The 288,358-nt window shown below is 42.3% G+C and overlaps 1 protein-coding gene and 1 non-coding gene across 2 annotated transcripts; one reads left to right on the top strand and one right to left on the bottom strand.

Annotated features, from left to right (window-relative positions):
• Positions 1 to 62,950: 62,950 nt before the first annotated feature.
• Positions 62,951 to 205,746, bottom strand: LOC126108240 (uncharacterized). The gene is made up of 7 exons (XM_049913470.1): positions 205,587 to 205,746; positions 148,410 to 148,659; positions 144,041 to 144,216; positions 129,438 to 129,565; positions 116,369 to 116,544; positions 88,795 to 88,988; positions 62,951 to 65,232 (listed from the first exon to the last, which is right to left on the bottom strand). The coding sequence occupies exons 1-7, from the start codon at positions 205,744 to 205,746 to the stop codon at positions 63,743 to 63,745; spliced, it is 2,574 nt and encodes an 857-aa protein (XP_049769427.1). The 3' UTR covers positions 62,951 to 63,742.
• Trnas-uga (transfer RNA serine (anticodon UGA)) lies at positions 166,463 to 166,537 on the top strand. The gene has a single exon. It is a non-coding gene; the product is annotated as a tRNA-Ser (tRNA).
• Positions 205,747 to 288,358: the final 82,612 nt, after the last annotated feature.

Below are 288,358 nucleotides of genomic sequence, written 5' to 3'. Positions count from 1 at the left end.
TCAAGTATTATCCTCAGCTGGCAAGGACATTATTCACTATCGAGTGATAGAAAATCTCCCAGACGTAGCACTCTGTAAACAATTGCACAAGTTTAACAAAATTTGGATGAATGACACAAAACAGAAGACTAGACATATTGAAACCACATAAAGATGAAGAGCAGGCGACATCATATCCACCTATTTCCCTTTCTTCCTGCATCCACAGAACTGTAGAGCACCTGATCAAAAATCGCTTGGAATAGCGGTTGGTATCAAATCAAATCCTGCCATCGAGTCAGGATGGGTTTCGAAAATGCAAAGGAGCAATCGATAATTTAAATACTTTAATCTCTGACATCTTTGATGCAGCCACATGGAAAGAAACTATCACAGCCATCTTTGTTGGTGCCTATGATAATGTGTACATGTGTGTGTTGGAACGGAAGTTGGAATCCGCTGGAAGCAGTTTCTTCCCTATGAATGGTGCGGATACTGGAAGCAATGGCAAATTAAAATTCATTGCACTGAAGTCCTTCCAATGTTCCAGTATGACCATCATAGCTCTTCTCAGATCATTCATGTAACATATTTTTCTTATTCTAGCACCGGAAAAGGAGCTTTCGCCCGTCTCATACCTTGTGTAAAAGTGGGCAAACTATACTCAAATTTGTACTGATGGCTCAACATGGATATGGAACATTATGTGAGGTGCACATTTCTCTACCAAAAAACTGCTAAACAAAGGAAGTTCCAGCTACCATGTGATGCTTCCATTTTTCTCGCTGAAACATTCGCTGTTCTGCAGAAAAGAAAATAGTTACACTCCATACCAATCTCCAAAGCAGTAATAAGCACTGTTTTGCATAGCATATTAAACTCTATTAGTGATCCGAATTGGAACAAACGGACCTGTCAGTTTGCCCTACACCTAGGAGACCACTACTATCAAGCAAAACAGACTGGTCACATTATAGAAATCATTTCGATCAAATGACATTTTGACATCATCCATAATGACAAAACAGACCAAATAGGACAACATGCGGCTAGCAGCGGAAGATCTATGAACATCAGACTTTGAAACGCAGACCTCCTTTTACAGATCAAATGACAAGCGGTTCTTTCTTGGCCAGTGGAATGGACTGATAGTCATCAAATACAGGGTAAAAGGTACATAGATATAAAGCCAAACACAACGAGATGGCAATGGCTCATGAAGTGCAAACAGTCAAGGATATTAATATCATCTACTGTGTAGATGGATGCATGTCAATCATTATTCATTTCCTGCCTACTTACATTAGATTGGCGTATTGGGGACACCTTATTGTCAATGTGGTGGCATCACAATTTGTGATGTCAGTAACACTGTGTGATCAACAGAGACAACGTTGTATAGGAACTCTTGAGACTTGATTACTGCCACCTACTCTGTTTTTGGAAATCAGCCCAGGAGTATATACAATGCCTTCGCCAAATTTATGGCTCAAGAAGATATAAAAAACGAGAAGTTATGAACAGGAACAGAATTACCGACTTCCAAACAAACAAATGGTTTACTGTTATTTTTATCCATTACTCTCAACGAATGAGTGTTACCATTATATTCTCAAATCGCATTTACATATGTCTCCTCTCCACAGTCTGTCTGATCAAGATTACACTGCTCTAATTGTCATTTTATTTAAATTATGGTGGCTAAATAGAGTCGCGCTGGAGGATAAAAATAAAAAACTAAGAAAAGGAGTAAGTACTGGTTAGAGAATATGCTTCAAAATTTCTGTTAATATAAAACTAAGAATTTGCACACAGAATGTTCATTTGCTCTGAGAATAAGATTCAGAGAATTTTCTCTGTTTTAATCATAACCCAAAAAAATATTACCGTCTATACCTACATCTAAATCTGCATGATTACTCTGCAATTCACATTTAAGTGCGCAACAGAGGGTTCATCGAACTACCTTCAAACTATTTATCTACAGTTACACTCTCTAGCAGTGCGGGGGTAAACCGAGCACTTAAAATCTTTCTGTGCGAGCTCTGATTTCTCTTGTTTTATCATGATGATCGTATCTCCCTATGTGGGTGGAAGCCAATAGAATATTTTCGCATTCGGAAGTGAAACTTCACGAGAAGATCTGCCGCAACAAAGAGCTCCTTTGTTTTAATTACTTTCACCCAAATTTACGCATTATGTCCGTTGCACTCTTTCCCCTACTTCGTGATAATACAAAACGAGTTAACCTTCTTTGAACATTTTCGATGTCCTCCATCCCATCTGATGCAAATCCCACACCGCACAGTAGTACTCCAGAAGAGGGCGGACAAGCGTAGTGTACACACTATCTTTAGTCTATCTGTTGCATGTTCTAAGTTTTCTACGAAGAAATCCCAGTCTTTGGTTTGCTTTCCCTATAACATTATCTGTGTAATCGTACCAATTGAAGTTATTCGTAATTGTAGCCCCTAAGTCATTAGTTAAATTTACAGCCTTTAGATTTGTATGATTTATTGTGTAACCGAAATTTAGTGGATTTCTTTTAGTACCTACTTATGTGGATAACTTCACACTTTTAATTCCTCAGAATCAGTTGCCACTTTTTGCAACATACAGATATCTTGTCTAAGTTATATAATTTATTACCACAGTAAATAGAGGCCACATACTGGACGGGGTGTAGCGTAAATTAAGATATGATACTGTAAGTTAACATCATATCAGAACGCTTCTGTTACGTTTCAAAGTATTTCACGTAAAGCACCGCTGCGAAAGATTTCATGACAGACGAAGTGATACTTTGAGCTGGATCCCCAAAATTGACTGGTTATAGTGGATGTAAATACTGTAAGTTTCACAAATTTTAAGTACGGTAAGTAAATTCTTCACGGAGTATTATTATAAGTGTGACAAAATTTCAAAAAAGGAAATTGTAACCTTGACATGTCTCTTGTACCCCAGACATAAGTTCTGAAATAGTGTAAGTTATAAAATGAATAAAACACATTTTACTGACGTAAAACGCGTGAGTAGTTCATAGCGCGCCCTTTCAGGCGGAGCAACAAAATTGTATGCAAGGTTGTGAAGCATCCTTGATAGTAGATTCTTTCACAGTAAAATTCTTTGAGAACCGTGTCATATGTTTCAAGAATTAGCTGTTGTATATAAATAAAGAAAAAAAAAACAGTTGCAATATTGTATTTAGCCGAAATACGTGAATTAATGCCTCCAGATAAGAAATAAGCTACTGAAATTTATAACCACGTATGTTGGAAATGCGAAACTTTATTTTGAAACAGCATTAATGCAAAATTTATGTTATAGTTTGTTTGATCTTGAGAAGCAGTAAATGCCTCCGAGTTATGTTAACTGTACTAATACAGTGTTGATTAGTATAATGTTTGTTCCTGGGCATACTTCAAAGATATTTTATTCCGTACCTGAAAAGTAGCAGTTGCGTCACCATTGGCGACATCTGTAAAATATTGAGACGGCATGTGATTGCCTAATGTTTCAGGTTGTGTTCATCCCGAGAGAGAGAGTCGTAGTTAGCGTTAAATACTTCGTTATTGCCTAGAAGAAATGCATAGTGAATGTCGCACATTTACTACGTAGATTAGTTTCGTTATGGTGGCTTGCTTAGCCCATGGGCTGTGATGTCTGTGAACGAGGAACAATAAGTGTTTTGCTGTCATCTGATGTAGAGCTCCTTCAGTCTGTAGCATGAGCCATTGGTTCGTATTATTAAGTTCTTCAGATTAAAGCTTCCCCCGGTTATTACATAATTTCGTGAGTTGTTATGTTGGGATGAAAGGAAATGCCAAATTATGTTGCATTTGCTGCGGTCATTTAGTGTGCTTCGGGCATTCACCTATTCGTACCGCTCTACAGATCGTGTATTGACAGAAGAACATAGTAATGGGCGTGTTTCAGTGTACTTTCGTAAAAACATTTAGCAACAGGTATTCGGAGTTGTGTAACAAACGAAGTAGGTTCAGTAAGAGCTGCTAGTACGTGTATTTTTCACTAAGTGCATTATTCGATATCAGAGAATAAAAGATTCGTCACCAGTGGTACGCACGTCAGAGAAAACGTGTTACTTTGTGAGGGAACGTGTGAAATGTTGGTGTTAATAAAAGATCAGCTGTTTCTCGGTACAGTATGTGAACAGCAGTGTGTGTGGTATTTTTTTTTTTCTCTCCCTGTAGTGAGTTCATAAGGGTTGCAGCACTGCAGTAGTGGGTATAAAACCATGAAAATGCGGATGAAGAAAGTTTCAAACAAACCGTGCGTTAAAAGTGCATATTAAATTTTCTGGTGAAAATGTGGTTCACAGTACGAATTCCATTGCCCCTATCCTAATAAGAATACGGACATAAACCTCATATTCGGATTTGGTGAATTAACTTTAGTCTCTCAATTGTTTTGACTGATCATAATTCTGAAGGTATTCATGGGGAAAAAAAGTCAAGATGTCTCCCATAAATCTCGCAATTGGATAGTCTCCCAGCCTTAGATTTAGATATCCTGTTACTTTGTTTTGTGATGTTATAACCAGAAAGTTGTGAATCAGTTTTTGCTTTGAACATTTTGTGCCTTACCAATTGTTTAAGTTATTTCCTGTGTAGTTGTCCATTTCCTATGGCCAGTAGAGGGTTTTAAATTTGAGTGTTCTTATGAGAGCCCTCGTTTTTCAGGTAGGCCTATACAAGACTATAGTCCTGGACAATTTGAAAATCATTTCAGTCAAAGAAGAAAAAAACAGATGAGATGTGTGCTAAGCCAGACACCATGGTAAGTGACTTCCTTGTGTTTCTCACTGCTGTTCATTAATTTCTGTGTGCAGAATGGTGTGTTAGTAAGCGTAATTCATGTTATGTTGCTGGAAGCATGATAAATTCAGTATAATAATAATGATGATGATAATAATAATAATATAATAATAATAATAATAATAATAATAATAATAGGGTTATCTGTTGATTTAATTATGTAAAATGAATAAATTTCACAATAATCCTGAATCAACTATGTTTTAATGCATACACGGCTGGTTTCACAAGTCAAATTTCTTTCGTGTAGTGTAAAAAAATAGAATAATTTAGCCATCTGATGTTGTATGGACTTTGTCCCCTTTTTTGAACTTTTGTTCTTAAACAACATTGGTGTGAAGATGATCTCAGATGGTTAAGTGATTTAGTTTTTACACCAGATGATGGAACTTTAACTGCTCCAAAACCACAATGTGAGTGATAAAGAGTCTGCCCCATAAGAACTCTTTGTGTTGATGTTAAATGTGACATTTCATAAGACTACATTTAAGTACGGTTTGTGTAGAACCTCACATTGAATGGAGAGGAGAGTTCAATAAATATCCATAAACTAATAGGAAATACGGAAGCGTCCGATCCCGCCCGTCTGCTTTGACCCATGACGTCACAAATATGGCGGAAACAAAAACACACACACACACACACACACACACACACACACACACACACACACTTTCCACAAGAAGCCTAATGACACTAATGGGACAAGCGCGGGAAATGGGGTGTTTTGGGTAGGGGGGCGAACTAAATATAAACAAATTTAGACGCCTTGCGTAGCTACAACGTGAAAGTGAAGACAGCCATGCATGAATACCCACCCACCTCCCCAGGGGTCGTAACCGCTGCAACCCATAGAAGATAAAGATGCTTCAGTAGCTGATTAGTGTTTTTTGTCTTTTTTTTTAAAAAAATCTCACGAGATAGAACGAACAGATCAGAAAAGTAAACAAAATAAAACAGAACTGGAGACAGCCACACTGAAACCAAACTCCGCGCCGTCATGACGTCACACACGACAACACTCTTATGTCACACGGGTCAAAGCCGACGCGTGGGATCGGACGCTTCTGTCGACCCAACTAATAATGCACCACTCAATGTAATTCATGGTATGTTAGCGTAGAAAGGGTTTATTCTGATTTGGTATTCTTCTTGTAAATGTCAACTCTTAATGTGCAGCAGAAGATTGGTCCCCCCTATGGTGAATATCATCCATGTAAAGACGCTTATAAATTGAACCACTGCAGGTAGTGCATTATTAAGTTACATGAAAAATGTGATTTTTTTGTTGTTGTTAGGTGTTCCCTTCTATCCAAAAATAATTAATTTGGAATTGAGTTTGAAAAGATGACTGGCCTGAGAAGTTAGTTTCATGGCAGTCTACATCAAAAGCCGTCTTTGAATATGTAAACAAGGCTTTAGCACAAGCAACAGCTGTAAAGTTCAGTTTCTGATAAATGTCATTAGGAGTTAATTGTTATGCAGCCCAGTAGGTGCAAAATGAAGGTCTGTGTTGTCAGCAAAGGTGAGAGTCATGAAATCGCACATTGGTTAGTGTAACTACCAATGAAAATCAATTGTGAGATGTGCAATCTAACAATCTTTAATGTGATTCTATAAAAGGCTGACAGTTCACAAAAAGTAAAAACTAGGTGGTAATGGAATTCCTTTATTTTCATATTGTGTTTTGGGTGTAACCCATTGCCAGATGACCTACTAAATTAACAACACATTTTTATACTGCAAATGTCAAAGAGTATAGAGATGTATTAATACGGGTATAAAGGTGTGAAAACCAAAATGCATATTATTTTTAACATAAATACATACTGCAATACAATATAATTACAGTGCTATGACAAAGAAGTCTTTGGACTTACAAGACCATGAAGTTACTTTATTCACATAAAGAAGGAAATGCTGAGATGACATACACACATCTAGCGGAAGAATATAGTGACCATCACTACATAACTAACCTCACTTATGCTAGATGGCATATGAGTGGTGGCTCTGCAGCCTGCCAATATAGGACAGTAAGCCATTACTTCATACCAAGATTTGTTTCACAATAAGAACAGAAATTTTTACATATTTAAGTTAGGATGTATTTCATGCCAACGTAAATGCAGAATAAAACAATTTAAGGCAAGTAGTAAAGGATAAAGAAAGGTAACATAAAAAGTTTTAATTACAAAGAAATGAATACCTTTAGCTGCATGCGTGTTGGTATGTGTCAACAGTGACAGATGAAAATGTGTGCCCCAACCGAGACTCGGAACCCGGGATCTCCTTCTTACATGGCAGACACTCCATTCATCTGAGCCGCTGAGGACATTGAGGATAGTGCAACTGCAGGGACTTTCCTCTGGCGCACCTCCCGTGAGACCCACATCCTCAGCTTATTGACCTGGACTATGTTCATAGTGCCCTGCCCATTATACTCATTACTCGTGATCTTACTGCCAATTCCCGTAAGAGTTCAGGCACTGGTGCATCTGCACGGAAGAAGATGGTCAAATGTCCAAAACAAAGGCACTATGAATACAGTGCGAGACAATAAGTTGAGAATGTGGGTCTCACGGGAGGCGTGCCAGAGATAAGTTGCTGCAGTCGCACTATCCTCTGTGTCCTCGGTGGCTCAGATGTAGAGCGTCTACAATTTAAGCAGGAGATCCCAGGTCAGAGTCCCAGTCGGGATACACGTTTTCATCTGTCCCCATTGACATATCAACGCCTGTATGCAGCTAAGGGTATTTATTTCATTGTAATTTCATTCTAGCTGCATGGTCACCGATGGTATCTGTTCTTTCGGACATGTCTGAAAGAACAGATACCATCTTCATACATATAAAAAGATTTTACTTGGGCATAAAAAAATACTTACTTTGTAACTTGTTTTACTTGACTGTGTGCATCACAAAATGGAAGATCATACATTTGTAACTGCAAAATACAGAAGAGAAATTAAGCTAGTAGCTAATCAAAAATGCTGAAAATCATAGTCAATTACCATTCACTGTTGCATTGATTAATTAGCACTGGGTTAGAGAATAAAATGTTGATTATTCTTCAGTACTTATTACCTCAAAACACTTCAACGTAGATGCAGTTTTTTCCCAGTTCCTGCAACTGGACCCTCAATTTCTTCATGATTTCTTCCGCATCTCCCATTACACAAATCTAGTATGTGCTGTTTTGTGAGGTAAACATAGTGAAATAAAACAACCTACAACCACCATATATACCAGTCCTGTAACTGGCAAAACGTATACTATCAAAGGTAGAGCCATCTGTGAAATGACAAGTCATATACTAGCTGTTACGTGCACACTACTTGGCTTTTTATATCGGCATGACCACCAACAGGTTATCACGTTGAATGAGGATAGACATAGGGTGTATACTGGCACACACAATATCCTGTTGCACAACATGCACAACAACTTGACAGTCATGACCTTGGTGCCTGTTTCACCACACATACCATCTGGATTCTTCCCCCAGACACCAGTCTCTCTGACATCCACTGGTGGGAACTGACACTACAACATGTCCTTAGTCTTGCCACCCACCTGGCCTTTATTTAGCTTAATTTCTTCCATCTTAGCATTTCTTCACTACATTTTAGTTTTCTATATCTTTCATTTTCTGACGTGTATTTTTTTTACCGCCCCCCTTCCAACTCTATCACACACAGTGCTCTTATTAACTTGTGAATGATGTTTTAGCAGTAATCTCTGTCTTCCATATTGCCCTATTTTCCACTTTTTAGCTCTCAGGTTTTCAAACCTTGTCCAGTGCATTTCCCAACAAACACTCTTACCTTCTCATCCCATCTGGTAATTTGCCCCTGATATGGGGTTCCAGGTGACTCCTCTGAACTCTACCCCTTTTCCTAAACCTCTCTAGTCCTTTTCCTTCATACCAAGTGAGGTGGCGTAGTGGACTTGCATTCGGGAGGAAGACGGTTCAAACCTGCATCCGGCCATCCTATTTTTGGTTTTCCTTGATTTCCCTAAATCGCTTCAGGCAAATTCTGGGATAGTTCCTTTGAAACGGCATGGCTGACTTCCTTCCGTAATCCGATGGGGCTGGTGACCTCGCTGTTTGGCCTCCTCCCCCCAAATCAACCAACCCATCAATCCTATTCCTCCGTTCCCCTTCAATTCTTCTGCCAGGAGGAGGAGCCAATGGCTCTGAAAGCTTGCATACATAATACCTTCTATATCTGTGTTCGCCTCCTGCTGCTTCGTGAGTAGATTTTGTATCTATCCAGTTACACTGCAAGGTACTTTGTAACTACAATTTTATGCTAAGGTTAAATATTTTTACTTTTTTTATTGTTTCCTACTGGCCTTCAATATGTTTAATTTCCCTGTATGTTTGCATGAAATATACACTACTTTAAATGTGTAAAAATTTCTGTTATTATTGTAAAATAAATCATGGTAAAAAGTAATGATTTACTTTCCTCTATTGGCAGTTTGCAGCAATGTCACTCACACTCCGGCTCGTACAAAGGAGGTTACTTATGTAGTGTTCCCCATTATATTAATTTGTCTGCTAGCTGTCTGTACGTACCTCAGCATTGCTTTATTTGAATGCAGTAACTTCGTGGTCTTATAAGCTGGAAGGACTTGTCACAGTATTGTAATGTTGGTTTCCAAAACCTTTGTGTCTGTATTAATGCGTTTCTATACATTTTCGCATTGTGTTGTTAATTTAGCAGGCCATCTGATGATGGGCTATACCTGAAATGCATTATGAAATATTTTAAGAAATATATTATAAACCATTGATCGACAAGTTTGTTCATAACCAACTCCTAAATTCACTTCACATTGTTGTAAATAATATTACAGAAAATTGAAGCCCTTCTACATGTGAATTGTGAAGCCTCATATGCATATGACTTGAAATTTGACAAAATGCAGCCATTTGGAGTGTGGTCAGCTATTGGCTTGCAAACTAACTCATGGGCCCAATAATGAATCTGTTGCAATGACGTTATTACTGTACTTGAATTTTAATAAATGTAAATGTGCTTCATTATAGACTTTAAAAAATGAAGTATCAGTTTGGGATTACTTTTGCCAGTAATTTCACAAATGTAATCCACACTTAGCTCTGTGGAAAAAATTAGGAAAGTGCGTGAATATAACAACTATTGGTAGGGTTGCTAAAGCATAATGACAATTGTTGTGACAGACTGATCTGTGCCATAGTCCAAGGTATATATTAGGTTGTAAGGTGACTCCTTGGTGGTAAGTTGGCAAAGGCACTGAATATTAATTAATTCTTTGTTGTTACATACTGATCTACAGCATAGCCGAATGTATAGGTTACTTTGAGAAGTGACAGTTTGGTTGTGAGTTGGCAAATCCAACAGATGGTATGTAATGAGAATAATGATAGTTTATTCTTATTTTGGCATTTATTTTATGCCAATTTAGTTTTTGGTATGAGGTACTTATTCACCATTTTCATATCGTTATGAGTTAATTCAGATTACCAGGTTCTACATTTGCTTGAAAATACCATTTAAAATACGATTGTAATACTGATAGCTTAAAATAAGTCTTTTTAAATTAATTGAATATTTTAAAGTTCTAAAATCAAAGGTAAGAAGTTCTGTTGAACACTGCTTAACCTTGGAGTTGAACCTCAGAAAATGGCGAGAGACCATGAGATATCTTCCTTCACTTCATGCGCTACTTCACTTACAGGTCTGAATATTTTTCATTAGAAGCTGCTGAAATATATTGAAAGTTATTTCTCAGTTTGTGTAGTAAACAGATCCATTTGAGCATTCTCATTGCTGTTCTGGCATGGTTCCCATGACCTTTGACAATTTCCATTTACAAACTATAATACTTAATGCATAATTGGCAGTTCCCATTCTTGAAAAATTATTATTATAATATTATACAAGATTAATTTATACAAATTTCACTTAACAGCAGCATATTGTTGTGTTCCTGTTACCTCGTGCCAAGACACTGAGGGGCAGCCACTGTGCATACACTGCAGTGCTACATCGTGGTCTCCAGCATTTCCATCAACCTTTGTTATCTCCATTCAAAAATTTTGTTGGCGCACCAATGATCTGTAATCTCAACGTAAGTCCATACCAGTTTACTAATTTTCCTTCAGACCTGTCTGTCAGTGTTTCATTTCACCCAGTTGTAGCTCTTAATTCATAATTAGTTTCCTTCTGGCTTGTTGTAATTCTGATACTGTTGTCTAAATAATGCATTTCCATGGCTATGTCCTCATTTGAGGTCAGCTTGTAAAACGCATAGCATAGGACAGAGTCAACAATTAAGTCACACAATCTTTCCCTATTGTTGTTATAAAAGGTTCCTGTTACACCAAAAATAAATCCATACACCCTATTACTTTCGTGTTTTGTTGTATTGTGTGTTCTCTACTACCTGATCCACTTTTGTCGTTATGTGCCCTATAGATTCTTAAATTGTTGGACCTGTCTCACAGCTACTCTGTAATTGGCATGTAATTCAAATCTAGTGCCACTGTTCACTACCAGATACTCAGTTTTTGGTAGAATCCTCTGTAGTTCTCATTTATTTCTGATATATACCTAAAACCAAAAATGGATGGATTTGGAAGATAAAATGCATCTTTAGCTACATAGCCTGGTTGTCAGAAGAACTGAATAAAAACACCTCTACATCACATCCCTCCACAGCTGTCCACTTTTTGGTGACTTAAATAGGTTTTCATAACACTTGCTTTATTTTAATTTGTACCTTTATATCTGTGCATATTTCGGTAGTAGTGTGTAGAAGATGGAACTATATCTATATCTTTGAGAACCTCTGGCAGTTTTGTTCTAAGAACTGTCATAAGCTTCAATCGAAATGGCAAAGCCCATGTATAACTCCTTTCCTATTGCTATGGAGTTCTCCATTAGCTGTTGTAAAACAGAGGTTTCTGTACAGGATATGTTCTGCCTAAACCTACTTTAGTCTTCACAGTATGGTGGGCAACACTGTCTTACTCTCTCCTCCAGAATTTCGCAAAATATATGGCTCATTGTAAAGTTCACACTAGTGCCTCTTACGAAATAGTGTCTCTTCCATTCCTCTCCTTCAAAATAGAAACCGTCTATGATGGTGCTTCAGTCCATTGATAACACTATCTCATAAAATGCATTTTCCTTTTTATTTGATGTCCTTCAGCTTTCAGTAGTACTTCTACAGTAATATTTTCAGAACCAGAAGAGAATATAATCATGTATTCATGGTGTATACGATCCGGGAAAAACCCGGGAATTTTTTCATTTGGGAGAAAACTGGGAAAAACCCGGGAATTTTTCATTGTTTTAGCTTTCAGTTAAATTTTTGCAATTTTGACTAGTAAGAACTGATTCTGTAGCAAAGTATGTTACTGTATCCTGCTACTGGAGAATGATACTGCAGCAATAAAATATAAAAGAGAGAAAAAAAATAAAACTTAAGCGGCAAAGGAAATGCACAATTTACAACAATAAAACACCGTGCACGCACAAGTGTCTGCAAATAGCAAAAATATGTCAAAGGGCATAGGGCGAAGACGATGTAATTCTTCGTAACAATAAACTGCTTGCTGTGGGCATGATGTCACAACTGTTCACATTAGGCTCCTTTGACCATTTGCCAACGGACTGATGCGCATGTGTAGTTGACTCTCGTATGACCAGTAACTTCTCCCGCTTTCCGCTACTTGAAGTGTGGCTGTTAGCTGTACATGCAGTAACAGCAAACAGCCAGATGCAAACGAGAAAAATTATTCCCGCGCCCCCCCCTAGCTGCCAGATTTGTGCGTGTGCAGAGTTGTCAGAGTTGTAGTGTGGAGAGGGTTAGTCTCCACGTGACCCATATTTGCGTTAAATGACATTTAGTGATTTCACCGCTTCTCTTGGTTTACAGCTCCCACGTCTAGTGAAAACAAAACAATTTCTGTGGCTGGGAGCTATCAAGTGAATGAAAATACATTCACATAATTACGGAGGGCAAAAATATTTTATTAGTTTCAGTTTTCTGATTTAATTTTATTTCCAAGTTATTAGCAGTCAAGCATTAATCGCCTTGCAGATCATTGACGTTATCTTTCCAAGTTTGCTAAAGAAATTAGGCTTCATTAATCTCTCTGCTGAGGCAACCATTTTATTTGAAACGAAGTGTTTCATTCCACAGTATTGGCTACTTCCAACTGTTCACTGAATTTCAAGAGCACCTTATCATCTTCTGCCATGTATGTCATTATGCTGTAATAAAGAACCAAAAATGAGAATGTAGAGTATCAGATGGGACCTACTTCATTGTAAATCTGGAAAAAACCAATGTGCACTTCAAGCCGAATTATGCATTTTAGTATGGTTCATGCAATTACGATGCCGTTTGGAGTATCCTCTGAGGCCCTGTTTCTTTTATGGTGTAATGTAAGCTCTGTTAGTGCTTTATACATAGGAACATGCAGGCTTCATACACCATTGCAGCTGTGCACGCGCAATAATGCCTGTTTTCTCGTGCTCACTGGCAACTGCTAAATCGAACCTATTTCTAACAGTCTCCAGATAGTATTGTGAATGGTAGTTCGAAATGTGTTATTTTCAAAGTAAATTTCTTTTTATGCAAGATGAATTATGTTACGTGTGAGAAAGTGGGATGAATTTCTAAATCACAGAGCATTTAAAACTGAAGACTGAGGACCAGCCACTTACAAGAATTTTGATCCCAGACATTTATGTCATAATATTAAATTCACTGGCACGTTTGTGTGATGTATGTTAAAGTATAACACACGCAAAAAAAATCAATATTACATGTGAACGCTTAGCTTATGTTGTAGCTTGTTAATCATAGAGACCAATATTATATGTGAAAGCTTAGCTTTTCTTGTAGCTATACTATGTGTATTAATATAAACCTTTAACTTTTCCCTTTTCCCCTTTGTGTGTTCGCGCTACGTAACCAGTGATCTTGCTATTAGCTGACTGTAACGCGTGTCGTATGCTCTGAATATCTGCTGCCATCAGCAGCCAAGATCATGTGGCATGAGATATGATTGGCACACAAAAGGACATCGCAACCTCGGTTTCAACGCTCCAGAAACTAACACGCTGTGGTTGGTGCAATTTGAATTTAGACTTTCTTAATACGAAAATATGCAGAGTGTATGTTGCTTATGTTGCTGCAAATCAAAGGTCCTTCCAAAACTTCTCTCCCTCTTTCTCCCCCCCCCCCCCACCCCCACCCCCCACCCCTCCCGGGTAAGTTCTACGCGAGTGTGTATAACATTAACTATTCAAAGTATTGATAAGTTTTACAATTCCGAGGGAAAATCTACAGAAACCCAGCTGTCACTTAGCACGGAATAAGTGTATTTTCACCTGGGAAAAAGCATATTTTTTTAAACTGGATATCCGGGGAAAATCACGGCATTTTTTCCTTGTCACCGTATACACCCTGTGTATTTTTTGGTCTTGAGAAACTTTTTGCCTTGAAAAGAATTCCATTAGGTAGTCTTTAAGCCAATATGTATCCCTAGTGTCCCCTACAGACTAGACCCAAAAATTTCCTCTGTCACTTTATATCTCATTTTTACCATTCTGAATGAAAATAACCCATTGCGTTGGCTCGCTAAAAATAGGAAGTTTGTTTTTACGATTTTAATACCTTCTTCCACTGTCATTCAAACATTTCATCATCATGTACTTTCCATCTATGTTGCCATTCTATTTGGAAACTTCTTTTGTGTTCAGTTTTTAATTTAGTTTTCTTTCAAATGAGTCTCAAAACCTGGTCTACTAGATAAAGGTTTTAGTGTGCATCCTCAACTGTTGTACAGTGGAATGAGATAGGAAGTCTGCCAGGTATCTAGAAAGTAAAACTTTTTGGTGTGTGCCCAGTACAAAATAACATTAAACAACATGAAATTACATTTTATGCTTCCTTGTGTAATCATTATGTTCATTTACATACATTACACCATAGTAGTACATTACACCATGAAAATTAAAAAATGTTTGAAATGTCTTTCATGCTCCTGCTCCAGATTTTCTGCTGGCAAATGAATTGTTCGTTTATTAATATTGTCACACAGTTGTACTGCATGGTGTATTAAATGTTAACAACAACAACAACCACCACCACCATCACAACCACGTTTCAAGTACATTTGTTACACCAAAACCAGTTTTATTGTAAATGAACGTCTCCATGTGGAATTGAATATATGCCAACAGTGTTCTGAACTAATTTTCACAAACTGGCAGAAATTTACTGATGTGACTGAAAAATGTGTATTCACCATGTAATCCAGTCAGAGAAGGAAAATGAGGGGAACAAAATTGTGTAGTCACAAATTTTTGCACATTGCTAGGAATGAGTGTCCTGAAAACTATACTGAAAATCCTGTCCAGTGAAGTGTGTGCATTGGAGTGGGAGAAGGGTTGTTTAAAGGTTACTTTTTTATAATTTGTTGGATAACTTGAACAGTGCAGCTTGCAGCAAAAATGTTTACCAGTACAAATTTAAAATTTGCTACCAAAAAAGGTTTCATTCATTTTTCTCCAGGACTAATAGTTTGTGTTGCAGGGGTTAGAAAAATTGCAACATTATGAAAATTATTGTTCTAAAGACGTAAAATTCGTGTTTACCTTGAAATGAAAGGAGTTAAAAACAAATGTTAAATATGTGTACCACATCTAAGAACAGTAATCATATTTATGGATAAATTGTGTTCCATGTGTGTTACAGTGTGGAGGTGGGAAGAATGTGTAGTAGAAGTGCAAGGGAAGCAAGGTTGCTGCTTTGTGTTCATGCACTTCCCTTCTTCATCAGTATGTAAGCTGAAAGTCGAGCAAGTGATTACCCGTTGCATCACAAGAAGCAAGTACAGGGGATTTCACAATGTTATATGGGACTTGTGAATCACTTGCGATGCTTCGTACAGACATACTTGTGTGATGTTGATGCTACATGGAAAATTGGATTCATGTTACTGTTAATATTAATTCAAGTAACACATTTGGACAGAATCATCACAGCTGAAGCACTCCAAAAATCTGAGTAGGTGCAGAGGCTTTCTGTGTCTCTACAACAGAATGAAATCAGCTAGGTGTTACGGAATTTAAGTTATTTTAACATAATGATGTTTTTAAGGAACATCTTGTTCTCATTTGTGCGATACAAAAGCTGTTCACAGATTGCGAGGCGAAGGTCTTCCTGGTCTCGACTCGTGATCCGTAGGGCGAACTTGGCAGCAACACGACGCATCCCAAAATGCTGTGTCAGTGTTTCTTGACATGATCCTACCAAAATGTTACATTCTTCTGCAATCTCTCGGACAGTAGGTCTTGATTGGCACACACAGTTTTGTGGAAGTTCCTGATAGGAGCGTCGTCAGCAGGCTTCGAAGGGCGTCCTGAACGAGGGTCATCTTTAACTTCTGTCCGGCGAGTTTTAAACTGTGTGTACTACTTGTAACATCGAGTATGGCTTAAGCACATGTCACTGTGCACTTTCTGCATGATTTAATGTGTATCTGTAAAGGTTTCCTTGAGTTTCACACAAAATTTAAAGCAGACAGGTGGCTCCTCTTAACTCTGCCACCTCGAAATTTGCAAAATATGTGACACAACATTCTACTCAATACAGCACTGAACAGTAACTAGCAGACATACATCAACGAACCTTCTGGCAGTTACGCATTAAACACAGGCGTGTGCAGAGATGCCAACCACATTTCACTCCAACACACTATTGGCATGAAATTACGAATGTTCCGCAGTATTCTGAACAGACCTCCTATTTTGTAATAATATAAAGTCTGTAGGACACTTCTAAAAAATAAGGCAGCATTTCAAGGTGCAGCTTTAAGACTTCCTCTTTGAAAACATCACATGATATCAACATATTCAAACGTTGACAGCTATATGAAATGTCTGAGAAAATATTAAGTTCTTCCTTATATTTGAAATTATTATATACATTACTGAAAAAATATATATTTCCATCTTTTAGGGTGGGTGTACCCCAGAATCTTTAACTAAGAGCTGCAACTATTTTGAGATCTTTCTGTTACTCTGCATGAAATGTATATGCATTGGTGGAGCAACAGATAAACTACTTTATGTGCTGCATGACAGATTCCACTTACATTGCACTCTGTATGTTTCAGAAGTGACTGTAACGGCAGAGATGAAGGCTGAGAGAGGGAGTTTTGTGAGCGACCTGCGCATGCTGCTGGAAGCTTAAAATGGCACAGACATGACTCTGGCACCCAGGGGCTCGGAGCAGTCAGCACACAGTCACATCTTGGCAGGGAGGAGCCCCGTCTTCGACGCCATGTTGTGTTTCTTGCATGTCACTTCACAACATGGCAGCGAAGACGGGGCTTCTTGCTGGCATGTCGCAGATTGAGATGCCAGAAGCATGCAGCCACTTATCAGAGGTAACTGACATAAGAGAAGCTCCCTTACAGCAGTTGTGAAACAATCCCTAATCATACCCTAGCCTGCATTATAGTCCAGCAACACTGTGGACTGAACTGTCCAAAATAACAGCAAGTGTGTTACATTGGGATATGGAGTATCTTGCGTGGATTATGTTGCCATATCTTGACCCTGAATATTTATAAAAGAACCAACTCACGATAATAAAAAACTACACATCTTTCATTAATTGCAGCTAAAGGATAATTTGAAACATAATACAAAAAACTAAATATCATAATGTTAATCAGATTCATTTAAGACTAATAATTCTTTTTCATATTTCCCCTTGTGATATCATACACCGAAGAGCCAAAGAAATTGGTACACCTGCTTAATATCTTTTAGGGCTCTCGAGAGCATGCAAATGTGCTGCAGCGTGACATGGCGTGGACTACACTAACATCTGTAGTAGTGCTCGACAGAACTGACACCACGAATGTTGCAGGGCTGTCCATAAATCCAGAAGAGTGTAAGGGGTGGAGATCTCTTCTGAACAGCACGTTGCAAGGCATCCCAGATATGCTCAATAATGTTCATCTCTCGGAAGTTTGATGGCCAGCAGAAGTGTTTAAACTCGGAAGATTGTTCCTGGAGCCACTCTAGCAATTCTGGTCGTGTGGGGTGTCACATTGTACTGCTGAAACTGTTCAAGTCTGTTGGAATGCACAGTAGACACAAATGGATGCAGGTAATCAGACAGGATGCTTACTTACATGTCACCTGTCAGAATTGTATTTAGACGCACTGGGGGTCCCACATCACTAAAACTGCACATGCCCCACACCATTAGAGAGCCTCCATCAGCTTGAACAGTCCCCTGCTGACATGCAGGGTCCATGGATTCATGAGGTTGTCTCCATACCCGTACATGCCCATTAGCTCGATACGATTTGAAACCAGACTCGTCCACCTAGGCAACATGTTTACAGTCATAAAGAGTCTAATGTCAGTGTTGTCGGGCCTGTAGCAATTTGCAGAAGGGTTGCATTTCAGTCATCTTGAACGATTCTCTTCAGTTGTCTTTGGTCCCATTCTTGCAGTATCGTATTCCAGCCACAGAGATACCAGAGATTTGATGTTTTACCGAATCCCTGATATTCACAGTATACACATGAAATGGTCATATGGGAAAATCTCCGATTCATCTCGGAGACGCTGTCCCATCGGTCGTCACCCGACTATAACACCATGTTCAAACTCATTTAAATCTTGATAACCTGCCATTGTAGCAGCAGTAACATATCTAACAACTGCACCAGACACTTGTTGCCTTAAATAGGCGTTGCTGACTGTAGCATCGTAATCTACCTGTTTACATATCTCTGTATTTGAATAGACATGCCTATTCAAGTTTCTTTGGTGCTTCAGTGTACATCTAGCAACAGCCAAATCCAAAAGCGTCAATGGAGAGCTTACTAAGAGTGTAGTTCTCCTGCTCGTTAACAATCAAAATTACTCAGAGGTACTGTAATATGTTAATTCGTCTTTAAGTTTAATTGATGTTGGTCAACTTCACCGTGAGCAAAGTAGTCACCTGATCATTACAAGAGTGAAACTGTGTGCAGGTGTAGATATACCTGCTGTTGCGGGGAGTGAGAAATGTTTTTTTTTTTTCTTTGTCTTCCTGTGCTGACAACTCATGGGCATGTATGCCTCATACAGATCAGCTGCTATTGTATAAATTTGAAACGGAAGTAACATGACTTCTCCATTGTGCATTATAGAGGCAGTCCCCTTTGAATGTGATACGTACTTGTCGCAAGGAATATGAAATTAAATTGACACTATTCTGATACATTATTCTGTTTTTTTAATCTTTATTATCTGTATATGCAATATCATGTTGTCTGCAAGCATCATCTAGAGGATTTATTCCTTGAACGCCTTCAGCTAATCTTTCTTCTGATTTTGTTCCTGGACCACAACAATTATGACCAGAGGAATGCATTTCGAATGGTAATTTAATAATTAAAGTATTAACTAATACTTTTCCATATTATTCATATTTCTAAAATGTATGTGACAAGTTAATCAAAAATGTAATCAAATATGGAATTCCTTTTGGATTGTTTATAATAAAAACACTAAATCTATTTCTTAACATTTGTGTTATTCCCACAAATAACTGCTGACCCAGCAATTAAATCTCTAACATCATTCATCCAAACATATTCAGTTGGTTTTACTGTATATTTTTTAATTAAATCTTCACCTAATTTTTCGTTTTCTTATGAAGACTGTATTTGATTGTAATTGTCTTAAATTTAGTAAGTGGTCATGAACACTTTCTTGTATCAGCTCACTATATTTAATAGCTTTACTTAATTTTATTTTTTATATTCCTTTCAGAATGTAATGCTCTTCAATGGTACAAAATGTCTGCATAATATGATAAATGAACACAATCAAACTTTTTACCCATATCATGTATGGCAAAGTGTTCTTTAATTAACGGATTAATTAATGATACAGTAGAAGTAAAATGATATTCGAGATAACGAGTTTGTTTGCGTAGCCATCCTCCACAGCCAGCACAGAAATATTTGTGTTGTAAATAACAAACGCCTACTCTAGCTGCATTGTATTTTATCCCTCCCAGGTGCATTTCACAGCATGTGACTAGATGGGAGAAAGTGCAGATACCAACTAAAAATGCGAAGAACTGTAACTAATCATTTCTGTACATAAAAAGAGAAGAGAACTGTTTTATAATCTACGAATAATGCATATCAAAACAAAACTGTATTATTATAGATTCCACTGATAAGGTGAAATGCGTCTGGAAGAAATAAAATGCAGTGCAGCAAGAGGAGTCTTTTTATTTATGAAGCATACATTCATGAGGTTTAATAACAATTTGTAAACGTGCCTCATATTCGAAAAGGCATTTAAATATGATTACAATTACTGTTATTAATCAGTCACCTGCGCACACAAATAACACAACATTTCATGGGATGATTACAGTGTCATAAGGGTGGCAGCAATCTGAAACAGAGAACAGTTGACATGAAGTGTTTCAAAGAGTGCTGACTCGGGTCGCGGCCGACTTACCACGCTCTTACTATAACTAGTCAGTTAAAAACTAAACTAAACTCCACCCGAACAGAACTGTGAAGGCCCAGTGGTACTGCCTGGCTGCCGTGTCGTCCTCAGCCCATATGCATCACTGAGTGTGGATATGGAGGGTCGTGTGGTCAACACACCTCCCTCCCACCCGTATGTCAGTTTACGTAACTAGTCTGTTGGGGGTTCGTAACATATTAATTTATGTTACCAATTAATAATAAAGCAAGTACATATGCAGCCTGAGGTGCCTGTTCAGAATGTCAGTATTGGCTCTTGAGTAAAAGAGTTAGACGACCGCTGTTCTAGATGGAGACCAAGGACTGAATACAGTGAGGGAGTACAAATAGATGTGTGTTGCAGTTATTGGGCAGGGACGGCAATGCACACACTAGCTAGACTAATATGGAGAGCTGTATCGATCCAGTCTTCGGTCTTAAAACAACACAACAAATGCTATATTCATAATAGCGATGTGTGTTGCGCATTCTCTTCCTGATCCTAATAGACAGTGTAGACGGTTACAGTGTCCAGTTTTCTTCTCAGCATAATTTTAAATATGAGACAAAATTTCTGTTGAGCATAATGAATTTGGTGTGTGGCACTGTACACAACCATTCAGTAACACATGGCACCTACAGTTCATTGACGAAGAATAGTGTGACATTTTTTGTGGAAACTTGGATTACAGGAGAGAGTGTGATTGGATGCCCTGTGATATCCCTGGAGACTCTGAAATATGCCCACTGTTTTTATATACTTGAATTTAGAATATTTCGTGCCAGTACTCACTTTTCTGTGGATGTGTATAAGATGATGATTGACTTTTTTGTGTTGGCTTCAATCGTCTAGTGAAAATATGATTCCATAATGCTGTTTTGTTGGCTGAGGAAATGTCCTGGTTCAATGCGTTTGCTTCATTTTTGGTGCTTGAAATACCATTTTTCCGAATGTGGTTCCTTCTTGATGTTCATATAAACAAGTAATAGAATAACTCATTTTTGCTGGTCACTTGCAAATTATTATAACGGGGACCTGTACATTGTTCCATCGTCACACACTGTGTGTTCACTGCCGACTGACTACGGTCAAAGACGACTCCAGCATCAAAGACATTTCACACAACACACAAGCTTCCACTTGTAACCAGTCTCTTTGATATTATTCATCACATCTACTAATATTAATCAATATGCTGTCACTCTTGAACATATAAGCAAAAATATTCTGGCAAAAATATAAGAAAACATTTACAACCTCCCTCATTAGATTTGGTATCGACAAATCCGGTAGAAAATAACACATCTCCCAGGTCCATTACAACTCGGATAATGAAGTCTTTTGGGCAGGGGATATGGCTTCTCAGAAGACTCCTCCGTCTGGAAATGGGTTGGGAAGATCTGTTTGAATACATGAAGTCTTCTTTTTAAGACTTTTAGCAAACAGAAAAAACCTCTCATAACTTTTTAGGTAGCTGTTACGTAGAATTAACTACTTTCATTGCTACAATTATTATTATATCTGGATATACATTAGTGTGAACTGAATACAAGACTAGTGAAAATATCTATGATAGCAATGGCAATTTACTTATGAATGTGCAGGAACAATCATACATCCAATTGTTTTAAATTTGTATGTGTCGTACACTCGAACTGGAGACACGTAAACACACAGTGAAAGGTTGTCTAGTGCATGCCATACACTGGTTCACTTAGTTGAAATCACACTAAATAGAAGAAATCTGCAAATACGCTTCTCGGGTTTGCCGCCAGATCGTTTTGTGTAACTCGCACAATATTTTGTTGATGGAACTGCTTGACATCGTCAGGTGGTGGTAGCTGGTGCTGTCACTGCTGCAAGGCACGGCTGATCAGTAACACAAGAGGTAGGTGTGTAAAAGGGTTACTATCAGAAAGAGTATCTAGTATTGTGAAAAGCGTCAAAGGAAATTTAAGTGAGCTTTCCTCACCTGGTACTTTATTGATGATGTTGCTGTACTGGTGTATTGTGATGTTGATAGAACCTCTGGGCCATGGGTTTGACTCCACAAGCCTCAGATTTCACAAACTCAAATTTGCATCTGCATATATGGTGGTGGGTATTCAGTCCTGCTATCACTATTATCGATCTTCTGACTGGTTAAGATGTGCCCTGTCACGAATTTCTACACTGTGCCAAGCTTTTCATCTCACAGTGGCACCTGCAAATTAGGTCCTCAATTATTTGTTGGATGTATTGAAATCTCTGTCTTCATGTAAACTATTTGCTCTGTACAGCTCCATGTCAACACATGTCACATCATCTGATCCCTTCTTCTTGTTAGTGTTTTCCATGTATTCCTTAACTTCTCCAATTCTGCAGAGAACCACCTCATTCCTTACTTTATCAGTCCAACAAATTTTCAACATTCTTCTGATCTCAAGTGATTAAATTCTCTGCTGTTACAGTTTTCCCACAGTCAATCTGTCATGCAACACTGTGCTTCAAACGTACATTATCAGAAACTTTTCCTCAAATTAAGAGCTATGTTTGATACTAGTATAGACTTCTCTTGGCCATGAATGCCTTTTTAGCCAGTGCTAGTTTGCTTCTTCTGTCCTGCTTGCTCTGTTTGTGAAGGGTTATTTTGCTGCCTAAGTAGCAGAGTTCTGTAACTTCATCTACTTTGTGATCACTAATTCTGATAAGTTTCTTGCTGTTCTCATTTCTGCTTCTTCTCATTACTTTCATCTTCCTTCGATTTACACTCAGTACCTAATCTGTTAATCATTAGATATTCATTCTATTCAACAGATCCTGTAATTCTTCTTCACTTTCACTCAGGATAGCAGAGTCATCAGCAAATCATGTCGCTGATATCCTTTTACTGCAAATTTTAATCCCATGCTTGAATCATGTTTATTTCCCTCACTGCTTCTTCACTGTAAAGACTGGACACTAGGGGGTGAAAGATGACATTCCTGACTTACACCCTTTTTAGCCGAACAATTCATTCTTCTGCGTCCCCCCCCCCCACTTGGTTCTTGTACATATTGTAAATTACTCATCTTTTCCTAAAGCTTACCCCAATTTTTCTCAGACTTTCGAATGTTTTGCATCATTTTATATTCTCGAGCGCTTTTTTCAGGTTGACTAATCCTATGAACTTGACTTGACTTTCTTCGGTCTTGCTTCTATTATCAACTGTAATGTGGGAACTGCCTCTCTGAGTCTTTTACTTCTCATAAAGTCAATCCCTTCTGCCTTATTTGATCTTAAGTCATCCAAAGATCTTCTGAAATCTGATTCTAATACTGAATTCTCTATCTCTCCACTGTCAATTCCTGTTTTTTTTCTATCACGTCATCAGACAAGTTCTCCCCCTCACAGAGGGCTTCAGTGCATTCTTTCCATCTATTCGCTCTCTCCTCTGCATTAAACTGTGGAATTACCATTGTACTCTTAATGTTACCTACCTTGCTTTTAATCTCACCAAACATTCTTTTGACTTTCTTTATTCCGAGTCAGTCCTTCCGAAAATCATCCATTTTTTTGATTTCTTCACATTTTTCATGCAGCCATTTCCCCTTGCCTTTCCTCTAATTTCCTGTTTATTTCATTCTATTTCTGTATTCCTGAGTTTCCCTGTATATTTTTGTACTTCTTTCTTTCATTGATCTTCTATTACCGATGTTTTCTTCACGGTTAGCTTCTTTATATCTATGTTTTTCCTTCCAACTTCTGTGATTGCCCACTCCTCTTCAACTAAACTGCCCACTGAGCTATTGTTTATTGCAATATCTACTGTCTTAGAGACTTTAAAGAGTATTTCTTCATTCGTCATTCTTTAGTATTTCCATATCCCACTACTTTGCTTCTTGTTTTTTGAGTAGTCTCTTAAACTTCATCCTACAGAACGATTGTAACTTCTTATGCCGTAAGTCTTCATCTTCTGTTGCTGATAATTTTTATTCAACCTTTAAACAGTGGTGAGGTTCAAATGCAGGACCCAGGACTTTTTGATTACTAGTCAAAGACTCCACTACTAGACCTGCACTAAGAAACAATTAACATAAGGACTGACTGTTCAGAATGTAGGTAGAAGCGACTGAGAGAAACAGCTCCCCCTGCATCGTTACGGTCACATAGCCATAGTCTGTTCATTTGCATGGACAATCATAGTGATAAGGGAAATACGGATAACGGTGGGTGCACACTTCCATTTTATGGATAGTAAATAACAATGTCAAAGTTTTGAAAGATAGTCACTATTATATTTAAGTCATTTGGACGATGCTACTATGTCTCATATTTCCAGATGATTGCCTTTCTGGTCATATATTTCTTGGAAGTTAAGGAAAATTGATGTGCTAAGGACTAACTTAATAAGTCATAAAATCATATTCATTTGTGACATGTTAAATGTGAAGGTAACACTACTTATATATGGGGGAAGGGGAATCATTAGAAACAAAGTATCCCCCACCAGAGCAAAACATTGAGTCATGCCTGAAGTTCCAAAGTACTCTCTTCAGTTATATCGTGTCCTATTTTGATTAGTGAATGTCAACAAACTGTGGCCTATCTCTGTTAGCTGAGAAATTTTACATTCATTGTGAGTAATATGCCCTCCTTATAAGTAACATAAAATTAATTTCTTTCATATTATTTGTATAGTCTCCACGAATGTTGTCATGAATCAATACTTCTCTAAACAACACACTGAAGAATGTGGTGTTTCCAGTATGATCCACCAATCCGATATACTCTGAGGATCACACTGGGACCACAATTAACGCTGACAGGTGTTGTGAGACTCCGAAAAAACTCAAACAGGCAATGCAGAACTGGAGAAGAGGAATGTTGAGCAAGGGCGTACACATTCTCCATGACAACGCTCACCCACACATTGCTCGGCAAACCGTTGCTCTCCTGCAACAGTTTCAGTGGAACATAGTCGTCCTGAGATGGCGCCCAGTGACTATCACCTGTTCCCTAGGTTAAAAGAACATTTGGTCGGAAACCGATTCAGCTCTGACGACGAGGTGAAAGAAGAGTTTCATAACTTTCTTAACAGCATGGCGACGAGCAGGTATAACATGGGCATACAGAAACTGAAACAGTGTCTACAAAAATGCATTGACAGAAATGGTGATTATGTCGAAAAATAACTAGATGTTCAAGCTGTAAACTTATTAAACCATTGTAGAAATAAACAAGTCTATGTACTTAAAAAAATAGACCTTACTTTTGGGATTACCTTCGTATGTTGGCCTACTTGTGCAAACGGAAGGCTCATCTGTTCTGCAGCCTATTTACGATTAAGTTAATGATTGAACTGGCAAAAACAAAATCTCATTTACTGTACCTGCGAGCGATATACAATGCAAGACGGTGTCTTATCACATTTCATAATTATGTTTCTGCAGCATACAACTCGTGATGTGCAAATGCAAGTAAGCAAACACATTCATGAAGGTAAAGAGCAAAAAAAAGGAACTGAATTTAACGACTGATAAATGAGAAAGATTCCAGGTATAACTATGCTTAATTAAGTCTCAACAACAATACACCCTTTCATAAAGTCCTCACAACTACATATGTTAGCACACTCACTGGTGCGACACGTTTACATAATAAAATGTGTAAAACAACTGACTATGCAGGAACTGGAGAATATACATAATTCAAATGACGCAACGGATATCTAATTGTACAAAAAAAAAAGTGTCTTAGAGCTGAAGTGGAAAAGTAATTAACATAATCGTTGAGCGCACCGCCATCGAAAAAAATGGAAAAATCTACAAAGTAATGGCGCTAAATGACTCTACAAATATTCCAGAGTTTAGTTTTAGGCCTCTTTCCTTTGGCAGATTCTTAAAATACAATGTTGTGTGCGTGTCTGTTTTCACCACTGCAGCTGAATGTAGCCCAGTCAACTGGTGGTTGCCACATAATGAAACTGCGGAAGATATTTTCTCAGTGGTTCTGTAGTTGTGTTTTGGGCTGCTAAATCCAAATTTCGTGTTCGCTGCATTGTAGGATATCGGCTTCACAACAAAAGATCCAGAAAGTCTCAAAATTTTCGCACTTCTCAGATCTTCGTTCATTTCACGAAGACTGTGTTTCTCGAAGTTGAAAACTCCCACACAAAACTACAGTAATGAAACTCCTTTACAGAACGCACCAATCATGTGAGATTTTCTGATGGCGCTAGAACATGCTGTAAAAGTGCGGCTGCCGAATATTCGAAATGCTCCATTAACACCCTTCATCTGTTGTTCTCTGCTATTACGGCACACTCGAACAGTATGGTACGCTTCAGCAGAGGGAAAACAGCCCCATCTGTTGGCAGCTGAGGGTTTCAGTTAGTCATCATTTATTCCAGGGAAAAGCTGCAGGGTCATCAACAGTATATTGTTCTTTCGAGAACAGTTACTGTCTTCATATACGCCATCTGTGTTCTTCGCATCACCAAACTATAGACCTATATCTCTGACGTCGATCTGTTGTAGAATTTTAGAACATGTTTTTTGCTCGAGTATCATGTCGTTTTTGGAAACCCAGAATCTACTATGTAGGAATCAACATGGATTCCGGAAACAGCGATTGTGTGAGACCCAACTCGCTTTATTTGTTCATGAGACCCAGAAAATATTAGATACAGGCTCCCAAGTAGATGCTATTTTTCTTGACTTCCGGAAGGCATTAGATACAGTTCCGCATTGTCGCCTGATAAACAAAATAAGAGCCAACGGACTGTGTGGCTGGATTGAAGAGTTTTTAGCAAACAGAACACAGCATATTGTTATCAATGGAGAGACGTCTACAGACGTTAAAGTAACCTCTGGTGTGCCACAGGGGACTGTTATGGGACCATTGCTTTTCACAATATATACGAATGACCTAGTAGATAGTCGGAAGTTCCATGTGCTTTTTGCAGATGATGCTGTAGTATACAGAGAAGATGCAGCATTAGAAAATTGTAGCGAAATGCAGGAAGATCTGCAGCGGATAGGCACTTGGTGCAGGGAGTGGCAACTGACCCTTAACATAGACAAATGTAATGTATTGCGAATACATAGAAAGAAGGATGCATTATTGTATGATTAGATGATAGCGGAACAAACACTGGTAGCAGTTACTTCTGTAAAATATCTGGGAGTATGCGTGCGGAATGATTTGAAGTGTAATTATCATATAAAATTAATTGTTGGTAAGGCGGGTACCAGTTTGAGATTCATTGGGAGAGTCCTCAGAAAGTGTAGTCCATCAACAAGGGAGGTGGCTTACAAAACACTCGTTTGACCTATACTTGAGTATTGCTCATCAGTGTGGGATCCGTACCAGATCGGGTTGACGGAGGAGATAGAGAAGATCCAAAGAAGAGCGGCGCGTTTCGTCACAGGGTTATTTGGTAACCGTGATAGCGTTACGGAGATGTTTAACAAACTCAAGTGGCAGACTCTGCAAGAGAGGCGCTCTGCATCGCGGTGTAGCTCGCTGTCCAGGTTTCGAGAGGGTGCGTTTCTGGATGAGGTATCGAATATATTGCTTCCCCCTACTTATGCCTTCCGAGGAGATCACGAATGTAAAATTAGAGAGATTAGAGTGCGCACGGAGGCTTTCAGACAGTTGTTCTTCCCGCGAACCATACGCAACTGGAACAGGAAAGGGAGGTAATGACAGTGGCACGTAAAGTGCCCTCCGCCACATTCCGTTGGGTGGCTTGCGGAGTATAAATGTAGATGTAGATCTAGAAACACAACAGCATTCACTTTATATACCTGGTGACAAGAAGAACGTCATATATTTTGAAATGTGTTCGTATTTATTTAAACTCGTAGTTTTGTGTGTGTCTGGTATCTGAGAAACTGTTGACATTTATTTTGAAATCGAAATACATAAATCTCAACACAGTGCAGCAGAACTATGTAAAAATCAAATTTTGAACGGAAGTATGTGAAGGACACGCTACACGATGCGAAATCCAGGCTAGCCAGTACATGAAACAATTCGCCTGCAAAAGAGCAATCCGTTTTCAATGTAATTTATATACACTACTTTCTACAAAACAGATGACTCACATAAAAATGTTAGCTCTGAATACTGTCAATCTTTATCTTTAGACTTGCAACCAATCATTCTACCACAACTGTTTTTGTATTTGTAGTGCAAATGAACATAAAATTGAACGCATCTGAGCTTGTCAAAACTGCTTGAAAATTCACAAGATAACACCTTCCTGAAATAATTTACCGATTTGAAACCTCTGAAATGATGTGATATCTTCACAGGTTCATTCTGGTGTGTCGGACGGAGGATGCTTTGAGTACCACAGCTGTTTCAGCCTTTTCCTGTTCCAGTTGTGAATGTGTTTTAGTCCCATCAAAATGTTTGAAATCAACTGAAAAACTTCACACCCACGAGAGTAAAGTTTTCATATATTTTAGCTCAAAGTATCAGTTCCCATTACGACTAGCAGAAGTGCCGAGTGCATCTTTTAAACACTGATTATGAAGTTGAAGTTGCATTGTCCTCCTTTTCCAAAAATCTGCCTCAACAGTAGCGGACGAGGTCCTTTCGCACACTAGTCTTGCTGTTGAGTACTGAGCTGAAATTCTGCCGTTTGTATTGACATGCTTCTCAGGTATGAATGATTTCGGAACGGAGGACTCTAGAATATTTAGTAAGTAAAAGGCGGTCTCAGGTTAGTCCTCACCGATGATGAGAAAAAATATCTTTGCACTACTCGTCGATTAAGAGCTCTGGTTTTTCGTCCTTTGGCAACAGACTGACGTTTGGTAGTCATTGCTTCCAGAATCCACACAACTCGTGACGCGTTTTTTACCACCGATTTAGAGCTGTCACGCATGCAGCACACTATAGTCCAGAGAACTTGGCCTTCAATTGTTCTCGCTATGTCTGCATGGTATTAGTTAACTGCAGGAACGTCTATGGAAAGATGTCAGAACTAATCTCGCTTATAAGCGGTAACAATGCCCACATAGTACTAGGGACGGAAAGCTGAAACCCAAAGTCAGCAGCAACGAGATTCTAAATTCCGGTCGCAGCATATGTTGTAAAGAGAGATCGATTGCTGGTATTTAAAGCATTAGATCACATTAGAGAGATTAGAGCAGTTCCCGAATGTAAAATAATTTGTGCCAAGACAAGCGTTAAAGATGGATCAAACAATGAATGGGATGCTTCTATCGAGCCTCGCCTCATCAGTAACAGTGGCGGAATAGTTTGAGGGGAACCTGGATAATATATCGCGTGAATTTCCTGGCCATGTTATAGCTTTAGGTGGAAACTTTATCCTGCCATCTCTACAAGGACTCAGGTGGCAAAAACTGGTGGTACGGCCAGAAAATTATGATAAATTTATCCAAGTGCTGGACCCAGAAACTACCTTGAGCCGTTGAGAACTGACTCGTGAGGATAACATCTTAGGCATGCCGGTAACAGACCCGAACTTTTCGAATCTGTTAAGGTAGAACAGGGACTCGCAAGGTCGTTACAGCATCACTGAACATGACCGTAAACAGGAATACAAAGAAAGGTAGGAAGATCGTTCTGCTCAGCAATAGCGACGAGAAGCAGGTTTCTGATTTCCTGAGCGGTCAACACAAAAATATCCTCTGCAGCGCTAACTACATGGGTATCAGTGAAAGAAGTTGAAGAGCATTGTACAGTACATTTTAGACAGGTGTGTACCGAGCAAATGCGTTTCAGGCCTGGTATCACAGCGAGAACTTTACAGCACTGATTTTCATATAAGTGTTGGTCAACGCACGTCAGAACATAAGAAAACAGTAAAGAAATTTCCGAGATCCGAATGTGATCGATAAAATTGAAACAAAAGAAACATTTCTCTCTGGGAAGAGCAGCATACGTGTAAAATGTTTGCGTTACTCTCTACGTAACGAAAGCCGGTGTAAACATTCGGTTTCCTGGTTTAGGCAAGAACGTTTACAGCAATTTTATCCACGTACAAATTGAAACAGGGGGTGACATTCAAGCTTCACATTTCCCGTCGTCTAACTGCCCGTGCAAACGGCCAGTGCAGTATAAAATTTGCAACAGTGTTTAGCGATTTGAGCTCCAGTTCTAATCAACAATTCAAAATAGCTGTGATCGCAGACACCAGTGTCCAGCTGCCAGTGAATGTCACGATATTACAAAGATATTTTCTCCCGCTCTACCAGTAACTTCGCAGTTGCATCTCAACACGTTACATCTATCTAGTGGCAGTCCGCGGTGTACTAACACTAACCATTATTTCGATAACAACCGCTGTTACAATTAGTGCACTGAATTATTTCATATGACGTGTCACGTTTGATGTAATTTCTGGAGAGAATTCTTAGAACGACATGTATAGATACAGTATCACTGGCGACAGGCAGTACTTTGCATTCTGATTCGTACAGCATTCAGCACTTTCAATGTTCGACGCAAATATAGAGGTCCATTCCTCCCTTTTTTCTGATAAACGTTTTCGCATTGCTCTATCATCAGGCCCAATTTTTCTGCTGTTTCCTGTCCAACCATAGCTGGAAATTCCTTCCTTGTCTGGACTACACAAGGCACAAGTAATATATGCGATTTAATTTTCGTAACATCTTATACATCTTCACCCAAGATAGCTTCCCTGATACGATTTTGTCCAATTCTAATAAAACCGGTACTTCCATCCTAATTTACTAACCCTTGAGAAAAACATTCATGGAAACTAAACTGATCGAGGAGCAGGAAACTTCAATGGTATTAATGGCAGTAGGTATACCGGGGAAAGATGTCGATGTCTGCAACGCTATTTCCCCATGTTCACAAATAAACAATTGAACGAGTACATCTGTCGCGTTACAACTCTAAGACAATGCCAGTTGTCAGCTGGAGTTTAGTGTTCCACGTTCTTATCTGTGCGATCTTTCTGTTGACAGAGCCGCAGAGCATGAGTGGCGTCTCTTGGTTTTCCGTCAGTGTGCGTAAGATATTTATGCTCAAAACACTGCAGTTACAATTACTGTTAACTGTGTTAAAATTCGTACTCTTATGTGGTTCTAGCATTCCAAGGACGTACTTTTACTTCTCATACAGCTTTAATGACATTTGAAACAGGTAAACGGTGTATGTATAACAGATCATTTTGAACACGTTCGCTTACATGCACCTAACGTACATTATTTTATCATTGTAGTTTCTGCCTCGACAATCGAATTGCGAAACCTTGGTTGCCCAAATGTTTGCACGATAGTTGCGCCTTCCTCCGAGAAGTTGTGCTACGACACGTCACACATTCTGGCCATGAATCAAAATAGTACAATAGTTGCCTAGATGATGACCGACAATAAATTTATCTTTAGTATCTGCTCCTACCAAAAGTCATGCCCCCACTCCTTCATTTTTAAGTTGTCCATACTAGAAACATGTACTGCACATTGGCATGAATAATGTGTACCTGATGCTACAAAACCAAACCCCCACCTAGGGCTAACACACATGATAGAAGTACCGCTTATATTTTCAGTAATGAAGTAAATTTTTACAAGAAAGCACATCTAGTTCTCCAACGACATCTATGAATGAAACGTAACTAGTGGTCAACTGTTTTGTTCCAGCCAGTGCTTCGATATAAACATCGAAACTTGCAGCTAATACCTAACCCCTGGAGCTTATGGACGAACTGATCCGGATGCAGTAATTTAAAGTGTATGCTGTATTAATGGCAGACTGATGAAAACGTTTTGAACGTTAGACTCGAGTCGTGTTCCCGATGGAGTAGCTTTGGACACAGCCTGGGCTGGAAGGGCTGAGCGCTCAGCAACAAAGGGTGTATCGAGGTAGGTACCAACCCAAGGTCTGCTGGCAGCTCACCTTCCCTGGAGTGGGTGACTCGGGACACGGGAGAGAATTTGAGGCCTACAAAAGGCAGACGTTCTTAAATACATATATGATCTTTAATTATTCAAGAAAAGGTGGTAGAACAAACCAAAGCATTTCAAATAATCACAGCAGTGTGATGTGTCTGTCAAAACGTCAACCAGAACTGTATCAATAAAAACACAGAAGTTAGAGACTACAGCAAAACCAATAACATTTCAAATGTTAAACGATTTAGTCCAGCACCATGAACCATCTTATGGATAACAGCTATCAACGCAACAAGGAAAATCACAGTACATGCTTATTTCCCACATGGTAAGTTATCTAACTTCTGACTACTGTTTATGGGAAACAGTGAAAGACATCTACTGGAACTAACCCCAACACTGACTGAGTTTGAACCATCAATCCATGGTATGACAAGATGTGATGGCAGATTTCATTATTTGTTCATGCCACCTCTCTATCACTATCATTGGACATTTTGAAAAGATTGTGATGTGACTGCAAAGGTTGCTTATAGATAAAGCAGAGGGCCACAACAGCAAATGTTACAACAGTAATAACATCAAATTCAGAGGGGGTAAACATTAAAAATAGTGTGCCACAAGTTTGGTTCTTAGCTCACTCCTGTTCTTTGTCCACATAAATGAGTCACCAGAAATGATGGAGGTTTTTTTCAAAAACTATGATGTTCAATTATTAATGAAGTAAATTGATAAAAGATCCAAAGAAACCCAGGCCAAGCACAGCCAGGAAAATAATAAAACACGTATGCAAATGGTTCACAGCCAACAACTTAACCATAAGCTTGCAAAGACTAATACTATGCAGTTTCAAACAAATGCACACACTGGATGGAGATAGACCTGTGAAGTTCCTGGTATCCACATGGAAACCAACTGAGATGGGACCAGCATGTGGTTAAGTTGACCAAAAACCAAATCCTGTGAACTTTGCACTCAAAAACTCTCCACTGTGACAATTTGCAGAAAACACTGCCAGCACAATTTGCTTACTTTCACTGAAATTTGCCCCAGGGCATAATCTTTTTGGGCTATGCAGCTGAAGTGGGAAAAGTATATATTGTGCAGAAGCATCCAATAAGAATATTGTGTAAAACTGTTGACCGAATTTCTTCCATATGTCTCTTCAGGAACACAGGCATTCTAACGTACACTCACTATTTGTGATTAATAATGAGAAAGACTTTATGCTGAACCAGCAGTTTACAACAACAGTATTAACCCCACATGAGTGAGGTTGGGTATGTCATGCCCAAGGTGTTTTGAAGTGCTGATTATTGGATGTCATTGTTGCCACACAAATCTTGCTGTCACAGTAGCTGGAGATAATGGAGAGGGGAGCAAGATGTAGTGTTGAGTTTATTGTTGTGCCAGTGTCAGAGGCAAATACTGTCCACACTGATGGAATGTTATGTGATACCACGTACTTATACGTTTGTGACTATTACAGTGCCATCTGGCACAAAGCGAAAAAAGTGGTCCAACTATAACATTCATATTTCTTTACATACTATACGAATATCTAATAAAAAATGGGGGTTCCTATTTTTAAAAAAACCAGTTGATATCCGTTTGACTTATGGCAGCACCATCTAATGGGCCAACCATAGTGCCATCTGGTTTCCCCCTTGAAGCTAGATAAGTTTTGTTCTCTGTAGTTTTTTCATTTGATACTTATTTCATGAGCTATTTGGCCTGGTCACAATCAATGGACCACCCTGTATAGTTATTTATAGTATTCTTTAATTTATTTTTAAATTTTATATTTCTTAAGACGTCTTTCATGAAAATGTCTTTCTTGAAAAATGAACGTTGGCTACAACAACTACTACAAGAAGTTTCAGAAATCTGTTCAAATGCTAGTTCCTGTGACTCCAAGAGCAAAGAAGAGATTTACAAAGTTTCTCAACAAAAGGGTATTTTGTACGATTCGTAAGAGCCAAATCTGTGTTAGCAGTGCCTAGTCAGTCACCTGAGGTACGTGGAATTCTTTATACACTCCTGGAAATGGAAAAAAGAACACATTGACACCGGTGTGTCAGACCCACCATACTTGCTCCGGACACTGCGAGAGGGCTGTACAAGCAATGATCACACGCACGGCACAGCGGACACACCAGGAACCGCGGTGTTGGCCGTCGAATGGCGCTAGCTGCGCAGCATTTGTGCACCGCCGCCGTCAGTGTCAGCCAGTTTGCCGTGGCATACGGAGCTCCATCGCAGTCTTTAACACTGGTAGCATGCCGCGACAGCGTGGACGTGAACCGTATGTGCAGTTGACGGACTTTGAGCGAGGGCGTATAGCGGGGATGCGGGAGGCCGGGTAGACGTACCGCCAAATTGCTCAACACGTGGGGCGCGAGGTCTCCACAGTACATCGATGTTGTCGCCAGTGGTCGGCGGAAGGTGCACGTGCCCGTCGACCTGGGACCGGACCGCAGCGACGCACGGATGCACGCCAAGACCGTAGGATCCTACGCAGTGCCGTAGGGGACCGCACCGCCACTTCCCAGCAAATTAGGGACACTGTTGCTCCTGGGATATCGGCGAGGACCATTCGCAACTGTCTCCATGAAGCTGGGCTACGGTCCCGCACACCGTTAGGCCGTCTTCCGCTCACGCCCCAACATCGTGCAGCCCGCCTCCAGTGGTGTCGCGACAGGCGTGAATGGAGGGACGAATGGAGACGTGTCGTCTTCAGCGATGAGAGTCGCTTCTGCCTTGGTGCCAATGATGGTCGTATGCGTGTTTGGCGCCGTGCAGGTGAGCGCCACAATCAGGACTGCATACGACCGAGGCACACAGGGCCAACACCTGGCATCATGGTGTGGGGAGCGATCTCCTACACTGGCCGTACACCACTGGTGATCGTCGAGGGGACACTGAATAGTGCACGGTACATCCAAACCGTCATCGAACCCATCGTTCTACCATTCCTAGACCGGCAAGGGAACTTGCTGTTCCAACAGGACAATGCACGTCCGCATGTATCCCGTGCCACCCAACGTGCTCTAGAAGGTGTAAGTCAACTACCCTGGCCAGCAAGGTCTCCGGATCTGTCCCCCATTGAGCATGTTTGGGACTGGATGAAGCGTCGTCTGACGCGGTCTGCACGTCCAGCACGAACGCTGGTCCAACTGAGGCGCCAGGTGGAAATGGCATGGCAAGCCGTTCCACAGGACTACATCCAGCATCTCTACGATCGTCTCCATGGGAGAATAGCAGCCTGCATTGCTGCGAAAGGTGGATATACACTGTACTAGTGCCGACATTGTGTATGCTCTGTTGCCTGTGTCTATGTGCCTGTGGTTCTGTCAGTGTGATCATGTGATGTATCTGACCCCAGGAATGTGCCAATAAAGTTTCCCCTTCCTGGGACAATGAATTCACGGTGTTCTTATTTCAATTTCCAGGAGTGTATGTCCAAAGATGGTACAAAATGGAGGAAGGCTTCTCCTAAGAAAAGTGTTGATATTCATTCAGATAATAATATTACCAATTCTCCAGGCATAAGAGGTGCTGCAAAACATGGCAAGACAGAGACTGAATGTTGGAGTCTTTTAAGAACAAACAGTGTGTTGAGTACTATACTTACACATACAAATAATAAAATAAGGGATATCAGTGCAAAATATCCAGAAAATAAGGAGCAGTACCACAGGAACGATGCAACTTTGGAGGATTTTAAGGCATATATGGGACTTTTGTATATAGCGGGCCTAAACTGCTCAAATAGACAAAACTTGAACAATTGGTGGCATACAGATGGTACTGGAGTTGCAATCTTTTGGACAACAATGTCACTGCAGAGGTTTTACTTTCTCCAAATTTATTTGAGATTCGATGATAAACTCAGAATGAAAGGAAAAACTATGACTGGCTGCTATAAGAGATATTTTTGTTGAAAATATTCAGCAACACTATATGCCATCTGAGAATCTTACTACTGATGAGATGCAGTTGCAGTTATTTTTCTGAGGGAGATGTCCTTTTCATGTATGCATGTGGGGGGGGGGGGGGGGAGGGAAACAGCCAAATATAGCACAAAAATAACCACATCAAAAAAAGTTTTGCATCATCGCGGTTCCAAGAGTTCCGAAACCTGTACAGAAAACTGGAATAGAGACCAACATAAACATCATTTCTGCCCTTTTTATTGCTCATGAAAGCCACACATTGCATGCTGTACCACCATATAGCGGGACCTTCACAGGTGGTGGTCCAGGCTGCCATACTCACCGGTACCTCTAATACCCAGTAGCATGTCCTGTTGCATTGATGCATGCCTATATTTGTTGAGGCATACTATCCAAAAGTTCATCAGGGCACTGTTGGTCCAGATTGTCCCACTCCTCAACGGCAGTTTGACGAAGATCCCTCAGAGTGGTTGATGGGTCACGTCATCCATAAACAGGCCTTTTCAATCTATCCCAGGCATGTTCAATAGGGTTCATGTCTGGAACTCTAGTTGAGCAATGTCGTTATCTGGAACTCTAGTCGAGTGATGTCGTTATCCTGAAGGAAATCATTCATGAGATGTGCACGATGGGGGTGCAAATTGTCATCCATGAAAACAAATGCCTCACCAATATGCTGCTGATATGGTTGCACTATCAGTTGGAGGATGGCATTCACATATCGTACAGCCTTTACAGCACCTTTGATGACCAGCAGTGGTGTTATGTCAGCCCCACATAATGCCATTCCAAAAGAGCAGGGAACCTCCACCTTGTTGCACTCGTGGTCGTGCGGTAGCATTCTCGCTTCCCACGCCCGGGTTCCCGGGTTTGATTCCTGGCGGCGTCAGGGATTTTCTCTGCCTCGTGATAACTGGGTGTTGTGTGATGTCCTTTGGTTAGTTAGGTTTAAGTAGTTTTAAGTTCTAGGGGACTGATGACCATAGATGTTAAGTCCCATAGTGCTCAGAGCCATTTGAACCATTTTTTGAACCTTGTTGCACTCTCTGGACAGTGTGTCAGGCATTCATCCTGACTAGGTTGCCCCAAACATATCTCAAACAATTGTCTGGCTGGAGGCATATGCAACACTCATCGGCAAAGAGAACATGATGCCAGTCCTGAGCCATCCATTAGGCATGTTGTTGGGCCCATCTGTACCGCACTGAATGGTGTCATGGTTACAAAGATGGACCTCATCATGGGCATCAGGTGTGAAATTGCACATCATGCAGCCTATTGTGCACAGTATGAGTCAACATGACGTGCTGTGGCTGCAGGAAAAGCATTATTCAACATGGAGGCATTGCTGTCAGAGGACCTCCTACCCATAATCCGTAGGTAGCGGCCATCCATTGCACTAGTAGCCCTTGGGTGGCCTGAGTGAGGCATGTCATCGGCAGTTCCTGTCTCTCTGTATCTCCTCCATGTCCGAACCACATCGATTTGGTTCACTCCGAGACACCTGGACACTCCCCTTGTTGAGAGCTCTTCCTGGCACAAAGTAACAATGCAGACATGATCGAACTGTGGTATGACCGTCTGGTTGAACTACAGACAACACGAGCCGTGTACCTCCTTCCTGGTGGAATGACTGGAACTGATCGGCTGTCGGATCCCCTACGTCTAATAGGCGCTATTCATGCATGGTTCTTTACATCTTTGGGCGGGTTTAGTGACATCTCTGAACAGTCAAAGGAACTGTGTCTGTGATACAGTATCCACAGTCAACATTTATCTTCAGGAGTTCTGGGAATCGGGGTGATGCAAAACTTTTTTTGATGTGTGTACTGGTCATGAAAACAAACACCAAGACCTTACCAGCTTACAAGGGGACCCTCCATACTGTAAATTACGGATTTTGATGGGCTTCAAATATGTTGTAGAGGCACTTACCCTGAGTACCAGGCTATCCGGTTTTTTAGAGACGGGCCTTGGCCTCTGACAAAATTGATTTTGAAGTTCTTTGCGTGCTTTGTATACCTGTAACATAACATGCATCCCCAGCAAGTCAGTGTAGCGCAGTGGTTAATGTGCATGGCTACCGTGCTGGAGGCACCGTGTTCGAATCCTGCTCCCATACTTTTTTTTTATGTATGCAAGACTGTCCGAAAAATTTGATCCTAATGTTTAAAAACGAGTAGACAAATTAACTGGGAAATATAGAAATGTAGTCATGTCCTGTGTGAAATGCGGGAAGTTCACAAAACTGGTGAATGAAGAATTTTTGCATTCTGTAATTCTTCCATATGTGGGATAGAAAAATTTTTTTGTACATTATCGATTCATGGGGAGGACAAACCGATTCAACTTTATATGATATTCACTGATGAAAGGAAGGCCAGCACGTGCACCCTAAAAGTGGTCCCACCAAAGTGCACTCCTTATTGCCAGCCCTGCAATGTTTATTTTTACCGACAGGTTAAAATATTCACGAAAATTATTCAGAATGCTCCTGACTTGATGAAAGACAATAGGGCGATTGCTTCTAGGGAAGATTTGGTAAAATTACATTCGCTAATCCTACATCAATTCAGAGCACCTAATTTTAAAAGTGTGGTTAAATACGCATAGTTCGCCTCAAAATTTATTTATTTGATTTTATTTATTTATTTATTATCATCCCAATGATCACATTTGTGATATAGGATTTGTCAGGGTACTCATTAACAACTATATAATATCTTTACAAAATTTTTATCTGTGCTGAATTCATATGAATCTATCTTATGTTTAATACAATATACAACTAATAAGTGTTTTTATAACATAATTTCCTATGTGCTTGACAAACATATTCACTGATTTAATTTCATTTGTTACATTAACTTAAACATATATTCTTATACAGCTGCGCAGAGATATTCACTTATGCTGTAATAACATTTGTCAAGCATGTGGTTCTTTATAACAGTTTTAAACTTATCCTTATTTTCCAGCTCTTTGATATGTTTTGGTAGTGCATTAAAAGGTTTGATGCCTTGATTACATACATGTTTCTGACTTCGGGTCCTTGTTACAGCTTGTATGTGGAGATCTTTACATTTCTGTGTATTGTAATTATGGTAGTCTGTATTGGTTTTCATTTTGTCCTGATTTCTTTTGATCACCAACAGACATTTCAGAATGCATAATGATGGAATTGTTAAAATTTTCAATGCTTTAAAAAGGGGTCTACAATGTGTTTGAGGTGGGCTCTGGGTCATTATCTGAATAGCGTGTTTTTGTAATTTGAAAATTTTGTTTAGACAACAATTTGTTTTTCCCCATAATACTATCCCCTAGGATGCAATGGACTGAAAATAGCCAAAATATACTAATCTGGTACAGTCATTACTACAAACACTTGAAATTATTCTAAGTACAAAACATGCTGAATTTAGTTTTAGTGCTAAGCTCACCACATGGTCCTTCCAGTTAATCTTCTCATCAATGTGCATACCCACAAATTTTGCACACTGTACTCTTTCAAGTTGTTTGCCCTCCATGGTGGGATTTAGGTCGTCATGTTCACTTATTTTTCCATAATGCACATAATTAGTTATTTTTGCATTCAGTGTTAGCTTGTTAGCACTAAACCATTTTTGTATATCTTGTAGGACATGGTCCACAGTACTGTGCCATGACTGCTTCATATCACTAACTATTAAACTAGTATCATCAGCAAATAACACGATTCTAGCTTTTCTCTCTAACACCTGAATATCACTAATGTAAATGAGGAATAGCAAGGGGTCTAATACACTTTCTTGGGGTACTCCTACTGTGACCTCCCTTGGATCTGATCTTAGTTTAATTTTTTGATTAATATTTGGTGCTGTAATTTCAACCACATGCATCCTCTTTTCCAGATAAGACTCAAACCACTTTTTTACCGGTCCTCTGATACCTATAGCTTCAAGCTTTTCCAAAAGTATGCTGTGGTCAGCAGTGTCAAAGGCTTTTGACAAATCTAGATTTATCCTAACTACACTTTTTCCCTCTTCCAATTTAGTGATTATTTCTTTTGTGTATTCCAGCACAGCTGTTTTGGTACTTCTCCCAGCTTGAAATCCATGCTGATTACTGTTTATCAGAATGTGGATATTAAGATAATGTGTGACTCTATATTTCATTAGTATCTCTAAAACCTTAGAGAAAATTGGGAGAAGTGAGACAGGTCTGTAGTTTTTTATTTTAAGCATATCACTCTTTTTCAACAGGGGAACGACTTTAGAAATTTTCAGTTTCTGTGGAAACACGCCCTCAGCCATTGACAAGTTTGCTATGTGCGCCAATGGTTTTGCTATTTGATTAGCTGTTTTCTTTACCAGTATTATTGGCACCTCATCTACTCCAGCTGACATCTTGGACTTGAGACTTTTAATCACTTTTAATACTTCCTTTTCATTTGTTGGAACTGCCGTCATACTGCTGGCTGCCTTGGGTGCTGCTATCTTAATCCGCTCCCCAAAATTCCTGCTTAATGTCTGGGATATATTTAAAAAGTAATTATTTATATAATTAGGCATGGCATATTTATCTACCATTTTATTCTCCTCATCTTTTAGAATAATTTCCTTATCTTTTATAGGTACCCTGGTTTCTTTTATCACAATTTCCCATGCTATTTTAGTTTCATTTCTGGACTGTTTTATTTCCATGTCATTACTTAGTAACTTTGCATTTGCAATTACCCTGCAGTATATTTTCCTATGTCTTTTTACATATTCTATAAGATCAGTATCTGCACACTTCCTAAACTCTGAACTCAGTTGTTTCATGTTTTCACATGATTTCTTAATGCCAAGAGTTATCCAAGAACTTGACTTTATGTGTCCAGGTAGTTATGCCAGGTGTGGAGAAAAAAGAGACAGGAAAACTAAAAAAACATTGTAGTTCAAAGTGTGAGAAGCCAATATGTACGGAGCAGACGATTTTTAAGTGCGGAGAGTGTGTTGATTTATAGGTCTCATAAGACCTTTTATTTCCTTTTTCTCATTTATAATTAGAATATATCATTACATTAATTAATCAAAGAAACTGTAATTTTGTTCAAATTTTGTATGAAAAGATGTTAAACTTCTGAAACTTGTACTTTTTCTGAGAAAATATAGACACTTCATTATTTCACCCAGAGAAGGGGTTTTATACATTAAACATAATATTTTACTTACTCATTTTCTTTAATAGACATCATTATTAATATCCCAAGTGAAAAAAATACTTAACACATGATTAAATTATCAAAAATTCATCATCAGAGTTTCAGGTATCTCATACCCACCTCATAGCTGGTGTAACAATTTCTCACCTCATTCATGCCAGGTTAATGGTGGTGATAATTTCTATGTAGGCTATGCATCCTTTCTAAGCTTCAGAACAGAGTTTTCTATTTGGGTGCAAAAGCCTGTAATAGTTTGCCTCTATACATCAGGCAGAAAATGAAAAATGCACAATTATTTGAAAACAACCTTGTTAGCCACTCCTTATACAATTTATCAGAATACTCAGGAATTTAAATTCTATCTATCTAAAATTTATGCAAGATGGACCGATTCTAATTTCTTCCAGTATGCAGGGCGTCCCAGGAGGAATGGTCAATATTCACACACAATTGATGCAAAAAATGTCTAGTAAACATCAGTTCTGAAATGGATACCTTACAAGCTATGACCACTTTTTCATCTTCATTATTGTGAAACACTTCTTTTCTTTTGAACAAGTGCTTGTAGCTCTTACAGTATGACTTTGAGCCCATGTTCACAACACTTTTTCTCTTCTTATGGTCATTCCTGTCATAGCCCTGAATATTGGCCGTTTTTTCCTGGGACATACTATACATCCAGCTAATAGTGGTTGTAAAATGTAAACTTTCATGGCTGGAATTGTCACAACTAATAAAATATTCTGGGCTATTACGCTGTGGTCTAAAGGATTTCACTTCAAAACCCGACATTTCGTCCTCGTCTGCAGAGGGCAATTTCAAGGGGGACTGTAGCTATGTTGAATGTCTGATTCACACCCTGGCTCGCTACTGTAGCGAATAGTCAGTAGCAAGCCTGGGTGTGAATCAGACAATCAACAAAGCTACGATCCCCCGTGAAAGTGTCCTCCATAAATGGGGATGAAACTTCGGGTTTTGAAGTGAAATCCCTTAGAGCACAGCATAATAGTCTGGAATATTTTATTAACTGGGCTAATAGTGGTCTCTGTACAGCTGAAATGCTTTGTTTGAAGTCTTAGATAATAACAGAACTGAGTGGTATAGGGTGAGTAACAGTGGGTGCTTTCAAAGTGATTGTATTCTCCTATCATACACAGAAAATGTGATCACCATTTAATTACCAATGTGAATAGACAAGTACTTGCCATAATTTGTTGTTAGTATACATTACAAAAGTAAACAGAATTTCTTTATTCTGCCAGCTAATATGTAACTTCATTCATTCCACTTACGTGAAGGCTCTCGTTGTGATGGGACACAATGTGTGAAACAGTGAATGAATTACTGTTTGCAGTGTGTGTTTGACAGTGTGCTATGCAATATTCTTCAGATATGCATGCACATCCGAAGGAACAGACGCTACTACAATCGACAGCCATAAGAAATCCAAAAATTGACGATGTCAAACACAGGCACTGCAAGTAGTATTACATTTCTTGGCAGGTTGTGACAATAACAATCAAGTCTCTCCCTGTGTGTGAATCAGCAAGTGTGGAAGTGCAAGACATGGACACTCAGTGACATATGGAGATTTTTATAGGTTCTGGGGGCATGCTCAGATATCCAAAGAGAATATGATGACTGCTTGTGTAAAGTGGGAAATCCAGGTCTGAGTCCTTGTCCAGCACAAATTTTCATTTGTCACTAAAAAATTGTGCAGCAACAGTCTAATCATACTTGCAGTTTTGAATACTAATCTTTCAATGAATGAACTGTTTCCCAAAACAGCAGTGTTTAAAATTTCATTCAATGATAACAAACTGAATACATCACATGCTGCAGTGGAGAAAAGCAATCAAAGCAAATGATTCAGATCTAATGTTACAAAGGGCATATAAATATTGTATTATATGTTCACACACTTTATAGCATATACAGTAGTTTAAAGTCACAGTATTCCAACCATAACACAAAAACCACTAAGACATGAATTACACTTGAATTGATAATTGATGTTGGATAACTGGAGACTGGCAAAAAGCCCCAGAAAGAAGATAGCAACAAAAACATTTCTATCAGGTTGATCCTTTGACACTGTTAAACAAGTAGCTGTCCCCATATGCCAGAACTATCCAAAAAACAGATCTATATATTGCTTGTGCCTTTATCCCAAGGTTGCACAGGGTCGGTGTGGTTAGGTACGGATTTGGCAATGTTAATGTTAAGAGATGGCCGGATGCCCTTCCTGCAGCCACCCCGTACCCCCCCCCCCCCCCCCCCCCTCCCGGACAGAATAAGTGTACCCAGCTGTCTGCATCTAGCGTATAGAGTGAACAGGTTTCAAATGTGTGCAAATTGTGTAACTGAGGTGGGACATGAGAACCAGCCCAGTATTCACCTAGGGGGATGTGGAAAACTGCCTAAAAACAACATCCAGGCTGGCCAGCACACTGGCCCTTGTTGTTAATCCGGCAGGCAGATTTGATCCGGGGCCGGTGCACCTACCAGAGTCCAGGAAGCAGCACATTAGCACTCTTGGCTAACCTGGCAGGTTACCCAACAAATAGATATGGCAGTGATAATCTGTCACACTATAGACCAAATGCAAATGTATATAAGGATGACAAATTTGTCCATATCAAAGCAAAACACCTTACATTTGATTAAGAACACACTATGTGAAATGCCAAACAATGTAGAGGAGAGTTGCCTTTATTGCGCTGGCTCCTAACTTACGCTGGTTCCATATATTTCACACCTCTTGTATTAACCAAGATTTATTGTTGTCAGCATGGACTTCTTGAAGTCATATTGTTAGCTATGAGCTGTGTGTGATGAGGAACAGATTGCCTGAAGGCAACATTTATTTTGTTGCAGTTTTCACCTAACTGTCAGTATGATGCAAAGAGAATTACTGTTATAATGTTAGTTGGCACACAGTGTTTTATTTATGAGTGAATAATAGATGAGATAGTTTTCAGATAGTCATGAATCTGTATTCGTTGTGGTTCATTTGAAAGAAACTGACAAAGAGAAAATGGCAACACTACCTACACTGTAACACTGCAAGTTTCTGACATTGTACCTGCACAATCAGAGAAACTTCCTTGTATAGTGAGCTTTAAGAATGCATTTAGTATTATTAGTGCAACATAATGTTTAGAAAGGACCTATTAATGAAATTATTGTTTTTTTATTGCAGTACGCCAACAGAAAAGCTTTGTGGAAAGTGAGGCACAGAGGAATTCTACTTAGTTGTAATACTACATCTGAATGACAATCATGGGCAAAATGAATGTTCAAGAATAAAAAATGTGCCCAAGTCAACAACTATGAACATACCATGCTAAAAAGAAAAAAACTAACTGAAGCAATAGAGAAGAAACCTAGAACTAGAGCTTCACTGGTCAAAAGGAAGTGTTTTGGAGACGCTGTTGGGAAGCCACCACAAATTTGTTCATAAAAGAGGAATTGTATAGCAAGTTGTGCATAGCAGGTTGAATGAAGAAATGCTCAGTGACATGAAAAGCAAAATGTGGATTCATGCAAAATGTACAGTGGTGAAGAAAGAAGAGAGAAAAGATATTTCAATGTCTGCAAATAGTGATGCAATGTCTGCAAATACTGATGCGAAGCTCAGTTGTTAGAGCACTTGCCCGCGAAAGGCAAAGGTCTCGCGTTCGAGTCTCGGTCCGGCGCACAGTTTTAATCTGCCAGCAAGTTTAATATCAGCGCACATTCCACTGCAGAGTGAAAATCTCATTCTGAAATCATCCCCTAGGCTGTGGCTAAGCCATGTCTCTGCAGTACCCTTTCTTTCAGGAGTGCTAGTTCTGCAAGGTTCGCAGGAGAGCTTCTGTAAAGTTTGGAAAGTAGGAGACGAGGTACTGGCAGAAGTAAAGCTGTGAGGACGGGGCGTGAGTCGTGCTTGGGTAGCTCAGTTGGTAGACCACTTGCCCACAAAAGGCAAAGGTCCCGAGTTCGAGTCTCGGTCTGGCACACAGTTTTAATCTGCCAGCAAGTTTCATATCAACGCACACTCCACTACAGAGTGAAAATAATCTCATTCAGTGATGCAATAATTAAAATATGAAACACTTCCTGACTTGGATGAATACATTTCTTTAAGCACACAGACATAGTTTATAAGAGTAGTACAATTTATGCACCCACTGGTACAAATTAGAAACCATGTTCCCAGTTTGCACCACATTCAGATGTTTAGTAAATTAAGAATTTTCAGTCAGATAATGAGAATAGCATCCTGCAGTTGAGGATGTCATTGCTCAAATAATATTGTAACTTACTGTTTAGGCTACAATAAATCATTGATAGGGGCAAGCAAACTAGATAGCTTTTGGATGAATCATTTTCCAGCTAGAGTGAAACACACACACACACACACACACACACACACACACACACACACACACACGTGCTCTCGTGCCTACTCGCATGCGAGCTCCTATATCTCTACATGGTGCTGGCTGGAAGATCAGTGACAGTCCCACATTTCAGAAGGTGGACTAACAAGGGGAGGCCACGACGTTTGGAACGCGGATTTACTGCAGACTTTGTACACTCGTAGTACTCCATGAGGACAACAAAATGTGTGAGCAGTAGTGCGTACTTCTCAAGTGTTACTAAGAAAATCGCAAGATAATTTCGGTCATCAAATATATATCTGTGCATGGTCATTTTTACCATGAAGCGGCTGCAGCCGAGTGGTGCTGGCACGGTAGGTCAGCATGGTCGGTCAGAGCGTTAGCTAACCTTTATAATAAAAAAACTGAGTCAACGGATCAATGAACGAACTGGACAGGTGTTATCAGACATCCGCTCTGAACAAGTTCAACTAACATTATAGGACAAAATGTTCTTTTATTAAAAAAAAAAAAAAAAAAAAAAAAAAGTGGTTGGCGTTCAAGCTTTTTTTTTTTTTTTTTTTTTTTTTTTTTTTTTTTTTTTTTTTTTTCCAACACAGTCGTTTTCTTTACTATTTATATTACAATTGTTATAATGGGGAAAATACGTGTAATCAGATTAACTTTTATTAAATTTACAATGTTATTTGGTAGCCTACTAATTTTTATTATCACAAATAATGTAATATTCATAACTATCGACCAGTAAACGACCAAACGCATAAAGTGATACTGAAAATGTATGCGTGTCCATGATTTGAGAAATCCCTCATACCTGGACAAAGCCAGAAATGACTTGTCACCTCCAAGTTCTGACCGGCACAGACAGCTTTCAAAAGATGTACAATTAATTATTGCTTTCGACATTACAAGTTGCAGGATGGTATATTTCGTAAAATCATGGAAAACATGAAGTTAAACGGCACCAGCTGCATTGAATAAATGCTATTTTTCCACATGCGCAAGGTCTTTTGACATTTTCCGTGGAAAAACAAACCTCGGTAACATTTTCAAAAACCTCTCTTGTTTGGTAGCAAACGATGCATACCCCAGTATTTCCGTGAAAATCAGCAATGATAATTGGTTATGCAGTATGGAGTGTATTTTAATAGTGTCTTCTGAGAAGCAATTTCTCGTTCTCTTTCAATTAAATAAGAACAGTTTTGAAGACATGGACAAGCATACATTTTCAGCATCACTTTGCGAGGTGCCGGGGCTAGCAGTGTATTTAACACTAAATTCTTCTAGAATCTACATATGTAAATGAAGCTCTAAGCCCCCCCTATTCTAACTCCGACTTTTGCTGTTGCACAAGGATAAAAAAAATACGCGAACTGACTCTAATCAACCCTGCCAGTGGAATAGAAGAGAGTTTGGCACCTGCAATAATTTAATTTGATAAATAAGTTAAGTAAACGAAGGTTTCATTAACATAGTGAGGAATAATAGGGTTGCTCTACCGATTAACAGAATGAAAGTTCTGTCCAAAATAACAATATGATTTATTAAGACTAAACACAAAATAATAAACAAAAACACATGAAACATTTACAATACATCAAATTGGCTCAAATTGGATACTCAAACAAACGCTGTGAATGTGATGTTGTCCCTAAACTAGATTGTGAGGATTATGACGAAGTGGTATGTGCAGCCAATTCCTTGCAACTCAAATCTTAGAGAAAACACATAGCCAACCCAACATTAATTGCTGCTACCCAAGACAGAACAAAGTTAGAAAAAGACGAACAGGCGCGCTCTGCTGAGCTCTGATTATCACCTAGGAAAATCCCTGTCTGCCGGTGCTGCGGACATACCTTACCAAACTGTCTTCTTAACTGCCAGAAGATGATCTGGCGCACCGGAGGCGATGGCTGGTTGCTTCGACGTCCTCGACCGAAAGGCCAGAGCTGACTACCCCCAAGAGCACCCGTACAAAACCGAACACAGAACATTCCCGCCCCCACGACAGTGGCTGTGGTTAACCGTTCCAATCAGCAACTCGAAAACCGGCGGAAAATTCCACTCCATTGCCGGAACACTACCATTCCACCAATGGAGATTCTTGGCGCCAATTTCTGCGCCGATTTTGCTACGTCACGGAGCTATGCCCTGAGTAAGCCAATCACAGTTACGATTTTGCAGAAAGCACGGGAATTTGCCCACCACAACTGCCTGGGTACACAAGTCATTCCCACGCCTCGCTGGTAGCCCGCCAGAAAGTGTTTTCGCTAAGTTTCTGCAAAGTAACGGAACCTCTAGCCCAGCCGCTACTTCAGGCCACTGCGGGCGTGCCTCTTGACAATGTCGGCGTCTGGAAAGCATTCACTCGACTCTCTCACACCCGTCAGCTTACCCTTTCAAAGTCAGCAGAGCCCGCCTGTCACCGGACCACCCGGGTGACGAGAGACACTGCGTGGGAAGTCCGCGTGTGAAGGAATAGCAACTTTTCACCGCATGCAATTAGAGAGGAGAATCGTAAGATAGAAATATGAGAGGGGGCTCATGCCACCTCTCAACTTTATGCGTTTAGTCGTTTACTAGTCGATAGTTATGAATATTATATTATTTGTGATAATAAAACTTAGTAGACTGCCAAATAATATTGTAAATTTAATAAAAGTTCCTCCGATTACACGTATTTTTCCCATTATATCAAATGTAATATAAATAGTAAAGAAAATGACTGTGTTGAAAATAAAAAAGAAACTGACGAACGGAACTCGAACCAGCGATCCAGTGGCTCGAACGCCAACCACTTTCTTTTTTTTTTTTTTAAAAAACATTTTATTCTATATTTTTTGCTGAATTTGTTTTTCAGGGCGGACTCCGACAACACCCGATCAGTTTGTTCGTTGATATGTTCGCTCAGTTTTTTTTATTACAGAGGACAGCTAACCTCTGACTGAACACGCTGAGCTACCGTGCTGGCACCGCTAGGCTCCAGCCGCTTCATGGTAAAAATGGCCACGCACAGATATATATTTGATGACCGAAACTATCTTGCGATTTTCTTAGTAACACTTGAGAAGTATGAACTAATGCTTACACATTTTGTTGTCCTCATGGAGTACTATGAGTGTACGAAGTTTACAGTAAATCCGCGTTACAAACGTGTGGCCTCCCCTTGTAAGTTGTAATGTGGACTGCATATTGGGTAGGTTGGTTGGAGGAAGAGAAGGCCAGGACTCTACGAGAGAGAGATTGGGGTTGTGTGACTAGAGGCTCAGAGGGATGCAGCCATTTTGCCTGCTAGGAATGTGGGGAGGGAGGGTTGGTAGGTACACCCACTAGGCATTGCTGTTGTGGGGAGCAGCACACACTGAAGGTGAGAAGGGCAAATGAACTGGAACACGGTGACAGGATGGAGAAAGGAGAAACTGTGGGGTAGAAGGGTGCGGGACAACGGCTTATTGCAGACTGAGGTCAAGACGATTATAGGAGTGAAGGATGTATTACAAGAATAACTCCTATGTGCATAGGAGGTTGAAGGAAGGTTCCAGACAGGCCAGATTGTGAAGCAGCCTCTTACATTGAACATGGGGTGCTCAGCTGCATGCTTCGCTACCAGGTGGTCAACTTTGTTCTTGGGCAGCAGTGGCCATTCGTCATAGTGGCCAGATGGTTGGTGGTCATACTGAGATACAAGGATGTGCAATGTTTGCAACAGTACTGGTACGTGACATTGCTGGTGTCATAGGTGGCCTGGCCCAGCCACTAACGGGGTAGGGTACCACTGTGGGAGGGGTTGTGAGGACCTTGGGTAGGATGTCTGAATTCAAGGTATGATTAGAGAGAATGAATAAGCTGTTCTGGATCCACTACAAGCTATAGAGGCAGATATAATCATTTATTCATTCATAATGTTTCACATTCTGTAGATCGTACCCAGAAGAAAACTGTTCTGAGATATGGAATGAGTAAAGATATACATTAATACAGGGTGAGTCAGGAGAAAAGTTCAGTCCTTTGATGAAAACTGCAGCCCCTCAGCAAATACGTGTTGCAGTACAAAATTAAACAACATTCAATTTCCTACAAAAAAAGGTCCTATTCATTTTTCTTTATGATCAGCAGTTTGTGTGAGAGCGAGAGGACACTGAAGATCTTGCATGGCATGCAGAAGCTGCAGCTTAGGTAGATTTTGTATGCTAATTTTAGGTAATTTCCTGACTTGATAGCTCACAATTGTCCTGTATCAAACTGTTTGTCTCAACTTTGTCTACATTACTGTTTTATGTTGTAAACAATGACAATAGATTTGTTTATAAATAAATAAATCTTCCGCTACCAGTCACAATTTTTCTTTATTTTAGTTTTTGCATGACACGCTTCGAGAAATAATTCCCATTTTCAAGTGTGTTTTTTTGTGTGTATTAAGCCATTTCTTCTGATGTTGTCAGTGTGTGTGAGTCTGCTTCATTTTGCTGACTTTTACTGCAATACATAAGAAACATGTGATTTTTTTTTAGTTGGGTATCAATTCTTTTTGTGAAGTTAGGGTCGAAATTTAGAAGAATGTGTACTTAGTTTCCTAATGGTCCATTTGTGCAGAGTCACACACACACTAAACATCACAGACAACTTGTTGTACACTTTACACATCGAAAATATCGTATATAAACAAAACAGTTACAAAGATCTTCTTACAGGTGGTCCACAGAGATAACATTATAGGTCTTCCACAGATTATGATAAGCTTTTGTACAGAGGTTATTTATCTTAACAATTTGGCTCGTAAATTACTTATATTGATTTTACAATTGTGCTTATTTCTATGTTTTACTAATTTTATTGTAGTATATTATTGAAACATCTGAAGAAATTCACTAATTCACTTTCAAGTTTTTCATTTAATATTTTATCTTCATATTTTCTGTAATGTGAATATATCTCCAGTTCTTCAAGCAAATCCATTTTATGTCCTTTATTTAGTCGGTGGAGTACTTTGACATTTTGCTCTACTTTTCCAAATGGGTGTCCTGTATTATGTATATGTGTTGCTATTGCTGATGTAGTGTGTTTGTTGAGTGTGTATGCTCTAATGTGCTCTGTGTACCTGGAGTTGAAATTTTGGCCTGTTTTTCCTACGTAGAACTTGGAGCGCTCCTGGCATGTTACCTTATATATTCCAGAGTCTGAATATGGATTATGATTACACTTTATATTATGTATTAGTTTTTGCTGTAGTTTATTAGATGTAGAAAACCAAATTTTTACTCTTGCAGGCTTTCAAAAACCATTTATAATGGATCAAATCAAAAACAATGATAAAGTTTGAATAATACAGAAAATAAATAAAATGTACATTAAATGTGTCCTATCTCAGAAACAGTTTGGAATAGGGCATATACATATGTGAAGTTTCTTGATCAGACACACTAATACTATCGCCCCTCAAAGCATGTACCTCTCCTCCTGACCACTCATCATAACACATTATCAAATTTAATATGTATAGTTTATTAATAATAAACTATATTGCATGCTGCTAGTCACACTTATGCCCACTAATATGTGAACAAATGAATCAGAAAGAAAACTGCAACCATGACAAACTGTGCCTCCTCAGATATACTACATAACTGCTGTTTATCTCATATTGGCAACATTTTATCTATTTAGTTAAACAGTTATACTTGAAAGAAAATAGTTACATACCATCACCTATTTATAATGTATTACAACTTGTCAGGCAACTTTACAACAACCATGGCTGCCTGCCATGTAGCTACTTTCCAATCCTTAAATCAAGATAAAGAGATAGCTTGAAGAAATAACACAAAAGGGTATACATTGTCAGCTTCCATATGCAATGGTTGGAACTCTCAGTTACTTGCTTTATGTTGGATGAGAACATGTTAAATATGTTTGCATCAGAATAGATAACTTCCTTTAAACATATGCAAGAGGGTAAAGTTGGCATGAAAATGTATTTGGTGACTTATTTTGTTATCATGTCTGTAGCAGCCAAGTCATACAAAACTGATCCAAATAATACAAATATAGCTTTATTTATAAACCTCTGGACAATAATGGAAATAATCCTCTCATGACCCTACATATAACAGGACAAAAGAATCATACAGAAGGTGCAACTTAAGTGATACACAGAACAATTGATGTCAGTGGTACAAATGCTGCTCCATGTGTATACAGGGTGTTACAACAAGGTACAGCCAAACTTTCAGGAAACATTCCTCACACACAAATAAAGAAAAGATGTTATGTGGACATGTGTCCGGAAACGCTTAATTTCCATGTTAGAGCTCATTTTAGATTCGTCAAGCCGGCCGGTGTGGCCGTGCGGTTCTAGGCGCTTCAGTCTGGAACCGCGTGACCGCTACGGTCGCAGGTTCGAATCCTGCCTCGGGCATGGATGTGTGTGATGTCCTTAGGTTAGTTAGGTTTAAGTAGTTCTCAGTTCTAGGGGACTGATGACCACCAATTTTAAGTCCCATAGTGGTCAGAGCCATTTGAACCATTTAGATTCGTCAGTATGTACTGTACTTCCTCGATTCACCGCCAGTTGGCCCAATTGAAGGAAGGTAATCTTGACTTCGGTGCTTGTGTTTACATGCGACTCATTGCTCTACAGTACTAGCATCAAGCACATCAGTACGTAGCATCAACAGGTTAGTGTTCATCACGAATGTGGTTTTGCAGTCAGTGCAATGTTTATACAAATGTGGAGTTGGCAGATGCCTATTTGATGTACGGATTAGCACGGGGCAATAGCCGTGGTGCGGTACCTTTGTAGCGAGACAGATTTCCAGAATGAAGTGTCCCGACAGGAAGACATTCGAAGCAATTGATCGGCGTCTTAGGGAGCACGGAACATTCCAGCCTACGGCTTGCGACTGCAGAAGACCTAGAACAACGAGGACACCTGCAATGGACAAGGCAATTCTTCGTGCAGTTGACGATAACCCTAATGTCAGCGTCAGAGAAGTTGCTGCTGTCCAAGGTAACGTTGACCACGTCACTGTATGTAGAGTGCTACGGGAGAACCAGTTGTTACCGTACCGCGTACAGCGTGTGCAGGCACTATCAGCAGCTGATTGGCCTTCATGGGTACACTTCTGCGAATGGTTCATCCGACAATGTGTCAATCCTCATTTCAGTGCAAATGTTCTCTTTACGGATGAGGCTTCATTCCGACGTGATGAAATTGTAAATTTTCACAATCGACATGTGTGGGCTGACGAGCATCCACATGCAATTGTGCAATCACGTCATCAACACAGATTTTCTGTGAACGTTTGGGCAGGCATTGTTGGTGATGTCTGGATTGGGCCCCACGTTCTTCCACCTACGCTCAATGGAGCACGTTATCATGATTTCATACGGGAAACTCTACCTGTGCTGCTAGAACATGTGCCTTTACAAGTACGACACAACATGTGGTTCATGCACGATGGAGCTCCTGCACATTTCAGTCGAAGCGTTGCTACGCTTCTCAACAACAGATTCGGTGACCGATGGATTGGTAGAGGCGGACCAATTCCGTGGCCTCCACGCTCTCCTGACCTCAACCCTCTTGACTTTCATTTATGGGGGCATTTGAAAGCTCTTGTCTACACAACCCCGGTACCAAATGTAGAGACTCTTCGTGCTCGTATTGTGGACGGGTGTGATACAATACGCCATTCTCCAGGGCTGCATCAGCGCATCAGGGATTCCGTGCGACGGAGGGTGGATGCACGTATCCTCGCTAACGGAGGACATTTTGAACATTTCCTGTAACACAGTGTTTGAAGTCACGCTGGTACATTCTGTTTCTGTGTGTTTCCATTCCATGATTAACGTGATTTGAAGAGAAGTAATAAAATGAGCTCTAACATGGAAAGTAAGCGTTTCCGGACACATGTCCACATAACATATTTTCTTTGTTTGTGTGTGAGGAATGTTTCCTGAAGGTTTGGCCGTACCTTTTTGTAACAACCTGTATAGGTGTGATTTGCCAGTAGGCAGTGTGTAAAGACTGTACCGTGTGCAAAATTCCTGCAGGCAGCTTCTCGTGGCTGGCCCGTGCCCATGCACTTGGCAGCTAATTTACATGCACATGCACGGTGACACTAGACTTGGCACACTCACAGTCACTAATAGCAGGATACAACACACCTCTCTCTCATGCAAAGAGGACGCCCAGGCGACGGAGGATATGTCAGTGGCGTGACAAGACACGTCTGTCGGAACCAAACAGCGGCACCTGGTGCCGACGGCAGGAGCGTGACAATGTGCCGGGCGTGCACCAGAACGTAGGGTCGGAAGGCACGCCAAAGGGTGATGGATCCACGTGGTACCCGACATCAGCACTGAAGAGGAGGGTGCCTCATCACCACCTCTGCGTTGTCATTGACGGGCAGGTCTCACTGCGGAGGAGATGGGGCTGGAGCCCACTGGCAATGAAATGTTGAGGTGATGTCGATAAGGCCGGTATTACACTATCAAATTTCTTTGTCAAATATATTTGACAAAGACCTTTGACATAGCGCTAGAAGGGGTATTACACTGTCATCATATTTTTCGTCAAAGTTCAAGATGGCTGACAAGAACGACTTGTTATTAACCGCAGCTGTTGCATGTACCACAATTGTACTGTGTGCATATGTGGAAGAGAAGTGGGGGAAAAAAAGGAAATACACCTGGGTGAAGCCGTGGGTTTTACGACGACACGATAAAAGCATTCAACAAAACTTGTTACGTGAGCTTTTAGTGGAGGATGTCAAGTCGTACATCAATTACTTAAGAATGGATGAGCATACATTTCTGTATGTGCTCAATGAAGTGTATCCTCATATCACAGAGCACAATATTCACTTAAGAACTGCTACATCTGCAGAAGACAGGCTCACTGTAACGCTCCGATTCCTTGCTACAGGAGAGGTTAGGTTAGGTTAAGTCAGGTCAGGTCTCCAACCTTCGTAATCTATTTTTGTATTCAGCATGCCTCACATTGTATAGCACCTCATTAGCTTCATAGATCTCTTATCAATTTTGTAGTTTTTGGCACACACCAATTGTATTTACCCGCAATGTTTATAGAAACACTACAGACGACAGAATGCAGCGATGCTAGTGCTCCATGTGGTAACATGTCACATTGCAGTGAACAGAAGACAAGCGACTTCTTTGATCAAATCTACAGCGAGGCCCTAGATTTGATCAAATATTGGACAACATTTGACAAAGTTCCCTATTACACCATCAAATATCTTTGACAAAGATATTGGACAAAGATATTTGACAAAGAAATTTGATAGTGTAATATCAGCCTAAGGAAGCTGATGGAGGTGACCTGACTGGCACAGCAGGCTGCACCAATGGACCTGAGCCCACAGATGGACTAGCACCTGGTGCTGGGAAGCTGGAACCCCAGGGTGCCACCGATGGAGGATGCAGTCAGTCGGATGGGGGCACCTCCACAGCAAGCAATTGTGGGCTCGACGTGGAGGGTGGAGTAGCGGGCTGTAGTGACGTGGACCACACCTGCGAACCGGCAGCTTCTGGCAGCGAGTGGGAGCACGACTGAACAAAGTGACACACCACCAGCCTGTCGGCCGCAAGGACACCACAGAGACAGCATCACTGGTGGCAGACAACAGTGGCCGGTAACCACATGGGCCGGCGACCAAACCCTCGTGCCCACATTGGCAATTCTGGTAAGAAATGGCCGGACGAAGCTGACTGCAGGAGATGCGGCACAGGCCGCAAAAGGCAGAGGAGCATATGTGTCTGCTAGCCGTGAAGCAACTCAGCCGAGCTCCAATCTCACATAGGCATGAAGTTACAGGCGCACAGAAAATGGTGAAAGTCATTGTTTGGCAAAGTATCTGCAACAAAATTTTTCATTTTGGACCTGAACGTACACAATTGTCATTACACCTCACCATACAATTATGGGTGGAATGGTGTAGCTGTAACGTGACAAATGCCGTGGTGCGAACAAAACAATTGAAAGGTGTGAGAAATGAACTGGAGACCATTATTGGTAAGTCAAGTGCATGGCCATCCCTAATTAGAAAAGAACCACCAAAAGCATACAAACTGTGACAGCTGACGTCGACGCAGACTAGAGAATGTAACGAAACCCCCTGCACGCTGCCAGCTTCATTAAAAATTGCAAAAGGGTATTGCCTGAATTGTGAACAGGTAAGAGAAAAATTAATGGTGTACTCAACGTGCTAACAGGCGAGGAAGAAATAAATCAAGATAGTTAACAATGACATTGGAGTTGTTAAGGAAGTAGATGAAATCAAGAAAGAAACAATTGCAATGATTTGTGTACTCGGTAATCTTGAGCAAAACATGACAGAGGTACAGTCGAAATAGGAGGCATAAATAGTCATTTTGAGATGGAAGTAGAGAGGATCGAACAGGAAATGGAAGACTGTTGGCCCATTATTGAAATGGTGGAATTGGATAGGGAAAAGGTTACGAATTAGCAAAGAATTCTGTGAATATTCCAGCTTGGAATATTTGCGTGACCAACAGACTGAATCACAGATTGTCTAGGAGTTGTGGAAGAAGCTTCCAGATGATTCCAAGAGGAACATAGACAGTAGTTACAGAACAATTATTGCATTATTAGGAAAGGTCATAGATGAAGATAATTGGTGGAATAACCACGAAAATTTTAAAAGTTGTGGTAAAAGCAACAATTACCACACCAACATTAATAATAACAACAATAACAATGGCACTAATGGTAACCACCACCATGGTAATAACGCACATCACTATAACAACAGTCACAGTGAGAACAACAATAGTAGAAATGACAGAGGCCAGCATCATGTGAATGTTATGCGGTTCTTAGCAGAATGTTAGTGGGCAGGAGCAAAATCAGCAATTTTGACAGGTGCATAGAAACGGGCCTGTCGTACTTAATCTGGGAAACCATAAGCCGTACCAGTTTGGGAAGACGTTGGCAGCCCATAATAAAGCCTAGGCAATGTCGCTGTGACAGATCCGAGTGGATAAATTGGCGACGGGAGAATCTGCAAGAAGACAGAGTGAGTAACGCAGCCAGAGTGACAATATATGAATATGAAACAGCAGTCAACAAACCAATCACTGTCCGTAATACTTAACACAACTGTTTGTTGTTGCAAATACTTTTGATATGTGCTTTATTGTGAGCCATCTGTCATTACTGTGGTGAACTATTGCTATGGCGACTTCATCTAAGAAACTGAATGTGACTAGATCACTGATGAGACAATTATTTTAACTAAATCACTATTTTTTGTTTATTGGCATTGTGTGCTCAATCTGTTGTCTGCATGTGGATAATGTACCAGTGGTCCTGCATGTAGTGGTCTGTCCCCAGGTCCCTGTATTGACAAACTTTGCCTCTCTCTGCAGCTCACCATCCACTGCAGACAGCAGGCTCACTGCCAGCACTCACTGCCAGACCCACAGCAGGGTTCCTGCTGCAGCTGCACCACCCACGACACCCACATTCACCTATCTGATGTTGCTGCTGTCTCTTGCATGTGCCGAGTTCCCTCACTACACTCTCTCTCTCTCTATCTCTCTCTCTCTCTCTCTCTCTCTCTCTCTCTCTCTCTCACACACACACACACACACACACACACACACACACACACACACACACAGACACACAGTGCCATTACACATAGGCGAGCTAAAATATGTGAAAGATAGATTTAATGCACATATGAAAAATGAAATCGAATGAAGATCAAGGTATATGGTCAGATGAAAAGTGGGGTGATATTCACGGGATGAGAAAATTGTATAACAAGAGAGAGGTTGGCTATGAATAAGGAGGTTGTGCAGACAGTGAGGTATCGTGAAGAGTTCGGCAATTTGTTCTCATCAGAATCAGCAAACCAGTGCTGACAATAATTCAGGTGTGTAAGCCAACGGCAAACCCAGAAAATCTAGTGTCAGGAAGAGAGAGTATGTGACAACAGCAAACAGGTAAATTGGTATGTAAAGCAAGATGAACAGCTAATAATCATGGAGTACTGGAATGCTGGCATCGGTTGTAGGAATGAAAGAAGAGAAATAATCTCAGCGTTCTGTATTAAACAACTATTAACAAGAAATACACTCTTCAAGAATAAAACAAGCAGAAATTGTGAAACTCTTTGGTCACAGTGCAGTAGGTTCACGTAACTGCAAGCAAAATGAACTCCACATCTCTGCCTGCCCATTGCAGATCAGTTTCAATAACAGATTTACAATCTCATGTTGTCCTGCTGTATTTGCTTTCTTGTCGGCAGATTGAGTTGGGTAGAGGGGGGTGGGGGGGGGGGGGGGGGGGGAGGCAAAAAAAAAATTTACATGTTCCACATCCACGAGGATCTGCTCAGCATGGATCTATGAAATGAAAAACTAATCTAATCTTCATTTTACAGTAACACTTGCACACTGTGTTCTCAATCACTTGTTGGATGTCTTCCTGTTTCCATTTTCATCTACAGTTTTAACTCTCTGCGCTCCCCCCAGTACAATGGAAGTTTTTTCCCTTATGTCATAATGCTTGTCCTATTATACTGCCCCTTCTCCTTCTCACAATTATCCACATATTGCTATTCTTGCCAATTCTGTGGAGAACATCAACATTTCCTTTCCTCTGTTCACCTAATTTTCAACATAATTCTGTAGCAACACTTTTGGAACACCTCCATTCACTCCTTTTCCTGTTTTTCTCACAATCTGTGACCCATTTTCGTACAATGCTGTGCTCCAAGCGTGCATTCTTAGATATTTATTCCTCAGGTTAGTAGATCATCAAATTGCTACTAGCCTTGTCTTGCAATGGATAGCTTCTGTGCCTTTGCTAGTTTACTTCTTATAACAATGTTGCTTTGTCCCTCATGCATAAGTTTGCTTGGGAGCAGAAGTCCTTAAACTGGGCTCTGAATAATGGTCCCCAGTTTTTATGTTAAGCTCATCGCCAATCTCATTTCTACCACTCCCCAATACTTTCACTGTTCTTTAGTTTATAAATCTAAATTCTATGTGCATTAGGTAATTTATTCCACTCAACACCTCAGCTAATTCTTTTTCACTATCAGTGAAGGTAGCAGTGTCTTCAGAAAATCCTATCAATGAAATCCTCTCACTCTGAACTTTCTATAATCCCATCATCAGTTCTCCTATCTTCAGGTTGGAAGAATGACTGCATCTCTGTCTTAAACCTCTTTTAATCAGAGTGCTTCTTTCTTCCATTCTTACTATTCCTTATTTATTATTGTACATTTTCTATACTACCTGCCTTTCCCTATATCATATGCATTTTTTTGTGAATTTCATTTCACTATTCCACATCGTCACACACTTTTTAAAGGTAGTCTTATCTAACGAGGGTTCCTTTGTTTTTCTGTTTTTCTTAACTCCTGCCTCCACTATCAAATGCAAAGTAATAACGCTCTCTCCAGGGCCTTCAAATATCTGAAATACAAATTGATAATCCTCTAACAGATTCTCAACTTTCTTTTCCATTCTTCTGTATATTATTCCTGTCACCAACTTGAATATAAGACATGCTGAGCTCTTTATGTAGAGTATCCTACGCTTATTCGGGCTTGCTTCTATCTCGAGATTCTGGATTATATTTTTCTGAAAGTGTGACTGTTAATCTCATCTCATAGATGCTACAGATGAATATGAATAGTTGTTTGGTTGTGACCCTCCCCAAGGATTACAGAAATTCTGAAGGAATGTTATCATACCACACTGTCTTGCTTGTGCAGAATTTTTCCGAAGCTTCGTTAAACTTTGGGTCTAGTACTGAATCCCCTACGTTTTTCAGTTCGACTTCCTTTTCTTTGTCTGTCACATCATCTGCTATACTTCCATCCCTTCATAATGGTCCTCAGGTCACCTGTTCCATCCATCCCTTCTATCCTCTGCATTGAACTGAGGAATTCCCTTCAAGGTCCTTATGTTGCCACCCTTGATTTACTTTCACCGAAGGGAATTAACAGAGAAATTGATGCACAATTTAGTAAAAGAGATGAACAGAACAAATAAATCAAGATAGTTAACAATAACATTGGAGTTGTTAAGGAAGTAGATGAAATCGAGAAAGAAACAATTGCAATGAATTGTGTACTCGGTAATCTTGAGCAAGACATGACAGAGGTACAGTTGAAATAGGAAGCATAAATAGTCATTTTGAGATGGAAGTAGAGAGGATCGAACAGAAAATGGAAGACTGTTGGCTCATTATTGAAAAGGTGGAATTAGATAGGGAAAAGGTTACGAATTTGCAAACTTTAGTATCAGACATAGATACTAGAGTGAAGAAACAGTTTACTACATGTGATGAGAAAAAGTGGGAAGTGGAAACATAAGCAATGACCACCTCCCAAGCTGTTACAAAAGTAACCGAACTCGACAAGAGATTAGACAAAAAGCTGTGCTATGTCTCACGCCACGCACATAATACTGAAATCTTTGTGAATGAGGAGTGTTTTGATCCCCTCAAAAAGCAGTGTGGATTGTACACTACTGACTTCATTAAAAATTGGAAAAGGCTACTGCCTGAACCGTGAACAGCTAAGAGAAAAATTAATGGTGTACTCGATGTGCTAGCAGGTGAGGCTAAGCGATGGGGCTTAAACCTCAACATGAACTCAAGCTTCCAAGAATTTAAGAATGCGTTCTTGAAATAAGACTGATCAGGGCAGAAGCAGGAGAATGAATGGTGCTAGTTCATAGTCTCAAAACCATACAATGCAAACTCGCACAACTCAATGAAAGACTTCTGTGAATACTGGATTCGCAGCTTGGAATATTTGCATGACTGATGGACTGAATCAAAGATTGGCTAGGAGTTGTGGAAGAAGCTTCCAGATGATTCCAAAAGGTACATAGACAGTAGTTACAGAACAATCACTGCATACTTAGAAAAGGTCGTACATGAAGATAATTGGCAGAATAATCGCAATAATTTTAAAAGTCGTGGTAAAAGCAACAATTACCACAACAACATCAATAATAACGTATTGGTGTAATGACTGGCAGTTATCTCTTAATATTAGTAAGTGTAACCTATTGCGTATAACAAGGCAAAATTCCCCATTACTGTATGAGTACAAAATAAATGATCAGTCTTTGGAAGCGGTAACATCAGTCAAGTATCTGGGTGTGGCTATTTGAAATGATCTCAAATGGAATGATCAGATTACACAAGTAACAGGTAAGGTGAACTCTAGAGTGTGGTTTATTGGTAGAATCCTGAAGTGATGCAGTCCTTCAACAAAGGAAACAGCTTACAATACGTTAGATTGTCCAGTCTTACAGTATTGTTCGTCTGTATGGGACCCTTACCAGTTGGGACTGATTCAAGAGATTGAGAAGGTCCAAAGAAGAGCGACAAGATTCATGACTGGTACATTTAGCCATCGCGAGAGTGTTACAAATCTCATAAAAAGTTTGAAGGGGGACACACTTGCAGATAGATGATGCGCTAAACAGAAGGGCTGCTCACTAAATTCCGAAATCCGATCTTCACCGAAGATGTAGAGCATCTATTATTACCAACAACTTTCAAATCGTGTAATGGTCATCATTCAAAGATAAGGGAAATAAGATCTCGTACTGAAGCATTCCGACAGTCGTTTTTCCCTCGAGCGATCCGTGATTGGAACAGAGGCGAGGAAATATGACTTTGGCGCAAATTGTGCCCTCCGCCACACATCACTTAGTGGCTAGCGGAGTATATATGTAGATGTAGATGTAGACATACAGTGCCAACTCGAGGCCTTACAGTGTGGGGTGCCACTGTGTACATCCACAAACCTCAAACCACAGATGATGCATATCCAGGGCACTGTGACCAGTGTGACATTTGTGAATGGCATCCTGCAACCTATAGCCATACCCTTTCTGCACAACACTCCAGAAGCCATTTTTCAGCAAGACAATGCATGACCACATGCTGAAACACGTGCCTTCTTGGTGTCACTGGATGTCAGCCTTTTGCCGTCTACCGCCAGATCACCAGACTTGTTGCCAGTTGCAAATGAGTGGGTTGTGTTGGAATGACAGCTGCAGTGCTGTGATCCAATGCCTACCACCAGAGGCGAACTCCAGAACTAGGTGAATGCAGCATGGATTGCTATACCACAGGAAGCCATTCACGCCTTATACGCATCGATCCCACCACGCACGGAACAAGTTATCAGGGCCAATGACAGACCCTGTGCGTAACAGGCAACAGGACACATGCTGAACCGAGGTGACTGAATTGATAACCATTTCTGCAGAACATGTCCTGTGAATATGAAATTTCTATCTCCAGTCATTAACGGTGTTCTGTTTTTTTCTGAACATGAGTATAGTTTGCATCTACTGTCTGTCTGAGTAGTGTATTTGCTATAGTACCACCAAGTTGTGAGAATGCTTCTAAAATAATTTGCATCAGGAAATATGGGAAGCAAGTCTTTAATGAATATATTCTTTCAAATATTAATGCTTGCTACATTTTCTACGCACAAGTGATGTACATTGGTTGGCTTGTACCATCAGTGTTTCTGTCTGATGAAAGATGTAGTCGAGCAGGCTGCACCTCTCACCCACCTCATGAGGTATGAGAATGGGCGAGTGGTGACACAATCTCTGCTTCCACTGTATCCAGTATGGCAACTCATGCTTCTTAAATATCACTAAATCGCTGTTGATATTACTATTGGCTGGCAAATGGGTGATGAGCGCTGTGATTAGACAATGCCTGAAAATCTAATCTATGTAGCAGCATTTATGGCAGGGTGTTAATTTGGTCTGGATATTAACATCATACAGACACCAGGTCCATTTGCATATACGTTAACATCTTCTGTACTTCCTTTACTCCTCACTCAACAAGCCACCGTCCCGTCTCATAAACAGCACTACTCCAATCTGGTGTAACACTATCTTCAATACTTTACATTCACTTCAAAGAATATTTCACACTGACAATTATGTTTTAGTGTTCCTTACTGTAAATATTTGTCCCACACTCTCGAATCAAACCACTAATCAGCAGAGCAAAAACTGTTACATGTCCTTCCTCACACTGCTGCCCTTCAGTTGTATCTTCCTGTTCCTCTAATTTTACATTGCTGTTGATTTATGTTGCCATAGTACTTATATGAAAAATCATATACATGTATAATTTTTATGCACATATCTATAATTTTCATATTTCACATACCATAAATAATAGTAATTAACAAAATATATAAATAAATAAACATGTAATGAAAACTTCTGTCTCAAGATGTAGTTTAATACGGTACAATATGATAATTTTCAGGTACACAGAGTGTTGCCAGAGGTGAAACTCATTTAAAAGTTCCATAAAAAATGACAGCTTGTACAAGTCGAACATCACAACTTGTGCCATTCCATTTACACAAAGACACAAGACGAGGCATAACTGTGCAGTTAATTGTGTACTAAATGATTATGCAGTTCTCAGTATAAGACAAATGCTGGTGTCTGTTAAAAGCTTCGTTTGAATCAGGAAAAGAACAAAAATTCCTGGAAATACTCTGTGAGAGTTCATTCTGCTAGTTTTGCTTTAGAGATTGATGGTTAAAATAATTTACAGAAGTCCTATCATTGTTTTTGTCTTTCACCAATGTTAGATATATTAAATTGTTCTTAAAAATATTCCGAGTAGAGGAAGTAGGACAAGAACTATCTTCTATTTTTCATGCTGATTCAATTATAGTGATTAATTACTTGCTGTGCATTAAAATATATAGAAAGAAGCTACCAAGTATAAATAAGTATGCAGTTATATATAAAGAAGAAACTGGAAAACTGATGCACTTGTTGTACGATATCAGACGCAATTAATATTGTCGTACTAGTTAGATACAATCCTTACAGCTGATCGCTGGCTTCAGTACAGTCTACGATGAAGACAGTCTTTTGAGAAGAATACTCGTGGACATTTTACAGTGAGGATTCTACAGCCAGAAACTGTTTGTTTCCCCTCAATGCCAAATTTCTCTCAGCTGTTGAACACAGTTCTTGCTGCAAACTTATGACGTGTGGGTTCCAACATGCCAGTAGTCTGTTCTTGAGAAGGGGGAGCGTTGCTTCATTACAAATGAAAAAAACAAACAGCAGTGGTCCCTGAACCATGGTAGCTATGTGCACATAATATATGAACTGTGCTATGCCTTCAGCCTGGTGGAACCCAATTCTAATAATTATGCATACCCCACTTAAGATGATAGTCTTAACTGACACATAAAAAAGTTGTCTCTTGGAGCCAAATTTATCGTTACTATAAATTTTTAGTTGAGTCATGGATTTCTTATTACGTAGGTACATGTACCCCACTAGTCCGAGACAGACCAAATTGTAACCTATAGACAGTGAAATGCCCACCAGAAATATTATCCGACTATGGACCAGGTAATATCTGCTCGTCTTTTCCAAAGCGATACTTGCTCCACATACTATACTCCATGCTATTAATGCGTACAGCACCTGTCGGCGAAATGCCTTTCTCGCTTCAGCAGGTAGTAAGTCGTTAGGAAGCCTCAGGTGGCGAATGCATGCATACATTTGGTAGCAGAACGAGTTTAGCCAGATACAACTGAGGAGTGTGAGGGCACTATCGACCAGCACTGCCGTAGCCAAGTCGGGGACACCGGCCATGCGGTACATGACCTCAGAACACAGGATCTGGACTATACCCGTCACCTGGAATGACAAGAATATCATTCCGGGCAAATTACGTAACTGGGGAAGGTACGTGTACACTCCGGCAGTCAGAAAGCGGAAAATAATATTCACGGCTATAAATGAGATTTCTAAGGGTTTTAAGCTGTCAATTTTAAAATCCTTGTATTTCAAGGTGGCATTGCTTAGACTATCTTTGTACTTCAGTGTTCTTTCAGTTGCCTTTTCATACCCGTCCAGCCATGATAACTTGTCCGTTGTAGAGTTCGATCCATTTGTGTAAAGGTGGACAATACATACATCGAGACTCTTGTGGAAGGAAAAATCGTTACACTTCAACAACAGAACAGCTCTGGAAACAGAGCAGATGGCGTCTGTAGCATTCGACTCCAGACACGACTGGTCTTCAGGACTATCGAAATAGCAGCGAGCGTCGTGTACGGACTGCATCATACTGAAGGGGACGTCCTGACAAATGCCGAAAGAGTTCGCTGTCATCCAGGCCAAGAGGCAGAGGTTGACGGTCGCCCTCTGCGTGTAGGCCAGGTAGCTGGTGACGGGTATGTGGGGTGACCTCTGCACCATGTCATCCCACAGCTGTACACGGCACTGCTGGCGCTGCTGGACGGTCTCTGGAGGCAGGTCTTCCAGTGGACACGTAGGGTGGTCCAGGGCGTTCGCCAACAGCTGCATGCAGTCTGTGTCCACAGAGAGCGTAGCGTTGCTTCTGTCCTCCAGCTGCCACTCCTCATCTGCAAAATAGTCACAGCAAGTAGGCAGTGCTCACACAATGGAGGTAGCTGAAATCAAAGTCCCCTTTACACGATAAGACTAAGAGTCGTGGAACTGAATTATCGATGACTGATGGCTAGAGCAGCTCGCAACTAACAAATGCACAGGAATCAACAAATGCCCAGGAATCATTACCCCAAATGTTGTAAGACGGAATGTTAACATAAATTCTAACATTCACAAAGTCATATAACAGATTTATCAAGGGGGGTAGGACGTCAAACGGGCCGACTTGGAGCAGGAGAGACACCACAGGACATTTTAATTTCCACTGTCTATACTTTTACAAATAAATTCATAAACTTTAACAGCACGATCAAGAAGGATTCAGGATTCATATTCATAGCAGTGGAAGCTCAAAAACATAACAAAACACATTTTTTTTTTTTTTTACATGTGAAATTTCATCATTTTTCACTTACTACTGGCTGCATTTTTTGCTATAGGTACCCTTTCTTCCTAAGTAAGAGAGATTCTTCGATGACTTTTGCACAGCATATAAACCATAGTTACAGGTGTATGAAACTCTAGAAGTTATTTAATTTATGAAAAAATGAATTAACTGTTACATTTTAAACTACACGTTTAGAAAAAATTCAAGTTTTATAGTTAATTATCTCAATTTTTTGCACAGTTTTTTCAATAGATCTGGAAAATTCTAGAGTTTCATACGCCTGTAACTACTGTTTGTATGCTATGAAAAATTCATCAAAGAATCTCTCTTACTTAAGAAGAAAAGTGTACCTATAGCAACAAATGGAGCCAGTAATAAGTGAAAAAAATGATGAAATTTTACATGTAAAAAAAGGTATTTTGTTACGTTTTTGAACTTCCACTGAGATGAGTGTGAGTCCTCAATCCTTCCTGGTCACGGTGACAAAGTTTTATGAATTTATTTGTAAAAGTATAGACAGTAGAAATTAAAATGTCCTGTGGTGACTCTCCTGCTCCAAGTCGGCCCGTTTGACGTCCTGCCCCCCTTAAATGAATGCTACACAAAATGAACATAAAGAGTTTTTTTAAGGTTACCAGTTTCAATCTGGTGCAGACCATCTTCACACCACATACCATGACGGTAGGCAGTGCCGGTGCACGGAACAGGTGCTACAGCTTCACAAACACTAACTGCTCGAGTTGTAGCGCCTGCACCATTCACCGCCACCACCTACCATCATGGTGTGAGATCTGAAGATGGTCTAAAACAGACTGAAACCAGTACTCTCAAAAAATTGCATTGTTGTTAGTCTTGTATTGTTTTGTTTCAGTATTTCCTTGTTGGAGTTGTGCATCCATGGTGACAAAGTAACTCTGTAAATCTGCAAAGGTATGATGCAGTTAACAATGTTTAACCTCATTAAAACACACACTGAAATGAAAGGAGTTAGGCCAGTATTTGTTACTGATGTATCTAACAACAGCGTGGAGCAACGAGTTACATCTTGCTGTGCTTTGTTGGCAAATTCCTGCTTTGTCTCACTCGAGTGTTAGCCATACAAAGCTTAAAGTACCCTGACACATTGTTCCCATGAACTACTGAGGGGACTTTGATACAGTGATACAACAGTTCATGAGGAAGTCCACTGTATGTGTAATTTACAAATGTTTCTTGCATAATGGCTGAACTATAAAGAATTAAAGTACCCTGCAGCTCGGAAAATGAAGCCATTGCTATCTTATGGCGAATGGCAGAATTCCTTGAAATCATCCATTCATACATATTAGAAAGGAAATTCTCCTATCTCATTTCCCTGTCTGTGTGCTAAGTCTACGTTCAGAAACAGCAGTAGGCATTTGTTATGTGAATTCACTATTAGATAGACTTATTTGTGACCAATGTTGGTCCGTATAACTAGCAAATTGCTGGTCTGTAGATACTTAGTGCTACCCATACGAAGCTGGGATAGATTGGTAGTTATCTAATAAATGTGTGGTATATCACAGATTTCACAGGAGGAATATTATTTTCTGGACTAAGGAAAATGCCCGTTACATGTAAGAGTTGGGAACAAACACTGGTAGCAGTTACTTCTGGGAGTATGCGTACGGAACGATTTGAAGTGGAATGATCATATAAAATTAATTGTCGGTAAGGCAGGTGCCAGGTTGAGATTCATTGGGTGAGTCCTTAGAAAATGTAGTCCATCAAGAAAGGAGGTAGCTTACAAAACACTCATTCAACCTATACTTTAGTATTGCTCATCAGTGTGGGATCCGTACCAGGTCGGGTTGACAGAGGAGATAGAGAAGATCCAAAGAAGAGCGGCACGTTTCATCACAGGGTTATTTGGTAAGCGTGATAGCGTTACGGAGATGTTTAGCAAACTCGAGTGGCAGATTCTGCAAGAGAGGCACTCTACGTCGCGGTGTAGCTTGCTGTCCAGGTTTCGAGAGGGTGCTTTTCTGGATGAGGTATCGAATATATTGCTTCCCCCTACTTATACCTCCCAAAGAGATCACAAATGTAAAATTAGAGGGATTCGATCGTGCATGGGGGCTTTCTGGCAGTCGCTCTTCCCGCGAAGCATATGTGACTGGAACAGGTAAGGGAGGTAATGACAGAGGCACGTAAAGTGCCCTCCGCCACACACCGGTGGGTGGCTTGTGGAGTATAAATGTAGATGTAGAACACATCACACATTATACGTGTGTCACCACAGTAGCTGCTAGGACGGTAGTTTTGTGAACAGTATATGAATGGAAGCTGTTATTAAACTGCTTCACAAACACGGCGTACACCTCAGCTCGAAGACAAGGTAGTCGTGGATCACGTACGGCTACAGCAGGATGGAGCTCCAGCACACTTTGGTATTAAGATGTGTCAGTTCCTTAATGACCAGTCTCACCCTGGATGGGGCATTATTCTGGAGCACCTCCAGTCCCGTTAAAAAGAGCATACCAAGTTCGGGTCCCTAGCATGTCAACAACTCATTATTATGAATTAAATAGTCCTAAATGATTCAGTGTTAAAAAACTGATGAACAATTGCACAAAAGTGGTGAAGAGTCCTTTAGAAGTCTCAAGTCGGGAACACTTTGCAGGATTCCAAGAAGACATGGAGGAACACTGAGCTCTATGTAAGACACGGGGTTCTATACACAACTTCCTTGAGTTGTTTGAATATAGAAAACCTGGTGCATAGTTCCAGTTTCTGCAATTAGTCAGCTCCAATGTTGTGGTGCTGCAATCACTTTCGGTGGAAAATTCAGAAACTGAAACTGGGTGGCAGTGAGAAATACAAAAAAAATTGTCGATAAATTCAAATTGGACCTATCTCCCAATGCATAAAATAATAGGAAATTTAAAAATTCAATTGGCACATGGCAAAAAATGCAAGAAATTGTGGGATAATAGCTTTGTAGGAAAAAGCCAACTTGCTTAGTTGTAATTTGTACCCCTTGCCTTGCTTTCTTCTAGTTCCTCCTTCCTATCTCCAGACAATAAGAGTGGATTACTAGAAATGAAAGAACCAATCAAAAATTCCAAGATTTCAGAACTGACACAATTTACTTAGTGGAAAATTAAAAGGCCTATCACTGACCCCCTCTCTCTGCCTCCAAAAAATTATGGCAAGCTGTTTAAAATGAAACAGACAATTAAAAATTCTGAACATATCATTTGTGCTAGTGGAAAATTTGAAACATCTCTCCCCTCGTCTTTCCAACCAATCACTGTGAACTATTAAAATGGAGGCACCAGAATGTGCTTTAAATAAATAAATAAACCCAAGACCACAGACAAACCCAGTTGCATTGATGGGGAAATAAAAAAAATCTCACCTCTTCCCCCTCTCCTTTTGGCCAATTAAAAAAAATCCAAGCTAAGGAAACTAACTCAAATGTGCTTTTGCCCAACCTCCTTCCTCCTCTTTCCAACCAACTGCAGCAAAGTATTAAAATGGTTCATCTGCTCAGAATGTGGTTTCAACACACACGCACAGAGGGGGAGAGAGAGATAGAGAGAGAGAAAACAAAAATGAGGAAGCTATCTCAATTGCGCTTCATTCAAAACGCCCCCTCCCCCTGCTCTCCAGTCAATCAGAGTGCAGTATTTAAATAATGAGTAAAAATGAAAGTTGCATTATCTACACACACACACACACACACACACACACACACACACACAAACACACTGCATAATGTACCAGCTCTCCCCACAATAAGGGCCTAGAATTGAAGCCACCATTAAAATGAAAGACCGAGTTAGACTGTAGCCCATCTGGCTTGTACTCAAAAGTATCCAAATCAAATGAATTATTTATCTAGAAATACATCAAACATTTAAAATGTGTGAATTGCGTAAAAATATCGTCAATTATGATTTCATCACTTACTTACTCCCTGGCACTACACCCCATGCAGCATCTTGGCCTCCTAGACAATCCCTGCCAACTCTTCTCTGCTGGCTGCCTTAGCCCTCTATCTTCTAACTCCCATTCTTCTCAACTTGTCCTCCTCCTCGTTATCTAGCCGTCTGGTCCTTGGTCTGCTCCTTATACGGTGTCCACCTGGTTTGCCATTGAATTCTCTCGTCTGTTTTGCTCTCCATCATTTTTTTTTTTTTTTTTTATATGTCCCGACCAACACATTCTATTAACCTTTATTTCTGTCACCATATCTAACAACACTCATATCTTCCTTACTATTTCTGATTCGCCAAAACCCACTATCACTCACTGGTCCTTAGATTTTTCCTTAGTATCTTCCTTTCCACCTCTGCTAACAGATCCTCACCACTGTCCAAGTTTCTGAACCCTACATCACCACAGGTCTCACTACTGTGCACTACACAATCAGCTTCAGATTCCTACTAAGGCTACTTGCTTTAAATACTTCAATCAGTACAAAGTCACTCCTGTTACCAGCTGCAGTCCTTGCACACATTTCTTTTCTCGTATCATTATTCTCAGTTACCACTGACCCAAGATACGAGGGTCACTCCAAAAGAAATGCACACTATTTTTGTAAAAATACAGTTTTCATTCTGCATGTGTGAAAGTTTTACAGTGTGTGGATACATCCTTCCTGCTTGTTTTCAAACTTAATTCAACCTGTTCTCGTGAGTTCCGTCGTCACAGCATGTTCTCAAGATGGTTGCTACACTTGACGTTCGTCAGAAGCAACGTGCTGTCATAGAATTCCTGTGCTGTGAAAACGAGACAGTGGGAAACATCCACAAGAGGTTGAAAAAGGTGTACGGAGATGCTGCTGTCGTTCGCAGTACAGTTAGTTGGTGGGCAAGCAGGTTACGTGATGAAAGCAAGCATGGTAATATTGAGGATTGTCCTCGCAGTGGCAGGCCTCGTACTGCACACACTCCAGACAATGTGCAGAGAGTTAACGAATTGGTGACTGCTGACAGATGCATCACAGTGAACCAATTGTCACCATAAATTCTGATGCATATGTGATGACACTGAAGAAACTCCAAGCTCAACTGAGTCCATTCGACCACATTGGCAAAAGCAGTATGTTTTGCTGTTGCACGACCACATGTCAGTCAAAAAACCGTGGAAGTGATCAGAAAACTTGGTTGGACAACACTGAAACACCCGCCTTATAGTCCTGACCTGGCTCCATGTGACTATCATGGAAATCACTGAAAGACTCTCTTCATGGAACAAGTTTTGAAGATGGTGACTCCCTTGTGCATGCTGCCAAACAGTCCCTCCAACAGGTTGGTCCAGAATTTTACCGTGCGGCTACCCAGGCGCTGGTTCCAAGATGGCATAAGGTAAAACTTTGAACGTAGCTGCTAAGGTTCAGTGACTGTGTCAGAATTATATTGTAACAAGTAAGCCCACGGTCACAAATATTAAGTCAAAAATTGACCTGGTTTCGACGCTACTATGAGCATTGTCTTCAGAATTAGACTAACTGTACTAAAACATTAGGTGTATAGTACATTAATAAAATTAAAGTTTGTACTGACTAGAAAAGATGCAGTACTTACAAGTCACATATTAAAAAAGATCTCAATCGGAAAGGCGACGTCATGAACACTTGTCAGATGGCGAGCCGCTAAGGGCTGCTCGTACTGTGGACAAGGGTTGCAACAAGACTGAGGTGCCCACTTTAGAAAGTGTGGGCAAGTAAACATGGTGTTGCTACGAGCGCCATCTAGTAGCCGCAGAAACAACTAGGCTACTGCACATTCAAAATTAGACACATGAAATTGTGATGCAGCTGATTCAGGCATAACGTAAGCATTATCTGCTTTAAATAGAGATACATTTTGTAACATAAAAACGTGTTATGACATACAAGAAAACAGCAAAGATGTGACAGGAAAACAACATTTCGGTAAACTGCATGAGGAAATCTGAATCAAAGATCAAGCAATGGCTTTATACAGTCAAAAAAGTTTTTATTTCGCAGATGAAGTTGTTCGTTGAGAATGAGGCCATCATGATGAGTGAGATGTTTGAAAATCTCCAATTCCTCTAAGACATCTAACCTATGCCCCTTCTTTTCGGTATGCAGAATATTGTTATCGCCTATGGCTTTAGGCACGTGTCCAGTAATTAAGAGATGATCAGCAAAGGATGAATTTAGGGGACTGGTGCCATTCTTTCTCAAAAGATGTTCTTTATATCTAACGGTGAAAGCATGTCCGGTTTGCCCTATATAATAGGAGGAGCAGGTATCGCAGATGATCTTATAAACGCCAGAACTTTCTGTAGCGGAGCGAATGGATTTCAAATTATGAATGAAATTTCTCTTTAGATTATTATTAGTAGAGAAGGCAACATTGCAGTTGTATTTGTTGTGAAGCATGCACTGAATCTGATAGAAAATGGGTCCTATGAAAGGAATAGAAAAACGTTTTTTTTTTTTTTGGGTTAATTTCCATGCGTGAGGTATTGAGCGTGGTAGTTCTTGCAGTTTTCTTTTTTAGGATATCGTCCACTATGTTAGGCGTATATTCATTATTGACTGCTGTGGTTTTAAGTAAATTAATCTCCTCATTAAACTTTTCTGTTGAAAGTGGTATGGAGGTGGCTCGGTGGATGACAGAGTGAAAAAAGGCCATTTTTTGAGACTGTGGATGAAAAGAGGAAGCAGGCACGATTTGGTCAGTATACGTTTCTTTTTGAAAGATATTGAAAGTGATGTTATTGTCTTCTATTGCAAGTGTCAAGTCTAAATAATTTAATTGGCGGTTATCGTTTTCGAGTTCAATAGTGAATGAAATTTTTTCATGGAGGTCGTTAAAAAGTTTAAATATATGATCAGTTTTATTGGCGGGTCCGTTATAGATGACTAGAAAATCATCAACATATCTTGTGTAAGAAAGGATACCTAGTGAAGCGGCTGAGACACGTTTAAACAGCTTTTTTTCCAAGGAATTGATAAAGATGTCAGCGAGGATGCCGGCTAAAGGGTTGCCTATAGCGAGCCCATCAGACTGCTGGTACAGTTGTCCGTTGAATTCAAAGTAGTTGTACTTGACAATGACATTAATGAGATTCATAAAATCAGTAATCTGTTCATCTGATAGATCTGTTTTACACAATAAAGGATGACAGCCAAAAACAGTTGCAGGATAAAATTTTTTTATTAAAATTCTTGACCAAGGTTTCGGTACATATAAATATACCTTCATCAGAAGTAAAACTTCTAAAATTACATCATGCAATGGAGAATAATAAAAACAATTATGCCAAAGGCGTCGTCAGTAATTAAAACATCATCTCATGTTGTACAAATGGAGATGATGTTTTAATTACTGACGACGCCCTTGGCATAATTGTTTTTATTATTCTCCATTGCATGATGTAATTTTAGAAGTTTTACTTCTGATGAAGGTATATTTATATGTACCGAAACCTTGGTCAAGAATTTTAATAAAAAAATTTTATCCTGCAACTGTTTTTGGCTGTCATCCTTTATTGTGAAGAATTTTAACAGTTGCTGCCGCAGCCATGTTTAAAATCATGAGATCTGTTTTAAACTGATGTAAGTTTTCTTCCACAGTGATGAGCGTCTCATGTACCAGGATATTGGTATAAAGATTACAGAAAGAAGTAAGGTCAGCCATTAACAATGCAAAATTTCTTATAAAACCTTTCCAAAAGAAACTATTCATCAATATGAACCCTCAGCCCCCTAAACTTTGGTCCCAGTTCAAAATTCATAAACCTAATCATCCAATATGTCCAATCTCCAATAGCATTAATAGCGCATATCACGATTTGGCCCGATTTCTACACGAAACTTTGGAAAAATCCTTCATTTTCGAAAATAATTATTCTGTTCCTAACAGCCACGTTTTGTTCCAAAATATTAAAAACTTAGTATGCAGTTCAGACAGCAAGCCTTTTTCCTTAGATATTAAAAATCTTTATACCAATGTCCCGGTACATGAGATGCTCATCATTGTGGAAGAAAACTTACGTCAATTTAAAAAAGATCTGTCAGATGAACAGATTACTGATTTTATGAATCTCATTAATGTCATTGTCAAGCACAATTACTTTGAATTCAACGGACAACTGTACCAGCAGTCTGATGGGCTCGCTATGGGCAATACTTTAGCCGGCATCCTCGCCGACATCTTTATCAATTCCTTGGAAAAAAAGCTGTTTAAACATGTCTCAGCCGCTTCACTAGGTATCCTTTCTTACACAAGATACGTTGATGATATTCTAGTCATCTATAACGGACCCGCCAATAGAATTGATCATATATTTAAACTTTTTAACGACCTCCATGAAAAAACTTCTTTCACTATTGAACTCAAAAACGATAACCGCCAATTAAATTATTTAGACTTGATGCTTACAATAGAAGACAATAACATCACTTTCAATATCTTTCAAAAAGAAACATATACTGACCAAATCGTGCCTGCTTCCTCTTTTCATCCACAGTCTCAAAAAATGGCCTTTTTTCACTCTGCAGTCCACCGAGCCACCTCCATACCACTTTCAACAGAAAAGTTTAACGAGGAGATTAATTTACTTAAAACCACAGCAGTCAATAATGAATATACGCCTAACATAGTGGACGATATCCTAAAAACGAAAACTGCAAGAACTACCACACTCAATACCTCACGCACCAAAAAAAAAAAAAAAAAAAAAAAAAAAAACGTTTTTCTATTCCTTTCATAGGACCCATTTTCTATCAGATTCAGTGCATGCTTCACAACAAATACAACTGCAATGTTGCCTTCTCTACTAATAATAATCTAAAGAGAAATTTCATTCATAATTTGAAATCCATTCGCTCCGCTACAGAAGTTCTGGCGTTTATAAGATCATCTGCGATACCTGCTCCTCCTATTATATAGGGCAAACCGGTCATGCTTTCACCGTTAGATGTAAAGAACATCTTTTGAAAAAGAACGGCACCAGCCCCCTAAATTCATCCTTTGCCGATCATCTCTTAATTACTGGACACGTGCCTAAAGCCATAGGTGACAACAATATTCTGCATACCGAAAAGAAGGGGCGTAGGTTAGATGTCTTAGAGGAATTGGAGATTTTCAAACATCTCACTCGTCATGATGGCCTCAGCTGTGAAATAAAAACGTTTTTGACTGTATAAAGCCATTGCTTGATCTTTGATTCAGATTTCCTCATGCAGTTTACCAAAATGTTGTTTTCCTGTCACATCTTTGCTGTTTTCTTGTATGTCATAACTAACGTTTTTATGTTACAAAATGTATCTCTATTTAAAGCAGATAATGCTTATGTTATGCCTGAATCAGCTGCATCACAATTTCATGTGTCTAATTTTGAATGTGCAGTAGCCTAGTTGTTTCTGCGGCTACTAGATGGCGCTTGTAGCAACACCATGTTTACTTGCCCACACTTTCTAAAGTGGGCACCTCAGTCTTGTTGCAACCCTTGTCCACAGTACGAGCAGCCCTTAGCTTGTAAGTACTGCATCTTTTCTAGTCAGTACAAACTTTAATTTTATTAATGTACTATATACCTAATGTTTTAGTACAGTTAGTCTAATTCTGAAGACAATGCTCATAGTAGCGTCGAAACCAGGTCAATTTTTGACTTAATATTTGTGACCGAGGGCTTATTTGTTACAATATAATGGCGTAAGGTAGTTGAGAGAAATGAAAATATTGTTCCTAAAGGATGTATCTACACACTGTAAAACTTTCAAAGATGCAGAATAAAAGATGAATTTAAAAAAAATAGTGTGCATTTCTTTTGGAGTGACCCTCGTATTTAAAGCTCTCACAGCGTACATGCTCTTTCCCATTCGAAGCCAAGCTTCTTTCTCCTTCAACGTACTTTTTCCTGTATGTTAACATATGCTTGGTCTCTGATTAATCTTCAGCCCTATCTCCACTCTATATCTTCCTAATTTTTTAAGCTTTTCTTCCAGGTCCTGTTTCCCCGTGGATAACAAATCGGTATCATATGCATATATGAGATCCTGCATCGCTCCATTAAACAGTGTTCTCCCAGGGTTGCTGCTTTGTGTCTTTCGCATTACCCTCTCCAAAGCATTATTAAACAGACTAGTGACCTCATCCTTTACTTTGCATACTGTTCTTCTCAAAGCCATTTGAACCAGTCTCATCAGTTTGTTGGGTACTCCTACCTGCCTGATTTCATTGCCAACTTCAAATATCGTGGATGGACTTGTCCAACAGTTACATCTGTGAATTACACTGCTAGCTGTATTTCATTCACTATGAAATAATAGAACGACTATGAAACATACGCTCCATAGATACTTTAGAACCAATGTCGGCTAATACAGTGTGATTAACGAATTAGCATTATACAGTTGCTATAAATCTAACAAACCTGTTACCATTCGTGCTGGTCTTCTCTGTAAACGTTCAATATCCCCTGTTAGTCCTATATGGTACACGTCGCACACACTTCAGCAATATTCTAGAAGTAGTCGCATGAGTAATCTGTAAGCAATCTCCTTTGTAGTCTGATTGCACTTCTCCGTTATTCTACCAATAACCCAAAGTCTGCTACCTGCTTAACCCATAATTGAGACTATGTGATCATTCCATTTCGTATGTACGAAGTATTGGTATTTGCATGAGGCATTTGAGGTATATTTGGTATTTGTATGAGTTGGCCGATTCCAATGATATCATGTAGTTGTTGTGGTCTTCAGTCCAGAGACTGGTTTGATGCAGCTCTCCATGCTACTCTATCCTGTGCAAGCTTCTTCATCTCCCAGTACCTACTGCAGCCTACATCCTTCAGAATCTGCTAAGTGTATTCATCTCTTGGTCTCCCTCTATGATTTTTACCCTCCATGCTGCCCTCCAATACTAAATTGGTGATCCCTTGGTGATCAGAAAATGCCCTACCAACCAATCTCTTCTTCTAGTCAAGTTGTGCCACAAATTTCTTTTCTCTCCAATTTTATTCAATACCTCCTCATTAGTTATGTGATCTACCCATCTAATCTTCAGTGTTCTTCTGTAGAACCACATTTTGAAAGTTTCTATTCTCTTCTTGTCCAAAATATTTATCAACCAAGTTTCACTTCCACATGGCTACACTCCATACATATACTTTCAGAAACGACTTCCAGACACTTAAATCTATACTCAATGTTAAGAAATTTCTCTTCTTCAGAAACGCTTCCCTTGCCATTGCCAGTCTACATTTTATATCCTCTCTACTTCGACCATCATCAGTTATTTTGCTCCCCAAATAGCAAAACTCATTTACTACTTTAAGCCTCTCATTTCTTAATCTAATTCCCGCAGCATCACCAGACTACATTCCATTATCCTCGTTTTGCTTCTGTTAATGCTTGTCTTATATCCTCCTTTCAAGACGCCATCCATTCCGTTCAACTGCTCTTCCAAGTCCTTTGCTGTCTCTGACAGAATTACATTGTCATCAGCGAACCTCAAAGTTTTTATTTCTTCTCCATGGATTTTAATTCCTACTCCGAATTTTTCTTTTGTTTCTTTTTCTGCTTGCTCAATATACAGATTGAATAACATCGGGGACAGGCTACAACCCTATCTCACTCCCTTCCCAACCCCTGCTTCCCTTTCATGCCCCTTGGACTCTTATAACTGCCATCTGGTTTCTGTACAGATTGTAAATAGCTTTTCGCTCCCTGTATTTTACCCCTGCCACCTTAATAATTTGAAAGAGAGTATTCCAGTCAACATTGTCAAAAGCTTTCTCTAAGTCTACAAATACTAGAAACGTAGGTTTGCCTTTCCTTAATCTATTTTCTAAGATAAGTCGTAGGGTCAGTATTGCCTCGTGTGTTCCAACATTTCTACGGAATCAAAACTGATCTTCCCCAAGTTCAGCTTCTACCAGTTTTTCCATTCGTCTGTAGAGAATTCATGTTAGTGTTATGCAGTCGTGGCTTATTAAACTGATAGTTTGGTAATTTTCACATCTGTCAACACCTGCTTTCTTTGGCATTGGAATTATTATATTCTTCTTGAAGTCAGAGGGTATTTCACCTGTCTCATACATCTTGCTCACTAGATGGTAGAGTTTTGTTAGGCCTTGCTCTCCCAAGTCTGACAGTAGTTCTAATGGAATATTGTCCCTATAATATTGTCCTCAAGAATATCGCCCTTGTATAGACCCTCTATATACTCCTTCCACCTTTCTGCTTTCTCTTCTTTGCTTAGAACTGGGTTTCCATCTGAGCTCTTGATATTCATGCAAGTGGTTCTCCTTTCTCCAAAGGTCTCTTTAATTTTCCTGTAGGCAGTATCTATCTTACCCCTAGTGAGATAAGCCTCTTCATCCTTACATTTGTCTTCTAGCCATCCCTGCTTAGCCATTTTGCACTTCCTGATATCATAGTCATAGAATGCTATGTATTAAAGCAAGTTGCCGGTCTTTGCACAATTCTGAAATCTTATCAGGACGTGACAGTATTTATGCAGCTACTGACAGTATTTATGCAGCTACTCTCAGACAGTACTTCATCACTGGTAACTGCATCTTTTGCAAGAAGTATGAGGTTACTATCAATATCGTCTGGATACAACATGAACAGCAACGGCCCCAACACAGTTTCGTGGGGCACACCTAAGGTCGGTTCTACATCTGACGATGGCTCTCCATCTGAGATAGCACGCTGTGTTCTCCCTACCAAAAGGTCCTCAATCCAGTCACAAATTTCACTTGATACCCCATATGATGGTACTTTTGACAGCAAGCATAGAAGGGGTACTGAGTCAAATGCTTTTCTGAAATCAAGAAATATTGCAGCTCTCTGACTGCTTTGATCCAAAGCCCTCTGTATGTCACGTGAGAAGAGGGCTAGTTGTGTTTCACATGACAGATGTTTTCGGTTCTGTGTACCGTGGAGGTTCCCTCCCATTATGAACTGCACTACTGGGTATACACTACTGGCCATTAAAATTGCTACACCACGAAGATGACGTGCTACAGACGCGAAATTTAACCAACAGGAAGAAGATGCTGTGATATGCAAATGATTAGCTTTTCAGAGCATTCACACGAGGTTGGCGCCGGTGGCAACACCTACAACGTGCCGACATGAGTAAAGTTTCCAACCGATTTCTCATACACAAACAGAAGTTGACCTGTGTTGCCTGGTGAAATGTTGTTGTGATGCCTCGTGTAAGGAGGAGAAATGCGTACCATCATGTTTCAGACTTAGATAATGGTCGGATTGTAGCCTATCGCGATTGCGGTTTATTGTATCGCGAAATTGCTGCTCACGTTGGTCGAGATCCAATGACTGTTAGCAGAATGTGGAATCGGTGGGTTCAGGAGGTTAATACGGAATGCCATGCTGGATCCCAACGGCCTCATATCACTAGCAGTCGAGATGACAGGCATCTTATCCGCAAGGCTGCAACAGATTATGCAGCCATGTCTTGATCCCTGAGTCAACAGATGGGGACGTTTGCAAGACAACACCCATCTGCACGAACAGTTTGACGACGTTTGCAGTAGCATGGACTATCAGCTTGGAGACCATGGCTGCAGTTACCCTTAATGCTGCATCACAGACAGGAGAGCCTGTGATGGTGTACTCGATGACAAACATGGGTGCACGAATGGCAAAACATCATTTTTTCAGATGAATCCAGGTTCTGTTTACAGCATCATGATGGTCGCATCCTTGTTTGGCAACATCGCGGTGAACGCACAATGGAAGCGTGTATTCGTCATCGCCATACTGGCATATCATCCAGCGTGATGGTATGGGGTGCCATCGGTTACACGTCTTGGTCACCTCTTGTTCGCATTGACGGCACTTTGAACAGTGGACATTACATTTTAGATGTGTTACGACCCATGGCTCTGCACTTCCTTCATTCGATCCCTGCGAAACCCTACATTTCAGCAGGATAATGCACGTCCGCATGTTGCAGGTCCTGTATGGGCCCTTCTGGATACAGAAAATGTTCGACTGCTGCCCTGGCCAGCACATTCTCCAGATCTCTCACCAATTGGAAACGTCTGGTTAATGGTGGCCGAGCAACTGGCTCATCACAATACGTCAGCCACTACTCTTGTTGAACTGTGGTATCGTGTTGAAGCTGCATGGGCAGCTGTACCTGTACAAGCTATCCAAGCTCTGTTTGACTCAAAGCCCAGGCGTATCAAGGCCATTATTATGGCCAGAGGTGGTTGTTCTGGGTACTGATTTCTCAGGATCTATGCACCCAAACTGCGTGAAAATGTAATCACACGTCAGTTCTAGCATAAAATATTTGTCCAATGAATACCCATTTATCATCTTCATTTCTTCTTGGTGTAGCAATTTTAATGGCCAGTAGTGTATATCTATCAAGAGCATGCGCAACTATTCATTTAAACTTGAGCGGTAGTTCCTCTGCATGCTCCTGTCCTGTGCTGAAAGTTTCAAGTTCTTCTTTGAGATATGACAATACTGATTTCTTATTTAGTTTAGTGGACAAATATATCTTTCTGCTTGTTTTGGTTGTCCTCAGTACTTTGGTAATTGTTGTTGCCACAACCACATCATGGTCACTAATAACCGTTTGGATGAGGACATCCTCAAAGAGGTCTGGTCTGTTTGTTGTCATTAGATTCAACATATTTTTGTAATGAGTAGTGTTCCTAATTATCTGTTCTACGTAGTTTTTAGAGCAGGCATTTAGTAATGTTTCACAGAATGTCTTATCATGCCCACCACTAACAACTGTAATTTTCCCAATTATCTGTTGGATGATTAAAGTCTCCTCCAGTGATTACAGTATGATTGGGGAACTTACATACAAGTGAACTGAGGTTTTCTTTCAAGTTTTCGGTAACATCAGGAGATCAGTCTGATGTGTGATACAGAATCCAATTATCATTTGATGCCCATGTCTCATGCTGAATCGTGGCCAAGCGGTCTCATACGCAGCTCCAATTTCAGTCTCAGGGGATTTGAGTTCTTGAGTTCTTGCAGCGAAATGCAGCAAGATCTGCAGCAGATAGGCACTTGGTGCAGGGAGTGGCAACTGACACTTAACATAGACAAATGTAATGTACTGCGAATACATAGAAAGAAGGATCCTTTATCGTATGATTATATGACAGCAGAACAAAAACTGGTAGCAGTTACTTCTGTAAAATATCTTGGAGTATGCGTGCGGAACGATCTGAAGTGGAATGATCACATAAAATTAATTGTTGGTAAGGTGGGTACCAGGTTGAGGTTCATTGGGTGAGTCCATAGAAAATGTAGTCCATCAAGAAAGAAGGTGGCTTACAGAACCCTCGTTCGACCTATACTGGAGTATTGCTCATCAGTGTGGGATCCGTACCAGGTCAGGTTGACAGAGGAGATAGAGAAGATCCGAAGAAGAGCAGCGCTTTTCATCAGAGGGTTATTTGGTAAGCGTGATAGCGTTACAGAGATGTTTAGCAAACTCTAGTGGCAGACTCTGCACGAGAGGTGCTCTGCATCGGGGTGGAGCTCGCTGTCCAGGTTTCGAGAGGGTGCGTTTCTGGATGAGGTATCGAATATATTGCTTCCCCCTACTTATACCTCCCAAGGAGATCACGAATGTAAAATTAGAGAGATTAGAGCACGCACGGAGGCTTTCTGGCAGTCGTTCTTCCCGCGAACCGTACGCGACTGGAATAGAAAAGGGAGGTAATGACAGTGGCACATAAAGTGCCCTCCGCCACACACCGTTGGGTGGCTTGCACAGAGTATAAATGTAGATGTAGATGTAGATTAATAAGACAAATACACCACCTCCATTTCCCATTTGCCCAACCTCTTGAAATACACGCAAATTTTCCTCAAAAATCGCACTGCTATCGATTTCAGATTTCAGTCACCTTTCTGTACCTAGTATTATGTGAGCTTCATTGCTTTTCAGGGGTGCTACCTGCTGTGGCACTTTGTTGTGAATTCCTCGGCATTTTACCTTTATGATTTTAACACTCTCACCTGTGGGAGCCATTTCTTTTGATCTTTCACTGATACTTCTGGGTTTCTTACAGCTATTGTTATCTGGACTGGATGGATAGTCACCAAATCTAAGAAACCCTTATGTGAACCCCACACACAATCAGCTACTTGAGTAGCAGCCTCGGATGTGTGGTGCACACCTGACCCATTTAGGGGGAACCTACAGTTCTCAACCCTACGGCGCAAGTCCAGGAAGTTGCAGCCTAGCTCGTCACGGAACCTTCGAAGCCTCTGGTTCAGTCTTTCCACTCAACTTAGATCCAAAGGGCCACAATCAGTTCTGAGGACAACGCTACAAAACTTGAGCTTTGCTGAAACTCCATGCACAAAGTTGGTCTTCTCAACCTGCTCTGCCAGTTGCTGCAGTGACCCAAGAATTGCACCTTGTTCCCTCAATGGCTGCTGGAATAGCCTCTCCAGCAAGCTGAATGAGGCCCACGGGTGTACACGCTGAGCGCACCTGGTGCCCTTCCCTGTCCCTTGCTGCTATTTCCATAAGGGGTACCATCATTCGCCTAACACTTGAACTGCTGACGATTAATGAACCCCTACCAATTGCGTTTGCCTCCTCTTGACACCAGACAACACAGGTTTCCCCAAAACAGGTGAAGTGAGTCCCACTAGCTCAGTTTCGTTTTCAATGAAAGACAGCACCTAAGACTTGTTGGTCAGGGGGATTGGTATAACACCCTGAGTCCTCCCTGGTCCCCATCCACCCTACACAGGATGTGTAGATCTACCATTGACAAGCCAGACAGATTGTGTTCTTTCCTCATAGTAGTGAGGATCCACATGGGGGGATAGTACTAGAAGTACCTCTGGTAACAGTATCACTGGCACACGACTCTCGGAAGCTCTTCCGACACACCAGTTTGCAGCTGCCGCCAATCGTTTGACAGCAATCAGGGCGATTTCCAGCTGCTTAGAACGGCATCCCGTGTTGTATGTGTTACATGTAGGCTTCCGTACACTTTTCATGAACAGAGGACCTTCAAATTAAATATTTCCACATCTAAGTTATTCTATGATGATTGTCAAATGTTACAGTAGTATTTCCATGTCTAAAATACTTAAGGGATATTGTCATTTCAATCTCGGGAAATATTATTGATGGTTCATAGAGCGACAAGTCATCTCCTATCGTGTCACCACATATACAGGGTGTTACAAAAAGTTACGGCCAAACTTTCAGGAAACATTCCTCACACACAAAGATAGAAAACATGTTATGTGGACAAGTGTCCGGAAACGCTTACTTTCCATGTTAGAGCTCATTTTATTACTTCTCTTCAAATCACATTAATCATGGAATGGAAACTCACAGCAACAGAACATACCAGCGTGACTTCAAACACTTTGTTACAGGAAATGTTCAAAATGTCCTCTGTTAGCAAGGATACACGCATCCACCCTCCGTCGCACGGAATCCCTGATGCGCTGATGCAGCCCTGGAGAATGGTGTATTGTATCACAGCCGTCCACAATACGAGCACGAAGAGTCTCTACATTTGGTACCGGGGTTGCGTAGACAAGAGCTTTCAAATGCCCCCATAAATGAAAGTCGAGAGGGTTGAGGTCAGGAGAGTGTGGAGGCCACGGAATTGGTCCACCTCTACCAATCCATCGGTCACCGAATCTGTTGTTCAGAAGCGTACGAACACTTCGACTGAAATTTGCAGGAGCTCCATCGTGCATGAACCACATGTTGTGTCGTACTTGTAAAGGCACGTGTTCTAGCAGCACAGGTAGAGTATCCCATATGAAATCTTGATAACATGCTCCATGGAGCGTAGGTGGAAGAAACTAAAATGAGCTCTAACATGGAAATTAAGCATTTCCGGACACATGTCCACATAACATCTTTTCTTTATTTGAGTGTGAGGAATGTTTCCTGAAAGTTTGGCCGTACCTTTTTGTAACACCCTGTATAATCACCACCACACACACTTGTTCAGTTTTTCATACTGAATGATGTATAGTTTCCAATGTAATTCATAGATGTGAATGACAAACCTGTTCATAAATGATTTTTGAACTTAGCAATGAAAAAATAGTTAACAGCATTTTTACACAATTCAGATAAATTTTTAAGTGTGTGATGTGTTTTTATAGGTAATTCAGATGAACAGGTACTTTTGAGCACAGCTTAGAAGAGGTTAGCCAGCTGGGGTGGCCGAGCGGTTCTAGGCGCTACAGTCTGTAACCGCGCGACTGCTAGTCACAGGTTCGAATCCTGCCTCGGGCATGGATGTGTGTGATGTCCTTAGGTTAGTTAGGTTTAAGTATCTCTAAGTTCTAGGGGACTGATGACCTCAGAAGTTAGGTCCCATAGTGCTCAGAGCCATTTGAAGCATTTTTTTTCAGAAGAGGTTACATTCTAACTGGCTCTTTCAGTTTGATGGAGGCTAAAACACTAACCTCTGATTGAAGGGGAATTATGTCTTAATGCAATTTTATGTAAATAACGCAACTTGGTGTCATTTTTACGCATCATTTTAACACTCCACTCTGATTGGCTAGAGAGGAGTGGAGAGGATGTGGGTGTATGAAGCACAATTGAGCTAGTTCCCTATCTTGGATTTCTTTAAAATTTGTGTATTGGAACTATGTTCTGATTGATTGCTCCACTCAAATTCTTCACTGTGGTTTGTTGGAAATAGGAATACGAGGCTTGGGCATAAAGTACAGTTGAGGTAAGTCTCTTGTCTTGGATTTTTCTGACTGCCTGGCAATAGCGAGGAGGGATGGATGTATCTGCGTGTGGGTAGAAAGGGTTGGAGCCCATACAGGTCACACAGTTAGTACTCGACTTTCTTAAGATGAATGTTGATGAGTTGATGGTTCGACTCCCGCTCAGCCTCGATTGTTAATCTAAATTTTTTTCATCACTTGTCATATTATTTAATTTATATGGCATTTGAGAGGTAATGTCACTTTTAAAGAAACATATATTTTAAAGAAACATATATTAGAACAAACATATTTGTTACCATCAACAAGTAAATGTAGAAAGGCACAGAGTTCTCCTGAAAATGTATCTCTGTCACAATTTGCAAAATCCCTTATACATGCAGTCCGATAAGGTACCCGGAACTACTTTGCACCTCGACGCTTCGAGCTGCAGACACAGAGGCAGGCCCCATTTGGCAGTTAAACTGCATAGGGGTGACACATTGCTAATGTAGGGAGAACAAATAGTGTAGGTGCAAATTTATTGAGTACCTTAGAATTTACAAAAATGAAGGCTTGTGAGGGAGTTCAACCGTCACCTCACACACTTTCGGTTTACCCAGCTCGAGTGGTAACCACTTCACCACCGTGAAGTCTTGCGCTCGAGCACCTACACACAGGTACACCAGGTATATTATAGATGTGTAAAACTTCTCTCGTGGTTTTCTTGGAATTGTCAGAGTTGTGCCTACTAAATGTGTACAATGTTTGAAATACACTCCTGGAAATTGAAATAAGAACACCGTGAATCCATTGTCCCAGGAAGGGGAAACTTTATTGACACATTCCTGGGGTCAGATACATCACATGATCACACTGACAGAACCACAGGCACATAGACACAGGCAACAGAGCATGCACAATGTCGGCACTAGTACAGTGTATATCCACCTTTCGCAGCAATGCAGGCTGCTATTCTCCCATGGAGACGATCGTAGAGATGCTGGATGTAGTCCTGTGGAACGGCTTGCCATGCCATTTCCACCTGGCACCTCAGTTGGACCAGCGTTCGTGCTGGACGTGCAGACCGCGTGAGATGACGCTTCATCCAGTCCCAAACATGCTCAATGGAGGACAGATCCAGAGATCTTGCTGGCCAGGGTAGTTGACTTACACCTTCTAGAGCACGTTGGGTGGCACGGGATACATGCTGACGTGCATTGTCCTGTTGGAACAGCAAGTTCCCTTGCCGGTCTAGGAATGGTAGAATGATGGGTTCGATGACGGTTTGGATGTACCGTGCACTATTCAGTGTCCCCTCGACGATCACCAGTGGTGTACGGCCAGTGTAGGAGATCGCTCCCCGCACCATGATGCCGGGTGTTGGCCCTGTGTGCCTCGGTCGTATGCAGTCCTGATTGTGGCGCTCACCTGCACGGCGCCAAACACGCATACGACCATCATTGGCACCAAGGCAGAAGCGACTCTCATCGCTGAAGACGACACGCCTCCATTCGTCCCTCCATTCACGCCTGTCGCGACACCACTGGAGGCGGGCTGCACGATGTTGGGGCGTGAGCGGAAGACGGCCTAACGGTGTGCGGGACCGCTTCACGGAGACGGTTGCGAATGGTCCTCGCCGATACCCCAGGAGCAACAGTGTCCCTAATTTGCTGGGAAGTGGCGGTGCGGTCCCCTACGGCACTGCGTAGGATCCTACGGTCTTGGCGTGCATCCGTGCGTCGCTGCGGTCCGGTCCCAGGTCGACGGGCACGTGCACCTTCCGCCGACCACTGGCGACAACATCAATGTACTGTGGAGACCTCACGCCCCACGTGTTGAGCAATTCGACGGTACGTCCACCCGGCCTCCCGCATGCCCACTATACGCCCTCGCTCAAAGTCTGTCAACTGCACATACGGTTCACGTCCACGCTGTCGCGGCATGCTACCAGTGTTAAAGACTGCTATGGAGCTCCGTATGCCACGGCAAACTGGCTGACACTGACGGCGGCGGTGCACAAATGCTGCGCAGCTAGCGCCATTCGACGGCCAACACCGCGGTTCCTGGTGTGACCGCTGTGCCATGCGTGTGATCATTGCTTGTACAGCCCTCTCGCAGTGTCCGGAGCAAGTATGGTGGGTCTGACACACCGGTGTCAATGTGTTCTTTTCTCCATTTCCAGGAGTGTAAATTCATGATCTCAATGTCGTGGCTTTCCCTCGTGATTGACGGTGGAGAGTAGAGTGGACATCACTGTCACCAGCAGCGAGCACCGTCACTGTGACCGAATGCAGCGAGATCAGCACGGCGCAGCTACAGCGGTAGAGGAGGGGCAAGAAACGAAACACAATTACTCTGCAATGATCTACCAGAGGCCGCATTGTACGTTTGTGAGGTGGGAGGTTGTGTTTGTTGTTGGGTCTACCCTTGAGATGCAAAATTAAAGTCTCCATAATCAGAAAATGAAGTAAAGCTCCCTATGCAATCAAATGAATTTACCTCTGATAGGTAATGAAATAAGTCATGCAGGATATATCGTCTTATTAAATCTGAATTTGATAGGAGTAGACCCAACTCTGAAAGTCAATAGTCGTACACTAAATATACAGGTCAGCCATTACACGACACCACATATTAGTTGAGGGAGGCATATAACCACTGAATGAAAATGCATGCTCGTGCATTGAAGTGCCAAAGAAACTGGTACAGGAGTGTGTATTCAAATGCACAGATACGTAAACAAGCAGAATACGGCGTTGCTGTCAGCAACGCTTGTGTAAGACAACAAGTGTTTGGCGCAGTTGTTAGATCGGTTACTGCTGCTACAATGGCAGATTACCGAGATTTAAGTAAATTTGAACGTGGTGTCTACTTGTCGCATGAGGAATGGGACACAGCATCTCCGAGGTAGCGATGAAGTTGGGATTTTACCATTCAACCACTTTACGAGTGTACTGCAAATATCAAGAATCCGGTAAAACGTCAAATCTGTGACATCGGTGTGGCCAGAAAAAGATCCTGCAAGAGTGGGACCAACAACTACTGAAGAGAACCGTTCAACGTGACGGAAGTGCAACCCTTCTGCAAATTGCTGCAGATTTCGATGCTGGACCGTCACCAAGTTTCAGCGTGCAAACCGTACAACAAAACATCATAGATATGGGCTTTCGGAGCCGAAGGTCCACTCGTGTACCCTCGATGACTGCACGACACAAAGCTTTACGCCTCGCCTGGGCCTGTCAACACTGACATTGTCAACCGAATCTGGCATGCCTTGCAAAGTGCTGTTCAGAAGAGATCTCCACCCCCTCGTACTCTTACGGATTTGTGGACAGCCCAGCAGGATTCACGGTGTCAGTTCCCTCCAGCACTATTTCAGACATTAGTCAAGTCCTTGCCACGTCGTGTTGCAGCACTTTTGCATGCTTGTGGGGTCCTACAACATAGTAGGCAGGTGTACCAGTTTCTTTGGCTCTTCATTGTAGAAGATGCTATTTATTTCCCCTTTATGTCCATTCAGGTGGGGAAACGTTCTACAAGACGACAAAAAAATGCAAAGTCAAAGGAACAATAATGTTTCTTTCTCCGATCTTGGCTCCAAATTTGGGATCGCATAATGCATATCACCATTGGTCAAGTGTAAAGCATATCAGAATGCTAACTCTGCAAAGTTAACATACAGCGCTCAACCTGAACTATATCATGGAAAACTATTGCTGCCCGTATCTGACAAAATAACTGTTGATACTCGTGTGTGCATGCGCGCCGGTTGCGTGCAGCAGTTAACACTGTTCGGGAGCCATCTTTGCTTGCGTGGTCAGAGAGGTTGCGGAAAGACTACCGTTCTTGGAGGCAGAAGGCAGAGAGTGTCCTTATTAAAATTGTAACTTCTAATTTTGGGAAAGCTCCCAGTCATTCACCAATGACAGTAATGATTCTGAGTGCCATCCAATCTCCAGTCAAGTTTTGCCGAGATTGCGTCCGCCACCCCAGTGAAATTTCAAGATTTCGACAGAGCGAGAGGGGGAATTTAGGTTTTATTTGTAAATGGAGTGAAGGGCAGAAACTACCAGTCTTTCTAGCTATGTTCCTAAGTAGCCGTTGAGGCACTGTGTCACCGTGCACTTGTGGTATTTTTGTCACATAAAAATGTGGTTTTTTTTTTGGTCTCCTCTAAACACTACAAAATTTTGCATTCGTAGTTGTTTTGTATAATATATAGTACGGGTGTCGACAATACATTCTCATCTTGTAACAGACTTAGATGGAAACATGCCAAACTGTCAAAAAACTGACAATGGAAAGACATCAGCAACTACCTTGAGCGGCACTGTAAATCATGGAAGATCAACAACTGGATATCCACAGAAGTTTTTCAATCCGATTCCTCGAATTAGACTAGAGTCAACGTAGTCAGTACATAAACATGTAGTAGACAGGTCCCAGTATTAAACTTACCTACAATTCTGCGAACACCTGAAGTAAATAACTCGTAGAACAAGTTGAAACGATAGAGGGAGTGCAGTGCGTCCGCGAGGCCGAACATTTGTGGTGCCTCCGGCTGTCGCTCTTCGCATAGCGCACTGAAGCTGCTGCGAAAGGAGGGGTGTTCTTGGTGGAAGGTGAGAAGGTCTTCATTCAGAACAGGACGCCTGTAACATACAAGTGATGAGGTTCAAATTTTAAAAAAATCGACATGCCATATCGTGGACACTGTATGCGTTAATGTGAAAATACCCAGAATGAATTCACACTCAACAGTGGAGTGTTCCCTGATTTGAAACTTCCTGGTAGGTAAAAATTATGTGCAATACTGGGACTCGAACCCAGAACCTTTGCCTTTTTTTTAGCTAAAAGTATAGTGATGAATTGCACTAAAGAGCAGCATTATACAGTTAGTAATGCAGAGCCTTACCTCCACTAACAGAAGCTTCAAAATATTTCCTTCATTCACAAATTTAAAAAATTGGCAGTACCAGTGTATATTCTGTATCAACAAGAAAATTGTGTGTATGTGTGAGGGAGATGGGAGAGAGAGAGGGGGGGGGGGGGGGGGGGGGGAGGGGGAGGGAGAGAGAGAGAGAGAGAGAGAGAGAGAGAGAGAGAGAGACTTGCAGAACTTTGCTGACCTGCTGACAGGGCAATCAGCAGCAGCTCACCTGCCATGCTGCAGCCGCACACACGTCAGCAGAACGAGGGCCTAGCAGCGCTGCACTCGCTAGCAGTTTGGCTGACACGGGGGCACTCCCAAGTGTCAGTGAGCAGCCTAGATAAAACTTGGTGGCGGGAGGGGGGGGGGCAGTGTGTAGAGTAGTCAAGACAATGCAATACATATCTTTTGTTTGTGCCCACCCCATGAAGTAATTTGGGATATTACATTTGGAGGAAATGTCTTTGAAACAACGACATATAAAAAATGTTTCCCTTATAGAAGTTGATATGTAATTAATATTCTTGAAAGTCGCGTAAGCGAATTTTGTAATAATTTCAAGTTTCGCAAAATACTTCAAACCATTACACACAATTTGGGTGCATAGATCCTGAGAAATCAGTACCCAGAACGACCACCTCTGGCCATGATAACGGCCTCGATATGCCTGGGCATAGAGTCAAACAGAGCTCAGATGGCGTGTACAGGTACAGCTGCCCACAGTTCATCGAGAGTAGTGACTGGCATATTGTGACGAGCCAGTTACTCGGCCACCATTGACGACGTTTTCAATTGGTGAGAGATCTGGAAAATGTGCTTGCCAGGGCAGCAGTCGAACATTTTCTGTATCCAGAAAGACCCATACAGGACCTGCAACATGCGGTCGTGCATTATCCTGCTGAAATGCAGGGTTTCGCAGGGATCGAATGAAGGGTAGAGCATGGGTCGTACCACGTCTGAAATGTAACGTACACTCTTCAAAGTGCCATCAATGCGAACAAGAGGTGACCGAAACGAGTAACCGATGGCACCCCATACCATCACACCGGGTGATACGCCAGTATGGCGATAACAAATACGCGCTTCCAATGTGCATTCACCGCGATGTCGCCAAACACGGATGCAACAATCGTGATGCTGTAAACAGAACCTGGATTCATCCGAAATAATGACATTTTGCCATTTGTGCACCCAGGTTCATCATCAAGTACACCATCGCAGGCGCTCCTGTCTGTGATGCAGCGTCCAAGGTTACTAAATAACAAGGTTGGGCAGTAAGCGCTCTGCTCTGCCACTGGCTGGCCTAGTGATGTCAGCGTGGAAGCAAGCGCTCACAAGCAGACGACACGGCATGCGCGTTCACGTCGAGTTTTTGGCGGAAGATTTTGTTTATACCAGAATTGAGATGTCTAAATTGCTTTTCTGCTGCTAAAGTATTACAGTTAAAACTGACGAGTTATATTCTTTCGCAGCTTATGCCTCACACATCGGTAAAATGTCAGATCACAACCACACTGACACACACTTGAAATTCGAAACCTCGGCTCAAATAAATCAGAAACTATTCATTTAATCGCATTGAAATGAATTTAATTAAGAGCTCGAAGTTGCACACACTTGTTTGCAAGAACAGCATTCCTTCTTTCTAACGCCGCTATAGTATTCATCAAAGTAACTTTATCTGTGTCTGAAAAAAAAGCTGTCATCTGTACATGTGCTCTTATTACGATGTTTCTTATTTGGTGACAGCTTTTCCAGAGTTTCCAGAGATTTCTTATATAGTTCTCGTTTCTTATACCGTTTGGTTCTGTCTTCTGTTGCGGGTGACACATTGACAGTCGCACTACTGCACGGCAAATTGCGCGAAGGAACTGCATCTGGCTTGAGCATTCTTTTTCGGGGCAAATTAAGCAATTCAGACTGAAAATCCCTTAAGTAATCTGTTTCTGCGAAATGGCGAGAACATATTCTTGCATGCGCAACATTTACACTGTCTTTCCTACAACATTTCGACAACCACAGTTTTTGTAATGTTTCATTACGCGGGAAACTGTGATACATTACGTCAGTTCCCTTTGTGCTCCAATTGTAGGGAAAACAGCCCGTTACAGCACAGCCTGGCATTGTAAAAATTAATTTTCTCACTCACTTGTAGATCCTCCAATAAGAATTTCACAGGACGAACCATAAAACTATAGAGCTGGCGAACACAATGTTGATTCCGCTGTCCACTATCGCTAACTATTTCAGTTCCGAATCAAATATCAATTACAGCAAAAACCGTTAACACACCCGAATTCCGGATGTTTCCGCTGTTGACTGAGTACCTCAGAAGAAAGAACTCAATCAAAATACTCCTTCAAACATAAAACAACACAAGAAAAACAATCACACACAATTCGAACTGTGTACTGTTTGGCACAGCTGCTTCCACCGTGACGTCATGCGCACAACTGAGAAAACACGTTTCTTTCTGCGCATAGCTTTCTGCGCCCCCCTGGCAGCGTCAAGGGTAACCGCAGCCATGGTCTCCGAGCTTATAGTCTGTGCTGCTGCAAACGTCGTCGAACTGTTCGTGCAGATGGTTGTTGCCTTGCAAACGTCCCCATTTGTTGACTCAGGAATTGCGACATGGCTGCACGACCCGTTACAGCCGTGTGGATAAGATGCCTGCCATCTCGACTGCTAATGGTACGAGGCCATTGGGATCCAGCATGGCATTCAGTATTATCCTCCTGAACCCACCGATTCCATATTCTGCTAACAGTCATTGGATCTTGACCAACATGAGAAGCAATGTCGCGATAAGATAAACCCGCTATCGCGATAGGCTACAATCCGACCTTTATCAAAGTTGGAAACGTGATGGTACACATTTCTCCTCCTTACACGAGGCATCACAAAAACATTTCACCAGGCAACACCAGTCATCTGCTGTTTGTGTGAGAAATCGGTCGGAAACTTTCCTCATGTCAGCACGTTGTAGGTGTCGCCACCGGTGCCAACCTTGTGTGGATGCTCTGAAGAGCTAATCATTTGTACATCACAGCATCTTCTTCCTGTTGGTTAAATTTCACATCTGTAGCACATCATCTTCGTGGTGTAGCAATTTTAATGTCCAGTAGTGTATTTTGAAAAATGAAAACTTTTGCTACAACATAAATTAAATCAAGCTACATACATCCAGGTGTAATAAAGCTGGCTTCTGGATTACCATTTTTGGAAAATAAACTGTACACAGTGTGTTGTCAGAGTATTTTCAACAAAGCTAGTTAAAATATCTGAACATTCGTCATGTTGTTGTTGTGGTCTTCAGTCCAGAGACTGGTTTGATGCAGCTCTCCGTGCTACTCTATCCTGTGCAAGCTTCTTCATCTCCCAGTACCTACTGCAACCTACATCCTTCTGAATCTGCTTAGTGTATTCATCTCTTGGTCTCCCTCTACAATTTTTACCCTCCACGCTGCCCTCTAATACTAAATTGGTGATCCCTTGATGCCTCAGAACATGTCCTACCAACCAATCCCTTCTTCTAGTCAAGTTGTGCCACAAACTTCTCTCCTCCCCAATCCTATTCAATACCTCCTCATTAATTATGTGATCTACCCATCTAATCTTCAGCATTCTTCTGTAGCACCACATTTCGAAAGCTTCCATTCCCTTCTTGTCCTAACTATTTATTGTCCACGTTTCACTTCCATACATGGCTACACTCCATACAAATACTTTCAGAAACGACTTCCTGACACTTAAATCTATACTCAATGTTAGCAAATTTCTCTTCTTCAGATACATTCATCATTAGTCTAGTTATTTATTTTACTTACATTTGTTTTTTCTTTTCAATTGTTATTTTACATTCTCTTTTTTGTATTCTAGTTTTTTAGTCTATCATTTCACATACATGTATTTTGTTAGCTGAAAAATAGTAGTCACTACGATGCAAAAAATCTGCAAATAAATGCTTAAATTATAACCTTTTCTTACACCATGCACATAAAAAGAACAACATTTCTTCACATGATATATATGTCAGAGAACACAGTTTGAGAAAAAAAATTCAACAGGATTTCAAATTGTTACAGATGACCCTCTGAACATTCCAATTTGTATGAAGCATATCTCATACATTGGTAAGCCTTGGTGAAGATGATTGAGTATTGACTAGTAACTGCAGCTTCAATATTTTGTTTCTCAAGTGGAGATTGACATCATAACCATTCAACACAGCTAAATACGAAAATCTTCTCACAAAAGTATTCGTTTTCCAAAATAAATTAACGGTGGGGGTGGGAGGAGGGTACTTTGCAAAATTTCAGATTATTACAAAAGTAGATTATACAGTTTCCAAGAACATTAATTGCATACCAACTTTTAATTTGAAACATTAACTTACAAGTATCATTGGTTCACAGGTATTCCCCCCAAAATCTAATAAGCTACATTAGCTGTTAGGGTATGTTTTACCACATAAAAGTGAAACTGGGCAAACACAAAAAATTGTGTTTTACATTATTTTGCTCCCTCTACACACCCACCAAGTTTCATCAAGATAATTTACTGATGCTGGGAAATGTTGCCTTGTGAGAGTCAGAGGGTCTGTAACTAAACAGAGCCCAGTGCATACGAGCATAACATATCTCAGTTGCTCCCTAGTGGTAACTGTGCTCACCTTGTATAATTTATTTATAAATTTCGGCAAGAAGTGCCATGTATTAATGTTAATGTCAAATGCTTTATATGTTTCACTTATTAATGACATATTAATTACATTAGGTCTTTTAGACACTTCTTTACTGTTTTTTAATAATGCACAATATCAGTGTTTTCTCTCCCCCATCCCTCCTTTCTCCATTCCCTACCTATCATTTATGGTGAACAGCCTCACATTTTGCATACTGGGTTCGACAGAATGCTAGATGCCACAGAATGCCTTCGAAGGCATACTTTTCTACTGTTATCTTTGTTATGCAAATTTGACTATGTTCTTCTGTTTGATGAATTATTATTTTTCATTACTTGTGGTTAGCCGGGTACTATTACATTTGAACTAATGGCAATCTATACAGTCAGAAAAATTGCAACACCCTCAGGGACAAGGTCATCTTATTGGCAAGCGAGGTGACACACAGGTCTTCATATTGGCAAATTAGATGACACTTAGGTCGTCATTGTAGGAGTAAATGAAAACAAATGAAGACAAAATTAAACATACATGTCACAGTCAAAGGCACCCAAACATTGTCATCATCATACTGCGCACACTCCTCCCCGTTTGGTATGTATTCACACATACAATCATAAAGGTGCCGAATGGCATCTTGCACTAAATTGTACCAATTATCTAGCACCTTTTCTTCAAATTCGTTAACAGTTCTGGCTAGCCATGGAGAACGAGCAAGTTCCCTCCTCATCAGGTCACATACACGGAGTGTATATGCAGACAAGGAAAAAAATTTCCCTGATTTTTCCCAGTTTTCCCAGTCAAAAATACACTTTCTCCCAGGTGAAAATACACTTTTTTGTGTTAAGTTACAGTATAGTTTTCCTCAGAACTGTAAAACTTATCAAACCATTGAATCATGGTTTTATTCACCAGCATAGAATTTCTCGGTACTTTACAAAATTATCAAACCATTGAATCGTGGTTTTATACACCAGCATATAATTTCTCGGCACTTTACAAAATGCAACTTAGCAGGAAAAACATGTTTTGGAAAGATCTGTGATGTGCAGCCAAGTGTACACTGCATATTTTCGTATTAAGAAAGTATCAACTCGAATTCCATTGAACACCACGTGTTACTCTCCGAAGCATTGAAATTGATATTGCCAGCCACTCATTTCTCATGTCACGTGATCTCGCCAGACGATGATGGCAGATATTCAAGGCATAGGATCCGTGATGTAGTCAGCAAACAGCAACATCACTGTTTAGTAGCACGAACACACAAACAGGAAGAAGTTAATGGTTTCATCGTACATTCTCACAAATAGTTCATCTTGTGTAAAAGGAAAAGGAAATTTACTTTGAAAGTATCGCTTTTCAAACCTCTATTCACAGTATTTTCCCACAGCCTGTTAGAAATAAGTTTGTTTCAGCAGTTGGTACAGAGCACCAGACAACAGGCATCACCAAACTTGCGCAGCTGCGAGGACGCAGAAAGCCCGCATGTTCGTATGAGTAAAACATTAAAAGAGCTTACATTATGTCATAAAAGAAACAAGACATCAGAGGATACCTCAAGAGCATCGGAATTTCGTGACTCAAACTAAAATGCATAATTCAGCTTAAAGTGCACATTCATATGTCCAGATTCGGATGTAAATTTTCTTGGAGCACCTGTACTGTATTATTCTCATGTCTGGTTCTTTATTATGACATAATGCCAGATGTGCTAGAAGATGAAAACATGCACTTGAAATGCAGCAAACAGTTAAAACCATCCAACGGTGAAGAATTAAACATTTCATTTCAAATAAATGGACTGCCTCAGCGCAAAAGATTAATAAAAGCTCAATATCTTTAGCAAACTGACAAAAATAGCTTCATCGTTCTGCAAGGCGAAAAATGCTTGACTGTCAGAGAGGTGGAAATAAAAGAAAATCTGAAACTAGAACTTATTTAATCCTTGCGTAATTATGTAAATGTAGTTTAAAAACAAAGATGATTTGACTTACCAAACGAAAGTGCTGGCACGTCGATAGACGTCATATGTCTGCTTGTGCCTGTACATGTGTGGATGGATATGTGTGTGTGTGCGAATGTATACCCGTCCTTTTTTCCCCTAAGGTAAGTCTTACCGCTCCCGGGATTGGAATGACTCCTTACCCTCTCCCTTAAACCCCAAATCCTTTCGTTTTTCCCTCTCCTTCCCTCTTTCCTGACGAGGCAACCGTTGGTTGCGAAAGCTAGAATTTTGTGTGTATGTTTGTGTTTGTTTGTGAGTCTATCGACGTGCCAGCGCTTTCGTTTGGTAAGTCAAATCATCTTTGTTTTTAGATATATATTTTTCCCACGTGGAATGTTTCCTTCTATTATATTCATATGTAAATGTAGTTTAATTCACTTGATAGCTCCCGCTCACAGAAATCCGTTTTGTTTTCATTTGACACGACAGCAATAAACAAAGCGCGGAAACAGAAAAATCACTAAATGTAAACAAGTGTCATGTGGAGACTACAAACCTCCCCACTACAACTCAAGACCGCTCTGTGTATCAGTCCAGGATCTACGATATTTCCAAACTGGAGCAATTCTAGATAGTAGTGCCCACCTCCCTCCAGCATTTGACATAGGACGCCAAAATTTAAATAGACTTTTCAAAAAATGTTCATCTTGTAGCGCACCTGTTTCTAAAGAGTGTAATACATAAAACATATGTCTTTGAAGAAATGTAAGACATGATATTTGGTGTTAAATGTGCCAAAGTGCAGTGCCACGCCTCTTCACATAGCACTTTTCTATCGCATGTCACTGTATTTCGCTCTGTCGAATTCAAACGTGTATGTTTTGTAATGGATGCCATCAAACTATATTCAGAAGAGTGGAAATTAAAATGTTCTGTGGTGCCTTTCCTGCTCCCAGTTGGCCAGTTTGTTATCCTGCCCCTCTTAATAGGAAAAACTCACAATTGATACTAGATGGGGTTATTTATAACTGGAATAACAAGAACTCTTGAGAAAATTTGCACTCTTCATTGCCTATTAGCTAATAACTTGCTATTTTGTGTGACACAAAATTAGATATAGTATACATAAAACCAATAAAGATAAAGAGACAAGCAAGACCATGCACATTTCTTCAATCTTTAGCTCCTAGCATTTTTTTCCTCTCTATCTTGCTGTGGCTTTACAAGGTGTACTTTTCCTTCTGCGAAATAATCTGTTACCTCATCAAAGTTTGTCAAATGTTTTGCTACATGAAAAAAATGAAATGTCGTTGTCCAATACTGAAAAAGCTGTTAGCACAAATAGTAGCCAAGACTTCTGGTTTCTCGAGCTAATTATGTGTATTTTGTCAGTGTCTGCTCGGTAAAATGAAATAGGCCTGTCTAATATTGAAGAAATTGTAATACACACTAAATAAACGAGACTGTTTTGGAACAAATGGTCATTTTTATGACGTGACAGAATATAATTCACGGAGTACCAATATCAAATGTCTATTAGGCCTACTACAAGCAAAAAGATATATGTTAGGAAATGGTTTAATTCATACCCTCCAGCTTCTCAAGGATGAGATTGAAAAGTAGTAGCACAAAATTTTTATATAAATTTGGAATTGTCATATTCTTCCATAATTTGTGTGATGTCCTAATTTCTTCTCCTTCCTCGTTCTAACAAACAACCTTGTGATCACTAATTCTGCAACTACTCCTGCCAGTGTCAAAACTTATTCTTCGGTTAACTACACTAACCCTGCCACAATCACCCGTTTAGCTATCCCACATTTATTCTCTGGTTAGGCTTTATTACGTGTTCATACAAGGCGTTTTCCACGTTACTCCCAGAACAGAACTTAAGCGGGGACTGTACAACTGGCCCTTACCAGTGTAGCACTCTGGACAGAACTTTTATGTCAAAATTTCATTTTCTTGGATACACCGAGAAGATAACACGTAATCTTTCTTACCTGTTAGTCATTTATTTCCACTCTGGTAGTCTAAATCTATGGCTTTCACCGATAATTATAACAACGCTGATTATTCGCACAGCCAGTCGGCTTTATTCTGCTCAGCTCGTATAGCCCCGTCCCCTCTTGTCTGCAGGGAAGTTTATATCTAGATGCGACAGGATTCCCCTGGCAGACACATTCACGCATTCAAAAATCAACTAATGATTCATTCATAAAGCAACAGTATGTTTCCAAAAATGTTCAAAACCAACAGGGATGGGTTTCAGAATCATATGAATAATTGATAGACCAACGTACGCTGGATGCTAGGCACTTTGTGAAACAAGGTTTTTTCCCCTCAAGAACATGAATTTGGCACTCCCACCCCCCCCCCCCCCTGTCCCCCTGAAACTGCCGCCCAGGACTGATTGTAACCCCCCCCCCCCCTCCCCTAGATCCGGGCCTGTTGCGAGATGTGTGAATCTGACTGCCTGGGTCTGCCACTAAAATTTTTCTGGGTAGTGTCTCGCTGCTTGCTGCTGCTGCTCATCCAGCTAACAGCCTCGCTTCTGTAGCCAGAAGTGGGAGAAGGTACTACACATACGCGACTCAAACACGCATGCACATGAGTCCGCTCGCTACTGCTCATACGTCTACATCTACATACATACTCCGCAATCCACCATACGGTGCATGGCAGAGGGTACCTCATACCACAACTAGCATCTTTTCTTCCTGTTCCACTCCCAAACAGAAAGAGGATAAAAATGACTGCCTATATGCCTCTGTATGAGCCCTAATCTCTCTTATCTTATCTTTGTGGTCTTTCTGCGAAATGTAAGTTGGCGGCAGTAAAATTGTACTGCAGTCAGCCTCAAATGCTGGTTCTCTAAATTTCCTCAGTAGCAATTCACGAAAAGAATGCCTCCTTTCCTCTAGAGACTCCCACCCGAGTTCCTGAAGCATTTCTGTAACACTCGCGTGATGATCAAACCTACCAGTAACAAATCTAGCAGCCCGCCTCTGAATTGCTTCTATGTCCTCCCTCAATCTGACCTGATATGGATCCCAAACACTCGAGCAGTACTCAAGAATAAATCGTATTAGTGTTTTATATCTTCCCCAAATTCTACCAATGAACCGAAGACGACTATCCACCTTCCCCACAACTGCCATTACATGCTTGTCCCACTTCATATTGCTCTGCAATGTTACACCCAAATATTTAATCAATGTGACTGTGTCAAGCACTACACTGCTAATGGAGTATTCAAAAATTACAGGATTATTTTTACTACTCATCTGAATTAATTTACATTTATCTATATTTAGAGTTAGCTGCCATTCTTTGCACCAATCACAAATCCTGTCCAAGTCATCTTGTATCCTCCCACAGTCACTCAACAATGACACCTTCCCGTTGTAACGGAACATATTAAAGGCTTTACTTTACCGAACTATGCGATACCCTCCAAATTCAACCAGTTTAACGAGTATTTATGATTATAGAAAAGTTATTGTGTATGTTAACAATGATTGCATAACATATCTCCATAAACAGTCAACCCATTAAATTATACTGAATAACTGACCCACACAAAAGTTAATATCACTTGATCACTGATACAGCAAATGTCATCATGTAAAAACACTAAGTTCATCTTAAATAATTAATATGAAGTACGAAAAATAGTGGCAAACTTAGGTATTGTGGATCTCCTTAAAGAAAAATCTCCCAGTGAAACCTATTTGTTCACTAGGAGCGTTTTCACTCAGTATTCATGTAATCAATCCTATTTTAGATGAAAACCAATGTAATTCTTAATAATTCATGTTATTTACTTATTTATGCAAATTAGAGAAGTCAATTGAAAAACTTCTAAAAAACGGTCTTTTTGTAACAAAGAATTATTCTGTCAAGTCAACAAATCTGTCCGTCATTTTAATAACGTGTTAAATTATGTCACTTGATGCAAATTAATAACTTTTCTGCACAAATTATGATAACATATGTACATGTGACTTATAAACTATATCTCTTTTTAGTAGTTCTTTGACAATGTTATAAATACCAGCAGCAAGAAGGGTTGGGGGCACAGTCGGAATGTCACTTTGGTAAAGTGTGTTTGTGTGTTGTTGTTTGAGGTGGATAAACAATGCAAAGAACATGTAAAGGAAGTACTACTTTGTGTTGTGTCATGGTCTTTGGTGAACAGTGGAATTAAGATGGCCACCAAAGTAATAAATATTTGAAGTTTACGTATTTGTTGGTTTCGCTCGTTCTTTATCATCAAAAGCACATAAAAAACACGGGACCTCATGTTTTTAACCCTAGACAACCAGATTTGGAGCCAGCATCAGCATTGAGACACAGCAGCGATCCAGCAAGCAGCAGCGATTACCACAATGCATTTTAATGGCGCCAACCTAACATCAAGTGCTAACAAGCTCCGTAAATGGGAGTGAAATAGTGCGATTATAGCAATTAGCAATATCTACGACTAGGCGACCATTACACCGTACACCACAGCATCATCAGCAAACAGCCGCACATTGCTATCCACCCTATCCAAAAGATCATTTACGTAGATAGAAAACAACAGCGGACCTACCACACTTCCCTGGGGCACTCCAGACAATACCCTCACCTCCGATGAACAGTCACCATTGAGGACAACGTACTGGGTTCTATTACTTAATAAGTCTTCGAGCCACTCACGTACTTGGGAACCAAACCCATATGCTCGTACCTTAGTTAGGAGTCTGCAGTGGGGCACCGAGTCAAATGCTTTCCGGAAGTCGAGGAATATGGCATCTGTCTGATACCCTTCATCCATGGTTCTCAAGATATCATGTGAAAAAAAGGCAAGTTGCGTTTCGCAGGAGCGATGCTTTCTATAGCCGTGCTGATACTTGGACAGCAACATCTCTGTCTCAAGGAAATTCATTATACTTGAACTGAGAATATGTTCGAGAATCCTGCAACAAACCAATGTTAAGGATATTGGTCTGTAATTTTGAGGCTCCATCCTTCTACCCTTCTTATATACAGGCATCACGTTCGCTTTTTTCCAGTCGCTCGGGACTTTACGTTGGGGAAGAGATTTTCGATAAATGCAAGCTAAGTAAGGAGCCAATACAGTAGAGTACTCTCTGTAAAATACGAATCTAGTGTAAACAGTTTATTTCCTTTGTTAGAATATTGGTTCTTACGAGTCAAAATTAGAAAAATCTAACTGAAAACAAAAACAATGAAAAATTCCAGGGTTTTTCCCGGTTTTATCCCGGGTGAAAAAATCCCCGGGTTTTCCCTGGATCCCCCAGTTGTCCCAGGTCGTATACACCCTGCATACATGTCCAAATGGAGAGATATCTGGTAGTCTTTTTCGACAGGCCAGTGGCTGCACACCACAAACAGCACATTAGTGGCAGCATCCATATGTGGACATGTATTGTCTTGCCGAAAGAGCACATTGCCAATGGCCTCGGTGCATTAGTAACACCGGTTCCTGTCAGATTACTGAAGGTAAGCACTGTCGAGCTCGGCTAGCACTCGGATGGATTTCCGTTCAGGTCTGCCGAGTGCTGTCAGTAAGCAAAGGGCACTCAGCTCTTGTGCGGCCAATCGAGGAGCTACTCGATTCAGAAGTAGTGGCACTGGTCACAAAAACTGATAATGGCCAGGAGAACGATGTGCTGACCACATGCCCCTCCATACCCACATCCGATGTAGCCTAAGGGCTGAGGATGACACAGAGGCCGATTGGTAATGTTGGACTTTCAGAACCTGTTTGTACAGTGGTTTTGGGGTTGTCTTTATATATATATAAACAAAGATGATGTAACTTACCAAACGAAAGCGTTGGCATGTTGATAGACACACAAGCAAACACAAAAATACACACAAAATTCAAGCTTTCGCAACAAACAGTTGCTTCATCAGGAAAGAGGGAAGGAGAGGGAAAGACGAAAGGATGTGGGTTTTAAGGGAGAGGGTAATGTCTGCTTGTGTCTGTGTATGTGTGGATGGATATGTGTGTGTGTGCGAGTGTATACCTGTCCTTTTTTCCCCCTAAGGTAAGTCTTTCCGCTCCCGGGATTGGAATGACTCCTTACCCTCTCCCTTAAAACCCATATCCTTTCGTCTTTCCCTCTCCTTCCCTCTTTTCTGATGGAGCAACCGTTGGTTGTGAAAGCTTGAATTTTGTGTGTATGTTTGTGTGTCTATCGACGTGCCAGTGCTTTCGTTTGGTAAATCACATCATCTTTGTTTTTAGATATATTTTTCCCACGTGGAATGTTTCCCTCTATTTTTTATATATATATATATATATATATATATATATATATATATATATATATATATATATATAGAGGGAAACATTCCACGTGGGAAAAATATATTTAAAAAGAAAGATGATGAGACTTACCCAACAAAAGCGCTGGCAGGTCGATAGACACACAAATAAACACAAACATACACACAAAACTCTAGCTTTCGCAACCAACGGTTGCCTCGTCAGGAAAGAGGGAAGGAGAAGGAAAGACAAAAGGATATGGGTTTTAAGGGAGAGGGTAAGGAGTCATTCCAATCCCGGGAGCGGAAAGACTTACCTTAGGGGGGAAAAAAGGACAGGTATACACTCGCACACACACACACATATCCATCCATACATACAAGACACAAGCAGACATTTGTAAAGGCAAAATGTCTGCTTGTGTCTGGTATGTATGGATGGATATGTGTGTGTGTGCGAGTGTATACCTGTCCTTTTTTCCCCCCTAAGGTAAGTCTTTCCGCTCCCGGGATTGGAATGACTCCTTACCCTCTCCCTTAAAACCCATATCCTTTTGTCTTTCCTTCTCCTTCCCTCTTTCCTGACGAGGCAACCGTTGGTTGCGAAAGCTAGAGTTTTGTGTGTATGTTTGTGTTTATTTGTGTGTCTATCGACCTGCCAGCGGTTTTGTTGGGTAAGTCTCATCATCTTTCTTTATATATATATATATATATATATATATATATATATATATATATATATATATATATATATATATATATATATATATATATATATATATATATATATATATATAAAAAGAAAGATGATGAGACCCACCCAACAAAAGCGCTGGCAGGCCGATAGACACACAAACAAACACAAACATACACACAAAACTCCAGCCCTCGCAACCAACGGCTGCCCCGCCAGGAAAGAGGGAAGGAGAAGGAAAGACAAAAGGATTGGGTTCCAAGGGAGAGGGCAAGGAGTCATTCCAATCCCGGGAGCGGAAAGACCCACCCTAGGGGGAAAAAAGGACAGGTCCACACTCGCACACACACACATATCCATCCACACACACACAGACACAAGCAGACATTTGTAAAGGCAAAGAGTTTGGGCAGAGATGTCAGTCGGGATGGAAATACAGAGGCAATGATGATGTTGAAAGACAGGTGAGGTATGAGCGGCGGCAGATTGAAATTAGCGGAGATTGAGGCCTGGCGGATAGCGAGAAGAGAAGATATGCTGAAGGGCAAGTTCCCATCTCCGGAGTTCTGACAGGTTGGTGTTAGTGGGAAGTATCCAGATAACCCGGACGGTGTAACACTGTGCCAAGATGTGCTGGCCGTGCACCAAGGCATGTTTAGCCACAGGGTGATCCTCATTACCAACAAACACTGTCTGCCTGTGTCCATTCATGCGAATGGACAGTTTGTTGCTGGTCATTCCCACATAGAACGCTTCACAGTGTAGGCAGGTCAGTTGGTAAATCACGTGGGTGCTTTCACACGTGGCTCTGCCTTTGATCGTGTACACCTTCCGGGTTACAGGACTGGAATAGGTGGTGGTGGGAGGGTGCATGGGACAGGTTTTACACCGGGGGCGGTTACAGGGGTAGGAGCCAGAGGGTAGGGAAGGTGGTTTGGGGATTTCATAGGGATGAACTAAGAGGTTACGAAGGTTAGGTGGACGGCGGAAAGACACTCTTGGTGGAGTGGGGAGGATTTCATGAAGGATGGATCTCATTTCAGGGCAGGATTTGAGGAAGTCGTATCCCTGCTGGAGAGCCACATTCAGAATCTGATCCAGTCCCGGAAAGTATCCTGTCACAAGTGGGGCACTTTTGGGGTTCTTCTGTGTAAGGTTCCGGGTTTGAGGAGATGAGGAAGTGGCTCTGGTTATTTGCTTCTGTACCAGGTCGGGAGGGTAGTTACGGGATGCAAAAGCTGTTTTCAGGTTGTTGGTGTAATGGTTCAAGGATTCCGGACTGGAGCAGATTCGTTTGCCACGAAGACCTAGGCTGTAGGGAAGGGACCGTTTGATGTGGAATGGGTGGCAGCTGTCATAATGGAGGTACTGTTGCTTGTTGGTGGGTTTGATGTGGACGGACGTGTGAAGCTGGCCATTGGACAGGTGGAGGTCAACGTCAAGGAAAGTGATATGGGATTTCGAGTAGGACCAGGTGAATCTGATGGAACCAAAGGAGTTGAGGTTGGAGAGGAAATTCTGGAGTTCTTCTTCACTGTGAGTCCAGATCATGAAAATGTCATCAATAAATCTGTACCAAACTTTGGGTTGGCAGGCCTGGGTAACCAAGAAGGCTTCCTCTAAGCGACCCATGAATAGGTTGGCGTACGAGGGGGCCATCCTGGTACCCATGGCTGTTCCCTTTAATTGTTGGTATGTCTGGCCTTCAAAAGTGAAGAAGTTGTGGGTCAGGATGAAGCTGGCTAAGGTAATGAGGAAAGAGGTTTTAGGTAGGGCGGCAGGTGATCGGCGTGAAAGGAAGTGCTCCATCGCAGCGAGGCCCTGGACATGCGGAATATTTGTGTATAAGGAAGTGGCATCAATGGTTACAAGGATGGTTTCCGGGGGTAACAGACTGGGTAGGGATTCCAGGCGTTCGAGAAAGTGGTTGGTGTCTTTGATGAAGGATGGGAGACTGCATGTAATGGGTTGAAGGTGTTGATCTACGTAGGCAGAGATGCGTTCTGTGGGGGCTTGGTAACCAGCTACAATGGGACGGCCGGGATGATTGGGTTTGTGAATTTTGGGAAGAAGGTAGAAGGTGGGGGTGCGGGGTGTTGGTGGGGTCAGGAGGTTGATGGAGTCAGGTGAAAGGTTTTGTAGGGGGCCTAAGGTTCTGAGGATTCCTTGAAGCTCCGCCTGGACATCAGGAATGGGATTACCATGGCAAACTTTGTAAGTAGTGTTGTCTGAAAGCTGACGCAGTCCCTCAGCCACATACTCCCGACGATCAAGTACCACAGTCGTGGAACCCTTGTCCGCCGGAAGAATGACGATGGATTGGTCAGCCTTCAGATCACGGATAGCCTGGGCTTCAGCAGTGGTGATGTTGGGAGTAGGATTAAGGTTTTTTTAAGAAGGATTGAGAGGCAAGGCTGGAAGTCAGAAATTCCTGGAAGGTTAGGAGAGGGTGGTTTTGAGGAAGAGGAGGTGGGTCCCGCTGTGACGGAGGACGGAACTGTTCCAGGCATGGTTCAATTTGGATAGTATCTTGGGGAGTTGGATCATTGGGAGTAGGATTAGGATCATTTTTCTTCGTGGCAAAGTGATATTTCCAGCAGAGAGTACGGCTGTAGGACAGTAAATCTTTGACAAGGGCTGTTTGGTTAAATCTGGGAGTGGGGCTGAAGGTGAGGCCTTTGGATAGGACAGAGGTTTCGGATTGGGAGAGAGGTTTGGAGGAGAGGTTAACTACTGAATTGGGGTGTTGTGGTTCCAGATTGTGTTGATTGGAGTTTTGAGGTTTTGGAGGGAGTGGAGCTGGAAGTGGAAGATTGAGTAGATGGGAGAGACTGGGTTTGTGTGCAATGAGAGGAGGTTGAGGTTTGCTGGAAAGGTTGTGAAGGGTGAGTGAGTTGCCTTTCCGGAGGTGGGAAACCAGGAGATTGGATAGTTTTTTAAGGTGGAGGGTGGCATGCTGTTCTAATTTGCGGTTGGCCTGTAGGAGGATGCTACGAACAACTGGTGTGGATGTGGGAGAGGAAAGATTGAGGACTTTTATTAGGGACAGGAGTTGATGGGTGTGTTGATTGGCTGAGTGGATGTGTAGGTGAAGGATTAGGTGGGTGAGGGCAATGGATTGTTCGGTTTGGAACTGGTATAGGGACTGATGGAAAGAAGGGTTGCAGCCAGAGATGGGAACTTTAAGTGTGAGGCCTTTGGGAGTGATGCCAAATGTCAGACAAGCCTGAGAAAATAAAATATGGGAGTGTAATCTGGCTAGGGCGAAGGCATGTTTGCGGAGGGAATGTAAATAAAACTTAATGGGGTTGTTGTGGAGGTGTTGTGAGGGTGACATGGTACTGGAAGGTGGAAAGTGGAACACGAGGCTGAAATGAAAATGAAAATAAATATAAAAATATATGGGGAGAGATAAAGGTAAAACTAGAAAGCAAATGGAGATCTGGTGTGAAAAAAGGCGAAAAAGGGTTGGATAGAGCTGGGCTATGTTGATCCTGTGGTGAACTTGTGTAGGTAGATAATGATGTGCACAAAGGTTAGGTGGTTGTGTTGCCGCCAAAACACGTTAAAGGGTGGAGAAATACGGGAAAATTTCGAAAAAACTACGTGAGGATGTATTAAAAGGGTGGTTTGGTGGTGGCAGATTATGAAAATGAAGCTAACAATTGTCTGGTGAAGAAATAATGACGTTAAAACCTGTGGGAAGCGGCTAAAAATGATCGATGATGTGAGAAAAACGGAAATGGAAATAAAGCAAAAGATATTAAAACTAGCCGAAAAGGTTGTTTAATAGCTGAAAGGAACTGTTTGTGAACTGGAAACGGTGGATTTTATAGCAGCGGTAGTGTTGAAAGCGGAAAAAAATTTTTGGTTATGGTTTGGAAGTGGGTTACGTATTGTTACGTACTATTGAGTATATATCGGTGGGATAAAATTGTATACTGGATTACGGTAAAAAAGGAGAAGGTGAATAGAAAGTAAAACTGCTGGCAAAAACAGAAGGAGGAAATAAGATGACAGAAAAGACTACGAAATGTAACAGTGACAATAACAATAACAATAACAAAAGTGATTGTTGGATTCAAATTAATGATATGAATATAATAGAGGGAAACATTCCACATGGGAAAAATATATTTAAAAAGAAAGATGATGAGACCTACCCAACAAAAGCGCTGGCAGGTCGATAGACACACAAATAAACACAAACATACACACAAAACTCTAGCCTTCGCAACCAACGGCCGCCCCGTCAGGAAAGAGGGAAGGAGAAGGAAAGACAAAAGGATATGGGTTTTAAGGGAGAGGGTAAGGAGTCATTCCAATCCCGGGAGCGGAAAGACCCACCTTAGGGGGAAAAAAGGACAGGTACACACTCGCACACACACACACACATCCATCCATACATACAAGACACAAGCAGACATTTGTAAAGGCAAAACTCTTTGCCTTTACAAATGTCCGCCCGTGTCCCGCATGTATGGATGGACATGTGTGTGTGTGCGAGTGCACACCCGTCCCCCCTTCCCCCCAAGGCAAAGTCTCATCTTTCTTTTTAAATATATATATATATATATATATATATATATATATATATGATTATAATAGAAGGAAACATTCCACGTAGGAAAACTATACCTAAAAACAAAGATGATGTGGCTTACCAAATGAAAGTGCTGGCAGGTCGACAGACACACAAACGAACACAAACATACACACAAAATTCAAGCTTTCGCAACAAACTGTTGCCTCATCAGGAAAGAGGGTAGGAGAGGGAAAGATGAAAGGATGTGGGTTTTAAGGGAGACGGTAAGGAGTTATTCCAGTCCTGGGAGTGGAAAGACTTATCTTAGGGGGAAAAAAGGATGGGTATACACTCGCACACACACACATATCCATCCACACATATACAGACACAAGCAGACATATTTAAAGACCATGAACCCCAAGCTGCCCGTAATCGCGATGTGATTGACATGTGTAATCACAATTCCATACTTATCAAGAGGTCTGAAACGAATAATATGGTCTGCTGCCATCCTGCATTAACGTCGTACATTCCAGCAGGTATTTATCCCATATGCTAGAGCTGATGCGGTTCTGTAACATATCTGTGTACCGCAATGTTAGTCACAAAGTTAACTTCACTTATTGTTAATCCATTATTAAAAAGGTAATGCCGTTCAACGTTAAAACTTTACTTTACTGTAGATCTAGTGCAAGTGACAGTTAATCATTCACTCGTAATAGTAAAATTCATGTTGATGGTGTTAGTGAAACAAGCAAGGGGACTAAAAGTTTTACCGTTGTTTCGGACCTCTTGATAAGTATGGAGGTGTGATTACACATGTGAATCACATCGCGATTACGGGCAGCATGGGGTTCACGCCTGAGCCTCAGGAAGTGCGCTAGCAGCGCATGTCGGGTGTTTCAAGCGTCAACTTCGCGTCTCAATATCTCGGGATGTAATGGGAATATTGCAATGCAATCAACGCCATTGTGTATGTGCTTTGTCATCCTATGGATTGCTGAAGAAAAAATATAGGAGGTCCATTTAAAAAAACATAAGTTTGTGTTAAAAAACACATATGCTTTCATTTTAGAATGTTTCCAAATATGTACATTCATGGGCCCCAGCCCTACATTGATACCGGTGAAAGTCATTTTCCAATATCTTCCTGTCAAGGAAATGGAAATGGCAGTAGTATTGTGTAACAGCCTGTGCAATGTAGCAGACACTGGTTATTTTACGAGGGCAGTTCAATAAGTAATGCAACACATTTTTTTTCTGAAACAGGGGTTGTTTTATTCAGCATTGAAATACACCAGGTTATTCCCCAATCTTTTAGCTACACAACACTATTTTTCAATGTAATCTCCATTCAATGCTACGGCCTTACGCCACCTTGAAATGAGGGCCTGTATGCCTGCACGGTACCATTCCACTGGTCGATGTCGGAGCCAACGTCGTACTGCATCAATAACTTCTTCATCATCCGCGTAGTGCCTCCCACGGATTGCGTCCTTCATTGGGCCAAACATATGGAAATCCGACGGTGCGAGATCGGGGGGAAGAACAGTCCACTGAAGTTTTGTGAGCTCCTCTCGGGTGCGAAGACTTGTGTGAGGTCTTGCGTTGTCATGAAGAAGGAGAAGTTCGTTCAGAGTTTTGTGCCTACGAACACGCTGAAGTCGTTTCTTCAATTTCTGAAGAGTAGCAGAATACACTTCAGAGTTGATCGTTTGACCATGGGGAAGGACATCAAACAGAATAACCCCTTCAGCGTCCCAGAAGACTGTAACCGTGACTTTACCGGCTGAGGGTATGGCTTTAAACTTTTTCTTGGCAGGGGAGTGGGTGTGGCGCCACTCCATTGATTGCCGTTTTGTTTCAGGTTCGAAGTGATGAACCCATGTTTCATCGCCTCTAACAATCTTTGACAAGAAATTGTCACCCTCAGCCACATGACGAGCAAGCAATTCCGCACAGATGGTTCTCCTTTGCTCTTTATGGTGTTCGGTTAGACAACGAGGGACCCAGCGGGAACAAACCTTTGAATATCCCAACTGGTGAACAATTGTGACAGCACTACCAACAGAGATGTCAAGTTGTGCACTGAGTTGTTTGATGGTGATCTGTCGATCATCTCGAACGAGTGTGTTCACACGCTCCGCCATTGCAGGAGTCACAGCTGTGCACGGCCGGCCCGCACGCGGGAGATCAGACAGTCTTGCTTGACCTTGCGGCGATGATGACACACGCTTTGCCCAACGACTCACCGTGCTTTTGTCCACTGCCAGATCACCGTAGACATTCTGCAAGCGCCTATGAATATCTGAGATGCCCTGGTTTTCCGCCAAAAGAAACTCGATCACTGCCCGTTGTTTGCAACGCACATCCGTTGCAGACGCCATTTTAACAGCTCCGTACAGCGCTGCCACCTGTCGGAAGTCAATGAAACTATACGAGACGAAGCGGGAATGTTTGAAAATATTCCACAAGAAATTTCCGGTTTTTCAACCAAAATTGGCCGAGAAAAAAAATGTGTTGCATTACTTATTGAACTGCCCTCGTACATACAGGAACACCTAATGTGACAGTGAGTTGTAACGCATGCCCCCACCCCACTTTCACAACCCCTCATTCCCCCCAGAATGAACACTGAGATGAGACCCATTGCCGTGGGTGAATCCACACTGGTGTAGACAGTGCACTAGGTCTACGCCATTGGAGTGCAAGTCCATCGCTTGCATGCAGACGAAACATACTCACATCAGTAAAGGCCACAGAATGCAATCTCACTCTCCACTCAACTCTTTCAGGCCACCAGAGAAGCCGTGCCTGGCGGTGTCGTGATGTCTGGGGTAGCCTGGCCAGATTGACATGTATTCTTAGTCCTGCTGCAAGCAGAATATTCCTTGTGGTCCCTGATGAGACAGCTGGTGCAACACGTGCCCAGATTTCGTCCACGGATGATCCCGGGTCAGCCGCCACTGTTTGCACAACGGTCTGATGTGCATCTGTTCTACACGGACATCCAGAACCCGGTCTACAAATCTAGGAATGTTCCATAGACCTCTGTCGAAAGCAGCAACACACCAGTGAGGCATTGTACCCGACACGGCAGCAATGAGTCCGTACATCCGTCTGGCTTCCCGCACACCCACAGTGTTTCTCCAAACAAGTCTCTGAAACTGTTCAATTGTGGTCATTGGCGGAACATGGTAATCATTATGCAGTATTCTGGCTAGTGGCAGGTCCATGTCTTCATACGGAGAATTTCTGATTCCACTGTTCCCTGTCTGCAGCTTCTTCCTTCAGTCTGTCGTATCTCCCTCCATCTTTCATGTCGTCCAGATGTTGAATTCTTCTTCTTCCTCATCCTGAGTTTCCTCTGAGTTTCCCTTCGACGACATCCTGTATGAGTCCCTCGTGTCTAAGTACGTGTCCAATCCGGATGGCCTTTCTCTGAAGAATTGCATTCAGAATACTTCACTTCTCTCCTACTCTTCGCAGTATATCATCATTTTTTATGCCATCTGTCCACTTGATCTTTTCCATTCTCCTCCAGCACCACATTTCAAAGCTCCTTCTTTCTCATGGTCCGTGTCTCTGCTCCATACAGTGCAATGCTCCAAATGTAGCACTTTATCAGTTTTTTCCTCAATGCCATACTCAACTTGCTGGTCAGCAGAGTCCTCTTCTTGTTGAAAGCAGCTCTGGCCATGGCGATTCTTGCTCGGATTTCGTTGGTGCAGTGGGCATCCTTTGTGATAAAACTTCCCAGGTATTTGAACTGATTGACATTTTTCAGTTCCCAATCGTTAACAGTTATCTTCAAGTGTTTCTCACGTTTTGATATGTGCATCACTTTTCATATTTTGATGTTACACCCTTGAATGAATGTTGCAAACACTGCTCACTTCTAAACTCAGCACAGAAACTGCCTGCAGAGTGAAAACACATCACCTCCTGAGCAACATCTCATGGCTGATGTCCCTCACAGATAAATTAATAACACTTCGACCGCTCAACACGCACATGTTATACCCTGGTACCACTGAATACAGTCCTAGTCAGTTGGCAAAAGCAGCCCCAAAAAGAAGGTTGCCTTCCAACAATTAGTGGAATTCTGGAAACTGTTTTAATCACTCAAGTAGGCCTCTGATACCAGTAGCCTGAATTTGTACCAATTTCAAGTGGAACTTCAGCCTTAACAAAAAGAAAACCCCATGAACGTTTAATCGAAAAAGCCAAGGTTGTCAGAAGGTAGAGAATTGAATTTAGATCGATAGAGTACCAAAACTTGGGTATTTGATTAATTTTTTCTAATTTCATTTCGAATAACACTCGTTCCATTGCTATAAAACACGCAACCAATCTGACATATAATTTTACAGTGGAGATGGTGTAGAATTTTGAATCGTATTTTCAAAAAGTCAAATAAAGCAAGAATAAAACAAGCTGGCATGTAAGTTTTGTCATTATTCAATTATAAGCAAATCACATGATTAACAACCAATGTCAGCTTTGTACTTTCATCTGAATGTTTTCTTCCGGAGTTCACACTTGTTAATTTACTTTTCAGTACACTCTGTCTCTGCCTACGAAAGTATGCAAAAGACACAGAAAGCTGTGTTTTACAAGATGTTTGATGCCTTTAAAGACTCAGTTCACTTTGAAAAGGCGTAGTTCATAGTAGATGGCGGATTTCTGCTGCATAGAGTGGCATGGGATCCAAGGGAACTGTTTTCTTCCATAATTATAAAGCTTGTCAGCTGAGCAGCTGGGCAGTTACCGAAAGAGCTGTGCCAACCATTACGTTTATGGAACAACGTGAGCGGCCGTGGCAAAAGGTTCGTTTCCATTGAACGAACAAAATAAACAGTGCCTCGTTTGTTTATTGATTGACTGCAGCTGTGGCCGTGACTGTTGACACTGCCCAGTCGTTTGGGAGGATGCCGGCTTCAGCCCCACTGTCCCCCAACAGGTTTTTGCTTCACCCAGGTAAAGGCAGACGAAATGATGCAGTCTACAGCCTCCTAAATTTCAAGTTGTCTCAAGTACCAAAAGACAACATTCTTCTCCTACATGCCATTGGTGGCTGATTTTTGACAAAAGTAAACTGAAACTCCTCAAGACACTGGAGACGAAAAGCCACCAGCAGAAAACAGCAGAGATATTCAGCATTTCCACTGCTACTACTGCTGACATTGATGAGGCTGGACAAAAGTTCGTAGCAGCCCTGTACTGAGAAGATGACGCAACACTATCGAAAGTCTTTCACTCTCGTATCTTGGAAAACTGTGTCAATAACATCAATCAATCTCACCTTATTGCCTCCTAAACTAGCAACAGCTCAACAGTATTCCCCGAGAACGTATTTGAGGGTGCAGGATTGGAAAAGAAAGAAAACCCACACACACTAGGTACTCTGCAATGGGGCTGGACGGCTTCAGAATTCGGCCTCTTGCCAGTTCCCACCTGTGAAACTGTTGAAAGCAATTTGCAGGATGTGCAATGGGGTGCCCCGGAAGTTGTTCCTGCAAGAAAAACATAATTGCAAAGTCGAACATGCCACCTATCTTCCAACTGAAATCCCTATTACTGACCTTGATGTCTGCGACACAGACAACAACATTTTGGAAGAAGGAAGGAGAGATCCCACCAAAGATATGAATATGGAACAAAGGTAAGAATTTTACTTAATGCTATTTGGACCAAGATTTTAAACATGGCTGAAACAGCAACTGTTGAAATTCTTCACGGTAAATGATGAGAGCCAAAACAGTTGCAGGATCAAGATTTATTAAAATTCTTGACCACGGTTTTGATATATCAAAATATACCTTCATCAGAAGTAAAATACATAGAGTTCATAGGCAAAGTACCGATGCTGAGCTGTGTTCGCATCGACCCTCTGTCCATAATCGTGTTGTATAAATGGAGATGATGTTTTAACTACTGACGATGCCTTTGGCGCAATTGTTTTGTGAATCTCCATAGCAGGATGCGATTTTAGTGTATTTTACTTCTGATGAAGGTACATTTAGATATACCGAAACCATGGTCAAGAATTGTAATTAATCTTTATCCTGCAACTGTTTTGGCTGTCATGATTTACCCTGAAGCTATTTGGACCCTTATTCTCCAAACATGTGGAGAAGTAACACCGTAAAATTAAAAAAAAAAATATTGTACTTAGGTAATGATAGAAGATGAAGAAATGAATTAAAATTTGGGACAGAGCCAGGATTTGAAACACGTCTCCTACCTACAAGGCAGATGTTCTAACCATTACAACACCGTAGCAGGATGACGAACACAGGTCTACGCAGGAACCTAGCACAGTGCTACCCCTAATGTGAACTTCAGTTCATGCCTTCACCCCATTTTCCCTTTCTTCAGTTGTGCAGAGGCTCTCCGTTATTGGAATAGCACCCCAGCCTGTACCTCAGGCATATGTGATCTACACTCCTGGAAATGGAAAAAAGAACACATTGACACCGGTGTGTCAGACCCACCATACTTGCTCCGGACACTGCGAGAGGGCTGTACAAGCAATGATCACACGCACGGCACAGCGGACACACCAGGAACCGCGGTGTTGGCCGTCGAATGGCGCTAGCTGCGCAGCATTTGTGCACCGCCGCCGTCAGTGTCAGCCAGTTTGGCGTGGCATACGGAGCTCCATCGCAGTCTTTAACACTGGTAGCATGCCGCGACAGCGTGGACGTGAACCGTATGTGCAGTTGACGGACTTTGAGCGAGGGCGTATAGTGGGCATGCGGGGGGCCGGGTGGACGTACCGCCGAATTGCTCAACACGTGGGGCGTGAGGTCTCCACAGTACATCGATGTTGTCGCCAGTGGTCGGCGGAAGGTGCACGTGCCCGTCGACCTGGGACCGGACCGCAGCGACGCACGGATGCACGCCAAGACCGTAGGATCCTACGCAGTGCTGTAGGGGACCGCACCGCCACTTCCCAGCAAATTAGGGACACTGTTGCTCCTGGGGTATCGGCGAGGACCATTCGCAACCGTCTCCATGAAGCTGGGCTACGGTCCCGCACACCGTTAGGCCGTCTTCCGCTCACGCCCCAACATCGTGCAGCCCGCCTCCAGTGGTGTCGCGACAGGTGTGAATGGAGGGACGAATGGAGACGTGTCGTCTTCAGTGATGAGAGTCGCTTCTGCCTTGGTGCCAATGATGGTCGTATGCGTCTTTGGTGCCGTGCAGGTGAGCGCCACAAACAGGACTGCATACGACCGAGGCACACAGGGCCAACACCCGGCATCATGGTGTGGGGAGCGATCTCCTACACTGGCCGTACACCACTGGTGATCGTCGAGGGGACACTGAATAGTGCACGGTACATCCAAACCGTCATCGAACCCATCGTTCTACCATTCCTAGACCGGCAAGGGAACTTGCTGTTCCAACAGGACAATGCACGTCCGCATGTATCCCGTGCCACCCAACGTGCTCTAGAAGGTGTAAGACAACTACCGTGGCCAGCAAGATCTCCGGATCTGTCCCCCATTGAGCATGTTTGGGACTGGATGAAGTGTCGTCTCACGCGGTCTGCACGTCCAGCACGAACGCTGGTCCAACTGAGGCGCCAGGTGGAAATGGCATGGCAAGCCGTTCCACAGGACTACATCCAGCATCTCTACGATCGTCTCCATGGGAGAATAGCAGCCTGCATTGCTGCGAAAGGTGGATATACACTGTACTAGTGCCGACATTGTGCATGCTCTGTTGCCTGTGTCTATGTGCCTGTGGTTCTGTCAGTGTGATCATGTGACCCCAGGAATGTGTCAATAAAGTTTCCCCTTCCTGGGACAATGAATTCACGGTGTTCTTATTTCAATTTCCAGGAGTGTATTTATCTGTTGGAATTACATTTTGCTTGAGACACTTATACGGTGGTGTAATGGTTAGCACATCGGTGTAGTGAGCAGGAAGCCTGGGTTTAAGTCCCCGCCTTGGTACTAATCGTAATTCATTTCTTCAACTTGTGTCATTATTGAAGATAATATTGAGACTCCTCAGTCTCAAGAAAAATGTAATTACATCAGACTGTACCTAGCTACACAGTAACCTTTAACTCTAAGGTGTTTTGATTCACTGAATTACTTTAATACAATTTTAAACAATCATATTTAACCCAAATTATTGCTAACCTTCTCTATTCCCAATAAAACAAAAACAAACCTATCTTATTTCTTTTCACTAATACCCCTGTAAAGAAAATCTTTTGCCCTATCTATAATATTGAAATATTATATTACTGGGCTAATTTTACAGTATTTAGCACTATTACTTCGACAGCTTTATTTTAAGAATTATTTACCAGTGACAGAAATAGAAATGGAATGACAGAAAAATTCACTGAACAGAAAGCAGAAACAATACAAAGAAAGAAAGCAGTCCAAAACTGCAAATTTAATTTTTTTATTCACTCAATGACTATTTTTGGACCCATTTTCAAATCATCATAACATCGTCAAAAATAGTATTTCCCAAAAGTGGAAAAAAGAAATGTCAAACCGCAGTTACAGCACATCCGGAGTTTTTTCAGTCGTGTGCGCTCAGTTGCCTAGTTCTGTACCGTAGCACTGTGGTGACGTCATGCCCAGTTTTAGTGTCAGGTATCACATTTTTTCCCAACTTATCAGTGTTACCACAAATTGAGAAATCTTATGTAGTAACTAGCAGCATCTGTATTCTCTGTAGTCAAAGTAGTAACACTGTTCACTGTAAAGGTTTGCTTTGTTCATCTGCTGTGTAATATGTGACATATTGTTAAGACAAAGGGCCAACCAAAGATCTGAAAAGTATAAGTAATTCCAGCACTTTGGCATGAGCAGCTGTTGTAATATCTGCTTCACTTTGACCCATAAGTCACATTTTTCTACTCCAACCTGAATTAAATGATCTAATGATCTAAGTAGCTTTTATAATACTAAACAATACTTTCCAGCTTATACCTGAGTATATACTTCCCAGGATTATCCTGGTCTTCTTCCACTTTGTATTTCGGTATCTGCTCGCTGAGTGACCTCACATCGCGCACCCAACCACTTAACTTGTTGAGCAGCATGTCTCTCACACGCTCCATGTCCTTAATCCATACACGGAGCTGCTGATCGTTTGTGTGATCACCCTGAGACACACAGAAAATAGTTCACATTACTTTCATGATATTCACAAACAGCAGGAAAAATTTTTGGTAGGCTCCTATGGGACCAAACTGCAGAGGTAATCTGTCCCTAGGCTTACACAGTACTTAATTTAACTTTAACTAATTTATGCTAAGGACAACACACACACCCATGCCCCTGGGAGGACTGAAACCTCCTATGGGCAAGAGCCATGCGAACCGTGGCAAGGCGCCTCTGACTGCATGGCTACTAGAGTGCTGCAACGCTCAGTGTTTGACCGGTCACAGCTCATCTGTTGACGTGGTGACCGAGCAGCTCATGTCCGGTCCTATATGACTCGGCTCGGTCACGTACTCGCCCCATGTCTGTTGTCCGGATTCCGGACACACAGATAACCGAGCAGGACCGGTCACCGCCGATGTCTCACCTTGCCTCGCCCCGGCTCGCTGCACTGTACTGTATGAATCTATGTATTTATCTCTCTCTCTCTCTCTCTCTCTCTCTCTCTCGCTCTCTTTTAATACAAAAGTAACATTTCCAAAAACGGGTACGTGACACAGCTAAATTCATAAAGCACCTGGAAAGTAAAATGATATTTCAATACAATCGCGGATAGAAGACGAGTCTCATTTCCAAACAAAAGATATATTTTTCCTTTCATTTATAGGAAACATTAAATAAGTGCTTTCCCTGTAATCTAGAAGACAACCATCTTCATAAAGAAAGCATACAAAGAACATAAAACATTTACAGACGTAACTTGTCATCCGTTTCAATTGTTTGCAACATAAACAAAATTATAGTTATTGTTGATCAGCAGGAAATCACTAACGCGTTCCGGATTTAATTGGCTGCGGCAATTTGTTAGTTAGTAACATGCCGGCTTTACTAAAGCACCTTTCACTAGGTGCGCTTGTTGCTGGGATACATAAAATACGTCTTGCTACTGCAGCCAAACCTGGCAGATCTGTTTCATGTCCGCTCCACCACTTTAAAATGTCATCATCATCATCATCATCTCCGGGGTGCATTAAAATGTACAGATCTACTTCATCTGCTGCGGATGATCTGTTGTTCCTCCATTCCTTGAAACGAGCTCTCTTTCTGGGTGGTGAAGACACAGTACTTGAAGGATCTATGATAATAAACAAAAGAGACAAGTAATACAGAACTGATGTGGAAATAAACGAAACATTCCCGTAAGAGACCAATGACCTCGCTGTTTGGTCTCTCCCCCCAAACAACCCGACCCGCGTTCCCATAAAAATGAGATGTTTTACGTTAATGAAATATTATACAAGTCACAACATTCCCGTTTCTCTATAATACACTTTCCACTAACTATGCAAAAAGATTATGTTAATGATTGAATGTTGTACCTGCGTACGTAGCACACAAGTGTCGCACATTGTTAAGACTTTCCTGCTTTTCACTTATTTCAAGCATATTAAGATAAGGGGAGGACAGCCAAAGAAACGATCTTTGTGAGGTTCAAAAATATGGTTCAAATGGCTCTGAGCACTATGGAACTTGACATCTATGGTCATCAGTCCCCTAGAACTTAGAACTACTTAAACCTAACTAACCTAAGGACATCACACAACACCCAGTCATCATGAGGCAGAGAAAATCCCTGACCCCACCGGGAATCGAACCCGGGCGATCTTTGTGAGGTTTCTTGCTACTGTGTTTCTTTAAATGAGTGGTTCCCGACTGGAAAAACAATAAAGTGGAGTAGTTTATGCACGCTACATACCCAGTAGAAGCAATGTTTTCGTCTACAACCAACAGAAATGTACTCCATACTTGGCTTTTTAGACCTTCCCGTTTCTTAGTGTGTAAACATTGGTTTCAATCTTACGTCTTACTACACTGGCTTCCTCGCGCTGCATGATTACAGAGAGAGACACACCACAAATAAGAAGCCCGTACTGGCTGCAGTATCACATGGATAATAGCACGTGTAATGTGTTTGAAGTTACGTGCTACGTATTCGGTCACGGCTTCCATGCTCGGTCACAAGAATTAGTGCGGGTAGCCTATCCAGTTAGGGTGTGCTCGCCCCACCTCGTATTTTGTGCTCGCTTACTTGGTCATGCAGGACTCTAATGGCTACAACGTGCAGCAAACAGCAGGTATTCTTAACTTAACACTTACAGCTACCGCTATTACATAACATTTATTGTCGGTGCATTAGTACACTTTAAAAAAAAAAAAAAAAAATGTTCAAATGTGTATGAAATCTTCTGGGACTTAACTGCTAAGGTTATCAGCCCCTAAGCTTACACACTACTTAACCTAAATTATCCAAAGGACAAACACACACACCCATGCCCGAGGGAGGACTCGAACCTCCGCCAGGACTGGCCACACAGTCCACGACTGTAGCGCCTTAGACCGCTCGGCTATTCCCACGCGGCTACACTTTAAATTTTGTTCAGTTATTACAACATACACACAAAGAAAGTGTGTAGCAATGTCTTACCAAGCATAAACACTTCTCTCCCTACAACAGCACTTAAGGGGACACGCCCCTGAACGGGCTGCATTTTTAGCATTATCTTCACCCTCATAGTGCAACTGATCCATAAATGAGAGATAGCTCAAAATTCTTACACACAATTAGGGTCATTAGTCAAAGCGTTTTCCAAAAAATCATTGAGGTATTTATTATATTTTGTTACTGGCAACAATATTTATAATAGTATAAAAAACGGAACACTATTTCACTGTGGTACCATTTTCTTTGGAATCACTCACTGCACAGCTTACAAAAAGAGTCAGAGTACAGACCACATTCACATAAGTGTTTTATGCCTCCAATTTCCTTCCCTGATGCTGATCTGTGAAAAATACGAGTAATTTATTTTACTACAACAAAAATATTTAAAAATGTAGATCAAATATCACTGACATCATCATCACATTATAAATTTTTCAGGAAATAGTAGGCAAGCGTGGTAGAGGAGGTCATTTTAAATATCTGTACCAATTTTTATAAGTTTAACTTCAGTCATTTAGGAGAAAAGTGTACCTGAATGATAAAATTCAAGTTTTTGGTAAATCGATAAAGAAGATCTGCAGATTTATTAACTTACCACTATGCTCGTTTAGAACATTCCAGTTCCATACTCCACTTGTCCTTCTATTTCCTTATCCTCCACACTCTTTCTCTTCATTCTTTCCTTTATCCTTGACTCCTTGGTAGCAGCTTCTGCAACTTTCTCTGCATCGGTTACCCGCTGCTCATGAATAGCAGCTAGAGCTGAAGTCATATTGCTTCCATTCTGGCTGTTCAATTTCTTCATAACATCGATCCTTGAAATTGTACCAACAGTGAATGTTGTTATTGCATCCACTGCACCAATCTTCTGCACAGTCAGCCCAATAAATACACTTTTGAGTATTCTCTCCCATATACAGCTGTTGAAGCTTTCATTTACATTCTGAGAGAGACCATGCATTCCTTTCCTAAGTAGATTTTTATTTGCCAGATTGTATATAGGCATAATTACCTCCAATACAGCAAGTGGTAAGGAATGCTTGTGGGTATATTGTATGCCTGTAGCATTGCTCAACCAGTACTTGCACTACAAATATTCCACTTTTGGACACAAACCATGTTGTAGGGTTTCATCTGTTGACCCTCTGTGAAACCATGTTGCCCACACGGCTTCTCTCATGTTCTTCAAATCTCCTTATTGCAACTCCATAATACTGAGTCAAAGAATCAATTTCACATTTTGTAAGATGACCTGGACCACCTATGTGTTTTCCATCTGACAGTTTTTTCCACTGAAGTCTTTACATAATTTTCTCAGCCGAGCTCCCATTCTTTTATGTACATGCCCATCATATTCAAGCTTTCCTATCAGTGTTTCCCCATATGGTCTGTCATTAACAACAGTAGTGTGTCCTTTACAATCTCCATCCCCAAGGTAGCCTACATACCTCACACCACAACTGACCTCAGATCTTCTGAAAATGTTTGGAACTCCTTTCATTTCTATGTTTCCACTTGGGCCATCAAAGTTCATTACACAAATGAGGGTGCCAATAAATTTACTTGAACAACCCTGGCACTGCTTTATTCGACATTTGTAATCTAGTATCTTACCAGTTTCAATATATGTGGCAGTTACAACCCCATTCAGAAAAGTATGACCTCTCTTCTGCCAAGATCCATCAAATGCTGCTACAATGTCTCTATTTTCAGACAAGGCTACTGCTTCTTCTGCTGCTCTTTTCATTGAATGTTCACTTACACCACACAAAGCATTATGTATTAATTTATTGTATCCGTCAAACCTCAGTGGAGGTGGATGCAAATCCATCACTGCACAGAAAGTCTGGGCAGCTCTCCTTCCCCTTCCAATACATTGCACTGCATAAGCAAGGTGAATATTTACACTGTAATGTCGACTATCAGTTACTAGCGACATCATAGTATCACTGTGCATCTTACACGAGTTACAGACAAACACTAACCAACTTGAAAGACCCTTCCTTGCTGAAATGTCCTCAGGGATGTCAATACTATCTTCACAATTGCAGTACTTACATTTCATAGCACTCTTCAAAAGTCTTGACAGCATATTTAAATTCACAATAACATTTCCATCGTTATTGCTACTCGCAATACTACTAAGCTTGTTATTACATTCAGAAAGCCAGAAAGCGAAAGTTTATGTCTAGAAGCATTGCCTGTAGACACAGTTTTTGCAGGTGACTTTTGAAGCAACTGATGTGTATTATTCGGTTGAGTTTGGAACTGGTTGCCATGAAACTTTCATTTGGGGCTTAATTTTTTACTGTCTACACACACACACACACACACACACACACACACACACAGAACAAAACAACACAATAACTACAAAACCACATACATATGAAATTCCAAAATCATACAGGGTGAAAAGTATTTAAACCAACAAACTCTGGGAGGTTGTAGGGGACATCAAAACAAATATTTTTCCTTAATGTCATTTTTTCCTATGAGGGGTATTTAAACCGGTGGAGGAATATTTCTCTGGCGGCAAATTAATTAAACCAACAAACACTTTTCCATTTTTTTATGACCAAGAGACAACACATTAACACAATCCAATTTCAATAACAGTAGATTTTCGAAAATTCCGCCATTGACATGTAAACAAAGGTTACACCGTCAAATTATGTTCTGTCTGACATGGGCAAAATCCCCAGGAGTATCCTGAATTGTTGCTGCTGCTGCTACTATCCAGGCAACCAGATCCTCCTGTGATGCAACAGGAGTTGCGTAAACAAGGTTGCGCATCTCTCCCCACACAAGGATGTCCAGAGGGGACATATCTGGGGATCGAGCAGGCCACGGTACAGGACCACCTCTGCCAATCCACTTTTCTGGGAACCGTCGGTCCAGGAATCGACGCACACGAATTGAAATGTGCCGGCACCCGGTCATGTTCGAACAACATGCGTTGTCTTGTAGTGAGCTGACATCTTCCAGAAATTCTGGCAATGCTCTGGTGAGAAAATTGTATTAGTGCCTGCCATTTAATGGCCTAGGTAGCAGATACGGCCCAATTAAACAGTCCCCAACAACATCGACCGACACATTAATGAAGAACCGCACTTGATGAGTGCTAGTAACTGTGGCATGTGGGTTATCCTCACTCCAAACATGCGAATTGTGCATGTTGAAGACTCCATCACGCCCGAACGTTGCTTCATCGGTAAGGAACACAGAGGATGGAAATATAGGATGCATTTCACACTGTTCCAGGTACCAGTGCGAAAACTGAGCTCTGGGTGGATTATCAACTGGTTCCAGGTTGTGGACACACTGTAAGTGAAATGGACATAACAATTGCTCTCAAAAGACTGTTCTTACATTCGTCTGATTCGTCCCCATGTTACGTGCAATTGCACGAGTGCTGATTGAAGGATACCACTCCACATGCTGCAAGACAGCTTCCTCAAATTGCAGCGTTCTTACCGTGTGACAGCGTCCCTGTCCAGCTAATCTGCTAAATGACCCGGTCTCACACAGATGTTGGTACACAGCAGCAAAGATCGTATGATGCGGGATACGGCGATTAGGATATTGTTGTTGATAAACCCGCTGTGCAGCCCGTCCATTGTGGTGTGCTACGTAGTACACACCAACCATATCAGTGTACTCAGTCCAGGTGTATCGCTCCATTAGTAAACAGAGACAGTGCACCGCTACACTGGTGGACAGCAGTTGCCTACAACTGAAGAGCGTAATACGCCCTCTAACAACTGAAGATTGTAATATGGCCTCTAACAACTGAAGAGCGTAATACAGCCTCCACCGGTTTAAATAATCCTCATAGAAAAAAATGACATTAGGGAAAAATATTTGTTTTGATGTCCCCTACAACCTCCCAGAGTTTGTCAGTTTAAATACTTTTCACCCTGTATATTCTCAGATCTTTGTTTACATTCGAGCTACGGCCTTCTAGACATGCCTCTACTTTGGTTCTAGAAGTAAGTGCCTTCTAGAATACACTTGTCTTAAAAATCCGTAACTAACGACGGAGAAAACAGAAGAACAAAATAATGCATCACATATTCTGACGCACTTCAAACTGACAGATGGGCATGGTCCCTGTGTAACATTACGTTCAACATCAATTTTAGAATGAACAGAAAATGATAATGAACATAAACTATACGTTCTTGAAATTAGCATGAAATGCTCTTTTCTATAGACCAAATTTTTGGTCATTTTCACGAGCATGTCCCCTTAAGAGAGCTGCAGTTTTTTTCTAGACAGTTACAGTACATACATTTGGGTGTAATATGCGTGCTGGTAGTGGCAATACATGTGGATGAAATGTCCTAAAGTTGCCAAGTCAAGCACTTTTGGATGCTATCAATTTTTCACCTTAAAGGAACCACAAAATTAAGGGTTCAGCTATTACCTCAAGCCTGCAGCCCATCAAAACAGTATTTGTATACCACTCAAAATTCCCTTCCTTTCCAAGTAACAATGAGAATGTTTTTTTCTTATGTGATGTTGCAAATTTGTTGTGCCTCCTCCTGTTTTTGATCACTCAAAGGAAATGGACCACTGTACTTCATTCCTACAGCACTTCATAAAATACTTCCAACCTCTGGATGGTGGCATTCCGTAACACAACCAATGCCCGAGGACCACAGTGAGGAACATCCCCATGTACACAATGGGGTAAGTCTTGCATACTGCATATACATACACTCTTACCATCCAATAGGCCACACCACACAGCAACAGGAACATTAGTGTCTCAGCAATACTGGACCGATTCTTACGTTATGTGTTTGATGCTAGCTTCTGACAGTTGCCCTTGTTGTTAAAATAGCACTGGTTGCTTTCCCGATTTTCTATAAGAACATAGTATTTCAAAGCAATGGATTTTTTATAAATGAACATTACCATGTACAGAAAAGGTTTTACTAAAATCTGCTGCTATGGCAAATTTCTATCTCTGTGTTTCATTCTGTTGTCAGTAAAAAATTGTTATCATCGAGACCAAACAAATACCAAAAACTACTCATTATTCAGAGTTAAAATACGTGTATCGATTTGAACCAGTCAGTTTTTCCCATCCTTCGTGCAATCTACGTCTTCAAATTTTGTGCCAAGTACACATCATTGGAAGTAGAACTGCTACGGTCACTAAGACATTGCTAATTGTCTTGAAGATGTGTGAAACTCAAAAAAGCTTTAGTAAAGCTGTTAAAATATTGTGAAAAGCTGCTACCATCTACTAAAAGATAGTTTTTTGTCAAATACTTTCCTACCTATTAAGAGAATCTGTTAGTCTTCCTTTTTCGCAGACTTTTTTTCTCAGTAACGAAGTCCTGAGTTATTTAATATCAATAGAACGTCCGCTACCCGTAAGTCAGGTGTATTTAATAAATTTAGGCTATTTGTTGGCAGTTAAACTAATAAAGAAAAAGTCATGACAGTGCCTAGTGTTTCAAATAGCAGCTGAATTTACATTAAATTATGTAAACTTGTCAGAGCTGTGGTCTACAAGAATGTTCTTTACAGCATATACCAGCACACAAAAATATATTCGTCTCGTACAGTATTACACCAGCTAGGTAATCTCTCAGCCCTTTCCTCCTTTCCATTCCCTTGCGAATAACCGATAACACATAAGGAAATTCGCAGATGGTGGGATAAAATATGATGTAGCAGAATCTAGACCTGTTAAATGTAACCTTTCACACCCGGAGATGTCACAATTAATAAAATGTTCCAGACTATTATACCATGTTGAAGGGATGCCACCTTAGAACTCAGCGTTTTGTCCCCATCTGCAGAGGACATTTTAAAGCGGAACTGTAGCTACTTTGATCATCGGTGATTCACACCGTGGCTCACTATCCACTACAGCAAAATTCGGCTTCCGTGAAGTGGTGTGACATCACCTGTTTTGAGTGCATGTGCACAATTGGCTGTTGTCGACTTCTGTCGCCCGCTGCTGCCGTCACCCCACAGTTGAAGACTGGTACACATTTTCTCCGGCACCAGAATCCAGATGTCATTACGTTTCATGCCCTCCTCCTTCTTACTGAAATTCCTGGGGCTTTTACAATCTCTATGGCCCCCCTGTATAGCCTTTCATGTTATCCATTTATGGTTGCCACTACTTCAGTCCCATCAAAGCGGATGTGGTGGTCTCCTGGCTGTAAAGCATGTTCCTCAACTGCTAATCCATCAGTATCCCCCCTCCTGTAACTGCCTTTGTTCTCTTATAGTCGTTTTTTGGCCGTTCTTTTGGTAGTACCCACATACACCTCACCACAACTACAGAGCATCCTATAAATTGCAGCTTTTTACAGCCACTGGAGATCATCTGATTTTGGGTGATCTTGTATCTTCCGTGTGGGAGTGTAGATTACGGCGACGTTCCACTTTTTCAGGATTTTCACTATGCAGTCAGTAACACTGTTAATGAATGGCAGGAAAACTTTCGATTTAACTGGCACTTGAGCATCGCTATGACATGAACCATGGACCTTGCCGTTGGTGCGGAGGCTTGCGTGCCTCAGCGATACAGATAGCCGTACCGTAGGTACAACCACAACGAAGGGGTATCTGTTGAGAGGCCAGACAAACGTGTGGTTCCAGAAGAGGGACAGCAGCCTTTTCAGTAGTTGCAGGGGCAACATTCTGGATGATTGACTGATCTGGCCTTGCAACACTAACCAAAATGGCCTTGCTGTGCTGGTACTGCAAACGGCTGAAAGCGAGGGGAAGCTACGGCTAATTTTTCCCGAGGGCATGCAGCTTTACTGTATGGTTAAATGACGATGGCGTCCTCTTGGGTTGTATTCTGTAGGTAAAATAGTCACCCATTCAGATCTCTGCGTGGGGACTACTCAGGAGGACATTATCAGGAGAAAGAAAAAGCGTTCTATGGGTCAGAACGTGGAATGTCAGATCCCTAAATTGGGCAGGTAGGTTAGAAAATTTAAGAAGGGAAATGGATAGGTTAAAGTTAGATATAGTGGGAATTAGTGAAGTTCGGTGGCAGGAGGAACAAGACTTTTGGTCAGGTGAATACAGGGTTATAAATACAAAATTAAATGGGAGTAATGCTGGAGTAGGTTTAATAATAAATAAAAAAAAATAGGAGTGTGGGTAAGCTACTACAAACAGCATAGTGAACGCATTATTGTGGCCAAACTAGAGATGAAGCCCATGCCTACTACAGTAGTACAAGTCCATATGCCAACTAGCTCTGCAGATGACAAAGAAATTGAAGAAATGTATGATGAGATAAACGAAATTATTCAGATAGTGAAGGGAGACGAAAATTTAATAGTCATGGGTGACTGGAATTCGATAGTAAGGAAAGGAAGAGAAGAAAACGTAGTAGGTGAATATGGAATGGGGTTAAGGAATGAAAGAGGAATCCGCCTGGTAGAATTTTGCACAGAGCATAACTTAATCATAGCTAACCCTTGGTTCAAGAATCATAAAATAAGGTTGTATACATCGAAGAACCCTGGAGATACTGACAGGTTTCAGATAGATTATTTAATGGTACGACAGAGATTTAGGAACCAGGTTTTAAACTGTAAGACATTTCCAGGGACAGGTGTGGACTGACCACAATCTATTGGTTATGAACTGTAGATTAAAACTGAAGAAAAGGTGGGAATTTAAGGAGATGGGACCTGGATAAATTGATTAAACCAGAGGTTGTAGAGAGTTTCAGGGAGAACATAAGAGAACAAAAGACAAGAATGGAGGAACGAAATACAGTAGAAGAAGAATGGGTAGCTTTGAGAGATGAAATAGTTAAGGTATCAGAGGATCAAGTAGGTAAAAAGACAAGGGCTAGTAGAAATCGTTGGGTGACAGAAGAAATTTTGAATTTAATTGATGAAAGGAGAAAATATAAAAATGCAGTAAATGAAGCAGGCAAAAAGAAATACAAACTTCTCAAAAAATGAGATCGACAGGAAGTGCAAAATGGCTAAGCAGGCATGGCTAGAGGACATATGTAAGGATGTAGAGGCTTATCTCACTAGGGATAAGATAGATACTGCATACAGGAAAATTAAAGAGACCTTTGGAGGAAAGAGAACCACTTGTATGGATATCAAGAGCTCAGATGGAAACCCAGTTCTAAGCAAAGAAGGGAAAGCGGAAAGGTGGAAGGAGTATATAGACAGTCTACACAAGGGCGAGGTACTTGGGGGCAATATTACGGAAATGGCAGACGATATAGATGAAGATGATATGGGAGATATGATACTATGTAAAGAGTTTGACAGAGCACTGAAAGACCTGAGTCAAAACAAGGCCCCGGGAGTAGACAACATTCCATTAGAAGTACTGATAGCCTTGGGAGAGCCAGTCCTGACAAAACTCTACCAACTGGTGAGGAAGATGTATGAGACAGGCGAAATACCCTCAGACTTCAAGAAGAATGTAATAATTCCAATCCCAAATAAAGCAGGTGCTGACAGATGTGAAAATTACTGAACTATCAGTTTAATAAGCCACGGCTGCAAAATACTAACACAAATTCTTTACAGACGAATGGAAAAACTGGTAGAAGCCGACCTCGGGGGAAGATCAGTTTGGATTTCGTAGAAATGCTGGAACAGGTGAGGCAATACTGACCCTAAAACTTATCTTAGAGAATAGATTAAGGAATGGTAAGCCTATGTTTCTAGCATTTGTAGACTTAGAGAAAGCTTTTGACAATGTTGACTGGAATACTCTCTTTCAAATTCTGAAAGTGGCAGGGGTAAAATACAGGGAGCGATAGGCTATTTACAATTTTTACAGAAACCAGATGGCGGTTATAAGTCGAGGGGCATGAAAGGGAAGCAGTGGCTGGAAAGGGAGCGAGACAGGGTTGTAGCCTCTCCCTGATGTTATTCAATCTGTATATTGAGCAAGCAGTAAAGGAAACAAAAGAAAAATCCAGAGTAGGAATTAAAATCCATGGAGAAGGAATAAAAACTTTGAGGTTCGCCGATGACATTGTAATTCTGTCAGAGGCAGCAAAGGACCTGGAAGAGCATCTGAACGGAATGGACAGTGTCTTGAAAGTAGGATATAAGATGAACATCAACAAAAGCAAAATGAGGATAATGGAATGTAGTCGAATTAAATCGGGTGATGCTGAGGGAATTAGATTAGGAAATGAAACACTTTAAGTAGTAAAGGAGGTTTGCTATTTGGGGAGCAAAATAACTGATGATGGTCAAAGTAGAGAGGATATAAAATGTAGACTGGCAATGGCAAGGAAAGCGTTTCTGGAGAAGAGAAATTTGTTAACATCGAGTATTGATTTAAGTGTCAGGAAGTCGTTTCTGCAAGTATTTGTATGGAGTGTAGCCATGTATGGAAGTGAAACGTGGACGATAAATAGTTTTGACAAGAAGAGAATAGAAGCTTTCGAAATGTGATGCTACAGAAGAATGCTGAAGATTAGACGGGTAGATCACATAACTAATGAGGAGGTATTGAATAGAATTAGGGAGAAGAGAAATGTATGGCACACCTTGACTAGAAGAAGGGATTGGTTGGTAGGATATATTCTAAGGCATCAAGGGATCACCAAGTTAGTATTGGAGGGCAAAAATCGTAGAGGGAGACCAAAAGATGAATACACTAAACAGATTCAGAAGGATGTAGGTTGCAATAGGTACTGGGAGATGAAGAAGCTTGCACAGGATAGAGTAGCATGGAGAGCTGCATCAAACCAGTCTCAGGACTGAAGACCACAACAACAACAATCTTAATACTCTCTTTCCACCGCAGCAAACGAATAACCATTCTTGAGCAATGCATTAGTGAGGTGTATTAATCCTGCATCAAGGAGCTCTCAGTTTTAAGGTGAAATCAATTTGACAATGATATAATAGCCTGCAACATTTTATTCATAGTGAGAATCTAGACCTGCCCCCATGAAATATGAGTATGTAGTCAAGAGGCTCAGACTTCTAAAGCACGATGTTAAGTGAAATGTTTCCCAAATGTATTAAAGAAATCCTGGGAAAGTACAAAAAAAAAAAAAAAAAATAAAAAAAAAAATAAAAATAAAAATAAAAAAAAAAAAAGGAAAGAAAGAGGAAATGAAAGGAAAACAAGATACTTTCGACTATGTTTGCAATCCTAATCTGTTGTGAACTTGCACCCTTTGTATAGAGACCCCAGAAAGATGACAACAGACGTGGAGGTGAGCTGGGTCAGGAGCCTCGGAGGGCGTCCGAGAGGCAGTGGCAGCAACAGCGTGGGCCAGCTGAACCGGGAGACAGGAGCCGAGAGCTGGCGCTCAGGTGTGGCTTTTCCTGACATTCTCTCACACCTCTTACACATGACATGCCCAAAAAGATGAAAAAAATAAATAAATAAAACGCCACACACCGAGTGTTCGAATGCAAGGGGGACCAACAGCTGCGAGAGGTTCTCCACGCTGAGCGACAGCAGCTGCGCCGAGTCCCGCCAGTAGCTGGAGAGGCGTTCCAGGTAGGCCGCCACCTCGGCCTGGAGTTCTGGACAAAAAGACAGGCGACTTACTAGTGATCAGATTTCGGTAGGAGCACAGCTTTCACTTTCTGCCTTCACCCCAGCTTACAGGGTGTATGCAAGTATAACACACTTTTTGAAACTAGAAGAATATACGCTGCCACTAATGGTTAGAGTCGCAGCAGGGACACCTCGATCGAACACTACCAAACTTGTACTCTAGTATTTTTACCTCGGCGGCATACGTCGATCAAAATTTCATTCCCATGCGTGTGTATTTTCTGTACACAAAATAATCATTCTTACAGATGGAGAATGGTGTGAATGCAGTAACTGTTGTGTGCTACTGGAACTATTCAGGCCACACCACTACTATTCAGAACAGATCATAACATTATACGATGAGTAAAAGATGTGTACACACTTTGTCACCGTCTTTCTGCCTCTGGCAAAAGTCAGGTCTTTGGCACGAGGGACTCATCTACATCTACATACATACTCCGCAATCCACCATACGGTGCGTGGCAGAGGGTACCTCGTACCACAACTAGCATCTTCTCTCCCTGTTCCACTCCCAAACAGAACGAGGGAAAAATGACTGCCTATATGTCTCTGTACGAGCCCTAATCTCTCTTATCTTATCTTTGTGGCCTTTCCGCGAAATGTAAGTTGGCGGCAGTAAAATTGTACTGCAGGCAGCCTCAAATGCTGGTTCTCTAAATTTCCTCAGTAGCAATTCACGAAAAGAATGCCTCCTTTCCTCCAGAGACTCCCACCCGAGTTCCCAAAGCATTCCCGTAACACTCGCGTGATGATCAAACCTACCAGTAACAAACTAGCAGCTCACCTCTGAATTGCTTCTATGTCCTCCCTCAATCCGACCTGATAGGGATCCCAAACGCTCGATCAGTACTCAAGAATAGGTCGTATTAGTGTTTTATAAGCAGTCTCCTTCACAGATGAACCACATCTTCCCAAAATTCTACCAATGAACCGAAGACGACTATCCGCCTTCCCCACAACTGCCATTACATGCTTGTCCCACTTCATATCGCTCTGCAATGTTACGCCCAAACATTTAATCGACGTGACTGTGTCAAGCGCTACACTACTAATTGAGCATTCAAACATTATGGGATTCCTATTCATCTGCATTAATTTACATTTATCTATATTTAGAGTTAGCTGCCATTCTTTACACCAATCACAAATCCTGTCCAGGTCATCTTGTATCCCCCCACAGTTACTCAACGACGACACCTTTCCGTACACCACAGCATCATCAGCAAACAGCTGCACATTGCTATCCACCCTATCCAAAAGATCATTTATGTAGATAGAAAACAACAGCGGACCTACCACACTTCCCTGGGGCACTCCAGATGATACCCTCACCTCCGACGAACACTCACCATCGAGGACAACGTACCGGGTTCTATTACTTAAGAAGTCTTCGAGCCACTCACATACTTGGGAACCAATCCCATATGCTCGTACCTTAGTTAGGAGTCTGCAGTGGGGCACCGAGTCAAACACTTTCCGGAAGTCAAGGAATATGGCATCCGTCTGATACCCTTCATCCATGGTTCGCAAGATATGGGAAGAGAACACCGTACCGACAGATGGCACAGACAGCTGGCTGCAGAGCAGTGCCTGCAGAAAGTGTGGTGAGGAGATGGGCTCAGGACAGGAGTGTGGCAGGGAGAACACTGACTGTCGGGAAGAGGTTAATACAAGCCGAGTCGAGATGTGGATTTGCTGTGCGTCATTTACCACCGGCACTATACTTGTGTGTGGCAGAATTGGAGTCAACTGCAACAAGGAGAGGCATTCTTCAGTGTTCAGCGGTTCATATCACTTCTCTCTGTGGTGGTCAGATCGATGCTGCTTCATGCCGGCCAATGGTTAGGGAAGCAGTGATGCTGGCAATGCATACCTCTACAACTAATGAAATCACAGCGTGAGGAGCTGCTGGATTGGCAAGAGGAATGATTTACTAACTATTGAAGGGTGACTGAACACTCAACAGTATGTGCTAAGACTTTTAAACACTTTTGTCAAACCATTCATGCCCATGGTACCAGTAGGCATATCCCAGCAGACTAATGCACAACCTCACAAACCATAATGCTGAAGAACATATGGATCAATGAGTGGCCAGCCCTGTTCCAAGATCTGCCAACCGTAGAGCATGTCTGGGAGACGATAGGAAGACATATAGCAGCCTCCAGACAGCATCCGCCATGAACTGACACACCACGTATCAAGCATCAGAAGAAATTTTTCATGACGGCCTTCTGAGATTGTTTATGATGATGTACATAGCTTCTGAATGAAATTAAACTTTGATTGTTTACCAGGTGTACCGGTATGAAATTAGCGGTTTTTTTTTTTTTTTTTTTTTTTTTGTGAAAATGAAACGCTAATTTTGAATTGAAAAGAAAAACATTTTATTCAAAGTACTGACTATTGCTTTCTATACATTTTGACCACCTTTCTAGCAATTTGTGGACACCACACCAATAGAAATGTTCATCTTTTGAAGCAAACCAATCAGACACCCAATTTTTGAATTCTTCGTAGGAATCGAAGTGTTCCTCAGCCAATGCGTGTCCCATTGATGAAAAAAATGGTAGTCAGAAGGGGCTAAGTCTGGTGAATATGGCAGGTGGGGTAGCAGCTCCCAGCCAAGTGTTTTGATTGTATCCTGAACCAGTTTTGCTTTGTGTGCATGTGCACTGTCGTGTAAAAAAATTATTTTACCATGTCTTCCGGCCCATTCTGTTCTTTTTTTGATCAATGCATAGTTCAAATTGATCATTTGTTGTCTGTAGCGATTAGTATTCACAGTTTTACCAGGTTTTAGAAGCTCGTGATACACCACACCTTTCCGATCCCACCAAACACAGAGCATTGTCTTCTGGCCAAATCGATCTGGTTTTGCAGTCGATGTTGATGGTTGTCCCAGATTAACTCACGATTTTTCCCATTTAGCATTCTTCAAATAAATCCATTTTTCATCGCTAGTAACAATTCGATGCAAAATTGATTTTCTTTCATGCTTTTGAAGAAAAATTTGACAAATGGTTTTTCAATTTTCCATCTGTCTTCCATTCAATTAATGTGGCACCCATTTTCCACACTTTTGGATCTTTCTCATAGCTTTCAAACGGTCAGAAATTGTTTCTTGCACAACATTTAGCATTGCTGCCATTTGCTTCTGACTCAATGTATCGTCTTCATCCAATATTGCTTGCAATTCGGAATCTTCAAACTTTTTTGGTGGTCTTCCACGTTCTTCATTTTTTACATCAAAAACATTATTTCTGAACTGTTGAAACCATCTTTTGCATGTTGCTTCTGATAGAGTACGATCACCGTATGCCTCGACGAGCATTCGATGCGACTCTGCAGCACTTTTTTCTCAAATGAAAACAAAAAATTAATGCGTTCCGCAAATCGTCACTTTCTGGTACAAAATTCGACATTGTTAACACGATGAAAACATATGATGTTGTTTGTTCCATGACTTAATGTATACTAAATGTCTTTGACAGATGTCATACCAACCAAACAAAAAAAAATTAAGGCTCGTTTACAACAAAAGTTCCCTATCGACACGTTTGTATCTTAATGCTCATTTCATACCGGTACACCTGGTAATACCCATCATTTGATGAACACCTCCACAAACTTTGATATAAATATGAGGGTAATCCCAAAAGTAAGGTCTCCTACTTTTTTTATAAGTACATAGACCTGTTTCTTTCTACATTGTTACACTTAAGGCCATCACGAGCAAGATAGTAAATCAGAGACATAGTGCAGAGAGCAGGCAAAAGCATTGACATTTAGGTTACCGGAGATAAATAGTAACACTAGAACTGTGCAAACTGCAGATCAGATGCTCTGAGCAGCTGTCTCAGTGGAAAGTTTCGCTTCAGAGAATTATGTGGTAACTCAGTCCACCACCTAGATGCTGTTTTAAGGCATCAAAGCGGAGGATGTCCACGAAAGGCACTTTTTAGCAGAGGCAGCAAGCTCGATACTTGCTCTCGACAGCTGCAATGTCAGTGGGTTTAAACAGGCTAGAGTGCTACTACAACAGTCCCCACCCACAGAAGGACAGAGGGCGTGGCCGAGTGACACGAAACACTGTTGTTGCTCGCCATAAAAGGAGTGGTAGTGACGTTCAGCTGTTGGCAACAAACTTGGAGTTTGTTACTGTAAAATCCAGAAGCATCCCTACCTACTGAGGAGGATTAGGGGAGGAATCTAAATATGATCAGCCAGAGGAGCAATGGAGGTGCAGAGTGACTCGCCAGATTGGCCGAAGCTTTTTAAGCACCAGTGGGTCTACTATAGGAAGGAAGAAATAGTGGGCTGCCACCATTCTTTAAAAACCGTGTTCTCAGTCAGATCGGCTGGGTCACTGACCCCGTGTCGCTCGTGGCCAGCATCAGAAAGCTCTGATGTGTTAATTTTCCTCACTGCTTTCAGGTTTGTAATTAAAGTGCTGCTAGTGTTCACTACTTCTGTTTAACACCCCTGTGGCTACAGACACTGGCTTCTGTTGTGCGCCGAATTCCATCCTTTGTTCTTTCTAATGTTTAGAATCAGCCTTCAGTGTAGTAATTAGTCTGATTGCAAGTCAGACCCCTGAATTCCACGAGTCTCTTGCTGCAACCATCCTGTCGAGTCCCAGAATCCGCGCCTCTCATAGTGCCCTGTGACAGTTTGGCGCTGATCCATGTCATCAGCCTGCTTCCAATGGGGATCTGTCTTCCTGCGTTTTCTCCTCACCTCTCCTAAATTGCAGCCTGACCCCAAACCCTTCAACTTCCCTCTATCCTGTGTCAGGACATGACATAAGTACTTCTCCATCATTAGTATTGTGTGCACGTTGGAAATTCAACTTTAATAACCATACATCAGTATTCCTGCCTTGATGTAAGAGGTGGACATAAAACCCTCACCTGCTTAAATGCAAGCACTCTGGCCAAAGAATTAGTCACCTCTTGCTCTCCTGAAATGACATCAATTTGGAGAGGAACAGAGTGCACAACATTCTCCAGGTAAGGCATAGTCAGCTGTATCCCCACATTAATGATGATCATCATCATAGACTTTAAGGGCTAGGCCTTTTGCTCTGTTCTGCATCGGAATCGTTCAGACCATCCTTTTAAGTGACTTCAGACATTTCTCTTCCCTTTTGATTTGTACTCCATTGCAGCTTTAATTAGCCTATCATTAGACGTAAGTTGGACGTACAGTCTGTAACATGAATTTAGCAGACTTATTCCTCGGTAATTTATGATTTGTCACCTTACTTGTACATAGGGCATACCAAAGCTTTATTTCATTTGTCTGTCACAAGTCTGCTCAACAAGCAAATAAAATTTAAAAGTCTATGCTTCAGTTCGTTAGTTGCATATTTAATCAGCTCCTTTTTCATATCATCAGCTGCCAGTAACATTTTGTTTATTAAAATGCTTTTTTATTTCAGTCTCTGATCACAATATGAATTCTTTAGACGATGACCGGTTTCAGTCTGTATTGACCATCCTCAGATCTTTTTTACACCATGTCCTAAAGTGATACGGCCATAATGGCATCATATTTTAGATCCATGTGATGATGCTATGCTGATTATATTTATATGTTTTGATGATGCCATTATGGCATCTGAGGACGGTCAATACAGACTGAAACCAGTCATCATCTAAATAATTCATATTGTGATCAGAGACTGAAATAAAAAAGCATTTTACAGTATTGGGTCACTGTTTGTATATGCGATTATGTTGCAGTTGGTGATTCTGTTTATTGTTTCTTGGACCACATTTTGCAGTTCCATTGTTATTAAATCTACAGTCACTGGTATTGGTGTTTATTTTTGGTTCTTCTACATTATCAGTCCATAAATATTCAAAGTATTTTAACCATTTGGATTTACATATAGCTGTAAAGTATATCTTTCTTGTTGACTGAAGTGCTTCGTATACGCTGCCTTGCCTTACGTTAGTATCGTGTTCTGTTTCACTCACAGATTGATTCCAACTTTCATGTTTAAGTTTTCGCATTCCTTTCTTTCCTACAGCAGATTTACTTTCACAAACCTCTCTGTAATTCATAGCATCAAGTAATGACAAGGCTTTTAGACACACCCCATTTGCCTTTTTTAGTTTGCTAATACAGTCGTTCAAAAGCATTAATCCCCTTTTAGAATATTTCTTTTTGCTCGTTATTAATGCTTCAGCAGCTCCTTACACTGTACTTTCTTTAGTAGTATCCTGTTCTCCATTTATGTTGTTAATAACTGGTTTCATGTGACATATCTCATTTAGTCCTTTTTTTATACTAGTTTCTTACTATATTCTTACAAGGGGTACCCTCAATAGGTTGCTCCCTGACAAAGAGGAAACTCCTTTTGGTAAAAGAAGGGTTAAAATTAAGGAACACTTATTTTGTCTTAGGTGCAAACATTGAATAGTTTCTGAGTAAGTGACAAAGTTTTGACTCTACTTGATCAGTTAGGGTGAGCAGCATTAAACCAAACACGTCAGCAGTGTAGCAGCTAACAGCAAAGTTTCCAATTTATGCGCTCTCTGTTCTAATTCAATCCTATAACAATTTTTTATCAAAGAAGTATGTGACATGAATGACATCAATATTTTTGTGACCTTGAGAAATACAATATAATTATTTACAAATGAAATCAAATTGGCAAAAATTCTCTTCTGTACTGGAGACCAAGGACCAAAATATCAAATCAGTTCCAGAACCGTATCACCAGTTTAACAGGGCTGTTAAGTAGAGTTCCAGTAACTATTACCCAGGGATGCCACACAAATTACATAGAGGGTCTCAATTCAGAAGTGACCTTGCAACTACAACATTACTACAATCTATTCGAACCAAGTCCACCGGGCAAGGAAATAATTGAAACAACACATGAACTAATTTCGTTAATAGATTCATCAGAAGGAGAGAGAGAGAGAGAGAGAGAGAGAGAGAGTTGGTCCAAACTGATGGAAGTATTGAATATGACACAGAGTAGCAAGGCCTAGAGACTGTTAAAGAAACTGATGTGACAGCCAATCATATTGCCCATCAACTTCTCATGAATGGCAAAATGAAACAAGAGGCTAAGCACAGGCAACCTATGTGGAAGATATCTGCACATGAAAATGGAGAAAGATCTGAATTCATGCAAAATTTTAACATGACAAAAAACAGTGCTGGTTTGGGATGGTACTTGGGTGGAACAAATAAAAATTTTTGGAAGCCCTACTAATTAATAGTTGCTACAGCTTGTGGTAACTGTCTAAGGTCATCCAAGATTCAAAAATTATGAATGAGTGCTTATGAAATAGCTGTTTGCAAACCTGGAGAGGACAATAGAGAATGGAGGAACTGTAGACCAATATCTCTCCTGTGCCAGGTATATAAGATTTTCGAATCAGTGCTACTCAACAATTGCATTCAGACGTTTGGCCAACAACTCATTCAGTAGCAGGTAGATTGGACCATGCAAAAGTGTTCAACACATTCGGCAAAAGCATTCAACACATTTGGGATAGATTTGAAAACCGAGAGATCACAGAAGTAGCTTCCATTGAAATCTATGATTGACCGACTGTATACTGTTACAGAATATGTCTGAGGTCACGAAGGACTTCAAACTTACCAGATCGATGCCAACCAAGCTATGTAGTTGCACAGTTTACGTTGATATCGACAAAGTAAACATACGTTAGAGGAATGGATTGCCACTACTTTTCAGTATTTACAGTAATGACTAATTACTCCACACCAACATAAGAAGTTTTATAGTTGCAGACAACATTGCACCAGCTTGCTGAAGAAGTAGAACTCACCTCTGAAGCTACTCTGAAGGAATTTGACACATACTATGTGGCTCGCCACTTAAAACCAAATCCATTAGAATACTAACATTGTGCTTTTTCACCTCAGGAATAGAGAGGCTTCATGGAAAATACATGTCTCTTGGAATGAAATCCTGTTAGAAGATTCTTTCACCCCGAACTTACTAGTGATAGCACTGGATTGCAATTTCACTTTTAGAACACACTGCTCCAACATCACTCACAAAGTCAGTGCTAGAAATAACATCCTGAGGAAGTTAAGACATAAATTGGAGTGCAAAACCACATGTTCTTACAACCAAAACATTGACTCTATGCTACTCTGCTGGAGTGTTGTACAGGTCAACCCATGCCAAAACTGTGGACATTGCCTTCAATGAAGCATGCACGTCAACCAACAGATGCCTAAAACCAAACTCTGTTGAAAAGTGATACTGTCTTGCCGCTATTGCAACTCCCGAGTGTTTGTCGAGATGGCGCTGCTGATTGAGAACAACTGAATGTTGAAGGTCATGCACTCTTTGGCCACCAACAGTCTCAGCCTAGGCTGAAATGAAGGAAAAGCTACTTCCAGACAGCTAAGCCTTGGGAAGTAACTCCAGATAAGACAAGACTTTCACTGAGAAAATCTAAGAACCAGGAATGGGTGGAGCATCATGAACAACTCCCGGCTGGCTGCAAAGAAGACTGGACTGTTTGGTGGTCTGTAAACTGAGGAAAAATTAGTATCAGCACGGCAGGGTCATCACTTACGTAACGGGGCTTCACATCAGATGACCAGAATTGCGAGTATGGTCAAGAACAAAGCCAACCATATGACCTCTCTCTGCATTTTCCCTCTCAGAAAAAGAACAATTGTTTGCCAGTGACAATGCTCTACTTGGGGCTCAGCTTTGGAGAAACATTATCTGAATGTAGATTTGGTCAAGTCCTTTATCTCGTTATTTTATTCCTTGCAAACTATGTACATATGAGTATATCTATAACTGTTATATGCTCATGTATACATTTAACTGCATGTATTTGTCATTCGTCTGACAAGAGTAGATGAATAATAAATCTATGATATGAATATAATAGAGGGAAACATTCCACGTGGGAAAAATATATCTAAAAAGAAAGATGATGAGACTTACCAAACAAAAGCGCTGGCAGGTCGATAGACACACAAACAAACACAAACATACACACAAAATTCTAGCTTTCGCAACCAACGGTTGCCTCGTCAGGAAAGAGGGAAGGAGAGGGAAAGACAAAAGGATTTGGGTTTTAAGGGAGAGGGTAAGGAGTCATTCCAATCCCGCGAGCGGAAAGACTTACCTTAGGGGGAAAAAAGGACAGGTATACACTCGCTTGTGTCTGCTTGTGTCTGTGTATATGCGGATGGATATGTGTGTGTGTGCGAGTGTATACCTGTCCTTTTTTCCCCCTAAGGTAAGTCTTTCCGCTCGCGGGATTGGAATGACTCCTTACCCTCTCCCTTAAAACCCAAATCCTTTTGTCTTTCCCTCTCCTTCCCTCTTTCCTGACGAGGCAACCGTTGGTTGCGAAAGCTAGAATTTTGTGTGTATGTTTGTGTTTGTTTGTGTGTCTATCGACCTGCCAGCGCTTTTGTTTGGTAAGTCTCATCATCTTTCTTTTTTTAATAATAAATCTGTTTCACTCACTTGTGTCACCAGTAGCTCTCTTCCCACATAAAAATACCATCATTCCATAACAGCAATATTGGATTGACTATGTGCATCATCTTGGCTGTAACTTTGCACAACACTAATGCTGTCTCTGTTGATCTCTCCATTCCAGCCACACTGCTCTAGCAGAAACCACTCTGTAAACTACCTCTTATCCGAAATCACTCCGTCTTCAAGAGACGATTAAGGTGCATCAGTAATCATCAAATTATCCTGCCCGTCAGAATATTGCAGCTGTCTTCAGCCTATCCAACAGCGAACTAGTATTTCTACCTAACCTTCCATTTCCATCTACTAATCTTACCCTATCATTTCTAGCTCTTTCTCTAAACAGCTAGAATTATCATTATGTACACATGTTATGATGCTTAATCATTAAGGATGTGTGGTTAGATACAAGAAAGGGAATAAGCGCTCTAATTTTACCAGGTGAAATAAATACATAAATAAATAAAACGTGCCAAATTCTGTTACGATTTGTAATCCACATTCACGTGGTCTATTCTCACTTTCCTTTGATTCACTGTGTATGTTATGCAGGGGTTGGCAGATCCTCATGCCCTCAGTAACACGTGTGTGTCAGCGGGTCTCGATAAATTTCCAGACGGGCCACTCAGGACACCAGATGGCCTCAAAACTCCAGAAATTTTGGAAGAAACAGATGGCACTTCCCCGCATTTTCTCTGTTATGAGAATGACAATTGGCGAAAGTCTTAAAAGGTAATATGTTGGAGTTTCGCACAGATGTTTTGTGTACGTGCAGCCAGGGTTGGTTGAAGAAAGTTTTGCAAACAAGTGATTTATTATTTGGTGCCCCCTCCCCCCTTACACCCTTATGCTCATACATTTTCACCCACATTAGTATTCCATACTAATTGTAAAATGCACTGGTGCACGTGGGTGCTACTGGTGGCTGGTAGTATTGTGATACGTCACATATACAGAAATGTTCCAGCTGAAGCACAAACTGACATTTTTCGTCACTTGGGCCTTAAAATGGCCCTGCACGCAATCTAGACCGACATGTGGATATGTTCTACACATTCATTCTGAGTGTGCTTTGGACACTGCTGCCTCCAAGGGCAACTGCCACGTCCACAAGGCTGCATGGATATGGCTCCGGCCTGACCACCGCTTAGGCACTGTTTCGCACCTTGACTATCCGACCTTTGCTGTTGTTGTTGTGGTCTTCAGTCCACAGACTGGTTTGTTGCAGCTCTCCATGCTATTCTATCCTGTGCAAGCCTCTTCATCTCCAAATAACCACTGCAACCTACATCCTTCTTAATCTGCTTAGTGTTTTCATCTCTTGGTCTCCCTCTCTGATTTTTACCCTACACACTTCCCTCCAATACTAAACTGGTAATCCCTTGATGCCTCAGAACGTGTCCTACCAACCGACCCCTTCTCCTAGTCAAGTTGTGCCACAAAGTCCTCTTCTCTCCAATTCTATTCAGTACCTCTTCATTAGTTACGTGATCTACCCATCTAATCTTCAGCAATCTTCTGTAACACCACAGTTCGAAAGCTTCTATTCTCTTCTTGTCTGAACTATTTATCATCCATGTTTCACTTCCATACATGGCTACGCTCCATACAAATACTTTCAGAAAAGACTTCCAGACACTTAAATCCATACTCGATCTTAACAAATTCCGCTTCTTCAGAAGTGCTTTCCTTGCCGTAGTCGGTCTACATTTTATATCCTCTCTACTGCATCAATTATTTTGCTCCCCAAATAGCAAAACTCGTTTACTCATTTCCCAATCTAATTCCCTCAGCATTGCCTGATTTAATTCAACTACACTCCACAATCCTCGTTTTGCTTTTGTTGACATTCATCTTATATCCTCCTTTCAAGACACTGTCCATGCTGTTCAACTGTTCTTCCAAGTCCTTTGTTGTGTCTGACAGAATTACAATGTCACCAGCAATCCTCAAGGCTTTTATTTTTTGTCCCTGGATTCTTTCTCTAAGTCTACAAATGCTAGAAATGTGTCTTTTTACTAATAGAACCTTTTTCTCATAGAACCTCTGTCTCATAGAAAATGTGAGACCAGTGTCTAAAACGTTGCAAGTCAACCCCATACCCCCCCCCCCCCCCCCCAAAATCCACTCTTGTACCTGTACGCGATCTGATGAGTGACTTCAACTGGACACGTGAGGAAGCTTGGCTAGCCGTCTGCTCCTCACTGAACATGGCCACTACCAAGGCAAAGGGTGTTGTGCTTTACTGCACTGTGCTGTGTCAGCCTCTTCTCTCTCCTGGGTGGGCCCTAGCGGTGGTGCAGAGGTGGCCAATAGTTTGTCTCACGAGCTTATCTGACATCAGACGAAACATTTGTGATTCTCATTAAGCTAAATACTTACCCTTAGCTGCAATCTGGTTATCAGCGGATATTGCTTTTTTCTTCTGTTGTTGTTGTTGTGGTCTTCAGTCCTGAGACTGGTTTGATGCAGCTCTCCATGCTACTCTATCCTGTGCAAGCTTCTTCATCTCCCAGTACCTACTGCAACCTACATCCTTCTGAATCTGCTTAGTGTATTCATCTCTTGGTCTCCCTCTACGATTTTTACCCTCCACGCTGCCCTCCAATGCTAAATTTGTGATCCCTCGATGCCTCAGAACATGTCCTACCAACCGATCCCTTCTTCTAGTCAAGTTGTGCCACAAACTTCTCTTCTCCCCAATCCTATTCAATACCTCCTCATTAGTTACGTGATCTACCCACCTTATTTTCAGCATTCTTCTGTAGCACCACATTTCGAAAGCTTCTATTCTCTTCTTGTCCAAACTAGTTATCGTCCATGTCTCACTTCCATACATGGCTACACTCCATACAAATACTTTCAGAAACGACTTCCTGACACCTAAGTCTATATTCGATGTTAACAAATTTCTCTTCTTGAGAAACGCTTTCGTTTCCATTGCCAGTCTACATTTTATATCCTCTCTACTTCGACCATCATCGGTTATTTTACTCCCTAAATAGCAAAACTCCTTTACTACTTTAAGTGTCTCATTTCCTAATCTAATTCCCTCAGCATCACCCGACTTAATTTGACTACACTCCATTATCCTCGTTTTGCTTTTGTTGATGTTCATCTTATATCCTCCTTTCAAGACACTGTCCATTCCGTTCAACTGCTCTTCCAAGTCCTTTGCTGTCTCTGACAGAATTAAAATGTCATCGGCAAACCTCAAAGTTTTTACTTCTTCTCCATGAATTTTAATACCTACTCCGAATTTTTCTTTTGTTTCCTTTACTGCTTGCTCAATATACAGATTGAATAACATCGGGGAGAGGCTACAACCCTGTCTCACTCCTTTCCCAACCACTGCTTCCCTTTCATGCCCCTCGACTCTTATAACTGCCATCTGGTTTCTGTACAAATTGTAAATAGCCTTTCGCTCCCTGTATTTTACCCCTGCCACCTTCAGAATTTGAAAGAGAGTATTCCAGTCAACATTGTCAAAAGCTTTCTCTAAGTCTACAAATGCTAGAAACGTAGGTTTGCCTTTTCTTAATCTTTCTTCCAAGATAAGTCGTAAGGTCAGTATTGCCTCACGTGTTCCAACATTTCTACGGAATCCAAACTGATCTTCCCCGAGGTCGGCTTCTACCAGTTTTTCCATTCGTCTGTAAAGAATTCGCGTTAGTATTTTGCAGCTGTGACTTATTAAACTGATAGTTCGGTAATTTTCACATCTGTCAACACCTGCTTTCTTTGGGATTGGAATTATTATATTCTTCTTAAAGTCTGAGGGTATTTCGCCTGTCTCATACATCGTGCTCACCAGATGGTAGAGTTTTGTCATGACTGGCTCTCCTGAGGCCATCAGTAGTTCTAATGGAATGTTGTCTACTCCCGGGGCCTTGTTTTGACTCAGGTCTTTCAGTGCTCTGTCAAACTCTTCACGCAGTATCTTATCTCCCATTTCATCTTCATCTACATCCTCTTCCATTTCCATAATATTGTCCTCAAGTACATCGCCCTTGTATAAACCCTCTATATACTCCTTCCACCTTTCTGCTTTCCCTTCTTTGCTTAGAACTGTGTTGCCATCTGAGCTCTTGATGTTCATACAAGTGGTTCTCTTCTCTCCAAAGGTCTCTTTAATTTTCCTGTAGGCAGTATCTATCTTACCCCTAGTGAGACAAGCCTCTACATCCTTACATTTGTCCTCTAGCCATCCCTGTTTAGCCATTTTGCGCTTCCTGTCAGTTTCATTTTTGAGACGTTTGTATTCCTTTTTGCCTGCTTCATTTACTGCATTTTTATATTTTCTCCTTTCATCAATCAAATTCAATATTTCTTCTGTTACCCAAGGATTTCTGTTAGCCCGCGTCTTTTTACCTACTTGATCGTCTGCTGCCTTCACCACTTCATCCCTCAGAGCTACCCATTCTTCTTCTACTGTATTTTTTTCCCCCATTCCTGTCAATTGTTCCCTAATGCTCTCCCTGAAACTCTCTACAACCTCTGGTTCTTTCAGTTTATCCAGGTCCCATATCCTTAAATTCCCACCTTTTTGCAGTTTCTTCAGTTTCAATCTGCAGTTCATAACCAATAGATTGTGGTCAGAATCTACATCTGCCCCAGGAAATGTCTTACAATTTAAAACCTGGTTCCTAAATCTCTGTCTTACCATTATATAATCTATCTGAAACCTGTCAGTATCTCCAGGCTTCTTCCACGTATACAGCCTCCTTTCACGATTCTTCTGTTTCTTCTGTTATGGTTACTATTTACTTCATAGTGTGTTGTTTGCCATATACTTTGATCACGACACTGTTGTAAGTTTCAAAACATCCAATCAGCTATGTTTTCATTATTGTAAATATCTTCTCATTTGCATAAGTTAATGAGCAAATTACACTTCATTTAATAACAACATACTTCTAAGTAAGACACTGACCTGTTTCATTCAACCTCGACGACCGAACGAAAGATAATGTATTTCGCAAGGCGCATGGAAATCTGGCAGTTATGGCTCTAGTGATGCGCCGAGCAGCACGCAGTAACTCGGAGAGGATGGGCTGCCTCACACGATCCGTTGCCAGCGCTTCCGCATTCCATTCTGTGTCGTTCAACCTTTAAAAATGAAATGGAGTCACCAACAGTAACAAATGATACTCTGAAACTTGATAGTATTGTCTAGAACAGAATGATGAAAGCTAAACTCATATTGCCACTTATCCAGTTTCTATGTTTCCCTTTGACTGGGGCAGACAGATCATTAGAAATCAGTCAAGATATTAGTCTCAGATACTCCAGAGTAAATTACGAATGCAAGGCTGCTAACACATTTAGATCACATTTTGATTGCCAATTTAACATGGCGGAAACATATATCAGAGAACAAAAAGCATAAGAAGTGTCAATCGATAGTTCCTACTATCTCTGGGATGTGGTTGCTCAGAAGTAATGGTACCATTCCCTTCCACCTGTCGGAAATGGGAACCGTGTCAGCCACGTAGCTGTTTCGGCACCCTTGCACTGGTTTGGCTAGTCAACGGACATGTTCTCTCAATCGGTCTTGTGTGGTTGAGGTTACAGGTATTTCAATGTGGGAATTTAGCTTGTGTGTAATCTATTTTATTTTACCTTCGTTATTTCAAGCAAATGTTCATGATCATCTTTTTGATTCTTTTACATAATTTTGTGTATTTATTGTACCTTGGTAGTGCGTCCTTTGTTTGATTTTGAACCACTACCAGACATGTACTTGTAGCACCTATTTTTACCTGTTTTGTGTCTGTATCGATATTTCTATGTCAATCTGAAGTACTGCTTATGTAGAGTGTTGTATCCGTCATGGAAATTCTTTGACTATGTATACATATTTCAGGTATGTGAACTTTTTGAACAATATTGTTTAAACTGTGCCTACGGATTTAAATAACTACTGGAGTGTTTGAAACTGAATTTAATGTTGTGTTGGCATTTGCAGAGCCAACTATTTTTTGAGTAGGTTAAAAGCACAATTGTTATTTTATGAGCTATAGTTTGTTGTGCTTTACTTAATTAATAATTATTCATGAGAATACTTGTCATTTCTCATACATCATTGTGTAGTTTTGTTGATGAGCATGGTTCTTCAACCATAAAAGTTTAAGGGCCCTCATGTCCAAGGCTAGTTGGTTGATGAAGCAAAGCCAAGGCTCCTTCACAGCCAGTGTAGTTAGATTTGCATTCTGTTTAATTGCTTCAAACTGAGCTTAAGAGACAAATATTTACTGTGTTAGCCATTCCATTGCAAGTTGGTTAATGCACAGACATAGAGACCCTGTACTAAGCAATGATATTACAGAGTGTGATCATTAATAGACTTCTGTTTTAAGTCAGAATCATTTCATGCATTTCCCTGTTTAGTATTGCTATTAGTTTCATGTGCGTTGGTGACTGATTCTGTAAACTGCTGCATCTAGTTCATTTAAAGTATGTGTTGTTGAGAGGCATATGTTACTGTTTGCTGTCTCACTGGCCACTTGTTTGTCTGACTTCCAAGTTAGTAGTACATTTATCTGCAAGGTTAGGTTACTGTGTTGTAGTGTGAACAGATACAAAAAAAAGTTTAGTGTGTGTGTGTGTGTGTGTGTGTGTGTGTGTGTGTGTCAAGGAAGGTTAGGTTAGCCTTAGCACTGCCTCCTGCTTTATTATATTCCTTGACACAAGAATGCCTAATTAGGCTGGCAAGAGATATTGATGCATAATATTAGAGCTTGTTTTTGTGCAGGGAGAACATCTTTACCTGAGCCACCTGTTTACTGTTGGTTATACTCTGCTGGAGTGTTTTAGAAATGAATCCTAGTCTGATTGTTCTGTTCCCATCAGGTTGTCTTATGGTCACAGTTTTCTCAAAAATTCCTCACAGAGGTTTAACTTTAGAATCGATTGCCATTTAAGATGGTCTGTGTTATTTTTACATACTTTGTCCAATCAATAGGCACTGTGAGCTGTAAATTTTATTAACTTGTTTATATTACAGTTCATGAACCATCTGGTGAATATCATACACTCAATACTATTTTAACTGGTAAATCTTTGTGTCCACTATCACCACCTTTGTCTGTTAGACCCTCACATGTTTGTAATTCCATAGTTTCCGGTTAAAGTTGTTAGGCATGAAGCAGAGTGGGACCATATGCACTCCATAAGTACCTGCGTGCATTGAGACCAATCTTTCATTAAGTACTTTATACTTTCAACAAATTTTTGCAGCCAACTGTTTCTGACATGACTGATCCCTCTGCTCATTCTTTGATTTTCTGGGTGTGTGTAGATTGCACAACCAAATGTTGTCCTTTCTCTCTCTGTAGGACTGCGAGTGGGTTAAGTGATCCTTGCCTCATGGTTTGGAATTTTGATTTCTCAACCATGAGAGTAATTACATTCACAATAGTCAATCTTTCCTCTGAACCATGCATTGATGTGTGTTGAGGGACCCTCTTTTTAATAAACAGTTACAGAGTGCAATTGGACATTAGTTTGTGTTCGCCTGTTTGTGTCTTGAGAACCTTGTTTTATGAATGTGTTTTAAAGTGCTTTCGATGGCAGCTTTGTAATTGTTGACACGCATTCTCTTTCCCATCCAATCACAATTACCTACCCATGCAACATCAGTGTAAATGGGATGTGAATGAGCCTTAAAACAAAATAGTATGCATATTGAGAGATGTGCAGTAAAATAAATCACCACCTTCTGTTACATCTTTGCTTAGGTTCAAGTAATCCGTTTCATGAAACCATGGATTACATCTTTTTTGGGCCATATTCATTTATATAGTCATTTAGTAGTAAAAGCATAAGAAGCAGTGAACATGACGTAGATGAAGCACATATCAATCACTTTTTCGTTAATGAAGGCACATCAAGTGTAGCTTGAGAATAAATGACCCCTAAGCATCACCTGTTTTGTGGAAAGCCTGCATAGAGATCTTATTTCATTTAAACATCCTCATTTTTGGTATTACGACAGAAATGAGGAGTGTAAAAACAGAAAACATTTAGAGACACTACCTGGTTAGAGTATAATCATTCATTTAACTCTTAAAGATCCATCTGTGATCAGAAATCAGAAATTATAACTCTGGTTTTTTTATATATATAAGTATATATAGATTTTATTACTTTCTGGAAATTCCAGTGAACCGAAATATTGCAAAGTAGACTTATTACAATTATTTCAAAGCAATGTCTTAAGGAATCTAATAAACACACTGGCAAGGTCACACTCTTTGCACCGTGTAATAATGATCTCCAACCAAAGATACTATTGGAATGGCACTAACACTGATCGTACGTGAGAGTGCAGAAAGAGCCACGAGTTAACATCTGTCATCTTCCAGAGTGTGGAGTGCCAGCAGTAGAATTCAGAGGCAGTGCTGTTGCGGTGTGGTCGTGTTTTACATTGATGGAGCTGCACCCCTTGTTGTTTTGAGTGGCATTATCACAGCACAGTTCTACACTGATGTTTTAAGCACCTTCTTGCTTACCACTGTCGAAGAGCAATTCGGGGATGGTGATTGCATCTTTCAACACGCTCGAGCAGCTGTTCATAACGCACGGCCTGTGGCGGAATGGTTACACAACTATAACACCCCTGTAATGGAATGGCCTACACAGAGTCCTGAGATGAATCCTATAGAACACACGTTTTCGAACGCCGTGCCAGGCCTCACTGACCCACATCGACACCTCTCCTCAGTGCAGCATTCCGTGAAGAATGGGCAACCATTCCCCAGCATTTGACTGAACGTATGCCTGCAAGAGTGGAAACTGTCATCGAGGCTAAGGGTGAGCCAACACTATATTGAATTCCAGTATTACCGATGGAGGGCGCCACGAAATTTTAAGCCATTTTCAGCCAGGTGTCCAGATACTTTTGATCTCATAGTGTATTGAGGACATTGCACATGTTCTGTTTGTGGTCAAATTCGACAGCACAACAATCCGGGGTAGCTAGCATCTGCATTCTAGTTCGAGCACGCACTTCTCTCGGTGTTTCTGTACCTTCGCCCAGCCCCTGTACATGAGGAAAGTTGTGGACTTACTTCCTCACAGAATAGAGGCCGTTATCACAGATAAAGGTGGTGCTGCAAGGCACCAGTTTGCTGTCTCCTACAGAGGAGGGGAGGGGAGGGTGGACCAGAGTGTTGCGTGGTGCACTTGGTAACATACGATAGTCTCGGAAAGTAGGAAAGATAGGTGGTAGTGCATAGAGGAAACTTAGGAAGGGAAGAAGACGAACAGTTAATGGCCCGAGCCTCCAGTGGCGTACATACCCCCGTGCAGAGCACGAGTGGAAGCAACGGTCAGCGATGATGGAACACAGGTGCCAGGTTTGCAGCTGGTCTGGCGTGGACTTGGCGAGGCCGCGGACCGCCTCCACGGCGCCCCCGCACCCCTCCTCCTCGTCGCCTACCGGCGGCCCACAGGGGCTGCTGCTGCTGCTCGGCACCAGCGGCGCCACTGCCGACGCTACAGCGAACGGCGGCGCCAGCTCGTCGCACTTCACGTACACGTCGTAGCTTTCTGCAAAACACAGAGGGCTTTACACTGACTGTGCTGCGCAGACAGGGTTTCGTTGACTACTTGTGTCTATGACGAAAGAATGACGAACTTTATGACTGCTATAAGGAGGATGATGTGATCGAGTTCATAAAGCTGTGTAGACTGAGATGGACTGGACATGTAATGTGACCCGATGAGACAGATCCCCCCCCAAGGAAAGCCTGGTGCAGTAAACCTGGAGGAAGAAGAGGTCGAGTCGGAGCGGCGAGGTCGGACAGGACGCTGTCCGAGTCGGTTGCCGTAATTGGGGGTCCGTGGCATAGTCCAGAGAGGAATGGCAGAAAATTATTGAGGAGGCCAAGTCTCAGCCCTGGATGTAGTGCCAATGGAACAAGATCTACATCCACACATCTCGCCACTGAAATGCCGACAACACGAAAGCAGCAATCCGTAAAGTCAACGTGCCGACAAATGTACTACAGGCTTCGACAGGCACATTGCCAGCATTTCAAATGGCTTTAAGCACTGTGGGACTTAACATCTGAGGTAATGAGTCCCCTATGCTTAGAACTACTTAAACCTCACTAACCTAAGGACACCACAGACATCCATGCCCGAGGCAGGATTCGAACCAGCCGTTCCAGACTGAAATGCCTAGAACCACTCGGCCACCGCTGCCAGCTGCGAGCTATCAGCAAAAACTAATGCTGTCGGCTCCACTGATGTCGAAGCTGTAGTAACCAAAACCAACCGCAGGAACGCCTTGGGCTGCGGATTGGAGCCGCCAGGCAGGAAAGCCGCCGGCGGTGGAGCACGCACCACCGGGTAAACACTTTTGTAGAAACCACAACACCAAACACCAACAGTAAATCCACTCTGAACCAGAACCAGGCAAATGTCAACAACGAGCAACGACCAGAACACAGTACCGCCGAGATAGAGACGCAATCCAGAGCGAGTACCAGATTGACTGGATTTTTTTTTTTTTCCTTTATTGGGTTTCGATTTCCCCTAAAGGGGGCGGGCTGGCAGCAGCTTATTACGCCGCTCTTCAGCCTACAGAGTTTGTTTTAAAAGGATGAAGATAATAAAAAATAATAACAGTTGGCGATAAAATCGGTGACTTAAAGGCAAAAATGGCAGAAAATGCTGGAGCGTAAAACATAAAACACAGGGTCGATGAAGCTAATAAAACACACAGGAAGCAGAAAAACAATAGACAGACAATTAAAAAAACATGGCGACAGTCTGGGTTCTGTTCGCAAGAGATATAAAAAGCACATCCAGCGACAGCATGATTTCTGTTCGCAACACTGTGGAAGGACGCACAACACCGAACACTCACTTAAACACTGCGCTAAAAGTTGGCACAAATACGACATACCACACCCGAGAGCAGGAGGGGGGAAACCGGTCAGATGACGGGAAAAAGGGGGGGGGGGGGAAGGAGAGGAAAAGTGAAGGGGGAGGGGGGAAAGGAGCCAATGGAAGAGGAGGATCCATAAGAGGGGTGGGGGGTGCTGAGCAGACGGGCCAGGGATTGGGGAAGGCAGGGGAGGGGAGTACAAAAGTACTCGGGGGGGGGGGGGGGGGGAGGGACTGACTGGACTAGGGCAGAGCAGGTCACTATATATGAAACTGGAGGGAGCGGCTATTGGCCACGGTCTGCACGTGGTGTAGCGATGGCGCCCTCACTGCGCGAGAGCCGCTGTGCGGAAGAGCCGCCGCGGACGCGTAGCCCTCTATGGGCTGACCACGTCCATTTGTTCTGGCGCGTGTTCGACTTCCGCAGCGGGAGGTACTAGAGAAGCAGAGAGGCGTGCCTGCAGTGGGGCACCTGATGAAGGTGCTGGACACAGGACTGGCAGCACATTGCCTTCTGAGGCCCTGTTACAACCTCGCGGTGGAAAGATGCAGTGTGGAGGCTTCGGACAGAATGAAGGTTGCCAGATTGCATTCGTCATTCTCACACACGGCCAGCATCTGACGTCATAGAAAAGTGCACCATTTGGTACACAGTACATAGATGGTACTTTGCATAGCAGCCTTTATACAGGGTGATTATAAGTAAGTTAAACTTTCAAAACGCTATAGATATAACACCACTGGTCAGAATGACGTCAAATTGCAGCGGAATATTATCAGAGAAGGGGAAAACATATGGCAGAAGAAAAAAAAAATACTATGAAAATTCCAGAATGAGATTTTCACTCTGCAGCGGAGTGTGCACTGATATGTAACTTCCTGGCAGATTAAAACCGTGTGCCGGGCCGAGACTCGAACTCGGGACCTTTGCCTTTCGCGGGCGAGTGCTCTACCAACTGAGCTACCCAAGCACGACTCACGCCCCATCCTCACAGCTTTACTTCTGCCAGTACCTCGTCTCCTACCTTCCAAACTTTACAGAAGCTCTCCTGCGAACCTTGCAGAACTAGCACTCCTGAAAGAAAGGATATTGTGGAGACATGGCTTAGCCACTTGCCCGCAAAAGGCAAAGGTCCCAAGTTCAAGCCTCAGCCCGGCACACAGTTTTAATCTGACAGGAAGTTTCATATCAGCACACATTCCGCTGCAGAGTGAAAATCTCATTCTGGAAACATCATCCAGGCTGTGGCTAAGCCTTGTCTCCGCAATATCCTTTCTTTCAGAAGCGCTAGTTCTGCATGGTTCACAGGAGAGCTTCTGTATAAGTTTGGAAGGTAGGAGACGAGATACTGGCAGAAGTAAAGCAGTGAGGACGGGGCGTGAGTCATGCTTGGGTAGCTCACTTTGTAGAGCACTTGCCCACGAAAGGCATAGGTCCCGAGTTCGAGTCTCGGTCCGGCACACAGTTTTAATCTGCCAGGAAGTATCACTATGAAAACTGATCAACAGATGGAGCTATATGTCTCAGAATACGTGAATGAAAACACCTGTCATGCACATTACCCACTGACGGTATAAAGATGTCGGGCACACAGGTTTTCCTCCTTTCGCATGTGCGACATTCACAGTGACTGTCTCAATGCAGGATCGCACTCCATTTGTAAAGCTGTGTTACAAGCATGATGACTGTGCACACGTCGCTCTGCAGAAGTTCAGGACATTGAAGAGTTTGAAAAAAGGTGTCAGTCCGATAACTGCCGTGGGTCTGGAGAAAATGAATCGGGAATTCGAAAAGACGGGTTCTTCTGGTGCACAACCTGGTAGAGGGAGGAAACAAATTGATTCGACATCAGTGGGAGCAGTGGCCACAGCAGTGCAGGAGACAAGTGGTGGTGTGCAAACGTGTAGTGCATGGAGAACTGCCCGAACGTTGGACATACCCGTGAGCTGGGTGCGTAAATTCCTGAGACATCCTTCTTTCCTATGCATTCAAAATTTCCTGTATGCACGAGTTGCACCCTGTTGACCTGCCAGCAAGAGAGACCTTTGCTTTAGGATTTCTTGCTCGCATGGAAGTGGACAACGACTGGCTGTGGAAGATTTTGCGGACAGATGAAGCCAACTTCCATCTGACAGGATATGTAAATTCTCAGAATTGTCGAATATGAGCAACGAAAAATCCACAGGTAAATCAACTAGTACCACTTAATCCTGAAAAGGTTTCTGTTTGGTGCAGGTTTATGGCATCATTTACCATAGGGCCATATTTTTTCGAAGAGACTGGTGCTTCTGGTCCTGTTACCTGTACCGTCACTGGTAGGCGCTATGAGATACTTTTACGCAACGTCATTCCAGCTCTCTAACAGCATGGATGGGATCATTTTTATGCAAGATGGTGCACCTCCGCACATTGGACATCCAGTTAAGCAGCTGCTGAAGCGACATTTCAGAAATGCTAGAATTATCAGCCGCCATTTTCCTACAGCCTGGCCGTCCCAATCACCTGACCTTAATTCTTGAGACTTCTGGCTGTGGGGCTATTTGAAAGATGTTGCGTTCAGTGTTCCAATTGCAAACATAACTGCATTGAAGGCACACATCGCACAACACATTCTGAACGTGACCCTGTAAACACTTCGATCAGTTGTGGAACGTGCTGTTTCTCGATTTCAACTTGCAGAAAACAATAGACAGCATATTGAACACGTTTTGCGCCAGTCACACAGAAATTAAAAATCTGATTTGATTTTGATTGATACTTTTTATGCGGTTTTTGGCTTCAGGACAATCAAAAAGCCCATGTGAGTGATGCTTTTTTGCGGTTTTTGGCCTGAGGACAATTAAAAACTGATTTTTCCCATCCGATGTGCTGTGGGGTTTGGGCTTACATAACTAACAATATCATACTTGTACACCCATGCACACTGAGTAATACAATTTGTTTAACATCAAATGTACACCTTAGACATTGTTGTGTGATTCATTTGTCATTTGTAGTTGACCACTATTAAATTATGATGCTTACAGCGGCATCTATTGCTACATTTTGTAATTATGTATTTTTCTTCTGCCATACATCTTCCTCCTTCTCTGATAATATTCCATTGCAATTTTATGTCATTCTGACCAGTGATATTATTTCTACAGTGGTTTCAAAGTTTAATCATAATCACCCTGTATTTGTAATGTATTGAAACCTGTGGTTCTGCCTACCTCTGTAATCCCGTGACATCATCTTTCAACAAAATAATTCAAAACCACGCACTGTCCTAATGTACTCTGATATAGAGGGTTTTAACTGTCACCATCAACAGGACGTTCTCCAACTATATCATGCACTGTAAACATCTGGTTGGGGGTTGTCAAAAACCTGGCACACATCACTCTGTTGCCACTGAACTCTGGCACGTACTCGCAGCAGTACGGAATGACATAGCTGTATTGGCTGTCCGAGTTTAGTTCAGCTCGAAGCCCTGTCGGGTTGGAGCCATTGTTGAAGCCACAAATATGAGCAGCATCAGATGTGGCAGTGTGCTGTCATAACTGTGCACATGCTCAGTTTCATAATTGAATGAATTAAGCAATTTAGTGTAATTAACAGAGGTAAATAGCTGGAGAACATGTTAACTGATGTGATATTTCATTACATTAAGACTGGTGAAAGCAGCATAACAACCAGAGTATACATAGTGGAGATATCTGAGTTTGAACGAGCCTATCAGAACTTATTCAGAAGTGGCTGGAGTGCAAGGAGGCTGGATACCACGTTCAGGGCCAGGGCAGCTGGCAGACCCAAAATACTGCCAGTCAGCATCGCGAACTGAGGCAGTGGGATATGGGATGTGTAGGAGCAGGTGCAGGGAATACAAAAACAAGACAAAGTAAAAGTGAATGCTTCTCTTCCCCTTCTCTTTGGTTCCTGCAGACAACTCCAACACCAGAGACAGCCCAAAGGAAAAAATAATCTGCTTCATATTTTGTTCTGGTGGACAGAGAATTCACAGTTCAAGTAGACTTGACCTGTGTGTCAGTAAATTGTAGAGAATGATATAATTACAAGCAGAGTTTATATTTGGTGAACTGTAGTGTCTGACGCCATTACCATCAAGAATCAACAGGGTGGGCGACACACCATAGTTAGAAGAGACGTGACTCAGAAGTTGAATTGGAAAGACATTTACTGAGTCACTGTGTCATGATTCCACAGTAAGCTTTGTTTGAGCACAGTCCGTGCTAGTAAAGTTGTCCATGTAAAGTCACGCAGGCAGTGAACTTTATGACTGCGTTTTGAGTATATTTCTGCTGATAACAAAAGCTGAGGCTTAGATACGAGTAGTTAATGAGGCAAGCTTATTGTGTGTGTGTCCGACCCCGGTAGCTGAGTGGTCAGCGCGACAGAATGTCAATCCTACAGGCCCGGGTTCGATTCCTGGCTGGGTCAGAGATTTTCTCTGCTCAGGGACTGGGTGTTGTGTTGTCCTAATCGTCACCATTTCATCCCAATCGATGTGCAAGTTGCCGAAGCGGTGTCAAATCAAAAGACTTCCACCCGGCGAACGGTCTACCTGACAAGAGGCCCTAGTTACACGACATTTTATTGTGTGTGTGTGATGCATCACTCTTGAGCGTAATGATAGGTCGCGTGCAGCGTGCTGGCCAGCAGTTAACTACTCAAGTTTTGTGATACTGTCATCAATCATGTCCTTTTGATAGTGGCTTACTTGGATGATATCTAATAAATTATTTCTGGCTTTCCAAATTACCCTGGCGAGCTGTGATAAGTCCCGGTTGGGAACGAGTCTTAACTGCATCTCCACAACATAGACTAGCTGAGTTTTGGCATTTATAAACCATAAATTCTTATGAGGACAAAGTTTCGTGTGTGGCCTTTGTGCCACCAGTATCAGCACAATTTCACTGAGCAAGCTCTGTGAATTCTGATAAGCGTCGTCTTTGATGTTTCTTATGTAATTTCGAATATTCCGCAGCTTATTCTGAGGACACTGCCCCTCTACAAGTTACCTAAGAAATATGAATTTTAATATGAAGAATGGATTTTATGGGCACTCAACATTGAAATCATCATTTTAATATGACAAATAGTGTTAATATGATTAGAATGTCCATAGTGACAATGTAATACTCACTAAGAACTAATAAAGTTAATACTTCCTGCACTTGTTTCTCTATTGTTACTGCCACTAATAGATATGACAGTAACAATAATAATAATAATAATAATAATAATGTCAGTCATCAATTTTGCACAGAGCACCACTTAATCATAGCTAACACTTGGTTTAAGAATCATGAAAGAAGGTTGTATACATGGAAGAACCCTGGAGATACTAAAAGGTATCAGATATATTATGTAATGGTAAGACAGATATTTAGGAACCTGGTTTTAAATTGTAAGACATTTCCAGGGGCAGATGTGGACTCTGACCACAATCTATTGGTTATGACCTGTAGATTAAAACTGAAGAAACTGCAAAAAGGTGGGAATTTAAGGAGATGGGACCTGGATAAACTGAAAGAACCAGAGGTTGTACAGAGTTTCAGGGAGAGCATAAGGGAACAATTGACAGGAATGGGGGAAAGAAATACAGTAGAAGAAGAATGGGTAGCTTTGAGGGATGAAGTAGTGAAGGCAGCAGAGGATCAAGTAGGTAAAAAGACGAGGGCTAGTAGAAATCCTTGGGTAACAGAAAAAATATTGAATTTAATTGATGAAAGGAGAAAATATAAAAATGCAGTAAATGAATCAGGCAAAAAGGAATACAAACGTCTCAAAAATGAGATCGACGGGAAGTGCAAAATGGCTAAGCAGGGATGGCTAGAGCACAAATGTAAGGATGTAGAGGCTTATCTCACTAGAGGTAAGATAGATACTGCCTACAGGAAAATTAAAGAGACCTTCGGAGAAAAGAGAGCCACTTGTATGAATATCAAGAGCTCAGATGGAAACCCAGTTCTAAGCAAAGAAGGGATAGCAGAAAGGTGGAAGGAGTATACAGAGGGTCTATACAAGGGCGATGCACTTGAGGACAATATTATGGAAATGGAAGAGGATGTAGACAAAGATGAAATGGGAGATACGATACTGCATGAAGAGTTTGACAGAGCACTGACAGACCTGAGTCAAAACGAGGCCCCCGGAGTAGACAACATTCCACTGGAACTACTGACGGCCTTGGGAGAGCCAGTCCTGACTAAACTCTACCATCTGGTGAGCAAGATGTATGAAACAGGCGAAATACCCTCAGACTTCAAGAAGAATATAATAATTCCAATCCCAAAGAAAGCAGGTGTTGACAGATGTGAAAATTACCGAACAATCAGTTTAATAAACCACAGCTGCAAAATACTTACACGAATTCTTTACAGACGAATGGAAAAACTAGTAGAAGCCGACCTCGGGAAGATCAGTTTGGATTCCATAGAAATACTGGAACACGTGAGGCAATACTGACCTTACGACTTATCTTAGAAGAAAGGTTAAGGAAAGGTGAACCTACGTTTCTAGCATTTGTAGACTTAGAGAAAGCTTTTGACAATGTTGACTGGAATACTCTCTTTCAAATTCTAAAGGTGGCAGGGGTAAAATACAGGGAGCGAAAGGCTATTTACAATTTGTACAGAAACCAGATGGCAGTTATAAGAGTCGAGGGACATGAAAGAGAAGCAGTGGTTGGGAAGGGAGTAAGACGGGGTTGTAGCCTCTCCCCAATGTTATTCAATCTGTATATTGAGCAAGCAGTAAAGGAAAAAAAAGAAAAATTCGGAGTAGGTATTCCATGGAGAAGAAATGAAAACTTAGAGGTTCGCCGATGACATTGTAATTCTGTAAGAGACAGCAAAGGACTTGGAAGAGCAGTTGAATGGAATGGACAGTGTCTTGAAAGGAGGATATAAGATGAACATCAACAAAAGCAAAATGAGGATAATGGAATGTAGTCGAATTAAGTCGGGTGATGATGAGGGAATTAGATTAGGAAATGAGACACTTAAAGCAGTAAAGGAGTTTTGCTATTTGGGAAGCAAAATAACTGATGATGGTCGAAGTAGAGAGGATATAAAATGTAGACTGGCAATGGCAAGGAAAGCGTTTCTGAAGAAGAGAAATTTGTTAACATCGAGTATAGATTTAAGTGTCTGGAAGTCGTTTCTGAAAGTATTTGTGTGGAGTGTAGCCATGTATGTAAGTGAAACATGGACAATAAATAGTTTGGACAAGAAGAGAATAGAAGCTTTCGAAATGTGGTGCTACAGAAGAATGCTGAAGATTAGATGGGGTAGATCACACAACTAATGAGGATGTATTGAATAGGATTGGGGAGAAGAGAAGTTTGTGGCACAACTTGACCAGAAGAAGGGATCGGTTGGTAGGACATGTTCTGAGGCATCAAGGGATCACCAATTTAGTATTGGAGGGCAGCGTGGAGGGTAAAAATCGTAGAGGGAGACCAAGAGATGAATACACTACGCAGATTCAGAAGGATGTAGGTTGCAGTAGGTACTGGGAGGTGAAGAAGCTTGCACAGGATAGAGTAGCATGGAGAGCTGCATCAAACCAGTGTCAGGACTGAAGACCACAACAACAACACATCATCACTGGGAGATGTAAGAGGGATTTATAGGAGCGCAAAATACATATTTCATTACGTAGCAAGTTCTGGGAAAAGGAAATTTAAGGAGACTACACCAGCTCAGAATACTGGAAAATTAGGAAGATCTGACAGAAAGAATGCATATGGGGACAATGCTAATCATTGTTTTTCCTTTAGTAGACACGTCATTAAATGTCTTCTGAAGCTGGAGATGTTATTCAGTTCCCTAATATACTACAGGAGGTTATTCAAGAGTGCTGCTACTGAGAAGGACTTTCAGAAAGTAATTAAATGATGGAATGGGACAGAGAGGACTTTGATCTGATGGGGATGGGTGTTGCCATGTTGTTCCCACAAGACCGTTACGGCCGAGGGAGACGTAAGATACAGTGTATGTTGATAAGATGGAAGGTATCGAAATTTCTTCACTTGTATGCAGGCAGACAGGTCAGCTGTACATATGATGGTGAAATACAGTCAGAGGGTCAAAAATCACAGCTATAACGAACACAGACGTTCGCAACCAGGCTCAGGCACAATCAGCTTTCCTGAGAAACTCCTTGCAGGATAGCATCACTGTAATCAATAAGTAGAAGGAGAAGTGTTTGTACAAGTAGTTAACCCCCAAGTCAAGAGGGAAGAGATTTTTTTTTTTTCTATGCTATTGAGAAATGCTGACACCTTCTTGCACATTGGAGTTACGTTCTCAGTCCAACTTAGACTGCCACCTGTTATTACTCCTAGACCCTTTGTAGAAGAAAAGAATTTGATATTTGTCTGATTTAGGGCTAAACATTGTGGGGGTGAAAGATACCTGTAATATTTTACTATTTCACAGTGCTGGTCAGCTCACTAGGTCAAAGAGCAACTGAGCACATCTACTCCGCGATGAAACTGAGGCTTCAGTTTGCACACAAGGGATGCTTACATCGAATTGGAGCCTCCACGTGCTGCAGCAGAGTACAAGCTACTAACTACGTGGGTATGAAACACAAACTGGATGGTAAAATTTAACAGAAGCAGTTCACAAAGTCCTCGACACATTCATATATGATACACGAAACTAACTAAAACTGTACATCAATGCGACAGCATCACTTATCCGTGTCCACGCCAAGTTGCAGTTCCACAAAAGATCTCATCGAATAAACTGAATACCGATGAAATTACACTACTGGTCATTAAAATTGCTACACCGAGAGGAAATGCAGATGATGAACGGGTATTCATTGGAAAAATATATTATACTAGAACTGACATGTGATTACATTTTCACGCAATTTGGGTGCATAGATCCTGAGAAATCAGAACCTAGAACAACCACCTCTGGCCGTAATAACGGCCTTCATACACCTGGGCATTGAGTCAAACAGAGCTTGGATGGCGTGTACAGGCACAGCTGCCCATGCAGCTTCAACACGATACCACAGTTCATCAAGAGTAGTGACTGGCATATTGTGACGAGCCAGTTGTTCGGCCACCATTGACCGGATGTTTTCAATTGGTGAGAGATCTGTAGAATGTGCTGGCCAGGGCAGCAGTCGAACTTTCTGTATCCAGAAAGGCCCGTACAGGACCTACAACATGTGGTCGTGCATTATCCTGCTGAAATGTAGGGTTTCGCAGGGATTGAATGAAGGGTAGAGCCACAGGTCGTAACACATCTGAAATTAACATCCACTGTTCAAAGTGCCGTCAATGGGAACAAGAGGTGACCGAGACGTGTAAGCAACGGCACCCCATACCATCACACTGGGTGATACGCCAGTATGGCAATGACAAATATATGCTCCCTGTGTTCATTTACCGTGATGTCATCAAACACGGATGTGCCCATCATGATGCTGAAAACAGAACCTAGATTCATCCGAAAAAATGACGTTTTGCCATTTGTACACCCAGGTTCGTTGTCAAGTACACCATCGCAGGCGCTCCTGTCTGTGATGCAGCGTCAAGGCTAACTGCAGCCACAGTCTCCAAGCTGATAGTCCATGCTGCTGCAAACATCGTCGAACTGTTTGTGCAGGTGGTTGTTGTCTTGCAAACGTCCCCATCTGTTGACTCAGGGATCGAGACGTGGCTGCACATTCCGTTACAGCCGTGTGGATAAGATGCCTGTCATCTCGACTGCTAGTGATTCGAGGCCGTTGGTGTCCAGCACGGCGTTCCGTATTACCCCCCTGAACCCACCGATCCCATATTCTGCTAACAGTCATTGCATCTCGACCAACGCGAGCAGCAATGTCGTGACACGATAAACCGCAATTACGATCGGCTTTATCAAAGTCGGAAATGTGATGGTATGCATTTCTCCTCCTTACACGAGGCATCACAGCAGCGTTTCACCAGGCAACACCGGTCAACTGCTGTTTGTGTATGAGAAATTGCTTGGAAACTTTCCTCATGTCAGCACGTTGTAGGTGTTGCCACCGGCGCCAACCTTGTGTGAATGCTCTGAAAAGCTAATCATTTGCATATCACAGCATTTTCTTCTTGTCGGTTAAATTTCGCGTCTGTAGCACATCATCTTCATGGTGTAGCAATTGTAATGATCAGTAGTGTAATACCGTTCCCTGACTTACATCGCTGGGGCGGCACAATCGTCAATGCCACACACCAGAGAGAATACCGTAAACCCAAATAAAGCTAATTACTACACACTTCAGCTTAGCAATTAGTTATACTACTCAGAGCATCCTTACCGGCGTCCTAGGGAAGAGTAAAACTAACCTGCCCTGTCATCAGGGTCTACTCAGCAACCCAGAAGGGCCCAGAGAGCATAAGTGTATTCAACCTGTACCAACCTCGCAATGAATAAGGTTGCCTAATGAGTCCTTAACAAAGGCAACCTCTTGGCGACTAAGGAAACTCGGTCAGCTACAGACAGACCACACATTCATACCAGCAGATGACAGTGGTAACAGGACAGATATGACATGAATACATGATAATGGATTACACAGACACATACTGAACATAGCTTTGAATTTGAAATTGAAAAAGACATTCTCCTTTGATGTTGAAATGCCGCTGTAATATCGCACATTGTCTCGTACGTCTTTCCCTCTAGGCATAGTCGTACTGAACATTTGAGTCACTGAGAATTGTAGCAAAAGTGAAGGTGACTTTCCAAGATTAATGGAATGACTCACATGGAGACATTTCAAGGAATTCCCAAAAATTCGGGCTAATGAGCCTAGAACGGTCAACCAGTACTGTTTGGGTTTTTACGTAGGTTGAGCTTTAGCCCCATATCCTGCTTCCATTTTGATAGTGCACATAAGTCACTACTGAGATTCTTGATAGATCTCTTGAGGTTTATTGGTTTTGCACTTGGCTACAACTGAAGGTCATCTGTGTACATGTGGCTTTTGCAGTAGGATCAAACTGATGACACATCGTAGACGTACAAAGTGTAGTGTACAGGACCCAATGCTGAGCCCAGGGGATTGCCTGATACGACCTGCCTCCACTGTGATTTTAGGTGCGAGACATGACACACTGCTGGCGAGACGTCAGGTATGAGCGAAACCACTGCAAAGCACCTGGAAAGGCACTTGGGTTGCTAAATTTGACAATCAAAATGTTGAAGTCTGAAATGTCAAAAGCTTCGCTTAAGTTGGAGGCCGTGTCCTACATGCGCGACAAAAGTGAGCGACAGCTTCAGGCGACAAAACACAACCACAGGTGTATTTATGGAAGTGCCCTAAATGAGTGACATCTGTGTCGCTGCCTGTCTCTCACTGAAACTGGCGACGTTTGAATTCAAACATATTTGAATCTTGTCACTGCAGCACACACGCCACAGAGCGACAGCCACATGTCTTCTTGGCAAAGCAGTTGAGCAGACATGATGGCAGCTATGAATTACTTAACATCAGATTTTAAGAAACTATTCAGTGAAAAAATTTGATTCTTCTGCAACCTATAGCTTGATATCCATATCTGTAAAAATTCATGGTTCATTTTAATTTACTAGGAATTAAATGTGTGTGATATACTGGGATAGGTGTGAAGATCAAGATCTTTGGCAAGACCTTAAAAATATACTTAGCGATGCAGTGTAGACAGTATACATAAAACTTAGTAGACAGGGTTGTAGCCTCTCCCCAATGTTATTCAATCTGTATATTGAGCAAGCAGTGAAGGAAACAAAAGAAAAATTTGGAGTAGGTATTAAAATCCATGGAGAAGAAATAAAAACTTTGAGGTTCATCGATGACATTGTGATTCTGTCAGAGACAGCAAAGGACTTGGACGAGCAGTTGAACGGAATGGACAGTGTCTTGAAAGGAGGATATAAGATGAACATCAACAAAAGCAAAACAAGGATAATGGAATGTAGTCGAATTAAGTCGGGTGATGCTGAGGGAACTAGATTAGGAAATCGGACACTTAAAGTAGTAAAGGAGTTTTGCTATTTGGGGAGCAAAATAACTGATGATGGCCGAAGTAGAGAGGATATAAAATGTAGACTGGCAATGGCAAGGAAAGTGTTTCTGAAGAAGAGAAATTTGTTAACATCGAGTATAGATTTAAGTGTCAGGAAGTCGTTTCTGAAAGTATTTGTATGGAGTGTAGCCATGTATGGAAGTGAAACATGGACGATAAATAGTTTGGACAAGAAGAGAATAGAAGCTTTCGAAATGTGGTGCTACAGAAGAATACTGAAGATTAGATGGGTAGATCACATAACTGATGAAGAGGTATTGAATAGGATTGGGGAGAAGAGAAGTTTGTGGCACAACTTGACTAGAAGCATCAAGGGATCACCAATTTAGTATTGGAGGGCAACGTGGAGGGTAAAAATCGTAGAGAGAGACCAATAGATGAATAAACTAAGCAGATTCAGAAGGATGTAGGTTGCAATAGGCACTGGGAGATGAAGAAGCTTGCACAGGATAGAGCAGCATGGAGAGCTGCATCAAACTAGTCTTAGGGTTGAAGACCACAACAACAACAACAACAACAACAACAGTATACAGAATCGTAATTCAGTCAGTAAAAATACAAGAATTGCCAGGCATTGCACCCACGACCTTAAACTCACACATAATTATGAACTGTATACACTACCCCTACACCACAGCTACGTGTTGTCCCTGTATGTCATTGGTTGGCCTTATGTTTGCGTTTAGTGTAGTTAGTCATGTAATAATTATACCTCCGCATTTATTGGCTGTTTAAAGTTCTTGATCATGCGAAAAAACATTCATACTTAATTTATTGATGAGATAGTTGAATGCTCCTCTGCTCATTCACGTGTATTCAAAGAAATTGTCTGGTGATCTTCGTAGTTGATGATACTTACAAAGTTCTCAATGGAGATTCCTCCATTTGTAAATTTCATGCAGAGCATTCCTTTTCGCTTTGTTTTCTTGAGTAAACTTAATTATGTAGTCCTACTCTCCAGCTACTGTGTTCTACAGGTTAAGGACGCTGTTTTATAGAAACAGCTGGTTGGCTCTAAGCAGCCATCTTGTAGCGCGACATGGTCACTCACACGCAGGACGCACGAGGTTGTCACCTGATGTTGCTGCTTGTCACTGGAGTGTTGCGTATCCAGAAGTCGCTCGCTTCTGTCGCTCACATAGGACATGGTCTAAGAATAACAAAGTAGTTGCCTCTTGTGTATCAGTGTCAGGCTTCAGGTCATCTGTCATCATTATTAAGGCATCTATTTCGCTGTGATGTTTACAGAAACCTGACTGACATTCTTCTAGTAGGTTGTTTATGATTAGGCAATTTGTTAGCTGGTCATAGACTATTTATCCTAAGGCCTTAGACAGTGCGGGAATAGTGCAAATAATTCAGTAATCAAAGGGTGCTGTGGCAACATCCTCTTTATTAGTGGCTTAACTACTTCTTGTTGCCAGGTCTCAAGGGAAACTCTTGTAGTTATGGAGTGGTTGAAGGTATCTGCTACATTGGGTAGTATTGGGTCAGTAGTAACTTCATAATTTGGATTGTGATGTGAAACACTCCCTTATTAACCCACTATTATTAACTAGTGGATTATAGCCTAACAGTTTAGAATAGTGTAACCATGTGCAACTGATCGGTTAGTATTTGCACAGGAGTTGTCTTGTGTCAAATTCAACAAAGCTAATTAGGATGTCAGGTAGCAATAACTGGTACATGCTTTGTTGTTAAGGTTCTATATACATTGCCTAAACAGCACAAATGGGGCAGTTACTCCCTTCATCTGACAAAAGAATTATGGTTAACTCATCACAGGCTGCCTATTAACATGGTCACATGCCAATATTCTTCATGTAGCACTGAATGTACGATCCTCACTGAATGCACAATCCTCGCTGCAATCCAAATCGTGGGTACCTGGCGTGGTTGTCACATAATCACGGTGCACAAATGAACATTTAAAACACATCAACAAATCACTCGATTAATGCCATTCCATATTTGCTGCAAGTCAGGCCCATGACACTGTGTGATGAACACAGCCGTTAAACACTTGTAAATGCAGTCTGCCGTGCAGCCGAAATCCGCCCTGCTCACTTAGCAGCCAATTTACTTTCTCAGAGTCTCAACAATGACTACTTGGCGCACTGGGCACTTGGCTATTGATAGTAATTACTGCAACCTGCGTGAGACAAATATGTATCATACTCAGTACATAAGCGGAGGTTGACCCCTTACATTCTCCCCCCCCCCCCCCCCCCCACACTCCTGCCCCTGCCCCAGAAGGACTTCTTTGAAACCAGAGGTAGAACAGAATATAGATAGAGTTCACAGTGACAAAGAGAATAAACAAATAATTACAAGTACAATGAAATTTACAAACTGAATGGTAAATCTTCTCACTCTGGTTGTAAACTGCCTCTACAAAACAGGTTACATATAAATTACAAACCATCCTAATGACACAACTCAAAAATTGTAATTTGTTGAAACCATACTATCATATATAGACTGTAACAAAACTCCTCTCTACTGCAATTGGTGAACTATAGACAGTGTGCAATTTGCAGGGGGGGATGGGGGGGATTTCCCCCCCTCTGCATCAGACCATCCCCTCCTCTGGTTTTAGTTCATGCATCCATACCTGGGATGTTTATTTCCCACGCACTGGAGTAAAACTTTACATATAATTTAAATTTGTGGAACCGAACACTGAAAGTTTTTAATAAGTCTTACTATTAATACTATTAATATGTTTCAGTTTTCTATCATCAGAATAAGTACAACTTTTCACAAATGTCCCTCTACTTTTTGAATTCCCCTCATATATCTGTACCTGTACGTAGATGATTTTGTAAATAAGCTTTACTTATAATGTACTTTTAAAGATATAACAAGGGATTGCTTTTCTGATAGTTCATTAACATCTATTTATAAATAGCTGTTTAACCATGCGTAACACCACGGTCCAAGCTAGTAACACACATAATTCTACTAACCCCCTAAGACATCCCCCCCACTGGTAAAAGCACAAATCACACCCTGACTATAGAACACTGGATATCTACTGAATCATATTATAACGAAACTATTTTCATTTTGGTTCACCTCAGCAAGATGTGCCATCCAGAACACAACCAAAATCCTACTATATCTGCACCACACATCACATGAAATAACTATCTCTAATTAGATTAATACCTACTAAACCTAATACATCAGTGATCAAAATGTAGTATATAACAAATAGTACTTCATACAAATGCAGATAAATGACAACAACTTTCTCTCTACTCAATAATGTATGAATGAATCTAGTGTCAGTGTGGCCATTACAAGACCAATCTCTAAAGAAATGTATTTCTCATGGGTTACAAATTGTGTGTCCTGCTTTTGAGCATCTTTTATTTACACAGTTCACAGAATGGTTCAAATTTCTTGTTCTGGTTAATGTCATGTGAATCTCCTCACTGACAGTGTCAATATTTGCTTGAGTTATTCTAGTGGTTTCCTCAATATTCTGAATAGTGGCTTCAATCTTTTCTTGGGTTGTTTTATTGCCTTCCTCGATTTCCTGCTTGGTAGCTTCAATCTTCGCAGCAATCTCTTCTAATATCACCAATTGCATGTCTTGCTATCCTCCTTCTACAATGAAACTTCCTGGCAGATTAAAACTGTGTGCCCGACCGAGACTCAAACTCGGGACCTTTGCCTTTCGTGGGCAAGTGCTCCACCAACTGAGCTACCCAAGCATGACTCACGCCCCGTCCTCACAGCTTTACATCTGCCAGTATCTCGTCTCCTACCTTCGAAACTTTACAGAAGCTCTCCTGCGAACCTTGCAGAACAAGCACTCCTGAAAGAAAGGATATTGTGGAGACATGGCTTAGCCACAGTCTGGGGGATGTTTCCAGAATGAGATTTTCATATCAGCACACACTCCGCTGCAGAGTGAAAATCTCATTCTGGAAACATCCCCCAGGCTGTGGCTAAGCCATGTCTCCGCGATATCCTTTCTTTCAGGAGTGCTAGTTCTGCAAGGTTCGCAGGAGAGCTTCTGTAAAGTTTGGAAGGTAGGAGACGAGGTACTGGCAGAAGTAAAGCTGTGAGGACGGGGCGTGAGTCATGCTTGGGTAGCTCAGTTGGTAGAGCACTTGCCCGTGAAAGGCAAAGGTCCTGAGTTTGAGTCTCGGTCCGGCACACAGTTTTAATATGCCAGGAAGTTTCATATCAGTGCACACTCCACTACAGAGTGAAAATCTCATTCTGGAAACATCCTCCAGGCTGTGGCTAAGCCATGTCTCCGCAATATCCTTTCTTTCAGGAGTGCTAGTTCTGCAAGGTTCGCAGGAGAGCTTCTGTAAAGTTTGGAAGGTAGGAGACGAGATACTGGCAGAGGTAAAGCTGTGAGTACCGGGCGTGAGTCATGCTTGGGTAGCTCAGTTGGTAGAGCACTTGCCCGTGAAAGGCAAAGGTCCCGAGTTCGAGTCTCGGTCCGGCACACAGTTTTAATCTGCCAGGAAGTTTCATGTCAGCGCACACTCCGCTGCAGAGTGAAAATCTCATTCTGGAAACATCCTTCTACAATGTTTGATTTACTACTCTCGAGTGTAATTGGTGTCTGAAGGTAATTGGTGGAATGTGCGAACAGGCTTTCTATTAACATTCCACAGTCACCGATTCCTGAATCACCTATATCCGCCTGTCCTATCTCCTTCTTCCCATCTTCTACATCTGCAATCTCCTGCTTGGTTTCAGTAGACATGTCTGGTTACATATATTACATACCAGCATTAGTATAAATCAACCCTTGGGTAACCTAAACACTGGGTCAATGGAGGCGTCTGATCCCACCCATCGGCTTTGACCTGTGACATAAGGGTGTTGTGTGTGTGACGTCATGAGGGCACGGCGTTTAGTTTATGAGTGTGTTGTGTTTGTAGATGTCGTCTTGATGTGGTTGGTGGTGTCCCCTGGTGGTGTATTGGGTTTATTTGGTGTCTGTGCTTGAAGGGTGCATTTATCGGTCATGACTGTTCTAGAAGAATGGAAATTAATTTCAGTAAGTTAAGAATTGAGCTTCCATTGTGTTTGTGATATTGCAGTGACATTTGATGTTATCGGTTTGCTGTTTGTCGTGCGGTAAGTCATTTAATTCAATTGTGGCTACTTTTGTTAGGTATGGATATGACTTCTAAATTTAATAGTGCACGTCTGCGGGCTGAAATGGGGGACGACATGTTGTCCGCCATTAAGTTTCTGCAACTTTTTGGGATTGTGACGGATAGTAAAATGCGAGCTGGGGGTTAGTGTGTAGCTCCGGAACCTTTTTTTTTTATGGAAGTAGTAGTTTTTTTGGATCTATTGTTCATGTGTTATGATGTTCGGTGGAGTTTTTATGTGTTGATGGGTTGGTGTTATTTACTGTATGTGTTGGTGGTTGATGCTTTGGTACTGGCACTTGTGGTTGATTTATCTATCTTAGGAAAAAGTACTAGGTTCCAATTTTTTTGGTATTGTCAGCTGTATTTGAGAAGCATAAGGTCATAGGAAGCGACCGATTGCGATTTGTCGTCATAGCTATGTGTGTTTTGGTATCGTGAGCTGTTGTTGACCTATTTAGATCAAGGGAAGTGTCCGAGTCCAATGTATCATTGTAGCTATGTTTGTTTTGGTATCGTGAGCTGTTGTTGAAATATATACATAAAGGGAAATATCCGATTCCAATTTTTGTTGTTTCAATTGTTGGTTTTGTGGTATTGATAGTTGCGGTGTGATTATAATTTTTAGAGTACTTGGTTTTTTTTGTGGTATCGACAATTGCGGTTGAGCTATGTAGGTGAAGGGAAGTGACCGATTCCTGTCAATATTGTAAGTGTAGCGCAACTTGGGAATTTCGTGGTGTTTTTATGTCGTCATTTTGTGTAGTTTGGGATCATGGTGTGTGTCTGTATGTGTTTATATTTAGTTTGTCCCCACCTAAAAACCCCCTATTTCCCACGCTGGTCCCATTGGTTTGATTATATTTTTGGAGAGAGATGTGTGTTGGTTTTATATGTATTTTAGCTTTTTTAGATGGTTGGGGGTTGGGCTGTTTGGGGAAGGAGACCAGACAGCAAGGTCATCAGTCTCATCAGATTAGGGAAGGATGGCGAAGGAAGTCGGCCATGCCCTTTCAAAGGAACCATCCCGGCATTTGCCTGGAACGATTTTGTGAAATCACGGAAAACCTAAATCAGGATGGCCGAACATGGGATTGAACCATCGTCCTCCCGAATGCGAGTCCAGTGTCTAACCACTGCGCCACCTTGCTCGGTATATATGTATTTTATCTTCGTGTTTGTTGTCGTTTATGTAATGATGTCATAGGTGCCAGAGTGGAGACGTTGAGAATGGTAGTTTCCGCCATATTGGTGACGTCATTGTTTAAAGCAGATGGGTGGAATCTGACGCTTCTGTATTCCCTAAACACTCTTCACCATCGGACAATTTAAACAAAATAATGACAGCAGCACTTCAACTAGTTCGAAACAGAAACAATACCTATTCGCACTGGATATAAAAAACCCTAACCAACATATTTGAATTAAACACCAATGGTAATATTCATTATCTCACACCAAATGATCAAAAATTATCAAATAACATCACCAATTAACATTATAAAATCTGTAACAACAGTTAATGCTGCAGCATAATTCTTAAAATCTATTCGCTACTTCCTTGGTACTGAAGGAAAAAAAATATTCATACACAGGCATATTACTGCAGAGCCAGAAAATTCGGAACTGGAAGGAAAAATTACTACACAATTCTTCTAGTGTTACAAAATGTGATTATATGCTCTGCAGATAGCATATAAATTATTATTGTACCGGCAGATTGTCTTTACTCGCTGCACAACGCTAATACTGGCTGCGGAATTCGTTGTTTGTTGTGCGCTGTGATTACTGCTAGCCGGTCACGCTACTAGTTGAATCGCCACAGCTCTTGTCGGTGCCTCTGGCCAGTACCACCTAGGAACAAGACCGCTATACTGTCTTTGGAGTCACTCGTGATGTAAGCACTACATATCATAACAAACACAAGCCACATGTGCAGTCTTGATTGTTTTGCCTGTGTAGCCAGTACATGATTGTGAATTGAAATGTTAGTGTCCATACTACTTCAACATATAAATATGCCACGTAGATGCTGTATGCCTGCTTGTAGAGGCAATTATACTGCTCAGGAAAGAGTCAGTACATTCCATTTCCCTCATGATGAAGATGCAAGGATAGAATGGATAAGAGCAGTTCACCGTATTAATTTTACCCCTTCAGTTCACTCTGTGATAAGTAACAGCTTTACTAAATAAACCTATGAGATGGTTCAGCTTAGTCTGAGTGTTAATTGTAATTTATAAACATAACATGTATACATAGGCCAAACTTTTCTCATACTAATAACGTAATCCAATATTTTTAACAGGTTTGTGAGCTGCATTTCCATGCACACGATACAGGAAGAACTACATCAGCATATGATGCTAAAACTGGAAGATTAATTACAGTGCCTCTTGACCGTCCACGTCTAAGGAAAGTTAAGTTGGTTGTTTACAGACTTCAAGTTAGCTTATATAATTATTGGATGAATCTCTTATACTTTTGGTTTATATGGTAAGCTACTGAGAATTAATATTTTTTATAGGTACAATACCAGCACTATTGCCAGGATGTCCTGAATATTTATCTACACTGTCAGCATCAAGAGAACATCCTGAAGATTAAAGACAGCGTATGGAAAATTCTCTCGTCAGATATGTGCTGAAAGTAAGTTTGATTACTCATGAAGACTATAAGAAGACAATATCATTCTCTTTGTTTAAGGAATTATGTGATAAAATTAATAGTAGTGATTTGAATGAGACAAAAAGTTGGATAGTGTGTATTTTCTTTTAATTAGTGAAGTGCCATTTTTGAAAGTTGTGTATTATGTTACAATTAACGCAAATCTCACTCTCACAGTCCTTGTCAATGATTTACAGCTTGGTCAAATTGGGAACATAAAGTTTCCAGTAACTGTTTCCTTGAATCATGAACCATGGACCTTGCCGTTGGTGGGGAGGCTTGTGTGCCTCAACGATACAGATAGCCATACTGTAGGTGCAACCACAACAGAGGGATATCTGTTGAGAGGCCAGACAAACGTGTGGTTCCTGAAGAGGGGCAGCAGCCTTTTCAGTAGTTGCAGGGGCAACAGTCTGGATGATTGACTGATCTGGCCTTGTAACACTAACCAAAACAGCCTTGCTGTTCTGATACTGCGAACGACTGAAAGCAAGGGGAAACTACAGCCATAATTTTTCCCTAGGGCACGCAGCTTTACTGTATGATTAAATGATGATGGCGTCATCTTGGGTAAACTATTCTGGAGATAAAATAGTCCCCCATTCGGATCTCCGGGCGGGGACTACTCAAGAGGACGTCGTTATCAGGAGAAAGAAAACTGGCGTTCTACGGATCGGAGCGTGGAATGTCAGATCCCTTAATCGGGCAGCTAGTTTAGAAAATTTAAAAAGGGAAATGGATAGGTTAAAGTTAGCTATAGTGGGAATTAGTGAAGTTCAGTGGCAGGAGGAACACGACTTCTGGTCAGGTGAATACAGGGTTATAAATACAAAATCAAATAGGGGTAATGCAGGAGTAGGTTTAATAATGAATAAAAAAAATAGGTGTATGGGTAAGCTACAACAAACAGCATAGTGAACGCATTATTGTGGCCAAGATAGACATGAAGCCCACGCCTACTACAGTAGTACAAGTTCATATGCCAACTAGCTCTGCAGATGACGAAGAAATTGATAAAATGTATGATGAGATAAAAGAAATTATTCAGGTAGTGAAGGGAGACGAATATTTAATAGTCATGGGTGACTGGAATTCGACAGTAGGAAAAGGGAGAGAAGGAAACAAGTAGGTGAATATGGATTGGGGCTAAGTCGAATTTTGCACAGAGCATAACTTAATCATAGCTAACACTTGGTTTAAGAATCATGAAAGAAGGTTGTATACATGTAAGAACCCTGGAGATATTAAAAGGTTTCAGATAGATTATATAATGGTAAGACAGAGATTTAGGAACCAGGTTTTAAATTGTAAGACATTTCCAGGGGCAGATGTGGACTCTGACTACAATCTATTGGTTATGAACTGTAGATTAAAACTGAAGAAACTGCAAAAAGGTGGGAATTTAAGGAGATGGGACCTGGATAAACTGAAAGAACCAGAGGTTGTACAGAGTTTCAGGGAGAGCATAAGAGAACAATTGACAGGAATGGGGGAAAGAAATACAGTACAAGAAGAATGGGTAGCTTTGAGGGATGAAATAGTGAAGGCAGCAGAGGATCAAATAGGTAAAAAGATGAGGGCTAGTAGAAACCCTTGGGTAACAGAAGAAATATTGAATTTAATTGATGAAAGGAGAAAATATAAAAATGCAGTAAATGAAGCAGACAAAAAGGAATACAAACTTCTCAAAAATGAGATCTACAGGAAGTGCAAAATGGCTAAGCAGGCATGGCTAGAGGACAAATGTAAGGATGTAGAGGCTTATCTCACAAGGGGTAAGATAGATACTGCCTACAGGAAAATTAAAGAGATCTCTGGAGAAAGGAGAACCACTTGCATGAATATAAAGAGCTGTGAAGGAAACCCAGTTCTAAGCAAAGAAGGGAAAGTAGAAAGGTGGAAGGAGTATATATAGGGTCTAAGCAAGGGCGATGTACTTGAGGACAATATTATGGAAATGGAAGAGAATGTAGATGAAGATGAAATGGGAGATATGATATTGCGTGAAGAGTTTGACAGAGCACTGAAAGACCTGAGTCGAAACAAGGCCCCCGGAGTAGACAACATTCCATTAGAACTACTGACAGCCTTGGGAGAGCCAGTCCTGACAAAACTCTACCATCTGGTAAGCAAGATGTATGAGACAGGCGAAATACCCTCAGACGTCAAGAAGAATATTATAATCCCAATTCCAAAGAAAGCAGGTGTTGACAGATGTGAAAATTACCAAACTATCAGTTTAATAAGTCACAGCTGCAAGATAGTAATGCGAATTCTTTATAGACGAATGTAAAACTGATAGAAGCCGACATCGGGGAAGATCAGTTTGGATTCCGTAGAAATGTTGGAACACGTGAGGCAAGACTGACCCTACGACTTATCTTAGAAGAAAGATTAAGGAAAGGCAAACCTACGTTTCTAGAATTTGTAGACTTGAAGAAAGCTTTTGACAATGTTGACTGAATACTCTCTTTCAAATTCTGAAAGTGGTAGGGTAAAATACAGAGAGTGAAAGGCTATTTACAATTTGTACAGATGGCAGATGGCAGTTATAAGAGTTGAGGGGTACGAAAGGGAAGCAGTGGTTGGGAAAGGAGTGAGACAGGGTTGTAGCCTATCCCTGATGTTATTCTATCTGTATATTGAGCAAGCAATAAAGGAAACAAAAGAAAAGTTCAGAATAGGTATTAAAATCCATGGAGAAAAAATAAACACTTTGAGGTTCGCCAATGACATTGTAATTCCGTCAGAGACAGCAAAGGACTTGGAAGAGCAGTTGAACGGAATGGACAGTGTCTTGAAAGGAGGGTATAAGATGAACATCAACAAAAGCAAACGAGGATAATGGTATGTAGTCGAATTAAGTCAGGTGATGCTGAGGGAATTAGATTAGGAAATGAGACACTTAAAGTAGTAAAGGAGTTTTGCTATTTGGGGAGCAAAATAGCTGATGATGGTCAAAGTAGAGAAGATATAAAATGTAGACTGGCAATGGCAAGGAAAGCGCTTCTGAAGAATAGAAATTTGTTAACATCGAGTATATTATAGTATCGATTATAGATTTAAGTGTCAGGAAGTCATTTCTGAAAGTATTTGTATGGAGTGTAGCCATGTATGGAAGTGAAACGTGGACGATAAATAATTTAGACAAGAAGAGAATAGAAGCTTTCAAAATGTGGTGCTACAGAAGAATGCTGAAGATTAGATGGGTAGATCACATAACTAATGGGGAGGTATTGAATAGGATTGGGGAGAAGAGGAGTTTGTGGCACAACTTGACCAGAAGAAGGGATCGGTTGCTAGGACATGTTCTGAGGCATCAAGGGATCACCAATTTAGTATTGGAGGGCAGCGTGGAGGGAAAAAATCGTAGAGGGAGACCAAAGAGATGAATACACTAAGCAGATTCAGAAGGATGTAGACTGCAGTAGGTACGGGGAGATGAAGAAGACTGCACAGGATAGAGTAGCCTGGAGAGTCTCAGGACTGAATACCACAACAACAACTGTAAGTACCAAAACACAATTAACTAATATTCTTAATATTGTCAAATTAAAATTTAGCAACAGAGAAGAGAAGATCAGGAACCTAATGAGTGTATTGATTTCATAACCACTATTTTGAATAATTTATCTGAAAAGTTGCCAGATAGACATGAAATTATAAACTTTACAAAAGAACAGATTTCATTGCTAAAATACAAGAAGAATAGTGCTAGATATTCATGGGATATTTTAGTTTTGTGGTCATTAGTTCATTCTATTTCTCCTCACTGTTACAAGTTTTTAAGAAGCAGTGGTATAATAACTATGCCTAGCCCTGCTACCCTGACTAGAATATGTGGCGGATTTGCTAGTAATCCTGCTCTTGAACAAGTTCCTGCACATTTTCTGGGATACATAACTAAGAAAGTGAGATTTTTAACTGAAGAAGACCGGACAGTTCTCCTCTTGATGGATTAAATCCATTTAAAGTCACAGATGGACTACAAAAGGGGGAAACATAGTTGGCCAGGCCTATAATAGTAGTGAATGTGCACCTGCAGCCTACGTATTCATGGTGCATGGTTGGGATACACAGTACACTGATGCAGCTCATATTATGCTGGTCAGCGTCATGCAGGCCCCTGCTCTTTTCACCTTCTTTAAAGATATTGTATTGAAGTTAGAAAGCATAGGGTTTGAAGTTGTTGGTATTGTATCTGATAATAATGCCGTCAATAAGAAAGCTGTATCTTACTTCAGTGATCCACCCGAACTTAAAATTAAATACCGACACCCTTCTCCAGGTGCTGGAAGTAGGCCTTTTTATTTTCTATTTGATAGTGTGCACCTATTAAAATGCATACATAACAATTGGCTGAATCAGAAAGAAGAAATTAGAGTTTCCGGATTTTAATAATGAGCTGGATGGTGGTTTTGCATCTTTCAATAGTCTGAAATCTCTTCATTTGCTGCAAAAGGCAAATTTACTGAAATTTGCAAACAAGCTGTGTCTTAAATTACTATATCCCTCAACCATAGAAAGGCAGAATGTAAAACTTGCTCTCCATATTTTTGACCATACAACAGCTATTGCTCTCAGGGAATTAGGCTCTAAACACAATATTGAATACTGCAATGATACTGCAACTTTCACTGTGATCATTTGCAAGTGGTGGGATGCAGTTAATGTAAAAACATTGTTAAAAGGTCAAAGGTTATTAAATAGGTTTCAGGAGCCAATAACCAGGAATTCTGAGCACATACTAGAGTTCCTACATCCGTTTGCATATTGGTTAATAAAGGAAAATTCTCAGGGTTTAATTGGTCTTAGCAGACAAACACTTTTAGCTCTTAGGCATACCACTCTTGCATTGGTAGATCTGGCTAGGTATTGGCTCAATGAGAAAGAGAGGCAATACTTTCTAACAGGCAAGGTTCAAACTGACGACCTGGAAAGCAGGTTTGGTAAATTTTGTCAGATGAGTGGTGGTAATCAGACGGATTTTTGAGACAGAAAGTAAACTGAGGGTACAAAGCTATGTATGATTAACATTAAAGTCCCAAAAAATGGGTGATGTTTTAATTGCCAAGGATGATATTTTTTTCTAATGAGACAGACATAAATGACCTTCCAAAAGTGACATATAATGAAGAGTTAAATGTTGTTGTGGAAGATATTGATGTACAGGAATTAGATGAGGATGTGTGGCCTGTACTTCACTACATAAGTGCTTACTGCTCATATGCAGTCATTAAGAAACTTAAATGTGATTATTGTAAAATTATCTAACAGGAGATGATGAGAATGTGAAAGATGACAGAAATAATTTAACAACTGTGACCAGTAGAGGTGGTCTCTACTATCCTAATCAGGATGTTATAATATGTATAGCATGTGTATGTGTTACTGCACAGAAACTGCTTACAGAAAAAGAAGAGTTAGTTCTTCGGGAAAAGTGTCAAAGAAATGTATTGTTTTGTGTATGTCATAGCAACTTGCCTGATGACATATTTGTTGGGTTTGCTTGCACTGCAAATCACTCTGTATATGAAATCGTTGACAATATAATTGGTGCTGCTGTCAATACTCTTTTGAATAATTATACAAAGAGGGCCAATGACATTGTAAATACAAATAATGTTACAACCCTCAAGAGAAAGAGAAAAATGGACTGAAAATTTGGCTCTGTTTATTTTCTTGTGCTTTTAGATAATAAACAAATATGGTAACTGTGTAAACACAAATACTAATTCATTGTTTATTGAATTCCCAAACCTTTCCTTGATTTCTGTAAACAGATATTTATACAGATAATTCATGATTTCACTTAACTTGAAAATTACCCAAGTTTAAAGGTGAGTTTACGAAAATAAGTTTATCATAAAAAAATAAGGAAACATAATTGAAAGTATTAGAATATCTTTTTATTTTTGATAAATGTGAAGTCCAATATATACTGGCAGCTACAAGTCTCTCTTGACTCATAGCGTAGTGGTATTACTCTTACGCTGACGTCACACACGCAGTGTAACGGCCTTGTTCCTAGGTGGCACTGCTTTGGCTCATTCCAGCAGCGACCATTAGTCGAAGCATCGCTGTCACCAGTTGCCCAGTGTGATGTGTGCAGACCTTCGACCATAAATATAATAGACTGTCCCTGACGTCATTTTCGTGGCTCCAACATCTCTGGGCTAAAGTCACGTGAATGTTGGAAAAACACGGTTGTGTCGTGTTGCGCTTATGGCTGTACTCAGCGTTTTGTCGGCGAAAATGGCATTACACTTCACGTTAAGTGTTTCTATGATAGTGCAGATGCGTTTATTGAAATCTGCTGAAGTGACTTTTATATGTTTTTTACACTTGAAATAGAGTATCACATAAATTAAAGTGTTGAAAGTGGTGCAAGTAAAGTCAGACTTATATTACATTTTGGAAAGTATCTGTGATAATTCGGTTACAGAAGTAAGTATAACTGTTTCTCGTTCCTACTCATAGCTTCCCTAAGGATGAAAACCGAAGGCAGCTTTGGATACAGGCCCTGAAACGGAAAAACTTTAAGCCATCTGCACATACGCGCCTTTGCTCGAAGCACTTCGAGGAGAAGTGTTTTGATAGGTTAGTTATTAGTTACAATGTATATTTATAATTTGTATTTACAGTGTCTGTCATTTTTAAACCTGATGTTTTTATAGGGCTAAGGCTGGAAGGAATTGGCTAAGTAGTGATGCTATTCCGACACTTTTCGATTTTTCGGAGCATATGAAATCGAAGAGGCCTAAGCTCCGTAAATCACACACTAGACGGCATTCGTTAGATGATGCCTTGTCTTCTTAAATCTGTGCTTCCAATGCCTGTAAGTCTGAATATTGTTAGAAGTTAGTAAAATATTGTGTTAGAATAGAACTGTAGCACGTTACATTAAGTGCCATTTAGGACATGCTTTGCCCACACATTATACCTCAAAACATGCATTTTTGTTTTGTTTACAGTGATGTTATGCGATATGGAAACGAACACCCCGAAAAACAAAACAAAAGTTTCAGGTATATTGGGGACTTTTCCAATAGCGATTTGTGTACTCCTGGCATAGCAGAAAAAGTGGTGGATGTGGCAAGAGCAGATCAGCACCAAAGCCAGAAAGCTAAAGAACTTGCAGCGGTCATCTCGTGGGATGAAGAAGAAAGTCTTGTCTCTGAAATCTTTGATAAATAATCTTGAAAATAATCATGTTATAAATGAATCCCTGGCTAATTTACTAACAACAAGTATATTTACAATGCCTGTCATTTTTAAAATGTATGACTGATTGCAGGCTGGAATACTTATGCTTAAATGATTGTGGCTTTTTGCTATCAGATGCTGCCATCTGGTACTTTGGAGTTGCTCCAACGAGTCAGTCAAGGTAAAGAAGCAAATATGTATCCAGCAGCTCTTTGGACCTTTGCTCTAACACTAAATTTTTACAGTAACAAGGCATATAGCTATGTAAGGAAAAATTTTAAAACATCACTGCCACATCTACGAACATTAAGAAAGTGGTACAGTGTTGTTGATGGGGATCCTGGTTTCAGTAAAGAAGCAGCAACAGCACTTAGAATAAAGAGTCAGGAACTCATAAGCAAAGGTAAGAAATTGCTTTGTGCCATGTCATTTGATGGGATTGCCATAAGGAAGCATGTTGAATTTCATGGAAATAAGTTTATTGGTTACATAGATTATGGTACAGATCTTGACAATGACAATCTGCCTGTTGCAAATGAGGCATTAACATTCATGTTGACTGCTGTTAATGGTTCATGGAAAATTCCAATTGGCTACTTTTTAGTCAATGGCCTAGGTGCTGCTGAAAAATCAAACCTACTTAAGGAGGCATTGAAATTTACATATGATGCTGGAGCAGAAGTAATTTCTGTTACTTTTGAAAGTGCTCACGTAAACACTGCAATGGTAGACAAGCCAGGGGCCTGTCTTTGAACGTGCAGAATGAAATCTTTTTTTAAACACCCTCTATGTAAGGATGATGTTTGCATATTCCTTTATCCATGTCACATGTTCAAGTTAATACATTACCTGGTAAAGGTGTTTTTTTATGGAAATATAAATCCAATAAAATGGGATTATGTATTAAAACTACATGAGCTGCAAAAAGTGGAGAAACTTCTGGCTGCTACAAAAGTACGAAAAAAACACGTTGAGTGGTATCGGCATAAAATGATTGTAAGGATTGCTGTGCAAACATTTAGTGGTAGTGTAGCTAATGCTCTAGAATTCCTTGACAAAGGTTTGCAGCTAGCTGACTTTAAAGGCTGTGAACATACAGTTAAATTTGTAAGGACAATGAACAACCTTTTTGATTGTTTCAATAGTAGGAATCTCCTGTCCAAAGGGTATAAATCACCTGTGTCAAAGCAGACAGCTGGCCATATTTTATCATTTCTTGATGAAGTGGAAAAATATATTCAGGAGCTGAGACTTGAGGCTAACGGGCCATCTATTTTGTATACTAACAGAAAGACTGGTTTCCTTGGCTTTCTTGTATGTATACAGAGCCTAAGAAAATTATATGTTTCTCTCACAGACAGCTCTCAACCAAAACTAAATTTCTTGCTTACATATAAATTGCTACAGGACCACACAGAGACATTTTTCAGCTCAATCAGAAGATATGGTGGTGATAACAACAATCCCACAGCAGCTCAAATCAAAGCAGCCTGCAAACGATTGCTTATCCATCAGCAGGTCAGAGGGTCAGAATGTGGATCTACTTTGGATACTGCAGATTGTTCCATTCTCAGTGTATCTTCTGGACTGGATGTGATGCAATCTAACCCATTTACATCAGTTATCAATTGTAATTCAGAAAAGTTAGGTCTAGATGTTGCATCAGTCTCTCATGATCACTCATACAGCATTCCTGCTGTCTCATTTGAACAGCTGTCAAATTATGTACGGAATGTTGTTGCATACATAACAGGATAAATTGTGTGTAAAATGACTAGGCAGTGGACAGTGACATTGAACTAATCAAAAGAAATAATTTGGGAGGTTTAGTTATGCCTTCTGCTGATGTTATTAAAATTTGCAGAGCAAGCTTATCGGTTGCAACATGCGAAGGGAATGTTGCAAAAGAAAAATTATTATGCTTGTTCTTGTTTCATGTGCTATGGCAGATGTTGATTGTAGTGTTTTTCAATCCATCAACAAACATATTATGGACTTTGAGCCCACAGCAAATCACAGAAATGCTCTAATTAAATCAATTTTATTTGAGTATTTTAAAATTAGAAATCACCATTTTGGAAAGACTGTGACAGAAACATTCCAGAAAGGTTGTGTGAGGAGTTTATACACAAAAACTGTGTAGTTTTAGGGACATTAAATATTCTATGCCTGATCCCTATTACATTAGAGTTAATAATTGCCTTGGTGATGTTTATTATTATTAATGTTTGAACCTTGATGTCTACACAAAGTACAGACAGAGGTGTCTGGAGTTCTCAGCCCTTTTAAGTGCCCATACTGCATCCACAAAGCCTGTTTCAATATATTTTTGGACTTTACATCTGTTTTCAGGCCAATTGGATTCATTTGTTTTATGTAAACCTAGATATTCTTTTGTTCTTAACAGAATATATATTTATGTACTGTCTTTTTTTATTTTTTGTTCCTTCTAGGTCTGCATGTTGTGTTGTTAATTTGTTTGGGCCCTTATATTTTTTACTAGATTTATTCTCTTGTCAGTGTCTTCTATATCTTTTTATCTGTTAAACATTGTTCTGCTCTCTTAGAATATGGGCTTAAGAAATAAATCTGTTGGGAAATATTGTGTTGTAAGAAAGAAAGTGTGAAATAAAATTTTGTAAGAAATAAAATAATGTTGTGAAATAAAGTACTGAGTTAATTTTTTCTGAATATCTATTTTTTCCCAAGAGATGTTAGTTTTCATTGAATACTTGCAGCAACTGAGAAAAAAGTGTAATAAATTTAAAACGAGAAAAGCACTTGAAAGAATCAACATGTATTTCTTTTCTTGTTATCTATAAAAACTCAAACCCTCAAAAGTTGTTTCACATAAAAGTTTAAACCAGTTTCTTGATTCTTAGTGTACTGTAGTTGATGCAATGGATTGTGTTCACTTCGGTAAAATGTGTCTGCTATAGATACGTAATAGCCACCAGGTAGTAAGTATTCGTCAGATGGATTGTAATACAAAATTCAGTAGGCTCTGAGTGAAGCATGTACAGATACATATATTTCATTCATATGCAACAGCTTTCAAAATTTGCTACGGAACTTAGTGAAAATGTGAGATTGTGCATGGTGTTGGCAGTGCATGTTTGTAAATATCATTGGAGTGTCGAGCACAAAAGTATTTTTTTTACCTCAGTTGTTACTGCAATGGATAGTGTTCACCTATGGCAAAATGCATCCACTACAGACACCAGGTACTAAGGATTTGTCACATGAGCTTGCAACAAAAAATTCAGAATGCTGTTTGAGTGATGCAAGTACAGGTATGTATATTTCATTCATATGCAACAGTTTCCAAAATTTGGTACAAAACTTCATGAAAATGTGGCATTGTGCATGGCATTGGCAGTTTATGAACTCTGCAGAAAACAGAGCTCACTTTTCAGTGTAAGAACAACTTTTCCTATCTTTAAAGGTTACTCCTAAGGTAAACCTAAAATTTCTGTTAAAAGAGTGAGTTTTTAAGCTCTAGGTTGACTAATTGTCTTCTGCTGCATCTGTAGTAAGCTATTCAAATTGTTCCCAAACTGCAATGATAAACATTAATATGTAATTAAATGGGACTTTTATTTAATTTATGCTCACATGATTATTATGCAAAGGCAAGGAAAAATTTCCTCATGATTCCACACAGTGTCAGAACAAAAGCAGATCACTGTACAGGCATTATTTATCTAGAATAAGAGCCCCTATTCTTATTGTACTGAGAGACTGCCAAATGTAAGCAGAACGTTTTTGTTTTGGCAGATGAGCTCTAACCTGTTTGTGCCCTGGAAAATAGCTCTTAATCTGGGTGAGGGTCAGTACAGTTTTACAATATCAGGAGTGGAAAGTGTGCCTTAGATAGTATTCTTAAAAAAAAATTATATACTGTCACAGTTCATTGTAGGAATTGTTTTGCAGTTTGTTTCCCCACAGAATGACTGTCTTAAGACAGAAGTTGACAACAGTGTTTTAACCTTGAAAAGAGTTTTCCTTTAGATTGTTTTCATGAACTGTGAAGAAATACCTGTCTTTTACCACGGTGCACAATATTCACTTTGGTATATACATTATTCATTTTGAGGTACCAAGGATTTATACAAGTGAGATTATAATAAGGTAAGAGCACCTATAGTCGACACATGAGGAGAATTTTTATCTACCTTCTAATGCTATTAAATAAATGTTGGCTCCAAAATTATTTTCTGAAACTTCAAAGTCTCACCTTTCATCTAAAATTTCATTTTTTATTTAAACTGATAGTTTAAACTTTTGTAAAAATTGTGGGAACTGAACCTCCGAAGTGCACCTAAAATTGATACTCTAAAATAGACCTGCTCCTAAAGTCGACAATTTTGGCACCTATTGACGTAATTCCCATTTTCTTTTAAAAGTGACTAGAGCTCAAATCGCGGCGAATCCAATGTTTAAAGTTTTAACACGAGCCCATTCTTACTGTTTAAAAGAATTTTAACGACATTTTACTTTAATTGATAGTTATAGGTAATTTCGTCCCGCTGCGCACCAGAGTGGCGTTCGATGTATTTGTTAGATTTTATAAATGATACTGTGAACAAATCCAGATCAAATGTAGTTGCGGCATAATTTTTCGCAAATAAAAAGTAATTTTTGTTGGAAGCATTTGGCAGCCAATTGAGAAATGTGGGGAAAATGCGATACAAACGAAGGATGGCAGACCGCTGATTTGAAATCCCGCCACGTTTTGCCAACAGTCACGTGATTTATGTTGAAGCCACACTAGCCCTATAGCTTCTGCACAGCAAGGCCAGTTTACTAGTTATCTATGGTCGAAGGTGCAGACGTTGTTGTCGAAGTTCACAGATGGTGCTGCGGACAGGGTACTTCATAGCTTCGCCATGAGATGTCAGCTTCGACGGCGTTTTGGTCACTGCTCGGTGTAACTTGCCTGTGTTGTCGAATTTCCCACGCGGCTGGAACTGAATTCCTTCCTGACAGACATTCTTTGACACGGCTGCCAAGCTTGTCTTCGTGACGTCGCTCAGCAATAACATTAATCACTTAACACTATTTTTGCCTACGTAGCAGTTTATGGGTCCACATCAATTTCCACTATTTTGAAACGGTTTAAAGCCAATTTTGTGCGTAAAGTCACAGCACAGCACTTCTCTGATAGGCTTGAAGTGAAAATGCGATCGGTTACGTCGCGACAATGTCTACCAGTGTCTCTCCTTAATATTCACTTTGCACTGTTTTTCGCACGAATTTCCGCGCTCGTACTCCAGAACACAATTTATTAACACTGTCTCTGTCGTCCGATATTGCCAATTATTTTAATAATTAGTTGTTATTACATTCTATTATCATGTAATTTAGTAATTATGTCGTTATACACTATCCGAAATTCCTTATGCAGATTTTCATTATGAAAACTATATAAAGTACTGTTCATCGAAGATCGTTTTTCACGCAATTTTTCAGTCTTCATTGCATACTTAACCTAATGGGATGCTTTCGTTACCATTTGAACTTTTGACTATTGTCTTAATACCGCCAATGTTCTTTCGCGATGAGCACGATTAAATCATTTACTGATATTCTCTTAATATTATCGTCTGTCCAAAAATTGCACAATGTTCTTTTCGGAACGCCACTATGAACCTCTCCCTAATCGAACCCACTGTAATTGACTAGTGAATTATAGCCTAGCAGTTTAGTGTACTTTGACCGTGCGCAATTGATATAGGCTGATCGGTTAATATCTGCATGCGAGTCGTTTCGTATGAAGTCCAACAAAGCTAACTAGGATATCAGGTGGCAATAATCGATACATACTTTGTTGTTAAGGTTCTCCATATATTTTGTCTGAACAGCACGAATGAGGCAGTTACTCCCTTCGTCTGACAAACTCACAGGTCGCCTATTAATACCGTCACACGTCAGTATTCCTCAGGTAGTTCTGAACGCACAATTCTCACTGCAATCCAAATCGGGGGTGCCCGGCGCGGTTGTCACGTAATCACCGTGCACAAATGAACACTTAAAACACATCAACAAATCACACAATTAATGCCATTTCCGTATTTGCTGGGGGTCAGGCCCATGGCGTTGGGTGACACACTAAGCCATGAAACAATAGTAAATGCAGTTGGCCGTCCCGAAATCGGCGCTGCTCGTTTAGCAGCCAGCAGCTTACTCGAAGTCTCAACACAGACTACTTCTCTGGCGCACTCGACGTTCGACTATCGATAGTACCTACTTGTTTATTTATTTATTTATTTTGATCCACTGAATCATACATTATACAGAAATGCACATCATGATATAGGATAGGTCATTTGATACATATCAGGCATTTATAAGAAGAAGTACATGTCTATGAATCCACAAAATAATTACATATTTATATCACATGTGTATTTAGAAACAAAAGAAAAGTTCAGAGTAGGAGTAGGTATTAAAATCGATGGAGTAGAAATAAAAACTTTGAGGTTCGCCGATGACATTGTAATTCTGTCAGAGACAGCAAAGGACTTGGAAGAGCAGTTGAACTGAATGGACAGTGTCTTTAAAGGAGGGTATAAGATGAACATCAACAAAATCAAAACGAGGATAATGGAATGTAATCGAATTAAGTCGGGTGATGCTGAGGGAATTAGATTAGGAAATAAGACACTTAAAGTAGTAAAGCAGTTTTGCTATTTGAGGAGCAAAATAACTGAGGATGGTCGAAGTAGAGAGGATATAAAATGTAGACTGGCAATGGCAAGGAAAGCGTTTCCGAAGAAGAGAAATTTGTTAACATCGAGTATAGATTTAAGTGTCAGGAAGTCGTTTCTGAAAGTATTTGTATGGGGTGTAGCCATGTATGGAAGTGAAACGTGGACGATAAATAGTTTAGACAAGAAGAGAATAGAAACTTGTGAAATGTGGTACTACAGAAGAATGTTGAAGATTAGATGGGTAGATCACATAACTAATGAGGAGGTATTGAATAGAATTGGGGAGAAGAAGAGTTTGTGGCACAACTTGACCAGAAGAAGAGATCGGTTGGTAGGACATGTTCTGAGGCATCAAGGGATCACCAATTTAGTACTGGAGGGCAGCGTTGAGGGTACAAATCGTAGAGGGAGATTAAGAGATGAATACACTAAGCGGATTCAGAAGGATGTAGGCTAATGTAGACTGCAGTAGGTACTGGGGACTTGAAGAAGCTTGCACAGGATAGAGTAGCAAGGAGAGCTGCATCAAACCAGTCTCAGGACTGAAGACCACAACAACAACAACACCAATAAAACTTACATTCAGTTATGTTACATAAGGTCAATAGTTTGGAATCCATTATCTGACGTTTTTGTTGAGTAGTTCCTTATAGCAGGTTGTTTCCGAGGAATTCCTGTATGCCGTAGAGGCAGTGTTCAATTAGGAGTGACCGTAGTTTTACTTTAAAATCCTTCACTTGTGTAATGTTCTTCACTGCTATTGGGAGATGATTGTAGAGGTTTATTCTCGTATATTTGACACCTTTACTGTATAGTTTTGTTGAAAGGGGAATTACTCGAAGAGAGTCCTTTGACCTTGTATCATGTTGGTGCCAGTCTGAGTTTATATCTAAGTTGCTAATATTTTCTTGGTGAAACATAGTAGGTCCAGTATGTACTGACATGGGAAGGGTAACATGTTCAGATACTGGAGCAGTGGTTTACAAGATTCTTTCCGCAGTTTGAATAATATTATTCTACCCTTTTTTTTTTTTTTTTTTTTTTTTTTTAGCAGCCTCACTGCTTCTGCACTGTGGCCCCAAAAGATAATTCCCTAGCTTAATACAGAGTGGTAAAGAGCATAGTACATTGATGTGAGCGTGCTCGTATTAGCAATATTCCTTATTTGTCTAATCATGAAACATACTTTACTCAATTTGGTGTAGGTTATATCAATATGACTTTTCCATGTGAGTGTGTCAGTAATGGTAACCCCCAAAAATTTTGATTCCTTTACATAGTTGATTTTATCTTCACTCAGTGATATATTTGGTACTGGTGGGTCTTTTGGACTATGTGGAAAGTAATACCCACTGTCATTTTTATACAAGGTGAATCACGGAGACAGACGGTTTTTAACTGCATAGTACTGAGGACGCGGTGGTGGGATGAGGTAGTGGTGGGGATAGTTCTGATCCACACAAGACGCCATTTCATTTACTCATTCACTATGGAACAGTGGGATTTGCAATGTCGAGCGTTTATCTTCGTGAAAAGTGGTGAGTCTATTATTGCTACGCAGCGATTGTTTAGTGCGACATGGATCTGTTCCGAGCCGTAACACAATCCTCAGATGGGTGGAAAACTTCAGATCAACTGGAAACATACTGGATAAGAAGCATCCTGGCCCGAGATGCAGAGTAACAACACTGTAAAATGTTGAAAGGGTAAGGCAAGCGGCAGTCAGAAGCCCAGAACGGTCAGCTAGACGTCATGCTAGTGAGTTACGAATCAACCGTGAATCGGTTAGACGAATTTTGCATAAAGAATTAAAATTCCATCCCTACAAAATGCTCATTGTCCAACAACTTAAGGAAACTGATTTTGCTGTACAAGAAGAGTTCGCTTACAGAATGCAAGTGATTTTGGGATCGAATGAAAATGAAATTTTATTGATGAGCGATGAAGCTCATTTTCATTTAAAAGGGACTGTGAATAAGCAAAACCTATATTACTGGGCTCCAAGCATCCACACCTAATCCACCAGCGTCCTCTGCATTCAGAAAAAGTAACAGTCTGGTGTGCTCTTGGCTCTGTTGGCATTAGTGTACCTTATTTTTTTTTAAGAGAATGGGGCCACAGTTACTGTTAATTCGGTTCGTTACATTCGTATGCTTGAAACATTCTTGAAACCAGAACTAAGAAGACGACGAATCCCTTTAAAACGCGTTTGGTTCCAGCAGGATGGGGCAACATTGCGTACCGCAAACACTTCAGTGACAGTTGTTAGACGCCTGTTTCCTGTCCGGATTATCTCACATTTTGGCAATGTTCATTGACCTCCCAGGTCTCCCGACTTGTCAGTAGGTGACTTTTTTCTGTGGGGGTACCTTAAGAACTGTGTCTATAGCCACAAACCACGAAAGAATGCAATCATTCAAGAAACTGCTGCCATCCCTGCAAGATATTTTAGTCTGTGTGATGGAGGATTCTGAGAAGAGACTTGAGTCCTGCATTCGAAATGATGGAGATCACCTTGACAACTATATTTTTCACTAATAACTTTGTTAACTAAAATGGCAAATAATGAGCTTTGATTTTGTGTAAATAAACATGCATTGATTTTAAAGTTGGCTGAGTATTATTTCACTAATAACTGTCCGTCACCTGTGTGTCACCCTGTATTTAGGAGTAGTCTGTTTGATTTAAGCCATGAGTTTAGTTGTGGTGTGCTCCTGTTTATTACATCATGTTAATTTGAGTAGGATATCATAATTGTGGTATCATCAGCAAAGAGGAAGGTTCTGTTATTGTGTAAATTTAATGGGAGGACATTTATATAAAGTAAGAATAATAAGGGTCCCAACATTGAGCCTTGGGGAACTCCATGTTCTGCGATTTGGGCAGATGACTGTACAGTATTAGCAATTCCTGGTCAATTGGTTACATTCATTTGGACACATTGGTTTCTGTCTTTGAGGTAGCTTTTAAACCAGTCACGGCCAGTGCCCCTTATCCCATGGGAATACATTTTTTGGACCAGTATATTGTGACTAACCATATAAAATGCATTTATCAGGTCAAGAAAAATGCCTAGGGCCGGAAGCTTCTTGTCTACTAGTGTTAAGGTGTAATCTAGGAGTTCCTGTATTGCATCAGTTGTGGTTTTTCCTCCTTGGAAACTGCAACCTGTGTGAAGCAAAGATACACTCCTGGAAATGGAAAAAAGAACACATTGACACCGGTGTGTATATTATTCTCAATACGTAAGGGGCTGTTGACCCCTTACAAATGCCATCGTGTCTAATAAATGCTATCTGACACACCTAATGGCTTTTTGATCATATTGCAAACAACATGCTTTAGATAAACGTCTTTGTAACTACAGTCGTCTACCCACGTAAAGTAGTCAATGAGTCTCTGTTTTATTCTTGGTTCAATTGTGGTTGCAGGTAATGTAAACAGCTTGTTCAGTTCTTCAGATGAGACAGTTGGATCAGCTGCAGCTTGTACTTTGCCTATACCAAGATTACAAAGGTTTTTCCACTGGACAGATAGTCTATTTCTGTTGTCAGGTAATGTATGGTCCTGCCTGAGTTTTGCATTTCTCTCAGCTTGCCTGACTCTGTTCCGTTTCTGCTTGTAAGCGAATGATTTTCAAGCTAGGAGCACACTTTGGATACCCAATATGCAGCGTCTCTGACTTTCATTACCTCTTTTAGGTCTTCAGCTAGCCAAGTTACAAGTTTCCTTCTTATTTTTCCGGTATTTAAGTGAGTGTATTTGTGATATAGCCGAGTAAGTTTGTTAGTAAATTCATGAAGGTTTTCGTTTATGTCAGAGAAGGGAATAGAAGATGTCCTCCAAACAATTTCTTGCGCCTCAGATGCAAAGTTCCGATAAATTACTGAGTTTGAAGCCTCGGTACGTAGTCACTTGTGGTTTCTTTCTGGGTCATTTCACTGAGTACCTCATGAAATTATATCATCGGCAGATATGCCAGGTGGAGATATTTGAGAGATACCGATTACACTACTGGCCATTAAAATTGCTACACCAAGTAGAAATGCAGATGATAAACAGGTTTTCACTGGACAAATATATTATACCAGAACTGACATGTGATTACATTTTCACGCAATTTGGGTGCATAGATCCTGAGAAATCAGTACCCAGAACAACCACCTCTGGCTGTAATAACGGCCTTAATACGCCTGAGTATTGAGTCAAACAGAGTTTGGATGGCGTGTACAGGTACAGCTGCCCATGCAGCTTCAACACGATACCACAGTTCATCAAGAGTAGTGACTGGTACATTGTGACGAGCCAGTTGCTCGGCCACCATTGACCAGACGTTTTCAATTGGTGAGAGATGTGGAGAATGTGCTGTCCAGGGCAGCAGTCGAATATTTTCTATATCCGGTACAGGACCTGCAACTTGCGGTCGTGCATTATCCTCCTGAAATGTACGGTTTCACAGGGATCGAATGAAGGGTAGAGCCACGGGTCGTAACACATCTGAAACGTAACGTCCACTGTTCAAAGTGCCATCAATGCGAACAAGAGGTGACCAAGGTGTGTAACTGATGGCACCTCATACCATCACGCCGGGTGATACGCCAGTATGGCGATGACGAATACACGCTTCCAATGTGCGTTCACCGCGATGTCGCCAGACATGGATGCGATCATATTGATGCTGTAAACAGAACCAGGATTCATCCGAAAAAATGACGTTTTGCCATTCGTGCACCCAGGTTCATCGTCGAGTACACCATCGCAGGCGCTCCTGTCTGTAATGCAGCGTCAAGGGTTACTGCAGCCGTGGTCTCCAAGCTGATAGACCGTGCTGCTGCAAACGTCGTCGAACTGTTCGTGCAGATGGTTGTTGTCTTCCAAACGTCCCGATCTCTTGACTCAGGGATCGAGACGTGGCTGCACGAACCGTTACAGCCGTGCGGATAAGATGGCTGTCATCTCGACTGCTAGTGATACGAGACCATCGGGATCCAGCACGGCGTTATGTATTACTCTCCTGAGCCCACCGATTCCATATTCTGCTAACAGTCATTGGATCTCGACCGACGCGAGCAGCAATGTCTGCGATACGATGAACCGCAATCGCGATAGGCTACAATCCGACCTTTATCAAAGTAGGAAACGTTATGGTACGCATTTCTCCTCCTTAGACGAGGAATCACCACAACGTTTCACCAGGCAGCGCCGGTCAACTGCTGTTTGTGTGTGAGAAATCGATTACATCTTTCCTCATGTCAGCACGTTGTAGGTGTCGCCACCGGCGCCAACCTTTTGTGAATGCTCTGAAAAGCTTATCAGTTCCATATCACAGCATCTTCTTCCTGTCGGTTAAATTTCGCGTCTGTAGTACGTCGTCTTCGTGGTGTAGCAATTTTAATGGCCAGTAGTGTACTTTGTCTGGGGATTTCGTTGTAAATGCACTCCAAGACAAAAAAGAACGAAAAAGCCATGTACTATGAAGCCGCCTTGAAAACTGGTCACTAACTCATATGCATACAGGTGTCATCGGAAAATGGAAAATTGTAAACTTGTCGGCCGATGGCACTGCAGCTCAATTTCCCCATGTAGCTGGCAAGGATAGTAAAGACCCAAGTCGACACCATGACATAAATTCTTTGCGAATTTAATTCTGTGTACTCAGTTGAACAGTAACCATGCATTGTGAAGAGGCATGTGAAAAATATTTGCAGATGTCAGCTTTTGAAAGAGGACACGTGGTTGGACTCAAAGATGCCAGCTGGAGCAATCAGCGAACTGTTCGACGTTTGGACAGAAGCGACGCCACTATGCGATGATTCTGGCAGGAATGGTGGACCATGGTCAAACACAGCTTCAAGAAGAAAGTGGTCTACACAGATGACAGAGCGTGAGAAATGAGCAATCATCAGAGAGGCACTCAGAGCATCAGATTGATCACCTCCATTGATCCGACTTCCAACAGGTGCTTCTGCTACCGCAGGGATAATACATAACAGGTAGCTCACAGAAAGAGAAGGCAACGGCCTTGCCACAATGGATACACCAGTACCCGTCAGATCACCGAAGTTAAGCGCTTTTGGGTGTGGCCGGCATTTGGATGGGTGACCATCCGGGCTGTCCTGCGCTGTTGCCATTTTTCGGGGTGCACTCAGCCTCGTGATGCCAATTGAGGAGCTATTCGACTGAATAGTAGCGGCTCCGGTCAAACCATCATAACCACTGGGAGAGCGGTGTGCTTACCACACACCCCTCCTGTCCGTGTCCTCAGCTGAGGATGACACGGCGGTCGGATGGTCCCGATGGGCCACTTCTGGCCTGAAGACGGAGTGCTTTCTTTTCCTTCACAGAAAGCTGGCCAGAGTGGCCGAGCGGTTAAAGGCACTACAGTCTGGAACCGCACGACCGCTCCGGTCGCAGGTTCGAATCCTGCCTCGGGCATGGATGTGTGTGATGTCCTTAGGTTAGTTAGGTTTAAGTAGTTCTAAGTTCTAGGGGACTTATGACCACAGCAGTTGAGTCCCATAGTGCTCAGAGCCATTTGAACCATTTTTAGCCTTCACAGAAAGGGGTCTTACAGAGCAACTCGCGCCAACTACTGTTGACATCTGTACACCAACAAGTCCGTTTGCAGTGGTCTCAGGCTTTATTTGGCCTTGAAGCTGATTGACGGGAGTAGAACTGTCTTCAATGATGAGTTCCTCCTCGAACTGAACCTAGTTATCAGTGAAGACGTGTCTGGAGAGTCACCAGATAGCGGTGGGAAGCCAACCCCATTGTCACCCACCATACAAGCTGACAACGAGGAGTGGTGCTCTGGGCTGCCATGTCATTTTGTAGTAGGATCTCTTTTTCAGCACAGCGGTATGTAGACGATATTCTAAACCCCGTTTTGTAACCTTTCTTGGCAAGCCATCCTACACTTCCATTTCAGCAAGATAACGCCCATCCACACACAGAAACTTTCTACTGCCTGTCTTCATGCTTGCTAGCAAGATCGCCAGATTTCTCCCCAATTGAGGACGTTTGTAACATTATGGGGATGGCCATGTAATCAGCTTGGGAATTTGACGAGCTAACATGCCAATTGGAGAGAATTTGGCACGATATATCTTATGAGGCCTTGCAGCAACTCTATCAGTCAATGACAAGCCCAGCTGCTTGCGTAAGGGCCAGAGGAGGGCCAATGCGTTATTGACTTGCTCAGTTTGTGAAGCTCTTTCTCTTGAATAAATCACACAATTTTTTCGTAAATTGTAATTATTTGTTTGTTTGTGTATGTGCATGACATCTACTGAATTCCTTCATCGTGTGTCCTTTTTTTGTCTTAGATCTGTGAGGGAGTGCCTACTGTTTGTATAATTAGGTGCAGACCGAAGCAGCAACATGTTTTAAGAAGAAAACATGCACTTAAATTTGACACTGGTACAGAAAATTTATGCTAGTGTCACCAGCTGTAATTAAGTGCCTGTAAGTCGATTCGAGTCTTGAGAGGAGGAGATTAGTGTTTAACGTCCCATTGACAACGAAGTCATTAGAGATGGAGCACAAGCTTGGACATGGGAAGGGTGGGGAAGTAAATCAGCCATGGCCTTTGAAAGGAACCACCTCATCGTTTCCTGAAATGATTTAGTGAAATAACAGAAAACCTAAATCAGGGTGGTCAGAGACGGGTTTGAACCGTTGTCCTCCCAAATGCGAGTCCAGTGTGCTAACCACTGCGCCACGTCGCTCGGTGAGTCTTGAGAGAGGGTTTCATAACAGGTAACCCGCCTACTTCAGGAGGCTTGCAGAGGACACGTAGCAGTCACTTTCTGAAAAGGGATTTGATCTCTATGGACATACATTATGCTTGTATATCTTTATTATTATTGTATGTGTTTAACAAAGTTGGTAATAAATCAGTGGGTACATATGCCCTTACTCCACTCCCACCGCTGTCACATCTGTCTTACCTTTGCATCCATCTATACTCACTGAAGTTGTGGGAATGCTTGTTTTCAGCCAGGTTTGCAACGAAAGTGTTACCGGGTGTCTACATCTTGAAATATGTGATGAAATTCGCCGAGATGAGCTGGCATCGACTGGACATTTGCGTGTGCAATCTGGGGCTAGGTATGTTCAGGTGCAAAGGTCACTAGGGTGTCGTTGCTGGAGGTTACTGACTCGTTGTCAGCGCTGGCGAGGGGAAAGACTGTAGCAAAGAAGTATGCTAAGGTAGCGTGAGGGTTCCTGGACGTGAAAGCGGCATGTACCTCCAGGCAGCTTTAGTGGCCAAGGCGAGAGAGCTTTGGAGTGTTAATTAAATAGCCGACTGGTGACAGGAAGAGAAACTCGCTAAACAGAGCTAGAATAATCTGTGCACAACAGTAATCAAAACAATATAAATGAAATAGAAACAGAGTGTTACTGATGAGTAACAACAGTAACATGATAATAAATTGCTAAAATAAAAATAGAAGTAGGACTGAGTTGGTGCAGCAATTAGCGAAATAAATAATAAACAATAAAGATAGGAATTAAATCACACAGTGGAAAATCCAGGATGGAATGTAATAATACCAGAGAAGGAAAGTTGCTACTCACCGTATAGCAGAGATGCTGAGTCGCAATAGGCGCAACAGAAATATTCACACAATTATAGCTTTCGGCCATTAAGGCCTTTGTCAGCAATAGACACACAAACTCACACAACTTGCACACACATCTGCAGTTTCAGAGAGCTCAAACTACACTGCGAGCAGCAGCACCAGTGCCTGGTGGGAGTGGCGACTGGGTGGGGTTAAGGAGGAGGCTGGGGCGGAGAGGGGGAGAGATAGTATGGTGGGAGTGGCGGGCAGTGAAGTGTTGCAGTTTTGACGGAGGTGCAGAGGGGGAGATAGTAAGTAGTGGAAAGGAGAGAAATAAAAAGAAAATAAAAGACTGGGTGTGGCGGTGAAATGACGGCTGTGTAGTGCTGGAATGGGAACAGGGAGGGGGCTGGATGGGTGAGGACAGTGACTGACGAAGGTTGAGGCCAGGAGGGTTATGGGAACGCAGGATGTATTGCAGGGAAAGTTCCCACCTGCGCAATTCAGAAAAGCTGGTGTTGGTGGGAAGGATCCGTATGGCAGAGGCTGTGAAGCAGTCACTGAGATGAGGGGTATCGCGTTTGGCAGCATGCTCAGCAACAGGGTGGTCGACTTGCTTTTTGGCCACAGTTTGTACGTGGCCGTTCATGCGGACAGACAGCTTGTTTGTTGTCGTGCCTACATAGGATGCAGCACAGTGGTTGCAGCTTAGGTTGTAAATCACATGACTGGTTTCACAGGTAGCCCTGCCTTTGATGGGATAGGTAATGTTAGTGACCGGATTGGAGTAGGTGGTGGTAGGAGGATGTATGGGACAGATAGGAATTTGCAATAAAGTAAAACAAAATACTCAAGACATTGGTCAAGTTATGCTTAACGGCAACCACAATAACAATATAGACACACAACTAGCGGCACCAAGAGTTGACATGTTCTCAGCTCCTAAACCACAGGCATCTGAGTTCATTTGCACTGCTAACAGATCTTTTCCCACTTTCGGTCTAGACCATTATCCTACCTTCATTTGTTCATACAATTTGTAGCCCACGTCTCGAAACAGCCTTGTTCAAAATGCTTAAACTTTCAGAGGTGAGATCCTCTCATATTGTGAGACCTGACTTCATCTTCGCTATGAAGATTTCGAATCTCTTCCTGTACGACACGAACTTCAGTCTTATTGGTCTAAGTCTTGTACATCTTGGCGACTTACGGTCCACTCTACGATATCTGTCAACGTCATTCAGCCCAGCTCCTCTGGGATTCTCTGGAACCGTGAACAGTTTGAGGTTATTACATCTGTGATGTCGTTTGAGCTTGTCAGACTTCTAGACCAGTTTCTGTTCGAGTGCCCAGTCCTCAGTTTCTTTTAATGATTTATCCAGGGGCCCTATTCTGTATCGTTCATACCGATCAGTACAGTAGGCTAGTCTCGGTAGTGACGTCATTTTCGGTTCTTTATCGAAATATCCTATTCAGCAAGCTTCTGAGACTTGTTACCGAACGGTCCTCCCACCGATTTTACGACAATTGCACCGAGAGGTTTTGGATTTCGGTGTGGCCCTGTCGATCAGCGAGCAGTGGTTTATGTACACCTATTATTTGTTATTTTAAACATATTTAGCGGTTTTAGCTTTGGATTTAGTGATTGTGTTACTAAAGAATCACCAGATGACACAACCAGTTGGAAAGTGAGTTCATAATAGACTATTTTCCTTTATTAGAAATATCGTTAGGTTAAGTTGTTACTGTGAATGATTACATAAAAAAAGTATTCTCTCAAAATACGTGTTATTTTTATGCAAATAAGAGTTTAAAGATCATTAAATATCAAGACAACGGCTTTGCTCACATATATTACATTAGTGCCTATGTCTACTTTTTCCCACAAATAGGTTAGTTAGTAATTATAGAAAAGTGTTTACAACTTTCAAGTAACAATGGAAAGCAATTACGTGAAGCCTGATATTGGAAACCTTCTAAAATATCACGCATTTATGACCCACGCAGCACCGTTTGGCAACGAAGTCAGCCTACGTTCCTCTATACAATAACACAAGGATTGCGCTGTGCATGTCTGTTGTTTGGCGTGGCCAAGTGGTTGCCGGCACGGTAGCTCAGCGTGTTCGATCAGATGGTTAGCTTCCTTCTGTAATAAAAAAAAAACGAGTTAATGGATCAACAACGAACTGAATCGGGGGTCTTGCGAGGACCGCCCCGAGCAGATACAACGAACGAAAACGAACAAAATGAGAATACAAAAAAAAGTGGTTAGCGCGCGGGAATGCGATACGAAAGGGCAAGGGTTCGCGCATGGGTGGAAGCAATTTTTTTTTTTTTTTTCATTTCATATATGCAACACGTTCTCAGACATTGTTATTCGTGTAAGTTAAGATTTTTCTGCAATATTCGTTATTACGTACATGTAAGAGCGCACTTCCTCAGTAATGATTTCGTGATTTCTGTGTGTTTAAAAAACGAAATATGAAATTGTTGGAGATGAAATTGCTGTGGGTGAAACAACCGACAGTTACCTTTATATTTTTTCTTGTCAGAAATAATTCACCATTTTTTCCGAATATGTAGCGATTTCTGAGTATGCGGTTAGACAGGAATCAAAGAACACAAATTACTGGGAATGTAAGTAGCAGCAGTCATTTTCATAATCTTGCTTCTCACAAGTATTTATCTGCGATCGAATCCTCAACCAGACAGAGATGAAAGATCTCTGCCGTAATATTTTTAGACTGTAGCACCATATACGAAACATTTTCATTCATGAGATGCGTGTTATAAAGAGGAGCTCTTGAAAATGTTTTTTTTTTTTTACTTAGTTTTTAAGACTCAAATGGGTTACGTATCATATATGGAAGTGGGCTACTTAATCATTTGGATCTCTAGGAGCCAGTTATAATCACATTCTGTTTATCTTCTTATTCTTTGAAACTCTCAGAATCAATTTTTCGGCTGTTTTTATAGATGTATTAGTACTATGTGGTACTATACACTATTCCTAACTAATTTTCAGAAACGTAAAATCCAAAACACGATGTCAGTGTGAATGAGAATAATGCTGCATTTATGACAATCTGCAGAATACAGTCAAATACGCTATCGTTATTATGCTTGCACGGAAACATGTGGTCAGAGGAACTGTAAAAATTCTTATGCATTTCAGCTGAGAATCATGGAAATGGATATACTGCGCCTGATACTGTTAAGGAGGAGGCAAGACCGATGAAGGCACGCACATCAGCTCGACGGAATGCGGCGTCATGCGTTATGGCAACGTAAGCGCAATTTTCGGTACTTGGAAGAATAGCGCCGCGCCTGTGTCACCTGCTAGCCGCTTTGTGATCGTGGTGCTGTGAGCGCTGCAGTGCGCATGCGCGGATCTGCGGCCGCTTGCTTCTGATTGGCTTGCGCGACGCGAACCGACAACAGCGCTTCGGTTCTCTAGACCCGAACGGTATCGCTACTGAATAATGCAGGGACTCTAATTCGAGTACTAGGCCGTTCGGTGCTCTTGAGTACCGAAACGATCGGCACAATGACGGAAAGATACAGAATAGGCACCCAGAACACGGATCTTGCTCACGGTAGTATTGTAAATCTGTTCTAGAACAGTAAGAGTTTGTGCAGTAATAGGACTTATTGCTATTTCCTCCAGTGGTTCACTACATTGTCATGTTTTAAGCAGAACCACAGCTTATTGTTGTGTCTAGTTCGTAGTTTCTTGCATATCTCTCGCACTCACGCCGCGCCAGTCAAATGTCACGTGATCGTTCGAACTAGCTCGATACTGGATCGAACGCTGCACCGTATCCGGAAATCTCGAGCCCGTTAGAACGTGAGTATCTTTTCGCAAGCGCTAGATAGAAAAGTTAGATATCAGGGATTATAGACTAGCGTCATTTTCGTGTAGAGTTAAAATGGAAAAAGGAGGATTTTCAACATATATAAAAATTGGGCACAAAGTCAAAAATATTCAGACGAGCAGTTTTATGTAGATCAGAACCTAGAAGCATGTGCTTGTGAGTTGTTACCGCAGAACAGTTCTCTTGCAATTGTAACAGTCTACAGATTCCATCCACGGAACTTTCAGCTTTTAATGAGAGATCTGGATGATTTACTGGGTAACCTACCAGCTAAGAAGAAACGCTCAGTACAAGTTCTTTATGCAGCTTCAAATGTAAATGTCCTGATAACAAAAATGAACTGCAATCACTATTTGGGTGTTTAATCTGATTTCAGTAGTGAATTTTCCATCTTGCATGCATCAAGATAACAGGATACTGACTGACAACATTTTTACAGATAGTTGGCAGATGTAATCAAATAGCCAGCTATAGTGGCCGAGCAGTTCTAGGCGCTACAGTCTGGAACCGCACGACCGCTATGGTCACAGGTTCGAATCCTGCCTTGGGCATGGATGTGTGTGATGTCCTTAGGCTAGTTAGGTTTAAGTAGCTCTACGTCTAGGGGACTGATGACCTCAGATGTTAAGTCCCTTAGTGCTCAGAGCCATTTGATTTTTTTTGCAATCAAGTAATATGTACACAGTTCTTAATGAGCTAATGTACATGATGTACAATGAGGCTATCTGATCATTATGTACAATTGATGGATATAAAAAATATAGCACCCTACAGCTCTGAAACATGTTCATACAAAGCGGTGAGACTTATTAATCTGAACACCGTACGGCGTTTCAGGAATAACATGAAAGAGGTGGTGGCGGATAAGGTACACTACTGGCCATTAAAATTGCTTCACCATGAAGATGACGTGCTACAGACACGAAATTTACCCGGCAGGAAGAAGATGCAGTGATATGCAGATGATTAGGTTTTCAGAGCATTCACACAAGGTTGGCGCCGGTGGCGACACCTACAACGTGCTGACATGAGGAAAGTTACCAACCGATTTCTCATACACAAACAGCAGTTGACCGGCGTTGCCTGGTGAAAAGTTGTTGTGATGCCTCGTGTAAGGAGGAGAAATGCCTACCATCACGTTTCCGAGTTTGATAAAGGTCGGATTGTAGCCTATCGCGATTGCGGTTTATCGTTTCGCGATATTGCTGCTCGCGTTGGTCGAGATCCAATGACTGTTGGCAGAATATGGAATCGGTGGGTTCAGGAGGGTAATACGGAACGCCGTGCTGGATCCCAACGGCCTCGTATCACTAGCAGTCGAGATGACACGCATCTTATCTGCACGGCTGTAACGGATCGTGCAGCCACGTCTCGATCCCTGAGTCAACAGATGTGGACGTTTGCAAGACAACAACCATCTGCACGAACAGTTCGACGACGTTTGCAGCAGCACGGACTATCAGCTCGGAGACCGTGGCTGCGGTTACCCTTAACGCTGCATCACAGACAGGAGCGCCTGCGATGGTGCACTCGACGACGCACCTGGGTGCACGAATGGCAAAACGTCATATTTTCGGATGAATCCAGGTTCTGTTCACAGCATCCGTGTTTGGCGACATCGCGGTGAACGCACATTGGAAGCGTGTATTCGTCATCGACTTACTGGCGATCACCCGGCGTGATGGTACGGGGTGCCATTGGTTACACGTCTCGGTCACCTCTTTTTCTCGTTGACGGCACTTTGAACAGCGGACGTTACATTTCAGATGTGTTACGACCCGGGGCTCTACCCTTCATTCGATCCCTGCGAAACCCTACATTTCAGCAGGATAATGCACGACCGCATGTTGCAGGTCCTGTACGGGCCTTTCTGGATACAGAAAATGTTCGAATGCTGCCCTGGCCAGCACATTCTCGAGATGTCTCACCAATTAAAAACATCTGGTCAATGGTGGACAGCAACTATCTCGTCACAATACGCCAGTCACTAATCTTGAGGAACTGTGGTATCGTGTTGAAGCTGCATGGGCAGCTGTACCTGTACACTCCATCCGAGCTCTGTTTGGCTCAATGCCCAGGCGTATCAAGGCCGTTATTATGGCCAGAGGTGGTTGTTCTGGGTACTGATTTCTCAGGATCTATGCACCCAAATTGAGTGAAAATGTAATCACATGTCAGTTGTTGTATAATACATTTGTCCAATGAATACCAGTTTATCATCTGCATTTCTTCTTGGTGTAGCAGTTTTAATGGCCAGTAGTGTATATATGCAATACTTCAGGAGGGAAAATATTAAAAGTACGGAGTTACTATCAGCCCACCATGTGCATAAAAATTTTTAACATTTTATAAAGGGAAGTTATTAAGATGCACGTCCTGACACAAATCAATAATGCAGGTAGTAAGACTAAAAGTGTGTGGGAGGTCGTGAAATGGGAGAATGTGCAACCCGTCAGTGTACAAGATACTGTCACAACAAAACTAAATGACAACGATGTGACTGATAATTCACAAGATGCAAGTATTCTTAACAATCGCTTTCTAAATCTAGCAGCAAAAATAGGATGAAATGGCTCAGCTGTAGAAGCAAGGGAACAAATCAAAAGTTTTATTCCTTAAAACTTGAAAAACTAGTAGTAGCACCAGCATCCTTCACTGAAATTATCAGAACTCTAAAAATTCTGGAAGAGAAAAGCTCATGTGGTGTTCATCGAAATTTTAAAAAAATTCTGTAAACTTCTACTGTGTAAGTTAAGTAATGTTCTTAGCGATACATGTAATGCCTCACTGGCAGAGACAATTTATCAGACGGAAAAATACGCAACTGTTAAACCTCTTCATAAGAAAGGTGATAACAAAGACTTAAATAATTATTGCTCAGTTTCTTCATAGTCGTCTATTTGCAAAATATTCAAGAAATGATCATGTTTGATTTGTGGGGCGCTCAACTTCGTGGTCATCAGCGCCCATACAAAGTCCCAATTTTTACACAGTCCATTTTTTATTCACAATCCAATCCAGTCACGGTCACGAATGATGATGATGATGAAATGATGAGGACAGTACAAACTTCCAGTCCCTGGGCAGAGAAAATTCCCAACCTGGCCGGGAATCGAACCCGGGACCGCGCGATCCCGATGCAGCAATGCTAATCACTAGACCACGAGCTACAGACATATTAAAGAAAGGAGATTACTGATGAGTAGCCTCTCATTTAAGCAGAAACAATTTACGTTTCACATCACACTTTTGATCCCAAAAGGGTTGCTTGACTCAGAATGCTATTTATACATTGAGTCACCAAATATTATAAGCCTTAAATAATAAAGTATCATGTTAGTATTTTCCAAAGTGTTTGAGTACGTATATCATTGTAAAACGAGAGTTTTAAGCAATTAATGGATTTTGACTCCACTGGTCTCAATCATGGTTAAAAAACTGAAGCAAGAAGTTGTGATGAATAATTCAAACAGTGTTGGAAGAAGAGAAAAGTTTAGTAACTGAGGAGAAATCATGAAGGTAGTCCCACAATTTTCAATTTTTGGTCCACTCGTATCCCCCGAATATCTGTGAGTGACCTTCTACTTCACATTCCTGAAGCAGAATTGATACTTTTTGCAGTGTCACAATGAATACGATTCGAGAGGAAGCAGCAGAAGAATCTGTTAATGATTTTTTCGGGAAATTGTTGGGAGGTTCTGCGAAAATGGACTTCCCCTAAATGTTTAGTAAACACATTGTATTCAGTTCAGAAAGTAGAGTCGCACTAACAACTGTTATAGCACATGAATAGGAATCAGTAAAGAAGGTGGAATGCCCAAATTTTTGGGTGTAGGTATTAATGAAAACTTGTACTGGAGGAAGCGTATTACTGAGCTGTTCAAAGAGATAAATTCAGCTATTTTTGCTCTTCGTATTATTTTTTGCTAGGTCTGGAAGCAGAATAATCAGCCTCTAGACATATTTTGTACATCTGCATCCAGTAACGTGTTATGGAATAATTGTCTGGGGTAACTCAACACTAACTGGACAGAAGTGAGCTATAAGAATAATATGTGATGTTCATCCGTAGTCGTGATGTAGGCTTTTCATCGAGTTAGGCATTATAGTTGCACCTTCACAGTATATTCGCTTTTGATATCCGTCATAATTAATCTGTACAATAGTAACGTCATACAACACGAGTGGAGAATATAGCGTTTATTTTCCATTATTAGACCAATCAGTGGCTTGGAAAGGAGATCAACGTGGAACACGAAAAAGTTTTGATCATTTCACCACTAAGATAAAATATATGTTAAAAAATGATGAAATTCCTCCAGCTGTAGAAACAGTAGTAACAGTAGTTACTACCTGCCTTCCACATGGAACACGCCTATCTCACCACGGACTACTAGTGTTAGACACATACTGTTGCTGTCAACAAGTATGGGCCTGAAGATGATGTTGCAACAACATCGAAACTAGTTGCCAATAAAACCAACACCTTAATACAGCTGGAGGAATTTCGTCATTTTTTAAACATATATTATACTAGCTGAAGTCGCAAGTCGTCCGTTTCAATTATGGATATACGAAGACTAAGATAAACTGTCCGACAGGTGGCAAAGCAAGTATTACACATAATCTCAAATAATTTCTCCTGGACAGCTCCTCTATTCGACGAACGAATTTGTTTATTTAAAGAGTATTAGCCCGAACAGAGACCGTTTTTAAATGTACAGTCGATGCATGAGTAGAACTAACAAGGGAACCTCCCCATCGCACCCCCCTCAGATTTACTTATAAGTTGGCACAGTGGATAGGCCTTGAAAAACTGAACACAGATCAATCGAGAAAACAGGCAGAAGTTGTGTGGAACTATGAGAAAAATAAGCAAAATATACAAACTGAGTAGTCCATGTGCAACATAGGCAACATCAAGGATAATGTAAGCTCAAGACCCACGTGGTCCTGTGGTTAGCGTGAGCAGCTGCGGTACGAGAGGTCCTTCGTTCAAGTCTTCCCTCGAGTAAAAATTTTAATCTTTTATTTTCAGACAATTATCAAAGTTCAAGCACTCACATATAATCAACTTCGCTCTCCAAAATTCCAGGACATGTTCAGATTTGCTTGGACATATGCAGGATTTGACGGTCTACACACGGAAAAATTTGAAAACGTTAAAAACATATGTTTTGACAGAGCACAGAGAAAACTGTGCGACTGTGAAACTGTTGCATTCATTTGTTGCAGTTTATGAGACAAACTCTTATGTTTTCATCACTTTTTTGGGAGTGATTATCACATCCACAAGAAAACCTAAACCGGGGAAGGTAGAATAATCTTTTTACCCATTCGCCAAGTGTACAAGTTAGGTGGGTCGACAACATATTCCTGTCGTGTGACGCACATGCCGTCACCAGTGTCGTATAGAATATATCAGACGTGTTTTCCTGTGGAGGAATCGGTTGACCTGTGACCTTGCGATCAAATGTTTTCGGTTCCCATCGGAGAGGCACGTCCTTTCGTCTACTAATCGCACGGTTTTGCTGTGCGATCGCAAAACAGCAGACACTAAACTTATTACAGTGAACAGAGACGTCAATGAACGAACGGACAGATCATAACTTTGCGAAAATAAAAACGTAAATTTTTCACTCGAGGGAAGAGTTGAACCTAGGACCTGCCGTCACGGAACTGCTCACGCTAACCACGGGACCACAGCACTCCTGCGCCCAAACAATCCTTATGTTGCATATGTTGCACATGGACTACTCAGTTTGTATATTTTGCTTATTTTTTTCATAGTTCCACACAACTTCTTCCTGTTTTCTCGATTGATCTGTGTTCAGTTTTTCAAGGCCTATCCACTGTGCCAACTTATAAGTAAATCTGAGAGGGGTGCGATGGGGAGGTTCCCTTGTAAGAAATAATGTTCTCACTTGTGCTCAAACTAATAGTGTATACGTATCCTGTAGACTGACAGATTTAGTATTACTTCGATAAAATAATAGTTCAAATGATCTACGGATCGGGTAAATAACTAAAAAGCTTACTCTCACATAACTGGGAATTGTTTTGCACTCAATGAAGAGATGTACAGGAATAATTTACACCTTTTCCAAATCGTACTTTGTGCTATATTCTGACTTGCAAACGGCTGCAAAATGTTTATTGACTTAAACCGTTGAAAAATTAAGTGCAGTTTGCTGTATTGTCGCATGTGAACCTGTAACAGTGCAGTACAGACTCGCCACTTGCGACAGTTCCACCAGCGACACGGGGGGCGGCGTTGAGGACGCAGATATCGACTTCGCCTCGGCCAATTCCCGGCCGGGTAAAATCCGTCAATGACCGGACGACAACGGACAGAAGCCTGCTCGAAAGATAGAATAGCACTTCTCACCCGCTCGGTTATAGATTATCGTCCAGGGCTGACTTAGACACTAAACGTAGTTTAGTAACTCCTAGAAGGGAACAGACAGTTGTATATTGCATTTGATATGTACTCTCTTTGAAATTGTGGAGGTGGTAGGGGTAAAATACAGGCAGCGAAAGGCTATCTACAATTTGTACAGAAACCAGATGGCAGTTACAAGAGTCGAGGGACATGAAAGAGAAGCAGTGGTTGGGAAGGGAGTGAGACAGGGTTGTAGCCTATCCCCAATGTTATTCAACCTGTATATTGAGCAAGCAGTAAGGGAAACAAAAGAAAAATTCGGAGTAGGTATTATAATCCATGGAGAAGAAATAAAAACTTTGAGGTTCGCCGATGACATTGTAATTCTGTCAGAGACAGCAAAGGACTTGGAAGAGCAGTTGAACGGAATGGGCAGTGTCTTGAAAGGAGGATATAAGATGAACATCAACAAAAGCAAAACGACGATAATGGAGTGTAGTCGAGTTGAATTGGATGATGCTGAGGGAATTAGATTAGGAAATGAGACACTTAAAGTAGTAAAGGAGTTTTGCTATTTGGGCAGCACAATAACTAACGATGGTCGAAGTAGAGAGAGAGTAAAATGAAGACTGGTTATGGCAAGGAAAGTGTTTCTGAAGAAGAAATAATTTGTTACCATCGAGTATAGATTTATGTGTCAGAAAGTCGTTTCTGAAAGTATTTGTATGGAGTGTAGCCATGTATGGAAGTGAAACGTGGACGATAAATAGTTTGGATAAGAAGAGAATATAAGCTTTCCAAATGTGGTGCTACAGAAGAATGCTGAAGATTAGATGGGTAGATCACATAACTAATGAGGAGGTATTGAATAGAATTGGGGAGAAGAGGAGTTTGTGGCACAGCTTGACTAGAAGAAGGGATCGGTTGGTAGGACATGTTCTGAGGCATCAAGGGATCACCAATTTAGTACTGGAGGGCAGCGTGGAGGGTAAAAATCGTAGAGGGAGACCAAGAGATGAATACACTAAGCAGATTCAGAAGGATGTAGGTTGCAGTAGGTACTGGGAGATGATGCGCGTGGGGAGCTGCATCAGACCAGTCACTGGACTGAAGACGACAATAAAAACAACAACATGTACTGTGAAGTTTACCTACAATTATTTGCACTTGACGGTCTTTTTGGTGTTGTATTACATGCAATGTTGCAGACTTAATCATTCAATAAGCCACAAAGATAAGTTAACCATTCACCTCATTTGCATGACTTTGTTACTAATTTGTTGTAGTCTTGTAGAACCGTGGTTGGCCTATCCTGTTACCTGACCCTGAGGCATAGCTGTGTAATAGCGGCAGCGAAAAATTGCGTTAGCGGTGTACAGCAGCTGAAGCCGTTTCACAGACTCGGCCTACAGCAACAACAGTGGCAATTCCTCTTCCACAGCTGTAGCGACGAGGCCTTTACAAATTTGGCGACGAGGTTTTACAAAGCAGTTTCTGGGTAAAAGACATAGAACATTACTGTCGGGATGAGAACATTTTACACTACTGGCCATTAAAATTGCTACACCACGAAGATGGCGTGCTACAGACGCGAAATTTAAACGACAGGAAGAAGATGCTGTGATGTGCAAATGATTAGCTTTTCAGAGCATTCACACAAGGTTGGCGCCTGTGGCGACACCTACAACGTGCTGACATGACGAAAGTTTCCAACCGATTTCTCATACACAAACAGCAGTTGACCGGTGTTGCCTGGTGAAACGTTGTTGTGATGCCTCGTGTAAGGAGGAGAAATGCATACCATCACGTTTATCGTGTCGCGACATTGCTGCTCGCGCTCGTCGAGATCCAATGACTGTTAGCAGAATATGGAATCGGTGGGTTCAGAAGGGTAATACGGAACGCCGTGCTGGATCCCAACGGCCTCGTATCACTAGCAGTCGAGATGACAGGCATCTTATCCGCACGGCTGTAACGGATCGTGCAGCCACGTCTCGATCCCTGAGTCAACAGATGGGGACGTTTGCAAGACAACAACCATCTGCACGAACAGTTCGACGACGTCTGCAGCAACACGAACTATCAGCTCGGAGACCGTGGCTGCGGTTACCCTTGACGCTGCATCACAGACAGGAGCGCCTGCGATGGTGTACTCGACGACGAACCCGGGTGCACGAATGGCAAAACGTCATTTTTTCGGATGAATCCAGGTTCTGTTTACAGCATCCCGATGGTCGCATCCGTGTTTGGCGACATCGCGGTGAACGCACATTGGAAGTGTGTATTCATCGCCATACTGGCGTGTTATGCGGCGTGATGGTATGGGGTGCCATCGCTTACACGTCTCGGTCACGTGTTGTTCGCATTGACGGCACTTTGAACAGTGGACGTTACATTTCAGATGTGTTACGACCGTGGCTCTACCCTTCATTCGATCCCTGTGAAAGCCTACATTTCAGCAGGATAATGCACGACCGCATGTTGCAGGTCCTGTACGGGCCTTTCTGGATACAGAAAATGTTCGACTGCTGCCCTGGCCAGCACATTCTCCAGATCTCTCACCAATTGAAAACGTGTGGTCAGTGGTGGCCGAGCAACTGGCTCGTCACAATACGCCAGTCACTACTCTCGATGAACTGTGGTATCGTGTTGAAGCTGCACGGGCAGCTGTACCTGTACACGCCATCCGAGCTCTGTTTGACTCAATGCCCAGGCGTATCGAGGCCGTTATTACGGCCAGAGGTGGTTGTTCTGGGTACTGTTTTCTCAGGATCTATACACGCAAATTGCGTGAAAATGTAATCACATGCCATTTCTGGTATAATATATTTGTCCAATGAATACCCGTTCATCATCTGCATTCCTTCTTGGTGTAGCAATTTTAATGGCCAGTAGTGTATGTTGTTCTACAAGCCACGTCGTCATTCAGAGCGCACGGGGGATGACGCGGCGTTAATCCGTGATGTACGGGGAAGTACTTACGCGGGTAGCGGCAGTAGCTCCACCACAGCCGCTTCTCGCCGTAGCTGCCCCCGGGCGGCCCTGCGACGCGGTTGATGTGGTCGCAGACGCAGTCGAGCACCGAGGTGCCGTTTGCGGCCAGCAGCGCCAGCAGGGACGCGGCGGCGCCTACTGCGTGCATCCCGGCTGTTCTCGCTGAGGGCCGAAGGCGAGCAGTGCGCGACGCACGGCAGAGGCTTCCCGCCGGACGAGCGGACAGCGGGAAGTGAGTGCCACAGCCGCGGTCCTTTCCGCTGTGGCGGGGGGACCAGCTGCCAGCACGCAAGCGCCACCGACCGTCGTTCTTTCGTTTTATAGTCTGTCTGTAAACTCAAGAGCGGGCAGCGCTTTTGGTGGGGGAAGTGGCCTTTCCCGGAAGAACGCTGCCACCGGCCTACAGGGGCACCCAAAGTGTGTTGCCCGTTACCTTAAAAAAAAAATGGCTCTGACAAGGGAACCCCCCTCAGATTTAGCTATAAGTTGGCACAGTGGATAGGCCTTGAAAAACTGAACACAGATCGATCGAGAAAACAGGAAGAAGTTGTGTGGAACTATGAAAAAAATAAGCAAAATATACAAACTGGGTCGTCCATGTGTAAGATAGGCAATATTAAGGGAAATGTGAGGCGAGGAGCGCCGTGGTCCCGTGGTTAGCGTGAACAGCTGCGGAAGCAGACGTCCTTGGTTCAAATCTGCCCTCCACTGAAACTTTTGCTTTCTTTATTTTCTCAAAGTTATGATCTGTCCGTTCGTTCATTGACGTCTCTGTTCACTGTAATAAGTTTAGTGTCTGTGTTTTGTGACTGCACCGCAAAACCGTGTGATTAGTTGACGAAAGGACGTGCCTCTCCAATGGGAACCGAAAACATTTGATCGCAAGGTCATAGGTCAACCGATTCCTCCACAGGAAAACACGTCTGATATTTTGTATACGACACTGGTGACGGCATGTGCGTCACATGACAGGAATATGTTGTCGACCCACCTAACTTGTACACTTGGCGAATGGGTGAAAAGTTTCTTCTACCTTGCCCGATTTAGATTTTCTTGTGGATGTAATAATCACTCCAAAAAAAGTGATGAAAACGTAAGAGTTTTTCACATAAACTGAAAATAAAAAGTTAAAATTTTCGGTCGAGGGAAGATTTGAACCAAGGACCCCTCGTTCCGCAGCTGCTCACGCTAACCACGGGACCACGGAGCTTCTCACCTCAAATTGCCCTTAATATTGCCTATCTTACGCATGGACGACCTAGTTTGTATATTTTGCTTATTTTTTCATAGTTCCACACAACTTCTTCTTGTTTTCTCGATCGATCTGTGTTCAGTTTTTCAAGGCCTATCCACTGTGCCAACTCATAACTAAATCTGAGGGCGGTGCGATGGGGATGTTCCCTTGTGAGCACTATGGGACTTAATATCTATGGTCATCAGTCCCCTAGAACTTAGAACTACTTAAACCTAACTAACCTAAGGACAGCACACAACACCCAGTCATCAGGAGGCAGAGAAAATCCCTGATCCCGCCCGTTACCTGTCTAGCGGTGTAGACCGTCGTGCAGTGATATACATCGTTCCTGTTCGTGGGATCTTAGTTGCCAGTGTCAGTGAGTTAACTATGTATAAATACTGATGTACTTAGATACCCGGAAGTGATGGATAATCGTCTAGCATTGCAAGAAAATGAGCAGAATACGAAGAAGAGGAGGTATTTGGGGAGTAACGAGCGTTCTATCGTCTCTAATGTTGATGTTTCCAGAATGAGATTTTCACTCTGCAGCGGAGTGTGCGCTGATATGAAACTTCCTGGCAGATTAAAACTGTGTGCCCGACCGAGACTCGAACTCGGGACCTTTGCCTTTCGCGGGCTAGTGCTGTACCAACTGAGCTACCCAAGCACGACTCATGCCCCGTCCTCACAGCTTTACCTCTGCCAGTACCTCGCCTACTTCCTTCCAAACTTTACAGAAGCTCTCCTGCGAATCATGCAGAACTAGCAGTCCTGAAAGAAAGGATATTGCGGAGACATGGTTTAGCCACAGCCTGGGGGATGTTTCCAGAATGAGATTTTCACTCTGCAGCGGATTGTGCGCTGATATGAAACTTCATCGCAGATTAAGACTGTGTGCCTGACCGAGTCTAGAACTCGGGACCTTTGCCTTGCACGGGCAAGTGCTCTACCAACTGAACTACCGAAGCACGACTCACGCCCGGTCCTCACAGATTTACTTCTCCCAGGTAGAGCACTTGCCCGCGAAAGGCAAAGCTCCCGAGTTCGAGTCTCTGTCCGGCACACAGTTTTAATCTGCCAGGAAGTTTCGTATCAGTGCACACTCCGCTGCAGAGTGAAAATCTCATTCTGGAAACATCCCCCAGGCTGTGGTTAAGCCATGTCTCCGCAATATCCTTTCTTTCAGGAGTGCTATCTCTGCAACGTTCGCTTCCGCAGCTCGTGGTCGTGCGGTAGCGATCTCGCTTCCCACGCCCGGGTTCCCGGGTTCGATTCCCGGCGGGGTCAGGGATTTTCTCTGCCTCGTGATGACTGGGTGTTGTGTAATGTCCTTAGGTTAGTTAGGTTTAAGTAGTTCTACGTTCTAGGGGACTGATGACCATTGATGTTAAGTCCCATAGTGCTCAGAGCCATTTGAACCATTTTTTTGCAACGTTCGCAGGAGAGATTCTGTAAAGTTTATAAGGTAGGAGACGAGGTACTGGCAGAAGTAAAGCTGTGAGTACCGGGCGTGAGTCGTGCTTGGGTAGCTCAGCTGGTAGAGCACTCGCCCGCGAAAGGCAAAGGTCCCGAGTTCGAGTCTCGGTCGGGCACACAGTTTTAATCTGCCAGGAAGTTTCATATCAGGGCACACTCCGTTGCAGAGTGAAAATCTCATTCTGGTCTCTAATGTTACTACAGCGTGTATTAAAGAGCCGACCCAAAAAAGAACTGTTGGCTAATATTACCAGTCCCAATCAAAGGGCTGCAAACTCTATAACGTTGTGACGTCAGCGTCACGTAATAGGACGCGTGAGAAAGGAATGGAGAAATAAGCCGCATGGTTTACTGCAATCGCCACGAAGGAAAACTAATAATTTTCGGAGGAAAGCCATCGTTATAGACAGTTTCAAAATCACGTAAAACCTTTGATGTTTATGGAACACTAAATCTCTATCTCGGTCACTATTCACCTGATTCTAAGACATACTGCTTAAAACGTGCGCAATAGCTATTCTAAACACTGCTGAAATTCCCTGCGAAACATGCACACCGATTCTGGACTTCTAAGCAAAAAGTTTGACATAGGAGGAGCGTTCACATACTAATTTTTTAATTTTTGGTAAGAACTTTATTTGTTAATCTAGAGCAATGTTATCCTCTTCAAAATATTGCCCATTACATACTATACACTTATGCCAGTGCTTTTTCCAATTCCCGAAACACTTTAGGAACTGTTCCTTCGGGATACTTTATAGGTCTCTTATCTGTGCATTTTTAATCTCATCCATGCTTGTAAAACCGCTGTCCTTTAAGGCCTGCTTTCAAATGTTTATACCACTTGTCTGCCCTGGGTTTACTCGTAACAGGTTCACCAAGAGCAATATTTACCATTTCTAAAAATTTCATACACTTTATTCCATTGTTATAACAAAATTTAATACAGATTCTCTAATTTGTTTTTATACAAAACAAATAATCGTTGATGCTACGAAAACACATGTAACCTTTCTGACAGCTGACAACAGAGTAAATACGTAATATGCACAACACTGAACACATACTTTTACGGCATGTTTACGAAGACAGTGACAAAAAGTAGTGCAAATCGGACTAAAACAACGCACAAAATTATAAATCTCTGCTTACTTCTTAAACACTCTTTGTGCTGCAAGAATTGTTAAGTTTCAATGCAGTCCTTCAAAGAAAACTTCTGCCTTTTAGCAGAAACACAAAATAAGAACAAGCCTTAAATTCTACAGACTGATTGCATTTTATGGGGTTCGTTTTACGAATAGCAATAGAGGAACATACATTCACATGAACAGGCCCTTGGTTCTATGTTTCTAGTAGAATCCATACTTCCGTTCTTATGTAATTATTTAATCTATAATGTTGTGTTTCGGAATAAGCTTTCGTTTTTTATATTCGTTATGGTCTTAATGAGACACTTAAAGTAGTAAAGGAGTTTTCCTATTTCGGGAGCAAAATAACTGATGATGGCGAAGTAGAGAGGATATAAAATGTAGACTGGCAATGGCAAGGAAAGTGTTTCTGAAGAACAGAAATTTGTTAACATCGAGTATAGATTTAAGTGTCAGGAAGTCGTTTCTGCAAGTATTTGTATGGAGTGTAGCCATGTATGGAAGTGAAACATGGACAATAAATAGTTTGGACAAGAAGAGAATAGAAGCTTTCGAAATGTGGTGCTACAGAAGAATGTTGAAGATTAGGTGCGTAGATCACGTAACTAATGAGGAGGTATTGAATAGGACTGGGGAGAAGGGAAGTTTGTGGCACAACTTGACTAGAAGAAGGGATCGGTTGGTAGGACATGTTCTGCATCAAGGGATCACCAATTTAGTATTGGAGGGCAGCGTGGAGGGTAAAAATCGTAGAGGGAGACCAAGAGATGAATACACTAAGCAGATTCAGAAGGATGTAGGTTGCAGTAGGTACTGGGAGATGAAGGAGCTTGCACAGGATAGAGTAGCATGGAGAGCTGCATCAAACCAGTCTCGGGACTGAAGACCGCAACAACAATGGTCTTAATGCGTTTGTCTAAAAGTAAACGCAGCCGAGACGTATGTGTACACTGCTTCGCCACAGATTTCAAGCGCACGCCGCGGCAGGGCCGGTACTATGTTGTGACAGCCTAAAGCGCCTAGTGACGTAGTTGGGATGGCAGAGTGGGGATTCGCTCGCTCGCTCTTCAGTTTACCGACACACTATATGCGTACGTGTGCCACAAATTTATACTGTGACAGTGACTTCCACTAAGAGACTTGTGGATGATGTCCAGAAGTGCTGCTTTATCATTCCGTCACAAAAATCGGCATGAAATGATAATTAAATCAACAGCCTATGCTGTCTACACGCGTTGATATACGATGGTCACTCCAAAAGAAATGTGCACTCTTTTTTAAAAAATACAGTTTTCATTCTGCATATGTGAATGTTTTACAGTGTGTTGATACGTCCTTCCCGCTTGTTTTCAAACTTAAATCAACCTGTTCCCGTGAGTGGCGCCGTCACACCATGTCTTCAAGATGGCTGCTACACTTGACGTTCGTCAGAAGCAACGTGCTGTCATAGAATTCCTGTGCTGTGAAAACGAGACAGTGGGTAACATGCACAAGAGGTTGAAAAAGGTGTACGGAGATGCTGCTGTCGATCGCAGTACAGTTAGTCGGTGGGCAAGCAGGTTACGTGATGAAAGCGGGCACGGCAATATTGAGGATTGTCCTCGCAGCGGCAGGCCTCGTACTGCACACACTCCAGACAATGTGCAGAGAGTTAACGAATTGGTGACTGCTGACAGACGCATCACATTGAAGGAATTGTCACGCTACGTTGGGATAGGGGAAGGAAGTGTTTGCAGAATACTGACAGTGCTGGCGTTAAAAAAGGTTTGTGCCAGGTGGGTTCCCAGGATATTGACAGTGGCTCACAAAGAAACAAGATATGGAGCGAATTTTTGGAACAGTATGAGAATGGTGGAGATGAATTTCTTGGAAGAATTGTGACAGGTGATGAAACGTGGTTCCATCATTTTTCACCAGAGACGAAGAGGCAATGAATGGAGTGGCATCATGCAAATTCACCCGAGAAAAAAAATTGAAAACCACACCTTCTGCTGGAAAAGTTATGGCTACGGTGTTTTTCGATTCCGAAGGACTCTAGCTTGTGGACATTGTGCCAAGTGGAACCACCATAAATTCTGATGCATATGTGACGACACTGAAGAAACTTCGAGCTCGACTGAGTCGTGTTCGACCACATCGGCAAAAGCAGGATGTTTTGCTGTTGCACGACAATGCACGGCCACATGTCAGTCAAGAAACCGTGGAAGCGATCACAAAACTCGGATGGACAACACTGAAACACCCGCCTTACAGTCCTGACCTGGCTCCATGTGACTATCATCTCTTTGGGAAACTGAAAGACTCTCTTCGTGGAACAAGGTTTGAAGATGATGACTCCCTTGTGCACGCTGTCAAACACTGACTCCAACAGGTTGGTCCAGAATTTTACCGTGCGGGTATACAGGCGCTGGTTCCAAGCTGGCGTAAGGCAATTGAGAGGGATAGAAATTATGTGGAGAAATGAAAGTATTGTTCCTAAAGGATGTATCTACACACTGTAAAACTTTCCAACATGTAGAATAAAAGATGGATTTAAAAAAAAATAGTGTGCATTTCTTTTCGAGTGTCCCTCATACATCAACGGGGACAGGTGAAAATGTGTGCCCCAACTGGGACTGTAACGGGATCTCCTGCTTACATGGCGGACGCTCTATCCATCTGAGCCATCGAGGGCGCAGAGGATAGTGCGACTGCAGGGACTTATCCCTTGCACGCTCCACGTGAGGCCCACATTCCCTACTTAATGCCCACACACTACATTCGTTGTGCCCCTGCCCATGACACTCATTACTCGCGGCAGACAATCTGGCCGAGTCCCGTAAGAGTTCGGGCAATGCGTGTGCATCCAGCACAGAAGAAGAAGGTCAATGGTCGGTTAGCCTTAAGTGTATGAAGGTGATACCTGTTCTTTCGGACATCTCTGAAAGAACAGATACCATCTTCATGCAAAAATCGGCAGGCTTGCTCTTCTTTAAAATTGGCAACAAACAAGGGAAACTCCCCATTGCACCCCCCCCCCCCCCCCTCAGATATCTAGTGGTGAAACGGCTCATTGGATAGCCCTTCAAAAAGTGAACACAGATTGGGAATGAAAACAGCAAGGAAGGGTACTTAACAGTAAAAAAAGAAAAAGATGAATAATCACGACAGTGAAAGGTCCAAACTAGAGAAGTAAAACTTCGAGCGAACACAATGCTGCTGTGGTTATGTTGTTGGATGGCGAAGGAGGAGATGTGTAAACTGTCCATCCATCCGGCCATCGGTGTGTCTGTCTGCTGAAATCAGATCTGTGCCCGTATTGCAGTTTAATTTCTGTTCGCAACAGCAAGGTGTGAGGAAGGGACAGCCAGATGTACGTACCTCCTGTTTGTTCTACCCAACTACCACACATTGCGACTCTTGTGTTCCATTTTGGAAGTTTTGACTCTCGAATTCCTTTGTTGTAACATAGTTCACACGCATTTCTTTGTTGTTTTCTGTTGTGTGAGAGGTGTATGTGGCACCTCGCCTGCTCTCGCTATTCGCCACTGCTGTATTTTCCTTAGCCGCATTTATGTCGTCTCGTCGTCTGTGAAGAGCTGTACCGTGGGAAGCGAGGAAAGGATGCTGGTCGGTGGCCGCTCTCCTCGTTCTATAACAGAAACTGCACGCAGTTAATAACTTGGTTCTTTATTCATAAAAAAAGAACTTGTACTACAAGCTCTCTTCTGTGTAGTCAACATAGCCTCAATGCTGTTGAGGTCCGTTATGCTCACTATGCTGGAGGCTAAGTCTGCGGCTCCGTCTCGGTGAGAGGCTGGAATTCCACAGCGTACAGACCCGAACTAACTGACACAACAAGCTCGAACGAACTGGCTAAACTGACTGGCCTGCAGGTCCACGGCGGCGATCCTAAATTCTGGCAGCTGAGAGGGCGTTGGCGGCGCGTTTCCAGCAAGTCTTGCCATTCGCCTCTATCGATACTCTCGTGACGTCTATGCCACACGGTGTGTTGGCGCCGGCGCCAGCGTACGTCACCTCAAGCACATCTACCGGGTGATCAAAAAGTCAGTATAAATTTGAAAACTGAATAAATCACGGAATAATGTATGTGATGATGATGATGATGTTTGGTTTGTGCGGCGCTCAACTGCGTGGTTATCAGCGCCCGTACAATTATCCAATCTTTGCTCAGTCCAATTTCGCTACTTTCCTGGATGATGATGAAATGATGAGGACAACACAAACACCCAGTCATCTCGAGGCAGGTGAAAATCCCTGTCCCCGCCGGGAATCGAACCCGGGACCCCGTGCTCGGGAAGCGAGAACGCTACCGCGAGACCACGAGCGGCGGACGGAATAATGTATACAGGGTGAGTCACCTAACGTTACCGCTGGATATATTTCGTAAACCACATTAAATACTGACGAATCGATTCCACAGACCGAACGTGAGGAGAGGGGCTAGTGTAATTGGTTAATACAAACAATACAAAAATGCGCGGAAGTATGTTTTTTAACACAAACCTACGTTTTTTTAAATGGAACCCCGTAAGTTTTGTTAGCACATCTGAACATATAAACAAAGACGTAATCAGTGCCGTTTGTTGCATTGTAAAATGTTAATTACATCCGGAGATATTGTAACCTAAAGTTGATGCTTGAGTACCACTCCTCCGCTGTTCGATCGTGTGTATCGGAGAGCACCGAATTACGTAGGGATCCAAAGGGAACGGTGATGGTCCTTAGGTACAGAAGAGACTGGAACAGCACATTACGTCCACATGCTAACACCTTTTTATTGGTCTTTTTCACTGACGCACATGTACATTACCATGAGGGGTGAGGTACACGTTCGACGGGCGTTTCATAGGACGTGGAGGACGCATAAATTGGCCAGGCCGTTCTCCTGATCTTACTCCTCTGGACTTCTTTCTGTGGGGTACGTTAAAGGAGAATGTGTACCGTGATGTGCCTACAACCCCAGAGGATATGAAACAACGTATTGTGGCAGCCTGCGGCGACATTACACCAGATGTACTGCGGCGTGTACGACATTCATTACGCCAGAGATTGCAATTGTGTGCAGCAAATGATGGCCACCACATTGAACATCTATTGGCCTGACATGTCGAGACACACTCTATTCCACTCCGTAATTGAAAACGGAAACCACGTGTGTACGTGTACCTCACCCCTCATGGTAACGTACATGTGCGTCAGTGAAAAAGACCAATAAAAAGGTGTTAGCATGTGGACGTAATATGTTGTTCCAGTCTCTTCTGTACCTAAGGTCCATCAGCGTTCCCTTTGGATCCCTACGTAATTCGGTGCTCTCCGATACACACGATCGAACAGCGGAGGAGTGGTACTCAAGCATCAACTTTAGGTTACAATATCTCCGGATGTAATTAACATTTTACAATGCAACAAACGGCACTGATTACGTCTTTGTTTATATGTTCAGATGTGCTAACAAAACTTGCGGGGTTCCATTTAAAAAAACGTAGGTTTGTGTTAAAAAACATACTTCCGCGCATTTTTGTATTGTTTGTATTAACCAATTACACTAGCCCCTCTCCTCACGTTCGGTCTGTGGAATCGATTCGTCAGTATTTAATGTGGTTTACGAAATATATCCAGCGGTAACGTTAGGTGACTCACCCTGTATAGAGAGGTACAAAATGACACACATGCCTGGAATGACACGGGGTTTTATTAGAACCAAAAAATACAAAAGTTCAAAAAATGTCCGACAGATAGCGCTTCATCTGATCAGAATATCAATAATTAGCATAACAAAGTAAGACAAAGCAAAGATGATGTTCTTTACAGGAAATGCTCAAAATGTCCACCATCATTCCTCAGCAATAGCTGTAGTCGAGGAATAATGTTGCGAATAGCACTGTAAAGCATGTCTGGAGCTATGGTGAGGCATTGGCGTCGGATGTTGTCTTTCAGCGTCCCTAGAGATGTCGGTCGATCACGATACGCTTGCGACTTCAGGTAACGCCAAAGCCAATAATCGCACGGACTGAGGTCTTGGGACCTGGGAGGCCAAGCATGATGAAAGTGGCGGCTGAGCATACGATAATCACCAAATGACGCGCGCAAGAGATCTTTCACACGTCTAGCAATACGGGGTGGAGCGCCATCCTGCATTTTCGTTCTAATAAAACCCCAATTTATTCCAAGCATGTGTGTCAATTTTTACCTCTCTATCTACATTTTTGTGTGGTTTATTAAGTTTTCAAATGTATACTGACTTTTTGATCACCCGGTACTTGCAACAGTTAATATATTCTTACCAGATGACCCATATTCTATAACCAATGTATAGTTTGACAGCTGCCAAGACTACAGAAGGAGAACAGATATGTCTATAACCAGATGGAAAGTTCGTAGCTTTTTAAGAAAAGAAATATAACGTGCATGAGTGTGATTTGAACATGGATCACAGATGTCCCTCTTTGGAGCCCAGTACTGTGACCAGACAACCACAACAACGTGTTTCTTGCAGTTTGCCCAATACTGCACATCTTATGCTTGGACGGTTCACTGTTTCTATTCTGCTTCTTTTCACTGTTCAGTACACTTTCTTCCAGTTTTCATGCTCAGTGTTCTGTTATTGACAGGCTATCCAATGGACCATTTTATCACCAAATATGAGGCGGGTATGCTGGTGAGTTCCCCTCCTAAGAGAGACTGTGGTAACTGCATTTATAGAAAAAATAACTTTGTCCGGCAGAGTGACTGATGTTGACAATATTATGTGGACATCAGGGTGGTGAGCGGAAAACATTATCACCACTGCCCATTGTGGGACTGGATGCCACCAGGTAGCGTTGCGGACATGTGACGCACTAACAGAGATTTAGAAACCAGGTTTTAAACTGTAAGCCGGCCGCTGTGGCCGTGCGGTTAAAGGCGCTTCAGTCTGGAACCGCGTGACCGCTACGGTCGCAGGTTCGAATCCTGCCTCGGGCATGGATGTGTGTGATGTCCTTAGGTTAGTTAGGTTTAAGTAGTTCTAAGTTCTAGGCGACTGATGACCTCAGAAGATAAGTCGCATAGTGCTCAGAGCCATTTGAACCATTTTTTAAATTGTAAGACATTTGCATGGGCAGATGTGGACTCTGACCACAATCTATTGGTTATTAACTGTAGATTAAAAGTGAAGAAACTGCAAAAAGGTGGGAATTTAAGGAGATGGGACCTGGATAAACTGACTAAACCAGAGGTTGTACACAGTTTCAGGGAGAGCGTAAGGGAACAATTGACAGGAATGGCCGAAAGAAATACAGTAGAAGAAGAATGAGTAGCTTTGAGGGATGAAGTAGTGAAGGCAGCAGAGGATCAAATAGGTAAAAAGACGAGGGCTAGTAGAAACCCTTGGGTAACAGAAGAAATATTGAATTTAATTGATGAAAGGAGAAAATATAAAAATGAAGTAAACGAAACAGGCAAAAAGGAGTACAAACGTCTCAAAAATGAGATCGACAGGACGTGCAAAATGGCTAAGCGGGCATGGCTAGAGCACAAATGTAAGGATGTAGAGGCTTATCTCACTAGGGGTAAGATACATACTGCCTACAGGACAATTAAAGAGACCTTTGAAGAAAGGAGAACCACTTACATGAATATCAAGAGCTCAGATGGAAACCCAGTTCTAAGCAAAGAAGGGAAAGCAGAAAGGTGGGAGGAGTATATAGACGGTCTATACAGAGGCGATGTACTTGAGGACAATATTACGGAAATGGAAGAGAATGTAGATGAAGATGAAGTGGGAGATACGATACTGTGTGAAGAGTTTGACAGAACACTGAAATATCTGAGTCGAAACAAGGCCCCGGGAGTAGACAACATTCCATTGGAACTACTGACGGCCTTGGGAGAGCCAGTCCTGACGAAACACTACCATCTGGTGAGCAAGATGTATGAAACAGACAAAATACCCTCAGATTTCAAGAAGAATATTATAATTCCAATCCCAAAGAAAGCAGGTGCTGACAGATGTGAAAATTACCGAACTATCAGATTAATAAGTCACAGCTGTAAAATACTAAGGCGAATTCTTTACAGGCGAATGGAAAAACAGGTAGAAGCCGACCTCGGGGTAGATCAGTTTGGATTCCGTAGAAATATTGGAACACGAGAGTCAATACTGACCTTACGACTTATCTTAGAAGAAAGATTAAGGAAAGGCAAACCTACGTTTCTAGCATTTGTAGACTTAGAAAAAGCTTTCGACAATGTTTACTGGAATACTCACTTTCAAATTCTGAAGGTGGCAGTGGTAAAATACAGGGAGCGAAAGGCTATTTACAATTTGTACAGAAACCAGATGGCAGTTATAAGAGTCGAGGGACATGAAAGGGAAGCAATGGTTGGGAAGGGAATGAGTTAGGGTTGTAACCTATCCCCAATGTTATTCAATCTGTATATTGAGCAAGCAATAAAGGAAACAAAAGAAAAGTTGGGAGTAGGTATTCAAATCCATGGGGAAGAAATAAAAACTTTGAGGTTCGCCGATGACATTGTAATTCTGTCAGAGACAGCAAAGGACTTGGAAGAGCAGCTGAACGGAATGAACAGTGTCTTGAAAGGAGGAAATAGGATGAACATCAATATAAGCACAACGTGGATAATGGAATGTAGTCGAATTAAATTGGGTGATGCTGCGGGAATTAGATTAGGTAATGATACGCTTAAAGAAGTAAATGAGTTTTGCTATTTGGGGAGCAAAATAACTGATGATGGTCGAAGTAGAGAAGATATAAAATGTAGACTGACAATGGCAAGGAAAGTGTTTCTGAAGAAGAGAAATTTGTTAACATCGAGTATAGATTTAAGTGCCAGGAAGTCGTTTCTGAAAGTATTTGTACAGAGTGTATGCATGTATGGAAGTGAAACGTGGACAATAAATAGTTTCGACAAGAAGAGAATAGAAGCTTTCGAAATGTGGTGCTACAGAAGAATGCTGAAGATTAGATGGGTAGATCACATAACTAATGAGGAGGTATTGAACAGAATTGGGAAGAAGAGGAGTTTGTGGCACAACTTGACTAGAAGAAGGGACCGGTTGGTAGGACATGTTCTGAGGCATCAAGGGATCACCAATTTAGTACTGGAGGGCAGCGTGGAGGGTAAAAACCGTAGAGGGAGACCAAGAGATGAATACACTAAGCAGATTCAGAAGGATGTAGGTTGCAGTAGGTACTGGGAGATGAAGAGGCTTGCACAGGATAGAGTAGCATGGAGAGCTGCATCAGGACTGAAGACCACAACAACAACAACAGAATTATGTAAGCGGAGTAGAGATGAATGGGAAATTATTCGAGCTATGGTAAGAGCCGCAAATGGGGAATCCACAGACATAAGGGACTTTGATGAGGGGCAGACTGCTGTGACCCACGTGCATGGGAACGAGTATGTCGGAGACGGCGAACCTGGTGCGCTGTTATCGTGCTGCTGTCGCGACTGTCTGTGGGCAGTGGAGGGCGGCGAACCCGAGAGAGGGAGCCAAGGTGCTGGATATGCGCTCCCCATCACAGCACAGAGCTTGCAGGTCAGAGGCTCGCCACTCCATGGTGCAGGTCTGATGGAGATCAGTGGCAGACCTCACGCTGGGGCACAGTTGTGCCGCGGGCGCCCGTGTTTCGCAGCACGCGTAGTCGAATGTGGAACTCCGCAGCAGATGATCCGTACCTGTTGCCCTGTTCACCAGATGACGCTGCCAATCACGACTGCAATGGGCATGGCAACATAGGGATTGGACTGTGGATCGGTGCGAACGTGTAACCTGATCAGATTTATCAATTCTCTTGTTACACCAGGAAAGAAATACACTCCTGGAAATGGAAAAAAGTACACATTGACACCGGTGTGTCAGACCCACCATACTTGCTCCGGACACTGCGAGAGGGCTGTACAAGCAATGATCACACGCACGGCACAGCGGACACACCAGGAACCGCGGTGTTGGCCGTCGAATGGCGCTAGCTGCGCAGCATTTGTGCACTGCCGCCATCAGTGTCAGCCAGTTTGCCGTGGCATACGGAGCTCCATCGCAGTCTTTACACTGGTAGCATGCCGCGACAGCGTGGACGTGAACCGTATGTGCAGTTGACGGACTTTGAGCGAGGGCGTATAGTGGGCATGCGGGAGGCCGGGTGGACGTACCGCCGAATTGCTCAACACGTGGGGCGTGAGGTCTCCACAGTACATCGATGTTGTCGCCAGTGGTCGGCGGAAGGTGCACGTGCCCGTCGACCTGGGACCGGACCGCAGCGACGCACGGATGCACGCCAAGACCGTAGGATCCTACGCAGTGCCGTAGGGGACCGCACCGCCACTTCCCAGCAAATTAGGGACACTGTTGCTCCTGGGGTATCGGCGAGGACCATTCGCAACCGTCTCCATGAAGCTGGGATACGGTCCCGCACACCGTTAGGCCGTCTTCCGCTCACACCCCAACATCGTGCAGCCCGCCTCCAGTGGTGTCGCGACAGGCGTGAATGGAGGAACGAATGGAGACGTGTCGTCTTCAGCGATGAGAGTCGCTTCTGCCTCGGTGCCAATGATGGTCGTATGCGTGTTTGGCGCCGTGCAGGTGAGCGCCACAATCAGGACTGCATACGACCGAGGCACACAGGGCCAACACCCGGCATCACGGTGTGGGGAGCGATCTCCTACACTGGCCGTACACCACTGGCGATCGTCGAGGGGACACTGAATAGTGCACGGTACATCCAAACCGTCATCGAACCCATCGTTCTACCATTCCTAGACCGGCAAGGGAACTTGCTGCTCCAACAGACAATGCACGTCCGCATGTATCCCGTGCCACCCAACGTGCTCTAGAAGGTGTAAGTCAACTACCCTAGCCAGCAAGATCTCCGGATCTGTCCCCCATTGAGCATGTTTGGGACTGGATGAAGCGTCGTCTCACGCGGTCTGCACGTCCAGCACGAACGCTGGTCCAACTGAGGCGCCAGGTGGAAATGGCATGGCAAGCCGTTCCACAGGACTACATCCAGCATCTCTACGATCGTCTCCATGGGAGAATAGCAGCCTGCATTGCTGCGAAAGGTGGATATACACTGTACTAGTGCCGACATTGTGCATGCTCTGTTGCCTGTGTCTATGTGCCTGTGGTTCTGTCAGTGTGATCATGTGATGTATCTGACCCCAGGAATGTGTCAATAAAGTTTCCCCTTCCTGGGACAATGAATTCACGGTGTTCTTATTTCAATTTCCAGGAGTGTATACAGTGGTGTCTCTGCTATGCATGTGTTGTAAAATAGCATTGAGATTCATACTGAAGAGCCTCAAGCGATACTTCAAGAAATACACTATGTGATCAAAAGTATCCGAACGTCCCAAAGGTATACATTAATCACATTAGGTGCATTGCGCTGCCACCTACTGCCAGGCACTCCATATCAGTGACCTCAGTAGTCATTAAACATCGTGAGAGCAGAATTGGGACCGCCAAAGAACTTACGGACTACGAATGTGGTCAGGTGATTGGGGTGTCCTTTGTATCATACGTATGTATGTGAGATTTCAACACTGCTAAATCTCCCTAGGTCCGCTGTTTCCGATGTGATAGTGAAGTGGAAACGTGAAGGGACACGTACAGAAGAAACGTGTACAGGCCAACCTCACCTGTTGACTGACAGAGACCGCCGACAGTTGAAGAGGGTCGTAATGTATAATAGGCAGACATCTATCCAGAACATCACATAGGAATTCCAAACTGCATCAGGATCCACTGCAAGTAGTATGACAGTTGACAGGAGGTGAGAAAAGTTGGATCTCATGGTCGAGAGGCTGCTCATAAGCCAAAAGACGCCCCACTTGGTGTAAGGAGCGTAAACATTGGACGATTGAGCAGTGGAGAAACGTTGTGTGGAGTGACGAATCATGGTGCACAATGTGCCGATCCAATGGCAGGGTGTGGGTATGGCGGAAGCTCGGTGAACGTCATTTGCCAACAGTAAAACTCGAAGGTGGTGGTGTTATGGGGTGGTCCTGTTTTTTATGGAGGTGGCTCACATCCCTTGTTGTTTAGCGTGGCACTATCACAGCACAGGCCTACATTGTTTTTTTTAGGCACCTTCTTGCTTCACACTGTTGAAGAGCAATTCGGGGATGGCGATTGCATTTTGCAACACGATCGAGCACCGGTTCATAATACATGGCCCGTGGTGGAGTTTTTTTTTTTTTTTTGGTCATCAGTCTACTGACTGGTTTGATGCGGCCCGCTACGAATTCCTTTCCTGTGCCAACCTCTTCATCTCAGAGTAGCACTTGCAACCTACTTCCTCAATCATTTGCCCCATGTATTCCAATCTCTGTCTTCCTCTACAGTTTTTGCCCTCTACAGCTCCCTCTAGTACCATGGAAGTCATTCCCTCACGTCTCAGCAGATGTCCTATCATCCTGTCCCTTCTCCTTATAAGTGTTTTCCACATGTCCTTTCCTCTCCGATTCTGCGTAGAACCTCCTCATTCCTTACCTTATCAGTCCACCTAATTTTCAACATTCGTCTATAGCACCACATCTCAAATGCTTCGATTCTCTTCTGTTCCGGTTTTCCCATAGTCCATGTTTCACTACCATACAATGCTGTACTCCAGACGTACATCCTCAAAAATTTCTTCCTCAAATTAAGACCGGTATTTGATATTAGTAGACTTCTTTTGGCCAGAAATGCCTTTTTTGCCACAGCGAGTCTCCTTTTGATGTCCTCCTTGCTCCGTCCATCATTGGTTATTTTACTTCCTAGGTAGCAGAATTCCTTAACTTCATTGACTTCGTGACCATCAATCCTGATGTTAACTTTCTCACTGTTCTCATTTCTACTACTTCTCATTACCTTCGTCTTTCTCCGATTTACTGGAGTGGTTACACGACGGTAACAGCGTCCTGACCCGAATGCTGTAGAACACCTCTGGGATGTTTTGGAACTCCGACTTCGTGCCAGGCCTCACCAACCGACATGGATACCTCTCCTCAGTGCACCACTCCGTGAAGAGTGGGCTGCCATTCTCCAAGAAACCTTCCAGCACCTGATTGAACGTATGCCTGTAAGAGTGGAAGCTGTCATCAAATCTAAGGGTGGGCCAACACCATATTGAATTCCAGCGTTACCGATGGAGGGCACCACGAACTTGTAAGTCATTTTCAGTCGGGTTTCCGGATACTCTTGATCACATGGTGTATTACGAGCTGCATTCAAGTTCTAAGGCCTCCGATTTTTTTTCTAATTAACTACCCACCCGAAATCGATGAAACTGGCGTTACTTCTCGACGTAATCGTCCTGCAGACGTACACATTTTTCACAACGCTGACGCCATGATTCCATGGCAGCGGCGAAGGCTTCTTTAGGACTCTGTTTTGACCACTGGAAAATCGCTGAGGCAATAGCAGCACGGCTGGTGAATGTGCGGCCACGGAGAGTGTCTTTCGTTGTTGAAAAAAAACAGAAGTCACTAGGAGCCAGGTCAGGCGAGTAGGGAGCGTGAGGAATCAATTCAAAGTTGTTATCACGAAGAAACTGTTGCGTAACGTTAGCTCGATGTGCGGGTGCGTTGTCTTGGTGAAACAGCACACGCTCAGCCCTTCCTGGACGTTTTTGTTGCAGTGCAGGAAGGAATTTGTTCTTCAAAACATTTTCGTAGGATGCCCCTGTTACCGTAGTGCCCTTTTGAACGCAATGGGTAAGGATTACGCCCTCGCTGTCCCAGAACACGGACACCATGATTTTTTCAGCACTGGCGGTTACCCGAAATTTTTTTGGTGGCGGTGAATCTGTGTGCTTCCATTGAGCTGACTGGCGCTTTGTTTCTGGATTGAAAAATGGCATCCACGTCTCATCCATTGTCACAACCGACGAAAAGAAAGTCCCATTCGTGCTGTCATTGCGCGTCAACATTGCTCGGCAACATGCCACACGGGCAGCCGTGTGATCGTCCGTCAGCATTCGTGGCACCCACCTGGATGACACTTTTCGCATTTTCAGGTCGTCGTGCAGGATTGTGTGCACAGAACCCACAGAAATGCCAACTCTGGAGGCGATCTGTTCGACAGTCATTCGGCGATCCCCCAAAACAATTCTCTCCACTTTCTCGATCGTGTCGTCAGACCGGCTTGTGCCAGCCCGAGGTTGTTTCGGCTTGTTGTCACTCGATGTTCTGCCTCCATTAAACTGTCGCACCCACAAACGCACTTTCGACACATCCATAACTCCATCACCACATGTCTCCTTCAACTTTCGATGAATTTCAATTGGTTTCACAGCACGCAAATTCAGAAAATGAATGATTGCACACTGTTCAAGTAAGGAAAACGTCGCCATTTTAAGTATTTAAAACAGTTCTCATTCTCGCCGCTGGCGGTAAAATTCCATCTGCCGTACGGTGCTGCCACCTCTGGGACGTATTGACAATGAACGCGGCCTCATTTTAAAACAATGCGCATGTTTCTATCTCTTTCCAGTCCGGAGAAAAAAACTCGGAGGCCTTAGAACTTGAATGCACCTCGTAGACACAGCACAAGTGGACTTCGGAAAGGGTAGGTCAACAACTAACCAAATATAGACACTAAGACAAATAGTAGACAGGAACTGGGAGCACGATCAGGATACTTCCGGTGTGACTGAGTGAGGTGACACACTGGACTCACATTCGGGAGGACGACAGCTCAAACCTAAATCTGGCCATCCTGATTTAGGTTGTCCATGATTTCCCTAAATCACTTCAGGGAAATACCGGGATGGTTCCTTTGATGGAGCAAGGGAGATTTCCTTCCCCGTCTTTCCCTAATCCGACAGGACCGATGAGCCTCCCCCAAATCAAATGATGACCCAACCAACTTTCTGTATGTTTATAGACTTGAACAAAGCATGTGAACAACATAATTAGAGAGGAGACGTGGAGCACAGTGGCAGAGTGTGGTATACCGGTCAACCTGATAAAGCTAACTGAAATGTGTGTGACGGCATCAAAGTGTAGAGTGAAAGTGCAGGGGGAGTTCTCACAGGGGAACCTCCCCATCGCACCCCCCTCAGATTTGGTTATAAGTTGGCACAGTGGATAGGCCTTGAAAAACTGAACACAGATCAATCGAGAAAACAGGAAGAAGCTGTGTGGAACTATGAAAAAAATAAGGAAAATATAAAAACTGAGTAGTCCATGCACAAGATAGGCAACTTCAAGAATACTGTGAGCTCAGGAGCGCCGTGGTCCCGGGGTTAGCGTGAGCAGCTGCGGAACGTAAAGGTCCTTGGTTCAAGTCTTCTCTCGAGTGAAAAGTTTACTTTCTTTGTTTTCGCAAAGTTATGATCTGTCCCTTCGTTCATTGGCGTCTCTGTTCACTGTAATAAGTTTAGTGTCTGTGTTTTGCGACCGCAGCGCAAAACCGTGCGATTAGTAGGCGAAAAGACGTGCCTCTCCAATGGGAACCGAAAACATTTGATCGCAAGGTCATAGGTCAACCTGTTCCTCCACAGGAATATTCTATACGACACTGGTGACGGCATGTGCGTCACATGACAGGAATATGTTGTCGACCCAACTAACTTGTACACTTGGCGAATGGGTAAAAAGATTCTTCTACCTTGCTCGATTTAGGTTTTCTTGTGGATGTGATAATCACTCCCAAAAAAGTGATGAAAACGTAAGAGTTTGTCACATAAACTGCAACAAATGAATGCAACAGTTTCACAGTCGCACAGTTTTCCCTGTGCTCTGTCAAAACATATGTTTTTAACGTTTTCAGTTTTTTCCGTGTGTAGACCCTCAAATCCTGCATATGTCCAAGCAAATCTGAACATGTCCTGGAATTTTGGAGAGCGAAGTTGATTATATGTGAGTGCCTGAACTTTGATAATTGACACACCATCACGTAAACAATACTGCTCTGTGTACCTGTGCAGCTTCGCAAAATAATTGTCTGAAATTAAGAAATTAAACTTGTCACTCGCGGGAAGACTTGAACCAAGGACCTTTCGTTCCGCAGCTGCTCGCGCCAACCACGGGACCACGGCGCTCTTGGGCTCACACTATCCTTGATGTTGCCTATCTTGCGAATAGACTACTCAGTTTGTATATTTTGCTTATTTTTTTCATAGTTCCACATAACTTCTTCCTGTTTTCTCGAGTGATCTGTGTTCCGTTTTTCAAGGCCCATCCACTGTGCCAACTTATAACTAAATCTGAGGGGGGTGCGATGGGGAGGTTCCCTTGTCAGAAACATTTGAGGTAAAAACAGGAGTGAGACAGGGAGATATTATATCAGCAGCCCTAATATTTAGCACTAAACAACACCCTGAGGAGAGTAACACAAGAATGTGCAGGAGTCACTACAGGGAAAAAGATACATATTCTAGCTTTCATAGATGATATTGTGGTGACAGGAAAGAGCTTGGAAAACGTGGAGAAAATGGGAACTGTACTGATGGAAGAATCTACGGAAATAGGTCTAAGCATAAATAAAAGTAAAACATAGTTTGTGATAATAGGAAGAAGAGCTCAGTCAGGACAAAACCACCAGGAACTTAAAAGTACAGAAGGCAGACACATTCCCGTACCTCGGTGTCAACATCAGTCAGTGAAATCTTATAGAAGAAGAGATCGTAACGAGAATTCAGGGTGGGGGAAGGTGTCTAGGAGCCATTCATAACATCATAAGACCTGAGTTAATGTTTTGGCAGGCAAAAATAACAACATATCAGACCATCATCAAACCAGTAGTGTGCTACATAAATGAGATATTTCGCGGAAATACCATAAAGATAAGATGAGATTAGGTCTCGTACAGAGGTATATAGGCAGTCATTTTTCCCTCGTTCTGTTTGGGAGTGGAACAGGGAGAGAAGATGCTGGTTGTGGTACGAGGTACCCTCCGCCACGCACCGTATGGTCGATTGAGGAGTATGTATGTAGATTTAGATGTAGATTTGGATCCTGAAAAGAAACTAGAGAAAAAACTCATCACTTTTGTAAGTAAAGTACTGAGAAGAATATATGGGCCCGTGAAAGGAATGAATGCAGTAAGGATAAGGAAATACAGACAAGTCAGGAAGTTATACACAATACGTGACATCGTGGAAATTGTGAAAAGTAAAAGACATGTGGTACGGGGAGGTGAGGAGGAGAGGGGAGAATGTGGTATAAAAGGCAGTGCGGGATGGAGAAGCAGAAGTAAAGAGACCACTAGGACGAGCGAGAACGAGAGAGAAGGACAACTCCGTGCAGATACCACAGGTAGGTGTGGGAGGTGGAGATGCAGCTGATAGGAAGGTGTGTAAGGCTGGATTGAGTGAGGCCAGGGACCGACTGCAGTTTCTGTGGCCAGTGGAAGTAAGTAAGTAGTTACAGCAAAGCGAGTCATTCGAACGTCTGCTCGAAACATGCAACACGCCAGGGGCGCAGTTCGGTGGGGGGAGTACAGTACTGGACATTAAAATTGCTACAGCAAGAAGAAATGCAGATGATAAGCGGGTATTCATTGGGCAAATATATTACACTAGAACTGACATGTGATTACATTTTCACGCAATTTGGTTGCATAGATCCTGAGAAATCAGTAGCCAGAACAACCACCTCTCGCCGTAATAACGGCCTCGATACGCACGGGCATTGAGTCAAACAGAGCGCGGATGGCGTGTACAGGTACAGCTGCCCGTGCAGCTTCAACACTATACCACAGTTCATCAAGAGTAGTGACTGGCGTATTGTGACGAGCCAGTTCCTCGGCCACCACTGACCAGACGTTTTCAGTTGGTGAGAGATGTGGACAAAGTGCTGGCCAGGGCAGCAATCGAACATTTTCTGTATCTGGAAAGGCCCATACAGGACCTGCAACATGCGGTCGTGCATTATCCTGCTGAAATGTAGGGTTTCGCAGGGATCGAATGAAGGGTAGAGCCACTGGTCGTAACACATCCGAAATGTAACGTCCACCGTTCAAAGTGCCGTCAGTGCGAACAAGAGGTGACCGAGACGTGTAACCAATGGCACCCCATACCATCACGCCGGGTGATACGCCAGTATGGCCATGATGAATACACGCTCCCCATGTGCGTTCACCGCGTGTCGCCAAACATGGATGCCACTATCATGATGCTGTAAACAGGATCTGGATTCATCCGAAAAAAAAAATGGCAGCTGGCCGGTGTGGCCGTGCGGTTCTAGGAGCGTCAGTCTGGAACCGCGAGACCGCTACGGTCGCAGGTTCGAATCGTGCTTCGGGCATGGATGTGTGTGATGTCCTTAGGTTAGTTAGGTTTAAGTAGTTCTAAGTTCTAGGGGACTGATGACCATAGATGTTAAGTCCCATAGTGCTCAGAGCCATTTGAACCGTTTGAAAAAATGACGTTTTGCCATTCCTGCACCCAGGTTCGTCGTCGAGTACACCACCGCAGGCGCTCCTCTCTGTGATGCAGCGTCAAGGGTAACCGCAGCCACTGTGTCCGAACTGATAGTCCGTGCTGCTGCAAACGTCGTCGAACTCTTCGTGCAGATGGTTGTTGTCTTCCAAACGTCCCCATCTGTTGAGTGAGGGATCGAGACGTGGCTGCACGATCCGTTTCAGCCGTGCGGATAAGATGCCTGTCATCTCGACTGCTAGTGATACGAGGCCGTTGGGATCCGGCACGGCGTTCCGTATTACCCTCCTGAACCCATCGATTCCATATTCTGCTAACAGTCATTGGATGTCGACCAACGCGTGTAGCAATGTCGCGATACGATAAACCGCAATCGCGATAGGCTACAATCCGACCTTTATCAAAGTTTGAAACGTGATGGTACGCGTTTCTCCTCCTTACACGATGCATCACAACAACGTTTCACCTGGCAACGCCGGTCAACTGCTGTTTGTGTATGAGAAATCGGTTGGAAACTTTCCTCATATCAGCACGTTGTAGGTGTCGCCACCGGCGCCAACCTTGTGTGAATGCTCTGAAAAGCTAATCATTTGCATATGAAAGCATCTTCTTCGTGTCGGTTAAATTTCGCGTCTGTAGCACGTCATCTTCGTGGTGTAGCAATTTTAATGGCCAGTAGTGTATTATGCTGCGCGTTCCATTCACCTGGGCTTCTGTAACAGTTGCCGTCTACGTGATGGTTATTCGGGACCACCTGCAGCCCTCCGTCCTCTCCTTATTGCCAGATGGCTGCGGCAGCGTCCAGCAGTATAACCGTCTGCCTCAGAAGAGCAGATCCGTGCTGCTCACAAGGGAACATCCCCATCGCACCCCCCTCAGATTTAGTTATAAGTTGGCACAGTGGATAGGCCTTGAAAAACTGAACACAGATCGATCGAGAAAACAGGAAGAAGTTGTGTGGAACTATGAAAAAATAAGCAAAAGAAACAAACTGGGTTGTCCATGAGTAAGATAGGCAATATTAAGGGAAATGTGAGATGAGGAGCTCCGTGGTCCCGTGGTTAGCGTGAACAGCTGTGGAACGACAGGTCCTTGGTTCAAATCTTCACTCGACCGAAAATTTTAACTTTTTATTTTCAGTTTATGTGAAAAACTCTTATGTTTTCATCACTTTTTTTTGAGTGATTATTACATTCACAAGAAAACCTAAATCGGGCAAGGTAGAAGAAACTTTTCACCCATTCGCCAAGTGTACTAGTTAGGTGGGTAGACAACATATTCCTGTCATGTGACGCACATGCTGTCACCAGTGTCGTATACAAAACATCAGACGTGTTTTCCTGTGGAGGAATAGGTTGACCTATGACCTTGCGATCAAATGTTTTCGGTTCCCATTGGAGAGGCACGTCCTTTCATCACACGGTTTTGCGGTGCGGTCGCAAAATACAGACACTAAACTTATTACAGTGAACAAAGACGTCAATGAACGAACGGACAGATCATAACTTTACGAAAATAAAGAAAGCAAAATTTTCAGTGGAGGGCAGATTTGAACCAAGGACCTCTCGTTCCACAGCTGTTCACGCTAACCATGGGACCACAGCGGTCCTCGCCTCACATTGCCCTTAATATTGCCTATCTTACTCATGGACGACCCAGTTTGTATATTTTGCTTATTTTTTCATAGTTCCACACAACTTCTTCCTGTTTTCTCGATTGATCTGTGTTCAGTTTTTCAAGGCCTATCCATTGTGCCAACTTATAACTAAATCTGAGGGGGGTGCGATGGGGATGTTCCCTTGTCAGTCTTCAGGAGTGCAGTAACGAAGTCACGCTGATGCCTTCACCACCAGATTCGCTCGATCTGAGCGCCTGGGGCGCTGTTGTGTGCCAGCTCCGTTCAAAAATGGTTCAAATGGCTCTGAGCACTATGGGACTTAACATCTACGGTCATCAGTCCCCTGGTACTTAGAACTACTTAAACCTAACTAACCTAAGGCAGCACACAACACCCAGTCATGACGAGGCAGAGAAAATCCCTGCCCCCCGCCGGGAATCGAACCCGTGAAACCCGGGCGTGGGAAGCGAGAACGCTACCGCAGGACCACGAGCTGCGGACGCGAGCTCCGTGCTCCCACAAACTGCCAGCCCGTGACTTATGGAATTGCGCGACGACGCACCTCGGGGAACCTACTGAAGATCTGTCGAAACGATGCCACGCAGGACCGCTGCTCTTTGGCGCTTCACATGTGGGCCAGCTCGCTGTTACGCAGGCGGCTGCAACGTTTCGGTTCACCAGTCTTTGTCACATGCTCGCGAGCACTTAAAACAACAGTACGGATTCACACGGTGATATCCGCATAACAGTGAAGGGCTACGTTCATTAGTGGGGATCTGCCCTCAATTTTCAACTTTTTACGTCAATGGACGTTGTCCAGCCTCAGGTTTCGCCTGAGTGGAATTGTGCAACACCAATACCTCGTGCAATTAGTAATACTTGGCACTTGTTTGTGAATAATGTTTCATATGTACACTCCTGGAAATGGAAAAAAGAACACATTGACACCGGTGTGTCAGACCCACCATACTTGCTCCGGACACTGCGAGAGGGCTGTACAAGCAATGATCACACGCACGGCACAGCGGACACACCAGGAACCGCGGTGTTGGCCGTCGAATGGCGCTAGCCAGTTTGCCGTGGCATACGGAGCTCCATCGCAGTCTTTAACACTGGTAGCATGCCGCGACAGCGTGGACGTGAACCGTATGTGCAGTTGACGGACTTTGAGCGAGGGCGTATAGTGGGCATGCGGGAGGCCGGGTGGACGTACCGCCGAATTGCTCAACACGTGGGGCGTGAGGTCTCCACAGTACATCGATGTTGTCGCCAGTGGTCGGCGGAAGGTGCACGTGCCCGTCGACCTGGGACCGGACCGCAGCGACGCACGGATGCACGCCAAGACCGTAGGATCATACGCAGTGCCGTAGGGGACCGCACCGCCACTTCCCAGCAAATTAGGGACACTGTTGCTCCTGAGGTATCGGCGAGGACCATTCCCAACCGTCTCCAGGAAGCTGGGCTACGGTCCCGCACACCGTTAGGCCGTCTTCCGCTCACGCCCCAACATCGTGCAGCCCGCCTCCAGTGGTGTCGCGACAAGCGTGAATGGAGGGACGAATGGAGACGTGTCGTCTTCAGCGATGAGAGTCGCTTCTGCCTTGGTGCCAATGATGGTCGTATGCGTGTTTGGCGCCGTGCAGGTGAGCGCCACAATCAGGACTGCATACGACCGAGGCACACAGGGCCAACACCCGGCATCACGGTGTGGGGAGCGAGCTCCTACACTGGCCGTACACCACTGGTGATCGTCGAGGGGACACTGAATAGTGCACGGTACATCCAAACCGTCATCGAACCCATCGTTCTACCATTCCTAGACCGGCAAGGGAACTTGCTGCTCCAACAGGACAATGCACGTGCGCATGTATCCCGTGCCACCCAACGTGCTCTAGAAGGTGTAAGTCAACTACCCTGGCCAGCAAGATCTCCGGATCTGTCCCCCATTGAGCATGTTTGGGACTGGATGAAGCGTCGTCTCACGCGGTCTGCACGTCCGGCACGAACGCTGGTCCAACTGAGGCGCCAGGTGGAAATGGCATGGCAAGCCGTTCCACAGGACTACATCCAGCATCTCTACGATCGTCTCCATGGGAGAATAGCAGCCTGCATTGCTGCGAAAGGTGGATATACACTGTACTAGTGCCGACATTGTGCATGCTCTGTTGTCTGTGTCTATGTGCCTGTGGTTCTGTCAGTGTGATCATGTGATGTATCTGACCCCAGGAATGTGTCAATAAAGTTTCCCCTTCCTGGGACAATGAATTCACGGTGTTCTTATTTCAATTTCCAGGAGTGTATTTACACTGCTGGCCATTAACATTGCTATACCACGAAATGACGTACTACAGACGGGAAATTTAAGCGGCAGGAAGAAGATACTGTGATATGCAGATGATTAGCTTTTCAGAGCATTCACACAAGGTTGGCGCCGGCGGCGACACCTACAACGTGCTGACATGAGGAAAGTTACAATGAAATGAACACCCTTAGCTGCTAACAGGCGTTGACATACGTCAACGGGGACAGATGAAAATGTGTGCCCCGACCGGGACTCTAACCCGGGATCTCCTGCATACGTGGCAGACACTCTATCTATCTGAGCCACCGAGGACACAGAGGATAGCGCAACTGCAGGGATTTATCTCTGGCACGCCTTCCGCGAAACCCACATTCTCAGCGAATTGTCCCGCACTACATTCGTAGTGCCCCCGCCCATTATACTCATTACTCGGGGCGCGTTGCCGATTCCCGTAAGAGTTCGGGCACTGTTTGTGCATCCGCACAGAAGAAGAAGATGGTCCAGTGGCCGGTGAGCCTTAACTATACATATATACTAAGATGGTATCTGTTCTTTCGGACTACGAATGTAGTGCGGGACGATACGTTGAATATGTGGGTTTCGCGGGAGGCGTGCCAGAGATAAATCCGTGGAGTCGCGCTATCCTACGTGTCCTCCGTGGCTTAGATGGATCCACAACCTACAAGGATTCACTACACGCGGCCGTAGGATTGTCTGTAGGGCATATACCGATGACGTTGCATTTATTGTCAAAGACAACGACGAGATAGAGAAAGCACTCGACATAATAAACAAATATGAACAAGTATCTTTTACGAGACTGAATACAAATAAGTCTGGCATAATGAATATTGGAAGCGGATTAGGAAGGATATTGTCACCATGACATGTCTTGGGGTGGAATATACAAGGAATATTCTGCAGACCATCGCACTTAATTACAGAAGAATCCTCAACACCATCCGTGCCTGTATCGTCAGCACAATCTCCGTACTCTTGATGAGATACAAAGAGTGGCTCTCGTCAACATCTATTTGTCCTCTAAATTAAATTACGTGGCGCAAGCCCTGCCAATGCCGAGGGAAGTGGCGAACAGGATTTTGGCTGCTTTTGGCCACTTCGTCAGCCGCGGCCACATCTTCAAAGTCAAGTACCAAACATTGACTCTGTCGACTGAGAACGGAGGATTGAATCTCACAGACGTGTACAATAAAGCACAAGCATTGTACGTCTGTAAAACATATAAACTGTGGAAGCGGTCAGTCGACAGTGTCACCGCATTCTTGTTAAATGAAATAGCGCCGGCCGGCCAGGACGCCCCAATAGACGTTCACCACATCCCAAATGAACTTTACCACCTAAAACATTTCTTCGTAGAATATAGCTACATTGGACTGGGAACACCCGAGAAAGATGTCATCAAAGTCAAGAAAATATACCAAAACTTAATGAACTTTCAGACCAAGAACATCATAGAACAAAAATACGTCGGTCACTCTTGGCATGATATCTGGAGGAACATGCACCACCCGTATTTACCAACAAAAGTGCGGTCATTGTGGTGCTATTTTGTGAATAGGAAATTTCAAACGAACTGCGGACTACATTCCATTCATCTGGCTGATTCCCCTTTGTGTACCACTTGCAACCTGATTGATACAGATGAACATCAATTTGTCTGTGGAAATGCGAATAATATATGGTTGTCAATCAGAAAAAAATTAGCAACTATGCATAGAAAACCGCCGTATTTGATAACGCCAGCGTGCCTTCTGTACCCGGAAGAAGAATTATACCCCACCTGGAAGAAAAATGCCGTCAACTGGTTGAACGGACACGCGGTATTTTACCTGCTGTCCAGTAAAGAAAGGAGCGAAGGAGATTTTTCGACGTACATTTCCGACCAGCATCACAAGCTACTACGCATGAATAATTATTATGATACATACGCCAACTTCCTCAGAAGAACAGTCATGTAAACTCCATTTTCGATGATGCTATTCAGAACATGAAGAAACGAGAGACAATTTGATCTATGAAAAACAAATATGATCAAATGACGAACATCACTATCTGGTTTAGACTTGGATTTTTTCTAAAATGCCAAGGAACCTGTAATTAATTTTAGTTTGTTTTATTACTTTTCAAGGTCAGTTGAAAATTATGTACTACTGTGGAATGTTATGACATAAAAACAAAAAAAAAACAAAAACAAAAAAAAGATGGATAGAGCGTCTGCCATGTAAGCAGGAAATCCCGGGTTCGAGTCCTGGTCGGGGCACACATTTTATCTGTCCCCCGTTGACGTATGTCAACGCCTGTAAGGAGCTAAGGGTGTTCATTTCATTGTAAAGAAATTAAATTTCTTTTATTCAACCGGTTGTTTATTATTTCGTTATATCGTCCATAGAGTTCCGCCTCAGAGGATGACCGACAGCAAAAAGGTCGAGACCCTGCCTTCAGTAGGCAAAGTCACACTCGTGGTGTTCTGGGATGTTCAGGGTGTGGCACATTTGGAGTTCGTGCCTATAGGCACCACCGTAAACTCCAGAACATTACTGTGAGACCCTCAGAAAAGCCAGAGCACAAAGTCAAATTGTTCATCCACGCACAGAGCACGCTTTTGTTCAGCATGACAATGCCGGATCACAGCCGAGCGCTGCTACATCTACAACAATCCGACACCTTGGGTTCGCTGACGTCGATCATCCTCCATACATGCATGACTTCGCACCATTCTAGTTTCAGCTGCTTTTAAAACTTACAGAACACCTTCACGGACTTCACTTTGGCAGTGATGACGTAGCGCAAGCAGAGGTGACGTTGTGTCTCCAGCAACTAAGCCAGACACTCTACAGTGGCCGTATCAGCAAACTGGTCTCTCGTTGGGACAAATATGTTCGTTGCCAGGTTGGCCATGTTGAGAAATATACACTATTCGCTATTAAAATTGCTACACCACGAACATGACATGCTACAGACGCGAAATTTAACCGACACAAAGAAGATGCTGTGGTATGCAAATGATTAGCTTTTCAGAGCATTCACACAAGGTCGGCACCGGTGGCGACACCTACAACGTGTTCACATGAGGAAAGTTTCCAACCGATTTCTCATACACCAACAACAGTTGACCAATGATGCCTGGTGAAACGTTGTTGTGATGCCTCGTGTAAGGAGGAGAAATGCGTACCATCACGTTTCCGACTTTGATAAAGGTGGATTGTAGCCGATCGTGATTGCGTTTTATCGTGTCGCGACATTGCTGCTCGCGTTGGTCGATATCCAATGACTGTTAGCAGAATATGCAATCGGTGGGTTCAGGAGGGTAATACGGAACGCCGTGCTGGATACCAACGGCGTCGAATCACTAGCAGTCGAGATGACACGCATCTTATCCGCACGGCTGTAAGGGATCGTGCAGCCACGCCTCGATCCCTTAGTCAACAGATGGGGACGTTTGCAAGACAACAACCATCTGCACGAACAGTTCGACGTTTGCAGCAGCATTGACTATCAGGTCAGAGACCGTGACTGCAGTTACCCTTGGCGCTGCATCACAGACAGGAGCACCTGCTATGGTATACTCGACGACGAACCTTGGTGCACGAATGGCAAAACGTCATTTTTTCGGATGAATCCAGGTTCTATTTACAGCATAACGATGGTGGCATTCGTGTTTGGCGACATCGTGGTGAACGCACATTGGAAGCGTGTATTCGTCATCGCCATACTGGGTATCACCCGGCGTGATGGTATGGGGTACCATCGGTTACACGACTCGCTCACCTCTTGTTTGCATTGACGGCACTTTGAACAGTGGACGTTACATTTCAGATGTGTTACCACCCGTCGCTCTACCCTTCATTCGATCCCTGTGAAACGCTACATTTTAGCAGTATATTGCACGATCGCAGGTTGTAGGTTCTGTACGGGACTTTCTGGATACAGAAAATGTTCGACTGCTGCCCTGGCCAGTACATTCTCCACATCTCTCACCAATCGAAAACGTCTGGTCAATGGCGGCCGAGCAACTGGCTCGTCACAATACGCCAGTCACTATTCTCGATGAACTGTGGTATCGTGTTGAAGCTGCATGGGCAGCTGTACCTGCACACGGCATCCGAGCTCTGTTTGACTGAATGCCCAGGCGTACCAAGGCTGTTACTGTGGCCAGAGGTGGTTGTTCTGGGTAGTGGTTTCTCAGGATCTATGCACCCAAAGTGCGTGAAAATGTTATCACATTGCAGTTCTAGAGTAATATATTTGTCCAACGAATAGCCGTTTACCATCCGCATTTCTTCTTGGTGTAGCAATTTTAGTGGCGAGTAGTGTATATTGATGCAGAATCGTAATAAAGTTTATTTCTTTTAAATACGACAGAGTTACTTTTCAGCACGCCCTCACACACCTCTACTCACTTTTTCGGTGGCATCTCGAGACTGCCGACTTAGAAACACGAAAACGGTGTCCGTACTCATCAGAGAAACGATTGTGAGTACTCAAATAGCAATAAAATCAGTAGTTTGTAGTGAATGAAGCAATAAAGAGCTTTTAAGGCCAACGGCAAATATGTTCACCAGCGCCTCTGAGACGGTTGACGCCCACAGCTTGGCGGTCGCGACGAGCTCCGGCAGTGAGTCGGCCATGAGTCGGCCGGCCACAGCGCGGATGTGACGTCAGCGACCGCGGCCGCGCTTCCGCCGGACTCACGCGCGCCCGTGTCGACACACGGGATGTTCTTGGCGCAGTTTCGCAAAGATCAGATCTCAAAATACACGCGGGTGAGAGTATTAGTTCTCGAAGCGCCTTGCTTAACAGTTTTATTTAGAACGTTACTTTCCCAATGTGCAACGTTATCGGTCGTTTGTCGACCATGCCTGGCTGGCTGTGAGCGTGCGACCGGCAGCAGGCGGGGCTGCAGGTTTAGAGTTGGGCAACACGATTCTTTTTCCCGATTCGATTCCTACGATTCAATCTCGCATTGCGAATCGATTCCTACGATTCGTTCACGATTCTTTCACGATTCTTTCTAGTCTGCGATGGCACGACTCTTACGGAATGCAAAAAGTTCTACATCTTGATAGTATGAAGGCTTTCACGACCGGATGACATATCTTCTGGTAAACCTTCCGGGATGTAAGGTCGTGGTCCATGAAACTCTTCAGCTCCTAGCGTTTCGTCCAGAGCTGCGCTGGACATCTTCAGAGGGGTGTTTCTCCTCCGGTGAGTCTTGCCGACTGACGGGTCGGACGTCTGAGAGCGACTTATATATCGTAGAAAGTGGGCGTGACCAGAGTTACACATGATATGCAGAGGTAATCTTTGTCAAAGATAAAACTTAACTATCGATCGTAATCTCGTCACGGATAAAACTGTCTAGCAATTCTGTAGTGCTACTGTCCAAATATCACTAAGTTTCATGGTCTCTTCTTTCCGATTAAAATTATCCCTATGTTTATATATTTCAATTGCTTCTCTACAAAGCCGTGGGTAATAGTTCGTCGTCGTAGATAAAATTTTTGTTTCGGAAAACCTCACTTGATGATTTCCTGACCGAAAAGCGTGTTCTGCTACAGCCGAATTATCTGTTTTTCCTAATCGGCAAAGGCTTCTGTGTTTTTTAACCGTGTATTTACGCTTCTTTTTGTTGTTCCAATATAAACTTTTCCACATGTGCACGGAATTTTATATACGCCACTGGCTGATAGAGGAGCGCGTTTATCTTTTACAGACCGGAGAACATGACAAATTTTCTTCGTTGGTCTAAAAACAGGTCTAATATCATATTTACTTAAAATCTTTCCAATCTGATCCGTTACTTTCTTTATGAAAGGGAGAGAGACTGTATTCTTCCATCGTTTTTCGGGCTTGTCCTTAAACTTTTTGTTGTTTGGATGCAGAATTCTGCTTACTTCTTTCTTTCAGTAGCCATTTTTCTCAAAAGCGTGCTTCAGATGTTTTAATTCGACGTCTAGATACTCCGGCATGCAAATCCGTCTAGCTCTGTCAACGAGACTTTTAATCACACCTCCCTTTTGTTGTGGATGGTGGTTAGAGTTTCTATGTAAGTATCTGTCTGTGTGCGTTATTTTTCTAAAAATCTGTTATTTCAATCTTCCATCTGTCTGTCTCATAACTAAAACATCCAAAAAACGGTATTTTGTTATCTACATCTTACTCACAGTTTGGAGGTCATGTTTGAAATTGTCAATGGGCTTAAAATCGAACAGTGTCGTGATAAGATATGCCAGAAACAGTTTATTTATGGGTAAACATGCATACGATGTTAGAAGAGTGATTCTCGATTTATACGTGTAATGCCTTAATTGATGAAAGGCCACATTTGATTTGATTGCATCTATTGTTATATTTCAGTATGCCAGGAAAGAGGAGTCGAGTTGTGCGAAAGGTGGTGCAAAATTACGTGGTATACCAGTTTGGTTGTGCTGTAAGGAAAGCCGGCCAGTGTGGCCGTGCGGTTCTAGGTGCTTCAGTCTGGAGCCTCGTGACCGCTACGGTCGCAGGTTCGAATCCTGCTTCGGGCATGGATGTGTGTGATGTCTTTAGGTTAGTTAGGTTTAAGTAGTTCTAAGTTCTAGGGGACTGATGACCATAGATGTTAAGTCCCATAGTGCTCAGAGCCATTTGAACCATTTTGCTGTAAGGAAAGACACCTATATACAGATAAGCATAAAAAGCAAAGCCATAACTACATTCAATACATACTAACGAAGTTTTACGAGATGGCATTTTAAAAGCATGTGAAATAGCGTTTTTACAATATAAAATTGCGTTTTTACGAATGGAACTATGTAGGATATATATATATATATATATATATATATATATATATATATATATATATATATATATATATTGCAAAATTGACTTTTTACGAAAGACTGGAACTATGTAGGTGAATTCAAAAAGCAAAAACCAGTCTAAATACAAAATTGCATCCAAATCGTTAGAGCCGTTTTCGAGATACGTGAAATTACATAGTCCAAGTGCTAAAATGGTTCAAATGGCTCTGAGCACTATGGGACTCAACGTCTATGGTCATAAGTTCCCTAGAACTTAGAACTACTAAAACCTAGGGACATCACACAACACCCAGTCATCACGAGGCAGAGAAAATCCCTGACCCCGCCGGGAATCAAACCCGGGCGCGGGAAGCGAGAACGCTACCGCATGACCACGAGCTGCGGACAAGTCCAAGTACTATTGCTCATGTGTAAACAAGGTGTTTTGCATTGCATCTGCAACAAATAAGAGGTACGTATTTATTCATCATACTTGGATTTCTTGATTTTAATCGTGTGCATTGGGGGCTGTGTACTGGCTGTATATCGTTTCTGTCATCAGTAGTTCGTATTTTACTCGCGCAAACTAAGCTGACTTCGGCGCGGTGGCTGATGGTAGTCAGTTTGGTTTTCACGAGTAATATTACGGCCCACGAACATCGTTTGTTCGTTCCGAGCTTCCTTTGTTCACACGCATCCTCCACTTGACTGCCATCTGGCGGTCGTAATCATTCGGCACGACTCGGCATGATTCTGAAGTTGCCTTCGAAGTATAGCGTACTAACAAGGGAACCTCCCCATCGCACCCCCCCTCAGATTTAGTTATAAGTTGGCGCAGTGGATAGGCCTTGAAAAACTGAACACAGATCAATCGAGAAAACAGGAAGAAGTTGTGTGGATCTATGAAAAAAATAAGCAAAATATACAAACTGAGTAGTCCATGTGCAAGATAGGCAAGATCAAGGATGGCTTGAGCTCAGAAGTGCCATGGTCTCGTGGATAGCGTGAGCAGCTGTGGAACGAGAAGTCCTTGGTTCAAGTCTTTCCTCGAGTGAAAAGTTTACTTTCTTTATTTTGGCAAAGTTATGGTCTGTCCGTTCGTTCATTGACGTCTGAGTTCACTGTAATAAGTTTAGTGTCTGTGTTTTGCGACCGCACCGCAAAACCGTGCGATTAGTAAACGAAAGGACGTGCCTCTCCAATGGGAACCGAAAACATTTGATCGCAACGTCATAGGTCAACCGATTCCTCAACAGGCAAACACGTCTGGTATAATCTATACGACGCTGGTGACGGCATGTGCGTCACATGACAGGAATATGTTGTCGACCTACCTAACTTGTACACTTGGCGAATGGGTAAAAAGATTCTTCTACCTTGCCCGATTTAGGTTTCCTTGTGGATGTGATAATCATTCCCAAAAAAGTAATGAAAACATAGGCGTGTACATAAACTGCAACAAATGAATGCAACAGTTTCACAGTCGCACAGTCTTCCCTGTGCTCTGTCAAAACATATGTATTTAACGTTTTCAAATTTTTCCTTGTGTAGACCGTCAAATCCTGCATATGTCCAAGCAAATTTGCACACGTCCTGGAATTTTGGAGTGCGATGTTGATTATGTGTGAGCGCCTGAACTTTGATAATTGTCTGAAAATAAACATTAAAATTTTCACTCGAGGGAAGACTTTTTTTTCAGATTTACTTTGCTTTGCCGTAATATATAAACAGAAAATAATTTTTTTTATGGGATAACATGAATCATACAGACCAAGACTTGAACCAAAGACCTCTTGTTCCGCAGCTGCTGACGCTAACCACGGGGCCACGGCGCTCCTGTGCTGACACTACGCTAAGTGTTGCCTATGTTGGACATGGACTACTCAGTTTGTATATTTTGCTTATTTTTTCGCAGTTCCATAAAACTTGTTCCTGTTTTCTCACTTGATCTGTGTTCAGTTTCTCAAAAGGCCCATCCACTGTGCCAACTTATAACTAAATCTGAGGGGGGTGCGATGGGGAGGTTCCCTTGTAAGTATCGATGAATCGTTGGAACTTGGAATCGTCACGACTCGGAAAAACGCAATCGTTCTTGCGATTCTTTTGAACGACGATTCGTCCGTATCACGATTCGATTCTTACGATTCTTTATTTTGAGTCGTTCAAATGAACGACTCATTCACGAATCGCCACAACTGTACTGCAGATTAGCCGGCGTAGGCCTAGGCGGGCGCCGCGGTTTTTAAGGCGAGTTCCCGGTGTCACGGCCGACGTGCAGCGAATGGGGCAGCTACCGGTGGCTGCAACACTCGCGGGCTGGAGTTCCAGAGATTTACATTTTATAGAAAAGCGGGTAGAAAAGTAACAACGATTATCACTAGACATACAACAACTTCCCACTAAAGGCGCGATTACGAAAGAAATGAATTAACCCATTATATCCCATCGTATGATTTATCCAGGCCCCCCACAACCGCACGAGTGGTCGACTGTGAAGAGCGGACAAATTGAATAGCTGGGCGGCGGCCATTAGAGTGGTAAACTGACGCGCGGAGTTCGAATGTTTATACATCGCTTTTGGTTTTAAAATGCCTTCCCTTGAGTCAGGTCACAAACGTAATGCCTAATTTAAATACGTTACTACAATATACTTTTTAATTTATGAACAAACAGCAACTAGTCACTGTTTATGAATTTATCTTACGTACTACATGGAATCTGCCGTAGGTAAAAGTTATGTACTGGGCCCCTAGCATTTTTCGTAGTTCATTTACGATAGATGTACGCAAATGCATCAAAATACTCGAAGATTTGCCCACTATATTAATAGATATTTTCTGACTCTACCTTGCTTTAGCTTTTATGACGAGAAGTGCGTTATATATGGCATAGTGCTTTGGCAACTCACGACCAAATTATGAAGTTTCAACCTAACCTAGACCATGAAAACACTACCGATAAGCCAACTTTCTTCAAAATGATCAGAACATGTAAAATGGTATTCTGTCGGTCGGAAATCTTGCTTCCTGACAGCGTGTAACCATTTTTGTAACAGCTGTGGTTTTGAGAAAGGAAACCTGCAAATAGATGCACAGACATGATACTAATACCATGTTACAAAAACATTTATTAAGCAAGCGCACTGACATACAAAACAACTTAAAATATTCACATACCTGTGAAATGTAATATTCGTTCCTTCCTCGAACTTATTTGTACAATTAATCGCTGCACAACTCTTCACCATTGTACTTCTTTTGATCGGAATGTACAGACAGTATAATTACGAGTAACAAATACTGTATGTACGCCCCAACAAATATACAACGTTGAATCAGGGTCTTCATAAACAACAATACTACACAACACATCAGACTACAACCACTATAATGGCGTCCAGCCGAAGGTTCAAATTATCCCGCGACTGCAGCGCCACCAGTGAGTCTAGTTATTTTTTACAAGGTCTTTGGATTTATCATACGCTCGCTCTTCTCCGGCATATATGTTTTCAGAAGCTCTTTGTCAACAGCTGAAATATTTCTTTCATGTTTTATCGTTAGTTTGAAAGTCCATTGTTGAAACTAACAGTAGCATTGGAAATCAAGATTGTTTATTTCCTGGTGGAAAGCATTTGTTCTAGTACTATTGACTCTGCTGTTTCTCGTCATGGACAGGTGGTAAATAATAATAAAATTATGATGTGCAGGTTGATAATTTCGCTCATATTATTACGGATTAGTAATCTGAATACTTAAATGTAATATACAGGGTGTTACAAAAAGGTACTGCCAAACTTTCAGGAAACATTCCTCACACACAAATAAAGAAACGACGTTATGTGGACATGTGTCCGGAAACGCTTAATTTCCATGTTAGAGCTCATTTTAGTTTCGTCAGTATGTACTGTACTTCCTCGATTCACCGCCAGTTGGCCCAATTGAAGGAAGGTAATGTTGACTTCGGAGCTTGTGTTGACATGCGACTCATTGCTCTACAGTACTAGCATCGAGTACATCAGTACGTAGCATCAACAGGTTAGTGTTCATCACGAACGTGGTTTTGCAGTCAGTGCAATGTTTACAAATGCGGAGTTGGCAGATTCCCATTTGATGTATGGATTAGCACGTGGCAATAGCCGTGGCGCGGTACGTTTGTATCGAGACAGATTTCCAGAACGAAGGTGTCCCGACAGGAAGACGTTCGAAGCAATTGATCGGCGTCTTAGGGAGCACGAAACATTCCAGCCTGTGACTCACGACTGGGAAACACCTAGAACGACAAGGACACCTGCGATGGACGAGGCAATTCTTCGTGCAGTTGACGATAACCCTAATGTCAGCGTCAGAGAAGTTGCTGCTGTACAAGGTAACGTTGACCACGTCCCTGTATGGAGAGTGCTACGGGAGAACCAGTTGTTTCCGAACCGTGTACAGCGTGTGCAGGCACTATCTGCAGCTGATTGGCCTCCACGGGTACACTTCTGCGAATGTTCACCTGACAATGTGTCAATCCTCATTTCAGTGCAAATATTCTCTTTATGGATGAGGCTTCGTTCCAACGTGATCAAATTGTAAATTTTCAAAAAATGGTTGGTTCAAATGGCTCTGAGCACTATGTGACTCAACTGCTGAGGTCATTAGTCCCCTAGAACTTAGAACTACTTAAACCTAACTAACCTAAGGACATCACACACATCCATGCCCGAGGCAGGATTCGAACCTGCAACCGTAGCGGTCTCGCGGTTCCAGACTGCACCGCCTAGAACCGCACGGCCACTTCGGCCGGCTAAGTAAATTTTCACAATCAACATCTGTGGGCTGACGAGAATGCGCACGCAATTGTGCAATTACGTCATCAACACAGATTTTCTGTGAACGTTTGGGCAGGCATTGTTGGTGATGTCTCGATTGGGCCCCATGTTCTTCCCCCTACGCTCAATGGAGCACGTTATCATGATTTCATACGGGATACTCTACTTGTGCCGCTAGGACATGTGCCTTTACAAGCACGACACAACATGTGGTTCATGCACGATGGAGCTCCTGCACATTTTAGTCGAAGTGTTCGTACCCTTCTCGACAACAGATTCGGTGACCGAAGGATTGGTAGAGGCGGACCAATTCCGTGGCCTCCACGGTCTCCTGACCTCAACCCTCTTGACTTTCATTTATGGGGGCATTTGAAAGCTCTTGTCTACGCAACCCCGGTACTAAATGTAGAGACTCTTCGTGCTCGTATTGTGGACGGCTGTGATACAATACGCCATTCTCCAGGGCTGCATCAGCGCATCAGGGATTCCGTGCGACGGAGGGTGGATGCATGTATCTTCGCTAACGGAGGACATTTTGAACATTTCCTGTAACAAAGTGTTTGAAGTCACGCTGGTACGTTCTGTTGCTGTGTGTTTCCATTCCATGATTAATGTGATTTGAAGAGAAGTAATAAAATGAACTCTAACATGGAAAGTAAGCGTTTCCGGACACATGTCCACATAACACATTTTCTTTCTTTGTGTGTGAGGAATGTTTCCTGAAAGTTTGGCCGTACCTTTTAGTAACACCCTGTATAAGCATAAATAGGAAAAGAGTGCCGGCCTCTGTGACCGAGCGGTTCTAGGCGCTTCAGTCCGAAACTGCACAGCTGCTGCGGTCGCAGGTTCGAATCTTGCGTCGGGCATGAATGTGTGTGATGTCCTTAGGTTAGTTAGGTGTAAGTAGTTCTAAGTCTAGGGGACTGATGACCTCAGATGTTAAGTTCCATAGTGCTTAGAGCCATTTGTACCATTTGGAAAAGAGTGCTTTACTTGCTTTGTTGTGGTACTGGCTTATATCTTTACGTATGAAATATCATTCGGTGGGCATTAAGGGCTTATTTTCTCGCGCTTATTTTCTCGCAGTTGATCCAATTTATTGCAGATGTAATTTGGAAAAGGAGAGGGACTGAGAGGAGGTTCTGAATATCCTGTTTCCCACTGAAGAAGATGATGAAACTTTGTCTGACATACACTCCTGGAAATTGAAATAAGAACACCGTGAATTCATTGTCCCAGGAAGGGGAAACTTTATTGACACATTCCTGGGGTCAGATACATCACATGATCACACTGACAGAACCACAGGCACATAGACACAGGCAACAGAGCATGCACAATGTCGGCACTAGTACAGTGTATATCCACATTTCGCAGCAATTCAGGCTGCTATTCTCCCATGGAGACGATCGTAGAGATGCTGGATGTAGTCCTGTGGAACGGCTTACCATGCCATTTCCACCTGGCGCCTCAGTTGGACCAGCGTTCGTGCTGGACGTGCAGACCGCGTGAGACGACGCTTCATCCAGTCCCAAACATGCTCAATGGGGGACAGATCCGGAGATCTTGCTGGCCAGGGTAGTTGACTTACACCTTCTAGAGCACGTTGGGTGGCACGGGATACATGCGGACGTGCATTGTCCTGTTGGAACAGCAAGTTCCCTTGCCGGTCTAGGAATGGTAGAACGATGGGTTCGATGACGGTTTGGATGTACCGTGCACTATTCAGTGTCCCCTCGACGATCACCAGTGGTGTACGGCCAGTGTAGGAGATCGCTCCCCACACCATGATGCCGGGTGTTGGCCCTGTGTGCCTCGGTCGTATGCAGTCCTGATTGTGGCGCTCACCTGCACGGCGCCAAACACGCATACGACCATCATTGGCACCGAGGCAGAAGCGACTCTCATCGCTGAAGACGACACGTCTCCATTCGTCCCTCCATTCACGCCTGTCGCGACACCACTGGAGGCGGGCTGCACGATGTTGGGGCGTGAGCAGAAGACGGCCTAACGGTGTGCGGGACCGTAGCCCAGCTTCATGGAGACGGTTGCGAATGGTCCTCGCCGATACCCCAGGAGCAACAGTGTCCCTAATTTGCTGGGAAGTGGCGGTGCGGTCCCCTACGGCACTGCGTAGGATCCTACGGTCTTGGCGTGTATCCGTGAGTCGCTGCGGTCCGGTCCCAGGTCGACGGGCACGTGCACCTTCGGCGGTACGTCCACCCGGCCTCCCGCATGCCCACTATACGCCCTCGCTCAAAGTCCGTCAATTGCACATACGGTTCACGTCCACGCTGTCGCGGCATGCTACCAGTGTTAAAGACTGCGATGGAGCTCCGTATGCCACGGCAAACTGGCTGACACTGACGGCGGCGGTGCACAAATGCTGCGCAGCTAGCGCCATTCGACGGCCAACACCGCGGTTCCTGGTGTGTCCGCTGTGCCGTGCGTGTGATCATTGCTTGTACAGCCCTCTCGCAGTGTCCGGAGCAAGTATGGTGGGTCTGACACACCGGTGTCAATGTGTTCTTTTTTCCATTTCCAGGAGTGTATTTGATACATGTGAAGAGCTTGAATTTATGCTGGTTCCGCCAAATGATGCTGAGGACACTGATAAAGATGATGCAGGTAGTGATGCAGAAGGCCAACCCGCCACTGTTGCTGGTTAGGGAAGAAGGTTCTGGGACAAACTGCAGAGATAAGATCAGTAAACACCCTGTTGAAAATGTTACATCTTTATTCACTCAAGAGGAAAATCCCTGCTGCTCCAAATCATAATGGCGATCCCGAGTTAGGAAAACAAGACACAGGATAGAAGAAAGACTAGACTCTTCAAAAAAATTTGAGGCATCTCGTGATTCTACATCTGATATAATAGAAAATCTCCGCACGTGAAACTCGACTCCAGTAGATCTTTTTCGTAAAGTTTTTGATGCTGAGTTGGTTGACATACTGACGAGACAGTAAAATATGCTGCTCAGAACGGACACACCATACAAATAAGCCATGATGACATCTACAAATACATTGTTATTTTGCTGTTATCTGGATATTGTAAGGTCATGCATAGACGTATGTACTGGGAGACCAGACTGGACACAAACAGTGCCCTTATTTCGAATTCTATCTCCGGAAATACTTGTGAGAAAATTCATAGATTCGTTCATGTCAGTGAACAGCATTGGAAAAGAATAAAGTTTATATGATTCAGCCATTAATTTCACATCTAAATAAAAAATTTCAAGACATCATAAAGACTCTAGTGTCAAACTTCCCCTTGGATGAGGCCATGGAGCCACTTTATGAAACAGTTTATAAGAGACAAGCGAATTCGCTATGGTTGCAAATGTCGGTGGTTAGCTACATCTAATGGATATCTGATCGAATTTGAGTCATATGTTGGAGCAAGTCAAAGAGATCCTCATAAGCCACTGTGACTTCCTGTAGTTGAAATGCTCTGTGTGGACTACATCGCTCAGAACAGCACAGTGTGCATTGATAATTACTTTAACTCTTTGCCCCTACTTGAATCTCTTACTTCAAATGGAATCAAATGCATAGGAACCCTGAGACATGACCTCTTGGAGAAGGCACCAACACACAAAATTTCACTGTGTAAAATGCAGTGTGGGACTATCCAAAGCGACGTTTTATTTGGATCATCGGACTTAAGAAGACTAAGTTGTCTAACAAACTATTATTTTTTTCATTTGCCCTTTATCATTGCAGTGTCTTACTTTATTCATGCAATGCAGCCCAGTTATTTTGTTGGTTCTACCATATGAATTTGCCATGTATACTTAATGTATAAATAAGTAATGTAACCTCAAAATGTAAATAAAACGAATATTACAATACCTGGAAATTATTATTGTTTTTTCTTCATATATTCATGTAATGTACGATAATTACGAAAAATACAACATATTACTTGCGATAAAATTGTGTAAGGAGCACTACCCCTTACTGCCCATTGTATGATGTATCATACCTCAATAATTTTACCCCTTATTTCCCACTGTATAATATATCATACGTAAAAAAAAATATGAATTTAAGGCCACCATCATAAATTAGCATGCATAACGTGATTATTAACCAATGTGGGCAGTGCATCTGAAATCTTTTCAAAACCTAAAAAAAATTAATTCTGGGATATAATGGGTTAAAGGCAGTGTACATCACTCATAATAGAAATACTTAACATTTAAAGTTAACTGCGTCATAACAACAGTGATAAAGCCAAAATTCCTCGTTCCATAAAAATGGTTCAAATGGCTCTGAGCACTATGGGACTTAACATCTGAGGTCATCAGTTCCCTAGAACTTAGAACTACTTAAACCTAAGGACATCACACACATCCATGCCCGAGGCAGGATTCGAACCTGCGACCGTAGCGGTCGCCCGGTTCCAGACAGAAGCGCCTAGAACCGCTCGGCCACACCGGCCGGCCCCTCGTTTCACACTTTACTGCAAATTTCTCTACAGTCGTTCCACTTCAAGTCGCTACCCACAAATTCGTCATATTTGTGCCTTAGATTTATATCGTCTTGCCTAAATATGTTCAGAAATGCTTGGAAAATTTTGAGTACGTTTGTGCGAAACAGAAGCAGTCGATGTTCTTGAGTTTTCCTATGGTAAAATATTCTTATCTTGACTTTCAAGAATGAAGTCATCAAAAACAACAACTGAATTACTAGGCATTCGTCTAGAGGGGTAATGTCGTCGCTGTTGCTCATAAACGTAGTAATTTTTTCTTTGTGTTTATCTTCACTTTTTTGCATGTTTTTATAAATTCTTGATATTTCGGCTGATCTAATCTTCTAGAGTAAACATACAGATGATTAATTTTTTCCAGTTCAGTCAGTCTGATGCTTAGATATAATTATCAGTCATTGACGATATTTTCCCAAAGCCACTTGGTTCTGTTATTGCACATCGAATAGGATTAGGTAAAAGTTCACCGCGTTTCTTTTTCTGTTTCTTTTCATGAATTCTTATTTCTGGCTCCCAGTCACTTGCATCTTTACTCATTTTTATTTATACTGTTATAAATGAACAGAATTTTTGAGCTCAGCGGTAAGTCTTCAACTTCAGAAAATAGGCTCGATGTGCCAATACGAAACGCGTTTACAAAAGTAGGACTAGTCGGTTTTTACTCAACATTTTTGGCGCCAAAAGTTAGAAGAGAAAACGACAGACTGCACTTTGAGAAAAATGGTGCTGTTCGCATATTGACTGTTCGTACAGGCCAGTAGAGTGTAAGTAATTTAGAGAAATATACTCCGAAGCAGCAACCGTTCAATGCTGATAATTTAAAGATAAAACCAAACGGAATACAAATTGAGAGCTCAGACCATAAGCTGTTTTTTGATAGAGATAACAGTATTGAGTCATTGTTGAGTTTTAAGGACCAAATTGTGGAACCCGCAGTAAACGCTGTTGCAGCACACCTACCGAAAATTATTCCGTTCGAAAACATTAAAAGTCCACTTTTATTTAGCGGATGGTATGTTTGTCAAATCGTGAAACAAACATTGTTGCATCATTTGAACAGAAAATGGACCAACTACTTGGTCACTTGCATTTTGATAGTCCAATTATACAGGAGCCAAATTATCTATTACTTTTCCCAGTTCACGATGAAGGGCAAAATCTGCAGATCACTATAACTGATGGAAACGACTCTGCGATGGATTTTAATGGTGCTAGCGTTACTGTTCTTTTGGAAATGTTGTAACAAAAAATTGTCGTGTGATAAAGAAGAGAATGTAGAAAGAGAAAGTTGCCAGTGGCAGTGTTTCCCAGTAAACGAGAAGATTAAAATTAATCCGAACATACCGAAAACAGATTTAGAAATAGACGTCAAAGTTGGTGATGGTTGGCTTGACAATAACGCCTACTTGTACATGACGTTTAACGCTACACACGCAGATGGCTCAGATTCTATAGCATATCAAAGTAAATCGAATGTGGAATTATCTGACAATTTTCCATGTCAGTTATGGAGTGCAATAATCACGAAAAGAGGCCACGTAATGTACAGGCTAGAACATCCTGGCGTTTCTTCAACAGTTTTGTAACAGCTAACGTCCTCTCTGGCCGATGACATCAGTTGAGAAGGTAATTTCATTAACAATGGAAAATGGCCACGGAAAGAAAATGAGGTGTTGTACCCACTAAATCTGTTGGTTTTTTTTTTTTTTTTTTTTTTTTTTAATACAGGGTGTCCCAGCTATCTTGTCCACCCAAAATATCTCTGGAACAATAACAGCTATTGGAAAACGACTTTCACCGGCGTCAATGTAAGGCTAGGGCCCATGAATGTACATACTTGGAAACATTCTAAAACGAAAGCATATGTGTTTTTTAACACAAACTTATGTTTTTTTAAATGGACCTCCTATATTTTTTCTTCAGCAATCCATAGCATGACAAAGCACATACACAATGGCGTTGATTGCATCGCAATATTCCCATTACATCCCGAGATATTGAGACGCGAAGTTGACGCTTGAAACACGCGACATGCGCTGCTAGCGCACGTCCTGAGGCTCAGGCGTGAACCCCATGCTGCCCGTAATCGCAGCAGGCCGTATTATTCGTTTCGGACCTCTTGATAAGTATGGAGGTGTGATTATGCATGTCAATCACATCGCGATTACGGACAGCATGGGGTTCACGCCTGAGCCTCAGGACGTGCGCTAGCAGCGCATGTAGGGTGTTTCAAGCGTCAACTTCGCGTCTCAATATCTCGGGATGTAATGGGAATATTGCGATGCAATCAACGCCATTGTGTATGTGCTTTGTCATGCTATGGATTGCTGAAGAAAAAATATAGGAGGTCCATTTAAAAAAACATAAGTTTGTGTTAAAAAACACACATGCTTTCGTTTTAGAATGTATCCAAATATGTACCTTCATGGGCACCAGCCCTACATTGATACCGGTGAAAGTCGTTTTCCAATAGCTGTTATTGTTCCAGAGATATTTTGGGTGGACAAGATAGCTGGGACACCCTGTATATTACAAACAAAAAAGGCAACCAAGATGCTGATTCATCGCAATATGACCACGTTCATCTCAAAATATTCATCTGAAAAATGGTCTAAACGTAAAATTTCCGGCCTCGCGGGATTAGCCTAGCGGTCTTAGGCGCTGCAGTCATGGACTGTGCGCCTGATTCCGGCGGAGGTTTGAGTCCTCCCTCGGGCATGGGTGTGTGTGTTTGTCCTTAGGATAATTTACGTTACGTAGTGTGTAAGCTTAGGGACTGATGATCTTAGGAGTTAAGTCCCATAAGATTTCCCACACATTTGCGTTTCGTAAAATTTCCATGAGAAGTGTGGAACATCAATCCAACTAAATCGCGTTTGAAATCCTACAATACGTTCACAGATTTTGAGAAAATTACCGAAGTAAAAGACTATATTAAAATTAACTCGTATTGTTTCATTAATTCATACCCGATTTACGTCATCAATATGAGTAGGCGCAAGAATGCAGTCACTGCTCAAAAAACCACCATGAAATTGTCAGCAACTTTTAATCCGACTATTCCTGATAACACTTTGGGAGACATCATTATGTATGGCAAGAGAGATCTAACATATGATATTAAACGCAGTATATATTACAATTTGTACAGAAACCAGATGGCAGTTATAAGAGTCGAGGGGCGTGAATGGGAAGCAGTGGTTGGGAAGGGAGTGAGACAGGGTTGTAGCCTCTCCCCGATGTTATTCAATCTGTATATTGAGCAAGCAGTAAAGGAAACAAAAGAAAAATTCGGAGTAGGTATTAAAATCCATGGAGAAGACATAAAAACTTTGAGGTTCGCCGATGACATTGTAATTCTGTCAGAGACAGCAAAGGATCTGGAAGAGCAGTTGAACGGAATGGACAGTGTCTCAAAAGGAGGGTATAAGATGAACATCAACGAAAGCAAAATGAGGATAATGGAATGTAGTCGAATTAAGTCGGGTGATGCTGAGGGAATTAGATTAGGAAATAAGACACTTAAAGTAGTAAAGGAGTTTTGCTATTTGGGGAGCAAAGTAACTGATAATGGTCGAAGTAGAGAGGATATAAAATGTAGACTGGCAATGGCGAGGAAAGCGTTTCTGAAGAAGAGAAATTTGTTAACATCGAGTATAGATTTCAGGAAGTCGTTTCTGAAAGTATTTGTATGGAGTGTAACCATGTATGGAAATGAAACATGGACAGTAAATACTTTAGACAAGAAGAGAATAGAAGCTTTCGAAATGTGGTGCTACAGAAGAATGCTGAAGATTAGATGGGTAGACCACATAACTAATGAGGAGGTATTGAATAGAATTGGGGAGAAGAGGAGTTTGTGGCACAACTTGACAAGAAGAAGGGACCGGTTGGTAGGGCATATTTTGAGGCATCGAGGGATCACCAATTTAGTATTGGAGGGCAGCGTGGAGGGTAAAAATCGTAGAGGGAGACCAAGAGATGACTACACCAAACAGATTCAGAAGTATGTAGGTTGCTGTAGGTACTGCGAGATGAAGAAGCTTGCACAGGATAGAGTAGCATGGAGAGCTGCATCGTACCAGTCTCAGGACTGAAGACCACAAGAACAACAACATATATTTTAAGGGGTTTTTACCCGTTAAAAAAGCGGCTTCAGAAAAAGTGGCTACAGATAAAGTGCTTGCAAAAAAGTGGCTCTCAAAAGTACTTGCACTTGGTTTGCTCTTAAGAAAGTTTTCACATGGATTTCACTTGGCTTTCTCTTAAGATAAAAACATGTGGAAGCATTTTTAAGAGAAAATTAAGAGAAAAAAATTTCTCTTAATTTAAACTTGTGTCCTATACCGACACGTGTATTTGTCCTGTCGTCTCAAAATCTTCGCCATTTGTAGATCTGACGACCGACATACCTGTACATCCCTGATTTCATCCTACCCAAGGATTTTGAAACATGTTTGCTGCGTAGCTTGTGCAGTCATTCGGGTTAAAATTCTCCCTTTTGAAAGAGTGTCCAAACATTCCTCAGTGCTTCAATTCTGGGTAAACCGCAACGACTTCTGTTTCACGTGTGCTCGTGGTGATCGGCGGCCACTCGCATCTCAAGCAGTGCCGTCAACTCAACCGCCGTCAACCTAGCCCTGGGAACTGCAGCAACTTTAGAAAATTTGCGCATATTCTATATACAGGGTGATTCAAAAAGAATACCACAACTTCAGGAATTTAAAACTCTGCAACGACAAAAGGCAGAGCTAAGCACTATCTGTCGGCGAATTAAGGGAGCTATAAAGTTTCATTTAGTTGTACATTTGTTCGCTTGAGGCGCTGTTGACTAGGCGTCAGCGTCAGTTGATGCTAAGATGGCGACTGCTCAACAGAAAGCTTTTCGTGTTATTGAGTACGGCAGACGTGAATCGACGGCAGTTGTTCAGCGTGCATTTCGAACGAAGTATGGTGTTAAACCTCCTGATAGGTGGTGTATTAAACGTTGGTATAAACAGTTTACAGAGAATGGGTGTTTGTGCAAAGGGAAAAGTTCTGGACGGCCGAGAACGAGTGATGAAAATGTAGCACGCATCCAGCAAGCATTTGTTCCCTGCCCAGGAAAATCGACTCGCAGAGCTAGCAGAGAGCTGCAAATTCCACAATCAACTGTATGGAGAGTCCTACGAAAAAGGTTAGTTATGAACGTCAACTACCCGAGGCGATGGATCGGCCGCCAGGCAGCCCGTGACAGAGCACTTCATCACTGGCCTCCAAGAAGCCCTGATCTTACCCCTGCGATTTTTTCTTATGGGGGTATGTTAAGGATATGGTGTTTCGGCCACCTCTCCCAGCCACCATTGATGATTTGAAACGAGAAATAAAAGCAGCTATCCAAACTGTTACCCCTGATATGCTACAGAGAGTGTGGAACGAGTTGGAGTATCGGGTTGATATTGCTCGAGTGTCTGGAAGGAGCCATATTGAACTTCTCTGAACTTGTTTTTGAGTGAAAAAAAACCTTTTTAAATACTCTTTCTAATGATGTATAACAGAAGGTTATATTATGTTTCTTTCATTAAATACACATTTTTAAAGTTGTGGTATTCTTTTTGAATCACCCTGTACATCGGAGCAGGCCGCGTTCTACGATACACAACCATGACGTCATTACGTGGACACTTGCACCGTGTTTATTAGGACCGACTCTAACACCACATATGCAGACCCTACAATCGATGGAGCTTGGCTTTATACTCTTCTCACTAAGAATATTCCAAAAGACTCGTCCTATTATCAAGTTTAAGCATTTAAAGGACGTACTTTTTGTTCTGCAACAGCTTTAAATACACTCTTACAACGTATAACTAGCGTACGACTAACCCATGGAGGTAAGTATAGAGGGAAACGCCGTGAAGTCACAGCTGTGAAGCTATGTGAAGCCGAGGGTAGTCATCTCAATCCGACCAAAACATTGCTGATGTAAGCTTGTGTTCATAGGCTTGTCGCTCGCTTTTGGAAGGATTTTGCTCTATTATGGTGATTCAAATGGCTCTGAGCACTATGGGACTCAACTGCTGTGGTCATCAGTCCCCTAGAACTTAGAACTACTTAAACGTAACTAACCTAAGGACATCACACACACCCATGCCCGAGGCAGAATTCGATCCTACGACCGTAGCAGCAGCGCGGCTCCGGACTGGAGCGCCTAGAACCGCACGGCCACTGCGGCCAGCTATAATGGTGACTTGTGTGGTGTTCGGATGTACGAATCGTTCTGATTGTGATGCGAAATCGAAGGGAATAACAATTCATGTGTAAGTTGTCTCGTTGAGTGTGATTTTACAACTTCATTGTGAATGAACGTGTGCTACATCGGTACTTGTACTATAGCGTGTTTTTCTCCTGTATGATTTTAGATTTCCTAAAGATGAAAGTCGGAAAGCTCTGTGGGAGAATGCCGTGAGGAGGAAGAATTGGCGTGCGTCTAAGTGGAGCACTATATGTTCTCAGCGTTTCCGAAAAGAGGACATAGACCGAACTTCCCTTTCAACAGTAAGGCTCCGAGAAAATGCTGTACCCTACACACCCAAAACATTTGCAAAAGGTATGTTAAATCAAAGAATTAAATTCTTAGTTTTCAAGTTCACGTTTCAGTATAATATGTACGTATCGTCGATAATCGAAGTTTTGAGTAACTCACTTTGTCTTCATCGTGTACCAAATTAAAAGCTAACACTACATTAACTGGCGTAAAGTATAGGCCTAAACAGGACACTGTGTAGATTTGCCATTCTATGTACCGTATTTCAGTAAATACTGGTGGTAATGAACAGTGTTTCCCAGTAGTGTAACGTAACTGAAATGTCCCAGTACGTATTACAAACAAGATGTATTTATGGGGCTTTGGAGGGAGGGTGTAGCTAACTTAGTTTTCAGTTTCTATTATTTAGTTTCTGATACGCGTTTATTACTGAATTAACAAAATTGTATCGTTTACGTTGAAGGCTAGCTATTCATAATATTACATTAAAAACTATTTTTAATCAGAAGAACCGCGGAATTTCGCCTTTACGAGATTTTATTTTAAACAAAAACTTTGAAACAACCAATCTGATGACGTTACATGCGTATATGGTGCAATTAGCGACTGTAATACACGCAGCGCTATAGCACACTGGCAATGTTTTGGTCAGAGTGTCATGGCAGCGAGCCACGCCCCCATGGCTTCAAAACGTAGTACGGCTGGGATACGTAGTCCCCTTATTCTTACCTCCATGGACTAACCGATTGTCTGGAACCCGGCGGGTTACAACTGCCAAACGCACAAATTTCCATCGCTTTATTTTCTGTATCGACAATCGAATCGCACAACCTCTGTTACCAAAGAGTTTTCGTTGTAGCTGCGTCCTCTTCCGCAAAGTAGTGCTGCGATGTTGACGCATTCGGGGCACGGTTAGGGTGACCAGACGTCCGGATAAGTTCGAAAATGTCCTCCTGTTTATCTCTTGGTCCGGTTTCCGGGCGGGTAGTTACTTTACACTCGGTTTTCGCAAAGTTCACCGCAATAAAATGATATTTGCTTTTATTCCCGTTCTATTTCTCATTTCTTAAATTACTCATCTACAGATGGCAGCACTATCGTCGATACTATCGATCACATTTTACGTAAAACAATTCAGCTTGATTGCCGCTGGCGACTCTTATCTTCACAGAAGCGGCACATTTTGTCGCCGATTTTGATTTGAAAGGCATTTGCCACGCCCATTAATGCAGTATGGCCTACACTCAACAGACATACGGCCAAATATGAAGCAAAGCTTCGGCTGGATGTTCCACACATCCAAAAAAAGTTTTGCATCTCCTCGGTTCCGACAGTTCCTGAACCTGTACAGAAAATTGGAGTAGAGATCAACATAAACATCATTTCCGCCCTTCTTATTGCTCATGAAAACCACACACTGCATGTTGTACCACCATAAGTCGAGACCTTCAGAGGTGGTGGTCCAGATTCCTGTACACACCGGCACCTCTAATACCCAGTAGCACGCCCTCTTGCATTGATGCATGCCTGTATTCGTCAAGGCACTCTTGGTCCAGATTGTCCCACTCCTCAACGGCGAATCGGCGTAGATCCCTCAGAGTGGTTAGTGGGTCACGCCTTCAATAAACAGCCCTTTCCCATCTATCCCCGGCATGTTCAATAGGGTTCATGTCTAGAGAACATGCGATGTCGTTATTCTGAAGGAAGTCATTCACAAGATGTGCACGATGGAGGCGCGAACTGTGGTCCACCAAGACGCATGCCTCGCCAATATGCTGCCGATATGGTTGTATTACACTCCTGGAAATGGAAAAAAGAACACATTGACATGGATTTTAATACCTACTCCGAATTTTTCTTTTGTTTCCTTTACTGCTTGTTCAATATACAGATTGAATTACATCGGGGAGAGGCTACAACCCTGTCTTACTCCTTTCCCAACCACTGCTTCCCTTTCATGCCCCTCGACTCTTATAACTGCCATCTGGTTTCTGTACAAACTGTAAATAGCCTTTCGCTCCCTGTATTTTACCCCTGCCACCTTCAGAATTTGAAAGAGAGTATTCCAGTTAACGGATATTCTCTATTTTTCTCCAATAAATTTTCACATAGTGGTTTAAATGCTTGTTCAAGACCTTGTATTAATACTGTTTCATTGATTTTTCCACTTCTTGGACCACTTCTCTGTTACCAAAAATATCCAATTACTATATCGAGGATTTTATCAAACGACCAACTGTCTGTAAACAGATTCAAGACCAACAAACATAGATGTCCACATATGTACTGGTTAAAATTTTCAATCCTCTCTACGTTGTAAAACAAACTGTCAGAGCCTAAGTACTGGGACCACCGGCTGAGTCGAACACAAATTTTTCACCGCCATTCTTGAAATACACTCCTGGAAATGGAAAAAAGAACACATTGACACCGGTGTGTCAGACCCACCATACTTGCTCCGGACACTGCGAGAGGGCTGTACAAGCAATGATCACACGCACGGCACAGCGGACACACCAGGAACCGCGGTGTTGGCCGTCGAATGGCGCTAGCTGCGCAGCATTTGTGCACCGCCGCCGTCAGTGTCAGCCAGTTTGTCGTGGCATACGGAGCTCCATCGCAGTCTTTAACACTGGTAGCATGCCGCGACAGCGAGGACGTGAACCGTATGTGCAGTTGACGGACTTTGAGCAAGGGCGTATAGTGGGCATGCGGGAGGCCGGGTGGACGTACCGCCGAATTGCTCAACACGTGGGGCGTGAGGTCTCCACAGTACATCGATGTTGTCGCCAGTGGTCGGCGGAAGGTGCACGTGCCCGTCGACCTGGGACCGGACCGCAGCGACGCACGGATGCACGCCAAGACCGTAGGATCCTACGCAGTGCCGTAGGGGACCGCACCGCCACTTCCCAGCAAATTAGGGACACTGTTGCTCCTGGGGTATCGGCGAGGACCATTCGCAACCGTCTCCATGAAGCTGGGCTACGGTCCCGCACACCGTTAGGCCGTCTTCCGCTCACGCCCCAACATCGTGCAGCCCGCCTCCAGTGGTGTCGCGACAGGCGTGAATGGAGGGACGAATGGAGACGTGTCGTCTTCAGCGATGAGAGTCGCTTCTGCCTCGGTGCCAATGATGGTCGTATGCGTGTTTGGCGCCGTGCAGGTGAGCGCCACAATCAGGACTGCATACGACCGAGGCACACAGGGCCAACACCCGGCATCACGGTGTGGGGAGCGATCTCCTACACTGGTCGTACACCACTGGTGATCGTCGAGGGGACACTGAATAGTGCACGGTACATCCAAACCGTCATCGAACCCATCGTTCTACCATTCCTAGACCGGCAAGGGAACTTGCTGTTCCAACAGGACAATGCACGTCCGCATGTATCCCGTGCCACCCAACGTGCTCTAGAAGGTGTAAGTCAACTACCCTGGCCAGCAAGATCTCCGGATCTGTCCCCCATTGAGCATGTTTGGGACTGGATGAAGCGTCGTCTCACGCGGTCTGCACGTCCAGCACGAACGCTGGTCCAACTGAGGTGCCAGGTGGAAATGGCATGGCAAGCCGTTCCACAGGACTACATCCAGCATCTCTACGATCGTCTCCATGGGAGAATAGCAGCCTGCATTGCTGCGAAATGTGGATATACACTGTACTAGTGCCGACATTGTGCATGCTCTGTTGCAAGTGTCTATGTGCCTGTGGTTCTGTCAGTGTGATCATGTGATGTATCTGACCCCAGGAATGTGTCAATAAAGTTTCCCCTTCCTGGGACAATGAATTCACGGTGTTCTTGTTTCAATTTCCAGGAGTGTATCTTGTCGGAGGATGGCATTCACGTATCGCACAGCCGTTACGGCGCCTTCCATGACCACCAGCGGCGTATGTCGTCGCCACATAATGCCACCCCAAAACAGCAGGGAACCTCCAGTCGCTGGACAGTGCGTCTAAGGCGTTCAGCCTGACCGGGTTGCCTCCAAACACGTCTCCGACGATTGTCTGGTTGAAGGCGTGTGCGACACTCACCGGTTAAGAGAACGTGATGCCAATCCTGAGCGGTCCATTCGGCACGTTGTTGGGCCCATCTGTGCCGCGCTGCACGGTGTCGTGGTTGCGAAGATGCACTTCGCATTGGACGTCGGGAGTGAACTTGACCATCATACAGCATATTGCGCACAGTTTGAGTCGTAACACGACGTCCTGTGGCTGCACAAAAAGCATTATTCAACACGGTGGCGTTACTGTCAGGGTTCCTCCGAGCCATAATCCATAGGTAGCTGTCATCCATTGTAACAGTAGCCTTTGGCCGGCCTGAGCGAGGCATGTCATCGACAGTTCCTGTCTTCTGTATCTCCTCCATGTCCGAACAACATCGCTTTGGTTCACTCCGAGACGTTTGAACACTTCCCTTGTTGAGAGCCCTTCCTGGCACAAAGTAACTATGCGGACACCATCGAACCGCGGTGTTGACCGTCTAGGCATGGTTGAACTACAGATAACACGAGCCGTGTACCTCCTTCCTGGTGGAATGACTGGAACTGATCGGCTGTCGGACTCCCTCCGTCTAATAGGCGCTGCTCATGCACGGTTGTTTACATCTTTGGGCGAGTTTAGTGACGTCTCTGAACAGTCAAAGGGACTGTGTCTGTGATACAATATCCACAGTCAACGTCTTTCTTCAGAAGTTCTGGAAACTGGGGTGATGCAAAACTTTTTTGATGTATGTGTTAATTGGAGCGTATCTCCCAATGAGACTATTGAAAGTTTCATTCACATTTTCAATAAAACCGCCGACGCAGTGCTCCAGCAAATCAGGTTTACTAAAATCGATACGGCGCGTCTCGGCATCGGATGGCCGGTTGCCACAAGTCATTATCGATGCTATCACCTCTGTTTACAGCTTCTGTAAAGTTTGGAAGGTAGGAGACGAGGTACTGGCAGAAGTAAAGCAGTGAGTACGGGCCGTGAGTCGTGCTTCGGTAGCTCAGATGGTGCCGGCAAGGTAGCTCAGCGTGTTTGGTCAGAGGGTTACGTGCCCTCTGTAATAAAAAAAACTGAGTTAATCGATCAACAACGAACTTCAATCGATGTCTTACGACGTCCGCCCCGAGCAGATGCAACGAACAAAAGCGAACAATATGAGATTTAAAAAAAAAAAAAAAGAAAGAAAGATGGTAGAGCACCTGCCTGCGAAAGGCAAAGGTCCCGAGTTCGAGTCTCGGTCGGGCACACAGTTTTAATCTGCCAGGAAGTTTCAGCTCACAGAATTGTTATCTTTCAGAGTTCTCGGATAATATTTTGAAGAATAATTCTTCAATGTATATACATTCGAAAATAATTTCGAGGTTATGCGACCGTCAACCTGTCGTTCCAACTTCAGTCACGAAACATCGAAACATACGTTAGTTACCGAACAGCTTCAGTTTTGTATTCGGACATAATGGATCGATAAGCAATAATCGACTGTAGTTCCATTGCAACTTATTGTGTATGCTCATAGCTCAGTGTAATTGCCAACCACATATGTTTTGAGTACATAGCTCGGAATACAGAAAGTTTCCTCGATCCGCTAATTTCTATTTCCAGTAATTATCCCAGTTCCGATGCAGGTCTAATCAGACCAGATATTTAAAAGGGAAAAATTTACCTTTATACAGAGAAAATATTAAAACGTTTATAAAATTTTAATGGTTAAATAACCATTAAAATTACACTATAACATATTTACCCGACTACTGTGTGAACTATTAAAACATGCACTTAACTGCCCTTCTTTTTCAGCACTGTTTCTATGATATAAACATCTGAGTATTTCGTCTTTTGTAATTCTTGTTCGCAGAAGCTTCCTGAAATTTTTTCACCACATGTGTCCAGCATATAAGTGGACGGTTTTGTGTTGCTGACATCAACGGCTTCAAATAATTCAGAAGACCAATTTGTTGTGTAACCTTTCTCGAACAAACCCTTCATTTTGCCGATCCTAGTTTTATCACCTGGTACGTACTTGCGTGGTTCTACTCCGAGCTCAACAGTTTTTTCAAAAATGGTTCAAATGGCTCTGAGCACTATGGGACTCAACTGCTGAGGTCATTAGTCCCCTAGAACATAGAACTACTTAAACCTAACTAACCTAAGGACATCACACACATCCATGTCCGAGGCAGGATTCGAACCTGCGACCGTAGCGGTCTCGCGGTTCCAGACTGCAGCGCTAGAACCGCGCGGCCACTTCGGCCGGCTACAGTTTTTTCCTGTAGCGACTCAGTTACATCTACAGGTCTCATGTCTGTTGTTCTATGCACACTATTGTTGTATTTGTGTACCAACTTGGGCAGTAGGTCAACCCACTTGTATTTACCGCGAAGTGCAAACTGTTTCCAAATTTTTTTCCTTGAGTGTTCCGTTAAATCGCTCTTCGACTGACGCCAAAATTTTTGAAAAAGTAGAGTAGTGATTTATGTTTTCAAATGGTTCAAGTGGCTCTGAGCGCTATGGGACTTAACATCTGAGCCCATCAGTCCCCTAGAACTTAGAACTACTTAAACCTAACTAACCTAAGGACATCACACACATCCATGCCCGAGGCAGGATTCGAACCTGCGACCGTAGCGGTCGCGCGGTTGCAGACTGAAGTGCCTAGAACCGCTCGGGCACAACGGCCGGCACTTATGTTTTCAAGCTTCATCAGTTCTCTGAAGTGTTTGTTGTAGAATTCTTTACCGATATCTGTCTGCAAATTTTTCAGCTTCCTTTCTACCGATATATGTTAGAAACCGCTAGTCACATTTTCACCAGATTTGTCTTTAACATCAGTCTGGAACTGCGCGACGGCTACGGTCGCAGGTTCGATTCCTGCCTCGGGCATGGATGTGTGTGATGTCCTTAGGTTAGTTAGGTTTAAGTAGTTCTAAGATCTAGGGAACTGATGACCTCAGCTGTTAAGTCCCATAGTGCTCAGAGCCATTTGAACCATTTTTTGTCTTTAATAGGAATAGTCCAAGTAATTTTTGAAAACTCGTCTATCACAGTCAGGAAATACCGCATATTTTTGTTGATTTGGGATATGTTCTTTAGGTTACCAAATTTTTCTGAACGGTTTGTGCAGTTCGTTAACTATTTCTTTACGAATATTCACAGTCAAACACTTCACCTCTCTCTCTCTCTCTCTCTCTCTCTCTTTTTTTACGAACTTCTTCTTCTATTTTGTACATTCTGTATAAAACTCTAGATTCTGGTTCCGCATGTTTTGTGGTAGCTATGTGAGGCTGCATTGTAGCAGTAAATCTTTTGCTCCTTAAGCACCAAATATGCTTCTAGTCAATCCTTAATTTCACCAAATGAAATTAGTTGCGCATCTACCGGTACATCAATCTTTTGCCCTACATTTTTTATGCCGTTTTTAGAGGATCATTAAGAGACAATTTTAAGGAAACGTTCTCACTATCCATTTCACTTGGTGCACGATTTCCAATCAACGTAACTACAAAATTATTGAACATAAATTTCTTGTTGTAATTTTTGCCTTGGAAAACGATTTTTTTGTTGTTTTTTTTGTGTAAACGTATAATCCGTAGAAAAATGGTGCTACACTACTTTTTGTCTTCAATAAAAATTTAAAGACTTGTTTATCATACACTTTTTTCCCTAGCATACCAATCTTGCGTAATGAGTGATTAACCGTTGTTTTCATGTTATTTATCTCTTTGTTAAGATGCTTTATGATTCCATCATAGATTTCAGTTTCCTTTTGTAGCCCTTTTCTGCTCACATAGTTATCAAATTGTGTCAAAATACTTGTATATTCAGCTTTGCTCACATAATCAGGGAAAAATTCCTCTAAGTCTTTTTGCTGTAGTATTTGCTGAGGACAGCTTTCACCTGCTTTTCTATATATTATTTAGTATATTGGGTCTTTTATGCCTACTATCCGCCTACCCTAAAAATCAATAAGAGTCCCGCTTAATTCTACATAAAATTGTTTAATTAAGCCATATAATATTTCTTTATTTTTTTCTTCAATGGTTGCTGTTCTATTTTAATTTTCTGCATTAAAGATTCACTTACTTCCTGCGCCAAATCTTCCTGATGTTCTCTATTTTTCTCCAATAAATTTTCACATAGTGGTTTAAATGCTTGTTCAAGACCTTGTATTAATACTGTTTCATTGATTGTTCCACTTCTTGGACCACTTCTCTGTTACCAAAAATATCCAATTACTACACTCCTGGAAATTGAAATAAGAACACCGTGAATTCATTGTCCCAGGAAGGGGAAACTTTATTGACACATTCCTGGGGTCAGATACATCACATGATCACACTGACAGAACCACAGGCACATAGACACAGGCAACAGAGCATGCACAATGTCGGCACTAGTACAGTGTATATCCACCTTTCGCAGCAATGCAGGCTGCTATTCTCCCATGGAGACGATCGTAGAGATGCTGGATGTAGTCCTGTTGAACGGCTTGCCATGCCATTTCCACCTGGCGCCTCAGTTGGACCAGCGTTCGTGCTGGACGTGCAGACCGCGTGAGACGACGCTTCGTCCAGTCCCAAACATGCTCAATGGGGGACAGATCCGGAGATCTTGCTGGCCAGGGTAGTTGACTTACACCTTCTAGAGCACGTTGGGTGGCACGGGATACATGCGGACGAGCATTGTCCTGTTGGAACAGCAAGTTCCCTTGCCGGTCTAGGAATGGTAGAACGATGGGTTCGGTGACGGTTTGGATGTACCGTGCACTATTCAGTGTCCCCTCGACGATCACCAGTAGTGTACGGCCAGTGTAGGAGATCGCTCCCCACACCGTGATGCCGGGTGTTGGCCCTGTGTGCCTCGGTCGTATGCAGTCCTGATTGTGGCGCTCACCTGCACGGCGCCAAACACGCATACGACCATCATTGGCACCAAGGCAGAAGCGACTCTCATCGCTGAAGACGACACGTCTCCATTCGTCCCTCCATTCACGCCTGTCGCGACACCACTGGAGGCGGGCTGCACGATGTTGGGGCGTGAGCGGAAGACGGCCTAACGGTGTGCGGGACCGTAGCCCAGCTTCATGGAGACGGTTGCGAATGGTCCGCGCCGATACCCCAGGAGCAACAGTGTCCCTAATTTGCTGGGAAGTGGCGGTGCGGTCCCCTACGGCACTGCGTAGGATCCTACGGTCTTGGCGTGCATCCGTGCGTCGCTGCGGTCCGGTCCCAGGTCGACGGGCACGTGCACCTTCCGCCGACCACTGGCGACAACATCGATGTACTGTGGAGACCTCACGCCCCACGTGTTGAGCAATTCGGCGGTACGTCCACCCGGCCTCCCGCATGCCCACTATACGCCCTCGCTCAAAGTCCGTCAACTGCACATACGGTTCACGTCCACGCTGTCGCGGCATGCTAGCAGTGTTAAAGACTGCGATGGAGCTCCGTATGCCACGGCAAACTGGCTGACACTGACGGCGGCGGTGCACAAATGCTGCGCAGCTAGCGCCATTCGACGGCCAACACCGCGGTTCCTGGTGTGTCCGCTGTGCCGTGCGTGTGATCATTGCTTGTACAGCCCTCTCGCAGTGTCCGGAGCAAGTATGGTGGGTCTGACACACCGGTGTCAATGTGTTCTTTTTTCCATTTCCAGGAGTGTAACATATCCAGTGAATGCCTACATGATCAGACGTGTTTAGGTTAGCAGTTCCTGATTCGACTTCTGTTGGTTTTTGCGGTAGTTCACCAATAGCAAAAACGTCTCTGAAAATTGTGATTTTTAATTTTTCACTATTTTTTCTATGCCAAAGACGGTTAGCGGATGACTATACTTTTCGATTCTTTTTTTTTTAAGACATTGTTTCAAAGGCAAACTGGACCCCACTATTTTTCTCTCCATTTCTAGATTATGCCTCTTCCGTTCTGCTAATTCATTAGCCTCCTTCTGCTTTTTTATGGACAGAACTCGTAATTGCTGCAGCACCACCAGCCAACGATCCAAATGAATCCAATGCAACTAGAATCAGTGCCACGAATCCGCCTTAGTGTTTACTGAAGCCCGAACATTTTTTTTCTTGCAAGATATTCAAGTAATTTTCTCACGACAGGAATAGACAAAGTAATGAGGAAACTACGGCCTTTTTTTTTAAGTTTACTGGTTTTCTATTTCAGCTGTGTTTCACTAAGAAAATTATTAAGAAAGCCGTGACTTTTCGGTTCATCGTTGGTGAGCTTTATCTTAATAGCTTTGGCTTTTGGTTTGCCGCTAGATGGCACATTAAAATCAACACTAAATCCCTTCATTTATTATACAGAAAATTAAAATTTTTAACGTCCACCATGCAAGCACAAACTGGAATGTACTTGTTGATGGAAATGCAAACAGCAGCTACAACAAACTCTTGCTTGTTGTTCTGGACAATGAGAACAGTCCGTGGTTCAAGGCCGAGGATGTGGCTGCAATTTTGGCGTATAAAGATACTGATGCTGCAGTACGTAAACACGTAGATGATAAAGCGAGATATGAAGAAATTTTTAAAGCGTTTCTCCTAAACTCCGACGAAATTCCGGGTTTAGTGGAAACGAAATCAGGCCTGTATTCACAAGTCCAAGCTAGCGGGTGCTAGATGCCTACACAAATTTCCATAAAAATTATAAAGTCCAAGTGTTGTAGTCCAAGCCTAAGCCTAATTTTCGTTTTCCATACATTATGCCTGCCACTGTAGCAGAGGCCGCTCGTTCACCTAACGACGCATTTTTTCTAAAAATTCTCAATTTTCCAGCCTTCTGCAATTCTTTATCACCATGTTGTCTACACTACTGGCCATTAAAATTGCCGCACCAAAAAGAAATTCAGATGATAAACGGGTATTCATTGGACAAATATATTATACTAGAACTGACATGTGATTACATTTTTGCGCAATTTGGGTGCATAGATCCTTAGTACCAGAACAACCATCTCTGGCCGTAATAACGGCCTTGACACGCTTGGGCATTGAGTCAAACAGAGCGCGGATGGCGTGTACAGGTACAGCTGCCCGTGCAGCTTCAGCACGATACCACAGTTCGTCAAGAGTAGTGACTGGCGTATTGTGACGAGCCAGTTGCTCGGCCACCATTGACCAGACGTTTTCAATTGGTGAGAGATCTGGAGAATGTGCTGGCCACGGCAGCAGTCGAACATTTTGTGTGTCCAGAAAGGCCCGTACAGGATCTGCAACATGCGGTAGTGCATTATCCTGCTGAAATGTAGGGTTTCGCAGGGATCGGATGAAGGGTAGAGCCACGGGTGGTAACACATCTGAAATGTAACGTCCGCTGTTCAAAATGCCGTCAATGCGAACAAGAGGTGACCGAGGCGTGTAACCAATGGCACCCCATACCATCCCGCAGCGTGATACGCCAGTATAGCGATGACGAATACACGCTTCCAATGTGCGTTCACCGCGATGTCGCCAAACACGGATGCCACCATCGTGATGCTGCAAACAGAACCTGGATTCTTCCGAAAAAATAATGTTTTGCAATTCGTGCACCCAGGTTCGTCGTCGAGTACACCATCGCAGGCGCTCCTGTCTGTGATGCAGCGTCAAGGGTAACCGCAGCCACAGACTCCGAGCAGATAGTCCGTGCTGCTGCAAACGTCATCGAACTGTTCGTGCAGATGTTTGTTGTATTGCAAACGTCCCCATCTATTGACTCAGGGATCGAGACGTGGCTGCACGATCCGTTACAGCCGTGCGGATAAGGCGCCTGTCATCTCGACTGCTAGTGATACGAGGCCGTTGGGATCCAGCACGGCGTTCCGTATTACCCTCCTGAACCCACCGATTCCATATGCTGCTAACAGTCATTGGATCTCGACCAACGCGAGCAGCAATGTCGCGATACGATAATCCGCAATCGCGACAGGCTGCAATCCGACCTTTATCAAAGTCGGAAACGTGATGGTACGCATTTCTCCTCCTTACACGAGGCGTCACAACAACGTTTCACCAGGCAACGCCGGTCAACTGCTGTTTGTGTGTGAGAAATCGATTGGAAACTTTCCTCATGTCAGCACGTTGTAGGTGTCGCCACCGGCGCCAACCTTGTGCGAATGCTCTGAAAAGCTAATCATTTGAATATCACAGCATCTTCTTCCTGTCGGTTAAATTTCGCGTCTGTAGCACGTCATCTTCGTGGTGCAGCAGTTTTAATGCCCAGTAGTGTATGTTCCATATCTTCATGGTCCCTGTACGCGATGTCATGCGCTTTGCATGCTTCATCCACTTTGTTTATACCCACACCACCTTTAGCTAGTCTTTGTTCTAGTTTATTGAAGGGTCGACAAAATCTATAGCCTGGTAGATGCATTTCCGGCATAGGTAGATTATTTAGAGCCCAATTGACTAGGCCTTTAGCATACCTTTCTGACTTCCAGAACGTGTGAGGGAGATTATTCAGAAATGAAATTAGATAACGAATTCCCATGGGATTGTTCTCTATGATTCCGCCTGGTTAGCTGGGTGGTAGCGTGCTCACCTCGCCCGGGTTCGATTCCCGACCGGGTTCCAGATTTTCTCCGCTCGGGGACTGGGTCTTGTGTTGCCCTCACCATCATTTCATCCTCAGCAGCGGCTGCAAGTCGCCCAATGTGGCGTCAAATAAAGTAAGACTTGCACTCGGCGGCCGAACTTCCGGCCAACAATGCCATACGATCATTTCATTTTTTCACTACGAAGTCGTTAAATTTACTGGTAGGCATTTTCGTTACGCCAACGTTTTCTTTGTAGCAGTCATTGTTTCCAGCATTTTCATACATTACCAGAAATCTATCGATCAAATCTCTAACATCGTTCATCCAAACGTATTCGACAGGTTTTGCTGTATACAGGGTGCACCATTGATGGTGACTAGGCCAAATATCTCACGATATAAGCATCAAACCAAAAAACCTGCAAAGAACGAAACTCGTCTAGCTTGAAGGGGGAAACCAGATGGCGCTATGGTTGGCCCGCTAGATGGCGCTGCCATAGGTCAAACCGATATTAACTGCGTTTTTTTTTTAAATAGGAACCCCATTTTTATTACATATTCGTGTAGTATGTAAAGAAATATGAATGTTCTATCTGGACCACATTTTTCGCTTTGTGATAGATGGCGCTGTAATAGTCACAAACGTATAAGTACGTGGTACCACGTAACATTCCGCCAGTGCGGACGGTGTTTGCTTCGTGCTACATTACCCGTGTTAAAATGGACCGTTTACCAATTGCGGAAAAGGTCGATATCGTGTTGATGTATGGCTATTGTGATCAAAATGCCCAACGGGCGTGTGCTATGTATGCTGCTCGGTATCCTGGACGACATCATCCAAGTGTCCGGACCGTTCGCCGGATAGTTACGTTATTTAAAGAAAGGGGAAGTATTCAGCCACATGTGAAACGTCAACCACGACCTGCAACAAATGATGATGCCCAAGTAGGTGTTTTAGCTGCTGTCGCGGCTAATTCGCACATCAGTAGCAGACAAATTGCGCGAGAATCGGGAATCTCAAAAACGTCGGTGTTGAGAATGCTACGTCAACATCGATTGCACCCGTACCATATTTCTATGCACCAGGAATTGCGTGGCGACGACTTTGAACGTCGTGTACAGTTCTGCCACTGGGCACAACAGAAATTATGGGACGATGACAGATTTTTTACACGCGTTCTATTTAGCGACGAAGCGTCATTCACCAACAGCGGTAACATAAACCGGCATAATATGCACTATTGGGCAACGGAAAATCCACTATGGCTGCGACAAGTGGAACATCAGCGACCTTGGTCGGTTAATGTATGGTGCGGCATTATGGGAGGAAGGATAAGTGACTCCATTTTATCGATGGTAGTCTAAATGTAGCAACGTATACTGATTTCCTACGTAATTTTCTACCGATGTTACTACACGATGTTTTACTGCATGACAGAATGGCGATGAACTTCCATCATGATGGATGTCCGGCACATAGCTCACGTGCGGTTGAAGCGGTACTGAATAGCATATTTCACGATAGCTTGATTGGTCGTCGAAGCACCATACCGTGGCCCGCACCTTCATCGGATCTGACGTCCTCGGATTTCTTTCTGTGGGGAAAGTTGAAGGATATTTGCTATCGTGATCCACCGGCAACGCCTGACAACATGCGTCAGCGCATTGTCAATGCATGTTCGAACATTACGGAAGGCGAACTACTCGCTGTTGAGAGGAATGTCGTTACACGTATTGCCAAATGCATTGAGGTTGACGAACGTCATTTTGAGCATTTATTGCATTCATGTGGTATTTTCGAGTAATCACGCTGTAACAGCATGCGTTCTCAGAAATGATACGTTCACAAAGGTACATGTATCACATTGGAACAACCGAAATAAAATGTTCAAACGTACCTACGTTCTGTATTTTAAAAAACCTACCTGTTACCAACTGTTCGTCTAAAATTGTGAGCCATATGTTTGTGATTATTACTGCGCCACCTACCCAACTAAAACATTCATACTTCTTTACGCACTACACAAATATGTAATAAAAAATGGGGGGTTCCTATTTTAAAAAACGCAGTTGATATCCGTCTGACTTATGGCGACACCATCTAGCGGGCCAACCATAGCACCATCTGGTTACCCCCTTCAAGCTAGACAGATATCGTTGTTAATAGTTTTTTCGTTTGACGCTTATTTCGTGAGATATTTGGCCCGGTCACGATCAGTCGCTTGACTTGTATTTATTCGTATTCGGATCATTGTGGTGAAATATTGCATTAGTCATCTTTAACATAGCTGCATATACACTCCTGGAAATGGAAAAAAGAACACATTGACACCGGTGTGTCAGACCCACCATACTTGCTCCGGACACTGCGAGAGGGCTGTACAAGCAATGATCACACGCACGGCACAGCGGACACACCAGGAACCGCGGTGTTGGCCGTCGAATGGCGCTAGCTGCGCAGCATCTGTGCACCGCCGCCGTCAGTGTCAGCCAGTTTGCCGTGGCATACGGAGCTCCATCGCAGTCTTTAACACTGGTAGCATGCCGCGACAGCGTGGACGTGAACCGTATGTGCAGTTGACGGACTTTGAGCGAGGGCGTATAGTGGGCATGCGGGAGGCCGGGTGGACGTACCGCCGAATTGCCCAACACGTGGGGCGTGAGGTCTCCACAGTACATCGATGTTGTCGCCAGTGGTCGGCGGAAGGTGCACGTGCCCGTCGACCTGGGACCGGACCGCAGCGACGCACGGATGCACGCCAAGACCGTAGGATCCTACGCAGTGCCGTAGGGGACCGCACCGCCACTTCCCAGCAAATTAGGGACGCTGTTGCTCCTGGGGTATCGGCGAGGACCATTCGCAACCGTCTCCATGAAGCTGGGCTACGGTCCCGCACACCGTTAGGCCGTCTTCCGCTCTCGCCCCAACATCGTGCAGCCCGCCTCCAGTGGTGTCGCGACAGGCGTGAATGGAGGGACGAATGGAGACGTGTCGTCTTCAGCGATGAGAGTCGCTTCTGCCTTGGTGCCAATGATGGTCGTATGCGTGTTTGGCGCCGTGCAGGTGAGCGCCACAATCAGGACTGCATACGACCGAGGCACACAGGGTCAACACCCTGCATCATGGTGTGGGGAGCGATCTCCTACACTGGCTGTACACCACTGGTGATCGTCGAGGGGACACTGAATAGTGCACGGTACATCCAAACCGTCATCGAACCCATCGTTCTACCATTCCTAGACCGGCAAGGGAACTTGCTGTTCCAACAGGACAATGCACGTCTACATGTATCCCGTGCCACCCAACGTGCTCTAGAAGGTGTAAGTCAACTACCCTGGCCAGCAAGATCTCCGGATCTGTCCCCCATTGAGCATGTTTGTGACTGGATGAAGCGTCGTCTCACGCGGTCTGCACGTCCAGCACGAACGCTGGTCCAACTGAGGCGCCAGGTGGAAATGGCATGGCAAGCCGTTCCACAGGACTACATCCAGCATCTCTACGATCGTCTCCATGGGAGAATAGCAGCCTGCATTGCTGCGAAAGTTGGATATACACTTTACTAGTGCCGACATTGTACATGCTCTGTTGCCTGTGTCTATGTGCCTGTGGTTCTGTCAGTGTGATCATGTGATGTATCTGACCCCAGGAATGTGTCAATAAAGTTTCCCCTTCCTGGGACAATGAATTCACAGTGTTCTTATTTCAATTTCCAGGAGTGTATATCGCGATCATCAGTCGCATAATCGTCAGATGGTATGTTTTTCTGGGTCGAAAGCTTCGTCAACCCGTCGGTAGCATTAAAATCGTTGCCTTTAAAGGAAATAGTGTCATCGTGAAATATCAATTCGGTATCACCTATGCAGTGCTTTCTTCGGTCCAGTCTTAGCCCAAATATTGCGTCTTTGATAGCACCCATATGTGTCCCATGTATAAGAAAGGAGATCAGATGCAGTGTGGGAACCACTGAGGGATCACACTACTAAATCTGGGATATAAAATATTCTCTAATATACTATTCGACAGAATCCTCACAGTCATACAGAGGGAGACGAGGCCCTACCAATGCGGATTTCTCCCCGGGAAGTCAACTACAGATCAGACATTCACTTTAAGACAAATTCTGGAAAAACAAACGAATAATGGGTTGGCATGCATCACCTGTTTATAGATTTCAAAGGAGCTTATGACAGCATAAATAGAGAGCAGTTATATCAAGCTCTGGATGAACTGGGAATCTCGAGAAAGTTGGTAAGGCTGGTGAGAATGACAATGAGCGAAACACAAGGTAGTGTAAGAATAGGAGGAATGATGCCCAACACATTGAGTATTAAAAACGGAGTGCGACAAGGGGGTGCACTGGCATGTCTTCTCCTTAATGACTTCCTAGAGAAGGTGATGAGAAACGCAAACCTTCTGAATAGGGGAACGATCTTCTATAAATCAGTGCAGATACTGGCCTACACGGATGACACGTGTAAAGCTGAAATACTAAACACCTTTTTCCAAAGCTGTTTCACAGAGGAAGACCGCACTGCAGTTCCTTCTCTAAATCCTCGCACGAACGAAAAAATGGCTGACGTAAGTGTCCAAGGAATAGAAAAGCAACTGGAATCACTCTACAGAGGAAAGTCCACTGGACCTGACAGGATACCAATTCGATTCTATACAGAGTACGCGAAAGAACTTGCCCCCCTTCTAACAGCCGTGTACCGCAAGTCTCTAGAGGAACGGAAGGTTCCAAATGATTGGAAAAGAGCACAGGTAGTCCCAGTCTTCAAGAAGGGTCGTCGAGCAGATGCGCAAAACTATAGACCTATATCTCTGACATCGATCTGTTGAGGAATATTGGAACGTGGTTTTTCTCGCGTATCATGTCATCTCTGGAAACCCAGAATGTACTGTGTAGGAATCAACATGGATTCCGGAAACAGCGATCGTTTGAGACCCAACTCGCTTTATTTGTTCATGAGACCCAGAAAATATTAGATACAGGCTCCCAGGTAGATGCCATTTTCCTCGACTTCCGGAAGGCGTTCGATACAGTTCCGCACTGTCGCCTGATAAACAAAGTAAGAGCCTACGGAATATCAGACCAGCTGTGTGGCTGGATTGAAGAGTTTTTAGTAAACAGAACAAAGTTTGGAAGGTAGGAGAGGAGATACTGGCAGAAGTAAAGCTGTGAGTACCGGGCGTGAGTCGTGCTTCGGTAGCTCAGATGGTAGAGCACTTGCCCGCGAAAGGCAAAGGTCCCGAGTTCGAGTCTCGGTCGGGCACACAGTTTTAATCTTGCAGGAAGTTTCAGAACACAGCATGTTGCTGTCAATGGAGAGACGTCTACAGACGTTAAGGTAACCACTGGCGTGCCACAGGGGAGAGTTATGGGACCATTGCTTTTCACAATATATATAAATGACCTAGTAGATAGTGTCGGAAGTTCCATGCGGCTTTTCGCGGATGGTGCTGTAGTATACAGAGAAGTTGCAGCATTAGAAAATTGCAGCGAAATGCAGGAAGATCTGCAGCGGATAGGCACTTGGTGCAGGGAGTGGCAACTGACCCTTAACATAGACAAATGTAATGTATTGCGAATACATAGAAAGAAGGATCCTTTATTGTATGATTATATGATAGCGGAACAAACACTGGTAGCAGTTACTTCTGTAAAATATCTAGGTGTATGCGTGCGGAACGATTTGAAGTGGAATGATCATATAAAATTAATTGTTGGTAAGGCGGGTACCAGGTTGAGATTCATTGGGAGAGTCCTTAGAAAATGTAGTCCATCAACAAAGGAGGTGGCTTACAAAACACTCGATCGACCTATACTTGAGTATTGCTCATCAGTGTGGGATCCGTACCAGATCGGGTTGACGGGGGAGATAGAGAAGATTCAAAGAAGAGCGGCGCGTTTCGTCACAGGGTTATTTGGTAACCGTGATAGCGTTACGGAGATGTTTAACAAACTCGAGTGGCAGACTCTGCAAGAGAGGCGCTCTGCATCGCGGTGTAGCTTGCTGCCCAGGTTTCGAGAGGGTGCGTTTCTGGATGAGGTATCGAATATATTGCTTCCCCCTACTTATACCTCCCGAGGAGGTCACGAATGTGAAATTACAGAGATTCGAGCGCGTACGGAGGCTTTCCGGCAGTCGTTCTTCCCGCGAACCATACGCGACTGGAACAGGAAAGGGAGGTAATGACAGTGGCACTTAAAGTGCCCTCCGCCACACACCGTTGGGTGGCTTGCAGAGTATAAATGTAGATGTAGACATAGATATAGTAGCAAGAACCCAAAAAGCAATGGAAGAGACATTTATGGCTCTCGAATAGGCTAGTAAGAACATGGGGTTAATTATTAATGAACAAAAAACAAAATATTTGGCAGCTGGAAAAGCACATAGAGAAAATATGCCAAATGCAATAACAATGGGCAGTTATACATTTGAGAGAGCTGAACGTTTCAAGTACCTGGGCTGGACAATTACGTATCTAAATGATACCTCCTATGAAATTAAGCGGAGATTAATACCCTAACAAGATTAATACCCTAACAAGACTTCTATCCTCAAGGCTTCTGACTCGTACCACTAAATTAACTATGTATAAATCACTTATACGACCAGTGCTTACGTATGCCTCTGAAGCCTGGATATTAATTACTAAAGATATTAAAATACTGGATGAATTTGAAGGAAATGTACTTAGACGAATTATCGGTCAAATCTGTGAAAGAGGAAAATGGAGGCGGAGATACAACCGTGAGTTGTTTATCATATACAAAGAGCAATCCATCAGAAGGATAGTGATATCATCCAGACTGAGGTGGGCGGAACATGTGGCTCGCATGAGTGATACAGAAGTACCAAAAAGAATATTACAAGGAAAGCCAGGAGGGCAGAGAGCGCGTGGTCGACCAAGAGCCAGATGGGGAGATGGAGTAATCGAACATCTTAGGAAGATGGTGGAAGGGTATCAATGATACGATTCGCTGATGACATTGCTATCCTGAGTGAAAGTGAAGAAGAATTAAATGATATGCTGAACGGAATGAACAGTCTAATGAGTACACAGTACGGTTTGAGAGTAAATCGGAGAAAGATGAAGGTAATGAGAAGTAGTAGAAATGAGAACAGCGAGAAACTTAACATCGGGATTGATGGTCACGAAGTCAATGAAGTTAAGGAATTCTGCTACCTAGGTAGTAAAATAACCAATGACGGACGGAGCAAGGAGGACATCAAAAGTAGAGATGGGCAAAACTGTTCTTTTCAGAGATTGGATCAGAACTGTTCACTCCCTGAAATGAATTAGCTCTTTTTCATGACTCACCACTCGTTTACAATATAAAATAAATGGAAGGCACATTGCCCTTTAAACTTGGTTTATTCCAGTACTATACCTGTATTTTGATCTTATTTGATCCTATTTTGAAGTAACACAGATAATGAGTAAGAATTTTGTATTGTTTATTGAAATTTCCACGATATGACAAAGTTTTTGATTATTGATTTATTTTGCACTATCGTGGTTTTTTGGGTGATCGGAAAATGTTGTAACTTGAGATTTACATTAACAATATATTTGGCTATAACGTATTAAAATTTCATTAACCTCATACAAATACATCGCAAGCCATATATTTTTAAAGTGAACGTTTCCTTTCGAAGACGCCTAAAATCGCAAAATCCGTACCAGAATAAGAAAAAAATATAAATTTGACTGTAAAACGAAAGTGCTGCATATAGCCTTACGCAGAATAAAACAAGGAAAATATTGGTGTATCACATTTTGCGATACGTTTATCGGTTCGCTCGTAATTAAAGCGTAAATTCGAGTGTCTATAATAAAAATCCTATAGTAAGAGGAGTCATCAGGAACCTAAACTAATCAGTTTAAACAAATAAAAATAAAATAAAAACAATTGATGTATACATAACATAATAATGTAATATACATAGCGGCATTACTACGAAGAACAATATCCAGTGGGGACGAACTCCGATGCAGAGGCGCTGAGTCGAGCAGGTCGAGCCGCGAGCTGTATTACTGCGTGAGCTGAGACCGCAGAGACCACAGTGACACCTGAGTCGCTTTGCTCGACGCTCTGGCTAGAGTCGAGACGGTGGGGCGAGCGTTGAGCGGGCGAGTTCCGAGGGAGGGGGTAGCGGTGAACTCACCCGCTCCGAGACAAATAGTTCGTTCGCTTGCGAGCGGGTTTTTGCAAGTAGTTCCTATGTTATCCGCTAGGTGGCTCTCTGTCCTGTTGCTCGGATCAACTGCCCAGAGGGCAGGACGTGCCACTGAAACGATCGCCGACAGAGTGCGATGCGAAGTTACGCTGCGCCAGACACTGCGCGGCAGACGACGCACAGAGACGCCACGGCATATGTGAAACACAAAATCCAATGGGGCACTGCACAATGCAGGCAGCCAAGGTAGAAGCAGGGCAGAGGCCGGCGCTGGCTGTGTTGTGTGGTGTGCACTGTGCTGTGACCAGCAGAGGCGCTGCTGATATGCTCCGTCTCTCTCTCTCTCTCTCTCTCTCTCTCTCTCTCTCTCTCTCTCTCTCTGCCATGGGAAACGTTTGGAGCTACCATTCTTTTTTTCTGAATCACTGATTGTTCACTCCTTTGAAAGATTGAACTCTATGAATTAGTTCAAGAGCGGATCCCCCATCTCTAATCAAAAGGAGACTCGCTATGGCAAAAAAGGCATTCTGGCCAAGAGAAGTCTACTAATATCAAATACCGGCCTTAATTTGAGGAAGAAATTTGTGAGGATGTACGTCTGGAGTACAGCATTGTATGGTAGTGAAACATGGACTGTGGGAAAACCGGAACAGAAGAGAATCGAAGCATTTGAGATGTGGTGCTACAGACGAATGTTGAAAATTAGGTGGACTGATAAGGTAAGGAATGAGGAGGTTCTACGCAGAATCGGAGAGGAAAGGAATATGTGGAAAACACTGATAAGGAGAAGGGACAAGATGATAGGACATCTGCTAAGACATGAGGGAATGACTTCCATGGTACTAGAGGGAGCTGTAGAGGGCAAAAACTGTAGAGGGAGACAGAGATTGGAATACGTCAAGCAAATAATTGAGGACGTAGGTTGCAAGTGCTACTCTGAGATGAAGAGGTTAGCACAGGAAAGGAATTCGTGGCGGGCCGCATCAAACCAGTCAGTAGACTGATGACAAAAAAAAAAAGGAAGATGGGCTATAGAAGCTGGAGAGTATTGGCAAAGGACCGATAGAAATGGAAGAAAATTGTAGAAGATGCCAAGGCTCATCATGAGCTGTAGAACCAAGAAAGAAGAAGAAGGATAGCACCCAAGTATATTGACACTATCGGACCTAGGTAAGTTGTAGAGCAGTCTGTAACAGCCTTCTTCTTCTGCCGTTCTTCATCATCAATTTACTGCAGCGTTGGCTCAAGTCTCTTACGTGTCTTTGGCGTGATCGGTACATTATCAACAAATAAACTTCTTTCAATGATGACACTTCATGCGTCGCCGGAACAGGGAACTTATCATCATAGTTCCTTTCGTAAGGAAGTAGCTGTTTTTCAATCTCACGATTTTTCTCTATTGCGTCAATAACTTCTGTTCCTAAAGCGTACAGTTTATCGATAACTGGCCGGTCTTCTTTCTTATACTTCTCCTATTCAGTTACAGGCTGAATCTTCCACTCTTTGAACTGATCTTTTTTGCTCGTTTGACAAGATTTTGATAGTACTTTGGAAAAAAATGTTCAGATGTGTGTGATATCTTATGGGACTTAACTGCTAAGGTCCCTAAGCTTACACACTACTTAACCTAAAGTATCCTAAGGACAAACACACAAACCTATGCCCGAGGAAGGAGTCGAACCTCCACCTCCACCGGACAGTCCATGACTGCAGCGCCTTTGACCGCTCGGCTAATCCCGCGCGGCGTACTTTGCAAACATCTGTTTATTAACAGGAGAGAAAATTGTTTGTTGGGTGTTTAGGCTGGTCGTTGACATTTAGACGTTTGACGTTGGTTTGTCCGTTGCCTGTGCTGGGGAGAAGAAGGACATCATAGTCATGTCACTTCCTAAATTGCACCACGCACTGTGTTTATAAATAAGCTGACGCAAGGACAGTGTCAGGAAGTAGATATTGCATGTTGCCCAAGATCCTGCACAGCTGGTGCTATGACGTGGCCGGCTGGGTGGACTCTGACGATATCACGAGTAACGTTCGACCGCTTGACGGTGAAAAATTGAATCGCGTAATTGAAAAAAAAATGATCTTGTGTACATACAAAATGGCAACGAAACAAAATAATACAATGAAACTTCCTGGCAGATTAAAACTGTGTGCCCGACCGAGACTCGAACTCGGGACCTTTGCCTTTCGCGGGCAAGTGCTCTACCATCTGAGCTACCGAAGCACGACTCACACCCGGTACTCACAGCTTTACTTCTGCCAGTACCTCGTCTCCTACCTTCGAAACTACAAGCTGTGAGTACCGGGCGTGAGTCATGCTTCGGTAGCTCAGATGGTACAGCACTTGCCCGCGAAAGGCAAAGGTCCCGAGTTCGAGTCTCGGTCGGGCACACAGTTTTAATCTGCCAGGAAGTTTCATATCAGCGCACACTCCGCTGCAGAGTGATTAGCTCATTCTGAAAATAATAAAATGGTTGTTACTACTGGACTTACGAGTGCATGCAAAAGCGCTCAGGGTTAAAGGCCTGTACAAAATGAAGAGAATGAGCTGGTTGAAGCTATAGAGAAAGCTCAGTCTGCAGCAAAAGCTGGCGGGTTCTTCCACTATGGCGTCTTACATGGGAAAGGTGTGCGTGAATTGGACAGCAAGAGAAAATAGGGCGAGAGGGTTCTATTTAGTACACGAAGAAAGGCTTGATGGATCTGATAAATTCAGAAAAAGAATTTTTAGAGAGAATCAGTCACATTCAAGATACACCACAGTTATTAAACGGTGAGCACATAATCAGGAAATCAGAAAACCAAGTGAAAAGAAAAAAATGTAATGCCACTTCCTCGGACGAAAAATGAAAAAAGAAAAAATACCCCAAAAATTTCCCCAAAATAAGTTCCAAATTCCATGAAATGTGACAAGTAACCAAAGTTCCATTTAACACTATTATTTGGATAATAACCACTAACTGAAACAAGAACCTTATACTTACTCATTTATCAACTTACAAAAGAAAGATAGAATCTCAATAAACTCAAACTCAAAATCACAGTAAATCGCAAAATCAACGATCTCAAAGAATACTTCGTGTGAGTACTCTTTGAGAATCGTGAGTAATGGCTAAGGAAAATTTGATCCACTGTCACTACGTTACGAGAGTTAGCCGAAGCTGGTCACACTTGTTTGAATACTCGTATATGGTGGCGCGGTTGGATTGTATTTCGGGGATTTATAATTGCGATCTACTATGACGCAGTGAAACGAAACACTGACTTCAACTATAACATTATTTAGAATTCAGATAGAGGACTACCTTATATCAGACGGAAGTGAACTTTTTAATTAGATAAGTCGAACTCTAGTTAGGCATTGAACAGTGATAGACAATTAACTTCATTCGTAATTGCAAATGGACTCTGGAACTTGACAATAGTTTTAAAGCAGATAATTTATAAATCCCCCACCACCACCACCTGGGAAAGCTTCTTCCTCACGGCCTTGTTAGGAAGTGGTTGTTATTGTGAAATGATCCACCCTTTCGTGCCAGTTTACGCATTTCTGATTCCAAATTACAAAATTGTTTTGAGACATAACTGTGATCTTTAGCGTGCTGCGAAAATATTTGACTGAAGGGCTCGGCGCATACATAGAAACTCTGACGTTAGGAAGCAATCGCAGTGTTACGACTTATTAAGAGATTTGAAATTAAAACCAAACTATGGGGAGGTTGGTGTCGGTGGAACCAAATTGAACTTATCATTAATATTTTTATAGCAACTGTTAAACCATCGAATATAAACGAGTTAATTACGACGAGTAGCGTAATATTGGTCACAACTTTTGAAGTAAATATCACGCACACGTCGAGAGTTCAGTTCAGCACCGTTTTTTGTATCGTCGTCTTTACCTAATAACAGTATCATCGCTCTACCAACTTCGCCGAGTTTTAGCGAGGGCCGATCAGTACTAATGTATCAGCTACCAACTAGAAAAACCGGTGACGTTACAAAGAGAAGAAAGAAAAAAAGAGCAAAAAAGTCACGAATGTCGAACCCATCATCCTTCTTTGAAAATCATCTACACAGGGCATCACCTGAATTTGCACTTCCAACAAACTTGGTTGTTTAGTCACCTTTCCACATGATTTCCAACATGAAATTTATTAATTTATGCAGAATTTATTGTTTCAGATTTTAGGAATTTCCAGCTTCAATTACGTCCCTTAACGCAAAGTGTCTGTATCCTGTTGTTACTATTTCTTTTTGTGGATCTTATTTATCATTGGTTACCTTTACCCATTACTTTTCTATCATTGGTGCTCATAAGTTAGCCATTGTTATTTTAACAATTAAAATTTACTGTTGCATCTACCTCTGCATTTCTTATAAGCCATCATTCAGGTATAGTCATTTTTGGGACTCATTCTTACATACTAGAGAGATACTACAAACGAATAGCATGTGTACAACATGAAGGCCTATAGGCCTATTCCTTACTGACTATATACAGAACAGAATGAAACTTGAAAGAGAAATAAAATTTAATCCAGCTGGGCCCAGACAGTACGCCAAACTGTGTATCCACCCAAGAATGGCAGACACCCTGAAGAAGCTAATTACTGTCAATTTTGAGAGACTTTTACAATGGTTCATAGACCTAGTTCTATCTTCCTTTTCGGATGTTCCAACCGGTATGTATTTGCATGAGGCTTACCTATCATCCTGAATTGTCGTTGATAAAATTAATTGCTTCAGCTGAAATTTTCTTAGATTTTTCTGTTGTTTTGACTAAAATTAATTCACCATTGTTAAAACTAGTAGGGAAAGATTTTGCGTCATGCAGCGTTTTTCTGTCCAAGGCCGTTTTACGTATGATTTGCCTAGCCTGTGGTTTCTTTTCATCTATAGAGCTCTGATACAGGACTGGACCTAGTTTGACAGTTCTACTCATTATGACGCTATCGTTTGGAATTGTCAAACTGCTGTGACATTGTAATTAACATTATATTTTCATCATCTTGACATCACTTACCATCTTATTAAAACAGTGATAATCATAAAACAGTCCACTAATGACGTAATATGGAAGCCACATCAGTCTAGACGTAGTTGAAAATGGCGATAAAGCCGAAACAGTCTGCCATAAATAAAGATTACTTATTATAAGCAGCTATTTAGTGCAGTCATCTCGTTATCAGACATATATTATACTGCTGGCCTAAGAAGAAAAATTGACTCTACTTCTTCGACCGAAACTTTGGCCTTCAGGTTGCCACTACTGTCGACGACGTAAGCCTTTACTTCATCTTCGTCCTCATCTGATTTAAACCAGTTAATTTGTTCTTCCCTATTATCTTTAGCGTTTTCTTTTTCCTTCTTGTCCCCTTTTTGTAATGTGTCCCGAATGCTGTCAATTAGGTAATAAGAGTGGTTTATCACATTATTGTTACTGTCTGTTCGTATTCCATAATCCCGGTTATCGGTTTGCGTATGCTAACTGGTTGTGGTCTGTGTTTTTGTTACTGGCTGTGTCACTGTTTCTGCCTGGTGAGCGCCAGTTTCCTTATAGACGGGACCTAAGCCTAGTTTACACGACGACACTAGGTTGCAGGCAACTGCAGTACCGGCCACTTCGCGCAACTCGTCGGTAACTGAACAGTGTGTTCCAACTTTGGCGACACTCGTTGCACGAGTTTTCAGGTTATGTGTGTTCGTAGCATGTAGACAAACTGAAATATGAAGTGGGGAACGGAGAATAATGTTCGCTTTCTGGATATCTATGCACTGCATAGGTGTTTATGGGATTTCAGTGATGCTGATTACAAAAATAATCAACATATTGCTGCTCCTGAGACAGTCATGTGTGATCATAACATAGATGGTTTGACAATATCTGAGATGCAGGGCAAAATTTATTGAGTTAGGAGCACATGTACAACAGAATAAACAAAAATACAAGCAAGTGTAATTCTAGCCGTGGAAATGCTCTGGCTCTGAGCACTATGGGACTTAACTTCTGAGGTCATTAGTCCCCTAGAACTTAGAACTACTCAAACCTAACTAACCTAAGGATACCACACACATCCATGCCCGATGCAGGATTCGAACTTGCGACCGTAGCGGTCGCGCGGTTCCAGACTGTAGCGCCTAGAACCGCTCGGCCACAGCGGCCGGCGGAAATGCTCTCGTCCGCAAGACTGAAATCCCATCGTTCGTGTTGGAATATTGTTGACAGGAGGGAAGGCTACACAAATTCAGGAAGCTGCATTGTTTATTTAATATTCATCTGTTTAAAATGTTGCCGCACTGTTCCCTACTCACATATGTTAGATATCGAAATATTGCCCCTGTACAGACCCATCTTCAAGAGACTAGTTTGCAAACTATTCTCTTCTTGATGCGGCCTGTTTTGAATAATTATTGCTGTTAATTTTAATAATTATTACTGTTAATGTTAATAATTAACGGTGTTAATGAAAAAGCGTTATCACCAACTAAAACCGCGCCGACCGCGGTGGCCGAGTGATTCTAGGCGCTTCAGTCCGGAACCGAGCGACTGCTACGGTCGCAGGTTCGAATCCTGCCTCGGGCATGGATGTGTGTGATGTCCTTAGGTTAGTTAGGTTTAAGTAGTTCTAGGTTCTAGGGGACTGATGACCTTCGATGTTAAGTTTCATAGTGCTCAGAGCAATTTTTTTTTTTTTTTTTTTTTTTTGTGAACTTTGATTTGAATGTAAACCTATGTCTAATGTAGCAAACCATTCGAAGCAGGTGAGACATCATGTAAACTTCTAAGTGCCACGCTCGATCTTGCAGGTTGATTGGTGCTGGGAGTCAGTGTGCAAGACGACTGCTGAGTGGCCAAAAGTACCTCCGCGTTTGTAGCTCTTTCTGATAATGAGGCCTCAGCAATCAAATGGTTCAAATGGCTCTGAGCACTATGGGATGTAACTTCTGAGGTCATCAGTCCCCTAGAACTTAGAACTACTTAAACCTAACTAACCTAAGGACATCACACACATCCATGCCCGAGGCAGGATCCGAACCTGCGATCGTAGCGGTCGCGCGGTTCCAAATGAAGCGCCTAGAACAGCTCGGCCACTCCAGCCGGCGCCTCAGCAATCATTACGTCTTCGCTGTCTCCATTCGTCACGTTATGACTGGCAGGTTCGACAGTTGAAGATGCGTCTTTAAATGTACCAGCTTGTGAACATCATTTTTTCCAATATTCCAAGCCCTTAGATTTATTTGTACTCTCAGCTTTTCTCTTCTTTGCCTCCATTTTTGCGATATAGATGACCCTGTTTAAGAAACACTAAAATAAAAAAATAGCAAACATGCGACTGGTTATTATTAGTTTTATTCGGCCGGTTTTACTCAGATTGTAAGTGTGCTGATTTAACTAAATGACGGGCAACAGCAACTAGGACAAGAAAATTAGCGTTCTGCCATCCAAAAATCTGTGGAGTTCTGAAAACTGTATCACTCAAACAGGCCTCAGATATGCATAATCCGAGCTTTGCTCGATTTCAGTCTTGATGAATGGAAAATCAGCGAAATTTCAGACTTTTGTCTGGTTCTTCTCAAATTCTTTCGAACTTGAGCATTTAATCGAAAACGTCAAGGTGTCCAAATCTGTCGTGTAATAAGTTCTGTATCGACTGGGAAAGAATACTTTACAATTTGATTACATTTTTCTGTGCAGAAAAGCTACATTATAAAACACTAGTTTTTCACCTTTAGATAAACACTCGTTTCGTCCCCATAATACGTGCAATACCTGCGACTGGCCAATTTGACGAAAAAATTTCGAGGAGAAAAGTTGTGGAGCATCTAAATATATTGCCAAAATGTCAAAGGAAGTGTCGAAAAACCTAGTTCGTTAGCAAATATCGCCAGTTACCAATTTTATGGAAAACACTTGTGAGTGACAGTAAATTTTTGACTTTTCATTCATTGACTTTTTGTAGTATTCATTCTTGTTGTTTCATTTATTTATCATTACACTCATTCTTCATTTTGTTGCTCCGCTGTCGAAAGCGTGTTCTTTCTACCGGGTCTTTCTCTCTCTCTCTTTTTTTTTTTTTTTTTTTTTTTTTTTTTTAGACCGATGACACAATGACAGAAGAATGAAAACAAGACACAATATGAACTCCGACGTGTAGTAACAAGATACGCAACACATGGTTTTTACACAAGCCCTGCCAAAACAAGAAATTTTACGAGCCGAATGAATGCAGCGTTTGTGAACTGTGCAATGAACATTGTGAAAGACATCACGCAAAAAACCGCAGGAAAATATGAATGTTAATAATAAAACTAGGATTACAACAATGTGACTCAGTTTTGTATTTGCACACTGTGAGTATTTTCATGAATAATAAATCCGGCAGTGGAGGAGGCAACAGTTATCAGCTGAGCATTGGCAGAGGGAGTCAGCACGACGTTTGAAAGGTTTATTTGTAGTGAAAGTGTTATGAACGAAGCAAATTTGACACGACGAAAGAAAAAGTCATACAAACGTTTTATTGACAGGACTACGACGAGAATGTATGGTAAACATGTTGGTTTTGGTTAACTGTATCGCTGCGGGAAATCTTATTAAAAGCATCATTATGCAAAAATGGGTACAGTCAATGGGAAATACGACCAACATTTATCGATCGTCAGTTTGTTTTGTGCGGAAAACGTATCACGGGGTTGGATGAAAAACGAAGTACAGATTCCGATTAAAAAGAAATCAGGTTCGTGACGTTACAAAGACATTTCAAAATCGATAATGGAATTGGTGCAAAACGGAATAATGACCGGAGAACTCGAGTAAAATTTGAGGTAGGTAAAATTGAAGATGATCTTGTTTTTGCGTAAAAAAGTTTTTACGTCAGAAACGAACAGTTGAACAAACAGTAAGATCACCGAATATGAACAAAGAACTTCTGAGTACAAATAACGGAAGGATATCTGAGAGTGCAACGGATATACATCTTCAGAGGATCATTATAATAACGATTAGCGAAGTCGGGCCAACTGCTGAGGCATAAAAGCGGTTTTTTTTTCGCATAATGTCCGTGAATGGAACCGATGGGGTGATGGGGTACTTTAGTATTAGTGTCTCACCTACCATGTCGTACCTTGTGGAGCACAATTATACAAATGTAAATGTGGACAGAAAACATTAAAAAAACATATTATGATATTACACACATTAGTCGTTTCTCTTATACGTGTTGTTGTTGTTGTAGTCTTCAGTCCTGAGACTGGTTTGATGCAGCTCTCCATGCTACTCTATCCTGCGCAAGCTTCTTCATCTCCCAGTACCTACTGCAGCTTACATCCTTCTCAATCTGCTTAGTGCATTCATCTCTTGGTCTCCCTCTACGATTTTTACCCTCCACGCTGCCCTCCAGTACTAAATTGGTGATCCCTTGATGCCTCAGAACATGTCCTATCAACCGATCCCTTCTTCTAGTCAAGTTGTGCCACAAACTCCTCTTCTCCCCAATTCTGTTCAATACCTCCTCATTACTCAATCTGTATATTGAGCAAGCAGTAAAGGAAACAAAAGAAAAATTTGGAGTAGGTATTAAAATCCATGGAGAAGAAATAAAAACTTTGAGGTTCGCCGATGACATTGTAATTCTGTCAGAGATAGCAAAGGACTTGGAAGAGCAGTTGAATAGAATGGACAGTGTCTTGAAAGGAGGATATAAGATGAACATCAACAAAAGCAAAACGAGGATAACGGAATGTAGTCGAATTAAGTCGGGTGATGCTAAGGGAATTAGGTTAGGAAATGAGACACTTAAAGTAGTAAAGGAGTTTTGCTATTTGAGGAGCAAAATAACATGATGGTCGAAGTAGAGAGGATATAAAATGTAATGAAATGTAATAAAATGTAATGAAACGCCCCCCCCCCCCCCACTTGGCTACGCCCATGCCAAATAACGTGCATTGTCATCTCTCAAATTTGTATGTTTTATACATCAAACTACACTACTGGCCATTAAAATTGCTACACCAATAAGAAATGCAGATGATAAACGGGTATTCATTGGACAAAAATATTATATTAGAACTGACATGTGATTACATTTTCACGGAATTTGGGTGCATAGATCCTGAGAAATCAGTACCCAGAACAACCACCTCTGTCCCTAATAACGGCCTTGATACGCCTGGGCATTGAGTCTAACAGAGCTTGGTTGGCGTGTACAGGTACAGCTGCCCGTGCAGCTTCAACACGATATAACAGTTCATCAAGAGTAGTGACTGGCGTATTGTGACAAGCCAGTTGCTCTGTAGCACATCTGAAATGTAACGTCCACTATTCAAAGTGCCGTCAATGCGAACGAGAGGTGTCCGAGACGTGTAACCAATGGCACCCCATACCTTCACACCGGGTGATACGCCAGTATGGTGATGACGAATACACGCTTCCAATGTGCGTTCACCACCGCCAAACACGGATGCGACCATCGTGATGTTGTAAACAGAACCTGGATTCATCCGAAAAAATGACGTTTTGCCATTCGTGCACCGAGGTCCGTCGTCGAGTACACCATCACAGGCGCTCCTGTCTGTGATGCAGCGTCAAGGGTAACCGCAGCCACGGTCTCCGAGCTGATAGTCCGTGCTGCTGCAAACGTCGCCGAACTGTTCGTGCAGATGGTTGTTGTCTTGCAACCGTCCCCATCTGTTGACTCAGGGATCGAGACGTGGCTGCACGATCCATTACAGCTGTGCAAATAAGATGCCTGTCATCTCGACTGCTAGCGATACGAGGCCGTTGGGATCCAGCACGGCGTTCCGTATTACCTTCCTGAACCCATCGCTTCCATATTCTGCTAAGAGTCATTGGATCTCGACCAACGCGAGCAGCAATGTCGCGATACGATAAATCGCAATCACGATAGGCAACAATCCGACCTTTATCAAAGTCGGAAACGTGATGGTACGCATTTCTCCTCCTTACACGGGGCATCACAACAACGTTTCACCAGGCAACGCCGGTCGACTGCTGTTTGTGTATGAGAAATCGGCTGGAAACTTTCCTCATGTCAGCACGTTGTAGGTGTCGCCACCGGCGCCAACTTTGTGTGAGTGCTCTGAAAAGCTAATCATTTGCATATCACAGCATCTTCTTCCTGTCGGTTAAATTTCGCGTCTGTAGCACGTCATCTTCGTGGTGTAGCAATTTCAATGGCCAGTAGTGTATACAGGAAGTTGTGCGCTACAAAATAGGCATATTTTTGAAAAAAGAAAGACAAGTTTCTTTTTATTTTTTGACATCCTACCGCCCTTAACTTAAGTGCTTGACCTCGACGAGCGATGCCAGCACGGTGTGTCAGCAAACGTAATGCGGCACTTTGCGATGTAATGCGAGTAGCAGCAGTTATGGCGGTGAGGATGGCGACGGGTATCGCCTACTCCAATAGGTCTGAGAGGGAGGGGGGAGCCCGGGCAATGGTGAGCATGTACAGTAGCTTGCAGGTACCTAGGAGATCCACGCAGCGCCGTGACGACGCATCATCTTCTTCCAACCTCAGCGCCGGTGGTAGCCGCGATGTAGCATCGCCTTCTTACATCCTTTTGTCGAGTGCGAGGTTACTGTGGCTAACATTCTCAATTTAGTGTCCACACCTGCAAGCAAATCTCAGTAGTGTTCTCACACTAGTTTCCGCGCACTTCACTTCGGTATCCTGTTAGTGCATACTGTAATGGTACTTGAATTACGTAACCATTACGGCCCCTCACCTCGATACCACATAATTCTGTGACAACATTCAGATCTGATTTCATTACTGTAAAGGTATTTTGATACATCGATATGTTTATATTGCAATGATATTATTCTTATGCGTATTCTTTCTTTTGTCACTATGATCTTTGACGTACTTGTAACTCTGATTTTTGGGCGCGTAAGCGATTATTAGGGAGTCTTGTCTTGGTCGTCATGTTGAAAAGACAGAAATTGTAGTCAGTTTATGAAATGTGAACTTTAACAGTGAGGAATATATTTTCAAGTATGTTTTATATTGTGATGTGATGTTGCAACAAAAGTAATAAAAAAGAAGTGTAACTTAAATTCGGAGTGCTGATTACTTTTTTACATCACCATGATCCTAACTGGCAAAAGTTTAATCTTCAAGAATGGTTTATGAAACACATCTATAAAACTTTTGAATATCGCAGAATAACACCTAGGCCTCTTTGCATCCGAGCTTGGAATCATCACCACCTAGATTTTCGACGATCGAGCCATGAGTTCACAACGAGACCAGCATGGGAAACACGAAAAGATGAGTGCCTAGTTTATCCATTATTTCATGAAATGACTTTATTAACTGACTTTATTAACTTTATTACTGACACCTGCCACGTAATATAACTTTGTTGTTCCCCGAAAATCCAATATCTAGGAGCGTGAGCAACACTACAATCATAATTAATTTATGACCTTTGTTGTGGTAGGGTTGTTAGAATACCGAGTTCCCTGTTTTGTACTGATCCGTTTCACAATTCAGTTTCCTGGGAGATGCACCGCATGTGGGGCGGCTGTTAAATACAGGGTGTACATAAAATCCAGGAACATTTTCAATTGTTTATTGCACAAGAACTAAGCATTGTACAGATGTCATACATATTGCATTTTGAAGAGAAACTCTGAAAGTTTTTTTTTTTTTAAACATTCGATATGCGAACCACGAGTGACCCGACAGACGTCAATACGGTAATCGAATTCTTGCCATACCTGTCCCAGCACAGCATCGTCAACTGTGGCAGTGACTTCCCGTATTCGCTCCTGGAGCTCTGCTACATCACATGGTAGAGGCGGTACATACCGGGTGATCAAAAAGACAGTATAAATTTGAAAACTGAATAAATCATGGAATAATGCAGATAGAAAGGTACAAATTGACACACATGCTTGGAATGACATGGGGTTTTATTAGAACCAAAAAAATACAAATGTTCAAAAAATGTCCAACAGATGGCGCTTGATCTGATCAGAATAGCAATAATGAGCATAACAAAGTAAAACAAAGCAAAGATGATGTTCTTTACAGGAAATGCTCAATTTGTCCACCATCATTCCTCAGCAATAGCTGCAGTCGAGCAATAATGTTGCGAACAGCACTGTAAAGCATGTCGGGAGTTATGGTGAGGCATTAGTGTCGGATGTTGTCTTTCAGCATCCCTAGAGATGTTGGTCGATCACGATACACTTGCGACTTTAGGTAACCCCAAAGCCAATAATGGCACGGACTGAGGAC

This window comes from Schistocerca cancellata, chromosome 11 (assembly GCF_023864275.1).
Source record: "Schistocerca cancellata isolate TAMUIC-IGC-003103 chromosome 11, iqSchCanc2.1, whole genome shotgun sequence".
In the NCBI taxonomy this organism is placed as follows: domain Eukaryota; kingdom Metazoa; phylum Arthropoda; class Insecta; order Orthoptera; family Acrididae; genus Schistocerca; species Schistocerca cancellata.
The sequence above is the reverse complement of the archived record's forward strand: the minus strand, read 5'-3'. Positions and strand labels throughout refer to the sequence as shown.

Bases quoted from the DNA above. Each gene is read 5' to 3' on its own strand.
- LOC126108240 (XM_049913470.1), bottom strand. From the start codon at position 205,746: ATGCACGCAGTAGGCGCCGCCGCGTCCCTGCTGGCGCTGCTGGCCGCA. The intron at 116,545-129,437 runs GTGTGTGGCGTT...TGTGTGTCTCAG, and splicing joins CCCTTGCATTCGAACACTCG to GGTGATCACACAAACGATCA. The intron at 88,989-116,368 runs GTATAAGCTGGA...TGTATGTTACAG, and splicing joins CCTGGGAAGTATATACTCAG to GCGTCCTGTTCTGAATGAAG.